The 288,358-nt window shown below is 39.7% G+C and overlaps 5 protein-coding genes and 3 long non-coding RNA genes across 16 annotated transcripts; 4 read left to right on the top strand and 4 right to left on the bottom strand.

Moving 5' to 3' along the window:
- Positions 1–65,229: 65,229 nt before the first annotated feature.
- On the bottom strand, positions 65,230–77,338 carry LOC139966809 (uncharacterized). Its single transcript, XM_071970173.1, has 6 exons — positions 71,615–77,338; positions 71,098–71,194; positions 70,683–70,888; positions 70,125–70,333; positions 69,282–69,447; positions 65,230–68,808 (listed from the first exon to the last, which is right to left on the bottom strand). The coding sequence occupies exons 1-6, from the start codon at positions 71,811–71,813 to the stop codon at positions 68,663–68,665; spliced, it is 1,023 nt and encodes a 340-aa protein (XP_071826274.1). The 5' UTR covers positions 71,814–77,338; the 3' UTR covers positions 65,230–68,662.
- A 36,515-nt stretch (positions 77,339–113,853) lies between these two features.
- On the top strand, positions 113,854–173,160 carry LOC139966806 (cytoplasmic aconitate hydratase-like). Of its 2 annotated transcripts, XM_071970167.1 has the most exons (18): positions 113,854–113,916; positions 122,495–122,590; positions 123,053–123,221; positions 124,076–124,213; positions 133,795–133,938; positions 157,688–157,757; positions 158,021–158,204; positions 158,691–158,830; positions 162,426–162,597; positions 165,446–165,546; positions 165,699–165,975; positions 166,557–166,692; positions 167,089–167,330; positions 167,797–167,921; positions 168,124–168,228; positions 168,886–169,299; positions 171,120–171,305; positions 171,573–173,160. In XM_071970167.1, the coding sequence occupies exons 1-18, from the start codon at positions 113,904–113,906 to the stop codon at positions 171,687–171,689; spliced, it is 2,829 nt and encodes a 942-aa protein (XP_071826268.1). In that variant the 5' UTR covers positions 113,854–113,903; the 3' UTR covers positions 171,690–173,160. The 2 variants fall into 2 exon arrangements, with proteins under 2 accessions (XP_071826268.1, XP_071826270.1); XM_071970169.1 differs by lacking the exon at positions 133,795–133,938 and having other exon boundaries at positions 113,855–113,916.
- Positions 173,161–187,790: 14,630 nt separating this feature from the next.
- LOC139966807 (serine beta-lactamase-like protein LACTB, mitochondrial) lies at positions 187,791–210,680 on the bottom strand. 3 transcript variants are annotated; one of them, XM_071970171.1, is made up of 8 exons: positions 210,525–210,680; positions 203,953–204,381; positions 201,939–202,005; positions 199,972–200,162; positions 197,286–197,655; positions 193,725–193,890; positions 193,061–193,221; positions 187,791–188,747 (listed from the first exon to the last, which is right to left on the bottom strand). In XM_071970171.1, exons 2-8 carry the CDS (start codon positions 204,310–204,312, stop codon positions 188,383–188,385), a joined length of 1,680 nt encoding a protein of 559 aa, XP_071826272.1. In that variant the 5' UTR covers positions 204,313–204,381; positions 210,525–210,680; the 3' UTR covers positions 187,791–188,382. The 3 variants fall into 3 exon arrangements, with proteins under 3 accessions (XP_071826272.1, XP_071826273.1, XP_071826271.1); XM_071970172.1 differs by having other exon boundaries at positions 210,378–210,662; XM_071970170.1 differs by having other exon boundaries at positions 210,471–210,661.
- A 1,016-nt stretch (positions 210,681–211,696) lies between these two features.
- LOC139966808 (uncharacterized) lies at positions 211,697–215,983 on the top strand. The gene is made up of 3 exons (XR_011792766.1): positions 211,697–212,887; positions 213,945–214,031; positions 214,809–215,983. It is a non-coding gene; the product is annotated as an uncharacterized lncRNA (long non-coding RNA).
- Positions 215,984–222,114: 6,131 nt separating this feature from the next.
- Positions 222,115–228,664, top strand: LOC139966804 (uncharacterized). The gene is made up of 4 exons (XR_011792763.1): positions 222,115–222,866; positions 223,572–223,792; positions 224,320–228,060; positions 228,456–228,664. It is a non-coding gene; the product is annotated as an uncharacterized lncRNA (long non-coding RNA).
- LOC139966805 (uncharacterized) lies at positions 227,271–230,545 on the bottom strand. 2 transcript variants are annotated; one of them, XR_011792765.1, is made up of 4 exons: positions 229,623–230,545; positions 229,061–229,140; positions 228,115–228,352; positions 227,271–227,409 (listed from the first exon to the last, which is right to left on the bottom strand). It is a non-coding gene; the product is annotated as an uncharacterized lncRNA (long non-coding RNA). The 2 variants fall into 2 exon arrangements; XR_011792764.1 differs by lacking the exon at positions 229,623–230,545 and having other exon boundaries at positions 229,061–229,529.
- Positions 230,546–247,258: 16,713 nt separating this feature from the next.
- On the top strand, positions 247,259–272,745 carry LOC139966797 (solute carrier family 49 member 4 homolog). 3 transcript variants are annotated; one of them, XM_071970157.1, is made up of 13 exons: positions 247,259–247,372; positions 249,253–249,623; positions 251,421–251,531; positions 252,578–252,668; positions 253,096–253,305; positions 254,143–254,204; positions 257,912–257,959; positions 262,383–262,512; positions 262,821–262,929; positions 263,973–264,040; positions 264,625–264,746; positions 267,388–267,570; positions 270,331–272,745. In XM_071970157.1, the coding sequence occupies exons 2-13, from the start codon at positions 249,455–249,457 to the stop codon at positions 270,468–270,470; spliced, it is 1,443 nt and encodes a 480-aa protein (XP_071826258.1). In that variant the 5' UTR covers positions 247,259–247,372; positions 249,253–249,454; the 3' UTR covers positions 270,471–272,745. The 3 variants fall into 3 exon arrangements, with proteins under 3 accessions (XP_071826258.1, XP_071826259.1, XP_071826260.1); XM_071970158.1 differs by having other exon boundaries at positions 247,342–247,474; XM_071970159.1 differs by having other exon boundaries at positions 247,345–247,436.
- On the bottom strand, positions 272,742–286,730 carry LOC139966799 (uncharacterized). Of its 3 annotated transcripts, none has more exons than XM_071970164.1 (7): positions 286,513–286,730; positions 281,871–282,014; positions 279,704–279,812; positions 277,620–277,843; positions 275,239–275,427; positions 273,870–274,067; positions 272,742–273,651 (listed from the first exon to the last, which is right to left on the bottom strand). In XM_071970164.1, the coding sequence occupies exons 1-7, from the start codon at positions 286,618–286,620 to the stop codon at positions 273,430–273,432; spliced, it is 1,194 nt and encodes a 397-aa protein (XP_071826265.1). In that variant the 5' UTR covers positions 286,621–286,730; the 3' UTR covers positions 272,742–273,429. The 3 variants fall into 3 exon arrangements, with proteins under 3 accessions (XP_071826265.1, XP_071826267.1, XP_071826266.1); XM_071970166.1 differs by having other exon boundaries at positions 273,930–274,067; XM_071970165.1 differs by having other exon boundaries at positions 275,239–275,406; positions 286,513–286,729.
- Positions 286,731–288,358: the final 1,628 nt, after the last annotated feature.

The raw sequence follows: 288,358 nt of genomic DNA, 5'->3' as shown, positions 1-288,358 counted from the left end.
TGGGTGTCGCACATTCGATTCATCGTTACTGCATATTCTATTAATCGGTACCGAACATTCGATTGATCGGTGTCGCACATTCGATTGATCGGTATCGAACATTCGATTGATCGGTGTCGCACATTCGATTCTTCGTTACCGCACATTCGAGTGATCGGTACCAAACATTCGATTAATCGGTACCGCATATTCGGTTGATCGGTACCGAACATTCGATTGATCACTACCGCACATTCGATTGATAGGTGTCGCTCATTCCATTGATCGGTACCGAACATTCGATTGATCGGTACCGAACATTCGATTGATCGGTACCGCACTTTTGATTGATCGGTACCGAATATTCCATTGATCGGTACCGAACATTCGATTGATCGGTACTGCAATTTCTATTAATCGGTACCGAACATTCGATTGATCGGTGTCGCACGTTCGATTGATCGGTACCGAACACTCGATTGATCGGTACCGAACATTCGATTCATCGGTACCGAACATTCGATTCATCGGTACCGCACATTCGATTGATCGGTACCGATCATTCGATTAATCGGTACCGAACATTCGATAATGGGTACCGCACATTCGATTAATAGTTATCGAGCATTCGATTGATCGGTACCGACCACTCGATTGATCGGTACCGCCCATTCGATTTATTTTCCATTGATCGTTAGCGCAGATTCGATTGATCGGTACCGAACATTCGATTGATCGATTCCGAACATTCCATTGATCGGTACCGAACATTCGATTGATAGGTGTCGCTCATTCGATTGATTGGTACCGAACATTCGATTGATCGGTTCTGCACATAGGATTCATCGTTACCGAACATTCGATTGATCGGTGTCGCACATTCGATTGATCGGTACCGAAAATTTGATTCATCGGTGTGGCACATTCGATTGATCGTTACCGCACATTCGATTGATCGGTACCAAACATTCGATTGATTGGTACCAAACATTCGGTTGATCGGTACCGAACATTCGATTGATCACTACCGCACATTCGATTGATCGGTGTCGCTCATTCCATTGATCGATACCGAACATTCGATTGATCGGTACCGAACATTCGAACGATCGGTACCGAACATTCGATTGATCGGTACCGAACATTCGATTGATCGGTACTGCATATTCTATTAATCGGTACCGAACATTCGATTGATCGGTGTCGCACATTCGATTGATCGGTATCGAACATTCGATTGATGGGTGTCGCACATTCGATTCATCGTTACTGCATATTCTATTAATCGGTACCGAACATTCGATTGATCGGTGTCGCACATTCGATTGATCGGTATCGAACATTCGATTGATCGGTGTCGCACATTCGATTCTTCGTTACCGCACATTCGAGTGATCGGTACCAAACATTCGATTAATCGGTACCGCATATTCGGTTGATCGGTACCGAACATTCGATTGATAACTACCGCACATCCGATTGATCGGTGTCGCTCATTCCATTGATCGATACCGAACATTCGATTGATCGGTACCGAATATTCGAACGATCGGTACCGAACATTCGATTGATCGGTACCGCACATTCGATTGATCGGTACCGAACATTCGACTGATCGGTTCTGCACATAGAATTGATCGGTACCGCATATTCGATTGATCGGTGTCGCACATTCGATTGATCGGTACCGAACATTCGAAAGAACGGTATCGCACGTTCGATTGATCGGTACCGCACATTCGATTGATCGGTGTCGCACGTTCGATTGATCGGTACCGACCACTCGATTGATCGGTACCGCCCATTCGATTTATTTTCCATTGATCGTTAGCGCAGATTCGATTGATCGGTACCGAACATTCGATTGATCGATTCCGAACATTCCATTGATCGGTACCGAACATTCGATTGATAGGTGTCGCTCAGTCGATTGATTGGTACCGAACATTCGATTGATCGGTTCTGCACATAGGATTCATCGTTACCGAACATTCGATTGATCGGTGTCGCACATTCGATTAATCGGTACCGAAAATTTGATTCATCGGTGTGGCACATTCGATTGATCGTTACCGCACATTCGATTGATCGGTACCAAACATTCGATTGATTGGTACCAAACATTCGGTTGATCGGTACCGAACATTCGATTGATCACTACCGCACATTCGATTGATCGGTGTCGCTCATTCCATTGATCGATACCGAACATTCGATTGATCGGTACCGAACATTCGAACGATCGGTACCGAACATTCGATTGATCGGTACCGAACATTCGATTGATCGGTACTGCATATTCTATTAATCGGTACCGAACATTCGATTGATCGGTGTCGCACATTCGATTGATCGGTATCGAACATTCGATTGATGGGTGTCGCACATTCGATTCATCGTTACTGCATATTCTATTAATCGGTACCGAACATTCGATTGATCGGTGTCGCACATTCGATTGATCGGTATCGAACATTCGATTGATCGGTGTCGCACATTCGATTCTTCGTTACCGCACATTCGAGTGATCGGTACCAAACATTCGATTAATCGGTACCGCATATTCGGTTGATCGGTACCGAACATTCGATTGATCACTACCGCACATTCGATTGATAGGTGTCGCTCATTCCATTGATCGGTACCGAACATTCGATTGATCGGTACCGAACATTCGAACGATCGGTACCGAACATTCGATTGATCGTTACCGCACTTTTGATTGATCGGTACCGAATATTCCATTGATCGGTACCGAACATTCGATTGATCGGTACTGCAATTTTTATTAATCGGTACCGAACATTCGATTGATCACTACCGCACATTCGATTGATCGGTGTCGCTCATTCCATTGATCGATACCGAACATTCGATTGATCGGTACCGAACATTCGAACGATCGGTACCGAACATTCGATTGATCGGTACCGAACATTCGATTGATCGGTACTGCATATTCTATTAATCGGTACCGAACATTCGATTGATCGGTGTCGCACATTCGATTGATCGGTACCGAACATTCGATTGATCGGTACCGAACATTCGATTGATCGGTACTGCATATTCTATTAATCGGTACCGAACATTCGATTAATCGGTACCGCATATTCGGTTGATCGGTACCGAACATTCGATTGATCACTACCGCACATTCGATTGATAGGTGTCGCTCATTCCATTGATCGGTACCGAACATTCGATTGATCGGTACCGAACATTCGAACGATCGGTACCGAACATTCGATTGATCGTTACCGCACTTTTGATTGATCGGTACCGAATATTCCATTGATCGGTACCGAACATTCGATTGATCGGTACACCAATTTTTATTAATCGGTACCGAACATTCGATTGATCACTACCGCACATTCGATTGATCGGTGTCGCTCATTCCATTGATCGATACCGAACATTCGATTGATCGGTACCGAACATTCGAACGATCGGTACCGAACATTCGATTGATCGGTACCGAACATTCGATTGATCGGTACTGCATATTCTATTAATCGGTACCGAACATTCGATTGATCGGTGTCGCACATTCGATTGATCGGTATCGAACATTCGATTGATGGGTGTCGCACATTCGATTCATCGTTACTGCATATTCTATTAATCGGTACCGAACATTCGATTGATCGGTGTCGCACATTCGATTGATCGGTATCGAACATTCGATTGATCGGTGTCGCACATTCGATTCTTCGTTACCGCACATTCGAGTGATCGGTACCAAACATTCGATTAATCGGTACCGCATATTCGGTTGATCGGTACCGAACATTCGATTGATCACTACCGCACATTCGATTGATAGGTGTCGCTCATTCCATTGATCGGTACCGAACATTCGATTGATCGGTACCGAACATTCGATTGATCGGTACCGCACTTTTGATTGATCGGTACCGAATATTCCATTGATCGGTACCGAACATTCGATTGATCGGTACTGCAATTTCTATTAATCGGTACCGAACATTCGATTGATCGGTGTCGCACGTTCGATTGATCGGTACCGAACACTCGATTGATCGGTACCGAACATTCGATTCATCGGTACCGAACATTCGATTCATCGGTACCGCACATTCGATTGATCGGTACCGATCATTCGATTAATCGGTACCGAACATTCGATAATGGGTACCGCACATTCGATTAATAGTTATCGAGCATTCGATTGATCGGTACCGCACATTCGATTGATCGGTACTGCACATTCGATTGATCGTTACCGAACATTCGAAAGATCGGTAACGAACATTCTATTGATCGGTATTGAACATGCGATTAATCACTACCGAACATTCGATTGATCGTTACCGCACATTCGATTGATCGGTACCAAACATTGGATTGATCGGTACCGCACATTTGATTGACCGGTACCGAACATTCGATTGAACGGTACCGCTGATTCGTTTAATCCGTACCGCACATTTGATTGATCAATTCCGAACATTCGATTGATCTGTACCGAACATTATATTGTTCGGTATCGAATATTCGATTGATCGGTACCGCACATTCGATTGATCGGTACCAAACATTCGATTGATCGGTGTCGCACGTTCGATTGATCGGTACCGACCACTCGATTGATCGGTACCATACATTCGATTGATCGGTACCGAACATTCGATTTACAAGTGTCGCACATTCGATTGATCGGTATCGAACATTCGATTGATCGGTACCGCACATTCGATTGATAAGTGTCGCACATTCGATTGATCGGTACCGAACATTCGATTGATCGGTACCGCACATTCGATTGATCGGTACCGAACTTTCGGTGCATCGGTTCTGCACATTCGATTGATCGGTACCGAACATTCGAAAGATCGGTATCGCACATTTGATTGATCGGTACCAAACATTCGATTGATCGGTGTCGCACGTTCGATTGATCGGTACCGACCATTCGATTGATCGGTACCGAACATTTGATTGATCGGTACGGCACATTCGATTGATCGATACCGACCACTCGATTGATCGGTACCGCCCATTCGATTTATATTCCATTGATCGGTACCGCAGATTCGATTGATCGCTACCGAACATTCGATTGATCGATTCCGTACATTCGATTGATCGGTACCGAACATTCGATTGATAGGTGTCGCACATTCGATTGATTGGTACCGAACATTCGATTGATCGATACCGATCATTCGATTGATCGGTATCGCACATTCGATTGATCGGTACCGAATATTCCATTGATTGGTACCGAACATTCGATTGATCGATACTGCATATTCTATTAATCGGTACCGAACATTCGATTGATCGGTGTCGCACATTCGATTGATCGGTACCGAACATTCGATTGATCGGTACCGAATATTCGAACGATCGGTACCGAACATTCGATTGATCGGTACCGCACATTCGATTGATCGGTACCGAACATTCGAACGATCGGTACCGAACATTCGATTGATCGGTACCGAACATTCGATTGATCGGTACTGCATATTCTATTAATCGGTACCGAACATTCGATTGATCGGTGTCGCACATTCGATTGATCGGTATCGAACATTCGATTGATGGGTGTCGCACATTCGATTCATCGTTACTGCATATTCTATTAATCGGTACCGAACATTCGATTGATCGGTGTCGCACATTCGATTGATCGGTATCGAACATTCGATTGATCGGTGTCGCACATTCGATTCTTCGTTACCGCACATTCGAGTGATCGGTACCAAACATTCGATTAATCGGTACCGCATATTCGGTTGATCGGTACCGAACATTCGATTGATAACTACCGCACATTCGATTGATAGGTGTCGCTCATTCCATTGATCGGTACCGAACATTCGATTGATCGGTACCGAACATTCGAACGATCGGTACCGAACATTCGATTGATCGGTACCGCACTTTTGATTGATCGGTACCGAATATTCCATTGATCGGTACCGAACATTCGATTGATCGGTACTGCAATTTTTATTAATCGGTACCGAACATTCGATTGATCACTACCGCACATTCGATTGATCGGTGTCGCTCATTCCATTGATCGATACCGAACATTCGATTGATCGGTACCGAACATTCGAACGATCGGTACCGAACATTCGATTGATCGGTACCGAACATTCGATTGATCGGTACTGCATATTCTATTAATCGGTACCGAACATTCGATTGATCGGTGTCGCACATTCGATTGATCGGTATCGAACATTCGATTGATGGGTGTCGCACATTCGATTCATCGTTACTGCATATTCTATTAATCGGTACCGAACATTCGATTGATCGGTGTCGCACATTCGATTGATCGGTATCGAACATTCGATTGATCGGTGTCGCACATTCGATTCTTCGTTACCGCACATTCGAGTGATCGGTACCAAACATTCGATTAATCGGTACCGCATATTCGGTTGATCGGTACCGAACATTCGATTGATCACTACCGCACATTCGATTGATAGGTGTCGCTCATTCCATTGATCGGTACCGAACATTCGATTGATCGGTACCGAACATTCGATTGATCGGTACCGCACTTTTGATTGATCGGTACCGAATATTCCATTGATCGGTACCGAACATTCGATTGATCGGTACTGCAATTTCTATTAATCGGTACCGAACATTCGATTGATCGGTGTCGCACGTTCGATTGATCGGTACCGAACACTCGATTGATCGGTACCGAACATTCGATTCATCGGTACCGAACATTCGATTCATCGGTACCGCACATTCGATTGATCGGTACCGATCATTCGATTAATCGGTACCGAACATTCGATAATGGGTACCGCACATTCGATTAATAGTTATCGAGCATTCGATTGATCGGTACCGCACATTCGATTGATCGGTACTGCACATTCGATTGATCGTTACCGAACATTCGAAAGATCGGTAACGAACATTCTATTGATCGGTATTGAACATGCGATTAATCACTACTGAACATTCGATTGATCGTTACCGCACATTCGATTGATCGGTACCGAACATTCGAAAGATCGGTATCGCACATTCGATTGATCGGTACCAAACATTCGATTGATCGGTGTCGCACGTTCGATTGATCGGTACCGACCTTTCGATTGATCGGTACCGAACATTTGATTGATCGGTACGGCACATTCGATTGATCGATACCGACCACTCGATTGATCGATACCGACCATTCGATTTATATTCCATTGATCGGTACCGCAGATTCGATTGATCGGTACCGAACATTCGATTGATCGATTCCGTACATTCGATTGATCGGTACCGAACATTCGATTGATAGGTGTCGCACATTCGATTGATTGGTACCGAACATTCGATTATTGATCGATACCGATCATTCGATTGATCGGTATCGCACATTCGATTGATCGGTACCGAATATTCCATTGATTGGTACCGAACATTCGATTGATCGATACTGCATATTCTATTAATCGGTACCGAACATTCGATTGATCGGTGTCGCACATTCGATTGATCGGTATCGAACATTCGATTGATCGGTACTGCATGTTCTATTAATCGGTACGGAACATTCGATTGATCGGTGTCACACATTCGATTGATAGGTGTCGCACTTTCGATTGATCGGTACCGCACATTTGATTGATCAATACCGAACATTCGATTGATCTGTACCGAACATTATATTGTTCGGTATCGAATATTCGATTGATCGGTACCGAACATTCGATTGATCACTACCGCACATTCGATTGATAGGTGTCGCTCATTCCATTGATCACTACCGCACATTCGATTGATAGGTGTCGCTCATTCGATTGATCGGTACCAAACATTCGATTGATCGGTACCGAACATTCGATTGATCGGTACCGAACATTCGATTGATCGGTACCGCACATTTGATTGATCGGTACCGAATATTCCATTGATCGGTACCGAACATTCGATTGATCGGTACTGCATATTCTATTAATCGGTACCGAACATTCGATTGATCGGTGTCGCACATTCGATTGATCGGTACCGAACATTCGATTCATCGGTACCGCACATTCGATTGATCGGTACTGCAATTTTTATTAATCGGTACCGAACATTCGATTGATCACTACCGCACATTCGATTGATCGGTGTCGCTCATTCCATTGATCGATCGGTACCGAACATTCGATTGATCGGTACCGAACATTCGATTGATCGGTACTGCATATTCTATTAATCGGTACCGAACATTCGATTGATCGGTGTCGCACATTCGATTGATCGGTATCGAACATTCGATTGATGGGTGTCGCACATTCGATTCATCGTTACTGCATATTCTATTAATCGGTACCGAACATTCGATTGATCGGTGTCGCACATTCGATTGATCGGTATCGAACATTCGATTGATCGGTGTCGCACATTCGATTCTTCGTTACCGCACATTCGAGTGATCGGTACCAAACATTCGATTAATCGGTACCGCATATTCGGTTGATCGGTACCGAACATTCGATTGATCACTACCGCACATTCGATTGATAGGTGTCGCTCATTCCATTGATCGGTACCGAACATTCGATTGATCGGTACCGAACATTCGATTGATCGGTACCGCACTTTTGATTGATCGGTACCGAATATTCCATTGATCGGTACCGAACATTCGATTGATCGGTACTGCAATTTCTATTAATCGGTACCGAACATTCGATTGATCGGTGTCGCACGTTCGATTGATCGGTACCGAACACTCGATTGATCGGTACCGAACATTCGATTCATCGGTACCGAACATTCGATTCATCGGTACCGCACATTCGATTGATCGGTACCGATCATTCGATTAATCGGTACCGAACATTCGATAATGGGTACCGCACATTCGATTAATAGTTATCGAGCATTCGATTGATCGGTACCGCACATTCGATTGATCGGTACTGCACATTCGATTGATCGTTACCGAACATTCGAAAGATCGGTAACGAACATTCTATTGATCGGTATTGAACATGCGATTAATCACTACCGAACATTCGATTGATCGTTACCGCACATTCGATTGATCGGTACCAAACATTGGATTGATCGGTACCGCACATTTGATTGACCGGTACCGAACATTCGATTGAACGGTACCGCTGATTCGTTTAATCCGTACCGCACATTTGATTGATCAATTCCGAACATTCGATTGATCTGTACCGAACATTATATTGTTCGGTATCGAATATTCGATTGATCGGTACCGCACATTCGATTGATCGGTACCAAACATTCGATTGATCGGTGTCGCACGTTCGATTGATCGGTACCGACCACTCGATTGATCGGTACCATACATTCGATTGATCGGTACCGAACATTCGATTTACAAGTGTCGCACATTCGATTGATCGGTATCGAACATTCGATTGATCGGTACCGCACATTCGATTGATAAGTGTCGCACATTCGATTGATCGGTACCGAACATTCGATTGATCGGTACCGCACATTCGATTGATCGGTACCGAACTTTCGGTGCATCGGTTCTGCACATAGGATTGATCGGTGCCGCATATTCGATTGATCGGTGTCGCACATTCGATTGATCGGTACCGAACATTCGAAAGATCGGTATCGCACATTCGATTGATCGGTACCAAACATTCGATTGATCGGTGTCGCACGTTCGATTGATCGGTACCGACCATTCGATTGATCGGTACCGAACATTTGATTGATCGGTACGGCACATTCGATTGATCGATACCGACCACTCGATTGATCGGTACCGCCCATTCGATTTATATTCCATTGATCGGTACCGCAGATTCGATTGATCGCTACCGAACATTCGATTGATCGATTCCGTACATTCGATTGATCGGTACCGAACATTCGATTGATAGGTGTCGCACATTCGATTGATTGGTACCGAACATTCGATTGATCGATACCGATCATTCGATTGATCGGTATCGCACATTCGATTGATCGGTACCGAATATTCCATTGATTGGTACCGAACATTCGATTGATCGATACTGCATATTCTATTAATCGGTACCGAACATTCGATTGATCGGTGTCGCACATTCGATTGATCGGTACCGAACATTCGATTGATCGGTACCGAATATTCGAACGATCGGTACCGAACATTCGATTGATCGGTACCGCACATTCGATTGATCGGTACCGAACATTCGACTGATCGGTTCTGCACATAGAATTGATCGGTACCGCATATTCGATTGATCGGTGTCGCACATTCGATTGATCGGTACCGAACATTCGAAAGAACGGTATCGCACATTCGATTGATCGGTACCGCACATTCGATTGATCGGTGTCGCACGTTCGATTGATCGGTACCGACCACTCGATTGATCGGTACCGCCCATTCGATTTATTTTCCATTGATCGTTAGCGCAGATTCGATTGATCGGTACCGAACATTCGATTGATCGATTCCGAACATTCCATTGATCGGTACCGAACATTCGATTGATAGGTGTCGCTCATTCGATTGATTGGTACCGAACATTCGATTGATCGGTTCTGCACATAGGATTCATCGTTACCGAACATTCGATTGATCGGTGTCGCACATTCGATTGATCGGTACCGAAAATTTGATTCATCGGTGTGGCACATTCGATTGATCGTTACCGAACATTCGATTGATCGGTACCGAACATTCGAACGATCGGTACCGAACATTCGATTGATCGGTACCGCACTTTTGATTGATCGGTACCGAATATTCCATTGATCGGTACCGAACATTCGATTGATCGGTACTGCAATTTTTATTAATCGGTACCGAACATTCGATTGATCACTACCGCACATTCGATTGATCGGTGTCGCTCATTCCATTGATCGATACCGAACATTCGATTGATCGGTACCGAACATTCGAACGATCGGTACCGAACATTCGATTGATCGGTACCGAACATTCGATTGATCGGTACTGCATATTCTATTAATCGGTACCGAACATTCGATTGATCGGTGTCGCACATTCGATTGATCGGTATCGAACATTCGATTGATGGGTGTCGCACATTCGATTCATCGTTACTGCATATTCTATTAATCGGTACCGAACATTCGATTGATCGGTGTCGCACATTCGATTGATCGGTATCGAACATTCGATTGATCGGTGTCGCACATTCGATTCTTCGTTACCGCACATTCGAGTGATCGGTACCAAACATTCGATTAATCGGTACCGCATATTCGGTTGATCGGTACCGAACATTCGATTGATCACTACCGCACATTCGATTGATAGGTGTCGCTCATTCCATTGATCGGTACCGAACATTCGATTGATCGGTACCGAACATTCGATTGATCGGTACCGCACTTTTGATTGATCGGTACCGAATATTCCATTGATCGGTACCGATCATTCGATTAATCGGTACCGAACATTCGATAATGGGTACCGCACATTCGATTAATAGTTATCGAGCATTCGATTGATCGGTACCGCACATTCGATTGATCGGTACTGCACATTCGATTGATCGTTACCGAACATTCGAAAGATCGGTAACGAACATTCTATTGATCGGTATTGAACATGCGATTAATCACTACCGAACATTCGATTGATCGTTACCGCACATTCGATTGATCGGTACCGAACATTCGAAAGATCGGTATCGCACATTCGATTGATCGGTACCAAACATTCGATTGATCGGTGTCGCACGTTCGATTGATCGGTACCGACCTTTCGATTGATCGGTACCGAACATTTGATTGATCGGTACGGCACATTCGATTGATCGATACCGACCACTCGATTGATCGATACCGACCATTCGATTTATATTCCATTGATCGGTACCGCAGATTCGATTGATCGGTACCGAACATTCGATTGATCGATTCCGTACATTCGATTGATCGGTACCGAACATTCGATTGATAGGTGTCGCACATTCGATTGATTGGTACCGAACATTCGATTATTGATCGATACCGATCATTCGATTGATCGGTATCGCACATTCGATTGATCGGTACCGAATATTCCATTGATTGGTACCGAACATTCGATTGATCGATACTGCATATTCTATTAATCGGTACCGAACATTCGATTGATCGGTGTCGCACATTCGATTGATCGGTATCGAACATTCGATTGATCGGTACTGCATGTTCTATTAATCGGTACGGAACATTCGATTGATCGGTGTCACACATTCGATTGATAGGTGTCGCACTTTCGATTGATCGGTACCGCACATTTGATTGATCAATACCGAACATTCGATTGATCTGTACCGAACATTATATTGTTCGGTATCGAATATTCGATTGATCGGTACCGAACATTCGATTGATCACTACCGCACATTCGATTGATAGGTGTCGCTCATTCCATTGATCACTACCGCACATTCGATTGATAGGTGTCGCTCATTCGATTGATCGGTACCGAACATTCGATTGATCGGTACCGAACATTCGATTGATCGGTACCGAACATTCGATTGATCGGTGTCGCTCATTCGATTGATTGGTACCGAACATTCGATTGATCGGTTCTGCACATAGGATTCATCGTTACCGAACATTCGATTGATCGGTGTCGCACATTCGATTGATCGGTACCGAAAATTTGATTCATCGGTGTGGCACATTCGATTGATCGTTACCGCACATTCGATTGATCGGTACCAAACATTCGATTGATTGGTACCAAACATTCGGTTGATCGGTACCGAACATTCGATTGATCACTACCGCACATTCGATTGATCGGTGTCGCTCATTCCATTGATCGATACCGAACATTCGATTGATCGGTACCGAACATTCGAACGATCGGTACCGAACATTCGATTGATCGGTACCGAACATTCGATTGATCGGTACTGCATATTCTATTAATCGGTACCGAACATTCGATTGATCGGTGTCGCACATTCGATTGATCGGTATCGAACATTCGATTGATGGGTGTCGCACATTCGATTCATCGTTACTGCATATTCTATTAATCGGTACCGAACATTCGATTGATCGGTGTCGCACATTCGATTGATCGGTATCGAACATTCGATTGATCGGTGTCGCACATTCGATTTTTCGTTACCGCACATTCGAGTGATCGGTACCAAACATTCGATTAATCGGTACCGCATATTCGGTTGATCGGTACCGAACATTCGATTGATCACTACCGCACATTCGATTGATAGGTGTCGCTCATTCCATTGATCGGTACCGAACATTCGATTGATCGGTACCGAACATTCGAACGATCGGTACCGAACATTCGATTGATCGGTACCGCACTTTTGATTGATCGGTACCGAATATTCCATTGATCGGTACCGAACATTCGATTGATCGGTACTGCAATTTTTATTAATCGGTACCGAACATTTGATTGATCACTACCGCACATTCGATTGATCGGTGTCGCTCATTCCATTGATCGATACCGAACATTCGATTGATCGGTACCGAACATTCGAACGATCGGTACCGAACATTCGATTGATCGGTACCGAACATTCGATTGATCGGTACTGCATATTCTATTAATCGGTACCGAACATTCGATTGATCGGTGTCGCACATTCGATTGATCGGTATCGAACATTCGATTGATGGGTGTCGCACATTCGATTCATCGTTACTGCATATTCTATTAATCGGTACCGAACATTCGATTGATCGGTGTCGCACATTCGATTGATCGGTATCGAACATTCGATTGATCGGTGTCGCACATTCGATTCTTCGTTACCGCACATTCGAGTGATCGGTACCAAACATTCGATTAATCGGTACCGCATATTCGGTTGATCGGTACCGAACATTCGATTGATCACTACCGCACATTCGATTGATAGGTGTCGCTCATTCCATTGATCGGTACCGAACATTCGATTGATCGGTACCGAACATTCGATTGATCGGTACCGCACTTTTGATTGATCGGTACCGAATATTCCATTGATCGGTACCGAACATTCGATTGATCGGTACTGCAATTTCTATTAATCGGTACCGAACATTCGATTGATCGGTGTCGCACGTTCGATTGATCGGTACCGAACACTCGATTGATCGGTACCGAACATTCGATTCATCGGTACCGAACATTCGATTCATCGGTACCGCACATTCGATTGATCGGTACCGATCATTCGATTAATCGGTACCGAACATTCGATAATGGGTACCGCACATTCGATTAATAGTTATCGAGCATTCGATTGATCGGTACCGCACATTCGATTGATCGGTACTGCACATTCGATTGATCGTTACCGAACATTCGAAAGATCGGTAACGAACATTCTATTGATCGGTATTGAACATGCGATTAATCACTACCGAACATTCGATTGATCGTTACCGCACATTCGATTGATCGGTACCAAACATTGGATTGATCGGTACCGCACATTTGATTGACCGGTACCGAACATTCGATTGAACGGTACCGCTGATTCGTTTAATCCGTACCGCACATTTGATTGATCAATTCCGAACATTCGATTGATCTGTACCGAACATTATATTGTTCGGTATCGAATATTCGATTGATCGGTACCGCACATTCGATTGATCGGTACCAAACATTCGATTGATCGGTGTCGCACGTTCGATTGATCGGTACCGACCACTCGATTGATCGGTACCATACATTCGATTGATCGGTACCGAACATTCGATTTACAAGTGTCGCACATTCGATTGATCGGTATCGAACATTCGATTGATCGGTACCGCACATTCGATTGATAAGTGTCGCACATTCGATTGATCGGTACCGAACATTCGATTGATCGGTACCGCACATTCGATTGATCGGTACCGAACTTTCGGTGCATCGGTTCTGCACATAGGATTGATCGGTGCCGCATATTCGATTGATCGGTGTCGCACATTCGATTGATCGGTACCGAACATTCGAAAGATCGGTATCGCACATTCGATTGATCGGTACCAAACATTCGATTGATCGGTGTCGCACGTTCGATTGATCGGTACCGACCATTCGATTGATCGGTACCGAACATTTGATTGATCGGTACGGCACATTCGATTGATCGATACCGACCACTCGATTGATCGGTACCGCCCATTCGATTTATATTCCATTGATCGGTACCGCAGATTCGATTGATCGCTACCGAACATTCGATTGATCGATTCCGTACATTCGATTGATCGGTACCGAACATTCGATTGATAGGTGTCGCACATTCGATTGATTGGTACCGAACATTCGATTGATCGATACCGATCATTCGATTGATCGGTATCGCACATTCGATTGATCGGTACCGAATATTCCATTGATTGGTACCGAACATTCGATTGATCGATACTGCATATTCTATTAATCGGTACCGAACATTCGATTGATCGGTGTCGCACATTCGATTGATCGGTACCGAACATTCGATTGATCGGTACCGAATATTCGAACGATCGGTACCGAACATTCGATTGATCGGTACCGCACATTCGATTGATCGGTACCGAACATTCGACTGATCGGTTCTGCACATAGAATTGATCGGTACCGCATATTCGATTGATCGGTGTCGCACATTCGATTGATCGGTACCGAACATTCGAAAGAACGGTATCGCACATTCGATTGATCGGTACCGCACATTCGATTGATCGGTGTCGCACGTTCGATTGATCGGTACCGACCACTCGATTGATCGGTACCGCCCATTCGATTTATTTTCCATTGATCGTTAGCGCAGATTCGATTGATCGGTACCGAACATTCGATTGATCGATTCCGAACATTCCATTGATCGGTACCGAACATTCGATTGATAGGTGTCGCTCATTCGATTGATTGGTACCGAACATTCGATTGATCGGTTCTGCACATAGGATTCATCGTTACCGAACATTCGATTGATCGGTGTCGCACATTCGATTGATCGGTACCGAAAATTTGATTCATCGGTGTGGCACATTCGATTGATCGTTACCGAACATTCGATTGATCGGTACCGAACATTCGAACGATCGGTACCGAACATTCGATTGATCGGTACCGCACTTTTGATTGATCGGTACCGAATATTCCATTGATCGGTACCGAACATTCGATTGATCGGTACTGCAATTTTTATTAATCGGTACCGAACATTCGATTGATCACTACCGCACATTCGATTGATCGGTGTCGCTCATTCCATTGATCGATACCGAACATTCGATTGATCGGTACCGAACATTCGAACGATCGGTACCGAACATTCGATTGATCGGTACCGAACATTCGATTGATCGGTACTGCATATTCTATTAATCGGTACCGAACATTCGATTGATCGGTGTCGCACATTCGATTGATCGGTATCGAACATTCGATTGATGGGTGTCGCACATTCGATTCATCGTTACTGCATATTCTATTAATCGGTACCGAACATTCGATTGATCGGTGTCGCACATTCGATTGATCGGTATCGAACATTCGATTGATCGGTGTCGCACATTCGATTCTTCGTTACCGCACATTCGAGTGATCGGTACCAAACATTCGATTAATCGGTACCGCATATTCGGTTGATCGGTACCGAACATTCGATTGATCACTACCGCACATTCGATTGATAGGTGTCGCTCATTCCATTGATCGGTACCGAACATTCGATTGATCGGTACCGAACATTCGATTGATCGGTACCGCACTTTTGATTGATCGGTACCGAATATTCCATTGATCGGTACCGATCATTCGATTAATCGGTACCGAACATTCGATAATGGGTACCGCACATTCGATTAATAGTTATCGAGCATTCGATTGATCGGTACCGCACATTCGATTGATCGGTACTGCACATTCGATTGATCGTTACCGAACATTCGAAAGATCGGTAACGAACATTCTATTGATCGGTATTGAACATGCGATTAATCACTACCGAACATTCGATTGATCGTTACCGCACATTCGATTGATCGGTACCGAACATTCGAAAGATCGGTATCGCACATTCGATTGATCGGTACCAAACATTCGATTGATCGGTGTCGCACGTTCGATTGATCGGTACCGACCTTTCGATTGATCGGTACCGAACATTTGATTGATCGGTACGGCACATTCGATTGATCGATACCGACCACTCGATTGATCGATACCGACCATTCGATTTATATTCCATTGATCGGTACCGCAGATTCGATTGATCGGTACCGAACATTCGATTGATCGATTCCGTACATTCGATTGATCGGTACCGAACATTCGATTGATAGGTGTCGCACATTCGATTGATTGGTACCGAACATTCGATTATTGATCGATACCGATCATTCGATTGATCGGTATCGCACATTCGATTGATCGGTACCGAATATTCCATTGATTGGTACCGAACATTCGATTGATCGATACTGCATATTCTATTAATCGGTACCGAACATTCGATTGATCGGTGTCGCACATTCGATTGATCGGTATCGAACATTCGATTGATCGGTACTGCATGTTCTATTAATCGGTACGGAACATTCGATTGATCGGTGTCACACATTCGATTGATAGGTGTCGCACTTTCGATTGATCGGTACCGCACATTTGATTGATCAATACCGAACATTCGATTGATCTGTACCGAACATTATATTGTTCGGTATCGAATATTCGATTGATCGGTACCGAACATTCGATTGATCACTACCGCACATTCGATTGATAGGTGTCGCTCATTCCATTGATCACTACCGCACATTCGATTGATAGGTGTCGCTCATTCGATTGATCGGTACCGAACATTCGATTGATCGGTACCGAACATTCGATTGATCGGTACCGAACATTCGATTGATCGGTGTCGCTCATTCGATTGATTGGTACCGAACATTCGATTGATCGGTTCTGCACATAGGATTCATCGTTACCGAACATTCGATTGATCGGTGTCGCACATTCGATTGATCGGTACCGAAAATTTGATTCATCGGTGTGGCACATTCGATTGATCGTTACCGCACATTCGATTGATCGGTACCAAACATTCGATTGATTGGTACCAAACATTCGGTTGATCGGTACCGAACATTCGATTGATCACTACCGCACATTCGATTGATCGGTGTCGCTCATTCCATTGATCGATACCGAACATTCGATTGATCGGTACCGAACATTCGAACGATCGGTACCGAACATTCGATTGATCGGTACCGAACATTCGATTGATCGGTACTGCATATTCTATTAATCGGTACCGAACATTCGATTGATCGGTGTCGCACATTCGATTGATCGGTATCGAACATTCGATTGATGGGTGTCGCACATTCGATTCATCGTTACTGCATATTCTATTAATCGGTACCGAACATTCGATTGATCGGTGTCGCACATTCGATTGATCGGTATCGAACATTCGATTGATCGGTGTCGCACATTCGATTTTTCGTTACCGCACATTCGAGTGATCGGTACCAAACATTCGATTAATCGGTACCGCATATTCGGTTGATCGGTACCGAACATTCGATTGATCACTACCGCACATTCGATTGATAGGTGTCGCTCATTCCATTGATCGGTACCGAACATTCGATTGATCGGTACCGAACATTCGAACGATCGGTACCGAACATTCGATTGATCGGTACCGCACTTTTGATTGATCGGTACCGAATATTCCATTGATCGGTACCGAACATTCGATTGATCGGTACTGCAATTTTTATTAATCGGTACCGAACATTTGATTGATCACTACCGCACATTCGATTGATCGGTGTCGCTCATTCCATTGATCGATACCGAACATTCGATTGATCGGTACCGAACATTCGAACGATCGGTACCGAACATTCGATTGATCGGTACCGAACATTCGATTGATCGGTACTGCATATTCTATTAATCGGTACCGAACATTCGATTGATCGGTGTCGCACATTCGATTGATCGGTATCGAACATTCGATTGATGGGTGTCGCACATTCGATTCATCGTTACTGCATATTCTATTAATCGGTACCGAACATTCGATTGATCGGTGTCGCACATTCGATTGATCGGAATCGAACATTCGATTGATCGGTGTCGCACATTCGATTCTTCGTTACCGCACATTCGAGTGATCGGTACCAAACATTCGATTAATCGGTACCGCATATTCGGTTGATCGGTACCGAACATTCGATTGATCACTACCGCACATTCGATTGATAGGTGTCGCTCATTCCATTGATCCGTACCGAACATTCGATTGATCGGTACCGAACATTCGATTGATCGGTACCGCACTTTTGATTGATCGGTACCGAATATTCCATTGATCGGTACCGAACATTCGATTGATCGGTACTGCAATTTCTATTAATCGGTACCGAACATTCGATTGATCGGTGTCGCACGTTCGATTGATCGGTACCGAACACTCGATTGATCGGTACCGAACATTCGATTCATCGGTACCGAACATTCGATTCATCGGTACCGCACATTCGATTGATCGGTACCGATCATTCGATTAATCGGTACCGAACATTCGATAATGGGTACCGCACATTCGATTAATAGTTATCGAGCATTCGATTGATCGGTACCGCACATTCGATTGATCGGTACTGCACATTCGATTGATCGTTACCGAACATTCGAAAGATCGGTAACGAACATTCTATTGATCGGTATTGAACATGCGATTAATCACTACCGAACATTCGATTGATCGTTACCGCACATTCGATTGATCGGTACCAAACATTGGATTGATCGGTACCGCACATTTGATTGACCGGTACCGAACATTCGATTGAACGGTACCGCTGATTCGTTTAATCCGTACCGCACATTTGATTGATCAATTCCGAACATTCGATTGATCTGTACCGCACATTATATTGTTCGGTATCGAATATTCGATTGATCGGTACCGCACATTCGATTGATCGGTACCAAACATTCGATTGATCGGTGTCGCACGTTCGAATGATCGGTACCGACCACTCGATTGATCGGTACCATACATTCGATTGATCGGTACCGAACATTCGATTTACAAGTGTCGCACATTCGATTGATCGGTATCGAACATTCGATTGATCGGTACCGCACATTCGATTGATAAGTGTCGCACATTCGATTGATCGGTACCGAACATTCGATTGATCGGTACCGCACATTCGATTGATCGGTACCGAACTTTCGGTGCATCGGTTCTGCACATAGGATTGATCGGTGCCGCATATTCGATTGATCGGTGTCGCACATTCGATTGATCGGTACCGAACATTCGAAAGATCGGTATCGCACATTCGATTGATCGGTACCAAACATTCGATTGATCGGTGTCGCACGTTCGATTGATCGGTACCGACCATTCGATTGATCGGTACCGAACATTTGATTGATCGGTACGGCACATTCGATTGATCGATACCGACCACTCGATTGATCGGTACCGCCCATTCGATTTATATTCCATTGATCGGTACCGCAGATTCGATTGATCGGTACCGAACATTCGATTGATCGATTCCGTACATTCGATTGATCGGTACCGAACATTCGATTGATAGGTGTCGCACATTCGATTGATTGGTACCGAACATTCGATTGATCGATACCGATCATTCGATTGATCGGTATCGCACATTCGATTGATCGGTACCGAATATTCCATTGATTGGTACCGAACATTCGATTGATCGATACTGCATATTCTATTAATCGGTACCGAACATTCGATTGATCGGTGTCGCACATTCGATTGATCGGTATCGAACATTCGATTGATCGGTACTGCATGTTCTATTAATCGGTACGGAACATTCGATTGATCGGTGTCACACATTCGATTGATAGGTGTCGCACTTTCGATTGATCGGTACCGCACATTTGATTGATCAATACCGAACATTCGATTGATCTGTACCGAACATTATGTTGTTCGGTATCGAATATTCGATTGATCGGTACCGAACATTCGATTGATCACTACCGCACATTCGATTGATAGGTGTCGCTCATTCCATTGATCACTACCGCACATTCGATTGATAGGTGTCGCTCATTCCATTGATCGGTACCGAACATTCGATTGATCGGTACCGAACATTCGAACGATCGGTACTGCATATTCTATTAATCGGTACCGAACATTCGATTGATCGGTGTCGCACATTCGATTGATCGGTACCGAACATTCGATTCATCGGTACCGCACATTCGATTGATTGGTACCGATCATTCAATTAATCGGTACCGAACATGCGATAATGGGTACCGCACATTCGATTAATAGGTATCGAGCATTCGATTGATCGGTACCGCACATTCGATTGATCGGTACTGCACATTCGATTGATCGGTACCGAACATTCGAAAGATCGGTAACGAACATTCTATTGATCGGTATTGAACATGCTATTGATCACTACCGAACATTCGATTGATCGTTACCGCACATTCGATTGATCTGTACCGAACAATCGATTGATCGGTTCTGCACATAGGATTCATCGTTACCGAACATTCGATTGATCGGTGTCGCACATTCGATTGATCGGTACCGAAAATTCGATTCATCGGTGTGGCACATTGGATTGATCGTTACCGCACATTCGATTGATCGGTACCAAACATTCGATTGATCGGTACCGCACATTCGGTTGATCGGTACCGAACATTCGATTGATCACTACCGCACATTCGATTGATCGGTGTCGCTCATTCCATTGATCGATACCGAACATTCGATTGATCGGTACCGAACATTCGAACGATCGGTACCGAACATTCGATTGATCGGTACTGCATATTCTATTAATCGGTACCGAACATTCGATTGATCGGTGTCGCACATTCGATTGATCGGTATCGAACATTCGATTGATGGGTGTCGCACATTCGATTGATCGTTACTGCATATTCTATTAATCGGTACCGAACATTCGATTCATCGTTACCGCACATTCGAGTGATCGGTACCAAACATTCGATTAATCGGTACCGCACATTCGGTTGATCGGTACCGAACATTCGATTGATCACTATTTCACATTCGATTGATAGGTGTCGCTCATTCCATTGATCGGTACAAAACATTCGATTGATCGGTACCGAACATTCGAACGATCGGTACCGAACATTCGATTGATCGGTACCGCACTTTTGATTGATCGGTACCGAATATTCCATTGATCGGTACCGAACATTCGATTGATCGGTACTGCAATTTCTATTAATCGGTACCGAACATTCGATTGATCGGCGTCGCACATTCGATTGATCGGTACCGAACATTCGATTGATCGGTACCGAACATTCGATTGATCGGTACCGAACATTCGATTCATCGGTACCGCACATTCGATTGATCGGTACCGATCATTCGATTAATCGGTACCGAACATTCGATAATGGGTACCGCACATTCGATTAATAGGTATCGAGCATTCGATTGATCGGTACCGCACATTCGATTGATCGGTACTGCACATTCGATTGATCGGTACCGAACATTCGAAAGATCGGTAACGAACATTCTATTGATCGGTATTGAACATGCGATTGATCACTACCGAACATTCGATTGATCGTTACCGCACATTCGATTGATCGGTACCAAACATTCGATTGATCGGTACCGCACATTTGATTGACCGGTACCGAACATTCGATTGAACGGTACCGCTGATTCGTTTAATCGGTGTCGTACATTCGATTGATAGGTGTCGCACTTTCGATTGATCGGTACCGCACATTTGATTATCAATACCGAACATTCGATTGATCTGTACCGAACATTATGTTGTTCGGTATCGAATATTCGATTGATCGGTACCGAACATTCGAAAGATCGGTACCGCACATTCTAATGATCGGTACCAAACATTCGATTGATCGGTGTCGCACGTTCGATTGATCGGTACCGACCACTCGATTGATCGGTACAAAACATTCGATTGATCGGTACCGAATATTCGATTGATCGGTGTTGCACATTCGATTGATCGGTATCGAACATTCGATTGATCGGTACCGCACATTCGATTGATCGGTGTCGCACATTCGATTGATCGGTATCGAACATTCGATTGATCGGTACTGCATATTATATTAATCGGTACCGAACATTCGATTGATCGGTGTGGCACATTCGATTGATCGGTATCGAACATTTGATTGATCGGTGTCGCACATTCGATTGATCGGTACAGAAAATTCGATTGATCGGTGGGGCACATTCGATTGATCGTTACCGCACATTCGATTGATCGGTACCAAACATTCGATTAATCGGTACCGCACATTCTATTGATCGGTACCGAACATTCGATTTATCGGTACCGCACATTCGATTGATAGGTGTCGCACATTCCATTGATCGGTATCGAACATTCGATTGATCGGTACTGCATATTATATTAATCGGTACCGAACATTCGATTGATCGGTGTGGCACATTCGATTGATCGGTATCGAACATTTGATTGATCGGTGTCGCACATTCGATTCATCGTTACCGAACATTCGATTGATCGGTATCGCACATTCGATTGATCTGTACCGAACACTCGAATGGTCGGTATTGCACATTTGATTGATCGATACCGCACATTTGATTGATCGGTACCGCATATTCGATTGATCGTTACAGCCCATTCGATTGATCGATGTCACACATTCGATTGATCGGTACCGAATATTCTATTGATTGGTACCGAACATTCGATTGATCGGTGTCGCACTTTCGATTAATCGGTACCGCACATTCGATTGATCGTTACAGCCCATTCGATTGATCGGTGTCGCACATTCGATTGATCGGTACCGAACATTCGGTTGATCGGTACCGAACATTTGATTGATCGGTACCGAATATTCCATTGATTGGTACCGAATATTCGATTGATCGGTACTGCATATTCTATTAATCGGTACCGAACATTCGATTGATCGGTGTCGCACATTCGATTGATCGGTATCGAACATTCGATTGATCGGTGTCGCACATTCGATTTATCGGTACCGAACATTCGATTGATCTGTACCGATCATTCGATTAATCGGTACCGAACATTCGATTGATGGGTACTGCACATTCGATAAATAGGTATCGAGCATTCGATTGATCGGTAACGAACATTTTATTGATCGGTATTGAACATGCGATTGATCACTACCGAACATTCGATTGATCGGTGTGGCACTTTCGATTGATCGGTATCGAACATTCGATTGATCGGTACTGCACATTCGATTGATCGGTGTCGAACATTCGATTCATCGTTACCGAACATTCGATTGATCGGTGTCGCACATTCGATTGATCTGTATCGAACATTCGATTGATGGGTGTCGCACATTCGATTCATCGTTACCGAACATTCGATTGATCGGTACCGAACATTCGATTGATCGGTACCGCATATTCGATTGATCGGTACCGATCATTCAATTAATCGGTACCGAACATTCGATAATGGGTACCGCACATTCGATTAATAGGTATCGAGCATTCGATTGATCGGTACCGCACAATCGATTGATCGGTACTGCACATTCGATTGATCGGTACCGAACATTCGAAAGATCGGTAACGAACATTCTATTCATCGGTATTGATCATGCGATTGATCACTACCGAACATTCGATTGATCGGTATCGAACATTCGATTGATCGGTACCGCACATTCGATTGATCTGTACCGAACACTCGAATGGTCGGTATTGCACATTTGATTGATCGTTACCGCACATTTGATTGATCGGTACCGCATATTCGATTGATCGTTACAGCCCATTCGATTGATCGATGTCACACATTCGATTGATCGGTACCGAACATTCGATTGATCGGTACCGCACATTTGATTGATCGGTACCGAATATTCTATTGATTGGTACCGAACATTCGATTGATCGGTGTCGCACTTTCGATTAATCGGTACCGCACATTCGATTGATCGTTACAGCCCATTCGATTGATCGGTACCGAACATTCGATTGATCGGTGTCGCACATTCGATTGATCGGTATCGAACATTCGATTGATCGGTGTCGCACATTCGATTTATCGGTACCGAACATTCGATTGATCTGTACCGATCATTCGATTAATCGGTACCGAACATTCGATTGATGGGTACTGCACATTCGATAAATAGGTATCGAGCATTCGATTGATCGGTAACGAACATTCGATTGATCGGTATTGAACATGCGATTGATCACTACCGAACATTCGATTGATCGGTGTGGCACTTTCGATTGATCGGTATCGAACATTCGATTGATCGGTACTGCACATTCGATTGATCTGTACCGAACACTGGAATGATCGTTATTGCACATTTGATTGATCGTTACCGCATACTCTATTAATCGGTACCGAACATTCGATTGATCGGTGTCGCACATTTGATTGATCGGTATCGAACAATCGATTGATCGGTGTCGCACATTCGATTTATCGGTACCGAACATTCGATTGATCGGTACGGAACATTCGATTTGATCGGTACCGCACATTCGATTGATCGGTACCGATCATTCGATTAATCGGTACCGAACATTCGATTGATGGGTACTGCACATTCGATAAATAGGTATCGAGCATTCTATTGATCGGTAACGAACATTTTATTGATCGGTATTGAACATGCGATTGATCACTACCGAACATTCGATTGATCGGTGTGGCACTTTCGATTGATCGGTATCGAACATTCGATTGATCGGTACTGCACATTCGATTGATCTGTACCGAACACTCGAATGATCGTTATTGCACATTTGATTGATCGTTACCGCACATTCGATTGATCGGTACCGAACATTCGATTGATCGGTACCGAACATTCGATTGATCGGTGTCGAACATTCGATTCATCGTTACCGAACATTCGATTGATCGGTACCGCACATTAGATTGATCGGTACCGAAAATTCGATTCATCGGTGTGTCACATTCGATTGATCGTTACCGCACATTCGATTGATCGGTGTCGCACATTCGATTGATCGGTGTCGAACATTCGATTCATCGTTACCGAACATTCGATTGATCGGTACCGCACATTAGATTGATCGGTACCGAAAATTCGATTCATCGGTGTGGCACATTCGATAAATCAGTACCGAACATTCGAATGATCGGTGTCGCACATTCGATTGATCGGTACCGAACATTCGATTGATCGGTGTGGCACTTTCGATTGATCGGTATCGAACATTCGATTGATCGGTACCGCACATTCGATTGATCTGTACCGAACCCTAATGATCGTTATTGCACATTTGATTGATCGTTACCGCACATTCGATTGATCGGTACCGAACATTCGATTGATCGGTGTCGAACATTAGATTCATCGTTACCGAACATTCGATTGATCGGTACCGCACATTAGATTGATCGGTACCGAAAATTCGATTCATCGGTGTGGCACATTCGATTGATCGTTACCGCACATTAGATTGATCGGTAACAAACATTCGATTAATCGGTACCGCACATTCGGTTGATCGGTACCGAACATTCGATTGATCACTACCGCACCTTCGATTGATCGGTGTCGCACATTCGATTGATCGGTGTCGCACATTCGATTGATCGGTCCCGCACATTCGATTGATCGGTACAGCACATTCCATTGATCGGTACCGGACATTCGATAAATCAGTACCGAACATTCGAATGATCGGTGTCGCACATTCGATTGATCGGTACCGAACATTCGATTGATCGGTGTGGCACTTTCGATTGATCGGTATCGAACATTCGATTGATCGGTACCGCACATTCGATTGATCTGTACCGAACACTCGAATGATCGTTATTGCACATTTGATTGATCTTTACCGCACATTCGATTGATCGGTACCGAACATTCGATTGATCGGTGTCGAACATTCGATTCATCGTTACCGAACATTCGATTGATCGGTACCGCACATTAGATTGATCGGTACCGAAAATTCGATTCATCGGTGTGGCACATTCGATTGATCGTTACCGCACATTCGATTAATCGGTGTCGCACATTCGATTGATCGGTGTCGAACATTCGATTCATCGTTACCGAACATTCGATTGATCGGTACCGCACATTAGATTGATCGGTACCGAAAATTCGATTCATCGGTGTGGCACATTCGATTGATCAGTACCGAACATTCGAATGATCGGTGTCGCACATTCGATTGATCGGTACCGAACATTCCATTGATCGGTGTCGCACATTCGATTGATCGGTCCCGCACATTCGATTGATCGGTACAGCACATTCCATTGATCGGTACCGGACCTTCGATTGATCGGTACCGAACATTCGATTGATCGGTACCGAACATTCGATTGATCGGTGTCGAACATTCGATTCATCGTTACCGAACATTCGATTGATCGGTACCGCACATTAGATTGATCGGTACCGAAAATTCGATTCATCGGTGTGGCACATTCGATTGATCGTTACCGCACATTCGATTGATCGGTGTCGCACATTCGATTGATCGGTGTCGAACATTCGATTCATCGTTACCGAACATTCGATTGATCGGTGCCGCACATTAGATTGATCGGTACCGAAAATTCGATTCATCGGTGTGGCACATTCGATAAATCAGTACCGAACATTCGAATGATCGGTGTCGCACATTCGATTGATCGGTACCGAACATTCGATTGATCGGTGTGGCACTTTCGATTGATCGGTATCGAACATTCGATTGATCGGTACCGCACATTCGATTGATCTGTACCGAACCCTAATGATCGTTATTGCACATTTGATTGATCGTTACCGCACATTCGATTGATCGGTACCGAACATTCGATTGATCGGTGTCGAACATTAGATTCATCGTTACCGAACATTCGATTGATCGGTACCGCACATTAGATTGATCGGTACCGAAAATTCGATTCATCGGTGTGGCACATTCGATTGATCGTTACCGCACATTAGATTGATCGGTAACAAACATTCGATTAATCGGTACCGCACATTCGGTTGATCGGTACCGAACATTCGATTGATCACTACCGCACCTTCGATTGATCGGTGTCGCACATTCGATTGATCGGTGTCGCACATTCGATTGATCGGTCCCGCACATTCGATTGATCGGTACAGCACATTCCATTGATCGGTACCGGACATTCGATTGATCGGTACCGGACATTTGATTGATCGTTACCGCACATTCGATTGATCGGTACCGAACATTCGATTGATCGGTGTCGAACATTCGATTCATCGTTACCGAACATTCGATTGATCGGTGTCGCACATTTGATTGATCTGTATCGAACATTCGATTGATGGGTGTCGCACATTCGATTCATCGTTACCGAACATTCGATTGATCGGTATCGAGCATTCGATTGATCGGTACCGCACATTCGATTGATCGGTACTGCACATTCGATTGATCGGTACCGAACATTCGAAAGATCGGTAACGAACATTCTATTCATCGGTATTGAACATGCGATTGATCACTACCGAACATTCGATTGATCGGTATCGAACATTCGATTGATCGGTACCGCACATTCGATTGATCTGTACCGAACACTCGAATGGTCGGTATTGCACATTTGATTGATCGTTACCGCACATTTGATTGATCGGTACCGCATATTCGATTGATCGTTACAGCCCATTCGATTGATCGATGTCACACATTCGATTGATCGGTACCGAACATTCGATTGATCGGTACCGCACATTTGATTGATCGGTACCGAATATTCTATTGATTGGTACCGAACATTCGATTGATCGGTGTCGCACTTTCGATTAATCGGTACCGCACATTCGATTGATCGTTACAGCCCATTCGATTGATCGGTATCGCACATTCGATTGATCGGTACCGAACATTCGATTGATCGGTACCGAACATTTGATTGATCGGCACCGAATATTCCATTGATTGGTACCGAATATTCGATTCATCGGTACTGCATATTCTATTAATCGGTACCGAACATTCGATTGATCGGTACTGCATATTCTATTAATCGGTACCGAACATTCGATTGATCGGTGTCGCACATTCGATTGATCGGTATCGAACATTCGATTGATCGGTGTCGCACATTCGATTTATCGGTACCGAACACTCGATTGATCTGTACCGATCATTCGATTAATCGGTACCGAACATTCGATTGATGGGTACTGCACATTCGATAAATAGGTATCGAGCATTCGATTGATCGGTAACGAACATTTTATTGATCGGTATTTAACATGCGATTGATCACTACCGAACATTCGATTGATCGGTGTGGCACTTTCGATTGATCGGTATCGAACATTCGATTGATCGGTACTGCACATTCGATTGATCTGTACCGAACACTGGAATGATCGTTATTGCACATTTGATTGATCGTTACCGCATACTCTATTAATCGGTACCGAACATTCGATTGATCGGTGTCGCACATTCGATTGATCGGTGTCGCACATTCGATTGATCGGTCCCGCACATTCGATTGATCGGTACAGCACATTCCATTGATCGGTACCGGACATTCGATTGATCGGTACCGGACATTTGATTGATCGTTACCGCACATTCGATTGATCGGTACCGAACATTCGATTGATCGGTGTCGAACATTCGATTCATCGTTACCGAACATTCGATTGATCGGTGTCGCACATTCGATTGATCTGTATCATACATTCGATTGATGGGTGTCGCACATTCGATTCATCGTTACCGAACATTCGATTGATCGGTACCGAACATTCGATTGATCGTAAGCGCATATTCGATTGATCGGTACCGAACATTCGATTTGATCGGTACCGCACATTCGATTGATCGGTACCGAACATTCGATTGATCGGTACGGAACATTCGATTTGATCGGTACCGCACATTCGATTGATCGGTACCGATCATTCGATTAATCGGTACCGAACATTCGATTGATGGGTACTGCACTTTCGATAAATAGGTATCGAGCATTCGATTGATCGGTAACGAACATTTTATTGATCGGTATTGAACATGCGATTGATCACTACCGAACATTCGATTGATCGGTGTGGCACTTTCGATTGATCGGTATCGAACATTCGATTGATCGGTACTGCACATTCGATTGATCTGTACCGAACACTCGAATGATCGTTATTGCACATTTGATTGATCGTTACCGCACATTCGATTGATCGGTACCGAACATTCGATTGATCGGTGTCGCACATTCGATTGATCGGTGTCGCACTTTCGATTGATCGGTACCGCACATTCGATTGATCGGTACCGCACAATCGATTGATCGGTACCGAACATTCGATTGAACGGTACCGAACATTGATTGATCGGTATCGAACATTCGATTGATCGGTACTGCACATTCGATTGATCTGTACCGAACACTCGAATGATCGTTATTGCACATTTGATTGATCGTTACCGCATATTCTATTAATCGGTACCGAACATTCGATTGATCGGTGTCGCACATTCGATTGATCGGTATCGAACATTCGATTGATCGGTGTCGCACATTCGATTTATCGGTACCGAACATTCGATTGATCGGTACCGAACATTCGATTTGATCGGTACCGCACATTCGATTGATCGGTACCGATCATTCGATTAATCGGTACCGAACATTCGATTGATGGGTACTGCACATTCGATAAATAGGTATCGAGCATTCGATTGATCGGTAACGAACATTTTATTGATCGGTATTGAACATGCGATTGATCACTACCGAACATTCGATTGATCGGTGTGGCACATTCGATCAATCTGTTTCGCACATTCGGTTGATCGCTGTCGCACTTTCGATTGATCGGTACCGCACATTCGATTGATCGGTACCGAACATTCGATTGATCGGTACCGCTGATTCGTTTGATCGGTGTCGCACATTCGATTGATCGGTGTCGCACTTTCGATTGATCGGTACCGCACCTTTGATTGATCGGTGTCGCACATTCGATTGATCGGTACCGTAAATTCGTTTGATCAAAACGGCACATTTTTCGATTAAACGGTCCGGAAAATTCGTTTGATCGGTATCTAACATTCGATCAATCTGTGTCGCACATTCGGTTGATCGCTGTCGCACATTCGATTGATCGGTATCTAACATTCGATTGATCGGTGTCGCACATTCGATTGATCGGTGTCGCACATTCGATTGATCGGTCCCGCACATTCGATTGATCGGTACAGCACATTCCATTGATCGGTACCGGACATTCGATTGATCGGTACCGGACATTCGATTGATCGGTACCGGACATTCGATTGACCGGTACGGAACATTATATTGATTGGTATCGAACATTCGATTTATCGGTACCGAACTTTATATTGATTGGTATCGAACATTCGATAAATCAGTACCGAACATTCGAATGATCGGTGTCGCACATTCGATTGATCGGTACCGAACATTCGATTGATCGGTGTGGCACTTTCGATTGATCGGTATCGAACATTCGATTGATCGGTACCGCACATTCGATTGATCTGTACCGAACACTCGAATGATCGTTATTGCACATTTGATTGATCGTTACCGCACATTCGATTGATCGGTACCGAAAATTCGATTCATCGGTGTGGCACATTCGATTCATCGTTACCGCACATTCGATTGATCGGTAACAAACATTCGATTAATCGGTACCGCACATTCGGTTGATCGGTACCGAACATTCGATTGATCACTACCGCACCTTCGATTGATCGGTGTCGCTCATTCCATTGATCGGTACCGAACATTCGATTGATCGGTACCGAACATTCGAACGATCGGTACCGAACATTCGATCGATCGGTACCGAAGATTCGATTGATCGGTACTGAATATTCTATTAATCGGTACCGAACATTCGATTGATCGGTGTCGCACATTCGATTGATCTGTATCGAACATTCGATTGATGGGTGTCGCACATTCGATTCATCGTTACCGAACATTCGATTGATCGGTACCGAACATTCGATTGATCGGTACCGAACATTCGATTGATCGGTACCGCATATTCGATTGATCGGTACCGATCATTCAATTAATCGGTACCGAACATTCGATAATGGGTACCGCACATTCGATTAATAGGTATCGAGCATTCGATTGATCGGTACCGCACATTCGATTGATCGGTACTGCACATTCGATTGATCGGTACCGAACATTCGAAAGATCGGTAACGAACATTCTATTCATCGGTATTGAACATGCGATTGATCACTACCGAACATTCGATTGATCGGTATCGAACATTCGATTGATCGGTACCGCACATTCGATTGATCTGTACCGAACACTCGAATGGTCGGTATTGCACATTTGATTGATCGTTACCGCACATTTGATTTATCGGTACCGCATATTCGATTGATCGTTACAGCCCATTCGATTGATCGATGTCACACATTCGATTGATCGGTACCGAACATTCGATTGATCGGTACCGCACATTTGATTGATCGGTACCGAATATTCTATTGATTGGTACCGAACATTCGATTGATCGGTGTCGCACTTTCGATTAATCGGTACCGCACATTCGATTGATCGTTACAGCCCATTCGATTGATCGGTGTCGCACATTCGATTGATCGGTACCGAACATTCGATTGATCGGTACCGAACATTTGATTGATCGGTACCGAATATTCCATTGATTGGTACCGAATATTCGATTGATCGGTACTGCATATTCTATTAATCGGTACCGAACATTCGATTGATCGGTACTGCACATTCGATTGATCGGTACCGATCATTCGATTAATCGGTACCGAACATTCGATTGATGGGTACTGCACATTCGATAAATAGGTATCGAGCATTCTATTGATCGGTAACGAACATTTTATTGATCGGTATTGAACATGCGATTGATCACTACCGAACATTCGATTGATCGGTGTGGCACTTTCGATTGATCGGTATCGAACATTCGATTGATCGGTACTGCACATTCGATTGATCTGTACCGAACACTCGAATGATCGTTATTGCACATTTGATTGATCGTTACCGCACATTCGATTGATCGGTACCGAACATTCGATTGATCGGTACCGAACATTCGATTGATCGGTGTCGCACATTCGATTGATCGGTATCGAACATTCGATTGATCGGTGTCGCACATTCGATTTATCGGTACCGAACACTCGATTGATCTGTACCGATCATTCGATTAATCGGTACCGAACATTCGATTGATGGGTACTGCACATTCGATAAATAGGTATCGAGCATTCGATTGATCGGTAACGAACATTTTATTGATCGGTATTGAACATGCGATTGATCACTACCGAACATTCGATTGATCGGTGTGGCACTTTCGATTGATCGGTATCGAACATTCGATTGATCGGTACTGCACATTCGATTGATCTGTACCGAACACTGGAATGATCGTTATTGCACATTTGATTGATCGTTACCGCATACTCTATTAATCGGTACCGAACATTCGATTGATCGGTGTCGCACATTCGATTGATCGGTGTCGCACATTCGAATGATCGGTCCCGCACATTCGATTGATCGGTACAGCACATTCCATTGATCGGTACCGGACATTCGATTGATCGGTACCGGACATTTGATTGATCGTTACCGCACATTCGATTGATCGGTACCGAACATTCGATTGATCGGTGTCGAACATTCGATTCATCGTTACCGAACATTCGATTGATCGGTGTCGCACATTCGATTGATCTGTATCATACATTCGATTGATGGGTGTCGCACATTCGATTCATCGTTACCGAACATTCGATTGATCGGTACCGAACATTCGATTGATCGGTAGCGCATATTCGATTGATCGGTACCGAACATTCGATTTGATCGGTACCGCACATTCGATTGATCGGTACCGAACATTCGATTGATCGGTACGGAACATTCGATTTGATCGGTACCGCACATTCGATTGATCGGTACCGATCATTCGATTAATCGGTACCGAACATTCGATTGATGGGTACTGCACTTTCGATAAATAGGTATCGAGCATTCGATTGATCGGTAATGAACATTTTATTGATCGGTATTGAACATGCGATTGATCACTACCGAACATTCGATTGATCGGTGTGGCACTTTCGATTGATCGGTATCGAACATTCGATTGATCGGTACTGCACATTCGATTGATCTGTACCGAACACTCGAATGATCGTTATTGCACATTTGATTGATCTGTACCGCACATTCGATTGATCGGTACCGAACATTCGATTGATCGGTGTCGCACATTCGATTGATCGGTGTCGCACTTTCGATTGATCGGTACCGCACATTCGATTGATCGGTACCGCACAATCGATTGATCGGTACCGAACATTCGATTGAACGGTACCGAACATTGATTGATCGGTATCGAACATTCGATTGATCGGTACTGCACATTCGATTGATCTGTACCGAACACTCGAATGATCGTTATTGCACATTTGATTGATCGTTACCGCATATTCTATTAATCGGTACCGAACATTCGATTGATCGGTGTCGCATATTCGATTGATCGGTATCGAACATTCGATTGATCGGTGTCGCACATTCGATTTATCGGTACCGAACATTCGATTGATCGGTACCGAACATTCGATTTGATCGGTACCGAACATTCGATTGATCGGTACCGATCATTCGATTAATCGGTACCGAACATTCGATTGATGGGTACTGCACATTCGATAAATAGGTATCGAGCATTCGATTGATCGGTAACGAACATTTTATTGATCGGTATTGAACATGCGATTGATCACTACCGAACATTCGATTGATCGGTGTGGCACATTCGATCAATCTGTTTCGCACATTCGGTTGATCGCTGTCGCACTTTCGATTGATCGGTACCGCACATTCGATTGATCGGTACCGAACATTCGATTGATCGGTACCGCTGATTCGTTTGATCGGTGTCGCACATTCGATTGATCGGTGTCGCACTTTCGATTGATCGGTACCGCACCTTTGATTGATCGGTGTCGCACATTCGATTGATCGGTACCGTAAATTCGTTTGATCAAAACGGCACATTCGATTAAACGGTCCGGAAAATTCGTTTGATCGGTATCTAACATTCGATCAATCTGTGTCGCACATTCGGTTGATCGCTGTCGCACATTCGATTGATCGGTATCTAACATTCGATTGATCGGTGTCGCACATTCGATTGATCGGTGTCGCACATTCGATTGATCGGTCCCGCACATTCGATTGATCGGTACAGCACATTCCATTGATCGGTACCGGACATTCGATTGATCGGTACCGGACATTCGATTGATCGGTACCGGACATTCGATTGACCGGTACCGAACATTATATTGATTGGTATCGAACATTCGATTTATCGGTACCGAACTTTATATTGATTGGTATCGAACATTCGATAAATCAGTACCGAACATTCGAATGATCGGTGTCGCACATTCGATTGATCGGTACCGAACATTCGATTGATCGGTGTGGCACTTTCGATTGATCGGTATCGAACATTCGATTGATCGGTACCGCACATTCGATTGATCTGTACCGAACACTCGAATGATCGTTATTGCACATTTGATTGATCGTTACCGCACATTCGATTGATCGGTACCGAAAATTCGATTCATCGGTGTGGCACATTCGATTCATCGTTACCGCACATTCGATTGATCGGTAACAAACATTCGATTAATCGGTACCGCACATTCGGTTGATCGGTACCGAACATTCGATTGATCACTACCGCACCTTCGATTGATCGGTGTCGCTCATTCCATTGATCGGTACCGAACATTCGATTGATCGGTACCGAACATTCGAACGATCGGTACCGAACATTCGATCGATCGGTACCGAAGATTCGATTGATCGGTACTGAATATTCTATTAATCGGTACCGAACATTCGATTGATCGGTGTCGCACATTCGATTGATCTGTATCGAACATTCGATTGATGGGTGTCGCACATTCGATTCATCGTTACCGAACATTCGATTGATCGGTACCGAACATTCGATTGATCGGTACCGAACATTCGATTGATCGGTACCGCATATTCGATTGATCGGTACCGATCATTCAATTAATCGGTACCAAACATTCGATAATGGGTACCGCACATTCGATTAATAGGTATCGAGCATTCGATTGATCGGTACCGCACATTCGATTGATCGGTACTGCACATTCGATTGATCGGTACCGAACATTCGAAAGATCGGTAACGAACATTCTATTCATCGGTATTGAACATGCGATTGATCACTACCGAACATTCGATTGATCGGTATCGAACATTCGATTGATCGGTACCGCACATTCGATTGATCTGTACCGAACACTCGAATGGTCGGTATTGCACATTTGATTGATCGTTACCGCACATTTGATTTATCGGTACCGCATATTCGATTGATCGTTACAGCCCATTCGATTGATCGATGTCACACATTCGATTGATCGGTACCGAACATTCGATTGATCGGTACCGCACATTTGATTGATCGGTACCGAATATTCTATTGATTGGTACCGAACATTCGATTGATCGGTGTCGCACTTTCGATTAATCGGTACCGCACATTCGATTGATCGTTACAGCCCATTCGATTGATCGGTGTCGCACATTCGATTGATCGGTACCGAACATTCGATTGATCGGTACCGAACATTTGATTGATCGGTACCGAATATTCCATTGATTGGTACCGAATATTCGATTCATCGGTACTGCATATTCTATTAATCGGTACCGAACATTCGATTGATCTGTACTGCATATTCTATTAATCGGTACCGAACATTCGATTGATCGGTGTCGCACATTCGATTGATCGGTATCGAACATTCGATTGATCGGTGTCGCACATTCGATTGATCGGTATCGAACATTCGATTGATCGGTGTCGCACATTCGATTTATCGGTACCGAACACTCGATTGATCTGTACCGATCATTCGATTAATCGGTACCGAACATTCGATTGATGGGTACTGCACATTCGATAAATAGGTATCGAGCATTCGATTGATCGGTAACGAACATTTTATTGATCGGTATTGAACATGCGATTGATCACTACCGAACATTCGATTGATCGGTGTGGCACTTTCGATTGATCGGTATCGAACATTCGATTGATCGGTACTGCACATTCGATTGATCTGTACCGAACACTGGAATGATCGTTATTGCACATTTGATTGATCGTTACCGCATACTCTATTAATCGGTACCGAACATTCGATTGATCGGTGTCGCACATTCGATTGATCGGTGTCGCACATTCGATTGATCGGTCCCGCACATTCGATTGATCGGTACAGCACATTCCATTGATCGGTACCGGACATTCGATTGATCGGTACCGGACATTTGATTGATCGTTACCGCACATTCGATTGATCGGTACCGAACATTCGATTGATCGGTGTCGAACATTCGATTCATCGTTACCGAACATTCGATTGATCGGTGTCGCACATTCGATTGATCTGTATCATACATTCGATTGATGGGTGTCGCACATTCGATTCATCGTTACCGAACATTCGATTGATCGGTACCGAACATTCGATTGATCGGTAGCGCATATTCGATTGATCGGTACCGAACATTCGATTTGATCGGTACCGCACATTCGATTGATCGGTACCGAACATTCGATTGATCGGTACGGAACATTCGATTTGATCGGTACCGCACATTCGATTGATCGGTACCGATCATTCGATTAATCGGTACCGAACATTCGATTGATGGGTACTGCACTTTCGATAAATAGGTATCGAGCATTCGATTGATCGGTAACGAACATTTTATTGATCGGTATTGAACATGCGATTGATCACTACCGAACATTCGATTGATCGGTGTGGCACTTTCGATTGATCGGTATCGAACATTCGATTGATCGGTACTGCACATTCGATTGATCTGTACCGAACACTCGAATGATCGTTATTGCACATTTGATTGATCTGTACCGCACATTCGATTGATCGGTACCGAACATTCGATTGATCGGTGTCGCACATTCGATTGATCGGTGTCGCACTTTCGATTGATCGGTACCGCACATTCGATTGATCGGTACCGCACAATCGATTGATCGGTACCGAACATTCGATTGAACGGTACCGAACATTGATTGATCGGTATCGAACATTCGATTGATCGGTACTGCACATTCGATTGATCTGTACCGAACACTCGAATGATCGTTATTGCACATTTGATTGATCGTTACCGCATATTCTATTAATCGGTACCGAACATTCGATTGATCGGTGTCGCACATTCGATTTATCGGTATCGAACATTCGATTGATCGGTACCGAACATTCGATTTGATCGGTACCGAACATTCGATTGATCGGTACCGATCATTCGATTAATCGGTACCGAACATTCGATTGATGGGTACTGCACATTCGATAAATAGGTATCGAGCATTCGATTGATCGGTAACGAACATTTTATTGATCGGTATTGAACATGCGATTGATCACTACCGAACATTCGATTGATCGGTGTGGCACATTCGATCAATCTGTTTCGCACATTCGGTTGATCGCTGTCGCACTTTCGATTGATCGGTACCGCACATTCGATTGATCGGTACCGAACATTCGATTGATCGGTACCGCTGATTCGTTTGATCGGTGTCGCACATTCGATTGATCGGTGTCGCACTTTCGATTGATCGGTACCGCACCTTTGATTGATCGGTGTCGCACATTCGATTGATCGGTACCGTAAATTCGTTTGATCAAAACGGCACATTCGATTAAACGGTCCGGAAAATTCGTTTGATCGGTATCTAACATTCGATCAATCTGTGTCGCACATTCGGTTGATCGCTGTCGCACATTCGATTGATCGGTATCTAACATTCGATTGATCGGTGTCGCACATTCGATTGATCGGTGTCGCACATTCGATTGATCGGTCCCGCACATTCGATTGATCGGTACAGCACATTCCATTGATCGGTACCGGACATTCGATTGATCGGTACCGGACATTCGATTGATCGGTACCGGACATTCGATTGACCGGTACCGAACATTATATTGATTGGTATCGAACATTCGATTTATCGGTACCGAACTTTATATTGATTGGTATCGAACATTCGATAAATCAGTACCGAACATTCGAATGATCGGTGTCGCACATTCGATTGATCGGTACCGAACATTCGATTGATCGGTGTGGCACTTTCGATTGATCGGTATCGAACATTCGATTGATCGGTACCGCACATTCGATTGATCTGTACCGAACACTCGAATGATCGTTATTGCACATTTGATTGATCGTTACCGCACATTCGATTGATCGGTACCGAAAATTCGATTCATCGGTGTGGCACATTCGATTCATCGTTACCGCACATTCGATTGATCGGTAACAAACATTCGATTAATCGGTACCGCACATTCGGTTGATCGGTACCGAACATTCGATTGATCACTACCGCACCTTCGATTGATCGGTGTCGCTCATTCCATTGATCGGTACCGAACATTCGATTGATCGGTACCGAACATTCGAACGATCGGTACCGAACATTCGATCGATCGGTACCGAAGATTCGATTGATCGGTACTGAATATTCTATTAATCGGTACCGAACATTCGATTGATCGGTGTCGCACATTCGATTGATCTGTATCGAACATTCGATTGATGGGTGTCGCACATTCGATTCATCGTTACCGAACATTCGATTGATCGGTACCGAACATTCGATTGATCGGTACCGAACATTCGATTGATCGGTACCGCATATTCGATTGATCGGTACCGATCATTCAATTAATCGGTACCGAACATTCGATAATGGGTACCGCACATTCGATTAATAGGTATCGAGCATTCGATTGATCGGTACCGCACATTCGATTGATCGGTACTGCACATTCGATTGATCGGTACCGAACATTCGAAAGATCGGTAACGAACATTCTATTCATCGGTATTGAACATGCGATTGATCACTACCGAACATTCGATTGATCGGTATCGAACATTCGATTGATCGGTACCGCACATTCGATTGATCTGTACCGAACACTCGAATGGTCGGTATTGCACATTTGATTGATCGTTACCGCACATTTGATTTATCGGTACCGCATATTCGATTGATCGTTACAGCCCATTCGATTGATCGATGTCACACATTCGATTGATCGGTACCGAACATTCGATTGATCGGTACCGCACATTTGATTGATCGGTACCGAATATTCTATTGATTGGTACCGAACATTCGATTGATCGGTGTCGCACTTTCGATTAATCGGTACCGCACATTCGATTGATCGTTACAGCCCATTCGATTGATCGGTGTCGCACATTCGATTGATCGGTACCGAACATTCGATTGATCGGTACCGAACATTTGATTGATCGGTACCGAATATTCCATTGATTGGTACCGAATATTCGATTCATCGGTACTGCATATTCTATTAATCGGTACCGAACATTCGATTGATCTGTACTGCATATTCTATTAATCGGTACCGAACATTCGATTGATCGGTGTCGCACATTCGATTGATCGGTATCGAACATTCGATTGATCGGTGTCGCACATTCGATTTATCGGTACCGAACATTCGATTGATCGGTACCGATCATTCGATTAATCGGTACCGAACATTCGATTGATGGGTACTGCACATTCGATAAATAGGTATCGAGCATTCGATTGATCGGTAACGAACATTTTATTGATCGGTATTGAACATGCGATTGATCACTACCGAACATTCGATTGATCGGTGTGGCACTTTCGATTGATCGGTATCGAACATTCGATTGATCGGTACTGCACATTCGATTGATCTGTACCGAACACTCGAATGATCGTTATTGCACATTTGATTGATCGTTACCGCATATTCTATTAATCGGTACCGAACATTCGATTGATCGGTGTCGCACATTCGATTGATCGGTATCGAACATTCGATTGATCGGTGTCGCACATTCGATTGATCGGTACCGAACATTCGATTTGATCGGTACCGCACATTCGATTGATCGGTACCGATCATTCGATTAATCGGTACCGAACATTCGATTGATGGGTACTGCACATTCGATAAATAGGTATCGAGCATTCGATTGATCGGTAACGAACATTTTATTGATCGGTATTGAACATGCGATTGATCACTACCGAACATTCGATTGATCGGTGTGGCACTTTCGATTGATCGGTACTGCACATTCGATTGATCTGTACCGAACACTCGAATGATCGTTATTGCACATTTGATTGATCGTTACCGCACATTCGATTGATCAGTACCGAACATTCGATTGATCGGTGTCGCACTTTCGATTGATCGGTACCGCACATTCGATTGAACGGTACCGAACATTGATTGATCGGTATCGAACATTCGAATGATCGGTATCGACCATTCGATCAATCTGTTTCGCACATTCGGTTGATCGCTGTCGCACATTCGATTGATCGGTATCTAACATTCGATTAATCGGTGTCGCACATTCGATTGATCGGTCCCGCACATTCGATTGATCGGTGTCGCACATTCGATTGATCGGTGTCGCACATTCGATTGATCGGTACCGGACATTCGATTGATCGGTACAGAACATTCCATTGATCGGTACCGAACATTCCATTGATCGTTACCGCACATTCGATTGATCATTACCGAACATTCGATCGATCGGTACAGAACATTTCATTGATCGGTACCGCACATCAAATTGATCGATGTTGCACATTCGATTGATCGGTACCGAACATTCGTTTGATCGGTATCTAACATTCGATCAATCTGTGTCGCACATTCGGTTGATCGCTGTCGCACATTCGATTGATCGGTATCTAACATTCGATTGATCGGTGTCGCACATTCGATTGATCGGTGTCGCACATTCGATTGATCGGTCCCGCACATTCGATTGATCGGTACAGCACATTCCATTGATCGGTACCGGACATTCGATTGATCGGTACCGGACATTCGATTGATCGGTACCGGACATTCGATTGATCGGTACCGAACATTATATTGATTGGTATCGAACATTCGATTGATCAGTACCGAACATTATATTGATTGGTATCGAACATTCGATTAATCAGTACCGAACATTCGAATGATCGGTGTCGCACATTCGATTGATCGGTACCGAAAGTTCGATTGATCGGTACCGAACATTCGATTGATCGGTGTCAAACATTCGATTGATCGGGAACGCACATTCGATTGATTGGGACCGCACATTCGATTGATCGGTATCGAACATTCGATTGATAGGTGTCGCACATTCGATTCATCGGTACCGAACATTCGATTGATCTTTACCGCACATTCGATTCATCGGTACCGAACATTCGATTGATCGTTACCGCACATTCGATTGATCGGTACCGCACATTCGATTGATCGGTACCGATCATTGAATTAATCGGTACCGAAAATTCGATTGATGGGTACCGCACATTCGATTAATCAGTATCGAACATTCGATTGATCGGTACCGCACATTCGATTGATCGGTACTGAACATTCGATTGATCGGTACCGAACATTCGAAAGATCGGTACCGCACATTAAATTGATCGGTACCGAACATTCGATTGATCGGTACCGAACATTCGATTGATCGGTACCGCACATTCGATTGATCGGTACCGAACATTCGATTGATCGGTACCGAATATTCGTTTGATCAGTGTCGCACATTCGATTGATCGGTGTCGCACTTTCGATTGATCGGTACCGCACATTTGATTGATCGGTGTCGCACATTCGATTGATCGGTACCGAAATTCGTTTGATCGGAACGGCACATTCGATTAAACGGTCCGGAACATTCGATTGATCGGTATCTAACATTCGATCAATCTGTGTCGCACATTCGGTTGATCGCTGTCGCACATTCGATTGATCGGTATCTAACATTCGATTGATCGGTACCGAACATTCGATTGATCGGTCCCGCACATTCGATTGATCGGTACAGCACATTCCATTGATCGGTACCGAACATTCGATTGATCGGTACCGAACACTCGATTAATCGGTACCGCTGATTCGTTTGATCGGTGTCGCACATTCGATTGATCGGTGTCGCACTTTCGATTGATCGGTACCGCAAATTTAATTGATCGGTGTCGCACACAGCCAACCATCTCCAGCCAACAACACAGATGTCACCGCGCCATTTGTCATCGATGTGACCTCGGTGAGGAACAATTTCAAACGACTCAACGAACGGAAAGCACCAGGACCCGATGGCATCACTCCAAAACTGCTCAAAATATGCGCCGAACAACTTGCTGGCGTCTACACTGACATATACAATTGGTCGCTGAGCACGTCAGAAGTACCCCGGTCATTCAAAGATGCCACCATAGTACCCATCCCAAAGAAGGGCAAAGTATCTGGCTTGAACGACTATCGACCGGTCGCGCTTACATCTGTACCGATGAAAACATTTGAACGTTTTATCCTTTCTTTTATCAAATCACTTTTACCCGAAGGTTTTGATCGCTCGCAATTCGCCTATCGCACGAACAGATCGGTTGAAGACGCTACTTCTATATGGTTACGTGGGACCCTGGCTCACCTGGAGAGGAAGTGTTCCTACGCCCGCGTACTTTTTATCGATTATAGCTCAGCTTTTAACACTATTATTCCTTCACAGTTACATTTTAAATTATTGGAACATTTGAAATTCCCTCCTTTAATTTGTAATTGGATCCTGGATTTCCTTCTGGAACGCAAACAGACTGTGAGGGTCGGTAACAATTATTCAGCGGCTGTCGTTCTCAACACGGGCACCCCACAGGGGTGTGTACTTTCGCCACTACTGTACTCCCTGTTCACACATGATTGTGCAGCCGTCCACCCAAACTCGCGGATCATCAAATTTGCAGACGACACCACAGTGACTGGCCTGATCACAGATGACGATGAAAGCCACTACCGTGATGAGGTAAACCTTCTGGTGAACTGGTGCCACGATAACAACTTAACTCTTAATGTGGACAAAACCAAGGAACTGATTGTGGACTTTAGGCGTAACAAAAATACAAAGGACCCTGTGATCATAAATGGTTCTGCTGTAGAGCAGGTGCACACATTTAAATTATTAGACACATTCATTATGGAAAATTTGTCTTGGAATGAAAATTCACATGAAATATTGAAGAAGGGACGTCAGAGACTATTCTTTTTACGGACTCTTAAATCTTATGGTGTTAGTGATTTTATTTTAGTGAATTTCTATCGTGCAATTAAAGAGAGTATTTTAACTACAAACATATTAGTCTGGTTTAGTCGTGTGAGTCAGAGGGATCTAGGGAAACTTCAGTCACTTATCAGGAGTGCTGAGTGTATAATTGGCACTAGTCTAACGTCCCTCCATTCACTATATCAGGAGCGAGCACTGAGGCGTGTAGACTGTATTATGAAAGACCATTCCCACCCAGCATTTGTGCATTTCAATGTCCTTCCCTCAAGAAATAGATTACTAGCTTTTAGAGGTTCGAAGCGTTTTACCAACAGTTTTTATCCATCTGCAGTGAAGATTTTCAATGCGCATCATAGTCGCTAACTTATTTATCACTCCCTGTATCTTATGTCTTATTTGTTCTGAATTCTGTTTTATTGACTTAGCGCTCTGTTTATCGTACAAGTATACATTTTATGGTTCTTGCCGTACATATTTCTTATCATTCGTACTTTTTTACATCGTCACTTTTATCGCAATGTTTTTATACCATTGTCGATAGCCTACCGGTATTTATTACTCATGCAATATCACTTTTTATATGTGTTTCATCGTTTTGCGTTTCAATTTCATGTCTGTTTTAGAGCTCTTGTGTTTTGAACAATTTCCATTGTATTTTTATGCATGTGGCTGAATAAAATAATCTATCTATCTATCTATTCGATTGATCGGTACCGAAAATTCGATTGATCGGTAACGAACATTCGATTGATCGGTACCGCACATTCGATTGATCGGTGTCGCACATTCGATTGATCGGTACCGAAAATTTCCTTTGATTGGAACGGCATATTCGATTAAACGGTCCGAAACATTTGATTGATCGGTCTCGCACATTCGATGGATCGGTACCGCACATTCGTTTGATTGGTACCGGACATTCGATTGATCGGTACCGGAAATTCGATTGATCGGTACCGGACATTCGATTGATCGGTGTCGCACATTCGATTGATCGGTGTGGCACATTTGATTGATCGGTATCGAACGTTCGATTGATAGGTACCGAACATTCGATTGATCGGTGTCGCACATTCGATTAAACGATACGGCACATTCGATTGTTCGGTACCGAACATTCGATCGATCGGTCTCGCACATTCGATGGATCGGTACCGCACATTCGTTTGATTGGTACCGCACATTCGATTGATCGGTAACGAACATTCGATTGATCGGTAGCGCACATTCGATTGATCGTTACCGCACATTCTACTTAACGGTACCGTACATTCGTTTGATCGGTACCACACATTCGATTGATGGGTACGGCACATTTGATTTATCGGTACCGCACATTCGATTAAACGGAACCGCTCATTCGATTGATCGGTACAGCACATTCGATTTTACGGTACCGCACATTCTTTTTAACGTTACCGCACATTTTTTGTATAACTTCCTAACATTCGATTGATTTTTCCACTTTCGATTTATCGGTACTGCATATTCGATTGATCGGTACCGCACATTCGATTGATATGTATAGCACATTCGATTGATCTGTACAGAACATTCGATTGATCAGTACCGATTATTCAATTGATCGGTATCGCACATTTGATTGATCGGTACCTCACATTCGATTGATTGGTACCGCATATTCGATTAAACGGTACCGCACATTCGACTTAACGGTACCGAACATTTGATTGATCGGTATCGAACATTCGATTGTTCGGTACCGAACATTCGATCGATCGGTCTCGCACATTCGATGGATCGGTACCGCACATTCGATTGATCGGTAACGAACATTCGATTGATCGGTAGCGCACATTCGATTGATCGTTACCGCACATTCTACTTATCGGTACCGTACAATCGTTTGATCGGTACCACACATTCGATTGATGGGTACGGCACATTTGATTTATCGCTACCGCACATTCTCTTAAACGTTACCGCACATTCTATTTATCACCACCTCACATTCGAAGGATTGGTTCCACATTCGATTTATCGGTACTGCACATTCGATTGATCGGTACTGATCGGTACCGCTCATTTCATTGATCGGTATAGAACATTCGATTGATAGGTAGCGAACATTCGATTGAACGATGTTGCACATTCGATTGATCGGTACCGAACATTCGATTGATCGGTACCGCACATTCGATTAATCGGTACCGCACATTCGTTTGATCGGTACCGCACATTCGATTTATCGGTACCGCACATTCGATTGATTGGTGTCGCACATTCGATTAATCGGTACCGCACATTTGATTGATCCGTGTCGAACATTCGATTGATCGGTACCGAACATTCGATTGATCTGCACCGCACATTCGATTGATTGGTGTCGCACATTCGATTGATCGGTACCGCACATTTGATTGATCGGTGTCCAACATTCGATTGATCGGTACCGAACATTCGATTGATCGGTACCGAACATTCGATTGATCGGTACCGAACATGCGATTGATCGGTACCAAACATTCGATAGATCGGTACCGAACATTCAATTGAACGGTACCGAGCATTCGATTGATCGGTACCGAACATTCGATTGATCGGTACCGAACATTCGATTGATCAGTACCGATCATTCGGTTGATCGGTATTGCACATTCGATTGATCGATTCCGTACATTCGATTGATCGGTACTGAACATTCGATTGATCGGTACCGCACAATCGATTGATTGGTTTCGCACAATCGATTGATCGGTTTCGAACATTCCATTGATCGGTTTCGCACATTCGATTGATCGTTACCGCACATTCGATAGATCGGTACCGAACATTCGATTGAACTGTACCGAACATTCGATTGATCGGTACCGAATATTCGATTGATCGGTACCGTACATTCGATTGATCGGTACCGAACATTCGATTGATCGGTACCGCACATTCGATTGATCGGTACCGCTGATTCGTTTGATCGGTGTCGCACATTCGATTGATCGGTACCGAACATTCGATTGATCGGTACCGAACATGCGATTGATCGGTACCGAACATTCGATAGATCGGTACCGAACATTTCAATTGAACGGTACCGAGCATTCGATTGATCGGTACCGAACATTCGATTGATCGGTACCGAACATTCGATTGATCAGTACCGATCATTCGGTTGATCGGTATTGCACATTCGATTGATCGATTCCGTACATTCGATTGATCGGTACTGAACATTCGATTGATCGGTACCGCACAATCGATTGATTGGTTTCGCACAATCGATTGATCGGTTTCGAACATTCCATTGATCGGTTTCGCACATTCGATTGATCGTTACCGCACATTCGATAGATCGGTACCGAACATTCGATTGAACTGTACCGAACATTCGATTGATCGGTACCGAATATTCGATTGATCGGTACCGTACATTCGATTGATCGGTACCGAACATTCGATTGATCGGTACCGCACATTCGATTGATCGGTACCGCTGATTCGTTTGATCGGTGTCGCACATTCGATTGATCGGTGCCGCACTTTCGATTGATCGATACCGCACATTCGATTGATTGGTTCCACGTTCGATTTATCGGTACTGTATGGAACGCCAAAAGGACCACAGTGACATGTACCACTACTAATTTGACATGTACTACTACTAATTCGAAGTGTACTACTACTAATTTGAAGTGTACTACATCTAAAATGTCGCGTACTACTACTAATTCGAAGTGTACTACATCTAAAATGTCCCGTACTACTACTAATTCGAAGTGTACTACATCTAAAATGTCGCGTACTACTACTAATTCGAAGTGTACTACATCTAAAATGTCACGTACTACTACTAAATTGGAGCGATGGCGCTATGCACAATCTTTCCGATACCATGTGATCTAGTTGCGCATCTTCAGTAAAATAATGATGAAGAAAACATATTCTTTAATACTCTGTTGATTCAAATTACTATTTTACAGTTTATAACTTTAAGGTCTGTGGCAAATAGGAAAATAGCATATAGTAAGGCACAGTTGGGGAATCAAAAGCATTCTTGACATTTCAATGAAGGGAAAATTGCTGCTTGTGAATTAATAGTGTGTATAACAATTTCAAGAGTTAAAAACTGAAGCTATATTAAGCACATTCTTGGGGATCGATGGTTCCACCTGCTGGGGCTTCTTGTTGCTTTGCCACCACTGGTTTTTATTTTTGTGATGCCCAATGGTCACAGACAATGGTGATTCTAGTATTAGTAATGTAGGCAAGGAGAAGGGGAACATTCCTACAGGAAGCCTGACACGTACATATATACTCCTAGTCCTACGCATACTAAGCTCTGCATACACACATTACTGTGCCAAAATCTAAATTAAAACGGTAACTTATTTTTGGGCTCTTAAGTTGTGCTCGGAATTAATCCATGACCTAGTACTTTAGTAGGCCTATATTCAGGCCATTTGTAGAACACCTAAAATGCATACGGTACTAGACCTGTATATAATTTAAACAAGTAGCAGTTTTGGAATATCATTTAAATTAGAGAATATATCCTAGCCGCAGCCTGGCCTAGCATATAGAAAAAGTCTAGAAAGCCTAACTTTAGCTCATTAACAGTAGCACCTCACCGGTCATTTCTGAATTTAAGTCTTTCTTTCTCAATTGTAAGTCACGTCTCCTCTTCACAGTATTTTCATTGACACTCAGCATTTCTGCCATTTGTCGATTTGTGAAATCCATCTTCACATATTCCTCCACTTTTTCATCTATTTCAAATGACATTTTGAACATTTAATTTTGTTATGATTATATCTTATGCAGGATTGCAGGTGTATTTCTCGCGTTTAATTGGGTCAAAGTCTAGTCGTAGATAAGTTTGCATACTTCGGCACACAGATTAAGCATAGCGCCATCGCTACAATTTAAGCAGTAGTAGCTTCCGTTTTACAGGTAGTGGTATTGGATACAGGACACTTCGCCCAACAACCATTTCGCCCAACTGCCATTTCGCCCAACCTTACCATTTCGCCCAACCAGCCTGGTCATTTCGCCCAACCAGCCTGGTCATTTCGCCCAACCAGCCTGGTCATTTCGCCCAACCAGTCTGGTCATTTCGCCCAACCAGTCTGGTCATTTCGCCCAACCTTGATTAAATATGATATTTCAAAAGGAAACGTTCGGGAATTGTTAACGTTACAGGATACGAACCGAATATTAAAATTTGAGGATTGATCAGTGTGTTAGGGGTTAGGTTTGATAGTAAACGTTCGAATATTAAGGAATATTAAGGAAACTTGAAGTCCTTTACTTTGTATAACTTTAGTAAGGAAACGTTCGGGAATTGTTAACGTTACAGGATACGAACCGAATATTAAGGAATCTTGAGGATGGATCAGTGTTTTAGGGGTTAGGTTTGATAGGTTTGATATAGTAAACGTTCGGGAATTGTTAACGTTACGGGATACGAACCGAGTATTAAGGAAACTTGAAGTCGTGGTTAAATTGATTACATATGTGATTACATATGTGGTTACATTGATAAAGTGGTTACAATGATTAAATATAGTAATTCAATATTACGGACGGGTTTTATCTATATATTTTTTCAATTTAATAAGGAAACGTTCGGGAATTGGTAGTCAGTAGGATGGATCAGTGTTTTAGGGGTTAGGTTTGATAGGTTTCTATGAAGACCGATTCCCCTGTGTTTGTATAATAATATAACTTCCATTGTATGCGTAAACGCCTAAAGTAGTGTAATCCTCAGCTCCCATTATACCCGAAATAACTGCTCAGACTCCGATCGATATCGAGCGGACCTCACTTTTTTATTTACCTATTACGAAGTAACCTAACCCAAAATAAATCAAATTGAACTAGTGGAATAGAAAAAGTAATATTATTCTGACTGGATATTAGTAAAAATAAGGTTGGGCGAAATGACCAACACGGTTGGGCGAAATGACCATGCTGGTTGGGCGAAATGACTATGATGGTTGGGCGAAATGACCATGCTGGTTGGGCGAAATGACCAGACTGGTTGGGCGAAATGACCAGGCTGGTTGGGCGAAATGGCAGTTGGGCGAAATGGTTGTTGGGCGAAGTGACTAGAAAGCGTGGTATTGACATCAGTAGTAGTACGTGAATTTAGTAGTAGTACATGTCAAATTAGTAGTGGTACGTGACATTTTAGATGTAGTACACTTCAAATTAGTAGTAGTACACTTCGAATTAGTAGTCAGGGACGTAGCCAGGATTTTCAAAGTTGTAGGCACGACTATCTGAGCGGAGCGCCACCATCGGTTGGCGCGGAGCGTACAAGAAAATTTTTGGTTTTAGAAACCCCCCAGATGGCCGGAAACGGCCCTTCCCGAGTGTTCATTCTGGTTCCTATCGTGTAGGTAATCAAGACACCAAGACGTTCTTAAGATAACTGCCTGTGTATTGCCTCTGGGTATCGGTGATATCATATTAACAGATTAACATAATCAAACATAAGGATGGCGCTATGCTAGTACAATATGTGACATCTCCCTTATCAAGGTGTGAATAATATAATATGTTGAATGGTGATGAAATAGTTGCAAATTCCACTTAATATTATTTGCAGTTTCTCCAATTGTTCTGACAACGATATGGTAATAACAAAACTAAACTACAGAAGATTTAAAGGTAAAAAGAAAACAAAGTATAGACTGTTAGTCTATAAACAGATAAACTTCCAACTCAGCCACTACTGAACAACCTTAGTACTCTTCAATAAACCTTTTTGGTTTACTAATGACTCTACCCCTGGAACTGGTCCCCTGAAGCTGCTCCTGAGGGTTATCAGTGGGAGTTTCAAATGAGCTCAAATCATCTTCATTCACATTATGAGGTAAGACAACATTTGCCTCATTTGTCTTACCTCAAATGCCGCCTATTTCGCCTAAGGTCCCCGTTTGGAGTTTCAATAATGAATGAATTTGGTTGTTTTGATTGACTAAGCACCTTGGATGGATCCCAAGTGCCATTTGAATTTCTGACTCTGACTGTATCACCTGGATTCAGTGTTGAAAGAGGTTTTGTATTTCTGTCGTAATACAATTTCTGTTTGTTTTGTCGGTCTTGTAATTTGGCAGTGACATTGTTGCCACTGTTTTGAATTTGTGGCTTGAGAAGTTGACTAGTGATTGGCAGTGTTGTTTTTAACCTTCGACTCATTAACAACTGTGCAGGAGATCCAAGATTATTGTCTATGGGAGTGTTTCTGTACTCCAAAAGACTTAAATGTGGATCCTTTTGGTCAGTTTTTGCTTTTTTGAGCAATTTCTTGATTGTCTGTATGGCTCTTTCTGCCATCCCATTTGATTGTGGATAAGTAGGACTAGAGGTTGCATGATTGAACTGCCAGACTTGTGCAAAATGCTTAAACACCTGACTTGAAAATCGTGGCCCATTGTCCGACACCACTTTGTCCGGTATTCCATGTCTGGCAAATATAGCCTTTAGGCTATTGACTACACCTTCACTAGTTGTCTGTCTTAACTCAGAGACTTCTACAAACTTTGAATAATAGTCTACTACTAACAAGAATGTTTTGTTTTCCAGGTAAAACAAATCAGTTCCTACCGTCTCCCATGGCCTATTTGGTATTGGGTGAGGCTGAAGGGGTTCTTTGGCATTTGCGTTTTGGTACATCAAACATGTAGAACATTTTAAAACCATGTCAACAATTTGACTCATCATTCTGGGCCAAAATACTACTTCCCTTCCCCTTCTTTTGCACCTTTCTATCCCCTGGTGACCTTCATGAATTTTGACCAATGTTTCGTTTCTGAGGGAGGTGGGAACAATGAGTTTTTCACCCTTAAATAGCATATCTTCAGCAATATTTATTTCTTCTTTGTAATCCCAATACTCTTTTATCTCATCAGGCACAGCTGATTTACTTGCTGGCCACCCTTCCTCAGTGACCTCTTTGAGTTTTTGCAGGATCAGATCTTTTCTAGTTTCATCAATAAACTGAGTTGGTCACCAATGTGTGGACTACAAGTTCAATTTCTTTGTCAAATTCATCATGTGTCTGATCTACCTCTAAATAGGCCCTGGAGAGAGTATCAGCAATGTACATCTCTTTACCTGGTTTGTATTCAATCTTGAGATTATAACGTTGAACCCGCATCAACAATCTTTGAATTCTGGGAGGTGCTGACACAAGAGGTTTTCTCACTATAGCCTCAAGGGGCTTATGGTCAGATTCAACCAGAACCTCTTTGCCATAGATATATTGGTGGAATTTTTCACACCCGTACACGATGGCAAGCATTTCTTTTTCAATTTGTGCATACCCCTGTTGAGTCGGGGTCAATGACCTTGACGCATAAGCCACTGGATGTTCCTCTTGTAACAACATTGCTCCCAGTCCCTTCTGAGAAGCATCTACTGAAATTTTCACAGGTTTATCAATATCAAAATATCGAAGTACTGGTGCCTTTGTGGCGAGTTCTTTCAGTCTTTGAAAACATTGTTCTTGTTCAGTGTCCCAATGCCATTCAATTTCCTTTTTGAGCAGCACTCGTAGAGGTGCTGATTCTTGTGACAGGTCTGGTAAAAATTTTCCCAGGTACTGTATCATACCTAAGAACCTCTCTAGATCCTTCCTAGATTCTGGTTTTGGGAGTTGTGTGAGAGCCTCAATTTTGTCGGGGTCTGGCTTCATGCCATCTTTGGTTAGAATGTGGCCTATGTATTTGATTTCAGTTAGACCTATCTTGCATTTGTCTTTGTTCAATTTAAGGTTGTGATCCTTAGCTTTTTCAAGAACTTGACGCAATCTATTGTCATGTTCAGTGCGTGTTTTGCCCCACACCAAGATATCATCAATGTACGTGTGTACACCTTCTATGCCTTCAAATAGTTGGGCAACCGTTTTGTGGAATACCTCTGGTGCACTATGGATGCCAAATGGCAGCCTTAAAAATTTGTACCTTCCAAAGGGTGTGTTAAAAGTGCATAATTTGGCACTTTCCTGATCAAGGGGAATTTGTCAAAAGCCCTGGTTGGCATCAAGCACTGAGAAAAACTGGGCCCCAGTCAGGTTACTGGTAATTTCATCCACTGTTGGTAACTGAAAATGTTCCCTTTTTATGGCTTTATTATGGTCCTGAGGATCTAGACAGATTCTTAACCTACCATTTGATTTTTCAACAATGACTAGGGAATTGACCCAGTCAGTGGGACTTTCCACTTTTTCAATGATATTGTCCATTTCCATTACATCTAGTTCTTTGCGCAGCTGTTTCCGTAAGGCAACTGGCACTTTTCTTGGTGGATGGACAATTGGCTTGGCTTCTGGATCCACTTCAATGCGATGCTCTTCCTGTAAACATCCTATGCCGGAGAACACATCTGCATAGTCCTCCAAACAAAGACTGTTGGTTTCATCCTCGGGTGTTTTGTCGCTTATGTCCATGACCCTTTGAATTAATCCAAATTTCTCACAGCTTTGTAATCCCAGTATGGGTTGTGATTTCATATTTACCACCAGAAATTCTGTGTTGACGTTCTGTCCATTATGTTTGCACATCAACATGCATTTCCCTAAAACAGGAAGTGTTTCACCTGAATATGTTGAGAGTTTCACTCTGGTTTTGTGCAATGCTTTTCCATTTGCTGCTTTCTTGTAGAAGGAGAAAGGCAGAATGTTCGCCTGTGCTCCCGTGTCCATTTTGAACTGAACTTTTTGTTTTCCTACTGCCATATCGACCAGCCATTCATTGCCTGTTGTAATGTCATTAATTGTATACACTGTGTCTAAAAACAGTTCCGTTTCACTTTCACTGGTATAGCTGTCCTCAATGACATTAACCCTTCTTTCAAAACGACAGCACTTTGCGAAATGTCCAAACTTGTTGCAGTTACTACAGTTTTTCACATATGCCGGACATTCCCGTGGGCCATGTGTGGTAGCACACCTTTTACATTTGAATTGTTTTGGTTTATCACTGTCACGAGTAGGTCTAGTATAAGTAACAGTAGAGTTAGCATGGTTCTTGTTACCTTTATTCTGATAGTTCAAGGCAGCTGCATAACACATTTTTTCCTTTTTAGTAATTCCAAGATTTTTCACCTGTGTTTTAGACCCTTCCGCCGCTCTACACATGTTTATCGCAGTGTCAAGTTTTATGTCTGGTTCCCGTAACATTCGTTCACGCAAACTGTCACTTCGAATACCACACACAATTCTATCGCGAATCAGGCTATCGTTCAAATCTCCGAACTCGCAAGTTGCGCTTTTGTTACGAAGGTCCGTGACATACTGGTCAATACTTTCATTTTCCTGTTGTTGTCGCGAGAAGAATTGGTGCCGTTCATACGTAATATTTTTTCTCGGGCTACAATAGTCCTGAAACTTTTGTTTCAACACTTCCAGGTCGAATTTATCCGATTCCTTTTCGAACTTGAAGGAGTTATACACCCCGAGTGCACTTTCTCCTAACACATATAGGAACAACGAGGCTTGGAGCTTAGAGTCCTTTTTATCACTCCCTGTAGCTAACAAATACAGCTCAAATCTCTTAATCCATTTTTTCCAATTCACGGAAACGTTTCCTTCAAAACTTAAACCATCTGGCGGCTTTAACTGTTCCATTTTGGCGTATTTGGTTCAATTTCTGACACCATATCGTGTAGGTAATCAAGACACCAAGACGTTCTTAAGATAACTGCCTGTGTATTGCCTCTGGGTATCGGTGATATCATATTAACAGATTAACATAATCAAACATAAGGATGGCGCTATGCTAGTACAATATGTGACAGTTCCCTGGCCTCATGATAACTTGAGACACCTCATTCAATATCACTTTTAAACCCAAAAACAAACGAGTTAAAATAGTACGTAATGCAATACTACATAATGTATTTAAAATTAGCAAGGTACATGTACAGAGTAGTCTTACTTTTCAACTTCTGATACTTGTAGATACAAAGATAGGTCAGAAATGTCTTTGATACAACTATAGCCAGTAATTGTCTTTGATACAACTGTAACTAGTAAATGTTTAAGTTAGCCTAATAAGAGAAGACGAGAGCTATCCGACGATTGCCATCTGATGCAAATTTCTTCAGCACAGCATCAACGTCAATTGCAAAGTCTCTGTGGATGTCAGTGGCGTAGCCAGGATTTTTTTCAGTGGGGCGGCGCTGGGGGGCTTGACCGATTCCTGGGAGGGCGTCTTGTTACTATCTAAGCGAAGCGCCACCATGAGTTGTTTTTTTGTTAGCTAAAAGGCCTCCTAGATCATCGGAAATGACACTTCCCAAGCCTTGGAGGGTGACGGTGTCACAGTATGTTAGCACCAATCAAAATAGATCTTAAAGAAGGTTTGGGGTTTCAGCCAATCGCTGCCAAGCACCCCAAATCAAGATGTCTGCGCCCATAGATGTAAACAAAGTGCAAAGCGTATACGAGAAGAATGGCGACTTCCAGCCCGACTTCAAGCGTGTATAGTCAAGGTGAAGGAGCATAGAAATAGAGAAATGGCGAGCGGTCGATTTGGGCGCTTTGGAAGTGATGGAGAAGTCCGAATTTCGATATAGCCTACCTATAACTAGTAGTAGGCATAGTATTAACTACTGTAGTTACTACTAGTACTACTACTACTAGGCGTAACTGTATTTTAGGAATGTAACTGTGTTAGCCTTACTTAGTCCTGCAAACTGTACTGCCAGTGTCATGCACGGCAATTCACTCTGGTATTTTAATAATTATTAGTACCCTAAAGCCTAGGATCAATACTTAGCTTTGTACTGGTGGATCCAAGGGGAGGGGTGTCGTGCTTTCCCAAAGGCGATTCACAATATGTCTAATGCCCCTTTGTTTGTCCTCTGTACACTGTATAACAATGTGCAGCGTATTGTCTGCAATTTTGAAATATATATTATTATTACCAAGTACTCACTCCACATGTTCTTCAGCACTAGGCTATACAGTACATATTTCGTGGACTTTTGTGGATGAAATTGGAAGCCCTCAGTTTGTAATGACTTTGTAAACTGCAGTGATTTAGATCCTTGGACAAGGTGTTGAGCTATTTTAATAAAATTGTGACAGGTGATCAGCATGAGATCCAAGAGAACTTCATATGTCATTCAAAAGCATTTGGTCAAATAATCAAGAACTTGCATTCCATCATCAGTTCTGATGCAGTTGGTCATTGGCCATTTCAAAATCATAGCTAATTGAAAACAGAATTTAGTTAATTAAGGGTGACCAAAGATCATTAATAATGAAGTAGTCAAGATTTGTCCGTCCAATGACTATCCAGTCTGGCCTTAATCTTTCAAAAGATGGTTTACTGACAACACACCCTGGCAGTAGATGTCAATGATCGTTAACATGCTGATAAAAAAGATAGTACTAGCAGTATAGAAGCACAACCAAAAAACATTGGAAAGGAAAGTTAAGCTGCACTCAAAGACACACAAAATATTTTGCATGGTTCCATGACTGGTCTATGGAAGTTGCCATCATGGTATTGTATGAACGGAGACTCTGGAGCAAAATGTTGTTATTCCATATTTAATGGAGTGGCACCTGGTTAATGGAGATCAAGCACAGTGTATGTAAAGTACTAGTGTAAGTCTGAGCAACTGGATATTCGAAAGACTCCCCCATATTGGAATGTTACTTTTAGCTCGAACAAGCTATGCCACTTGAACTATTGTGACTCAGAATCTTCACTCTGTCAATCTATCTAGCTGTTGTCCATCTGTTATTCATCTTTCTAACAAAATGAAATAAAACTGTTAGCAAACTGCTTATCCACTAGAGAGCCTGTGTAATAGAATGTGTAAAAGTAAGTTGGCCTGACGTTTCGATCCTAGCAGGATCTTCTTCAGAGGCTAAATGACAAGTTACAGTAACAGAGGGGACAAAAACACGCACAGAATACAGACAGGTTAATGAGCACGGTGAACACAATGAGATGGATGAAAGGGGATTATAAGTAGAAAGCAACAGGAGAAGAGGAGAGGAAGGAGATAAACTGTGGAGGGACAAAGAGAGGATTAAAGGCACAGGGTGAGGAATAAACTGGAGAGGGACAAAGACAGAAAGGTGTGAAGAAAAATGGAGGGGAAGAGAGCTGTAAGAGGAAGAGTGAAAGGGGGGGGGGGAAGGGAGAAAGGGGAGAAGGAGTAGGGAACAGAGGAAAGTTAGTCATGTCCTTCCTGAATGTTCAGCCCATGAGGTTGAATGGTACGAAGGCGTTGCATCCAGAGCCTCTCTCTGCTGATACGTACTAGGTCAGGACGGCTACCTAAGGATTCAATCCCCTGTAGGGACATGTCGTTAATGGTATGGTTGGGAAGGTTAAAATGTTCTCCAACTGGGGTCTCAGTCTTCATGGTGTTGACTGTGGATCTGTGACCATAGAAACGCTTCTTGAGGGTGGTTTTGGTTTCGCCAACATACTGGATGCCGCAAACTCTACAAGAGATCAGATAGATGACATTGGTGGTAGTGCAAGTGATGTGACCCTTAGTCTTGTGTGTGAGTTGCATGCTGTGGCTGGTGATGGAATTGGATTCAACAATGTGGTGGCTGCAGACGATGCATCTCGAAGTACGATCACATTTGAAGGTACCATGCTGAATGGGTGTGGGGTTAGAAGTAAGAGGTGGAACAGCAGCACGTACAAGAAGGTCTCGTAGGTTGCGTGGTCGTCTGTAGGCGATGATGGGTTTTTCAGGGATGGCTCGTTGGAGTCTATCTGAAGTGAGGAGAATGTTGTGGTTGTTAGAGGTGATTTTCTGAAGGGGAGGAAGATTTGGGTGGAAAGTAACAACGAGGGGCAGCTTGTTGTCGCAATCTCGTCCCTTTTTGTCCTTCACTGCCAAAGTAGATGATCTGGAAAGGGAGCGGACTCTCTGAATGGCTTCACGCACCCTTCTGGCACTATGGCCCCTGGCAATAAGGTGTTTTTCCAAAGCATCTGTATGGCGAATGAAAGAGGAATTGTTAGAGCAAATGCGACGAAGACGTAGTGCTTGACTGTAGGCAATTCCAGACTTGCAGTGACGGGGATGGCAGCTTGAAGAATGGAGATACTGGTGTGTGTCTGTGGGCTTGGTGTATAAGTCTGTGGAGAGAGAACCGTGTTCCTTGCGAACAGTCACATCGAGAAAGTTAACCTGTTGGTGAGAGTAATCAGAGGTGAATTTGATGGTGCTGTGGAAAGAATTGATATGATTGATGAAGGTGAGCAGGCTATCCTCATCACTGGTCCAAATGAAGAAGATGTCATCGATGTAGCGCCACCAGATAAGGGGACGACAGGGAGCCGTACTGAGCATGCGTTCTTCAAGGCTAGACATAAACAGGCATGCATAGGAAGGAGCCATCCTGGTTCCCATGGCTGTCCCGTGTCTTTGAAGGTAATGCTTGTCCGTGAACGTGAAGTTGTTTTTGGTGAGAACCTGTTGCATGAGAGCTTTGATGTCAGAGATGGGTGGACAAGGGTGGACCTTCTTAGACAGGGCTGCACACGTGGCTGCGATACCTTCAGCATGAGGGATGTTAGTGTACAGAGAAGTGACGTCGAAAGTACCGATGATGGCTGTACTGGGGATTTGGTTTTTGATATCTTCAAGTTTCCTGAGGAAATCTGGAGTGTCATGGATATAAGAATTAATCTGAGGAACAAGAGGTTTGATGAAGTGGTCCACAAACAAGGATATCTTCTCGGTGGGGGACCCATTGCCCGAGATGATAGGCCTACCAGGGTTACCAGGCTTGTGAATTTTGGGCAGGAGATAAAACCTGGCTGCCTTACAGTCTGTGGGAGAAAGGAAAGAAACAGCCTTCTTAGAGATCTGGTTCCGCTGGTACATATCAGTGATGGTCTGTTTTATCTGCTGGGAGAAAATATCTGTGGGATCAGAATCAAGAAGAGTGTAAATATCACTGTTGGAGAGATGACGCATGGCTTCCTTGATGTAATCCTGTCGATCCTGGATGACAACTGCAGAACCTTTGTCGGCTGGCTTGATGATAATGTCACTGCGAGACATCAGTGAGGAGAGTGCTGTTCGCTCATCTCTTGGAAGGTTGTCGTGTGTTCTGCGGAGAGGAGAGTTTGACTGGTTAGTCTCAGAGCTGACGACCTGTGTGTAGGCTTCTAAAACAGGGACTCTGTTCTTAGGAGGCATCCAAGAACTTTTCTTGCAGAAGGGTTCCCGTTCAGTTGGAGGATCATCTAGGAAAAACTCACGAAGGCGAATTCTGCGAAAGAAATGAGTAAGATCTTGACTCAGTTCCGCTTGGTCAAATGCTGGAGGAGTAGGACAGAAGTTGAGTCCTTTGGAGAGAAGCCTAAGGTCTGCACTGGTAAGAGTAGAAGAAGATAAGTTAACAACTGCAGTTGAGGATGGTGGTGCAGACTCAGATGGAGTCTGGGGCCTTCTAAAACGGTTGCAAGCGGTACGTTTGCGTCTTTTCTGAAGGTCAGTCATTTTCTTATTTCTTCTTTCTGTGAGTGCAATGTTCTGCTGAGACAAACACAAGTTAATTTTGTTAGTGTACTGAGTCCATTCGTCATCGGTGCAGCATGACTGTAATTCAAGCTTCAGCCTCAGGATATCATCGTTGAGGCTATCTAAGGACAATTGGCAGTGTTTGGTGAGGATGTTGATGAGACGGATGGAGGTGCTGTGTAAGACTCGGTTCCACTCTCTCTGGAGTCCTGGAGGGAGTGTCCCTAGTGCTGGTTGGTGTGTGACCTGTAGACCTGAGGGAATAATGCGAGAGAGAGAGTAGAACCTGTAGTTGGAAAGATGGAAAGAATAGCGCTGGGATTTCTGCATCAATTTTCGGAGCTTCTGAAACAAAAGAAAATGGTGAGACATGGTGAAAGCAGCGAGATGAGTATATGATAAAAATGAAATGAAAAACTGAAACACAAGAATACAAATACAAGTACAAATACAAAGTAGATAAGGAGGATCACCCGAAGGGATACAGTAACAGAGCAGCTGAAAAACAAAATGAAATAAAACTGTTAGCAAACTGCTTATCCACTAGAGAGCCTGTGTAATAGAATGTGTAAAAGTAAGTTGGCCTGACGTTTCGATCCTAGCAGGATCTTCTTCAGAGGCTAAATGACAAGTTACAGTAACAGAGGGGACAAAAACACGCACAGAATACAGACAGGTTAATGAGCACGGTGAACACAATGAGATGGATGAAAGGGGATTATAAGTAGAAAGCAACAGGAGAAGAGGAGAGGAAGGAGATAAACTGTGGAGGGACAAAGAGAGGATTAAAGGCACAGGGTGAGGAATAAACTGGAGAGGGACAAAGACAGAAAGGTGTGAAGAAAAATGGAGGGGAAGAGAGCTGTAAGAGGAAGAGTGAAAGGGGGGGGGAAGGGAGAAAGGGGAGAAGGAGTAGGGAACAGAGGAAAGTTAGTCATGTCCTTCCTGAATGTTCAGCCCATGAGGTTGAATGGTACGAAGGCGTTGCATCCAGAGCCTCTCTCTGCTGATACGTACTAGGTCAGGACGGCTACCTAAGGATTCAATCCCCTGTAGGGACATGTCGTTAATGGTATGGTTGGGAAGGTTAAAATGTTCTCCAACTGGGGTCTCAGTCTTCATGGTGTTGACTGTGGATCTGTGACCATAGAAACGCTTCTTGAGGGTGGTTTTGGTTTCGCCAACATACTGGATGCCGCAAACTCTACAAGAGATCAGATAGATGACATTGGTGGTAGTGCAAGTGATGTGACCCTTAGTCTTGTGTGTGAGTTGCATGCTGTGGCTGGTGATGGAATTGGATTCAACAATGTGGTGGCTGCAGACGATGCATCTCGAAGTACGATCACATTTGAAGGTACCATGCTGAATGGGTGTGGGGTTAGAAGTAAGAGGTGGAACAGCAGCACGTACAAGAAGGTCTCGTAGGTTGCGTGGTCGTCTGTAGGCGATGATGGGTTTTTCAGGGATGGCTCGTTGGAGTCTATCTGAAGTGAGGAGAATGTTGTGGTTGTTAGAGGTGATTTTCTGGAGGGGAGGAAGATTTGGGTGGAAAGTAACAACGAGGGGCAGCTTGTTGTCGCAATCTCGTCCCTTTTTGTCCTTCACTGCCAAAGTAGATGATCTGGAAAGAGAGCGGACTCTCTGAATGGCTTCACGCACCCTTCTGGCACTATGGCCCCTGGCAATAAGGTGTTTTTCCAAAGCATCTGTATGGCGAATGAAAGAGGAATTGTTAGAGCAAATGCGACGAAGACGTAGTGCTTGACTGTAGGCAATTCCAGACTTGCAGTGACGGGGATGGCAGCTTGAAGAATGGAGATACTGGTGTGTGTCTGTGGGCTTGGTGTATAAGTCTGTGGAGAGAGAACCGTGTTCCTTGCGAACAGTCACATCGAGAAAGTTAACCTGTTGGTGAGAGTAATCAGAGGTGAATTTGATGGTGCTGTGGAAAGAATTGATATGATTGATGAAGGTGAGCAGGCTATCCTCATCACTGGTCCAAATGAAGAAGATGTCATCGATGTAGCGCCACCAGATAAGGACTCAGTACACTAACAAAATTAACTTGTGTTTGTCTCAGCAGAACATTGCACTCACAGAAAGAAGAAATAAGAAAATGACTGACCTTCAGAAAAGACGCAAACGTACCGCTTGCAACCGTTTTAGAAGGCCCCAGACTCCATCTGAGTCTGCACCACCATCCTCAACTGCAGTTGTTAACTTATCTTCTTCTACTCTTACCAGTGCAGACCTTAGGCTTCTCTCCAAAGGACTCAACTTCTGTCCTACTCCTCCAGCATTTGACCAAGCGGAACTGAGTCAAGATCTTACTCATTTCTTTCGCAGAATTCGCCTTCGTGAGTTTTTCCTAGATGATCCTCCAACTGAACGGGAACCCTTCTGCAAGAAAAGTTCTTGGATGCCTCCTAAGAACAGAGTCCCTGTTTTAGAAGCCTACACACAGGTCGTCAGCTCTGAGACTAACCAGTCAAACTCTCCTCTCCGCAGAACACACGACAACCTTCCAAGAGATGAGCGAACAGCACTCTCCTCACTGATGTCTCGCAGTGACATTATCATCAAGCCAGCCGACAAAGGTTCTGCAGTTGTCATCCAGGATCGACAGGATTACATCAAGGAAGCCATGCGTCATCTCTCCAACAGTGATATTTACACTCTTCTTGATTCTGATCCCACAGATATTTTCTCCCAGCAGATAAAACAGACCATCACTGATATGTACCAGCGGAACCAGATCTCTAAGAAGGCTGTTTCTTTCCTTTCTCCCACAGACTGTAAGGCAGCCAGGTTTTATCTCCTGCCCAAAATTCACAAGCCTGGTAACCCTGGTAGGCCTATCATCTCGGGCAATGGGTCCCCCACCGAGAAGATATCCTTGTTTGTGGACCACTTCATCAAACCTCTTGTTCCTCAGATTAATTCTTATATCCATGACACTCCAGATTTCCTCAGGAAACTTGAAGATATCAAAAACCAAATCCCCAGTACAGCCATCATCGGTACTTTCGACGTCACTTCTCTGTACACTAACATCCCTCATGCTGAAGGTATCGCAGCCACGTGTGCAGCCCTGTCTAAGAAGGTCCACCCTTGTCCACCCATCTCTGACATCAAAGCTCTCATGCAACAGGTTCTCACCAAAAACAACTTCACGTTCACGGACAAGCATTACCTTCAAAGACACGGGACAGCCATGGGAACCAGGATGGCTCCTTCCTATGCATGCCTGTTTATGTCTAGCCTTGAAGAACGCATGCTCAGTACGGCTCCCTGTCGTCCCCTTATCTGGTGGCGCTACATCGATGACATCTTCTTCATTTGGACCAGTGATGAGGATAGCCTGCTCACCTTCATCAATCATATCAATTCTTTCCACAGCACCATCAAATTCACCTCTGATTACTCTCACCAACAGGTTAACTTTCTCGATGTGACTGTTCGCAAGGAACACGGTTCTCTCTCCACAGACTTATACACCAAGCCCACAGACACACACCAGTATCTCCATTCTTCAAGCTGCCATCCCCGTCACTGCAAGTCTGGAATTGCCTACAGTCAAGCACTACGTCTTCGTCGCATTTGCTCTAACAATTCCTCTTTCATTCGCCATACAGATGCTTTGGAAAAACACCTTATTGCCAGGGGCCATAGTGCCAGAAGGGTGCGTGAAGCCATTCAGAGAGTCCGCTCCCTTTCCAGATCATCTACTTTGGCAGTGAAGGACAAAAAGGGACGAGATTGCGACAACAAGCTGCCCCTCGTTGTTACTTTCCACCCAAATCTTCCTCCCCTTCAGAAAATCACCTCTAACAACCACAACATTCTCCTCACTTCAGATAGACTCCAACGAGCCATCCCTGAAAAACCCATCATCGCCTACAGACGACCACGCAACCTACGAGACCTTCTTGTACGTGCTGCTGTTCCACCTCTTACTTCTAACCCCACACCCATTCAGCATGGTACCTTCAAATGTGATCGTACTTCGAGATGCATCGTCTGCAGCCACCACATTGTTGAATCCAATTCCATCACCAGCCACAGCATGCAACTCACACACAAGACTAAGGGTCACATCACTTGCACTACCACCAATGTCATCTATCTGATCTCTTGTAGAGTTTGCGGCATCCAGTATGTTGGCGAAACCAAAACCACCCTCAAGAAGCGTTTCTATGGTCACAGATCCACAGTCAACACCATGAAGACTGAGACCCCAGTTGGAGAACATTTTAACCTTCCCAACCATACCATTAACGACATGTCCCTACAGGGGATTGAATCCTTAGGTAGCCGTCCTGACCTAGTACGTATCAGCAGAGAGAGGCTCTGGATGCAACGCCTTCGTACCATTCAACCTCATGGGCTGAACATTCAGGAAGGACATGACTAACTTTCCTCTGTTCCCTACTCCTTCTCCCCTTTCTCCCTTCCCCCCCCCCTTTCACTCTTCCTCTTACAGCTCTCTTCCCCTCCATTTTTCTTCACACCTTTCTGTCTTTGTCCCTCTCCAGTTTATTCCTCACCCTGTGCCTTTAATCCTCTCTTTGTCCCTCCACAGTTTATCTCCTTCCTCTCCTCTTCTCCTGTTGCTTTCTACTTATAATCCCCTTTCATCCATCTCATTGTGTTCACCGTGCTCATTAACCTGTCTGTATTCTGTGCGTGTTTTTGTCCCCTCTGTTACTGTAACTTGTCATTTAGCCTCTGAAGAAGATCCTGCTAGGATCGAAACGTCAGGCCAACTTACTTTTACACATTCATCTTTCTACAGTACCTTTTTGAAGTAACTACTGAATGGGTGGTGTGAAAGCCCCTCATAGCACTGGGACTGTATGACAGCCTTTGGCTTAGCCATTCTTTACTGTAGTAAAGTGAAATTTTGTTGTGTGCACCCGTTGTATTTGCATGTATTACGTAATAGTTCGTAATAGTCAGTTGTAGCGTTAGCTGTTTCCACGTGTATTCTTCAGTTCTGTATACGTCGTTTCAATGGCAGCATCGTCCCTGCAGAGCTCCGGGGCATCGCCTCGTAAACCCCTTATTATTTTGGTTATACTTCATTACTCGGGTCGTCAATAGCCCAGAGAATATCCATATCTTTATTATCTGGAGTCCGTGAGGAGATGTCACCCTTCTCAGAGGCAGGATGCCTCAGGTTTTTGAATGGTTCGGCTTCTGGCCGAACCATTTGAAGATTGTGACAATCTTTTGAAGATTGTGACAATCTTCAAAAAGACATAAATTCACTCTGTAACTGGGAGACAGCATGGCAGATGAGATTCAACAAATCAAAATGCTTCATTATGCGGTTGACTCACAACCCAATAAACATTTTGACGTCGGATCGACGTTGGGTTTGGGTCGCGTGAAATGGTCGGACCGACGTCTCCCACGTTTCCGTTTGCAAAGTGGGGCAACGTCGATTCGACGTCGATTCAGACGTCCAATAATCGTCGGTCCGACGTTTGGCCGACTCTTCGGTTTACCGTTCAAACGACGTTCATTGGACGTTTTTCCAACATTTAATGTCGACGTTGATTTGACGTCGATGAAACCGTCCATTAATCGTTGGTCCGACGTTTGGCCGACTCTTCGGTATACAGTTAAAACGACGTGCATTGGACGTCTTTCCAACAATTCATGCCGACGTCAATTCGACGTCGATGAAACCTTCCAATAATCGTTGGTCCGACGTTTGGTCGACTCTTCGGTATACGTTGAAACGACTTTAACTGGACGTCTTCCCAACATTCAATGTCGACGTCGAAACGACGTCGATAAAACCGTCCAAACTTCGTTGGTCCGACCTTTGGCCGACTCTTTGGTATACCTTTCAAACGACGTTCATTTGACGTCTTTCCAACATTTAATGTCGACGTCGAATCGACGTGGATGAAACCGTCCAATATTCGTTGGTCCGACGTTTGGCCGACTCTTCGGTATACCGTTCAAACGACGTTCATTGGACGTTTTTCCAACATTTAATGCCGACGTTGATTTGACGTCGATGAAACCGTCCATTATTCGTTGGTCCGACGTTTGACCGACTCTTCGATATACCAAACGACGTTAAGTGGAGTCTTTGTAACACATCATTTTAACGTCGGATTGACTCTGGCTTTGTTTATAGTTTACTAACAAATTACACAATGTATGGTAAGTTTGTTTTAAATCGAAAAATGAAAAACATGAGTTGATTGAAATATTTCGTTTTAAAAGAAAACGGCCCTTTTATATTTGATTACAATAATATGATAAAGTCACAAGAAAAGTCTATTATAAAGTTAATAGAGGTAAAATGCGCTACATAGTACAGACTATGTGTTACTACAGCTGCATGTTTATTAGTTTCCAGTTAAAAGGCAATAGAAGTTGTTGACTGTTGTTCCAAACTTGTCAACATAAACCGTTGTGGTAAAAAGGAGCGGTCTACATGTACATTGTCGTACGAGTTACACCCCACCGCCAATGAAATGCCATATGTTAAAGTCCCATTCAGAGTTTCCTCATGAATTTCAGAAATCAAACTTCCGAATTAAATTCCAACGTCTCTTAACCTAAATACACTCTGACCAGGTGGGTTTTATGGAGAAAAGCTGTCGCAATGGAAAGAAAGAAAAAAAATATGTTCTGTCGCCCTTATGGCGGTAACGATTTACCGTAATATCGCTGCAACCGCCTACGGTTCATTACACAAATGTAAAGAAAATAGTCCATGCAGTCCTATTGGTATCGCATTTTACAAGTAGAATAGTTTTGACACCGCTAGGTCACGGTACTAATCTCCCACCAAAATATGCCTTCTCACATTCACTACACTAGAGGTAGGAAAATCCCGAAAACACTCGAGAAGTACAAAAAGGAAAATTACCAACAAAATAAAACAATGTAAAAAATTAAATAGTGAAAGCCACGAGCATTTTCCCATAACAGCAATCCAAAACAAGTAGTGATTGCCTCTGTAATACAACTGAAATTTCGAAATCTAAATGTTTATACATCAGTTCTGGAGTCGTTACGGTACTAGGCACACGTATATTGAAAATGTCGGTGCCTTTGTGCATATATACCACATTCTGTCTATCTATAAGATGTAAGGTTATTAACCTCGTTGCACTTTTGACATTCCCTTGGTTCCCACGATCGCATATAAAAAAATACATAAGAAATTGCTTGACCTGCTATTTCAGACGTCTAGTCAATTCAGAGAAAAACAATAAAAAGATAAACAGCACGTGACGTTTCTTTCTCACTCTTGGTTGGTCCTTTCAATGACAGATTTGATAAATTAGGTAACATTGAACCAATCAGTGACCAGATGCCCGAACATGAGTGAGCTCAAGTGCGGAGTTGTTATTTCAGAGGCATGTCAGTAGGGAAGTTAGTCGAAACAATCGCTCTTAGCTAGTGATCGTTGTTTGCGGACGTACAGGCTATTTAAGTAAACATGGTTTCTTATCAGTATCTTGAAGTAACTTAACAACGCCAATTGGACTTTAATTTAGAGACGGGAGAGGTAATCTTATAATCAACGGAATATTTGACTCATTTACTTGAGCAAGGGCGAGAAATCGAGATACCAGTTACACCGAGCTCACAAGGCGTCGTCACACTCGCAGCAGTAAACCGCCTCATAACACTTGTTACGGATCGCCATTCCAGCCTAATAACTTTTTTCCCAATTAATACGAGAATAAACGCAATAATATAGATATCGTGCTACCAAAAACACGGAATGAGCAGTATCGATAGAGTTAATAGGTAAGTACATATTTATCCCATCAGTTGTTTAATCATCATGTTACTCGTTCTCAGTTGCTTAGTCCATAACTGCAGAGTAGAAATAAGATACCGAATTCATCATGCCCTGGATAACACTACAGTCTGTACAGGAAGGGCATATGCCGTGGACCTATCAAGTATCAACCGATGTTTTCAATAGCAGTTGGTATATAGTTGCAGTACAATATTTGTATATACTATTTTTATTTGTAGCTTATTTGGCTAATGCTTGAATCCCAACACCCTCTAACTTAGATTAAAGTTCAGGCCAGGATTTCCTTTGTAAGAATTTTTTTTGTAAAGTCGGTCTGCGTATCGACCAGCATGTAGCAGTGCTAATTTTAAAGGTATGCAGTATTTCCGCGAAATATGCCAGAAATATAATTATGGTCACCTTTGGTCATAATTCTTAAATTGTTTTTATTACCGCCTTCGAAGAAATTTACCCCACTGAGAAATTCTTTCATCTTGGGTGTTCATTAAGAAAATGTCCGAGAACAATTTGGAGAATAACGACCTCCAGGAAAATACTTTTTGAAAATGTCTAGCAATTATAAAGTGCTATAATTTGGGGCCTATGCAGACTACTTTTAAACTGGGGGTGGTAACTTGATAATAGTCACCAAAAATATGGTGGGATAAGAAAATTGCCAGAATGGCTTCTGGTCACTACCAATCTTATATAATAACTCACCATTTTGTTTTTAAGCACTCTTAATTTGTACGAAAAAGTACCACCATCCCCTGGGAAAGGCACTGGAGGAGCCAGTAAGCAAACAGAATATCACCAGCATGTAGTTTATAGGTCATGCAGGCACTTTGGGCTGATATGAGGCTAAGGACTACTTTGAATTGTAATAAAAAAAATCTTTCACTAGGAGAATGGAATTGCATTTGATGCAAGGATGTAGACCCTGCAAGATTTTTTTTACTGATTACTTTAACTGCATAGTCTTAACATGTGTTGGAAGACTATAATATAGCCATTACTATTTACAAGGCATGTTTAGTGAAAGGAACAGTTTAATGACAATTCAAAAGTGTCACACTAAAGTTAAACAATGGGAAAGCAGTCATGATATTGATAATGGAAAGATGATCTAGGCTTATGTTGAAGTTAAAGTATTTGACTTTAATCAAGCTGACAATCTGGCTGTTGTGCCTGCCTGTCCTTGCGGGCACCAGTCCGGTCTGCAGCATGTTTTAGCCATAATTTAATGACTGCTTCCACCTGTGACTGGGTTGCTGTTTTTGTCAAAGGGTTTCTTGAGATGGCCCCTAGGGACAATAGGAAAATACGAAGAGCAATTATAAGTATAATCACATGAATAAACCAAGAGAAAATGTAATCTAATGACTGACCGCATGGCTTAATTGATACTATGTTGTTTATTTCAGGCAGGTCTCATCCCAAATGATTGGAGGGCATTGATGATACTTATCAACTTGGTCCAATTTTACTGCTCTGCTCAGCGCTTTGCAAAGATGAGTACATTATCTTATATGAATTACAGTCACACATTGCAGTCTGACAAAACCATTAAATCTACACAAAGTTGCTTGATGGTTAAAGTATGGGCCTTGGCCTTTTGGGAAAGATGTATACAGTGCACAATGTTTGTGTGTAGTTCAGTGTGAAGCTTTTCTACATGTAACATGATGCATCATTGAAGCACTGTTAATTTGTCACAGTATATATACCATTTGAACAACTGGGACGATTTTGTAATTATAGGCATTTGTATACTTACTAAAAATCAAATCTTTCAGAAGAAGGGTAGAAAAGGCTTTCTTTTCGGCACTCCCCCTGCCTAACCAGTTGAATTTTGTGGCCAAGGTACTGCTCATTAGGAAGGATAAAATCCTTCTCACACTACTATCCAAGTTGGTCCCACCTATCATAGACAGCTTCTGGACCTATATAAGGAGGTGATGGCGAAAAAAAGATGAAATTTATTATGGAACAAAGTTTATGTTATCCAGTTGTAATATGAATTGTTTACTTGTTATTTACCACCACACTACTATTAGTATTACATTAGTTGCAATTAATTTATTTGCTAAAAATATGTATTTGGTAAACATTACTACAAGAAGTATAATTAAAAAGTAGTATATTTCAAAATGTATGTAGTTAACAGAGATACAATTTTTTCAAAAAAATAATGCAAATATATCTCAGATAGAGGTATGACTTATGGCATACCACGTATGACAGGAGGGGGTCACTGGGTGCATAAGTATCTAAGAGTTTGGCAAGATTGTTTAAAACTGTAAGACTCCTACCACTCCAAGTTGAAAAAAAAGTAGTGCAATTTTTAAAGCAATATGCAATTATAAGGCTCAAAGAGCAAATTTTAAACTGTGCCATCTACACTTATAACTTGGGTTGAAATATGAGACCTATAGACCACATAGCATCATATGTCTATTTAATATGGCTGTGAAAAGGTTTTCATTAACTTTATATTACAAATTGATGGAGCACGAAATTACAGCAAGTTACATTTAGTCTAAAACTCAATCATAGAACGCTTACACTACTGGTTTCTTTAAAAACGTGCAATCAAAAACACACAAAAAACATTTCTTACCAGTTTTTTCCTTGATCCTGTGTCATTTTTAAGTTTTTCCTCCAAAGAAGTTATACCTTCAAGGGACTTTAGAGGAAATTCATTGAGCCAATCGTCTTCTTCACTCTCTGGTAGGACGTTTGCCTCAGTCAGTGTTTTTAGCAACTCCTTGTTGTGCTGAACCTCCGCCTTAATCTCCGTCAGCATCGAGATTACCCTTTTTTCAAAATCTAATAAAAGTTGACAACAACAAAATAAACTTAGTTACGTTCCTATAAACTCCATGTGTCATAGTAAAACTGTGTTCCCTTAAAAATTATACTATACATTAGGTCTTTCATATTTTGTTGTTGCATATTTAGCATCAATTTAATAATAAATAACAATTCAAAAGAATATAAATAAATAATATTAAATAGTAACAAATATTACTTTGTCTTCATACCTTAGTATTTTTTTAATTGAAACAATTCAAACATGTGTCAATTGCTTTAATTTAATGAAGCTGAAAATTCTGTAAACCAATAGAGCTAATGTACAATGCTTATAAATAATTGAAAAGAGTTAAAAGAAAATTACCAGGGAAATGGAAAGAAGAGGCTGCACTATTGTCCAAAGTTTGGTTGGGGAAGCAAGGTGGGGTTGGAGAGCGCGGTGGGGCAGGAGATAGAGCAAGCGGAGTTACAGGTGTTGAAGTTGATGGAAATGATGGTGGTCTGGGTCGCTTTGGTGAGGCAGGAAACTCCTCATCACTCGAGCTTTCAACCATATAACGTTGATTAGGTCTGCAATAAAAAAAAATAATAAAAAAAATTAAATTACCATAATACAATAATGATAACCTAAAATCTATCTTACTTTGACCACTTTTATGCTAACAAATCACCCTCCCACCCAGTTGAAAAGAGAAACCTGGTGATAATTATACTTTGGTGCTTCACTGCTTTGTATACATGTGTGACTCTATCAGTCTTTTTGCTGTTTTGGGGCTTACTTTCGTTTTCTTCCTATGGTTACTTCCTCATCTCCTGTCTGCAGGTCTGACTCATCTTCAGCCTGCCTTAGTTTGGAAACTGCCTTGTCATATGAATCTGTATGGAATAATATAAAATATGCCCCATGTATTTGAATACCTTTACTTTGAATTTGTGAAGTTATATTTTTATTTTATTCCTTGGTAAATTGAAAAATATCAGGAAACAGTTGGATAACCCAGCCAAAATGAGAAGGATAAACAAAGGGCATGAGACAGGGTGGGGGGGGGTCCTTATAGATTAGGTAACCACTGGACAGAGCGCTTGTGAGTTCATAGCCCATTGTGGTGAAACAGTGCGTTCAAAGGTGGTTACTGCATTAATTTATTTACTGTTCTCCAACATTTCATCTCAAACTTCTGGGCTGGGCTGTGTAGCATATTAGCAACAAGTATTAAAACCAGTACTTAGAAACGGGGGCAAATAGAGAGTATGGAGACACACCCTTCAATTATATTTAACATAATTTTTACTTACTTGTTGCATATAGTTTTCTTATTTTAAAAGCCTTCCAACTTGTGTCGGGCTCTGTGGTAGTCTTCAGAGCCTTTGCCAAACTTGCTGAAGATTTGAAGGGGGGCCACAAACAAGTACCCTCAGAAACCATCCATTTCTCATTAATGATGGCTATCTCCCTAGAGTCCGTAAACTCCACAATGTGATACAATGGGTCCATGCTAAGATTGAGTAATATAATTTTTCTAATTTATGTTAAAGTAATGATCATATATATGTAAGTAAATGAAGTGTTAAAATGTATAACATTAAACTTAAACTAACAGTAACTGGCCTCAAGTCTCCTTAATATAAACTTGCTCTTTAATGAAGGATAGGCATAGCAATGAACCAATTTTTATGCGGTAAAAGTACATATTTTTTGAAATTTCCCTCGAATGTGATACCTGTAGATTTTCACTTATACTGTCAACTTGTAAAATTCCTATACACATTGATTCACAAGGATAGCTAAAATAATTTTCCTTGTGAGTGAATGATCGATAAACCACATACAAAGCATCATTGGTAACAAAAAAGTTTTGCACTAGGCACACATCATTCCCTATTTGAACACAATTGTCCCCAGTGCAAAGAGTTATATGGACATTCAAATCTTTGTGATAAAAGTAGGCATACTGTGACATAGCTAAATGTCCTTCTGGCATTGGCCCATTTGAATGTTCTTGTTTGAGGATAGTGCACTCATTGTTCTTCATGCTTTTCTGAATTTCCCCCTTTCTCAACAGATGCCCAACTACTTGCCGCAGTGGCAGTGATGGCTTTTTCACCATTTTCTTCAATGTGCCCAAATAACTTTCAAATGGAAATGCAGAAACATTATCTAGTGGACCATATTTACGTGCATCATCAGCAAGATGAAGCAAACAATGTACATTGTACACTACCATTTCCTTGCCATACAATTTGGAGAAATGTGCAACAAACAGTTTTAATAATTCTTCAGAATAATCAATCAATGATGATTGGTTACAAAGCCTTGGTGACAACAGAATTTGAACTGCAACGGAAAGCAGCATGAAGTTGTGGTAAAGGTTCACTGGTATTTGGCTAGAAAGGACTAATGGACCAGTGTAGACTAAGAATTGACGGAACTCCGTAGCCTTCCATCTATCAACTTCTCGGAGTGATCTAGGTTTTCTTGAAAACTCTCTTGGCATGAACTCTCTAAGTAAAATCATCTTCTCAGAAATTGCATTGATCACTCTTGTTGGCATTCTAGTTTTGAGCGGACCTTTCATCCACAAACCCAGCAGTTTACGAGTAACACCCAAACACACCAGATGCATATAATCTAATGGAAATTGGGAAACTAATCCTATAGAAGTAGATGAAAATGGAGATTGTTCAAGGTGGTGATCTTCGTCAAGCATTTGTTGGAAACTTTCGTCAGTTCTTAAACTATCTGCACTTTCTTTGTACACCATTTTTCCCATCCAAGTTCCAGTTTGTATGCACCGATCACAGCCTTTGTAGGAGGAATGCCCTTTTACACGCTTTATTAAGGCACGAGCTGGGGCATCACAAATAACAGCAGATATTGAAAATTGGTATTTTGCCCCACAATGCTCAATACCATGTTCTTCGAGACTTGTAACCTCGTCAATTAATGGTTTTAAGAATTCATTAACTGGAGATGGTTTCGACATTCCAGAAAATATTCCAATTGGAAATGGTGTACTGTCAAAAATTTGATCAGTGATCCCCAAAATTGGCCAGAACTGCATATTTGAACTGCGAAACAGGGGTAGACCATCAATGTTAATTTTAATTGAGATTCTTTACATGGCTGTGATAACTGCATTTTTGATTTAATGTAGTTATACCCAGCCAGCAATCATAATTGGACCCCAAATGGGGCCCAATCGGGCTGCCAAGTGGGCCCCAATTGGGCTTCCCAATAGGGGCCCATTCAGATTTGTCATTCCGTTCCACACAGGGCCCAGTTGGGCCAAACAGATTGGGGCCCACGAGTGGCCCAAACTGGTCCCAGTTGGGCCAGACTGATTGGGGCCCATACCAATCCCATACGGGGACCAACCGGGCCGGCTGTCTGGGGCCCACCTGGGCCCCATTTTGGGCCCAATCGTTTTGGCCCACACAGAACCCATACTGTGCCCAATCAAGCTAACTGCTTGGGGCCAAAATGGGACCCATTTCGGGCCCAGTTGACTGAGCTTGACCCAAGTGAAACCCACACTGCGCCCAACTGGGCCAACTGTGTGGTCCAAATTTTAAGCCCAGCTGGTTCACTGTGTCCCTTAAAATAGTTCAGTTACCTACAGGTTCACCACCTCTCAGCATTCAGGAAAGTGACTGAAGGCCAAGTTTCAATCACGACCATGGGATGGGGACATAAAATTAGTCCTGGGAGCCATGCAGGAAGTGTTTGTAAAAGTTCTACGTTTGTCTCAGCGTGAAAGTGTAGTCGCCCCCTATCATCCAAATGACGAGAGAAGAGCTGGATATAGCTTGGTTGCACTTGTGTCCCACATATTATAGTAGGTTGTTGAATGGGGATCAATAACACTTGAACCGTTCATGTACTGTCGTGGTACAGCAGAGATTAATTGCCTCAGAAACATATCCAAATAAAAACAAATGTATTCATGTCTACATTCATTGAAATATATTTAAACGATGAAAACTAAACAATAATTCATAAAATCCATAATTACATTTCATTTTAAAGAAAAAATATGAAACTCTCAGAACTGAAACTATATGCATCCTAATTGGAGGGACCATTTTGGCATTTGGAGAAAGAATAGAATGTCCAGGCAAACCCTGCAAATGTTAACGATGAGGGCAAGATGCTATATATTGCACATACTTTTGCATTGCAATACAATGCGAATGTTGCTCAGGGCCAACAGTATGTATGCTAGATCATCCTCTGGATCAAATGGAATCATAAAAACATGAAGTCATTTAAAATCGTGACAGAAAGCTGAACTTTTACTTTTTCTGGCAAGGTGAGAATAAACATCTTCAATGTTTTATGACAAGATAATGGCATAGGTAATAAAAAATATTACTACAGCAAGGGCGGCGGAACCGGGGGGGCACAGGGGGCACGTGCCCCCCCACTTTTCCTCAGGGTTAAAAATGTGCCCTTTTTCTACATAAAAATTGAGGTGTCTCAAGTTAGCAAGAGGCCAGGGAACCGGAATGAACACTCGGGAAGGGCCGTTTCTGGCCATCTGAGGGTTTGTAAAACCAAAAATTTTCTTGTACGCTCCGCGCCAACCGATGGTGGCGCTCCGCTCAGATAGTCGTGCATACAACTTTGGATATTGCAGAGCTAGTATGCATATTTTCTATGAAAGGGGTGGGGGGGGGGCGTTGATGGAGTGATGTGTATACGCAAAAAAAAATAATACAATAAGAGTTATAAAGGGTACTAAATATAAGACTACATCAGTCCAATCGAATTTCTGCAAAGTGCCCTTTGATGTCGGTGCCCCCCCCCCCAGATTAAAAGTGCTTCCGCCGCCCTTGTACTACAGTAAATCTGGAAAACACAAAAACATAAATGTGTGGATGTACTCTAGAATAATGAACATTGATGAGCAAGAATTAAGGTGTATAATCATTTAATGTAGATACGACCCAATGAAAAAGAATGGAATGGTTTAGTGCTAAGCATAAAAATTCACATTAAGGGGCAAGTGTACTCAAAATGTGATTTATGTATGTTATAGAGCTCTAAAAATCATGCCAGTAGCTATTTATCCCACCTCTATACAGGGACGTAGCTAAGGCCTGATGATTGGGGGGGGGGGGGGGGTGTAGTGGCTGAAATTCCAACTGGATGGGTTTTGGAGCCAGAAAATTCTGACTGCTGCCTTGTACCCCCCCCCCCCCCCGTACTACTCATCAACATTACCATGTTGAACGCGCGCGTAGCGCGCTGAATCATTTTTCAATAAATCTGTACCACTGGCCCTCACTTCACAGTAAGCAACTGAGTGTAGTTATCTGCTTGAAGGCTACATAGACTACTGACTACAAAAGCTACGTTAATGTGACAAAGGGGATTTTTTTTTCTTTTCAACAAATTATATTCGACGACATAGTGAATTACCAAAAAATACAGTGCTTTTTACTAGCACGCTTAATATTATTTTCCTTGGGGGGGGGGGGAGGTGGGGCTATTTATCACTCACATGAAACAATTGCAATAGTTCACTTCATTCCAACTGAGAATTTGGAATGAAGTGAACAATTAAACATTTTGCAGAAAAATGTTGAGTTGATGAGATACGATAAGTTGTCAATTAAACATTTTGCAGAAAATGTTTCAATTGCTCAGATGGAATGAAGTGAACAATTGAACATTTTGCAGCAAAATTTCCAATTGACGAGATATGATAAGTTGTCAATTAAACATTTTGCAGAAAAATGTCCAATTGACGAGATATGATTAGTTGTCAATTAAACATTTTTCAGAAAATTTTTCAAATGCTCAGTTAAAGCAACTGAGCAATCCAACATTTTCTGATATTTGATAAGATTTTATCTTGTTATCTAAACAATTTACTGAAAAACTTATCGGGCAAAGTTTTTCTTATGTTGATGGCACTTTTAAGCTTCCATAGATTAGCATTGAGTGTCTCAATTGTATATACCATAGAGCCAATGTATATCCTGAACTTACTTGAAGCTAGCGAACAGGGTCAACCCACCCAATAGCAAAATTAATACATAAATTAACCGAATTGAAGCTGAACTTTGTACAGTAGTTCTAGGCTCTTTTTTTTTGGAGTATTCAAAATCATACAAAGTTTTGTATAGTGGAGTGTAGGGATATACAATTTCTCAATATGACAAGGAAAACGTGGTAAATATGACTGATTAAAGGTAAATCTTGACCGAAAATTTTAGGTCACTCAGAAATTACAAGAATATGTGAAAATTAGACTGCGACAGTCGGAAATTCATGGAAGTTATAACCCTATCTGTTCTAAAATGTTAACATGTCAGCACTTGGGATTTAGATGATGTTTACACAATATTATTTATTTCACATGTAAGGAACGTGTGGAAACATGCGTATATATTTCAAAGGGAAATATAACACTTTTAGTAATTAGCCAGGTATTGACATGAAAAATATGGTGTGGCCATTCTACTCCTATTAAATAACAAACTGCAAACAGTCATATCTCGGTAACTGAACATGCTATAAAGATGGAAATAGTGCTACCGATATGATTTTCAATGCTCTATCAGATAGGTGAACTACAGTTTTAATAAATGCCCCCTTTAATCTAAAAAAAATCGGTTTGAACATGAAAAATACATATTTACAAATGAAATTGTCTTGCGGTTGATGATTGAAACAACGAATGAATAGGTTGACTGCGTCCAATTGATTGTCGAGATCGTGTTGACAGGCCTTGAGTTGTTCAGTAGTGAGTATTGGCGAAAACAGCTGCCTACTTTCCTGGAACTTAACAAAGTAGGCTGTAGGAATAGTAATAAAGGCAACAAGAATGCGTGGGTTCTCTCGTTGAATAGCGTCCTTAAAATGTTGGAGACGTGAGACGTGGTAGTAGTAGACTGGAGATCGACGGAGAACTCTGTGACCTGAAGAATTGCTGGCGAATTCCGTAAGGTTGTTAAATGCCTGCAGCACAGCAAAGAATGACCCAGTCGTTGGTAGGATAGCGACGTAGCTTATCTATGCAGGCGCGTATCCAGGATTTTCAAACCCGGGGGGCGCGAATTACTATCTAAGGGGAGCGCCACCATCGGTTGGCGCGCAGCGTACAAGAAAATTTCTTGTTTTGAAACCCCCCAGATCACCGGAAACGGCACTTCTCGGGCTTGAAATGACCAACCAGATGTACACTTTTTGCCTGAGAACTAAGTATTTCCTAATAGTTTTTTTTTCCATCCATTAACCTTTTTGAAGATTGTCAACCCGGCACACATCATGTTCGACCTGATCGCATCTCCTGTGGGTCTTTGCTTTTGTAGGTGATTCTACGTCGCGGCCCACAATACCCGTCAGCCCCACTTTTCAAGGTTTTAAGCCCCATATTTGTTCAGAATTTGAAAATTCACATTTCTCGTGAATAAACTCACTTCAAAACATACCCATAATCTTGTACAAAATTTCATCTATGGACAACCGATATAGCAAAAACTTCGTTCAACCCCTAACAGACCGGTCAAAATTGCACGAGTAGAGGGAAGTGTGATGTAGAATGTTGGTCAGAAATTTTCGAAAATTCCGACACAGTTAATTTATCGGTGTACAAATATTGCAACCTGTTATAACGGCTATTATAAAACTTGGTTGAAGGAAATGAAAAAATAGCAGATATTTCCGAAACCGAACACTACACACATAGGCGTAGGAGGCGCGGCGGCAGTGGCGGAGCTAGGGGTATTGGTCAGGAGTGGCGAGAATGGTCTGAAGGGGCGCTTTCGACACTATCTAAGCGGAGCGCCACCACTGGTTGGCGCGTAGCGTACAGAAAATTTTTGAGTAAAGATACTCCCTAGATCGCAGGAAATGACCGTTTCCGGGCCTGGCTAATTTGCAGATAAACGAAGAATAAGGTGTCATCGCCAAATTACACCAACAAAATGTGACAAATGTCAATAAGTAGATGAGAGCGCAATAAAAAAGTCAATAATCTAGAATAATTAAAAAGTGGTAAAGAGCTGAAAAAGGCGCCAGCAGTCCATTTGAGTCCGTCAGGGGGGGGGCATCCGCCCCCCTGACCATATGGACGCTCCGCCACTGCGCGGCGGGGTTGCAGGCCCTAATTCGCCATTACTAATGTAAAAGAGAGTTTTGACATAATTGGACCTCCATGCTTTTTATACATCTACATGAGACATGTCGTTGTTTACATTAGCATCCCGCGGTATACTGCGCAATTTTAACGGACCGTGCGGTACATGATGGCATACGATGTAATAACCGACGCTTGCTTATATGATATTGACATGAACACGTTGAACGCGCGCTTCGCGCGCGAAAATGTTTGGTTATTTTTTCAGGCAAGTCGGACAGTTTTGAGGCTTTTCATCCTGGAACGCCATTTTCATGCTCACTGATATGATGTGATATCTGCTGTTTGCGTTACAAATTCGAACAGGCGCGTAGCGAGGAATTTGCCAAGGGAGGGGCGAAGCCTGTAGGCAAATTATCTAAGCGTAGCGCCACCATAGGTTGGCGCGAAGCGTACAAGAAAATTTTGGCCGAAAATGCCTCCCAGATCGCTGGAAATGGCACTACCCAGGACCATTTGTTAGCGCGAAGCGTACAAGCAAATTTTGGCCAAAAATGTCTCCCAGATCGCTGGAAATGACACTTCCCAGGCCTTGTAAGTTGCCTCTAAGCACTTTCTATTTTGAAATTACTTAGCGATATCATATAAAAAATGCTGAATGGCGGGGGGGGGGGGGGGCGGGCGGTCGCCCCCATCCCAAAATGCGTCATGTTCCCCGACGACACGGTCGAGTTCGAGACCAGCCACAGTTGGTTTCATATGCACAATTCTACACACGCGTTATGATAGACCATATATAGTATATATATAGATCATTAGTGAGAGAGGAAAATGGAAACGTCAAAAAATGGAGTTGTCGGTGTAAGGGGTAAGGTGAGTCACACTTTTACGAAATCATTGATCCGTCACTGGCTACCCTTCAGCGCTGTAATGATGTCACTGTTCCTCTTGCTCTTCCCGGTGTCTTCGCGTTTTGCTTTTACTCCCTCTTTTTCTCCTTTTTCTCTTTTTCTTCTTTTTCTTTTCCCTTCCTTCGTCTCCTTCTCCTCTTTTTTCCCCTCTTTTTTCCTTTTTTCTTCTCTTCTTTTTCTCTTCTCTTTTTTCTTACCCGGGGGGCGCGCGCCCCCAACGCCCCCCCCCCTGGATACGCACCTGATATGGTATACGGAAGTCTGCAACAGTGGCTCCTCTTAGTTCTAATTACAAAGTCTATGCTAAGTACAGGTCCTTCAGGCCTACGATAGCGATCGAAAGAATATGCCGTTGAATCAGTTACAAACAGAAAATTAAGCGTGGTGATCCACTACGAGACATGTGTATTGGAAAACGAACAAGGAAGGAGACTTATCTGTGAAAAGTTTATAATGAAGACAAATAATACACCAACCGCGATTGCTCTGCAACTGTAAAAGGCTTAGTCAATGTAGACCGTAAGGATAGGCTGTCGCGAGTTATACACGAAATGACCTTCCAACAGGTCTAGGCTAGTTGCCTGAGTGATAATGCAGTATACAACTTAGGCCGTTAGGGTGTTGTAAAACTCACACCTCTGATCTAATAATTCGGATCAGTCCGTCTAGTAAAATTAAATGAAAAGTGGTCGGTCCTCCAGTACACGAAAATACACCGTCGCTCAGTCCAAGCTTAGATCGGTGGCGTGAGAATCTTTACGCCAAGCCGTGGTTGGAACTTCCAGAAGGTGGCGCGAAGTAGCAGTGGTAGACTATAGGGCGCCTAGGCTTACTATCCTATGAACAGCAACCGTGCTAGGCTACGCTGATAAACACTAATCACCTGCGAGGCGGACAGGAGGTGATCGTTAGGCCAAGAGCTCGCGGAGCAGTAAATAACACGAGCGGGCAATGTCCGAACAAATATAGATAATAAGGGTTGAAGTTCCCGAGGTAAAGATATGCGTGTAGAGCTGTTATTAAGTATATATATATAGGTCAGCTGGTACTCGTAATAGTAATAATCCACATGTCGCGGAGGTCCCAAGCTAAGATGACGCATGTATTCCTCTGGTGAGTCCCTTAAAGTATTTTCCAAACGAGGCAACCCGTCACAGAAAGTTTACACTTCCGGAGATGAGGGTGCAAGTAAATAAAACTTGCTACAAATTCACCCAAATGAGTCACACACTCACAGAAAAAAAATTGTTCCAAAATACTCACCGAGTACCAACTCCTTTCGAGTGAATGATTGAATGATCAATTATGAATTGAATTATTTCGATGGATTTCGTTGAATCATATCGGATTTCGGAAAGCGTTCTCTGTCATTTCTTTAGCTTTATCGCCGTAGAATGACCACGTGAGGACATGGAGCACACGCGCGATACGTATTGGCTGCAAAACGCACCTAATTCGGGAATCAGTGTTGCCAGTTGGTATTATCATAACGATAGTGCAGTGTGAAAATGAGATATATACATTGAAGTAGGTCAGCCGAAAGAGTGAAACCCAGGGGCGTACCGTACGGGGGAGGGTGGGGTGGGGTGCGGGGTGTTCGTGAGTTCATCGTTAAAATCAAATATACTGATTACCTTCTTTCTTTTCTTTTGCTTGTCAGTTTTTTTCGGCTAACAATCTTACCGATTTAACATATTTTTCGCAGACTAGCCTCATTTTTTCGAGCGAGATTGCTAACAATCAATTTTGGTCGGTAAATTTGGGTCCATACAACCCCCCCCCCCACTCAAAAAAGTCACAGCGCCCCTGGTGAAACCGTCTTGCTCCCGAATGGGCCCGAAGTGGGCCATATATCAGGGCTAACCTGATCAAAAATCGAGTCCGTCCCAATTGGGCCACTACGTTAATGAATTAACTGTTGTCAAGGATTGGTGGCCTAAGGACGAACCTAACCTTTCCAAAGCAAAAAACAAGTATTTGTTGAACATCTCAATAATGTTTTGAAGTATGTTAACCAGGAGGGCCAAACTGTATTGTGCCCGAATGGGCACTGAGTGGGCTGGCCCTGGCCCAACCAGGCCCAATTCAACTGAGTGAAACCCAATTGGGCCCCAACTGGGCCTGCTGGCTGGGCAGTTTCTGCTATACTCCAGTATAGGTTATAACTTAATTCGAGGAATCAACAAATAACAGACAAGGCCTAGGCTATAACATCCTACCGCCTGTGCAGTATATACAACAGCATACACTAGGTTGGCCCATAAATAAATCTGAGCCTATACATAGTATAACAATATAAGTATACAGAGCAAGGTCCTTATTTCCACAAATTATATCGAATCCTTGGCAGTTTTGTTTTCTGAGACCGCTGCCACTAGTTTTGCATTTATTATATAAAAACCTTGTACTCCGAAAAATCTCGTAACCGCAAATCCCTGTTTGATGCTGATTAATTTGTTATAGCTATAACGGCCGGTTAATGTATGTTAGACGTGGAATGTTTGTCATATATCAGGTGCGTATCCAGGGGGGGGGCGTTGGGGGCGCGCGCCCCCCGGGTAAGAAAAAGAGAAGAGAAAAAAAAAGAGAAGAAAAAAGGAAAAAAGAGGGGGAAAAGAGGAGGAGGAGAGGAAGGAAGGGAAAAGAAAAAGAAGAAAGAGAGAAAAAGGAGAAAAAGAGGGAGTAAAAGCAAAACGCGAAGACACCGGGAAGAGAAAGAGGAACAGTGACATCATTACAGCGCTGAAGGGTAGCCAGTGACGGATCAATGATTTCGTAAAAGTGTGACTCACCCTACCCCTTACACCGACAACTCCCGTTTCCATTTTCCTCTCTCACTAATGATCTATATATATACTATATATGGTCTATCATAACGCGTGTGTAGAATTGTGCTATGAAACCAACTGTGGCTGGTCTCGAACTCGACCGTGTCGTCGGGGAACATGACGCATTTTGGGATGGGGGCGACCGCCCGCCACCCCCCATTCAGCATTTTTTTAAATGATATCGCTAAGTAATTTCAAAATAGAAAGTGCTTAGAGGCAACTTACAAGGCCTGGGAAGTGTCATTTCCAGCGATCTGGGAGACATTTTCGGCCAAAATTTGCTTGTACGCTTCGCGCCAACCTATGGTGGCGCTACGCTTAGATAATTTGCATACAGGCTTCGCCCCTCCCTTGGCAAATTCCTCGCTACGCGCCTGTTCGAATTTGTAACGCAAACAGCAGCAGAAAATGGCGTTCCAGGATGAAAAGCCTCAAAACTGTCCGACTTGCCTGAAAAAATAACCCAAAATTTTCTCGCGCTTCGCAAGCGTTCAACGTGTTCATGTCAATATCATATAAGCAAGCATCGGTTATTACATCGCATGCCATCATGTACCGTACGGTCCGTTAAAATTGCGCAGTTTACCGCGGGATGCTAATGTAAACAACGACATGTCTCATGTAGATGTATAAAAAGCATGGAGGTCCAATTATGTCAAAACTCTCTTTTACATTAGTAATGGCGAATTAGGGCCTGCACCCCCGCCGCGCAGTGGCGGAGCGTCCGTATGGTCAGGGGGGCGGATGCCCCCCCCCCCTGACGGACTCAAATGGACTGCTGGCGCCTTTTTCAGCTCTTTACCACTTTTTACTTATTCTAGATTATTGACTTTTTTTATTGCGCTCTCATCTACTTATTGACATTTGTCACATTTTGTTGGTGTAATTTGGCGATGACACCTTATTCTTCGTTTATCTGCAAATTAGCCAGGCCCGGAAAGGGTCATTTCCGGCGATCTAGGGAGTATCTTTACTCAAAAATTTTCTGTACGCTACGCGCCAACCAGTGGTGGCGCTCCGCTTAGATAGTGTCGAAAGCGCCCCTACAGACCATTCTCGCCACTCCTGACCAATACCCCTAGCTCCGCCACTGGCGCCGCGCCTCCTACGCCTATGTGTGTAGTGTTCGGTTTCGGAAATATCTGCTATTTTTTCATTTCCTTCAACCAAGTTTTATAATAGCCGTTATAACAGGTTTTAATATTTGTACACCAATAAATTAACTGTGTCTGAATTTTCGAAAATTTCTGACCAACATTCTACATCACACTTCCCTCTACTCGTGCAATTTTGACCGGTCTGTTAGGGGTTGAAGGAAGTTTTTTCTATATTGGTTGTCCATAGATGAAATTTTGTACAACATTATGGGTATGTTTTGAAGTGAGTTTATTCACGAGAAATGTGAATTTTCAAATTCTGAACAAATATGGGGCTTAAAACCTTGAAAAGTGGGGCTGACGGGTATTGTGGGCCGCGACGTAGAATCACCTACAAAAGCAAAAACCCACAGGAGATGCGATCAGGTCGAACATGATGTGTGCCGGGTTGACAATCTTCAAAAAGGTTATGGATGGAAAAAAAACTATTAGGAAATACTTGGTTCTCAGGCAAAAAGTGTACATCTGGTTGGTCATTTCAAGCCCGAGAAGTGCCGTTTCCGGTGATCTGGGGGGTTTCAAAACAAGAAATTTTCTTGTACGCTGCGCGCCAACCGATGGTGGCGCTCCGCTTAGATAGTAATTCGCGCCCCCCGGGTTAGAAAATCCTGGATACGCGCCTGTATATACAATGTATAATCCATGCCTCGCAAGCTGCGAGATCAAACACGTGCATGCAAAACGTGTATGAGTACAGCAACTTATCATACTTGTACGTACGTACGATTCGACTAGCCGGTCATTGTGTAGGAGAGTGATTATTTATGTTAACATTTACGCGGGAAACCTTCAATGTTGAACATGTGAGGGCGTGTGTTTGCAATAAAGGGAATATATTACTTATCTAACGTGTGGGATTCATATCAGTTATACGAGCAAGGGATGATACACGTAGCTTATTTGGTCCCCGTTTACGGAAACTGAATAAATTAGAATTAACTAAACATCTGATACTGTAGTCTATTTGTAATATGGAAAGTTGCAGGTGTGAAATATTGTCGAATGAAACCTTTTGTTTGACTTTTTGCTTGCACACATTTTGCAAGTCGAAGAGGCACTCCCCCCATGTAATCGCTGTACTCCCCCCCCCCCCCCCCGTCAAGAAAAATTTTAATTTGCCTCAAGTACTCAACAGTAACAGCTCTACAGAATCGTGCTATTAAGGCTTAGATCTTTATCAAATTTTAGTGTGATATAGCTGGATAATATTTGGAAGTAATTTATTCTAATTTAGTTTGGATCCTTTTGTCAACAGCCTTTAATTCACCGAACGTTATATGTAGGCTTTATTTTGCATGTTTACAGTTTTGTACTGACGTACTTTGTGCTAAGAAAATGTAATCTTTTGTATTTTCAATTGTCCGAATGGTTGACTCATTAAAAGACCGTTTTGAACGAGAAGTCAATTTTGTTTCTATTTCTTAAGCCAGGTTCGGCATTTGCACGATCGTATTTAAGAATAAAATAACAAAATACGGTAGTGTTTTATAACCGCGAAAATAGATCGCATTCTGGCGCAGGAGCTATGTTTGATCTACCTAAGTTAGCAAATAACCAGTAGCTATAAAGGAGGTCCCACACTCTAGAAGTTTCAGCCTCGGCGACACTTAAAACAATTACACTTATTACAACTCGTAAATATTAAAAAAATGAACAAGCAACAACACTGAATTCCACTATGGAGCAACCAAAATGCAACGCAATTATATAATGCTATGTTCGCGAGATTAGTATAGTGCAATTCGTCAAATCATTGAAGAGTAATTTTCTTTTTAATTTCCCGACTTTCTTTGAAAAAGTTTGGCACTCTTCAAATTACAGAAAATTAATCCGTTGACGAGATCCGTCGGTTGTACGGTCAAAACGGCAATTTCTAGAATCACGTTACCATCTCAACATTTTTCAGATATTTGTAGTTTTGTTAAAGTTGGTAACCTGCCAATTTGCAGAAACTTGAAGGAGATACTTTATCTCGTCAACATTTTCCGATTTCTGTCATTTTTGAGATAGTAGCAACTCAGTGTGCGACTCAGCAAATTACAGAAAATTAATAAATTAACAACATCCAATACCAAGTTTGTGAATTTTATGACGTTATCATCTCGTCAACTCGACAATTTACCGTTGTTTGTGGTTTAGAAAAGTCGGTAACTGTTCAATGCAATGTCCCTTCTGCGCTACCATAGTCTTGGACAGCGCATAAAAAGAAAACTGACATTCCTCTTTCACGTTCGCTCAGCAGAAGATGAAAGCGCTGCCGACGCACATTTGTCTACGGAAGTGCTATAAAAGCGTAGTCGGGGATGTGTTTGTGAGGATATGGGATGGGGTATAACAAGTATGCTCTCGTGCATCAAAAGATTACTTGATTCATAATTGTTATATGGAGCTGCCATGACCGAATCAATTATTTAAGTTAAACGTTACCTCAATATTACTGCACCAGATATGGTTCTTTCTTTCACTCGCAGTGCAAGTTTTATGGAAGAAAACGAGTGTAGATTTGCAATATACTTGTTAACATGTTTAACATTGCTCTATAGTTTCATTTTACTGAAAATATGTCTCCTTTTATCGGATTCATTTAAGTTTTACTTACCTTAATAACGGCATGATAAGCGAGAAGTTGTTGTATATACTGACGGTACTTTCACAGCTTTCGTCTGAGTCGAATATGATTGCCAGTGTTAAGTTGGATGTCACGGATACACGTATTTCAAAATGTTTATTTTACGTTATATAAATAAACTGTATTAAACGTCGAATGTATACGTATTCACGTAAGCGCCCGCTGTTCAAAATTGATTCGACACCGATCCAACGAACTGTTTATGATATAGTATATTTCTAGATAGCCATTGGAGCGTATAAAGAGGGAAGCTTATATACTTCTACCGCCAATGCCGTTCCAACACCGAACTAGTTCAGCCGACGTCGATCCAACGAATCGTTATGATTAGTCTATTTTGAATTGTTGTTTCAACGTCGTTAAATATGGCGTCTCTTGTCGACACTTCATTCGACGTCGATCCAACCAACTATATCAAAGTCCGAGAGACATTTACCGTGCGACGTCGCCTGTCCGTAGTTGAGCGGACGTAGATCTAACGAACCGTTTATGATTAGTCTATTCTTTCTGGTCGTGTGAGCGTCGATGGGACGTTCTCAATGCGACGTCGCCTGTGCGTAGTTGAGCGGACGTAGATCTAACGAACCGTTTATGACTAATCTATTCTGACTGGTCGTTTTAGCGTCGGAGGGACGTTTTCAGTGCGACGTCGCCTGTCCGTAGTTGAACGGACGTCGATCCAACGAACCGTTTATGATTAGTCTATTCTGTCTGGTCGTTTGAGCGTCGATGGGACGTTCTCAGTGCGACGTCGCCTGTCCGTAGTTGAGCGGACGTAGATCTAACGAACCGTTTATGATGAGATTACTCTGACTGGTCGTTTGAGCGTCGGAGGGACGTTTTCATTGCGACGTCGCCTGTCCGTAGTTGAACCGACGTCGATCCAACGAACCGTTTATGATTAGTCTATTCTGAATGGTCGTTTGAGAGTCGGAGGGACGTTTTCAGTGAGACGTCGCCTGTCCGTAGTTGAACCGACGTCGATCCAACGAACCGTTCATGATTAGTCCATTCTTACTGGTCGTTTGAGCGTCGGAGGGACGTTCTCAGTGAGACGTCGCCTGTCCGTAGTTGAACCGACGTCGATCCAACGAACCGTTCATGATTAGTCTATTCTGACTGGTCGTTTGAGCGTCGGAGGGACGTTCTCAGTGAGACGTCGCCTGTCCGTAGTTGAACCGACGTCGATCCAACGAACCGTTCATGATTAGTCCATTCTTACTGGTCGTTTGAGCGTCGGAGGGACGTTCTCAGTGAGACGTCGCCTGTCCGTAGTTAAACCGACGTCGATACAACGAACCGTTTATGATTAGTCTATTCTGACTGGTCGTTTGAGCGTCGGAGGGACGTTTTCAGTGAGACGTCTCCTGTCCGTAGTTGAACCGACGTCGATCCAACGAACCGTTTATGATAAGTCTATTCTGGCTGGTCGTTTGAGCGTCGGAGGGACGTTTTCAGTGCGACGTCTCTTGTCCGTAGTTAAACCGACGTCGATCCAAGGAGTCGTTTATGATTAGTCTATTCTGAATGGTCGTTTGAGCGTCGGAGGGACATTCTCATTGCGACGTCGCCTGTCCGTAGTTCATCCGACGTCGATCCAACGAACCTTTTATTATAGGTCTATTATAATAGGTCATTTCGGCATCGGATGGACCATTGAAACGCGACGTATATTAAAGGGCTGTCATCCGACGTCGGAAAGTCTACCTTTATATAACTACGATATTAACAAACGTCCATCCGCCGTCGTTAGGACGTCTAAAATTGAAAGGATTAATTTGTGACGTCAATCTGACGTCTGAACTACTACTTATGTTGGACACCGACGTTTAACCGACCATCTGGACCTAAACCCGACGTCGATCCGACGTCAAAATGTTTACTGGGAAGAAGAATATTCCAAATCATGAGTACTCAATGGGCGACTCCATCCTCCAAGAGGTTAAACACCATCCCTACCTTGGAGTCGAACTTTCAAGTGATCTTACCTGGTCAAAACACATCAACCAGTCGGTAAACAGTGCCAATAAAATCCTTGGTCTTATCAAACGTAATTTTTGGAATTGTGCATCATCGGCAAGAGAAACAGCTTATAAAGCTCTTGTTAGACCCAAACTGGAATATGCCAGTGTAGTCTGGGACCCTCATCAGAAAATCCACACAGAATCCTTGGAAAAAGTTCAACGACGAGCTGCCAGGTTCGTCAAAAATGAGTATAGTCGCTTTAGTAGTGTCACAGACATGTTAAAAGATCTCAAGTGGGATACTCTTGAAAACAGAAGATTCAAGGCACGACTTGTTACCATATATAAAGAGACTCATGGCCTGATCCCAAGCAACATAAATAACCTTCTTGAAGATAAAGAAAAACCAACTACACGTCAATCTCACAGTTTGAATTATAAAATTCCTCAAGCTCAAAAGAACTGCTATAAATATTCACTTTATCCTCGCACCATTCCTCAGTGGAACGCACTCCCACCTGATCTGAAATCAGCACCAAACACCGCCTCCTTCAAGTTAATGCTGGGAAGTCAGCAGCACCATTAGCCAACTTGAAGGACTGCACGTCAACAGCCACATCAGGGGCGATTTGTGCAGTATCACACCAAGACCAAGACCAAGACCAAGACCAAGACCAAGCCATTGGTTTCCAAGATGGCGGATCATACCAACCTAAGTTATGCACAGGGGAGCGATAGCTCCCACTAGTCTATGGAACGCGAATAGGGAAAACTTATTTCCTTGCTAAGTTTAACGGAATTTTAGACATCAACGTGAGTTTGAGCAACAGCATGGTAAAACAGCAGCAACAACTTTAGTTTAGGCAACAACAAACTTAGATTAGACAACGAAATCAGTTTGCCCTTTTCGCGCGTGGACGCGCGAAAAGGGCAGACTGATTTCGTTGTCTAAACTTACGTTGTTGCCATCGGCGCTGTTCAACAATTGCTTTACCACGTGGCCTTCATATGATTACTATACGCAGGGGGTTGGTTCTTACGAAGATCTAGAGAGGACATGGTACAAAAAAAATATTACGTACGTACGTAATATTTATCACGTACGTATTTATTACGTACGTACGTAATATTTATCACGTACGTACGGTACGTGATAATTTTACGTTCTATACTGAAGATAGTAAGAAGTGGCGGTACATACTGTAACATATTTGTCAACATGCAAGATACGTATACCACAGAAGTCAAGCTTATACTTATAGTTAACTAAAAAATGCCGGAGACAGACAATTGGTACGTTCGTTCGACTAACACCACATGAATGTATGTGCTTAGGCTTGCCACAATATAAAAATCTCCACATCCACAATGTCTGAATGTTTCATGCGATACAAGAAAAGGCTCCTCAGAATGCGCCTGAAATGTCTTTCGCCTAACTATTATCCGATGCTTTGCTGTCAAAGTAATAAAGGATTTCCTTCTGGCTAAACCCTAAATTAATGTACATACGAACAAGTTCATCCCTCTCCATCTTTGATATGAAGATGTATCACCCGCAGTATATAACGTAGGCTCGCTTACGTTAGACAAGTGTTAACATAGGCTATATCACTAAACACGTACATTCGTTATAATTATTAAATACGTACGTGATAATCCCTATATAAGTACGTAGTAATTATTATGTACGTACGTAGTAATTATCACGTACGTACGTAGTAATTATGACGTACGTACGTGATATTATTACGTACGTACGTAGTATTATCACGTTCGTACGTGATAATTATTACGTACGTACGTAGTATTATTACGTACGTAAGTAATAATTTTTTTTAAACCATGTCCTCTCTAGATCTTCGTACGTTATTGCTGCCTGGGTTTAGGAAAACATTCCTGTGGACAAGGCCGCCTTTGTTCTTCGCATATACGGGAAGTTACTAGAGGAGCACAGTGGGCGGGGTCAGCTCATGTATGTAGCATGGTGGAGAGCGTTGACCGGCTTGTAATTGGGTCGGCATATGTGTCAATCTTACTGAATATTTCGTAATTGGTCAGTAAATTAACGACGCGTATGTATATACAGCGCAAGTCGAATTTCGCGCGAAATGCCCATATTTTTTATATCACGTGATTGGGCAATAACGTTAGTTTAGACAAGTTTAGACAACAACGTAAGTTTAGACAACAACGTAAGCTTAGACAACAATGTAAGTTTGAGCAACAACATGATAAAACAGCAGCAACAACTTTAGTTTAGACAGCGAAATATGGTTTCCCTTTTCGCCGTCCATATTCGCGTTCCATAGACTAGTGGGAGCTATCGCTCCCATGTGCAAAAATTTACCAACCTCTATAGCGAGCTGGCTAGCGTCGATGGAATCCCGATGTCCGAGAGCTTCCTGTACCGCGAGCGAAGAGTCTCCTTCGTCTTGTTATCCGCGAGCGAGCTGATCCCAGTATAGTAAGAGATTAAGTAATAAATATTGTATTGTTTACTGCCGTATGTACCCTTATTGTTAATTAATTGAAATGAAGTTTTGAATGTTGCTCCTTTGGCTAGGTTGTACTTCACTGTACAAAGTACGTATGTTAGGTTGTATTTGGACCTTGGTCCTATGGGTTTATAGCGTGTGTTGTGTACACTCTGTAGATCAGTGGTTGTGTATTGTTAAGCACATGGGTGCTAGTAGTATTGTGTACCTTTATACTGTAGAGTGACAGTACTGGTTAGGTTGAGTTTAAGTATACAGAGAGTTATTAACAGTTACGTGTATTATACTGTAGTAATTGAAAGTCAAGTGTATTGTATTGTACTGAGAATTGACAGTTCAGTTGTATTGGAAGTTTATTTATTATTTAGTTTAACTGTATTTTGGTATTGTACTGCTCGCGGTGTAAAGAGTGTACGTATTCGTATTTTGTATCTTGAACATGATTGTTTACTGTTGTTACTATAGAGTTGTCTCAGAGCTTGTCCTTTTAATCTTAGCCTTTATGGATAGCTATAGAGTGCCAAGTCTCTTGAGAGTTTGTGGGTTCAGGAGGTAGAAATTCCTGCTGTCTAGGAACAGTACGGTGAAAAGGCCTATAATGTGTTGCAGCGGCATGTGTTGCCATAGGCTGGCCATTACGAAAGTGTTAAATTCCTCACCTGTTGGCAAACGTTTATTATTATTTATGCAGTTTATTTCATAATGTTCATTTTACATTTTTCCTTATACACTTTATGCATTGTTGTACAGTATTGTAAGAGTACAAGATTGATTGCGGTTACTGATTCTTTAATTGTATTCATGTCGTATGAATATTACTTAGTTTGAGCACAGGTTCTGTGCATATTTCACAGAAAGAGTATAGGTTTCCCCTAAGAGTTTTAATTAAAGCCATTTAAAGAGTATGAGCCATTGTATATTGTTCATTTGTATATTTTCATTTTCATATTGTGTAGAGTTTGTAATAAAAAGTCAGTCGTTGTTTCAACGCAAGAACACTCTTGCCTCCTCATTGATAACTTATGAGTTCGAAGCGAAGAACCCCAACCGGTAATTTCCCCCGCCATCCGCGGTTCGCTTCATTACCAACTTTAAACCGTGCAGTCTTGTGTTTGAGGCAAGTGGGATTGCTTGACAAAAGATTGAACTATTAAGTTTATGTAGACAGCTCAAAATTGGCAAAATACATTAGCTTCCTAGTTGTATTAACATGTAATAGATAACCATCAAGGTGGTAATTTTGTTCACCATACATGTATCTGTGCTAGCAGCCTAGGATGTCATCATTTACAGTTTGTATTTAGGAATTCTATGAAAATTATGTCTATTTCTTTCAGGTTGGTACACGATATGGTCGGGTACTTATATTTATGAATCAAGTAGAGCCTTGTTTACAGGAAATCTGCAGCATATCATACAACATGCCAGTTTCAGGGTTTGCAAATCACTCAATCTTTTGGTATATATGACCAGTTTACAGCACTTGGTAACTTATCAGTAGTATTAAAAAAGCTATATAAATTTAGGGTTAAAATTTCACAACTTGAGTGTGGTATTACATTTATCTATGGTTGTTTAAGTCCTCTGGAAACTCTTTTTGTGATGGATTTTTGTGAAAGTTGGATGCAATTTCCTCTGCAATGTCACAATTGCAACCACAAGCATTCCTCTGGCAACTAGAAATGTTCATCCTCTCAGTTTAGTCACTGAGCCGGTGTTCGTTCAATCATCTGTTGGCAAAATTTTCAGACATTGAATGAGAAGAAATTCAATAATTTCACCCAGGGTTCGGTTTCTTCCGGAAGAAACCTATTTCTTCCGGTGACGTGGAAGAAACTGGAAGAAACCTGTTTCTTCCAGGTTTCTTCCAGTTTCTTCCGGAAGAAACTGGAAGAAACCGGAAGAAACTGGAAGAAACTGTGAAAATTGGCATATAAGCAGCACAGCCCACATACATGATAAAGAGACAAATAGCTTACCACCATCTGACTGAAATGCATACCATTGAAACCAATATAAAATATGATATTTTTGTTTTGATTATAATTTTGGGGTTTTTTCTACACCCATAGATGTTTGCTTATAAATCACAATATTGAAGGACTACTTATCATCTCGCGATCCCCCCATCAACCAGAATTGCATAACTGGCCATACTGTATGAATGATTAACCTGGATTGGCCCATGCACTGAGGATTTAATACAATGAACACCAAGCAAATAGCCGAACAATATCAATGAGATTTAGGCAACAGTTTAATTTCTGCAACTCCCTAAATCACAACTTGTAGTTAATAGGAGGACTTGTCATTCCAACAGCAAAAGAACAAACATCCACAATTAAACACAGCTGGCCATGACCCAGCCCTCATTTCACACTACAACTTCCAGTCGAATCTGTAACCCTCATGTCTTGAGTTCAATCTCCACAAAATATGGTCATAGTGGTCAATGTAATCGTAGTAATGAGTGTTCATTGTAGTAGGCCTACACTAGTTTCCAGGGAACACTTGTCCCTCCACTCAGAAACTAGTTTTTAACTAAAAACTGGGCTATAATCAGGACCATTCTGGTCTGCAAAATATTGCTTGCCCATAGTTGTTCCCTTAATTGTCCGATGCTACAGTAGCCTAGTACTATATTGTGTACAGTATATGCTGGAGGCAGGTCATGTGCTCCAAACCTAGATATAGACTACCTAGATGACACTATAGTGCTTCTTGTCCATTTATTACATAGTTAGAAATCATTGCAGGTTGTTATGAAACTTTATCAACAGTTTTTCCCTAAAAAATGAGTTTCTTCCATTTTGTCCGGAAGAAACTGGAAGAAACCTATTTCTTCTGAGTGGAAAAAACCGCGGTTTATGCCGCGGTTTTTTCCACCCCCGGAAGATACCTGCGAACCCTGATTTCACCTATGGCAGTTTGCAAAACTTTTGCCAAAAGTGGGCAAATACTCTACACAAAATACCAGACATCACACTCATATTTTCATGCATATTGTGTTGAAACTTTTTATCTTTTCATTCTATTTATGTCAAGAGACATGCTGAAGGGCATAAGAAGCCTCATAGAGAAAGGTTCATGAGTGCAGTAGTAGCAGAAAGACATAGCAGTAATCACATAGAGACTGATTTGGCTGGACATAACTGAAAATTATATGTTCTACTAGTTTTATCAACTTTTATGTCTTTCACCAGCCATGATTGCTAATAATGAAGGCATACTGTGCATATACCTGAAAAGGCAATGGGTTGGGAGGAGGCATATTTCTTGGTTTTGCAGGTTTATGTGTATGTAGTTGTTTAAAGCTGCAGTATGGTATAATGCAGTTGAACCTCATATTGTGATAAGTTCAATACTGTCCCTGGATACAGTTAGTATTTTACCTTTGCAGACATTCTTAGATGTTTACTCATTTAGGTACTGTAAAACTTCATAGGATCAAGCAAATGATCCAAATAACTATGATTGATCACAATTCAAGTCAATTGAGAAAGCACTGTATGCAAGCAGAATAACAATTAGAATGGTTGTTCAGTGATGATAAAAAAAAGGGGGTGTGGCAGAAAAGGTTTGTAGGTATATTTGCTCAAGTTACTATCATAATTATCATATTTCTGCCACCTAATCATACAGTTAATCAAGAAGAATTTTATACTAGTGACTAATAATTAGTAAGCAATGTTAAAATAAATAACAATTCTCAACATTAAAACGCTATAGAAATATGCCCTTGCAAATCACAGGTGATATATGTGCTGTTCCTTTATTGACAGATCTATTTAGTCTAAAAAGGTTCTTTTCACTGTGAAAAGGTATTTTTTGTGGCATGAAATAGTTATCCTTCAGCAGGGTTCATATTATGTTATTTTCTGAACATTGCAGTAAATGAACCCACCCATTGTATGCTAAGCATTCTGTGGTTTCAGTCAGTCTTTTCAGTCAATTAACATTTCCTTCTTTTGCCTCTCTGTTCTTCGGAATATCGAGACGTAGGTTTGCATACCACTGAGAATTCTTTCGAGGAATCTCTAACGTTAAACTTGGATGGAAAATACGTTGAATATTCCATCGTCTCACTAGAGCGAGACACAAAAGCCAATTTTTGTCGCCAAAGAACCTAAAAAATTACACCATAAGAGTGTGTGTGCGTCACCACGTTGTAGCCTATAATAAAAAGGCTTCTACAACAGAATTTGGGCCAATCACAGGCCGTCACTGTTTGACTTCACTGCCTTCCTCAGAACGCCAACTCTATAACAAAAGAGTTACTCCCCAACCGACCAGCTGACCAAAATAACAATGGTTCACAGCTGCTCATTTACGTCCGTAAAGGCAAACAAAGGGTTTCCGACTGAACAACGGTGTCCTTCCACGCACAAAAACTTGGAACCTCAATAATTTCCGACTAAGGATTTCCTTAGTCTGCTGAAGCACCTTCGGGTGGAAGCGTAATACGAGGTGTATCATATCATATCATCATCACAACGTCCGTTAGAGCGGTGAGGTGGCAGAACGGGAGAGTACACGTCTGCAGTACCTGAGGTCCCTGGTTCAAACCTCGGTGTCGACACTGACACCAATTTTCGCTAACTCTCAAGGTTCACACGAATCTTTTTTAGATGCTCTTATAGTTGCACCATGAGTCCATAAAAACTCATGCACAGAAAATAGATGCATTTTGAGAACGAGACGCTCATGCCGAATATAAAATATTCAAAGGCTTACTACTGATGAAGCTCCTCCTATAAACGTTGAGAGCAGAAACCGGGCTAGTTGGTCATAAGAACCTACGCTAGTCTTTCTTACTATTAAAAGTACACTCAATTCACCTAATAGGTGCAATTATGTTTCACCATGAGGAGCATGCTATAAGTTCATGTTCTTCGGGCCCTCCCTTAAAAATACTTCAGGTTCTTGGCTACTAAGTTGCGTTAGATAGTGTAAAACCGCCTACACCCCCATTTCATGATGTTGTGACAACTATCTCACATGCAACCAGCCTTCACACTAACTCCGTCAGCATGTCTACAGCACATACTGAGCAGAACATTTTGGGTGTGTCTCCCCTGGGGATACTGAGCAGAACATTTTGGGTGTGTCTCCCCTGCCCCCCCCCCCCCAAGTATCTGTCATACCCTCACACTGGATGTAAATGATTTTGCAAGTGTGAGGGTCCATGTATAATGTTACCACAAAAAACATGACTCTCTAGGGAGGCTGATTTATTTATAACATTTCCACTTTTCCCCCTCCCCCATACTCAAGTGTTTTCGTAGGTAAAACTCGGAAAGTTGCACCTACAACAGCACTCCTATAATGCTAACAACAGCCCGATCATTTAAGTTTGGAAAAGGCAATGGTCAGGCAAAACTCTTCTTCGCACCAACATCATGCAGTATACTACTGCCAAGGGGAGTGGGGGGGGGGGATCAATAACCTCTCATAGGTTGGTCTGATAGGATGAAGAATCTCAACACTTTAAGGCTTATAGCTTTGAAATATGACAGGTTATGTATCTTACATTAATGTAAACAAAAAGGTATACATGGCTCTGAATGTAAGTAGAACATAAATTAGCTCTAAATGTAAGCTAACACGAGCGCCCTCTACTAATATTTATTTGTTCCTTGGCCACATTTGCATGCCATTTTAATCACGGGACATTTTAAATCGGGCAAGACTATAAACAATAGTGAGTCCCATCTGTGGTCTTGTACCAACAACATAAGTTCTAAGTCAACGTGGCCTCCCACTGTGGCGTAGCCAACATTCAATTGTTAGGGGGCAAGATTTTTCTTAAGAGGGGTTGATGGTAGGAATTACCAAGAAATATATGTATTAAGTTAACGGGCACCTCGTCTGCACAAATACACATCTAATGGTTCAGTGGAACATGACACACTTTCACTTAATTTACCTCTATTGCGGAGACAGTCGTCGTGGTTCCTGCATAATTCCGCACAATATGAAAAGGATACAGTGAATAAATTTGCTACTCTAATTCACAACATGCCCAGATTCCCACAGAAACAAGTTTCACTAGGCCTATAGGACCTATACGTGCAGTGAATATTCTCCACAAGTGGCATCATTGGTCGCTGAAAATAAACATGGGTTGCTAGCGTTAGTTCGTAACGGTTATACAACTGGCCAAATTATTGGCGCTTTTTCTGTAGGACGATATTGATCAACGGTCTCCGTATGTGGGTATGATGAAGGCCCAAAATGTATAATATTTCGGTCTGATTACCAAGTTCTGACCTTACATGAAGTATGAACATGAGCCCTGAGGTATGAATACTTGTGATCAGAACTCGAAGAAATGTTAAAAAAAGTATAATTTTGAATACATCACTGGATCTCATTTGGGGGGGGGGGGGGGGCAAGACTGTAGCACAAAGCAAATTTGAAGAAGAAAAAATACCTGGCTCCCTCTGGCTACGCCACTGGCCTCCCCTAGCTATATAGACTCGGAATGATATCATAATTATCTACCCTTTCATTCTCCTCTCAGTCCATACAATAATGCATTTGATCGTCCTGATCATTGCATCAATGGACCCAGCGAGTCCAATTCTATCACAAACAGTATTTTTATCGATTTTTATGACGTTATATTGTGGAGCGGTATTTTGCGCCAATGTAAACTTTGCCCGACTGGCTTGAAATTCTATATTTAAATAATAAAGACAAAGCTCAGTTTTGCAATGTCATATCGATTGCCTCCGACCTCTGGTAATTTTTTTATTATATTTTTTTACTTTTTGTATGTCTTTTTTAACATGCCGCCTTTTATTCAAGTATAAGAAAAGATGTGAAACTTAAGAAGTAAGAGAAAATGTCATGCTGTATATACGCCACAAATTATTATGCCATTGCATGTTGCATTTCCGACTTATTGACGTACACGAATACGTCACATCCGCTTGGAGTTAAAAGACGGGAAAATCGGGACTTAATTTACAAAACGTACCTTTCCAATTAGCTTTCAAGGTAATTATAAGTTTCAAGTTCACAGATCTTTCCAGTGCTGTGGGGTTTGCCTTAGAAAGTATTCTTATGAAGCGCCCTCACATGGAGAGCAACTTCCAGGTGGCATACTCCTATTAGAGTCTATATCAATCCGCTCGATTGTTCTCCTTCAGGAAAAGTGCCAAAAAGCAGCAGGAGAACATCTTTTGTGACCTGTTATCAATCATAATCTATTTTTTTGTGGCTTTCATGTTGAAGAGCATGAATGGAAGTACATGTGGTGAAAAAATTGGGTCAATTGAGGCAATTTTAGACCCTTTAGGCTTCCCAGGAGCAGCGTAGGAAATTTGTTTACCACTGAGTGAAGAGGTTTGTTTACAAGTGACGAAAACTTCCGGCTCGGATAGCAAAAAATTTTCACGGTCATGGTACGGAAAATTGATGGTGCCATGAAAGGCCAACTTGTCAGCTATCCGGTGATGGGTAGCGTTAAGCTAGTGAAAACTTCTATCTAGACTTAGAGAACACATTACTTTTGTGATTTAGTGTGTAAGTCAATGGGGCTTTTAATGGGCGTATGCTACCTTCCAATGAGCTTATACATGGATATCACGTGAAAGCATCGGTCTGCCATAATATGCATTCGGAGGTTCAGCTTCCTATAGACCTCTTCATTTAGACACCATAATTAATCAGGCTAATCCTAATGGTAAACCTAAAGGGTGTGGGTTAACGCCATAATTGTTTCGAAAATTCTTTTCGAAGTCGAAATCCTTTCCACTGAATGCCGCACATATAAATTTTAGTTCCAACCAAGATTTTGACTTTCTTAAGACTTTAATATTTTGGACATGCCATTCTCCTGTGATTCTGTGACGTTACCACACTCGTTTGGAAGGTGGGGAAGTTTTCCATAGAAACTATTAGTTCTGCAAGTTTCTTTCGATTTTTAGCCTCAGTTTGAAAATATGGCCAGTTTAGCACTTTAACCTTCTAAACCAGAAATGGTATGAGCATCCGTCTCGAATATGTTTGGGAAGTAGTGACCCACTAAGCCATAAAATTAGAAGATCGGACCCCCACCCCCTTTAAAGACCCCCCCCCCATTCTTACGGAATACCTTTGAGAAAACAGGTGTATTGGACTATATATGCTACAAAACATGTGCATTATTGTGTATAGCTGATCATGTGAAGGTTTATTTAGAAGCACTCCTTCCTTCCGCAAATTGTTCTCATCTGTTATTGGTATATTTCGAATCAGCCTGCTGAACTTTGGTCCGGTGGTTAGCTATTCAAACATCTTACATCACTGCTCATTTATTAGCCGTGCTGCCGTGGTATTTTTCTTTATTATTCACCTTTCTTAAAGGATAAGAACATCATTTACAAAAGGGCAATGAGCAGCCTATAAATCAAAATCACTCAACTGTATGTGTTTTTCATATGTGTGGTTCCTCAGAAATGTAATGATCTCAATATATTTATTGTTCTGTGCATATGCAACGTACAATTGAGCAGAACTTGACCACAAAATGTCTGCCGTGTCAAGTTCTTTCATACCCCTAAATTGACACATTCGTCGATAGGCCTAAGCTAACTGTAGTGAAGGCTTTAGTATACATCCATTGACTTTATATGCTGTTTGCTATACTTTGAGCCTCTAAGCTTAGACAGATCAGGTCCCAGAGAATAGTGTTGTCCATGATATTGAGGAAATGTTGGTTATTTTTAGGGTGCAAGATTCCCAAATGCCCAAAAACTGAACGTACAAAACCGGGGGGAAGGGTGTTAAAAGCTTAAAAATTCCACAATTTGGTCATCAAATAGCTGAAATGGATTCAAACTCATGAAATATGTAATTCTGCTTGACTGCAAAAAGTTTAGGTGGCCTGCTCTATCGTTGCTAGTAATAATTGAAGGTGCGTCAATTACGGGGGTGCGTCAATTATGAAGCCTTGACTATACACTAAACTGTTTTGCGTATATTCATTCAAGGCTGAACTCGCGTCGTGAAGTTGATTTTGTTGTAGGCCTACCCATTCCACGAAACGAATTCCGATTTCAATAGAACGGCTGACGAATCTTGGATGGCGTAAACACGAAACCGATAGAATGTAGCGTATGTATCATAAGTAAGGTCAACATGTTATCCAAGCATTAAAAGTAAAAGTTAGGGCGTTTGCAGGGAAACCGCGTAACAAATTATTAAGTGTCAGTGTGTAACTCAGTGTATGTCTTCGAACTATCAAGCGTTTGATGCTGACGTCACGAGCAATCTGATTGGCTGAAAACTCCGTAATTGAGAACCTGTTTGGGAAAAAAAAATTCGCTTGCCGGGCCCATAGGAGAAATTTTGTTAGGGCTTTGATTTCAACTAGAGATTTGGATATACCATGTTTGTAGTTTATTCACAGTTTGGGCTGTATTGACCTTCACCAAAACAATAGGGTTATTTAATTGATATGGATCATCGACATACCAAGTACATATCAAAATCTTATTGCTTACTACAAAGATGCTGGCCAGAGAGAACCTACAGGAACTCAGCAACTTACGCGAAATGCAGCTCGTACACCGGTTTCGCTGCGACAGTTTTGTACGGATGCCTGATCCGGACGACGAAATGATATAGGCTTGTGCATCATGATCGTAATGCAGAAACATGTATGTGATGACAGTATGGTCGATGTTGGGTACCGTAGATTGGGTTTTCTGAAAACTACTTCTCTTGACCTCAAAGGAAATTTGACACGCATGAAATTCCAAAGCGATTTTGTTCTCACCAAAGGCAATCTACGTGCTTTGTTTGTACATTAACGCAATTTCACTTTTAGAGTAATTTCTCACAAGATTTTCAGACTTTCACCTCAGATCTGCTGACCTCACATGACTGTTGACCCGCGTCCAATATAATAGGGATCTCCTACACAATATGGGCCATCTACATACTAAGTATGAAATCCTTCCAAGTTACCCCTTCCTACAAGATATTGTGTTTACAGGCAGCTTAAGAGGTTTTTAGTTTGAACTCTGGTGACCTCAAATGACCTTTGACCTCCACCAAAAACAATAGTAGTCTTTTTCCTAATATGGGTTACCCATATGAATAGTATGTGTTACATACAAGCTTCAATTGTTGAGATATCGTGTTTACAAGAAAGTGTCTCATACACACACACACACGCACACACGCGCGCACACGCACCAACCCACACAATCACCATCGCATTGATTTCTTCAGTCTTTAGCAAGGAATCAAAAGAGGCCTCTTTCTGGATATAATGCCCCAGAGAACTACAGCAACTGAAATACAATGACTCAGACTTTTCTATTTTATTCTTTTCATTTCAAACCAAAAATATAGTATAAATGTAAAAATACACGAGGTACACAAAATATGAATATATAGGGTAAGAGAAAAGATGTGATAAGGAGCTTGAAATAAACTTGATGGAAATGTACTGTAAAAGTCATTACAATCCCAGTTACCTATACCACTCCACCCCCTCCGAAGACTTAATAATAGAAATAATGATGATAATGACGATAATAATAGTAACAACAACAATAATAATAAGAATGATGATGATAAAGATAACAATAGTAATCATAGTAACAACAAAAATAATAATAGCAATAAGAATGATGAGGATGACAATGACGATAATCATAATAAAAGTAATTATAGTAAAAACAACAACAATAATAATAATAACAACAATAAGAATGACGATGAATAATAATAATAATAATAAAAGGCATTTATACATTAAGTTGCCCATGGATTGGTGTACCTGAAACTATCGACCCGCCACCCTCCCCCACCTCACCCCTCCGCTTTTCTTAATGGATGTGTGCAAGTTATCATGGTTCACTATTTTACTCAACAAATGCTGCAACATGCTTGGACCACAGAAACACTGAGTACTCCAAACCACCGTACTTCAGATGTTGTCAGCAACTGTTTCCATCGTCGAGGCATTTCAAGTAACACACTTTGCATTGAATTGGTGCCTTCATGAATAAAGTGTAGTAAAATAGACGAATAGTTAGGAAGCAATACAATATATTTCGTAGATTTCAGGAAGTTAAGAAAACAAAATTAACAACTGTTCATAACTTTCTGCAGATCATTTCTCATGTTTTTGCTTTGTCGTGGCTCCTGCTTCAAGGTGTCCTTGTTATTACAGGGTATTAAACAAAGTCATTGCCCACGAAACCATGAGTATGATGCATTGAATTCAATGAATTTTTAATTATTTCTAGAAGTATAGAACAAATTAAAACCATGGGATAAACACAATCATTTCACATACTGAAAGGTGCCATGTACTTACTGCATTGGTCAGAAGAGAAAACCCATAGGTTACCTTCATGTTTAAAGTTAAGCCTCTATTTTTCCATGTCTTCTTTGTTATAAGTGATTTGCTTGTAATCCTATCAAGAGTATTGTTTATCAGAAGACATACTGTGTTTATGCTTCTAATTGGCAACACCTCTCAGTTTTAGTCAGATACCTCCAGCCCCTCAACCTCCACCCTAAAGTACTACAAAGTGCTTACTGGCAGGTGGTGGTTCCCAGTGTCAGCCACTATAGAATAACAATACTTGTTCATACTTTTGGGGGTATTTTGGAACAGAGATTAGTCAAACTTTTGGCTTTAAAGGTAGTCAGTATAGGCCCCAAATTCTAGCATGCTATAACTGCTAGAAGTTTTCAAAAAGTACTTTCCTGGAGGTCTTTACTATACAAACTGTTCTCTGAAATTTTTAAGGAACACACAAGATGACTAAATGTCCCAGTTAGGAATTTTCCTCAAAGTTTGTAATTAAAAAAAGTTTAAGAATATTGAAGGTGACCATATTTGAATATCTAGCATAGTTAGCCAATAAAGTACACCTTTAAGAGGAACCCCACCTGGAATTAGTGATTTACTTGAAACACTCTCAATGCATATCTACTTTCTTTTAACCGGGACTCTATATTGCACAAAACATTTTACTCATTAACTTTCTCCTTGCAAGAATATAAAGAAATTACAAGAGACCTTTACATAGCCACAGGAACAGTGACACCAATTTATGTGTTCATTATGCTGTCCCCAATTCTCCATAGGCTTATGTATGCTGTGTCCACCACTTTCCATTTACCAGTTTCAGTATTAAACACTTCTGGGGTGGGACAGTGCCCTAAAATGGACAAAAACTAGACAGATAATATATGTGATTCAGTGACTAATGCATGTCCTTAATGGAAAACTGGGGAACACAGAATAGCAAATACGAAGGGAGAATTTATGGAGAACACTATACAAGATGAACATTGTTCATGATAACTTTATCTGGGGTGGTTAGGTGCAAATGGATTACATACAAGTGAAAATATCGGTTTTTTTCCAGTCATCTAATGGTGCTTATGAACACACTGGCTTTACAAGAGGTGCTCAAAATCATCCAATGTTAGCTCAGCCATGCCAACATGCTGTAATATTTGCATAGTTCAACAATTTGTTTCGCTGATGAGAAATGTATGCCTATGTGTGTAATAAAAATTTCTTTTGTTTAAACATATGGGCCTACACTAGCCTACAGAGCATCCCGGTGGGAAACTTCAGGTCCACTAACTACAGACATTTCCATACACATGGCTTATGGTGGATAACCAGTTTGCTGAAAGCTGTTCTTCTCTATAATAGTTATCTGTTCCAGTAGTTCCAAAGTCTGAGATGGCAACATCCAAACACATTTTCTTTAAACAGTTTTTGTTGTTGTTTAATCTGAAGTTAGCTGCCGAGCTAACAACTCATTTTGAGCCTTTCATTGGAACACCAGTGGATGGTCTATAATGAAGTCATGATAACTTTAAAATTACCCCTACTGTTCGCATTTGCTATGTAGAGTGATTGACACTAGAAAGCTAGATTACTGTATCACAAAGAAAATTCCTATGTAGACAATGTGAGGAAATTCAACGAGAGCTTTGCCATTGAAAAATCCTGTAATTCCTTTTGTTACAAGTCTCATGATGGTGCCGAATACTTGACCTTCTTTTTGGAAACTGTATGGCTGTATGATATCTGTTGATGGAATTGAACCATCTGCTGAATGAATTCTGCATCACCAGAACAGATTATATAATGGCCTAACAAGTTCCAAAAAGAAAAAAATCAATTTGGTCTATGTTTCTAGCACCTGGAACTTTAAAACTGAAGTCCAATTTTGGAGTTGAATGTCAAAGAACAAATCATACCTCAATACAATTGCCACACATACTGTAGGGAATGAAACTTTGGAGAACCATCAGCAGGGGGATGAATGTATGAATATGATGAATGTGGAGTAAGGCATGGATGTGGAGTAAGTCTCCACTATATAGAAAATACATTGCATTCCACACAGCCCACCTATTTTGAGAAGACTTCATCAGGGGAAGAATAATCTTGTGCAACCTGTAAAAATGTTTTTTTTTGCAGACAATGTTATTAATGGCACAATCAATTTACAACAAATATCATAACATGTACAGGCCTATTGAAGTTCAATGAGTTTACACAGTTGGAGACCATTGCATTTCAATATCTCAATCAGATCTTTGTTTGCCTTCAAATCTATCATATTTTGGTACTGATTTATTTTCCGTCCTGATAAAACGGATGAATAAAGTTCAGCCGCCTGCCCCCCCCCCCCCTCCACTGAGAGAGTGTCACACAAAGTGACCTGTATGCAGTTTTTTGGACGCAGAAGGTTCGGATGATGATTATATAGCTTCAAATTGTTATCAATATATCTGCTCACTAAAATTTCGCACCGTAGATAATCTCTGGCGGGCCGGACGCAGCCCTGAGGCCGGTCGGACTGTGGCCCGCGGGCCGTAGGTTGGACAACCCTGGTCTAGGCTATATAATGTTTCTTCTCCAGTCCTACATTTGTTCAAACAAGAGGATATTATTCCTACTTCCCCATGATATTTCAGAAATATGGGCCTGACTTTAGAATCCGTACCATATGAATGTGAAAGCTTACTTCGAATCGGCAGAATAACAACTGTATAATCAGTGCGCTCTGCTCGCAATGCTCACATTTTGTTGCCTTGGGCTTCGGGCAAAAAATCGAGCGTTGGCTAGGGTTCATGCGGCCCCCTCCTTCATCATAATCATTCCATGTGGCCCTCCTCTGCAAAAGGTTGGACAACCCTGGCCTAGACCTACCTGCCTGGAAGATCCACATGAATCTTCAACACGTCCCTCATCATGAGTTTGGTTTTCAGATAAATAGGTACAGGTGCCATACGAGCTGTAAACGTTAGGCCTTTGCCTATTTAATTATTAGGACCTACAGGTAGCCTACTCCAGTCTCAAGTCTCAGTGTGTAACTGACTCATATGGACGAATTGTCAATTTGTCAAGTAACGCAATAACGTTATTTTGTGAAAATCCGACCACTTTTACCTGCTAGTCCTCAGCACAGTCACCGGGCACACATGCATTGCGTTCATATCAAAAATAGGAACTGAAGCCTTCACTTTGGTTGTTCAGCGTAATAAAGTGACTGTAACTAATACAGGCCTTGGCTATTAGTACGTAATTCCATGTAAACCGGTGTGAAGTTAGATACTTATTCCCCGTTCCTCGTTCGACATTCGCGAATGAGTAACTGCTACCGATTCAGTTACGTATTCGACAATGGTATCGACGTAACACCTCTGGCATGACGAAAGCTTTCTTACAAGATGTTCAACATTTGGTCGTGGTAAGAGGTTTATCTATGGGTAATATACTCTAATGAATATTTAGAAGGATACCATAATGCATCTTTTCCGGTCCGAATAGTTCTTGACCAACTAAAATGACTAGTACTTCATCAGTTTCTAAATTAATGTAACGGGACCTGAAAAAAATCACTCTAGGCCCTAATCAAGACTAGCACGCCTTGGACCACCTAACCAATGGGTCATAGGAATTCTTAACACATTGTAGAAGGATACCATAATGCGTCTTGACCGGTCCAAAGCGTGCTTCACCAATTAAAATGACCACTAAATCAACAATTTTTTAAATAAATGTTACAGGAACTGAAATAAAAAACATTTGGGCCCTAATCAAAACCAGCAAGCCTTGGACCACCCAACCAATGGGTCGTATGAACTCTTAAGTCATTGTAGAAGGGTACCATAATGCGTCTTGCCCGGTCCAAAGCGTGCTTGACCAATTTAAATGACCATTAAATCATTACTTTTTTAATGAGTGAAAAGGGACCACGAAAAAGCTTTGGGCCCTAATCCATGCAGCACGCCTTGGATCACCAAACCGATGGTTAACATGAACTCTAAGGACATTGTAGAAGGGTACCATAATGCGTCTTGCCCGGTCCAAAGAGTGCTTGACCAGTTATAATGACCACTAAATCATTACTTCTTTAATGAGTGTAAAGGGACCACGAAAATAATCACTTTAGGCACTTATCAAGGCTAACACGCCTTGGACCACCCAACCATTGGGTCATATGAACTCTTATTCATGGCCGCATGCAGGGACGTAGCTAAGGCCTGATGATTGGGGGGGGGGGGTGTAGTGGCTGAAATTCCAACTGGATGGGTTTTGGAGCCGGAAAATTACGACTGCTGTCTTGTAACCCCCCCCCCCCCTCCCCCAGCACTACTTGTCAGCGATACGGTCAGTGTCAGTCAGACACCCTATCTTTCGCGTTTGCACTTTTGTTCCGAACTTTTTTTTCGGTACTGGTGTACCCCTTGCCCTCACTTCACAAACTTATTAATGACTCTGGTTAATGGAGTAAGCAACTGAGTATAAGTTATCTGCTTGATAGGCTACATAGACTACTAACTACAAAAGCTAACAAAGAGGAAAACAACAAATTTTCAACAAATTATATTCGACGACATAGTGAAATTACCCCAAAATACAGTGCTTTTTCCTAGCGCTTCATATTATTTTCTTGGAGTGGGGTGGGGGGGGGAGGGGGTGAGACTATTTATCACTCACATGAAAAAAGGATTTGGAATTTGGAGCATTTGGAAAGAAATGAACAATTAAAAAATTTGCAGAAAAATGTTGAGTTGACGAGACACGATAAGTTGTCAATTATACATTTTGCCCAAAAAATATTTCAATTGCTCAGTTGGAATGAAGTGAACAATTGAACATTTTGCCAAAAAATGTCCATTTGACGAGATAAGGTAAGTTGTCAATTAAACATTTTGCAGAAAATTCTTCAGTTGCTCAGATGGAATGAAGTGAACAATTGAACATTTTGCAGCAAAACGTCCAATACACGAGATATGATAAGTTGTCAATTAAACATTTTTCAGAAAGTTGTTCAATTGCTCAGTTAAAGCAACTGAGCAATCCAACATTTTTCTGTTTTTGGATAAGATTTTATCTTGTACTCTAAACAATTTACTGAAAACAGGGCAAAGTGTTCCTTGTGTTGATAGCACATTTAAGCTTCCGTAGATTAGCATTGAGCGTATTAATTGTATACGATGTACAGTATTTCTATTAGGCATTTTTTTTTACAGTATTCAAAATCATACGAAGTTTTGTATGGTGGAGTATAAGGATCACGAGATACAATTTCTCAATTTGACAAGGAAAACGTGGTAAATATGACTGATTAAAGGTCAATTTTGACCGAAAGTTTTAGGTCACTCACAAATTACAAGAATATATGAAAATTAGAGTGCGACAGTAGGAAATTCCGACTGTCGCACTCAAATTTTCCAACTATCGTCAGTTTTACCACGATTGGGGGGGGGGTGAGACACCCCTACCCCCCTCTAGCGACGTCCCTGGCCGCATGTCTACATATGGCCAAATTCTGTAGGAAAGCTTTTACAATTTTAGAACGTTACCTCTAAATGACTTCCGATTTCATTGATATGTCAGCATATATAACACTTTAACTTGCCTAAATCACTTACGAAATTTCAGGCCTACTCAAAGAGGGAAATTGCAATGTGGGAGTTATTTGAACACAGTGGCATAAAGCGACAGCATCTTTCCAGGGCCAAAGCAAGGCTGTAACAGGCTTGTAGCAGGCTTGTGGCAGGCTTGTGGCAGGCTTGTGGCAGGCTTGTGGCAGGCTTGTGGCAGGCTTGTGGCAGCCTTTGTGGCAGACTTGTGGCAGACTTGTGGCAGGCTTGTGGCAGGCTTGTAGCAGGCATGCACTGTCATAAAAGCTCAACTGAAGCTTACAGCCGGACAAACAATCAAAGTAATGAACAATCCCCTAGACCTACCATGCATTAATGGCACATGCAGTAACGTTCAAACAAGGAACGAAGAAAATTGTGACTATTTCCGATATTTAATTAATTTGGGAATACAAATGCGAAAATGCAGTTAAACTTTCAACATGCTGCAGATTCTTTCATTAATCTATCACTTAATTATGTTAATGGTTTGACACAAGGGAGCAATCACGCTATGATAAATATGAACTCTCAGTCTTTCCATGGACAAGGTAATTCCATGGACAAGGTAGGCAGTCAGTTCGTAAATCGGTATCACTTAGTTCGAGCCTAATGGTCAAGCGCTCTTTAACGAGAGAAAACTTCTAGGAAACATCCTGAATGAATCAATTATAATCAGAACGCAATTACAATCAGAACGCATGATCCTTTGTTCCGCTCCTTCACATTTATCTTATGAAGTATTGAGCAATAGTGATATGGAACATCTTTGCACATAGATTGGTAAAATGTATATATTGACTAAACGCGAAATTGGCCTAAAATCTGGCACTTTTGTTAATGGATTGAATATATCTTGTGTATTTAGTAAAATTTATATAGCTAGATTATGGAAGTTATAATTAATATTTTAAAACTGAATGAAAGGAAATTTGCTAAAAACTCACACTAACTCTGGTCTATGTTTAGTTGGAATAAACCCAGTGAAACTTCTTATGGTGGATCTGCCCTCTATACACTCCAACAGAAACTTTCTATTGAAAAATCGCTAAGAGAAGGACATGGGAACACGATAAAATAAAAAATGCATAGATTGGCAGTACATAGGGTAACTTGGATTGGTTCATTACCAACTATGACTAATGGAGATCATCAATAAATCAGAAAGGGATTTCGGCATAAAATATATGTCTGGGTAGAAATAAGTCACTTGAAGACTATTTTGCTAAATAAACTATTAAAGTAAGTTTATCTCCGCTTGACCCGAGATGCCTGATTGCCTTAGTCAGCTCTATATAGAATGTAGCAGTGGAATCTTTCAGAACCTACGAAGGGGGTAACAGCGTTCACAAACACTTTCATGGAGAGAGGCAAGAAAACTTCTCTATTCTTTCAATCTGTAAATCTGTGACGTGTGAAACGAATAAAAGAAATGAAATTAAGTTCTATGAACGAATAATAAAATACCGTTTTCATTGCGTTGCCAGTCTTCATTAATCACTTCATTCTGAGAAATGGAGTTGCGCTAAGGTGCGTGCACCCCCCCCCCCCCCAAAGAAAAAAGAGTGCGCGTGTGTTTCTCCTGGGTGGGAAGGAAAATTTGTATGCTAATGATCGTAAAGCACCAATTAGCATTAATCTTGCTATTGTTTTGTATCACCACCCTGGTACACCCATAGAGTAAAACTTCAAAAAAGAAAATATTGATGAATCTACTGGATAATGATTGTGCATTAGTCATTTGTATTAGTCAAGCACTCTTTGGACCGGGCAAGACGCATAATGGTACCCCTCAACAATATCCATAGAATTCATATGATCCATTGGTTGGGTGGTCCAAAACGTGCTGCATGGATTAGGGCCCAAAGCTTTTTCGTGGTCCCGTTTCAGTCATAGAAGAAGTAATGATTTAGTGGTCATTTGAATTGGTCAAGCACTCTTTGGACCCGGCAAAACACATTATGGTACCCATCTACAATGTCATTAGCGTACATATGATCCATTGGTTGGGTGGTCCAAGGCGTGCTGCATGCATTAGGGCCCAAAGCTTTTTCGTGGTCCCGTTTCAGTCATAGAAAAAGTAATTATTAGTGGTCATTTTAATTGGTCAAGCAATCTTTGGACCGGGCAAGACGCATTATGGTACACATCTACAATGTCCATAGAATTCATATGATTCATTGGTTGGGTGGTCCAAGGCGTGCTGCATGGATTAGGGCCCAAAGCTTTTTTGTGGTCCCGTTACACTCAATAAAGAAGTAATTATTTAGTGGTCATTTGAATTGGTCAAGCACGCTTTGGACCGGGCAAGACGCATTATGGTACCCTACTACAATGTCCTTAGAGTTCATGTTAACCATCGGTTTGGTGATCCAAGGCGTGCTGCATGGATTAAGGCCCAAAGCTTTTTCGTGGTCCCTTTTCACTCATTAAAAAAGTAATTATTGAGTGGTCATTTAAATTGGTCAAGCACTCTTTGGACCGGGCAAGACGCATTATGGTACTCTTCTACAATGTCCTTAGAGTACATGTTACCCATTGGTTAGGTGGTCCAAAGCGTGCTGCATGGATTAGGGCCCAAAGCTTTTTCGTGGTACCGTTTCACTCATTAAAGAAGTCATGATTTAGTGGTCATTTAAATTGGTCAAGCACGCTTTGGACCGGGCAAGACGCATTGTGGTACCCTTCTACAATGTCCTTAGAGTTCATGTTAACCATCGGTTTGGTGGTCCAAGGCATGCTGCATGGATTGGGGCCCAAAGCTTTTGTGTGGTCCCGTTACACTCATTAAAGAAGTAATTATTGAGTGGTCATTTAAATTGGTCAAGAACGCTTTGGACCGGGCAAGACGCATTATGGTAATCTTCTACAATGTCCTTAGAGTTCATGTTAACCATCGGTTTGGTGGTCCAAGGCGTGCTGCGTGGATTAGGGCCCAAAGCTTTTTTGTGGTACCGTTACACTCATTAAAGAAGTAATGTTTTAGTGGTCATTTAAATTGGTCAAGCACGCTTTGGACCGGGCAAGACGCATTATGGTACCCTTCTACAATGTCCTTAGAGTTCATGTTAACCATCGGTTTGGTGGTCCAAGGCGTGCTGCATGGATTAGGGCCCAAAGTTTTTTTGTGGTACCGTTACACTCATTAAAGAAGTAATTATTGAGTGGTCATTTAAATTGGTGAAGCACTCTTTGGACCGGGCAAGACGCATTATGGTACTCTTCTACAATGTCCTTAGAGTACATGTTACCCATTGGTTAGGTGGTCCAAAGCGTGCTGCATGGATTAGGGCCCAAAGCTTTTTCGTGGTACCGTTTCACTCATTAAAGAAGTCATGATTTAGTGGTCATTTAAATTGGTCAAGCACTCTTTGGACCGGGCAAGACGCATTGTGGTACCCTTTTACAATGTCCTTAGAGTTCATGTTAACCATCGGTTTGGTGGTCCAAGGCGTGCTGCATGGATTAGGGCCCAAAGCTTTTTCGTGGTCAGGTTACACTCGATGAAGAAGTAATGATTTAATGGTCAGTTTAATTGGTCAAGCACGCTTTGGACCGGGCAAGACGCATTATGGTACCCTTCTACAATGTCCTTAGAGTTCATGTTAACCATCGGTTTGGTGGTCCAAGGCGTGCTGCATGGATTAGGGCCCAAAGCTTTTTTGTGGTACCGTTACACTCATTAAAGAAGTACTTATTGAGTGGTCATTTAAATTGGTGAAGCACTCTTTGGACCGGGCAAGACGCATTATGGTACTCTTCTACAATGTCCTTAGAGTACATGTTACCCATTGGTTAGGTGGTCCAAAGCGTGCTGCATGGATTAGGGCCCAAAGCTTTTTCGTGGTACCGTTTCACTCATTAAAGAAGTCATGATTTAGTGGTCATTTAAATTGGTCAAGCACTCTTTGGACCGGGCAAGACGCATTGTGGTACCCTTTTACAATGTCCTTAGAGTTCATGTTAACCATCGGTTTGGTGGTCCAAGGCGTGCTGCATGGATTAGGGCCCAAAGCTTTTTCGTGGTCAGGTTACACTCGATGAAGAAGTAATGATTTAATGGTCAGTTTAATTGGTCAAGCACGCTTTGGACCGGGCAAGACGCATTATGGTACTCTTCTACAATGTCCTTAGAGTTCATGTTAACCATCGGTTTGGTGGTCCAAGGCGTGCTGCGTGGATTAGGGCCCAAATGTTTTTATTTCAGTTCCCGTTACATTTATTTAAAAAAATGTTGATTTAATGGTCAGTTTAATTGGTGAAGCACTCTTTGGACCGGGCAAGACGCATTATGGTATCCTTCTACAATGTGTTAAGAATTCATATGACCCATTGGTAAGGTGGTCCAAGGCGTGCTAGTCTTGATTAGGGCCTAAAGTATTTTTTTTTACATTAATTTAAGAGCTGATGAAGTAGTGGTCATTTTAGTTGGTCAAAAACTATTTGGACCTGGCAAGATGCATTATGGTACCCTTCTACATAGTCATTAGAGTTCATATGACCCATGGGCCATAGATAAACCTCTTTCCACGACCATATGTTGAACATCTTGTAAGAAGCTTTTGTCTTGCCAGAGGTGTTACGTCGATACCATTGTCGAATACGTAACTGAATCGGTAGCAGTTACTCATCCGCGAATGTCGAACGAGGAACGGGGAATAAGTATCTAACTTCACACCGGTCTACTAAAACCGGGATCGGCAATTCGGCATAAGTTTACACAAGGGCGCAGACATGTTGTTTATCCAGGAAATGCCTGCGATTGGCTGAAACCCTAAATCTTTTCTGAGATCTATTTTGATTGGTGCTAACATTCTGTGACAACGTCGTAGTGCTTGTAAGCAGGGGCGTCAATCCGATTTGAAACGTGGGGGCCCGGGGGGAGCGTAATTGATTCGAGTATTCCGGCCGCAAGTACTATCTCAGCGGAACGCCACCATCGGTTGGCGCGCAGCGTACCAAGAATATTTCAGATTTCAATATCTGCCAGATCGCTGGAGATGGCACTTGCCAGGCTGGATAGCAGCCATCTAGTTGCGTGATTTCGGGAGAAAATTACAAATTCGTCACTCAGGAAATCTGCAATAAAGTTCATGAGGCCTTAATTTTTGGTGGATTATTTCTGTTATTAGCGATTCCAATTGACATCAACATTAGAATCCAGTGCAAGTTGACAAATGATGCGGCGGAACTGGAAACCCCAGCCCCATTTTGCCCAATGTTTCAGGATAGAATACCCCTCATTTGTTGAAACCCATGACAGCTAACAATCTGTGAATAAATTTACTTCGAAATGGGCACATTATATTGCACCAAGTCGGTCAAGGAATGACCCCAGGGCCTCAGATATAGGCCTATAGGAACGATGCCACAAAATGTCCCCGGACTAACTATAGGCGAAGGAAGCTATCCGCCGCGACTGCATGTGCGACTGCGGTCGAAGGGTCGTTCATGAGTGGTCATTATGGAGATTCGAGACCATTCAGACCAATGATATATTTTTCGCACATGTAATATTTTTTCGACACCCAAAATCCCAGTGGGAGGGCGACTGGGGGGCGACAAGCTTTCACGGGGGTTGTCGCCCCCACGCCCCCCCCCCCTTGGCTACACCACTGGTGGATGTGCATGAGTGCCAAACCTCAGATAGGCCTATAGGAACGATGCCACAAAATGTCCCGGACTAACTATAGGCGAAGGAAGCTATCCGCCGCGACTGCATGTGCGACTGCGGTCGAAGGGTCGTTCATGAGTGGTCATTATGGAGATTCGAGACCATTCAGACCAATGATATATTTTTCGCACATGTAATATTTTTTCGACACCCAAAATCCCAGTGGGAGGGCGACTGGGGGGCGACAAGCTTTCATGGGGGTTGTCGCCCCCACCCCCCCCCTTGGCTACGCCACTGGTGGATGTGCATGAGTGCCAAACCGCTGAGTCTCTCTTCATTCATTCATTGTAGAACGCATGTAGTTTTTTATTCTGTGCATTGCGCTGAAAGACCTTTCAACAGTTCCGAAGCTATTGGCATGGTTAATCATGGTTAGTCTTAACTAGATGTTAAAAAACTGACAAGATCGGATCCTAGTCTTTTTCGGCGAGTAGAGTGTTGAATGAAACGGCACGCGATAGAAATGACAGCCTAGATTACAGGAGAATAGGTCACCTAATTTAGCCATATTCTTGCTACGTTCATTTCAATAGTTTGTCCTGTCTATATAGACAGTATATACTCTTTAACTCGTCCAGCAAGCCTATGGATTTGAATTATGGGTGTTTTGAAAAAAAGATAACTTGGCCAAAAAAATTGTAGGCCCGGGCCTACAGTGCTACATACTGGCTACGCCCTGTAGGCCCGGGCCTACAGTGCTACATACTGGCTACGCCCTGTAGGCCCGGGCCTACAGTGCTACATACTGGCTACGCCCCTGGTAGTGATACGTGACATGTTAGATGTAGTACACTTCAAATTAGTAGTAGTACATGTCAAATTAGTAGTAGTACATGTCAAACTAGTAGTGGTACATGTCACTGTGGTCCTTTTGGCGTTCCATAAAATACGGCAGGGAAAGCTACGTGACAAATAGACGAGGAGCAATGGCGAAAACAGGTTCGTGTGAGACTAGCTGAAAGGGTTCACTTCTATGGCTTATCTAAGCACTTAATGATTCTTGTAAACGAGCAAAAAAAAACATTTAGAGCAACTTGTAGTTAAATCTTATTTCCCAATTCTTCAACTAAAAGTATTATTAATAATAATTGTTATGTCTCGTAGTCTTTCATCAACGTTACCTTAGGCTACGTGAACGTTAGTTACTGTAGTTTACAGTACTACCTGCGTTAACATGTTATCTACATTCATGGTAGCCTAGGCTACATCATTCATAGTGTAACCTATGTCACAGGTATAGTCCTTATGATGTTACTTGTCAGGCCTAGTTATGTTCCAAGTTACGGTCGACATTTTGGTCAAAATGTAATCAGATCGTTAGATATGTTCACAACCTTTGCAGTTACTTAAGCCTTAAAGTTATGGAACACATTGCTAGGGCTACCAATACCATATCTTGTTTGTTATAACATGTTAGGTCACACTCAGTCACAGAGCAACATTTTGGGGACGGGGACTCCGCCATGTGGAATCAAAAATTACTTTGAAGGGTGTCTACATGCAAAATTGTTTCCTGTACCTTGGGTGAAACAAAGTTTCATGATTCAATCCAAAAATTAAATGACTTTTGTATGCTTCTACTTTTGTATGCATCTACTTTAGTTTAACAAGAATACAATTTGATGGAATCCATTTGTAGAAATTCATGGCAATTTAAGTTTCTGGACGCCCTACCTTGGGTAAGCCTTGTCACAGGAATTTCTAGCTAGAGTAACTTAAACCATAGAGGTGTTTTAAAGGATTGGGATGCATTAAGTACGGAACTGCAAGCGTCTGTCTTTAAAACAGTGCCTCACTTCACACTATCCATGCAATCAGACGTAAGTGCGCAGGCCTTGTATAAACTTGCATGCCAACACTATTAATAATACAAAAACAAGCTTCAGCATTACAGCCAAATACATTGTATGGACAGTTCAGAACTAGAATGTGACACCACACAGAAAAGTTAAGTTAGCTGCAAACTTGTGCAACTACTACTAGTAACAATTCATTCTTTAATTTAAGCAAGTCTACCATATTCACTTGATCAATGATGAAAATGACTTGACAGCAGTATTTTCAGATCCAATGTTTGTTACTATGGACATGTGATACATGTGTGTAATCAGCTGTGCATAATAATAATAAAATAAGTGTAATTTACAGATAGTTCACAACCGGTATTGCATCTTCAAATCATACATGTTTTGTAAGAGTATGTTTCAAATATTTTAGTCTAGAAACCAGTCCTACATTCTGTGGCATTTAAATGAAATCTAAATCACAGACCATCACTCTATACCAAGTTTAGCACATGGTACAATCAGTTAGAACTGTATCATTACCCTAGGACTACGTAACAGATATGTGATCATCGCTAACTGCAACAAAGAATGCAATATTCCTCATCATTTGTGTCTGTAAGAAGACTTTGTACTGTGTACAATCTTTCTACACACAAGGCTGGTATGGATACCGTGTGCAGAACTACTGCACTCTTTTATAGACTAAGCCTACAGGAAGAAGCCACACCCACTTAATTTTGACGGCAGTTACAAACTCATTGATTCATTGCAAAAGCGTTATGGGATAACTAGTGTTCGACCGATAACCTGTTAGATAATCGGCAAAATCCATTGCGCTACTGATTATGCGGAACCGATTATTACGTTCCACATTAAAGGATTGTATTTTTCTGAGCTTTGATTCTACTGCATTACAGTACTTTGTGATAAGGCAACCATTCTTACGCATATATTTCGAAAACCCTGAAGCGATTTCTTTACCCTGACCGCATGTACAGTACTGATTTTGCTTAACTCCCGTTGAAAAAAATCAACGATCAATAACAAAAAGTTGAAAATCGATAAAAAAAGTTGAAAATCAATATAAAACGAATAATTTCGTTGACAAGATTTAGACTACTGCGGGCACGGTTGTCAACGAAGTTTCAACGAAATTTCCACAAAAGTCATCGCGATAAAAAACCGCAAAGGCAATTCTAGACATATCAAGGTTGTGACTTGCGTTGAATCCTTAGTGTAACTACAGCCGTTTTTAGACTACCAGAAGTTGCCGAGGAATATTACAAACGTTGCAAAAGTTTGATTGTATATATAAGACAGAGTAAGTTCTGTACTAGGTGTTTGAAAAATGATTTGGCTAGGATAATCAAAACTAGTCTTGGTCGATCGTAACAAGCACATTCTACGACTCTTAAGTTATAGGCTAGTATTAAACTAAGATAAGTTTAAGTTAACTCACCAAGGAACGCAGCGTCAGAAAAACAAGAAATAAAAAAAAATATCCACAATGAAACAGTCGTAGCTGGATATCAAAGAGATCTTTATTTCCAGTAAATTCCTGTGTTACTTGACGTACTACAGTACCGTTTACTACAGAACCGCACTCACTTTCAAACTTTTCTGAGAGCGCATTCCGTCCAAAAAATCTCCCCCGGCTTCAATGCACGCAAAATAAAAAACCATCCTGATATTTTCCCCCTAACCCGTTACTGTAAGTTGCCCGCGAATGCAGATGGACTGCCCTGGTAATTAAGGTCTGGGTCTGGGTCACCTACAGTATGCTGCTTACATGTGCATTCCCTACCCTGGATATCCCCACCACCAATCTTTTTTGAGAGGCTTAGTCCAATCATAAACCTGGCTTTGTCAAATTCACGCCTACCATCTGTTAATTAGCATAGTATTTATCTTCGTGGGGGTTTAGCACTGCAGAACCTTTGGCTGGCTGCCTCTAGAAGCAAACATTATTTTACCCCTACTGTTCGTAATGGAATGGATGTTACCTGTAACTAAGTTAATTGAAAACCAAATATTCATTCATATATATAAGTAGAACAATCCAGCAGGGATAGAAAGTTTATCTTGAATGAACCAATCAGAAGTCGTGCTATTAATAAAACTTGAAAACACCTGGCCAGCAAGAGAGTTGCAAACAATTGTTTCCATGACTGCAAAGAAAAGAAAGCAGTGGCTTGGGCCCACGTTGGGTAGAAACCTGTGGAAAATGAATATATTTTCATTGCTTATTTGAGTATTGTATATTGGGAAGAGCTGATCAAACATTACTGGGGAGGGCTTTCAACTGTAATTTTAATTATAAAATGTAAATTTAATTTAATGAGAAGGGGGAGTTTTTATGAGTCTCCCGACTATGCGTCACATGGCATAAGGCATGCATTGCATCGTTCGAAAATGTAATTTCAAAGTAGAATTGAAAATGAACGACATAAAACAATATCTGTGAAGCGTGTGGAGCACAACTTTGAATATTCCTTGTGAAAGAAAACATAATGAACGATGTTTACTGCGTAAATAAATTTCGCGGAACTGGTATAGAGATATTACGTACTGCAGCTTACGTCAGAGAAGCTCATAAATGACACAGGTGGATAGAGCGCATCAAAATTTGGTTCAGGAAACCCCGACAAAAGTCGATATCTCCTTCCGTTTTCGAGTTATAAGCGATTTTGTGTTTTTGCGATATGGTTTTCAGTATATTTTCATTCAATAAGGTTGTTTTTTTGTGTGTGTTTAATAAGGGTGTGACCTAACGGATATTTCGCTAACCGTTTAACCGTATCGCCTGCCGGTCGGTTAAACGTTTAATCGCTGTTTCCCGATCGCGGCTTTTTTCGACGCACCGTCACTCGACTTTTAATGAAAATAGGACATTATGAGTACAATAATTAAGGTTTTTTTTCCAGCAGGTAGCAATTCAGGCAACAAGACAACGATCAATGTATGTTAATTACTAATTAGGCCCAATAATATTGCGAAAATTTCGTGTAATAATTGCTGAAAAGAATAACACACATGATCAGTATTTGTGGTCTTCAGCAGTTCAGATCACTGAATTTATATAACTCGGCCTTCGGCAACATCGTAACTTTTGAAGAAAAAAAACAATATACTTGTCTATCTATCACAAGATTTTAAACCAAAACTCGCCTAACTTAGCAAACTTACCCACCTTTCCTGCTTACTCATTAAAAGTCATGTTTAGAAAACAAATTACGCACGCACGTGTTGTGCGATGGGTTGTAAAAATCAAGTTGAAACTGGTTTGAGCAGCCTCCGATTTCATTTTCTTTCTCTTGTGTCACATACATGATACAGTACCTTACATTTGATACAAAAGTTACTTCAACAACAGCTTCCCAAAATTTGTGTCGCAATAGGTTAAGTTTTAACCGTGCTGCGCAGTACCATTCATAATTTGCATATTACACCAAAATTTACACTGTGTCCAGATGGCGGGAGAATGTAACATCATGTGCAATGTGTTGTGTCGTTCCCATGGTGCGATGAACTTGGGCAAGTTCGAATGTCAATGACCTACTATGTTCTGTGATATATATAGAAGTTTTACGTAAGCGGAGCAAATTTTGGGGCGGCTCGTTGATTGTGAGGAAGCACTTATCTAAGCATCAATATTTGTGAAAAATATCATTAGGTTTTTCATTTTCATTCATTTTCTTTTATGTTTGCCGCAATCCTGCCCGCAATGCATGCACAGCATAACACCATGTGTGAAAAAAATGGCTGTACACGTGCGGACCTGAGAGAGCAAACTGGCCTTGTGTTGTTAATGTTATTACGGTACTTTCTAGAACAACCATTTGCGTCTTTTGGGGTCAACATATTTTCACACGGGATTTCACCATGCCATTGATCGATGTACACGGGTGATATATGTCGCAAATATAAACTGAGAAAACGAATTGAAGACACTATCATGAGCTCATGACTATTGGCCTACTACTATAGTTATATTGAACACATTATTCATGCCTAAAACATCGTTTTAATGTTTTTTATTGATAGTTTGCAGTACATTACTCAGTTCTTTACATATTTTTAAATAATTTTCATGTTTTAAATGTATTTGATTTTTTTTTTAATTTTCCGTTTATACGGTTTGTGATTTTCTAAACGGATAGTGCATTTGCGGCCGGTTAAACGGTTAATCGTTTAAACGGTCACACCCTTAGTGTGTTATCTTGTTGGGAAATGATCCGAAATGAAAGTAATAACTGTTAAGTTTTTCCACTTCTGGTATAAAATTATTCCATCAAAGTTAACCTGAGTAACATGTCTCATGCCAAATCTATATTAAACATAATAGAAAAAATAAAAAGAGAAAATGCCTTTTTGAAAAATGGAAGCGTCCTCGCAGAATGGGCGGGGCATCTTTATTTTGCTTCAAGTAACATGTTTTCGCTCGGAAACAAAGTTTCATACTTCAACTCTAATAAAAAACCAAATTAACATCTCTTAAAAATAACTATTTTTCGTAATCTGCAAGTAAACCAAGTTTATATGTCCATTCATTGTTATTTAAATGGTTAAACAGCACTCAAACTTATCTGGAAGGGTGCCTCGTGGTACATAGCTTGTACTGCAGCCTTCAAGATGGCCTGGCGAAGTTAAGACTTATGTCATTGTGTTTGGGGTTCACAGTCAGAAAACGTCCCCCGTCAGTTTTACTACATGTTTCTTTGAGTGTTACTACTCATGCAAGCCTGAGAATGCTTTTGTAAATATTCTTGCTTTCAAACGACTGTACCAAAGTCTAATTGATACTAATAAACGAAGTAACGCGTTTTCCGACGTTTCGCGTAACCACATATTGACCTTCTATTTCGTTTAAAAAAGAATTTCAACGCATCTTTGCAAATTCCACGAAGGAAATGACAGATAACCAATCGTTAAAATTCGGGGAATTTCGATAAAAAACGAAGAAATTCGGTTATTTTCCTTTTAACGAATTTCAACGGGAGTTAAGTACTATACATGCTAAAATAACCCATTTGCAGTAACTGAACTCCTTAACCGCATCAACTAAAGCAAGTCTGTTTTCCAGCGACACGCGCGACAGTCAATAGGACTTAAGTGTGTGATTTCTCCCACATGTAGTTAAGTCAATGGAGAAGCACCATTGACTTACTGTGTATTATCGTTTGAAACAACGTTTCGTATGAAGTTGGTAATCATGCATAACACCAAATCATACGTCGGTAATCTGTAAGAACAGATTATCATATAATCGGTCGAACACTAGATAATACACAGTAAGTCAATGACGCTGCTCCATTGACTTCACTACATGGAGAGAAATCACACACTAAAGTCCCATTGACTTTGTGGCGCTGGAAAGCAGATTTGCTTTAGTAGGTACAAAAATTGCTTCAAGTTTTCACAAAAATATGAGTGTGTTTGCCTAATCACAAAATACTGTAATGCAGTAGAAGTACTGAGGACTGTCGCCAAACATTTTTAGGGATTTTTAGGAGTATTGGCGCCTTGATTTCATCATTTTATCGCATTTGTAAAAACTTGGTCGCATTTGAAATCTGAACAGTTATGAGTCTCAACCGTTCTCTAGCCAGACTAGCCTAATGTACATAGAACTCACAACGAACAAAGCCTAATTTTATTGTTTTCACTTTCCATTTTTCACCTACGGTGAAACTACTAAAGTGGTTCAAAAGTATATTGATTTGGTTTTGTATTTAGTCAAGACAATAAATATTTCTTATCAATCATTCAACATGGATAACAGGCGGTTTTGTTAGATGCAAGTTCGAAGTAAAAAAAAAAAAATTACGTCGTCCCCTAAGCTTATCGCGGATATACTGTATGATGTTAACTGCCAAAACTGGATAGTATAGTACAAACTCTCGTGAGGAACTTACAATAGCGTTACACGGTAGATTAGCGCACCTTACCCGCCTATGAATACATGGAATCGAATGATGTACATTCTTTCCCATTGTGGTTGTGGTGAATCAAAGCTCGGAAAAATACAATTCTTTATGTGGAACGTAATAATCGGTTCCACATAATCGGTAGCGCAATGGATTTTCCCGTTGCCGATTATTTACCGATTGTCTGATAATCGGCCTTATGCCGATTATCTAACCGATTATTAGTCGAACACTAGTATAATCGTTTGAAACAATGTTCGATCGGAAGTTTCCCTCGCAGATGGTAATCATTGAAAACTTGAAGCAAACGTTCAGGATTGATTTATTTTACAAATCAGATTATATTTTGATATCAGATTACGCAATTTGAAATATTTTATATCCGTTCAGTCTACTTTTCACTTTATTAACTTTGGAGTTGCAACACTAATAATGGTTCTAATACCAGTTGTAGAAGCTGGCCCTAACTTTATTTTTGCATTTGGTAGCCAATGGCTACTATTTTCCCCTTCTGCAGTCTGTACAGCACTGCCATTTACTGTGTTGTGGTGGGATTGCAATGTTGCGACTCATTGTAAAACGTACAGTGCCCTATGTATGTATCACAGTGTTCTTTATTTGCTTTAGTGTGAAACATTAAGTCATGCATTAACATCTTTGATTGTATTGGCCTAGAAGTTGGTAATCATGCATAACACTGAATCATATATTATGCCAGTTCCACGAAAACGATGAAATAATCGGCATTGGCCCGATTGTCACATGAACTAATCGGTAATAACCGATTATCATATAATCGGCCAAACACTAGGGATAACTTTATTTGGCCCTTCAAATCGCTACAAGCTTTTTCTGCTGGAATCAGTGACAGCGCCCAAAACAACCTGTCTCACATAAGCAGTGTGATTGTAGTACAAACCTTGATTGGTTACATTCACGACTCACAGCGCAAGCAAAAGTCTCATTGAACATTGTACAAACTTCATGAACTAGTAGACCGTACTTGAAAATGAACTTAAAACACATGAAGTAGTGACCCAAAATCATGGTAAAGCTGATACAATACAAAGAAAATCCTTAAGAGTAATTTGCTGTGATAACATTTTTCTGGGATTAATTTCTGAGGTGGGGAAGCTTCATTGTGACATACTCTAACAATATGAGGATAGTGTTCATTTGCTAACATGGAAAGTTTTAGAAAATAGAAAGTTGTGTCACCTGAACAATACATATTAGTGGTGGCAAAGTATTCATGACCGATTTGGCAAGGGTAATTTCTACATGACATATGTAACACCTTGCACAATTTTGCCAAATCTGAGCAGCTTTGAAAGATGTTTTTCTGTCCAGTGGGTAATGTTTTCACAAGAAAATTAAAAACTATACCATTTAAAACTCTGAGCACTCATTAGTGGATCCAGATAATTGAAGTACTTACTGCATGAATAAAATTCAAATTGATAGTAGGAATAAATTGTATTTCTAGCTAATCACAGAAATATTACAGGACAGCATTGAGATGCTTTAATTGGCATCCCTTGTGATTAATTTCAGGAAATATGCTCTGTCATAATGGCAGTCAGTCTGCTGGTACTTGTGTAAAAATATATAATCTGTGGTTGTTCAAGATAGATTATAATGTTAAATTTCCATTTTCCAGGTTACCACTGGTAGATGTTTGAGTCACAGCCATTTGGTAACATTTATGACCTCATTGCAGACTAGGTATGCTATTGTAAATGTTTATAAACAGCCAACTGCAGTTCACCTTAATCCTTTTTTACTGTTGTATATATCGAACAGGTAGCACAAAGTTTGACCACTGCAAGAAAACTCTTAGAGTTGGGGAGGAGGATTTCGAGTACTTTAACCTGACGGACCTTCAAGATCCCAGATATGGTTAGTATACAGTACACATTAGGATTAAGTAGTGACCCAATTCTGTGAAAGAAGACTGTAGTGTCTTCATTCTCTGACCTCACAATTTGATCATTTGTTGTTCAAGTGATTATCTCCTACACTGCATTAAGAAAAACTTTCTAGGAAAGTCATTTAAAGAGAACTAATAAATGTTGAAGGTTTACCACATAGAGGCTGGCTGCTAAGTATGAGATACTTCTTAAAGGAAAGTCTAAGATGTACAAGATCAACATGTTCATTGCCTTAACCTAACCATTTTCATAGCAGGTACTTCCACTCCCAGTAAGCAGTTGGTTTTAAACTGGACAATGATATAGTAGCAGTCATGTATTTGCTCATTCGATTTGTGGGTAAAGCCAAAAGATATTTTAATAAAGCAGTATTTACTGTATATGGAATACTTAAGAAGCTACTCTAATATACTTTGTTGCTTTGTTTTAGATCGACTTCCATTTTCAATAAGGGTTCTCCTGGAGTCGGCAGTCCGGAACTGTGATAACTTCTATGTGAAGGAAAATGATGTGGAAAAAATTCTGAACTGGTCTGAAAATCAGAACAATGCTGTGGAAGTTCCATTTAAACCTTCAAGAGTCATTCTCCAAGACTTCACGTAAGCCTGTTGTTAGTTGACTGCATCTTATCAGTAGTGTATATCAATTGTGTGCAAACTTGTTAGCACTCAGTTGAAGGCCTTGTGAACATGAATGCAGCATATGAATGTGTAGCAAATTCATTAAACGTTTAATTGCAAAATTTTCAATTGTTTCTTGATTAATCGTGATTAATATCAAGCCATCGAATAAACAACGAAATCCAGTACCCATCAACTGAAATAGAAAACAAAGGTTTGCTTTCCAAATTTGCCAAATTTAATCATGTAGTTTTGTGTGTGTGGATAAAATCACTCACCACCAAAAACGAAACTATTATACCTGTGAAAAGTACTCAAAGTTAAAACCTACAATCCATCACCAAGCAACGTTGTATGTAAAATACTACATCCCTCTTCAAGACATAGCACATACCTTCTAAACAACTGCCGATTTCCAGCTAATTGAAAGTTGTAAACAAGGATACGCAAAGTGTGAATTTTTTTTGTGCAAACCGATGGTTAGGCTAGATTTCCATGTTGATTTAGGCAAACGTAGTTTGTCAATGCACATGTAATTGTTGTCATCAAGCAGCTTACTCTGATAGTCCATAGCAAGTGCTATGCTCTCATAGTTATAGCTACTGTATACGTTCATGATGCAGGCGTAAATATTGAAAGGAGTTCTCACAATTCATATCTTTTCATTCGTTAATTTTCTTTATTTCACTCCTAACCCTGAGTAATTAAAGGTTATGTTGGATTGTGAAACATGCATTTCCATTAATCTTGCAGCTAAATTGAAAGCATACCTAAGTGAAACATACATATTTATTGAGTTGTTCCTTACTTTAGATCTGATCTCTCTTCATCAGAGGAGTACCTGCTGTTGTTGACTTTGCTGCCATGAGGGATGCTGTGAAGAGGTTGGGAGGGGACCCAGAGAAGATCAATCCAGCTTGTCCTTCAGATTTAGTCATCGACCACTCTGTTCAAGTTGATGTCACAAGAAGGTTAGAATATGTCATTTTCAGCACATTATTGTAATTTTTGTCTAATTGGTAGAAGGGTGTCATGGGGATGCTTTACTGATCGGTTTACCTGCCTCTACCCTGCTTCCCTTACAATCTATACAAAACCAAGCTGCAAAATTGATTCTGTGCAGAAGAAAATATGACAGTGCCAGGGACTGTCTTTTCACTTTACATTGGCTCCCCATTGAGCAATGCATTACATTCAAGGTTCTTTGTTTGATTTATAAATGTATTAATAAACAGGCCCCAGATTATTTGTGTAAGATGTTTACTAAGCGTATTTCGTCATACCGTATAAGAAGTATATCTGTTACTACTTTAACCGTTTCCACCACCCACACCAAACAGTTTGGCAACCGTGTATTTTCTGTAACTGGGGCCAGGCTGTGGAACGACTTGCCGTCTTCGGTTGCAGAACAATCCACATTTCTCTCTTTCAAGAAAGCTCTGAAGACAGTTCTTTTTAATAAGGCCTTTAAGTAATCCTATTTTTTCTGTTTTCTGTCTTGATGCTGTTTTTGTTTATTTGTATGTTTAATTTTTTCCTTGTAAAGCGCCATTTAATATATCGTTTTAGTTATGGCGCTATATAAATGCCTTATTATGATCATGATGGGGATCTGTAGGGAAAGGAGGGTTGGAGACTTGTTAATGAAGGGGAAACATTTATAAGTAAACTGGATTGCTGGTCTTCTGCTACAAATACAATGAACTTTTGGTAGTAGTCACCATATGCTTGTGTTAATGATATTTACTGGATGGATTCCACTACTTCCAATAGACTACCAAAGAGAGTACTTATTAGTGAATACAGCACATCATCTGATTCTTGTCTACTTGTTGGACGTCCAATGGATAAACCTACAGTAAGTTACTCCACCTTTGAGTAGTGGGAATAAGGCTGGGTGAAGGGAGCAGTGATTTTGAAGTTTATATATTCGTAAAATAATCAAAGTCATTTTAAGGAATGAATGATGGGCAATGACATGTTATGTTCCCTTCTATTTTAAGAATGTTTTATCAATTTTCAAGACCTCCTTTTTCCTAGATAATTTTAATTGGCCTATAAAACGTCATGTTGATCAACGCTTTTGGGGGACACAATATGAGTAGACAGTCAGTTAAGCTTGCACGGTTTCGTGAAAACCCCAAACCGTTTTTTTTCTAGCAACAAATATGAATCTGGCTCAAAAACCGTTTTTTCCCCCCTCCCAAATTTCATTGAAAATATCCAAATCTCCAAATCTCTGATGGAGGTGTTGCGATCGCTAATATGCGTATTTTTGAAGCTTTACCAACAGCGGTCTAAGTTTAGTTCGTTCACAGTAAAGGGTAAAAAATAAGGAGAATAAATTCAAGAAATGTTACTGTCTTCATGACTCTCTTTTCATTACCCACCTTAACTTAACTGAAGTAAAAATGTTGAAAAGAAATGTGTTAGTGAAATGTTTTCTTAAAGTTTTAACATCACGTACAGGTATCGTATGGTAGCCAAACACCACACTAATTCAATGAGAAATCTAGCTAAGCCTAACTATCTGTTTATTCGCTGAAATTGTGACGCAGTTGTAAGATATCCATGGAATACTTTTATTATTGCTGTTGCGTTCGACCACATGGTTGCCTAATACCACACTAAGTCAATGGGGTAATCTAGCCTAACCATCTGTTTATTATCTGAAATTGTGGCACAGTTATAAGATATTAGTGCTGTGCCATTTACACGTTTAAACGTGTAAACGAACGAAACATCGTTTAAACGTTTAATAAAACCTTATGAACGTTTAAACGAAACTATGATATCAACTGAAAATTAAATTATTGGCAAAAATCAGGTATCAATTCCCGTGTTTATTTTGTCTACTACGCAAAATAACAGCACAACTTACGATCAGTCGAATCATAAACCGCGAACGTAATCCTACTTTTGTCCCCCCCCCGATGTATCCGGCGATATGAATGGCTTAAACTTGAACGCTGTTATCCTTTTGTGAAAACTTCCTGATTCGCGGCACAACTTGTGCCGCAAGTGTACTTTATATAGAGCCGACAGCGGCGGCACAGATAATCCAGTCAATGCATGTTCGATCAAAATGATTACAATCCCTGTCCATCAGGTTGAACTCTCCGACCAGACAATACCTGGTCGAATACTCGACTTGGTAATAGTTGTTCAAATACATGAATGATCAAAGGAAATGTATCGATTGGAGATCGTAAAAAAAACTCTGAAAATCAGTAGAGAAATGACCAATTGTGTACGAAAAGTAAGTTGGTACACCTTTCAAATTTTACGAAAGATCCAGCAAAACACTTTCGAAAAATTAACGCGAAACTGGCGAATCGTGCTAAATGCAACTAATGTCATGTATACAAGGCTCTAGTACACCCATTTATGAATAAACCATAAGACCACATCTGGTGTAAAGCGGGGGGAAAAGAAAGTATTTTCTAGAATTTCCAAAAATACAGAAAAAATAATGTCCTACCATAGTTAAGTGTATATCAAATAGCCTAACCACCTCGTCTGTTACGGATCTCACGTAACTACAAAAACACAACCAATTGTATTTTGCGAACTTTACGTTTTCTACAAGAACATGGAAATAATGTTAAGCATTAGTTAATCATGCCGTGTGGCCTAAAACATATTTTATTACAAGGTTTACTTTCATAAAGATGACCATAGCTTGATATCTTGTGCTGCGTGTATGAACTGTGCCTCGTGTATCATGGGGAATACTCCATGAAACGTTTCTTGGAAACGTGCCAAAAATGTTAACAAACAGGTGTTAGACAGGGGATGAACGCGCAGTTGTTTGGCAAGGTACCATCTGAGCACATATACAGTATCCTACCATAGTATTTAAGTTAGGTTAAACCGTACTGCAGTTGTAATCTGATGTACGTTTAGTCGCGCTATTCATTGTTAGGCATTCTAGAAACGGGGCTTTGCCGAACGTTTTTTGTTTCATAATATCGGAGGTTCTGTAAGTTAAACTTTTTAAAGATTGTAAAACAGATTAAATCTCTTTTCATTTTGTAACATAATACAGCTACTCTAACTTGTCATTTAAAAATTTTCATCAGCTTTGTGACAATTTAAATTCAAAAAGTTGTCAGTATTTTGCATCCTCAACTGCGAATTTTTTTATCGCCAGACACGCAAAAAATTCCTTTTCCTTTTCCGGGGTCTTCGCCCCACCAGGGCCTAGGGCGGTCCCCTGGAACCCACGCCTTTATGCTCGGCATTTTCTCGCGATTTTCGCGAACGTTTAAACGTTTAAACGAACGAAATATCGGCCGTTTAAACATTTAGGTCTTTAAACGAAAACTCACAGCCCTATAAGATATCCATGGAATACTTTCGTTATTGCTGTTATCTTCGACCACATGGTAGCCTAACACCACACTAAGTCAATGGGAAATCTGCCTAACCATCAGTTTGTCAACAAAAAAAAATCACACTTTGCGTAAGATTCGGGTAATAAATTAGGAACCGGGTAGTATTGCGTCGGTGGGTACCTGGATACCCCATGCAAACACATGTTATATTTTCAGAGATTAGGGCCGTGTAAATCCCATTATGACGAATTGGAGATCGTAAAACAATTGCTTCACAATATGATTGGTCCAATAAATTGAGTAGTGGCTGACAAAGTGTTCGAAGGTACCAAATTGCACGAGGCTCTAGCTATGTTCGCAGGTGGTGTCTTGGCGGTAAAATAAATTTCTCGTCAAGGAGTGAAGAGAATTTACCGTCTACACTTTCAATTACAGGTTGAAAAATATCGCTGGCAAAAGCGGGTATTAGGTCGGCAAAGATCATAAATTGTTTATGTCAAAGTTGGAAACATGTATTCATCAACCTAAACGAACAACCAACTGAGAGACGCCTTGTCTGATAACCGATAAGAAGAAATAGTGAAAGGAAACTTACAAAGAAAATAAAATCTGTTAGCGAACAAAGAAAACTTGTCCAACATCAACATCTGTTATTTCCAGCCATATATGCAACATTTTTACTCCTTTAGTATTCCTTGGCTCAAGCCTGATGCCAGGTGTTATCTTGTGAATAATGGACTGTGATTGGTCTAATGTTACTTATTGCATCTTTAGTTGTTCAACTCACAGAGCTAGCCTGCTCAAATGTTTTGTCACTGCTACTAGCCCTGTGTTCTGGGTAGTGTTCAAACGATTAACCTAATCGGAATCGGTACGATATTGCATAATCGGAACATAATCAGAATCGGTAAAATTATGTGGAATACCAGTTATTTAATACCGATTATTCAAAAACATATGGAAGGTGAAAATATCATTATTCAAAAACATATGGAAGTTGAAAATATCAACTGATGTATTAGGTTTGTTCTTTTACTACGAAATATTAAAATAAGACACCCTCTACACGTCTTTCACAGTGTATACTTTCATCAATTTACGTCAATTTGGTTAGTGACTTCAAATTTCTTGGCACAGCAAGCATAGCAGCAATGCCAATTTCGCGAATTAACGGAATGTGCTTGACAGGGTCGGAAATAAGCGGGGTGATGGACAATTCGCCCTCGCAAGTGCTAAAAAGCCCTCCTCAAGCACAATTACGAGTGCGAAAAAGAAATATAAGAAAATCGCCCTCGTTATATCAGGTGTCTGTGTAAAATTAATTGTGACATGCGTTTGCTTTAGCTAGGAATTGCAGTTGCAGCGCGAATCGCGCAAACAGTTTTCACATCCCGCATCAAATTTGAAGCAGTCCGGTAGGGTCGTGCACAATCACCGGGAAGTTCCTGTGGCAAATTACGGCCTGCACGAAGCAATTTCAGTACCAGCGAAAATAACCTAAAATCCTCACAAATCTCCGACCACATGGTAGCCTTACTTCACACTAAGTCAACTGCATGGAAATCTAACCTTGCCATCTGTTTATTCGCTCTAGTTGTGTCGCAAATAAAAAATAAAAATATCCACGGAAACTGCAATCTTCGACCACATGTTAGCCTAACAACCACACTAAGTCAATGGGAAATGTAGCCTAACCATCGGTTTGTAAAAAAAAATGCGTAGCTTACTTTACAACTTTCAATTTGCTGGAAATCGGCATTTGTTGGGAAGGTACTGTAAGTGATATGTCTTATAGAGGGAATGTTATATTTTATATTGGAGTAGTTTCTAGTTGTTATTATTTCTTTACATCAATCTGGTATTACATTTTAGAGTAATTTTAAACAAGTTACGATGGTACAATTTGCTTTTCAGTTTGATTGGCCTAAGCTTACATTTTCTAATTGAACCTGAATGGAGTTAAATAGGTAACGAATAGGTATGTTTAACTTCAAGTTCGTAACATTTATATTTGTTCATAAACGGTATAATACTGAAAATAAGTACAAAATAATGTCGGAATGAAGGCAATATGTCATTAAAATTTACACTTTGGTAAAGATTGAAGATGGATGGTTTGTCTGAGATACTTTTTCAGATGGATATTTTGAGTAACTATTCTTAGCCCATTTCAAGCCATTAACAGGTGACATTCACGTCGAGGTGGTTAGGCCATTCGCTTAGCACAGTGCTGACTAGGTAGGATGTCATATTTCCGTATTTTGGAAATTTAAAAAAAAAAAAAAAAAAATTCCTGAGAAACTCCAGAGGTAATTTGGTACATACAAAATGATACCTTAGAGCCTTGTATCACAACGAAGCAAAAGGAAACGGGAAAATCACAACAATAATTGTTTCTGTCAAACTTTATTGCCGATTTCATATATACGGGATATTTTCTCATTTTCAAATAATCGGAATCGGTACGATTATGAAAAAAATAATCGGTAATCGGTATTTTCTGTTATGCGTAATCGGTTGAACACTAGTTCTGGGCCGGCTGCGTGCACAGCTGTACATGTATGGTTTGTGGATTGCGCAATGTACCTTTCAAGTTTTAACAATCATTTTTTGAACACGAACTGTGCGCAATGTGTTTGAAAAGATTTTCTCCATATCCTCTACTGTTAAATTTAAGTAAAATAATAAGAACAACACAAAGAGGACAAACACGTTTGATATAACAATTTATTTTGAACTGCATCTTGTCATTTGATTGTGTACTTCTCACGACTACTGATGTTGGCCACCAAGGTCAGTTCAATACTACAAGGCCACCTAACTGATGCACGCATTAACCAAGTAAACAAATGATGGATGGAAGCTTTAACTTTGTTTTTTCCAGTACTTGCTATTCGCATTTCGGTTTTTCGCTTTTCTTAAAATAAAAAATAGTACCTAAATTCGGTCAGCAAAAACCGGTTTTCGGTACTAACACCGGTTTACCGTGCAAGCCTACAGTCATACATTTGAGATTACAGGGCGCTTTTCCAGAGGTCAAAATATGAAACCATTTATTTTCTTCACAAAATGCCAGATATCGTCGCAAAGTGTCATGTCTATTGGGCATTGTCAACCTTGAACAACTACTACTTTACTTGACTGCCACTCTTGATGTTTCTTTAGCATGAACACATATAAGATCAGTACTTAAAAGAATATACATACTCAGAGTCCTGGGGACATGTCATAGCTATGTTTGAAGAAGTCTTCTGAAAATATCCAAATAGGAACAGAAGGCCAGTTTTGTTCAATATATCTCTCTCACTTGTGTGATCAAGATGTATGTGTCTTGCTTTACCTGCATGAGTGTTGAAATTCACATTTAGTTTAGGACATAACAGCTGTATTTACAACTAGAGTATTCTTAATTTATTCATGAATTGTATTACCGACAGCTGTGCACAATGGGTATAGAAGTTTAATTCATATTACAATGGGCAAAGGGAACGAAAGAAAAAAATATGTAGGAGAACTTTGCTAGTACTGACACGTTTTCGCATGTCATTAGTTGTATGTGGTTACCTATAATTAAAGTGTCTTTTAAATTGTGAAATTTTGAAAAATTATTTGAACGTTCAATTTTCTCTTTACAAAGTCACCCACCAAAAAATTATAAACTGAAACACTTTACCTAAATTATTCTGCTAGGTATGTGGCACAAGGTTTGTAACATGATCCAATGTGGAATGTTCTGTGATGCGAACATGTCCGGTTGGAAGCACAGTTAAAGAACATCAACCTGTCGAAGAAGCTTTGTAACAAATTTAACACTGTCATTTTTTTTTCAGGAGTTCTGATTGATTTATTACACAGTAGTAAATAGGCCTGAGTTGGGTAGCAAAAAATTGGAACCAGGTACCCGTCATCATTACCCGGTCAGGTAACAGGTAACCGAAACTCCGGAGAGAATATTGAACCAAAAAATCGCGGAACTAACCAAACACAATGTACATAAATGGCAGGTCACTCTGCCACCGTACATAACACTTCCGAAATATACGTTTTCAATCGATACTCCTGTTATGAACAACTGAATTTCATGTTTTGATGTATAATAAGTAATAATGCAAATGCACCTGAAATAAAGAGAGATGTTCCAAAAATTATTTCTGACCGATTCCACAATTTGATTTCAAATCCTGTATGTCAAAAGTTGCCAAGACGGGATTTCTCGTAAAAAGTTTCAGCTCTCAACTTGAATTAAATAATACAGCTGTGACCGTGTAGCAATTCATCGCTAAAAGATCGCATTTTGGAATAAACGTTTAGTAAAATCCACTTTTGGATTATGTTTGTTTTGTTATTATCTTGCCAGTCTTTCCTTTTATGAACTGAATAAATGAAAATTTTTGTTGTTGAGAATTTCAATATTTTTTACGCATGCAAGAACGAATAGAGTAGCTACAACTATGAGAGGAAAGAATTGTTATGGACTACCAGAGCTAGCTGCATGATGACAACAAAGACGCTTGCACTCTACAAACTATGTTTGCGTAAAATCTCCGACCACATGGTAGCCTATCACCAAACTAAGTCAATGGGGAAATCTAGCCTAACCATCTGTCCGCTCAAATTGTGACGCAGTTAGCTGGAACTAAAATATCAATGGAGTACTTTCATTATTGCTGCTATCTTCAACCACATGGTAGCCTAACACCACACTAGGTCAATTGGGATATCTAGCCTTACCATCTGTTTATTTGCTCAAATTGTGATGCAGTTAGCTGACAATATATTATCCATGGAATGGTTTCATTATTGCTGCTATCTTCGACCACATGGTAACCTAACACCACACTAAGTCAATGGGAAAATCTTGCCTAAACATCGGTTTGCAAAAGTAAAAAACACACACTTTGTGTAGCCTTGTTAACACCTTTCAATTAGCTTGAAATCTGCAACTTTTTGGAAGGTATGTGCTATGTTTTGAAGAGGAATTGAAGTAATTCAAATATACTGTTGCTGTTGCGATGGATTGAAGGTATCAATTTTGAGTAGATTTCATCGGTATAATATTTTTGATTTTGGTGGGTGAGTTATTTTCCACACACGAAAAATAATCATTAAGAATGGCTTAAACTTGAAATAGTAGGTAATAAAACAACCATGTACACTACAAGAAAGTTATTTTATGAAATTAATCTTCTGTATAGGTGTGTCTTGATTAATCAAAACATGCAGACCTATGGAATTATTGAAATCATGAAAGCACTTGCGTACCAGTTTTAAAAGCGATTTTTCCCGCAGAAAACAGGTACCTGTTTTGTGTGTTTTCGATTCGGGTACCGGAATGTTCGGTCAGGTACCGGGATACCCAACTCAGGCATAGTAGTAGAAGCTGTGATAACAATGAACCACAGTAGTCCTTGTGTCAATTTGACAGTGTTTAAATGATTAAAGTACTTACTGTAAATGCCTGTTGTGAATCATTATTTCCTGTTGATAATGTTCCTTCCTATTCCTGTGTGTGCTGATTTTTCGTAACATAGTCATGTTAGTTTTGTTGTTCACTTTTCAATCAACACAGTGTCACTATCATCATGTACTATGTGCACAGCTACTGGTACTAAAAATTACTTGATTACCACTCCTAGCCCATGTTTAAACTGACTGGGGTAATGGAGATTGCAGTTGTCAACAGGCCACCTGCTGTTTGATGTGGGAGGCCTGCAAGAAGGACAAACAGAGGAGATGTGTTTTGTATGGAGACTAGATTGCAAATGCTTTTTTGTTCCATTTTTCTATTCAACTGTGTACATTTAGGTAGTTCCAGGTATTGAAGTAAAGTTAATGTCTCATTTCTTAATGAACCATTCATCTTCTATTTCCTCTACCTAAGTACAGTAGATCTCCTTTCCTGTTTTGTAGAGGAATTGTTAATAATATTTTTATTGCATAATTGCAGCAATCCCTGTAACAACTAATGGTTTGAGGCTACTAATTGCTTTAAGTCTAATGAAGATATATCTTATTTACTAATGTAAAGATGTTTATCTTTTTATTTTGCTAGTGGCAGTTGCATCTTTTACTATTTGTTTTCTAGGGTATAAGAAGTTGTACTTGCATTAGATGTTTGAATGTGACATAAAAGTTTGTAAGTTGGTCTGCTTTGAGTAACTGGAATCCCTATACCAAAGTTAAGTGCTGTATCATGCATTTTCTACTCTTAACAGCCTATGTAGTAGATTAAAGAATGCTCCTAATCCTGGGGGAGGCCGTTTCAAAGTGATGGATGGATGCCAAACTTACCTGGAGATGTGCTATCGGCTTCCAATTCATGACACTACCTGTCCTTTTCATCACCTTGCCTCTGATTGGTCAGTTTATATGTTTAAGTTGTTTAAAATCTTAAGCTCAGTGGTAAGAATGACCAAAGCAAACTGTGTATTGAACCTGCAGTGCATCATAATGCTCACAACAGTATTCAGTGCTTTTGTTTTGTTGGTGTTCTCTGAAAGTTGTGTCAACAAAATGTGTCATCTTGTCTTGTGATGCTTTTTGCATAAGTATTCCAGAATTGAGGCAAGTCAATCAACTTTGAGTGTACGTCATTGAAAAATAAGATTAATATAGCTGATAGTTTTCAAAATTTAATAAAGTATCCAAAATGCTATTAAATTAGTTTGAGTTGCTGCTTATTTCATTCTCAAGCAGTTCTTGGTGAAAAATACATTACAGATTTCCCATTGTGTTTTGGCAGTCTCACAGTTTCTTCCCCATGCATTTTAACTTTGGTGAGGGAAGCCTCGCAAATCTAACTGCCGAGTCCGGACCGGTGAATTTATCCGCGGCTATAATGAGCACAACCACAAGCAGATAATGAGTCACACTTGAGCGCACACTGTCTCCAAACTACCCTCCATGCTATACATATCTCTAACCATTCGACAGCCTAACAACACAGACAACCAATGGGAAATTCAAGCCTTATCATTTGTTTATTCGCTGAAATTATGTCGCAGTTAGCTGGCACTAAAATTATCCACGGTTTAGAAGAATGTACTACTGTTATGCAGAGATGGACGTTACGGTCGATGGTCTCTGTAGTTAGCATACATGTGTAACCTAGCTTAATAATTGTTTTGCTTGACTTTTTGTATGTCAATATGGGTTTTCCGAAGTTCTTGGGGCGCACTTTTTTAATGCAATGGCTGATTCACTTTTTCAATCATAGTTACGTAATGTACAGAACAGGGTAAATACTTTACTTTTGTGCTTTTTTTATCGAACTTTCGAGTAGTTGATTGTCACAATCTTTCATAAATGACCTACAGATTTTGTTTGTGAGGTTTGATAACGTTAAAGATTTGCAAGAATTATGTAAAAGTATTGAATCTTGGACATTTGGTAGTGGCGGATTTTAGCGTATAAGGCAATTTACAACATAAACTACAGCTCTACTGACTGTCAAAACTGCCAAAGTTTATCCGTTTACTTGGCTAAGTTTGCTCATTGTTTGTGAACAATAAGCAGCTTTCTGTTTTCATGACGCTGTGCTCATTACTCTGGCTTGCTATCAGCTGGTGTGCAGTCTGCCATGGTACCAATATGCACATGCATAATGAACAAGTGGTGCAAGATTTCCGTCGGCCTGGACATGGCAGTTAGATTTACAAGGCTTCCCTTACTTTGCAGCAACTCTGCATCCTTTTTTTTAATCTACATGCATTCCTTGCTGCTTCTTTCAATTGTATTGCAACAGAAATATTTCACAGCAGCACTGGGGTCAACACTCACATGTTTTGAGATTTTCATTTTTAAACGTCTTTTATAAACACAATGTCCAAGGCAAGATGAATCAATGCAAATTCCTACTGGCTTTCCGGCTTGCTTGAACTCTCATTACTAAATTTATGCCTGGTCGTTCATTCATTGCTTCAAACTGGCCTTTTGTCTGTTTTACTTGGAAACATCATGTTTGTCATGCTATTGTGGTTGGTAATGTCTGAACAATTTAGAACAAGTTTGGAATTGGTAGACATTTTCTCATTGGTAATAAATGAATTACATACTGTTGAAAATTGGTAAAGGCACAGGTTCTTCTTAAGGATCTTAGCTATGAAACTACTGTATGACAACCATTCATAGCATTTATAGGAAAATACACTAAATAATCTGTAATTTCTTTTAAAAAAAAGGTACAATTATTACAGTTCTGTCTTCAAAACCTGCTAATTGCTCAGTTCCCATTTATGCAGCAAATTTTACCTGTGTAATGTTTCTATATACCAGATTACATCATCCATCCAAGCAGGAATTATTCTGTTATTGCATCTTTTGTTTTATGGGTTTGACAGAAATGAGGAATTTGGTTTTTGGTAACATTTTCCTTTAAAAGACACTATAACCTCATTGGTGATATCTTTGGTGTTATTAACAGTATTATAGGATTCTATTCTGAAAGCTAAGTCATAAATCCCCAGTCATACACAAACCATACTATTGTCTTGAATTTTGAAGTTTAGTAATGTTCCTAGCCATTTTAAACTTGCTTTAGCAATCTCTTTAAGCCAAATCAGTATGATACATAGAGATTAATGCTGCAATGGTGATGGTGTGTCAGTCACAACGGTCTGTTGAAGGGAAAAAGATACTCACTTTATTTGAAAACTCTCCTCTTTTCAGTTATATAGTGGTGGTATTCTGTTTCAGGATCTATGATGCACTTTGTACTGCAATTTGTTATAATCTTGTTGAGATAATAAGAAAATAAGTGTTGTTTCTGACTCCCTTTATTTACAACCATTGTGCCATCTTATTCAAACTTATCAGTTGTTTTTTGACGAAACAAGTTATATTACAGACATGACATAAACCCATAACAATGCCTAAAAAATTATCATCCTGAAAGAGCTTATTATCTAAAAAGAGTAATGTTACTTACTTTCAGGTGTCTTAAAAGTTATTATTGGTTAGCAACCAGTCATATGAGCCTCCTGGGAGCCCTGAACTTTGAACCTGTGAAAGTATGAATTGTTCACTTTCTCAGCATAATCAGATGTGTGTGTGTATGGCATAAACGCCTTCCAGATTTCTGCAGTGTATAGTAACAAATTGAGATTCTCTGCTTGTGTAAATCCCACATTCAGGTAACATCTTAACATAGCAATTTCTAAGTTGGAGGTCTACCAAATATTTGTAATCCTTCCAAACTTGTCATTCAGTTATATTGTGCACATTTGAATTCTAACTTGTTCAGTAGGCAGCAAACTTAAAACAGAAATATTGATGCATAAAAAAAACATGGGTAAAAAGTAGTGTTTGCACGGGTTATCCGGATACCCGGGTACCCGCCCGACGCGATTCTACCCGGTTCCTAATTTATTACCCGAATCCTACGCAAAGTGTGATTTTTTGCAAACCGATAGTTAGGCAGATTTCCCATTGACTTAGTGTGGTGTTAGGCTACCATATGTGGTCGAGTAACGAAAGTATTGCATGGATAACTTATAACTGCGTCACAATTTCAGCTAATAAACAGATGGCTATACTAGATTACCCCATTGACTTAGTTTGTTGTTAGGCTACTATGTGGTCGAAGATAACAGCAATAACAAATGTATTCCATGGATATCTTATAAGGGAAGGCTCGCAAATTTAACCGGCGATGATCGAAGGCCCAACCGTTGCTAGCCAGTGTAATGAGCACAGCAACCAGCTGGTAATGAGTCATGCTTGAACGCACACATTTCCTGCCTTCCAAGAGTCGGTGGACAGTTGTATGCACTTGACTATGAGACCACAAATTAAGCCTCTTATGCACAAAAGAAGACCAGGCAATGAACTGGTCACTTTCGTCCAGGATGTGCACAAAAGGGTTATAGAATTTTCTCTGCAGGTTGGAGAATTGTTTATCAATAAAGCTACTACATATAGGCTACTGTAACTGCATTGAGTTACTACACAATTGTGTGACATTGCGTGACATTTATTTCTTGGCAACTTGCCAACGTTACTTGAGATAGTAGTATTTCATCAGAGCCAGGCAAAAATAACAGTCTGCTGTTAGAGACAAGTTAGAGTAGCTATATTATGTGATAAAATGAAAAGAGATTTAACCTGTCTTACAATCTTTAAAAAGTTTAACTTACAAAACTGACGATATTATGAAACAAACTACGTTCGGCAAAGCCCCGTTTCTAGACTGCCTAACAATAAACAGCGTGCTTTATACGTACATCAGCCTACAAGTTAACTGCAGTGTTTACCCGTACTTAAATATCACGGTAGGCTACTGTACATGTGCTGCGGATTTTCCCAGGTACCTTAATTGCCAAACAACCCCCTGTCTAACACCTGCTGGTTAACATTTTTGGCACGTTTCCAAAAAACTTTTCATGGTGTAAACTATTTTGACTCCACTCTAGAATTAATTAGGTCAGTCAGTAAAGGATCGGTAAAGTTATGCGAAATATTATCTTAGACGTTCAAGAAAATTTATATCCCCGTAACAAAGTAAAACCATGGATGTATATAAAACACACCTCAAGCTAACCGACTCATCCGCATGAACAAAACAATCTGTTCCCCGTGATAACACGAGGCACAGTCTATACCATACAGACATAGCACGATATCAAGGCCCCAATAGCTACAGTATGGCCATCTTTATCAAAGTAAACCTTGCAATCCCATGTTTTAGGCCACTTGGCATGATTAACTAAATGCTCAATATTTTTTCCATGTCCTTGTAGAAAACGTCAACTTCGCAAAATACAATAAGTTGTGTTTTTGTTGTTACGTGAGATCCGTAACCGACGAAGTGGTTAGGCTATGTACTATACTCTTAACAATGGTAGGATAAGTATTTTCTCTTTTTTTTGTGGAAATTCTAGAAAATACTTTCTTTTTCCCCCGCTTAACAGCAGATGTGGTCGTATGGTTTATTCATAAATGGGTGTACTAGAGCCTTGTTTACATGACATTTGTTGCATTTAGCACGATATGCCAGTTTTCGCGTGAATTTTTCGAAAGTATTTTGCTCGATCTTTCGTAAAATTTGAAAGGTGTACCAACTTACTGTTCGTACACAATTGTTAATTTCTCTATGCTCAATATTGTTTCCATGTCCTTGTAGAAAACGTCAACTTCGCAAAGTACAATAAGTTGTGTTTTTGTTGTTACGTGAGATCCGTAACCGACGAAGTGGTTAGGCTATGTACTATACTCTTAACTATGGTAGGATAAGTATTTTTTCTTTTTTTTGTGGAAATTCTAGAAAATACTTTCTTTTTCCCCCGCTTAACAGCAGATGTGGTCGTATGGTTTATTCATAAATGGGTGTACTAGAGCCTTGTTTACATGACATTTGTTGCATTTAGCACGTTATGCCAGTTTTCGCGTGAATTTTTCGAAAGTATTTTGCTCGATCTTTCGTAAAATTTGAAAGGTGTACCAACTTACTGTTCGAGTAGAGAAAAGAGAGATGGATCAGTGTTAGTGAATGAAAATACTTTGTACAGGAAAAGAAGTCTGAAAGTTTTTTTGAAACATTCGATACGAAAATAGTTCATGAAGATTTCAACTCGTTCTTGAAATAAATCTCCTTCTACTGTGGTCAGAGTGCCATTGTTACGTAAAAACCACAGACCAGGAAAAGGCAAGTACCGCTTTTGTTTACAAACAATAGCAGCGCTTCTGTGTTGGGAGCTCAATGCTCATTACTTTCACGGAGTTACCGTGGGTGTGTGCACTCAAGCGTGAGCGATATGCAGGCTGCATAATGAGCAGTGGTGTGCTGCTGGCTGGGCCTTCGATCATCGCCGGTTAAATTTGCGAGCCTTCCCTAACTGCATCACAATTTCAGCGGTATACTGTAGGCTTGATTTCCCCCATTGACTTAGTGTGGTGTTAGGCGACCATGTGGTCGAACATAACAGTAATAATGAGAGTATTCCATGGATATCTTATAACTGCATCACAATTTCAGCAAATAAACAGATGGTTAGGCCTAGCTATATTTCTCATTGACTTATTGTGGTGTTAGGCTACCATGTGGAAGAAATCATTATTTATTCGTTCGTTTATTTCATAAAAGGAAAGGCTGACAAGGAAGTTTATGAGATGTTTATGGATTATAGACGGATTAACTAATATACTGTAATCATCGCAAGTGGCTTTTTACTAATCGTTTATTCCAAATGCGATCAAATTGCGCGAATCGTGCGATCTCGCGGCTAATGCGAACCCTGGGACTGCATAATAGATAGTAGTTGTAACAACTGTTTAAGAGCTAAATTGGATATTTGTATGGTCTGATAGAGGTGGAGAGCAAACATAAGCAGCGGCAGCAGTGCGATGTTAGTAGTGATGTTAATTATATGAAGTTATTAACAAGTTAATGAAAGAAACAAAAGCAAATAGAATTATTGAGGAAGGTTTTATACCTTTTCTTACATGTACGTATTTGAACATAAAACATTGTCAATAGAGAATATAATTCATTTATTATAGCATCCAATATGTAATTTCTTGAAAATCGTGATACACAAGTTTAAATAAATTTTTTCGGGTACCCGGATACCCGACGGGTAACGGCTCTCGGGTACCCGGTTCCCGATTTTTGGACCCGTGTAAACACTAGTAAAAAGTAAGGAACACTTGTAAATGAAACATTCCCAAATTTTGTGCTGGGTATCTTGCTTTGGTCAAATCTTTTTAAGTGCTGGACCCTTCCCTGGATCTGCCCATTGTAGTTGTAAAGGGATCAGAACATACTTTTACTGTAGAGGGGCCTGTCCATGTAGATGGTGAACAGGATAAGTCCTTTACAATTAAGAAGAAACTGGGATAGGAAACTTTTATGAGAACACAAGTTAACAAAAGTTATGAGCTAGTCAATTTAAGGTTTATCGTCTTGCCCTTCAGTGATATTAGCTCCCATTGTAACACCCCTCAAAAGTTAATCTCCATTTAATACTCCAGTCAATCTTCATTTTTGGTTTTGATGAAATCATAACCTTTGTAATCATGCACGCAGATTAGTATGTGTCTGATGCCTTGCTTGTAAACACGATATCTCAAGATGGGAAGCTTGTTCCAAGCTCATATTTGGTGTGTAGGAGTACCTAATTGAGTAGGAGGTTATTGTTTTCTGGGGATGTCAAAGGTCATATGGGGTTACCAGGGGTCAATAATTTGGTTAAAACTTTGTAATCAAGATCACTCAATAGCAGCTTGGAGCAATCTCATATTTAGTGTGTAGGAGTACCACATTGAGTAGAAACAGCCTATTTTTTTTTGGGGGGGGGATGTCAAATGTCATTTTGGGTCACCAGAGGTCAAATTGTGAAAACCTTGTAATCACTATATCTCTGGAAGGGAATCTTGGACCAATCTCATATTTAGTATGTAGTTGTGAAATGTTAAGTGCAAGAAGGCTATAGTTTTCTGTGGAGGTCAAAGGACATTTGGGGTCAGTAGTGGTAAAATCGTAAAAACCTTGTAAACATGGTATTTCAAGAAGGGAAGCTTGGAACAATCTCATATATAGTATGTAGTTGTGAAACCTTAGGTTCAAGAAGCCTATTGTCTTTTTGTGGAGGTCAAAGGCTATTTGGAGTCACCAGAGGCCAAATTGTAAACACGATATCTCAAGAAGGGAAGCTTAGAACAATCTCATATTTAGTATCTAGTTGTGATACGGTAAGTTCAATAAGCATATTGATTTTTGCGGAGGTCAAAAGGTCATTTGGGGTTACTAGTGGTCAAATTGTGTGCAAACAGGTGTACTCTTTGTACATACAGCGTTGCTATTGGAACGAACGATATCACTGAATCATCAGTATTATATATTTGCTTCTGTCGTTTAAGTTTTCCCTAGTATTTCGCAAATGTCAGTTTTGGATGTATAGTTATGTTGGGGAAATGGCTAGGTGCCATTTACGAAATTGACTGTCGTCTAGTTAGATTTTATCTATGACCAATCTGCGAATTAACTGTGTAAAATGGTTCGCTATCTGCACGTGCATTATGTCAGGGAAGTTTATATGTGTGGAGATTGTTCCCAACCTTCATGGAGCATTTTCAAACATACAGCGAAAGCATCATTTAAAATCTAAAATAACTATTTATTAGAGGGAACTGTTTGAGCTTAAAAAGTACGAAATGTGTTTTAAAGGCATTCATAAATACGTTATGTTCATATATTAATTTCTCAACCAATTAAAAAAAATATTAACCATATTAATCACGACGGCTTGGTTATGCTCAGGCAACCCCTGCACAGTAGAGTAAATGCAAGTAGACTTCTAACAATAAGCATTGTAAAAAAATTGTTTCATGTCAGAATACCAATACACTTAAGGTGGCCAAACATCTCCTAAAATATTTCTAAGACATTTCCTACATGCCAAAAGTCAAAATTTGTTTGATCAAGGTTTGATCAAGTTTTACCGAGTCCAAAAAGAAAATAATGCAATGTGCCATACATTACTGTAATGGAGAGGTACAAGTGTAAAAATTCAATGTAATATACATTTGAAGGGATTAGAGGATGTCGAAAATCCACCAGCTGTGCCTTTTAAGGTGGCTTTATTGCTGCTAGGATTTTTTGCAAATATTCTCACTCTACACCAGTTGCGAGTGGAAGATAGACGCTCTTTCAACCTTAGTTTTTCATTGCGTAAAAGATCGCTTTGGTTTAGGCAGTGAAATGGAGTAATAGCAATACTTTTCATGCATCAAAATGTAGGAAGTTGCGCTAATCGACTGAGTAGCAGTTCAAAGTAGCAGTGAAGTACTGTAAAGGCTTAGGAGTCGCGAACACCTAACTACAGTACTGTATTGTATATGCTAGTGCTGATAGTCGACTCTTTCTTCTGTAGTCGATTAATCACATAGCTCTTCTCACAAAATACTTGATGACAGTCATCAATGTCATTTTTACATTGCAAAAATACAGTCAATCTTTCTCCATGGTGCACTGTCTTTATTTGTTCTTGCATGTCTTAACGTGTGGTGTGTAAATCATGTTAAAACATTTACCAAACAAAAACTGTGAACAATTTTCAATCAACAACATTTCTTAAAATCCTTCATAGTAAATATAAAACTTTATGATGAATCAACAAGCTACTATGTAACTACTATCACTAATAAAAGCAAACGCGCAAACAATGAATAGATGTAACACCTGTGATGTTTAGTATACAAGAGTTTCTGTAGAAGGACGTTTTAGGCTAGGCTCTATCCTAGCGAGATAGCAGGCACATATTTTGCACATTGAAATTAAATTACACTGCAATCGACATACTCTATTAGACATCTGATAAATTTATGTGAACCAGGCCAGTAATGAAGTAATTGTAAACATGTTTGAAGAAATGACAAATACTTTGGCAATCGTGAAATGATTAATAACTTACGAATTTGCGATTATGCGCAATGATTAAAAATTTCTAGGACTGAATGTTGCAGTGCTGAACAAGCATATTACTGACAAAGCAAACTTATGAATCTAACCGGAGCAGATGCTTGCCGATTTTTAACACAGCTCAGTGCTGGTGTAGAATTGTGAAAACCTGTATACTTTTGCAATATTTGCTGACAAACTGCTTTAAAATGTTGTTTTTGATAGGTTAGGCTATTTATCAAAAGCAGATTATGAGTAGTGCTAGCTTGTAATTGAGTAATCGCAAGTTAGGTTTTAAGCTCGATTTCAAACTTCCAAAGTGTAATAGCGACTACTGGCGATTAATCGATTATGACTATCAGCACTAGTACATGCCTAGTGTTTGAGGAGCCCTATTGTAACAGAAGCTAGCTATCTTCGTAGGTATTTTTGCAGATGTTTTATATATGTTCAATTATTTGAGACACTACAATAGGCCTAGCTGCTTATTAATGATTCTGCGACATATTTTACTCTGTTCAACACATACTTTTGGTGGAATAAGTTTAAATTTCATACTGCACAGAAGCATAATTTTCCAATGTGCAATAACGTAGCACCATGTTTCTACCGAAGTGCCTAACTTTTGTTCACAGAAAGTATTGATGTTGCAGATCTGTACTATGGAGACTTGAACAGCAGTCATAGTGCCGAGTGAATTTTGCGTTTTCGTGATTTATTTTTTGTCACAGTCCCGAAATAGCGAGTACTTTTAAAATATTTGTCTAGGCTTGAGAAGAAGCCTGTTGATTTTGGTAGAGATCAATCTGTATGCTGAATACAAGAAAAGTGTCCATCTCAGTTATCAGCTGCCAGTGTGAATATTGTTTGACATTTCTCAATTCTTTTTACTTGAACTTTTTTGAAGTTTGTTGTTCATCCTGGCTATATGCTACAGCCTAATGTCACATTCATATAAGATTATTATTAGTGTTTAAACAGGTCCAAAAACCGAGGTACCCGTGAGCCGTTACTGGTCGGGGATCCGGGTACCCAGAAAAAAATTGTTTACCCTTGTGTATAGCGATTTTCAAGAAATGACATATTGGTCTTATTGAATGCTATAATAACTGAATTATATTCTCCACTGACAATGTTTCATGTTCAAATACGTAGGTGTAAGATAAGGTATAAAACCTTCCTCAATAATTTCTGTTTGCTTTTGTTTCTTTTATTAACTTGTCAATAACTTCATAAAATTAACATCACTACTAACATCGCAATGCCGCCGCTGCTTATGTTTGCTCTCACATCTATTGGATCAGACCATATAAATATCCAATTTAGCTCTCAAACACTTTTACTACTACTATCTGTTATGCAGGCCCAGGGTTCGCATTTGCCACGAGATTGCTCGCAATTTGATCACATTTGGAATAAACGTTTAGTGAAAAGCCACTTGTGATTATTATTTTTTAGTCATTCTGTCTATAATCCATAAGTAACATCTCGTAAAATTCCTTGTCAGTCTTACCTTCTACAGTATGAAATAAACAAATGAATGAATTATAATTGTCAGAAATCCTTCAATTTCTTCCACATGGTTGCCTAACACCACACTAAGTCAATGGGGAAATCTAGCCTAAACATCTGTCTATTAGCTGATATTGAGACACAGTTATAAGATATCCATGGAATACTCTCTTTATTGCTGTTATCTTCGACCACATGGTTGCCTAACACCACACTAAGTCAATGGGGTAATCTATCCTAACCATCTGTCTATTAGCTGAAATTGAGACACAGTTATAAGATATCCATGGATTACTTTCGTTATTGCTGTTATCTGCGCCCACATGGTAGCCTAACACCACACTAAGTCAATGGGAAAATCTTGCCTAACCATCGGTTTGCCAAAAAAAAAAAATTTGAAATCACACTTTGCGTAGGATTCGGGTAATAAATTAGGAACCCTGGTAGTACAGCGTCGGGCGAGTACCCGGGTCCCCCGTGCAAACACTAATTATTATGTAGCATCATCGTAAACCACACTGTAGTTTTGCTGTCTGGTTATCTACTCACTCCTTTGTTGTGTCTAATTTCGTCAAATCTTCCAATATAGTTGTGTGTTCATCTGTCTCTCTTGTGTCTCTCTGTGTCCTTATTTTCTCTGAAGAAGATCCTCCTAGGAAGAAGTTCAGTGTTCCAACTACTCTATAATCACCTACACAGGCTTTTTGCAGTGAGCAGTACAGTATGTTAACAGATTTTGATTCCTTGCCCAAGGCATAAGGAATCTATGGGATGGTGATGGCATGTGTGTGTGTATGTGACGCCTTGGCTTGTAAACACGATATCTCATGAACCAAAAGCTGCCTGAACTTGAAAGTCGGTATGTTGGTAGCCCTTGGTTAACAGATGATCCCTTATGTTTTTCATGGAGGTCGAAGGTCACAATAGGCTGAAAAAGGCTGAAAACCTTGTAAAACTAATATCTCAAGAAGTAAAAGTTACTTGCACTTTAAACTTGGTATGTTGGTAGCCCTTGGTAAGCATATGATACTCAGTGTTTTTCATGGAGGTAACACGTTATTTGAGGTCACCAGACGTCAATGGCTGAAAACCTTGTAAACACGATATCTCAAGAAATTAAAGTTGCTTGAACTTTACACTTGGTATTTTGGTAGCCCTTAGTGAGCGGATGATCGGTAGTGTTTTTCATGGAGGTCAAAGGTCATTTAAGGTCAATTACAGGTTACAGTCAGAATAAGTCTGAATGATCTTGTCAGCATTTGCTATCTAATAATTGTATTTCTCTACATGGATTTCTGCCTTGAAATCACAGTATACAGTTCTATCATACATGTACAGAGACTGCTGGGTGGTAGTCCTACTGTGTGTACATTGAAGTTCAACATTGCTCACTAATATGTCCTTAGTAACCACTGTACTTGACAGTGATAATTTCCATGTTTTTTTATTCCTTGGCTGTAGCCGAAGGAATCTATGCGGTCATGACTGCGTGGGTGTGTGTGTGTGACGCCAAGCTTGAAATTAGGTTTTCTCAGCAATCCCAAGGTGGATTGATCTCATTCTTGGTACATAGGTTACCCATCATGAGTAGAGTATTTAGTTTGGTGCTAATATCATGAATATTAATGAGTGGGTGTGGCTTAGAGTGATTTTCAACAAATATCAATATCTTCGCAACCGTAAGTTCAATTTTCATGGAACTTAATTTGGTGGTACTAGAGGAAAGTCCTCTATATGAATATGGTGATAGTTTGTCCAATCTCATTATTATTCATGAGGGGCGGGGCTAAGTTTTTTTTCGCAAAAAAGCTTGAAATTAGGTTTTCTCAGCAATCCCAAGGTGGATTGATCTCATTTTGGTTCCTTGCTTTAGTAAAAGGAACCTATGCAGTCAGCTTGGCGTGTGTGTGTGTATGTGTGTGTGTGCGTCTGTGACACTTGCTTGGGTACGCTCTATCTCAATAAGGGAATGTTGGATTGAGGCCAAACTTGGACTATAGATCCGCCATATGGAGAAGGTGTGCCCTATTGTTTTTGGTGCCCACAAAGGTCACCAAAGGTCAGTTATGGTCCAAAAACCGAAAATATTAAAACTGCAATAACTCCCAGTGCCAATGTGCGACAAGATTGATATTTTGGGACAAGTTGTGAACTGGTTAGGGGAGCATTTTCAAACTTAATGGTCATGTGATCCGAGGTCACCAAAGGTCAATTAATGATAAAAAACTAGTATTTTTGCGATAACTTGAGAACGAAATGTCTGTTAGGGTTGGGAGTTGCCTCAATGTAATCCAATTGTCGACCCGCATCTGGGTGACCCTTGACCTCAATTTGACCTCTGGTGACCTTTTCGTGTTTTTGGGATTTCTACAGTTTCGATGCTATTTTCAGATGTCAAAGGTACCTTCTGATCATTAATGTCAATAGGTTGACCCCATGTGACCTTTATGTGCGAAGTTATATGGGGTCAAAGTTTTTCGGTCGGAGTTAGGATCGTTGTACAGACTTTTTGTTTTGTTTTTTGGAATCAGGAGATCAAACTACATCAGAAACCAAGGTCAAAAGGTCAAAGGTCACATTAGAAAAAATGTGCTTATTTTGGGAGGAAACGATCAAAAAAGAAAATGTTTGGTTTTGATGCTAGATTTGGATATCAAAGGTACCTTCCGATCATAAATGTCAATTGGTTGACACCCGTGTGACCTTCGTGTGCGAAGTTATACGAGGTCAAAGTTAATTTTCAGACATTTAATGCAACAACTCCCAATTCCAAGGTGTGGCATGGTTGATATTTTTGGACAAGTTGCAAATGGTATAGGGGAATATTTTCAAACTTAACGGTCATGTGATCCGAGGTCACCAAAGGTCAATTAATGTCAAAAAACTAGTATTTTGGGGGTAGAAAATGGGCAAAGAAAAGAATGTTTGATTTGTATAGTTTGATGCTCTAATTTAGGTCTCATCAATCAAAAATGTCAATAAGTTGACCCAAGGTGACCTTTGTATGTTAAGTTATATGAGGTCAAAGTTAATTTTCAGACATTTAGTGTAATAACTCCTAGTGCCAAGGTGTGACACAGTTGATATTTTGAGACAAGTTGCAAATGGTATAGGGGAATATTTTCAAACTTAACGGTCATGTGATCCGAGGTCACCAAAGGTCAATTAATGAAAAAAAACTAGTATTTTTGCGATAACTTGAGAACAAATTGTCCGTTAGGGTTGGGAGTTGCTTCAATGTAATCCAATTGTCGACCCGCATCTTGGTGACCCTTGACCTCAATTTGACCTCTGGTGACCTTTTAGTGTTTCAGGGATTTTTACAGTTTTGATGCTATTTTCAGATGTCAAAGGTACCTTCTGATCATAAATGTCAATTGGTTGACCCCCGTGTGACCTTCGTGTGCGAAGTTATATGAGGTCATAGTTAATTTTCAGACATTTAATGCAATAACTCCCAGTTTCAAGGTGTGACAAGGTTGATATTTTTGGAGTAGTTGCAAATGGTATAGGGGAATATTTTCAAACTTAACGGTCATGTGATACAAGGTCACCAAAGGTCAATTAATGATAAAAAACTAGTATTTTTGCGACAACTTGAGAACAAATTGTCCGTTAGGGTTGGGAGTTGCTTCAATGTAATCCAATTGTCGACCCGCATCTGGGTGACCCTGTACCTCAATTTGACCTCTGGTGACCTTTTTAGTGTTTTAGGGATTTTTACAGTTTTGATGCAATTTTCAGATGTCAAAGGTACCTTCTGATCATAAATGTCAATGGGTTGACCCCTGTGTGACCTTCGTGTGCGAAGTTATATGAGGTCAAAGTTAATTTTCAGACATTTAATGCAATAACTCCCAGTTCCAAGGTGTGACAAGGTTGATATTTTTGGAGTAGTTGCAAATGGTATAGGGGAATATTTTCAAACTTAACAGTCATGTGATACAAGGTCACCAAAGGTCAATTAATGATAAAAAACTAGTATTTTTGCGACAACTTGAGAACAAATTGTCCGTTAGGGTTGGGAGTTGCTTCAATGTAATCCAATTGTCGATCCGCATCTCAATTTGACCTCTGGTGACCTTTTCGTGTTTTGTGGATTTTTACAGTTTCGATGCTATTTTCAGTTTTTAAATGGTGTGACAAGGTTGATTTTTTTGGACAAGTTGCAAATGGCATAGGGGAATATTTTCAAACTTAACGGTCATGTGATCCAAGGTCACCAAAGGTCAGCTAATGTCAAAAAAGTAGTATTATGGGGGGAGAAAATGGGCAAAGCAAAAATGTTTGAATTTTTACAGTCATGCTCTATTTAGGTCTCACCGATCAAAAATTTCAATTGGTTGACCTCCGGGTGACCTTTGTGTGTGAAGTTACATACAAGCCCAAAGTTAATTTTTTGACATTTAATGCAATTAAATCTCAATGCCAAGGTGTGACATGGTTGATATTTTGGGACAAGTTGTGAATGGGGTGGTGGAACATTTTGAAACTTAAAGGTCATGTCATCTGAGGTCACCATTGTTATCATATCTGTTGACACGCTGTAGGTCTCTTATATTTCTTACATTTGCGACGCCATATTTAGATCTCAAAAGTGCCTTTTGATAAAAAATCCGATCACATTTTGTGATCACAAAAGTGTTGGCTATAGTGTTGGTTACTTTATGGGAGCATGTAGGACCACAATTACTTGGACTATTTCACCCTAATCTTGCTTGATAATATTATGTGTATTGTCATATACCCCAAGCAAGGAACCACAGTGCCCTTGGGCTCTTGTTGGTACATAGGTTACCCATCATGAGTAGACGATCCCTACTTTTTTGGTGCTAATATCATGAATATTAATGAGTGGGTGGGGCTTAGAGTGATTTTCAACAAATATAAAGATCTTCGCAACCGTAATTTCAATTTTCATGGAACTTGGTTTGGTGGTACTAGAGGAAAGTCCTCTATATGGCTGTGGTGACAGTTTGTCCAATCTCATTATTATTCATGAGGGGCGGGGCTAAGTTGTTTTTCGCAAAAAAGCTTGAACTTAGGTTTTCTCAGCAATCCCAAGGTGGATTGATCTCATTTTTGGTACATAGGTTACCCATCATGAGTAGACGATCCCTATTTATTTTGGTGCTAATATCATGAATATTAATGAGTGGGCGGGGCTTAGATTGATTTTCAACAAATATCAATATCTTCGCAACCGTAAGTTCAATTTTCATGGAACTTGGTTTGGTGGTACGGGAGTAAAGTTCTCTATATGGCTTTGGTGACAGTTTGTCCAATCTCATTATTATTAGTGAGGGGCGGGGCTAAGTGTTGTTTTTCGTAAAAAAAGCTTGAAATTAGGTTTTCTCAGCAATCCCAAGGGGGATTGATGTCATACTTGGTACATAGGTTACCCATCATGAGTAGACGATCCCTATTAATTTTGGTGCCAATATCATGAACATTTTGAGTGGGCGGAGCTTAGAGCGAATTCCTCAAAATGTCAATATCACCGCAACTGTAAGTTCGATTTTCATCAAACTTGGTTTGGTGGTACAGGAGTAAAGTCCTCTATATGGCTGTGGTGACAGTTTGTCCAATCATTATTATTAGTGAGGGGCGGGGCTAAAGCTAAGTGTTATTTTTCGCAAAACTTGCTCGTAATGCCCAAAACTCAGAAGTGTCAAAGTAGGTTGATGTCATATTTGGCACAGAGGTTACCCATAGTGAGTAGATGTACCCTATTGATTTTGGTGATGATGTCTTGAATACTAATAAGTACATGGGGCTTAGACTGATGTCAATATCTCCGTAACCGTAGGTTCGATTTTAATGAAACTTGGTTTTGTGGTACTAGAGTAAAGTTATCTTTATGGATGTGGTGACAGTTTGTCCAATCTCATTTTATTCATGAGGGGCTGGGCTAAGTGTTGTTTTTCGCAAAAAAATAGATATGAATCTATTGATTTTAGTGATGATATCACGAACATTAATGAGTAGGCGGGGCTTAGAGTGATTTTCAACAAAGGTCAATATCTCTGCAATCGTAAGTTTTTCATGAAACTTGGTTTGGTGGTACTAGAGTAATGTCCTCTATATGGATGTGGTGACCTTTTTTGCAATCTCATTAGAAAAAAGACTACTGCATGCAAAGAGTGCGAACTTCATGTTTGTCCTTATTTCGTATATAACAGAAATTTGAATTCTGTTGGGGCGGCTGAAACCAGCAGAATAATGTCACATTTATCTTCATGAGATCATAATGGTCACATTGATGATCAAAAGTACACAATAATATATTTTTTGTCTTCCAATGTAGTCATATTTTTCCCGACTTTATGTTTGTCCCTATTTCGTATATAAGAGAAATTTGAATTTCTTTGGGGGCGGTTGAAACCAGCAGAATAATGTCACATTTATCTTCATGAGATCATAATGGTCACATTGATGTTCAAAAGTACACAATAATATATTTTTGGCTCTCCTATGAAGTCATATTTTTTCCTGACAGGGTTGGCTGTAGCCCCTCCCCTGTTTCCCCTCTGGTGCCACCCCTTGCCTATATGGCAAGTTAATGGGGTGTTAACAGATTGTGGGTCCAACATTATCTTGGGCCCATTTTGGCTTCTATGAAAACCTACAAAATGCTTCTTGTCATACAGTTAACAATGGATGATTCTGAAAGTTGGCCATAATGTTGATTGACCAGAGGGCCCTATGGGGAGTTCACAGATCTTTGGTGTAAGGTCATCTAGGGCCCAAAATGGGCACTTTTGAGGATCAACTTGAAAATGCTTCTTGTCCTCAGTACATTTACTATTATGAATGATTATGAAAGTCCGCCATAATGTTTGTTGATCAGTGTTTCATACGAGGTCTTCACAGATATGGGGTCCAAAGTTATCTGGCCCATTTTGATCCCTCTTATGAAAACCTACAAAAATGCTTCTTGTCATACAGTTAATAATAGGTGATTATGAAAGTATGTTTGTTGACCAGTGGGTGTTATGGGGTCTTCACACATTTTGGGTCCAGGGTGATTTCGGCCTGTTTGGGCTCTCTAATGGAAAATTATAAAATGCTTTTTATAATGCAGTTAATAATGAATGATTACAAAAGTTGGTCATAATATTTGCCGACCAGTCTGGGATGAGCTACTGCACCATTGGTGCTCTTGTTTTCAATCAGTAAAGAGTAGCTGCAACAGAGTGTTTTTCGAGACCAGTTGGCCCATAGTTCAAGATCAATTGGTAATGTGTGTGCATATAAAGCAGGTCTGCAGATCAAATCCTGGTAGAGCTAATATGCTTTTCACTGCTACCAGACTTCCCATCCAAACTCATGGATATTATGGCAATAGGTTCCATTTTTAAAGTCTTCAGTATGACCCGGCCAGGAGTCGAACCCCTAACCTTCCAGCTGCAAGTCGGAATTCTACCCCAATACTATTAATGAGGGGGGCATGAATATTAATGAGTGGTAGAGCTTAAAGCAAATTCTTTAAAATATCAATTTGGTCATCAAACTTGAGCTGATTGCAAGGAACAACATTTGTGTTGATGCTACATTAATATTCATAAAAGGTCGGAACCAAGTGTGCACAATGAACCTACAGTAATATTTAGATGCCAAGGAATCTCAAAACCTCTTGGTTTTCTTGTTACACTTTACAGTGGATTTTTTATGTCATCACACACTCCACCACCACCCCCCCCCCCCCACTCCACAAAACCTCCACCAAATTCATTCCAGTGCTTTTGCATTATAAAAGTCTGCACATGTTGTCTTGAAAACAAAGTTTGGCATATAATGACTGAATTATGTTTTATACAAGAGTTGCAGTTCAGTCACTACATTGTGTTAATCTTTGTGAAACAGATATTCCAATATTCAAGGAGAGATAAGAAATGCTAATCAAATTTTAATTAGATAAAATTGGTTGTTAAAGAGAATTAGAACCTATTGTTTTCTTTTCTTGATAGGAGTAAGAATGCCAATTAAATCCAAGCAACCTGTTTATGTCAGCATTTATTAGCTTTGTTACTGTATTGTGGTAACAAACACAAGAAACTTTATAATGAATGTCTTCTGTTTAATAGAGTGCCCAGAACAATCAATAAGATCAAAGCACTTTTATGTGTGATGTTTGTAGTGTTCTTCGTTTGTGATTCATTAAACTTTTGATATTCTATTTCACAAGTTGACATGATAGTAACAATTTTGTCAATATGTCAACAATTTAGATCAACATCTCACAATGTCAGAACAATTATAGTCTGAGCAATTCCAACAATATCAGAACAATAGAAGCAATTCTTACAATGTTAGAACAATATCAATAATAACAATATTAGAACAGTGGACTCGTGCACTTCTAATCATGTTTTAGTTGGGTCTTCCTTCCTTAATTATCAAGATAGACATTGATCAGCAAAAGGTGATCCTAGCCAGGAGACTGTTTACGTCTCTCTTAGCAGGTAACCTTTGAAAGATGAGTTAGACCGTGGTACTACATAATTGAAGGCCAATCTAAGTATTAGCACAATCTTGCAGAAAGTCAAATAATGGTCATTCATTGATATGCCAATGTTAACAAGCATTTGACTACCATCCTCAAATATGATTACTCACTGAAATGTACCAAATATCATAGAAATATTTAGAGATGAAGAACCACTTGACAGGTACTTTCAATACCTTTACCAATGTTTAATATGCTAAACTCAGGGGCCACTGCTGATAAACTTTAGTACATGTTCAGAGAGACTACGACAGGATATTTTATGTGTTTGATTTGAATAATCCTGTTCACTGAATTTAATTGAAATGTAATAATGAAGTAGTCTCTTATTTCCATGTTTGTAATTGAATGCAGGTATTTTACAATACAGAAGCAGTAAAAGTATATGACTATCCAGCAACATGAATAACTCATTAATGCAAAACTGAGGGGTTGAACAGACTTCATTACAGGCTACAGCACATTGATTCTTAAATCATGTCACCAAAGAAAGAAACATTAGGAAGACATGTACACCTTAACTGTAACACAGAAACACAAGAAACAAGCCAATATCATCACACCCACACCAAACATACACAAGAAATCAGGGCAATCCATGGAGTTGCAGATCTCACCTTGTTCATGACTTTACTCTTGGCATTCTAATTTACGAGGAGTTCGCAACACAATTTAGGCCAAATCAACCTTTGACCTCACTCGACCTTTGTCCTTGACCCAAACACCAAAATCTGCACTATTTTAAAATTTGTCTTTTCCTTTACATATAGTGTGGTTCAATGCCTTTTTGATTCCTCGCCCGAAGGCTCAAGGAATCCATGCGATGTGATTGAGTGAGTGCGCGTGCGTGAGTGCGTTTGTTTTTCTATCTGACCAAGGACTTGAACAAAAGAATTCAAGGTCCTCGGTTGTGATTTCTAAAGAATCACCACGTCCTCGGAAGAATTCTATTGTATGGGTCACGTGACATTTTGGGTAGTCACGTGACATTTTGGGTAGTCACGTGACATGAACCTCTGGAATGTCTGAAAACAGAGATTGACCCAAAGGAGCCTCTGGTCACCGTGTGACGTCATTGTTTGTATACCGCGAAAATCAAACGCTGATATAGGCACTGTTTATACACAGATAGCGAACAATTGTACTGTATTTGACTTCCAATTTCGAGCGTTTGAAAAGCTGTTAGCTTAAAACAAGAACACATGAAGGTAAACAAATAGTTTTAAGACAATTTTAAGAAGATAGCGAACAATGTACTGTATTTGACTTCCAATTTCGAGCGTTTGAAAAGCTGTTAGCTTAAAACAAGAACACATGAAGGTAAACAAATAGTTTTAAGACAATTTTAAGAAGAAAATTTAGTTAAATTGGTTATTTTATTAGCAAAATTTCCACTCAAATGGAAGCATCTTTTACATAGCGGAGCGTCAATAGGTCCGTACGGTACAATATACTGTAGAACATGCAAGCAGCTTGGCGATTCCCTAATACAATTTGATCGCAAGATACGGTAAACTGAACAGAAGAATAGACCTAAAGGATGCCTCATGCGTGATATGTGACGGGAAAATGGCCTACGTTACTGTCAACGAATTACCAAAAAGACACTAAACATAATCGAACAACTACGAGAAGATGCTGACCCGAATCGACCAGGGTAGCATATACATGACTAAGCTTCAGCTGAACATAGTACTTACTCGTTTTAATATCCAAAAGTACAAACACAGACAAAGTATCCTTTCAATAAACCAAATTTAGCAGTGAATATCCAAATCCACGTTTCTCGTTCAATCCTGGGCAAAATACTACCGTGACTGGTAATTCCATAGAGTTAGGTCTAGTTGAAACAGGCCTTAACCAGTAACATCCCACAATCACAAGACAGTCACTAACGAAATAAAACGTCCGATCGCTACATAGAACCGTTTTTATTTAACTCCTTGGACCATGCAGATGCCGGAATAAACATAACGGACAATATAACACAATGTATCACGAACTCACGATACTGGAATACAACAAATGAAATAGATAAATGCGATGAAATCCTAACATGATTATTTACACATGCTGTGAGCTGTAACTCACTACATGTACTAACAATGCTACCCTAGGCACGGTATATATCGGTCATCTCTTACAGTAAATATTATACTGTCAATTGCGTGATATAATGTTACATGTAAGGACGTCCAGAGCTTGTTTACGAGGAGACTTGAAAGGGTCAATTTCACATTAGCTATGTCCGACACAGCTATCGACAGTATATCATTTTCGCAGAGTGAGACATGTGCAGCATACACAGAGGCAGTGTCATGCATGTGGACTCATAGGCATGAGATACTCCGGGTGCTGAAAAATCTTTCCGCGTGGATCTCACAAAATTGATCAAAAGTCTGCGGCGTTTTACGTCGGTTCTTTTACAACTTCTCCAACAACACAGAATTGTGGCATTTCGGGGGAAAAGGAGTAATATCATTGATGTTTTTGGCAGCTCAAGTATACAACTTTACACACTAAAAGTATTGTTGTGATTGAGGTATACAAACAGTGACGTCACATGGTCACCTGATGTCTTCGGAATGTTTCAGGAATGTCTGAAATAGGTTTCATAAAAAGCTGACTTTTCTTCCCATTTTTCACGTATTTAACGTCCGAAATTGGTAAAGTTAATTACAGCAATGTAATTGGAGTGAGTTAAGGATTACATACATGCAAAATGGTGGGATTTTATGTTCATCGAAAAGTCTCCATAGTTGGTCTTTAAGGTTAGGGTACATGGATTTGAACAATGGAAAATACCTCGGTCTGAATGTAATACAAACATGTGTGCGCAAGTGTGTGTATGTGACGCCCTTGGCTCGTAAACACGACAACTCAACACTGGCTTGTAAACACGGTAACTGGTGCTCATCTCATGAATAATAATGAGGTCACGGGGTCCAACGTAAAAATCTCCAAATGCTAATAAATCCATAATCGAAAGTCAGAACTTATTCATACTTGGTATTAATGTGTTGGTAGATAGTAAGTACATGGTAACATATGTTCAAGTTGATATTATGCATACTTATTAGTGGGCAGGGCTTAAGTTGATTTGGAAAAAGTTTTTTGTGTTAAGAAACGAATACAATGCTAGGGGTATGGCCATATATTAAAAGGGGGAAATTTTACCGCATGATATGAAGCAGTGAAAATAATTTTCTTTTTTGCATTTTCTACTCCAATCACGGTAACATCGATCAGTAGTGTATGGAAAGCAAGCTGTTGCCACGTTTCTATGTATCATATAATTGCATTGCGAAGCTCGCAAAAGCTGCTTGAATGGAATAATTCATACGGTACAGTACTTTTGCTAAAATTATTGCATCCTGTCGGTCAGACTTACTTGAATATTTTATGTACCAATCACAGAAAAAATCGTCCTTGAAGCTCAGCTAAGTTTGAGGCTAACTTGAGGTAACTTTTCATCAGTATATTTTTTTCAATCGAAAAGTTCCCAGCAAAAGAGGGGCAATGTGAGGGTTTGCCATATTGAGTACAAGTACCCTGTTGCTTGTGAGGTCAAATCTCATTTGAGGTCAGCAGAGGTCAAACTCTAAAAACGCTTTGACATGATATCTCACAATTATGGAAATCGTTGATACTTCTCATTCTTGGTGTGTGGATCATCACATTGAGTACAAGACCCCTATTGTTTTTGGTGGAGGTGTGTATTGCCAGCTACAGTAGACTGCCCTGTGTTTACCATGCCATAGCGTAATTGTACATCAATATAGTGGTTCAGGACCTTTATATTCTAAGAGCTATTTCTGGTGAAGAAGCAGATCTAAGTTAAGTGTAAATGATGTCATCAAAACATCAATGCATTTTACATTCTGATTTTTTATAAATTTATGTTGGCTGTGATATCTGTACAAAGAGTTGTCTCAGAACTTGATATTAGTAAGTGTTCCTGATGACTGGAAAAATGTTTAATTTATACTCCCATGATTTTGAACAAGAGTCCCCCATTCTGTGTTTGAACCAATTTTGCACTGTATAATACTGTTGTATTTCAAACATTGAGTCATTTCTGCTGACATTACATGGTGTTTTCAATGAACGAAACATGGTTGTAAGTTCTACAGGTGTGGGAGAAGTCATTCAAAATATGACAGCAATGCACTTTCAGGACGTTTTGCAAAGAAGGTTCTTTGCTTGCATTTGTCCAGATTCTCCAAACATGTTATTTTATTTTTATGTCACTACCATTATGATGCATGGTATTTCCTGCACTGTAGGTAGCAGACAAAGTGCACATGTTTTCTAGAACATTAAATGTTTTATGTTTCTGCTCAAAGTGCAAAAGTAAAAAACAAATTTGTAAAAACTGCTGCTTAACATGTCTTTCTTTCAATAAAAGTTTACTCAGAACTGCTTTTAAATCAACAACTTTTCTAACAACACAGTGAAAAGAGAATGGTGCTTGAAAAATTACTTGTTGCAACAGTTTTCTACTATTCCTGCTATTTGTAGGAACTTGGAGTCATCTCCAGGTATTTTCAGCTGGATTCATACTTTTTTGGCAATTATGCAGCAAGAATGATTGTTCAACCAGTGGCACTTTGTCTCTTCTTTTTCTCTGTTTTCCAATGAATGGTTTCTTCAAGTGCTTTGATTGATGTGACTTTTTATTCTCCCTCCACAGTTCCTCTGCATTAGAAAAGAACCAAGAAATTGAATTTGAAAGAAATAAGGAGAGATTTCTGTTCCTCAAGGTAACGAAACTAGTACTATTTTGAAGCTCTCAAATAGCAATTTTTATCAGAAAACATTGGTATAAACACAAAACGCTTTGTTATTTGTGCACATTACTGGTCATGCACTGCTGATTTGGTTCTTACATTAATACATTGGCTCTTACTTTACCACTTCAAAGTTTCTTGTCAGTTATATAGCTTTAAAATATTTGAGTGTGATTTTTATTTTGTTGTGTGAAGTTGTTGTGAATTGTTGCTTCAATATTTGATCTTTTAACTAGTGGGGTGCAAAGGCTTTAAAGAACATGCTGATTGTTCCACCTGGGTCAGGCATTGTTCATCAGGTCAACCTTGAATATTTGGCCAGAGTGGTATTCAGTTCTGAAGGGGTCCTGTATCCAGACAGCTTGGTTGGAACAGACTCTCACACCACCATGATCAATGGACTTGGAGTGGTAGGCTGGGGTAAGCTTTTGAATGACTTTATATTTATATAAGAGTTAAACAGACGTAAGGGTCCTCATGGTGTACTGAAAACCAAGGTTGGGTAATTATGTTAGCTCTTGAACATTGGGGGGGGGTAAGTTTTATTGTGGAGTTCAGAGGCAATGTTTTTACTTGTCTTATTAGGTTGTTTGTCTTGTTCTTCTAAGTGTGTTTGTGTACCTTAATTAATGAACCAAGTTTGATTCTACTTTGTGTGGAATGTGCACCAATCCTTGGTAATATTTATGGCACTTAATATACTCTTGCACATTAATATTGAATATTGATGGCCTATCTGAAGCTTAGAAGATACATCTCACTATTAGAATTTCTGTGATACTGCTTAAGAGAATAAAACAAGAAAATGGTTAGTTTCACAATGAAGAAACCATTGTGAAAGCTCTTTTGAAGCTTTGCTTTGCATTTTATGGTTAACAGAAATAATGATAATGTTCTTTTTTACAGGGGTTGGAGGTATTGAGGCTGAAGCTGTTATGTTGGGTCAGCCAATCAGCATGGTACTTCCTAAAGTTGTGGGTTATAAATTACATGGACAGATGAACCCATTGGCTACTTCAACTGATGTTGTCTTAACCATCACAAAGGTAAATGAAAACTGAGCGAAAGAGAGATATTCTCCAATCCTAATTTGTTAACTTGCACAAAGTTTGAGTTACTGTAATAGCAGTATAGATATTACAATGAGAAAAATACTGAAATGTTTGAAATTATGAACGATTTGATTCTTAAAACTGTTAAGCGGAAAACCATTGCAATGTATTTAGAAAAGTAGTAAACAGTAAAATTCTAACTATCCGAACCCCAGATTATCCCAACCGGCCATCCCTTCATCAATAAATAATCTGGAGGCCTAGTGTCATCCATTCCAAGTACTGTACAGTACTCATTTTATGTGCAATGTAAATTTGTTCACTTACATAACGATCGGCCTGCAAATTCTTTTAGCAAAGCATGTATATTTTCAGTCATTCTTTCATTGCCTTATTTATCGAATAGATTATTACCTACTACATAAATGTCTGATTGTTATTTGTATCAAGATTGTTACCCCTTTACAAAAGAGTTTTTAATATGTTCAATCACACTTTCACAATAATGAAAATTGTGTGCCTAGCATGCAGGCTATGACCTTTTATTACGTGATACTTGATATGAGCCATTGACGCCTTCCTACTCTCCACAGAGATATCATTACATCGAAATTCAAGTTTAGCATGGCAATTATTTAAAATAAAAATACAAAATTGTATTGCACTAAAAGCTGAAGCCAAAATTTTGCCTTGTTGCAATTAGGGATTCCTCTTCTAACATTTTGTTCCGGCTATTGGAACGAGTAAATTGAATGCATGACCACTACCATGTTATAAAAACAAGAATGCGTTTCGGAAAAGTCACCCTGCCGTGCACATGTGTGTTCTCGATCATTCGGCGTACAGTATTGCTGCTGACCTCAAGGTAAATTATTCAAACATGAAAGAGCTTTATTGGGCCAAAGCTAAAATGACTTACTTTTCTTTCTTGACAATATTCACTAAAGTTGTCAGTGAAATTTCAGCTTGATATGGGAATCAGTATTAGACTAAGAGACACCACAGACACTTGTGTTTCCTGTACTATAGTAAGAGGCCTATACGCAGTAATATATAGACTAATTAATTGCTACTCATATATAGAGTGGTGAAAGTACGTGGAAAATCCTGCAACCTCCCGAAATGAAACAAATGCATTTTTTAATTCCTTGCTGGAAGGCTCAGGGAATCTATGCGATGGTGATTGCTTGCGTATGTGTATGTACAGTATGTTTGTGACGCCCTTGGCTCATAAACACTATAACTCAACAATGGCAAGTTGGATTGAAGTCATATTTGGTACATAGATGCGCAATACTGAGTAAAAGAACCCTATTGATTTTGGTGCTCATCTCATGAATAATAATGAGGTCACAGGGTCCAACGTAAAAATCTTTAAAATCTCTGCAACCAAAGGTCAGAATTCATTTATACTTGTTATTAATATGTTGGTAGATAGCGGGTACATTGTGATATATGTTCAAGTTGATATGATGTATATATGAGGGGCCTTAAGTTGATTTCACTATAATAGCTTGTAAACACAGAAACTGAACAATGACAAGTAGGATTGAAGTCATACTATGAACATAGATGTGCCATAGTGAGTAAAAGAACCCTATTGATTTTGGTGCTCATCTCATAAATAATAATGAGGTCACAGGGTCAAACGTGAAAATCTCCAAATGCTAATAACTCCGCAACCGAAAGTCAGAATTTATTCATACTTGGTTTTAATGTGTTGGTAGATAGTGGTTACATGGTGACATATGTTCAAGTTGATATTATGCATATTTATAAGGGGACGGGGCTTAAGTTGATTTGCACTAAAATAGCTTGTAATCACAGTAACTGAACAACGAGAAGTTGGATTGAAGTCATATTTAATACATTCTTTCTTGTATAATTTTTTTTAAAGTGAATTTTATCATTTTTAAGGCAACAGAATTTAGTGAAAGCATCATTGGGGATCCTTTTTGATTCCTTGCTGAAGGCTCAAGGAATCTATGGGATGGTGATTGCGTGTGTGTGTGCATGTGCGTGGGTGTATGTATGTGACGCCTTGGCTCGTAAACATGATAACTCAACAATGGCAAGTTGGATTGAAGTCATACTTGGTTCATAGATGCGCCATAGTGAGAAGATGAACCCTATTGATGGTGCTCATCTCATGAATAATAATGAGGTCACAGGGTCAAATGCTAATAACTCGCAACGAAAAAACAGAATTTATTTATACTTAATATTAATATGTTGGTAGATAGTGGGTACATGGTGATATATGTTCAAGTTGATATTATGCATATTTATTTGGGGGCGGGACTTAAGTTGATTTTTACTAAAATAGCAAGTAATCACAGTAACTGAATATTAAACAACGACAAGTTGGATTGAAGTTATACTTGGTTCATAGATGCGCCATAGTGAGTAGATGAATCCTATTGGTTTTGGTGCTCATTCCATGAATAATAATGATGTCTTGGGGTCAAACGTGAAAATCTCCAAATGCTTTTAACTTCGCAACCAAAAGTCAGAATTTATTCATACTTGGTATTAATGTGTTGGTAGATAGCGGGTACATGGTAATATATGTTAAGGTTGCTATTATGCATATTTATTAGTGGATGGGGCTTAAGTTTATTTTCACTTAAATAGCTTGTAAACATGGTAAGTTAATATATTTAGTAGGTAGGTCCACAGTCAGTGAAATAACATTGCTGATCAGTTTAATTAACGATGACGAAAGCTTCGGATTATAATCTCAATTGGCAAGAAATCACAATAAGCCCACTGGCTTTCTGGTTACTTTTCTATTTCTGAATACAATCTCCGAATTACCAATTCCTAAACATGGAAAATAACAATGACTTAGAAGGCATAATATTACATTACATGGGTGTCTTATAGTCGAAACTTAGTTCATTGATGAAAATTTGATTATCCAAACTTTTCAATTATCTGAACTACCTTCGGTCCCAACCAGTTCAGATAATAGTGATTTTACTGTATTAGGTCTGGGAGCATATGAAATACAGAGCATTGTTCAAGTTTGATGCAATCAAGTTTAGACACTGTCCTAGCTTTTTTAACCATTATTTAAGATGTTCATTTCATGAGTCAGACAACTGTTTTGTAGTAGTATTAGTCATATCTAAGCCTAAAAGAATACTGTAGATACCTACAGTTTATCTTAATGGTTTGAAATGAAACTGAAGCTGTTATAGCTAATGATATAATTCTGAATGTCAGGGGAAAATTTAAAACTTTACTAGTGAATAAAAAGAAGGCTAAGAATCATAGCATCATAAAATTGAAATGACATAGTTTGTCGTCCAACAGGATAAATTCTTAGCAATCATATGGCTGTGAGCCTTTGTGAGGGCATACATACTAGTAACATACAAAAACTAGTTATCTGTTCAATGACCTAAAATGTTACTTATGGATGTTTCACCATAAATTTAATCCTCTAAGCATCAACTAGTGGATTATTGCAATGCAGAATGTAGTTGATTGTTAACTTGTTAGATTATATTAAGTCAATCTTTACAGCACCAGCATAAAGCTCTCACCATCATGTCTATTTTCTTCTTTCTTTCATTTTGATCAGCATCTGAGACAGATAGGTGTGGTTGGAAAGTTTGTGGAGTTTTTTGGTCCAGGTGTAGCCCAGCTGTCCATTGCTGACAGGGCTACAATTGCAAACATGTGTCCAGAATATGGTGCTACTGTTGGTTTTTTTCCAGTGGATGGTAACAGCTTGCAGTACTTACGGCAAACGGGTGGGTTCATTATTGTATGGTTACAGCGTTGATTGCAAACCACTCATGCAGGGACAAAAGCATAAGTTCATGCAGTTTAGATAGAAATATTATGTAGCATTAAATGATTCAGTTATTCATTATATAACAGCTGTTCAACAGTTGTTCTCCTTAAATTAGTACTTGAATATATGTCTGACACAGCTTTAGTACTTGTTAGAACTGTGTATCCTTTCAAAGCTACATAAACTATATTGTGACATAAAAATGACTAGATATGCTAAAATGCTTGCAAAGTTTCAAAAAACTCAAAAATTTGACAATTTTATCCAATATCTGTTCCCATGGTGTTTGTAAGTTTATGACAGACAGTCGTTGTGTTCACAAGCTTATATTATTCCATAAATGGGAGCATGGCAGTCTCTCCACTAACATTGGTGCTATCAACAGAGCCTCCTTTTGTTTTAACTAAATGTCCCTCTAACCAGAAGTGATTAATCAATTCACTACTATGCAGTAAAATTGGTAAGTACACAAAATTCATAGTGGAATTTTTTTCCAGGATTAAATTATTCAACAAATACATTTACGGCTCTGCATTTTTTGGGAATTCACAAATTTCCATGAATGATTCAGTTCATGAATTAGTATACAGATAATGAATGGTTATGAGTGCAATAGTGCAAATATTTCATGAGTTGAAAGATGGAATAATCCATTGAACGAGGCGCAGCCGAGTTGAATGGAACAAATTACATCTTTCAACGAATGAAATATTTGCACTATTGCACGAATTGAAACCATTCATTATTTGTTTTATACAACATATTATATTAAGATGGGTAAAATGCACTCATGCAACAGATTGTTTTAAACAGACAGGTTTCTCTGCTCTCTTACCATTGAAAAAAGTGCTACCAAAAAAGTATAACCCATGGTTCTATTTCATAGAGTGGAATAGAGCGGATTTTGCATGCAATCAACGAGCAATTGACCGATCAAATGACCAGAATACAATTAGGTGTTGTATAAATATAAACAATGCAACGTGTGTTACATAAAATAGATAAAAATTCTAACAATCTGTTGGTACTAAATAATATCCTCAAGATTTATTCAAAATCTACGATGATGAAAATTTAATTAAGAAAGAAAAAAGGCATGGAAAATGCAATAAGACAGTTGCCATTATTATCAGCTATTTGATTCCTTGTCAAAGACAGAAGGAATCTATGCGATGGTGATGTATGTGTGTGTTTGTGAATTTGACTCCTGCTCATAAATGCCTTAACTTCAGAAGGATAACTGAGGTATATTTGGTATGTAGGTTCCCCTTAGGTAGCACTGGTTTGGGATTGTTGTTGGTATTAGTCAAAGGTTATTTGAGGTCAGCACAAGTCAACGTCTGAAAACATTGTTCACACAATATCTCAAGAGGTAGAAGTTGCGGAAGTTCAAACTTGGTGTGTAGCTTGCCATTTGGTGAGTAGATGATCTGTAGTGTTTTTCACGAATCTGAATGTCATTTGAGGTCAACAGAGGGGAAAAGTGAGAAAATGTTGTAAACATGATATCTCAACGAAGGTTGTCTATTATGCAGTTCTTATGTTTGGCATGTGGATTTCCAGTAATAAGTTCAGCAACCATATTGATTGTGGTGGAAGTCATGGTCATTTGGCATCAGCAGTGAGCAAAATGTGAATATAACAAAAGCGATTTATCTTCAGAACAAGAAATGAGCTCACCTACACTCTGGAAATTTTAAACATGGAATCATAAGATAGGCAGTTTCATCAGATGTCATATTGGCATATGACTTTCCTATAATGTACAAGAGCCCAGTAGTTTGTTGTGAATTTCAAAGGTCATTTGAGGTCTGCAAGGGGTAAAATGTAAAATTCTTAAAAGCACTGTACCTGGATAATTCTGTTTTCAAGTTGAGACTTCTAGGTTGCTTCAAGTCGATGGTTTTTAATTCAGTCCCTGGAAACCTTTCTTCCTAGTTAGGGATGTGGTCAGTAATATGCTGTTGGTTTCAGCATGACATTTTGTGCAAGGACATGGTGTACAGAAAAGCACAAAATTGGTTAGATCTTAATTGATATTTTGTTATGAAATTGAGAATGATTTGTATATTTAAGAACCTACTTAGTAATTCCTGAAAGTTTACACCAAGTCAGGGTAATATTTCATTGCTTTCACATCTTGGTATACATCCATGCTCTCACCATACTTAATAGGTACAGGTTTACGATGCTGTTATTTTGTCATTTGTATTTACTTTATTCAGACATTACTGCACAATATCTGAAAACTGCTCTGAATTATCAATATTAAAGACCTCAGGGATTATTTTGACACAGAACAGGGGGACCATATCCCATTACAATTGCCCTTTCTACTTCTTGTTACTTCAACAAGTACACTTAGTGACAGATATTGTCCAAATATTTGCCCAAATGATGCTGATTGAGGTCATTTGAAGTCAACAAAGGTCAAAGTCTGGAAAGTTTGTAAGCTTTCAACTGAACCATATCGTTGATGAATGGCATTTCTGTGTCACGATTTCACCTTTCCTCTTGTAAGTGGCTGAGATGATTTTCCACTTTCACTAATGACTGTTATATGTCATTAACTTTCAGAAGGGTAATACTGTACCTTTGCAATGATCAAGTTCTGTGGAACTCATTTCTGATATTCTGGTACTTCAGAAGCATTTTCCTCTATTGCTCTATCAATCAGGTGATTTTATATACAGTATAAACTGATAAGGCAAGGAATCACTAAGCCTGCTGGCTTCTGGATTAACTTGTACTTAAAATGCAAAGTATTTTCTGTTTATTTACCTCTTTCATTTTGTTTGTGTTAGGTCGAGATGAAGTGAAAATCAATATTGTTGAATCATATCTGAAAGCCAACAATTTGTTCAGGGACTTCACTAATCCAGATCAGGATCCTGAATTTTCAGAGGTTGGTAAAATTGTGTTTATATTTCCATTCAATTTTTTGGAGCAATTTATATTTTGGATGATCAATGCGACTATCATTAATTTAGGAGTTTGGATGTAACTGTAGTTGATTGATATCTGGATATGGTTTTTTGTTAATTTATTCCATTTCAGATCTACGAGTTGGACCTTGCCTCTGTGAAATCTTGCGTCAGTGGTCCCAAAAGACCTCACGACAAAGTCATGGTCAGCGAGATGAAGGAAGACTTCCAGACATGTTTGGACAACAAGATTGGTTTTAAGGGATTTAACATCCCTAAAGACAAGCAGATATCCAAAGTACCATTTGTCTATGATAACAAGGAGTACACACTGACACATGGTGATGTTGTGATTGCTGCTATCACAAGCTGTACTAACACCAGTAACCCTTCAGTAATGCTAGGTGCAGGTATGTTACTAGGCTTGACTCACACCTGATATGCCATGGAAAGTCATAGATGGATTTTTATATTGTTATCAGGTTTTTTTCACTGTTTTTTCACTGTCAGAATTACATGTTAATCATTAAACTGCCATATATTGGGTGGGATTCTGTTTGGTATGGAGTTGTTGTGAGTCACTTTGGAGTATCTGTTACCCAAGTATTCAGCAACAGTTAGATATTTCATAGCAAAATGGGTTTCTTCCTAGTATAAAGGAAAATCACCTGCAGTGTTTTCTATACTATGTTTCCAGAAAGTAGTTTTGAAATCCTAATAGCTAATCATTTGTGCAATAGTTGAATCATGAAGAGTCTCGGCAAGTTTCTTTTAAAATGTTTTCTCTCCCTAGAAGACTCCATTGTTTCCTCTATCAGGCCACAACGTAGCTGTGAGATAGAGTTAGATATGATTTGGGTTAACATTACCTGCATTCAGCTTAGCTCCATATGCAGATGGAAAGACATTGATTTTTTATTGACTAGTGTTGATGAAAGGATGTGTTGGTTTGTCTTCGTCATCCAAATGTACATTATTTTATTGTTTGTAGGCATTCTTGCCAAGAAAGCTGTGGAGGCAGGACTCAGCGTGAAGCCATATATTAAGACCAGTTTGAGCCCAGGGAGTGGAGTGGTAACGTACTACCTCCAGGATAGTGGTGTCATCCCTTACCTGGAAAAGCTAGGGTGAGCAAGCTTCATCTTTGTGACTCTTTGGTATCATAAAGGTTGAATATTTCACAATGAAGTAAATGTAATAACATGTTATCCTGAACCAACACATGTCTTGTGGTATTCTGATTGTTAGGGAATGGGCTGATAATCTCTCTCATGGATGCAGGAATGTGTAATTCCATCCTGTAGGTTCAGCGTGAATTCAACTGCTTAATAGTAAACCTTGTTTTGCTGTCAAGAGAGGCAGTAAAAGGAGAATGTTAGAATCTTTCTAAAGTAGTTTTAATGACCATATTAATATGTAGCACATTTGGCAAGGCTTATTCAAGCATTTGTATTGTGATCCACAGCTTGTTTTAATCTTATCAGAAATGTTTTGTAATCACATTTTTGTTTCTGTCATGGTAGGTTCTTCATAGTGGGATATGGGTGTATGACCTGCATTGGTAATAGTGGTCCATTGGATGACAGTGTAGCAGAGCCAATTGAGAAGGGTGATTTGGTGGTTTGTGGTGTCCTGTCTGGAAATAGGAATTTTGAAGGCAGAATCCACCCTCTGACCAGGGCAAACTACCTTGCCTCCCCACCTCTTGTCATTGCATATGCTATTGCAGGGACAGTGTCTATAGACTTTGAAACACAACCAATAGGTAAGTGGTGTTTAGGCTTGGGTGAGATACTTGGCTCCTACTTGGAGTCACAACTCTTTCATAGGAGCAAACTACAGCTTTTTTGGGGTCCCGACTGATTTTAAAATATTGTTTGCAAGATAACCACAAAAAGCAACTGCCGCTAACAGGAATGGAAATTGGCATTGGCCATGATGGTTCAAGTTCACTTGGCCAAAATGTATCTTTAAGCTTTGAGCCAATCTATTTATGAACATGCAGACTGGAATGACTAAATAATTGAAGACGTCTTATAATTTCTGAAATGTTTACAGTCATGTCAATTTCTTGTGTAGTTGATTGATTACATTGGATGATAGCATAAAAGGTATCACATCAAGTTAACAATGTTCATTATAACATGATTGAATTGTCTGAGAGCAATGCTGTATATAGGGTCAGCTTGAAATCTACTGCAATGACAGGACGGATCTTCTTTCACTTGTAGGTCAAAGTCCTGATGGTAAGAATGTCTTTCTGAGAGACATCTGGCCAACCAGAGATGAGATACAAGAAGTGGAACGTCAGTATGTCATCCCCGCTATGTTCAAAGAAGTTTATGCAAAAATTGAAGTAAGTTCCAGAGTATTACTCACTTCATTGAAAAGAACAGAAGAGGGAGAAGGGGGGGGGGGGGTTGATTGGTACCACCAGATGTGACTGTTTTGCATTATATCTCTCCCTCTGTATGCTAGTCACAATACACTCAATTAAGAAACATGACATTCTCTTTAGTATGTTACAACACTTCGATGTTCTCTGGTTTGTGCTACAGAAAGGCAACAATCGATGGAATGAACTGGATGCACCGGAATCCAAATTGTATCCCTGGGACTCACAGTCAACATACATCAAGTCCCCACCCTTTTTTGAAACTATGGTAAGTTTTTGTAGAGATGCCAGGTAAGAATAGTTATATTTTACTGGTAATGCCACAGTCTGGGGATGGTTGTTGCTATGGTAAGGTGATGACATTATTACAAAACTTTCTGTAGGATGTGATGTAGATTCATGTGGATGTGACTAGCTGCCCATGAATCTATACTCCCAAGACACTTAAATGCTGTAGAAGCTTGTGGTGTTACACCAATTTGCAGGAAAATAAATTTCATGCAGAATACAACATGTATTGATCAAGATGCTTACAGCAGGAAGGAGTTTTTGATCGAATGTATAGAAACTCAGCTGATGAACAAGTATTATCAAACAGGAAGATAATCTGTGACAAAGGTGAAAAAAAGTTAAGTCAAGATTTTACTATATGTTAATATGCTAGTGATTTTGTTGGGCTACTAAAAAAAATATATTGCATATCATTTCCTAATTTTGTCACAAACATGCTTCTCAACTAAACTGAAAGACACCACTTTGGATTCACAAATAATGCAGAAAAGTTGACATTTCATTGGAAATTTAGAATCAATCCCATAGACCTTATGGAAGTAGATAACAAGTGGCAGGAACATATTTTCAGACCTCTTCTCCAAATCATTTTGGTCTTTTAAGTTTTCTAATCATCTTACATTTCTGCCCACAGGAAAAAGATCTACCTCTAGTAAAGAATTTGTGTAATGCAAGGCCTCTGCTCTTCCTTGGGGATTCAGTCACTACCGATCACATCTCACCAGCTGGAAGTATTGCTAGAAACAGCCCAGCTGCTCGCTACCTCTCCTCTAGGGGACTTGTGCCCCGTGAGTTCAACTCATATGGCAGTCGAAGAGGCAATGATGCCATCATGGCCAGGGGAACTTTCGCCAATATTCGCCTTTTGAACAAGTTTATTGGCAGAGCTGCTCCCAGAACTATCCACATCCCTTCCAATGACATAATGGATGTATTTGATGCTGCTGCAAGATACAAGGAGGAAGGGACCCCACTAATTATTATTGCTGGGAAGGACTACGGATCAGGCTCTTCCAGGGATTGGGCTGCCAAGGGTCCTTGGATGCAGGTAAATGATTTTATTTGTCTTGTTGAGGATTCCTGGGACATAGAAATCCATGTAAATATGAAATTGGCACCAAGTATGCCATAGCATGCTTTCTTGTATAATTTTTTTAAAAGTGAATTTTATCATTTTTAAGGCAACAGAATTTAGTGAAAGCATCATTGGGGATCCTTTTTGATTCCTTGCCGAAGGCTCAAGGAATCTATGGGATGGTGATTGCGTGTGTGTGTGCATGTGCGTGGGTGTATGTATGTGACGCCTTGGCTCGTAAACATGATAACTCAACAATGGCAAGTTGGATTGAAGTAATACTTGGTTCATAGATGCGCCACAGTGAGTAGAAGAACCCTATTGATTTTGGTGATCATCTCATGAATAATAATGAGGTCACAGGGTCAAATGTAAACATTTTAAAATGCGAATAACTCCGCAACGAAAAGTCAGAATTTATATATACTCAATATTAATATGTTGGTAGATAGCAGGTTCATGGTGATATATGTTCAAGCTGATATTATACATATTTATTAGGGGGCAAGGCTTAAGTTGATTTTCACTAAAATAGCTTTTAAACACGGTAACTGAATAATGACAAGTTGGATTGAAGGCATACTTGGTGCATACATGTGCCATTGTGAGTAGATGAACCCTATTGATTGTGGTGCTCATCTCATGAATAATAATGAGGTCTTGGGGTCAAACGTGAAAATCTCCAAATGCTTATAACTCCGCAACCGAAATTTAAGAATTTATTAATTCTTGGTGTTCATGTGTTGGTAGATAGTGGGTACATGATAATATTTGTTCAAGATGATATTATGCATATTAATTAGGGGGCGGGCTTCAGTTTATTTTCACTAAAGTAGCTTGTAAACACAGTAACTGAACAACGACAAGTTGGATTGAAGTCATACTTGGTACATAGATGTGCAATAGTGAGTAGAAGATCCCTATTGATTTTGGTGCTCATCTCAAGAATATTAATGAGGTCACAGGGTCAAATGTAAACATTTTCAGAAAAGAATCATACTTTGTGTGAAGGTGTTGGTAGATAGCGGGTACATGATAATGTATGTTTACTGTGATATTATGCACATTTATTAGGGGGCAGGGCTTGAGTTGTTTTGTGCTAAAAATAGCTTGTAAAAATGGTAAGTTAACATATTTAGTAGGTAGGTCCACAGTCAGTAAAAGAACCTTGCCGATCAATTTAATCAACATTGATGAAAGCTTGGGATTATTACCTCAATTGGCAAGGAATCACAATAAGCTTACTGGCTTCCTGGTGTGTACTATTTAGCATTGTTACACTGTCACCTCTTTTCCTGCATTTTGTTTGCAACTAGTTCTTGTAATTTGTGTTATTGCAACACAAATTTTTCCAAACTTGTATTGCAATATAATAAAAACAATTTTTGACGTGTACTTGTCAACTGGTGCTATTGAAACAACTAATAAAACCACTTTAATATGAATAATATCAAATTATATGAACATAACTTGATTACTGATAGCAGTGCTTCATCCACATGGTTATGCTCTTTATTGTGTGACAGTATTTGTTTACTGCCAAAATAGTAATGTGAATCAAGCTATTGTGGTGCAGTGCAGCAATTTTAAACTGTGTGGTGAATATTGAAGTTCCCTATAAATTAAGGAGTATGGTACACGATGTAAAACATGCATCTGTCTATTAGGCAGCACAGGGATGTTAATGTACAAGCAATATTATGTTACTGCATTACAAGGTAGAGTATTTAAGGTTGTCAAGTCTCCAAGATGAAGTAGAACTTCAACAACTGACACTTTCTTTGATTGCACAGGGAATAAAAGCTGTAATTGCTGAAAGCTATGAACGGATACACAGGAGTAATCTGGTTGGGATGGGCATCATACCTCTTCAGTTCCTTGATGGACAAGGAGCTGAGACCTTGGGGCTAACAGGGAGAGAGATATACAGCATAGAACTACCAGAAAATATTCAACCTGGACAAACAGTAACTGTCAAGGTGAGAATCTTTACTGATAGATGTAACTGCAATTGTGAATAATGTGCTTATCTTGTCATCTGTATCCTCCTCCCTTTTAATCACCACCCTGCTAAAACAATTGCTCAGCATTGTGGACTTTTCAGATCTATAACAAAAGATTTCAACAAATTTTCATTTGATTTGAAAGAAGGGGAGCCTCAACAGTTTTGTATGAGTAAATGTTCAATTTCATTCTGTGTCCCTAACTTCAGTTTCAGGTATCTGCTATTCTGTTTCACTTTGCAGATGGACAATGAGAAGAGTTTCGAAACCACAATGAGGTTTGACACGGACGTGGAACTGACCTACTTCAGAAATGGAGGCATCCTCAATTACATGATCAGACACTTACTAGAAGCTTGATCATTACAACTTAGACATATTGTGTTTATAGCACAATTGACCAATCATGTAATTTATCAAAGATTTTATTAATATGAATCATCTCATAATACCTCTAAGCCAAATATAGATTAAAATGGCATCTGTATCCTTCACAAGTTTAGCATTCATGGTAACTCTCCAAATTATTCCCAGGTATCAATTGAGAATCAATTTATTCAGTGTACATTTCACTGGAACTCTACAACATATGGTAATGTAAACTGATTCATATTGATACTCCCTTTTTGCTAATTGTTTCCCCATGGCCCATGGGTGTAAAGCAGATTGAAGCAAATAAAAAAGAGTGATCTAATTTGAACCTCATTTATGGTCTCAACAAAGTATCGAGGGTCAGAGCTGCCTGAAGCACTTTTAGAAACTATTAGTAAATTTTCAAAGCTAAAATCTGCAAGTCTAGGTGCCCTGTAAGAATATGTCAGTACTTTATGCATTCATTTTGCAGAAGAGATTTCGTTCACAAAGGGGATTAGGATGCCCAGATTGTTTCTGCTATTGTAGTTGGTTTAGTTCTTATTAGAGGTAATACTAGATCTTCTCAAAAGTCTTACAAATTTTGCATTAATGATAATTTCATATACCATGACCAAGTTCAGTACAATTGTGGGTAAGATTAATTGAATTTCAGTCCTGAATGGCTTTGGACTGAAGAACAATCCCCACATAGTGTCTTTTGAAGATTTTTATTGAATGTCTTTCAGTTAGTTTGATGAAAGACTTAGTTACATTTGAATCTTTTTTTACTTTATAGTTTTTTCCCTTTGTTGACAAGGTGCACTTTTCAATGGTTCATGCTTTTATTTAGTTTGCAAAGATTAATATTTATATCACATACTCAGGTTATGGATTAAGAATGTAAAGTAACTTCCAAATAAACACACTAAATGGATGATGCAGCTTCATGTTTAGCAATGGCCAGTTTTTCAGAATGTTAGGGTAGTGGTATGCTCAAAAGACGAAAGAAGAAAACGTTTGGGCATTGTGTCATTTTGTCACCAAGATGAAGTTTATGAGAAGAAAATACCTTCAAAATAAAGATTTGAAATACAGCATTAGATCATCTACTGGCTACATTCATTTCAAAATGTATACAGTACATTGCATTAATTCTTGTCTGTCAAAGATGGTACTTTCCTGAAACACAAAAAAAAAAAGAGAAAGAAGCGCGACCATGAATGCACACTGTGTGTGTAATTGTTTTGCTGTTTATTGTTGTATTTAAAAGTAAATAAGCAAATGTTTCCTAATTTGCTTTCATAATATACTTGGCAAAGTACAGAAACTGCAAGAAGGCAACCCAATTTATAAGCAGGTAGTAAATCTTCAAGTAAGTTGATTAGGACTTATTTAAAAATATTTTGTTATAATATTTTGGATGAATATTTGAGCAATGGAGACAGATAATTAAAGCTAATATAGCAAAAATCAAAAATTTGAGCCAGAGTTCTCTTCATTTCTTTTTAAACATGTTGCATGATGTTGTGGTGTGAACATTATACATCTGGGATGGCTTAGGGTCCTTTGGTGACTTTAGAATTTGTTTAGTAGTGGGGAACATACCATTCATACAATCTCTACTGAGGTCGTGTAAGCTTAGAAACATTCTGCCTAGAGGAGGAAGGATGGAACATTCTCATTTCACGACCTTTGCTACAGTTGTACCACTGATTAACCAACCTTTGATATTAACTCTGTTCTCTAATATAATTATGGCAACCCTAGAAGAAGTATTGATGGATTTCTCTTGACTGACTGCCAAAGAACCTAAAATATTAATGGATCATCTTAATTAGTTCTTTATGTAAATGGTTGCAGTAAATAAATTGGGGTTACTTGCCTTTATAGGCCCTTAAGTCCATGTGTGTTTACATGTTTGTGTGATGCTTACCATGTAAACACAATAACTCAAGTGTCTGATAGTTGGGATGTAGTTTCCGTATAATGCAAACAAGGTTGCTGTTGCTTTGGTGGTGATCAAAGGTCATTTGAGGTCAGCAGATGATAAAATGTGAATAACTTAAAAGCTCTACATCTAAAGAACCACAGGCTGGACAAACTTTTATTATATTCATTTATTTATTTGTTTGTTTTATCACAACATTCAGATGATAATAATAAGCACATATAAAGTAACACAAATACATAGAGTTGTGAAAGGAAGTGCTCTTAAAAACGAGTTATAGCTTACCCTACTTAACTTCGAATATATACTTACATATATTCTCTAAACAAGGAACAAACAAAAAAGAAGAGAAGAAAAGAAATAAATTATGTCCCTGACCCCACTGAGTACCTCCCGACCCCTGCCACGGCTATTCCACCTTTCCCCACCCATACTCCCAGCTATAACCCCGCCCACCCACTCAAACCCTCCCATGCACCCAACACCTATTGAATCCTACAAAATTTAATCATTGTTTAGAAACGCTTAGTTGAAGTGAGCTTTTTGCGAAGCTCTGGAGAGGACATGGTAAAAAAAACATTACGTACGTACCTAAATATAATATGTACGTAAACAATAATTATCACGTACGTACATAATAATACTACGTACGCACGTAGTATTATCACGTACTTGCGTGATATTAATTACGTACGTATGTATAACGTACGTACGTGGTAATTACTACGTAAGTACGTAAAAATTATCACGTACGTGAATATGACGTACATACGTAGTTTTATTACGTACGTACGTAATAATTACTACGTACGTACGTTATAATCACTAAGTACGTAGTAATTATAACGAATGTAGGCCTACGTAGCCTACGTATTTTTTACGTGATTATAGCAAATGTTAACAATTGTCTAACGTAAGCGAGACTACGTGATATACTGCGGGGTACATTTGTGTATATGTATGTATGTATTGTATTTATATACACTAAGTACGTAATTATTATAACGAATGTAGGCCTACGTACGTACGTATTTTTTACGTGATTACAGCCAATGTTAACACTTGTCTAACGTTGTTGGTTTAGTCAGATCAGAAGAATAGCCCCGACCAAGTAGTGGAATATTATGAAAGATGCGGAAGAATTAATGTGTTGCAAAGAGTTCTAAGGACATTACGCGGTAAATGGTACTTACCTTTTGAAATAATACCAGCAACTCTGGCTACAGTTATGGATAGTGAATGAATATGGTTTCGCCAAGTAAGATGTGAATCAATTGTGAACCGAGAAACTTAGCATTCTCGACTTAGTTGACTTTTAAATTATTCATATAGATCTCAAAATCCCAACTTTTGCTACACGATCCAAATACAACAAAATTTGTTTTATTAATATTTACAGATGTATTGGCTTTAAACCACTCTTTGAAATGGTTTAATTCATTATAACTTTATCCTGAACAAATTTGGCATCTTTTCCCGTGAAGAAAATATATATGTGTCATCAAACAAACAAAATGTCAGCAAATAAAAGAAGTGGTGACGAATCATGCCATATGCAGTGGCGGAGCGTCCATATAGTCAGGGGGACTCAAATGGACTGCTGGCGCCCTTTTCAGCTTTTTACTAATTTTTACTTATTCGCGATTATTGACTTTTTTATTGCGCTCTCATCTACCTCTTGACATTTGTCACATTTTGTTGGTGTAATTTTCTGTCAAAATGCTCTAACGGCTATTTATTCTTCGTTTATCAGCAAATTAGAAAGGCCCGGAAAGGGTAATTTCCGGCGATCTTTACTCAAAAAATTCTGTACGCTCCGCGCCAACCTCTGGTGGCGCTCCGCTTAAATAGTGCCGAAAGCGCCCCTACAGTCCATTCTCGCCCCCTCTGACCAATACCCCTAGCTCCGCCACTGGCCATATGTGGTATATGTCATTGACATACACAATTAACAGAAGTGGTCCCAAAATGGAACCTTGACTTACCACAATTTATCTGCAGTGGGTCAGAGCTATGATTATTAAATGAGGTGAACTGATCTCTGTTTAAAATGTAACTATTGAACCAGGAATGTCTGTACCTCTTATACCATAATAAGAGAGCTTTGTTAGCAGAATATTTTTAGCGGCTACATAATCAATTCCCCAGTATTATCTGTAAGACTATAAGGCTAACGTCACTTAAATAGTATTCAGATCAGTCTCTCTTAGCTTGAATACGTTGCTCGACAGATGAAGTGCATGCAGATACTCAGGAAAACACTGAAAAAATAATTGTGACAAGGTTGTACCATATTCAGAACTTGTGTCTTGCCAGGATGTGCCGATATCAATCTTAATGTGATAATCGTAACCTATGCATTCATGCAAGCGGAGCATGTGTGTATGCGTGTGCGTCGCCTCACTTGTGGACACAATATCTCAAGAAGGGAAGCTTAGACCAACCTAACATTTGGTGTACATGAGTACCACATTGAGTAGAAGTTTTTGTCTGGATCGGCTGTTGATCTAAATTTGTGAAGTCTCTTCCACCAGTTTCAGTAAGAAGTAACGTTCGACTTTCGTCACGTTTATGATTATGGGACAACTTGAACAAACCTGGCTAGGCCTGTGAGCAATTTAATGTTGTCTAGGACAGCAACGGTTGGGTAGAAATAGGGTTCGTTAACACAACAACGTGAAGAATACCAGTCAGAATACCAATACACTTAAGATGGCAAACATCTCCTTAATTATTTCTAGGCCATCAGTCACAATTCGCAAAGTATAGAACAATTTAAGGAGATTTGAGACAAGTTTGCTGTTGTTGCTGCTAGGATATTGGAAGATAGATGCCCTTACAACCTCAGATTTTTATTGCGTAAAAGATCGATTTCGGTTTGATTAGCGGTGTAATGGAGTTATGAATCGCCTTGACGCTTTAGGTAGAGAAATTTGGCGACGTTTGCTTGGTCTCACATGGAAATACCATGTGTCGAATGATGAACTAAACACGAAGATCGCGGGGCGATGGCTGTTCTCTTCTGAAACTGTTCTTCAACATAACGCAAAATGGTTCGGACATGCAGTACGTTGTGGAGGCCTTACATGTGCTGTACTCTGTGGGCTACCCTGTGGTTACAAACGTAAGCCAGGCCGACCGCATTTACGATGGATTGTCAATTTAACCAAATGGTCCGGCCGTTCTGCAGCCCAGCTACTCGAAGATGGCAGGCACCGGATTAACATTATAAAAGGTTACAAACCTAAGATTGTTTATAAACTTCGGGGAGGTCAACTGGCCAATTTGGCTTACGACTATTGATTGATTGATTGTAATGGAGTTATAGCTATATCATTTCGCGCATCAATCTGCAGCTAAAAGACAAGATAAATAACGGGGCAAATGTACGAAGTCGCGCTAATCGAGTAGCGGTTCAAAGTAGCAGTAGGGTACTGTATAGGCTTAGGACTCGCGCACACCTACAGTAACTACTGTATATAGTATATATACCTAGTAATATAGGAGTCATGAATGTAACAAAAGCCAAGCTATCTTCGTAGGCGTTTTTACAGACGTTTTTAATTTTAATTGTTTAAGACATTACAGTAGGCCTATAGCTGCTTATTTATGATTCTGCGAAATATTTTACTTTGTTCAACACTTACTTTTGGTGGGAATGTTTAAATTTCATACTGCAAAGAAACATGACTTTCCAATGCGCAATTACGTAGCACCATGTATCTGCCTAACTGCCTAACCTTTGTTAATAGAAAGTATTGATGTTCAGATGTGTACTTTGGAGACTTGTACAACAATAATACTGCATGGAGAGTGAAATTTGGCGGGTAGATTTTTAGTCACGGTCGCCAAAAAGCGAGTACTTTGAAAACTATTTGTCGAGGCCTGAAAACCTTCAAAACATGATTTCTCATTGTAGAAATCATGGATACTTTTCATACAATGTATATGGATTTGCCATATTGGGTACAATAATCCTATTGCTTGTGAGGTTAAATCTCATATAGGTCACCAGAGGTAAAACTCTGAAAAACCTTGTACATGCTATCTAGAGATGGAAATCGTGGATACCTCTAATACTTCGTGTGTGTATTTTGAAAACTATTTGTCGAGGCCTGAAAATGTTGTACTCATAACATTGAGTTCAATACCCCTATTGCTTTTGGTGGAGGTGTGTATAACCACGTACGATAGACTGACCTGTGTTTATCTTGCCACAGTGTAATTTTAACAGCTAGTCCTGGTTATACTAACAAGCAGAAGTCTAGTGCATTGAAGTCATCGAAACCTCAATGCATTTTGCATTCTGGTTATACATTGGGACGAGTTGGCTCTGAGCCATGTTCCACTTCACCAATATTCTTAGAGAATTTACCACTTTATGGGGGCTGCAGTCCCACCTCCTCGTCTATGCATAGTCAATTTCTAATTACATAATTGATACCATCTTGTACAAGACAGGAAAAGTATCCAAGAAGATATAAGAACTGTATATATATATACATATATAAATATACATATACATATATATACATATAGCTCTGTACGCGGACACCCTAACCACTAGGCTATGGACGCTGATTGTATGTCCAGAGGTTCGAAACCGGTAAGGAAGGTCGTAATTCCACTGTAGGCGTTTGTCACCTGTATCGAACAATCGAAATCATTTGTGATTCCTAAAGCCGGATCTCGAAAGAGGTACTTTGAACAGACTTTATGTTAATGCAATGGAGGTAAACGACAAAGGCAAATGAATATATATAAATGAAAATCGTAATGAGTTGGAAAATCAAGAACAGTGAAAAAACTTTCAGCCTCCACCGGGATTCGAACCACGGGCCTTCCGCTCTGTACGCGGACACCCTAACCACTAGGCTAGGTATATATATATATATATATATATATATATATATATATATATATATATATTCGAACCACGGGCCTTCCGCTCTGTACGCGGACACCCTAACCACTAGGCTAGGTATATATATATATATATATATATATAAATTGGCTGTATACTGTATATACATATATATATACATATGACTCATAATTGACAAATAAGGAGTAACAACTATCAGTTCTACAAGCATATGTAATCCGTTCTTTGCTCCTTAATCCGCTTCCTGTATAGTCATGGTTTATTTGGTTTAAATTCCATCATTGCAACTTACACTTATCTAGCGTCATACTTTCATTGTGTTACATTTTGTACTCTTCATTCGACTGCCAAGTATTGCTGACGAAGGTCCCAGGGGGACCGAAAATTCCAATATATTTTCTAAAACTTACTCCTTATTTGTCAATTATGAGTCATATCTTATTTCTCTGGTTTTCTCTAATAATATTTTCTTTTGGAGTAAACATTCCAAAACTTACTGGTTTGGATATTTACGAGTGACGAGCTTACCTGTCTCCTCACAACCTTAGCACTTCATTCTACTGTGCCTATAAAGTCTTGGTAAAATAATAACACTGTGCGCCCTCTATGACCGGACCCCCCCCCGGTCACTCCTCCTTTCTCATGAGACCATTCCTAAAAAGTGGCCTCACGGTCACGAAAATAGGGGTGGCTAGGACCCTCTGGCCAACCCCAACAACTCCTGTCGAGAAAACTCCCTTAGGTGAGCCCCTAACAAAAAGTCACTGACGCCTTCCTAGCAGGGGGGAGTGTAACCCTCCCCGGCGCAGCGGAGAAGGGGGAACACTCTCCTGAACCCTGCAGGCGTAACTACCCCTTATCCTAACAAGGAGCCTAATCTTGTAAGACCCGACACCTGTTAACCGCAAAATAGGACATGTAATATAAACGCATAGGAAAAACATAAGGTTACACTCACCGATAGACCTGGCCGGAGACTCTCTAGCAGTAGTTGGCTCTGTCTATCTGGTGTGGTGCCTGGAGTCGTGAGTCAAGTCGAACGACCGCTCCCCCGTCCGGCTGTGTCCCACCCTCCTCGGGGGAGGGAGGCGGGAATGGAGACAGGTAAGCTCGTCACTCGTAAATATCCAAACCAGTAAGTTTTGGAATATTTACTTCGCTCCTCGCTTACCTGTCTCCTCACAACCTTAGAAAAAGAGGGCTGTGGAGGCTGAGACCCCTCTGATGTCGTGGGCTCTTGGCCGGGCAGCCCCCGTTGTGAACGGACGTATTGTCTCCACTAGCCATCTGGACAGGGTATCCTTGGAGGCCGATGTGTAGGGTGGTCGTGGCAGGATGAAGAGGGAAGTTGCTTGTCTTAACTTCTCTTTCCTGCTTAAATACCACTTCAGTGCCCTGACTGGACACCATCGTTTGTCCTCGGCCACTGATGACAGGGTTTTGATCTCCGGGATGAAAATGTCCCCTGGCAAGAAGGTCAAGGCCTGGTTCTTGGCAGTGAAGGCCGGGTCTGGAACCATCCTCACCCCATGGCCCTCGAATCTGATGTGGTTCGGTTTGGTCGTTAGGGCATGCAGGCAGCTCCTCCTTCTTGCTGACGCTACCGCAATAAGAAAGAGTGTCTTCTTTGTGAGGGCAGCCAGGGAAGCGTTCACCATTGGCTCGTATGGAGGCCCTGCCAGGGCATGCAGTACTGCTGAGAGCCCCCAGGAGGGGGCTAACCGTCTGACTCGTGGACGGCGATTAGCCATGCCCTTGATGAGCTGGGCAATGTCTGGGTTATTGCCCAGAGTGGAGCCGTCTGGAAAGCCCTGGTGGATGGCAGCGATGGCCGACCTGTAATTTTTGATTGTAGAGACTTGTTTGCCTTCTCTGAAGAGTGAGAGTAGGAACTCGGCAGTCTGTGCTATAGAGGTCTTAGTAAGCAGTATTTGTCTAGGCCGGCACCACTGTTCGAACTTCCGCAGGCGGGAATCGTAAGTCTTCGCGGTCGTTCCCCTTCTAGCGTCTGCTGCCATCACGGCAGCTGGCTCTGAAAAACCTCTCTGTCGTAGGGAAGACCGGACAGTTTCCATGCAACTAATTGCAACCCCTTGATGTCCGGGTGGGAGAGTGTTCCCTGTCTCTGGGACAGTAGGTGGGGCTTGTCCGGTAGGCTCGCTGGGACGTCCATGAGGAGCTGGGGAATCTCTGCGAACCAGGGTCTGCGAGGCCAGAACGGGGCTATTAAAATAAACCTGCCCTTGGAGTTCCGGATCTTCCTGAGAACCTGCCCGACCATGCAAAGCGGTGGGAAGACGTAGGCCTCTAGGTGGTCCCATGGGAGGGACATCGCATCCCTGTGGTAGGCCTGGGGGTGGAACTGTCTGGAACAAAAGGTCTGGAGCTTGCTGTTTGTGTATGTTGCGAACAGGTCTATCATCGGCTTTCCGAAGATCGCGAAGATTCTGTTGCAAGTTTCTTGTTCCAGCGTCCATTCGTTGGGGTCTATATGCCCCCTGGACAAGGCGTCTGCCATCACGTTGAGCTTGCCCACAATGTGGGAAGCTCGTAGGATCGTGCCGGAGTCCTCGGCCGCTGTTATCACCTCCCACGCCAGTCGGCAGAGCTTCTCTGAGTGGGTGCCCCCCTGCCGGTTGATGTAAGCCACCACTGTGGTGTTGTCCGTGAAGACCGTGGTTATTGTACCCTGTATATGCTCGTTGAAGGTTTCCAGAGCTCTCTTGACTGCGATCATCTCCAGAATATTGATGTGGAATGATCTTTCTGTTGGGGACCACGTTCCCCAGGCTGTGCGGTTGCTCCGATGAGCCCCCCATCCGGTGAGTGAAGCATCTGTCGTTACAGATGTCATTGGTAGCTCTATTGTGAAAGGTACCCCTTGACTCCAATTGTCTGGGTCGAGCCACCATCGGAGGTGTTGGGTGGTTTCCTCCGACCTGTAGATTGGTGTTGTCATGTCCGGATCTGTGGGGTCTGCGGACTTCAGGAGGTGAAGCTGTAAGGGTCGCATGTGTAACCTGCACAGTCGGACTACATCGACCAGACTGGCCATGAGTCCGAGGGCTCCAAGCCACATCACTTTTGGTGACTCTTGGTGTGACGAGATCTGTTGCGTGGTCGTCCTGACCGCAGTGATTCTTTCTTCCGAGGGTCGGGCTACCCAGGCGGAGAAGTCTAGTATCGCCCCAAGGAACTGGGTCGTCTGAGTTGGAGATAGTCGTGACTTCTTTTCGTTCACGATCCAGCCCAGCTCTCGGAGGGTATGGAGCGTTTTGTGGACGTTGTTGGTGGCCTCTGACTGAGAGCTCCCTACCACCAACCAGTCGTCGAGGTACACATACAGGGTGACCCCTCTCCTTCTGAGGTAGGAGACTACCGCTCCCGCTATTCTCGTGAAGGCTCTGGGAGCCATGGACAGGCCGAATGGGAGCGCCCTGAACTGGTAGTCCTGCTCTGCATACCGGAACGTTAGAAACCGTCGGTGATCCTTGTGCACCAAGATTTGTAGGTAAGCGTCCCGTAAGTCTACGGTCGCCGCCCACATGCCCTTTCTGAGTAGGGGTAATATTAGATTTAAGGTTTCCATACGGAAGTGTTTTGGCCTGATATATTTTGTGTTCAGGGGTTTTAGGTTTAGGATGGGACGCCAGGTGTCGTCCCGTTTTTTGGTCAGAAAGAAAGAGGACCGGAAGAGTGGTCCCGTCCCTCCCGGTACCTCCACAATTGCCTGCTTGGCCAGCAGGGCCAGAATTTCCCCTTCTAGAATTAGGCGTTTGACGGGGTCTGTGGGTGTGGGTGTCTGCCTTCCTCCGCCCCCGAAGGGTGTGCTGGAGGAGAATTCTATTTGATATCCGTGTTCGACTGTGTCCAACACCCACTTGTCCCCGCCAATGAATTCCCATTGCTGGCGGGTGCGGCTCTTGCTCCCCTGGTTGGCTTGTTCTCCCTCGGTCGGAAGGGTCTCGGTCTTTGTGTAGCCGAGGGTCTAAACTCCGATTTAGCCAGGGTCTCTCTCCGGGCTACCTCTTCCTGTAGCTTTTTCTGGAAGTTGCCTCCGAAGAGGTCCTCACCGAGGACTGGCAGAGCTAGCATTCTGTTCCTTGCCTCGGTTGATGGCCAGCGAATGGCGGAGACGACGTTCTCCCTGCGGACTTTTACGGAACGTGTTGCGACTCTCGCAAACTGGTCGTATGCGAGCCTGACGAGGGGTCCCAGCAGTAGGAGGAGCTGGCCCGCTTCATCCCTGGACACCTGGTTGTCGTCCTCAGGGAGTTGCTGGTGGTGCCGCATAAGGACTTCGGCTGACAACATTAGGACTGAGGCGAACTTCATGCTGGAGCGGGCCGCTGTGTCCACCTCGACCAGAAGTTCCTCCAACTTTCTCTGGCCAGGAGTCTTAAAGGTTTGGGAAGATGAGGCCCCATGCTCGGCCTTCAGTCTTTCTTTGGCCTCCTGGGGAATGGTTGGGCATTTGAATTGTGCCCTCCAGGCCTCGTCTGGTACCCTGACTGCCCTGTCTGGGAAGGCAGTCCACCTGTTCTTATCGGCTATGGCCTCGAACCTGTCATAACATGTCGCGTCAACGGGCATGGTGGTCTTTGGTTTCGATGACGTCTCGCCGGTTGCCGTGAGTTTAGACACCCGGCCTGCCTTCTGTGGCTGGGTCTCAGGTTCCTCGAACCCCAGGTGCCGTCTGAAGATGTCGGCCGCCCGTGCCATTAACTCTTGGGGGAGCGCTCCTCCTGTCATGGGAGCCTCCTCTGGTTCGTAGCTTCGACCAAAGCTATCTTCCCTAGGATCGTAGTCGAGGGGTTCTGTGGGATCCATAAGATCCCCCTCGTCCTCCAAGCCGGATAGATTTACCGACGCTCTGCAGTCCAGGGCGTCTGGATCCGAGACCGGATGTGGGGCCGTGGTAGGGCCGGAGCCGGTGGAGCCTGGTACCTTGTCGGTCACCATGGTTGCTCTCTGCTCTATCAGGGGACGTAGCAGGCCGGTAAGTTGAGCCAGCCATGCTGGCTCCTCCTCCTGTCGCCGTCTCGGGGACCGGCGCCTCCTCTTCGCTCTCCTGTAGCCGTCGTCAGACGACTCTGAGGACTCGTCGGAGGTCGGGGAGTATTTTCTCCTCTCCTTCCGTCTCTGGGATTTTGATCTATCTCTTCTAGATCTGCGGGAGGTCTCTCTCCCCCTGCTTTCCCGGGTCGGGATTTCAGTAGGGACCCGTCTTTCCGGCTCCCTCTCCGGCTCCCTGCTATGGGACCGGCTCCGTCTCAATGACCCTTCGATCGCACTCTCTTTCGGACCCGAGCTCTCTGTGGCCGGCGGCCCGCGCTCCGTGGGTCTGTCTTGCTCCGGTCCAGACTGAGGCGTAACCTCTAGCCCGGCCGAGCCGTGCCTCTTCTTGAGAGGTCTTTTCTTGGCAGGAGCCTTCCCTTTGCTCCTGCCCTTCCCTTTGGCCGTAACTACACCGGACGTCGCCGGGACCGTTAGGGGTACTCTCTCCACCTCTTTCTCTCTCTCCTCTCTCTCTCTCCTTCGGTCCTCTTCTGGCCACTCTCCTCCACCTCTCTCTCTACCTCACCCTCTTCCTCTCTCTCTCCAGAGAATAGGTGGAACGTAGCGTAACCTAGCAACGGTAAACACAAACGCTACGAAGTGGCCTAACAACAATCAACACAAGCTGAAAAGAACATGAGAGAGCGATATATATAGAAGAGGAATAATGAATAACGAGTAAACATGCTATGAACATGAAAATACACGAAAAACAACATGCTATGAACATGAAACTAGAGCACCAATGGTGCAGAAGCTCATACCTTTTCGAGCTTAAAAATGTAGGGCCCACAAAACTTTATGGCCCACCAAATTTCAGGCCATTTTTCAGATTCCACCAATTTTGGCCCCATGAGGGATAACCCCCCCCCCTCCCTCCGTTAGCAGAATCCTGACTATAATTCCTATTTTGCCCCTTTAAATCCTATTTTCCCCTTTCTCTCAAACAATACCACTGACCTACCCTATTAAACTTTCTCCCCTCTACCTGAGCAGACCTGAAGCACTCCTTGCCAAAATTTTGGCTGGCTGCCTACATATCTCAGGCTCAAAGACTTCTAAGAATCGGCAAGTGCTGATTGGCTATTGGGCTCTCATGCTTACAGTTCAACAGTTAATAACAACTCCCAGTCCTGCTTTAATTCCACTTACAGCCTCTGCAGAGCTTAACCACAAATGTAAACAAACACTGCAGAGACTGGGAGACAAATTAAAGGAGCTTTGGCAAAAGGTGAAGGCTCAGATTTTTTTAAACAATATGGGGATTAATTGTAATTAATTAACTTTTGACCAAAAATTATTAGGCATCACCTTATTCGTACACAATCCAACAATCATCAGTTCAACTTTGAATATGATCCATCAAAATCTTGAGGAGATTGAGATATTTGAAAATATTACAAAGAATGACCCCGATGACCCCCTAAATGACATTTGACCTCAATTTTCTGAACACCCCTCGTAACTCTCATCCCAAGGAACGTTGTGACCAAGTTTCATTATAACTGGCCATACACTGTACGAACAGGAGCAATTTAAAAATATAGGGCCACGGCCCGGGCCACAAAAGACCCCTAGTTGATCTTTGATCTCAAATTCATGAACACCCTGAAGGTAAAACTTCCATAGTACTATCGTGACAAACCCTCAACATTGTACCATGGAATCTGTAGGAGAAGAAGCATTTTGCGCATTTCCACAAAATGGCCCATTACGGCCCACAGGTGACCTTTGACCCCAAATTTCGGACCATCTCTGATGGACCTATACCTAATGGTCCTTGTGTCCAAGTTTCATGAAATTCCATCAAACACTGTGCGAGTGGGAGCGGTTTTACCAATTGTTGACGGATAGAGTGATAGAATGATAGAGTGATAGACACTGTAACAATAGCTCACACCAGCATGCTGGTGTGAGCTAAAAAGTAAAAACACGAAAACAACACGCCTATAGCGTGGGGGAGGAAAATGGCGGGAACCTAAGCAGTTCGCGGAACTGCTACCCCCGCACAAAAAACGCCCGAAGGCGGAAACGCACTGAGAAAACAGTCCCCAAAACCCTCCCTTTCAACAAAAAGGATACTTATCGGTCTGGAAATGACTGCAAAACTCCACAGAATCCGAATGAAAGAAAATTCCAACGATCGTTTAAAGAAATCCAAGACAAAATTCAAGGGAAACTTTCCACAAGAATTTTTGCGTGTAGACACTTTAATGGTAGAATGAAAAAGGAGGAGTTAATGGTAGAATGAAAAAGGAGGAGTGACCGGGGGAGGGGGCACAGTGAGAGGGCGCACAGTGTTATTATTTTATATTATTATAGGCACAGTAGAATGAAGTGCTAAGGTTGTGAGGAGACAGGTAAACGAGGAGCGAAGTAAATGTGGATTTTCGTTATATTATATATATATATATATATATATATATATATATATATATATATATACATATATATATATATATATATATATATATACATATACATATACATATTGTTATGAAATAGTAATACTGCCTCTTTGATGTTTTGATGTTACCGAAAAACTCCATCGAGACACCGTACAGGCCCCTTATATATTTATCTAGGTCATGGATTCAGTTTTCCACGAGAAGTTTTAATTATCTTATTGAATCATGTCACAGGGCCTTTTCCCAAAATAGATTCCACTGTGTCTGTGGAATATTCGAGAAGGTTCTTCTCACGTGGTATGGAAGTTTCCATAGAAAGGGGTGGACTTCCAAACTCCCAACCAATCAGGGCAGATCAGTGCTTTCTAGACTGATATTTATATCGTTAGCTAATACAGGATGGTCAGGTTATTGGCTGCCTTCTGATTGTGCGCAGTGGGATTTTCGGTAGAGTAATGCATAAAATACGGCATCAAGATAACCCCAGTACCTTTCTATCGCGAGTCCCGATATAGTATTACTATCGGAGGAGCAGGGCTCGTCACAATATTACAATATTAATGAGGTGGAATAGAGAAAAAAGATTGTGGGTAGAAAGCAATTAAGTTAATTTAATACCAGGAGCATCTTTCTGTAACAGATTTATTGTGGAGCTCAAAGTTATGTATATATTGTATGTATGTATGTTTGTATGGGAGTATGTATGTGCGTATGTATCTACGTTTACTTGTATGTATAATTTCTGTCCTGTGACTATGGATTCATGCCCCTGCTGGTAAGGACATTACAGGATAGCATTTTTATTCCAGAATGTTTCAATATCCAGAAAGAACAGTCTTCTTTAGACATATATAAATATAGAAATTGTCTTTTACAAATTTTGAGCTAGCAAATCAGCTCTGACACCAGCCATCCCATTAATAATTTTTATTAATGAATAGTTGTTGTTTATTCATAGTGAAATATTTCACAACTTACTGCTAAAGCAAAACTCATCCAGTATGAATCACAGAGAAAATGGCCAGTTTTGCTCCATTTGAGATAATCTGTTGACCCCTTGAAGATCAGAGGTGAATACTGATACTGCCTGAGTGTGCTTAAAGCAAGACTATCAACTTGTTGAAATGATTTCAGTTCCTGGGTGACTATGTTTTGTTGAAGACTTATACAGCCTCTTCACATACATAAACTGCAGTGAACTGAAGTTGGCCAAACTATGTTGACCAAAAGAAAATCATAGACTTAGAGAATTCCCAGATTGAATGTAGCTTAACTTTTGGAGTTATCATGTTTAAAAGGTTTTCAGTCTTTAACACTTGTTGACCTCTACCAATTTCAAAAGGGTTCTTGCACTCAACAAGCTGGATCTACAAACTAAGTATGAAGTTCAAGAAAGATGTATTTCTTGAGTTATCATGTTTACAAGATTTTTAGACTAACTAAAATGTTGTACCTCCACCAACTTCAAAACGGTTCTTGGACTCACTAAGCTACATACCATATATAAAGTTAAATAAAGATGCACTTTTTGAGTTGTGGTGTTTTCAAAGTTTTCAGACTGACCTCTGTTGACCCATAATGACCATTGAACTTCACCGAAAAGAAATAGAGTTCTGGTATCTATGAAGTTCATCCAACATGAACTTTTTGAGTTATGGTGTTTACAAGGAAGTGTCACACACATGTACACAAACCATCACAACCACTTAGATTTCTTCTGCCTCCAGAAGGAATAAAAAATCATCTGGTTCAAACAGAGGTTTCTGCCTTTTATAAAAGACATCCGAATGAATACTGAGAGATGACACTTTGTTTCTATGTTCATTAGTGTATTTTATCAGTGGTGAAAGGTCAAAGTTGATGTGCCTTTATTTCATCATGTAACAAATAACAATGTTCATACAAACACTGCAATGCACATTTGTTTTAGTCTTTTAGAGCATCAATTCCAATATTTTGCATGACATTTTACTTTTTCAGCAATACCACATCAAATACTCCTGTAGAACCATTAATACATGGCCAAATAGGTTTAAAAATTGAATATTCATGACATTATTGACATTGACAATATATGACATGCCTAATCACAAGTAGGAGTATGTGTAATTTCAACAATACATCTCATATTTACAGTCAATACTGATTGTTGACAACAGCGTTTACCTCATTTCCTGATCTATTAAAAGTCATCAGTATTATTCTCAAACATCATTGAAAGTAAACACATCATAATCCATATGGAAATATCAAGAAGCATTTTATTGCCACGCTGATATGTTATCATCTAATCGTATAGTCCTTTTAAAAAACACACAATTGGAGGGACACAACCTCCAAGGGGCATTTTTGTATAGTTTTAGCACCTATTAGCATGCTTAACTTCCAAGGCACTAAACATTAAGACTGCTGTACGGTATCTTTGAACAAAACTGCTATTTTCTCTGCTGTTTTGTGCAGTGAGACACCATCCATATTAACCATAATTGCAACCGATACCCCTCTGGGTGGTAAACTGTTTTCTCCAAATGGGGAGGACTTGTTGTTATTATCAGCAGCTATTAATAGAATACTGCTGGCCCCAACAGCGCCACCAGAATGTGAGACAAAGAACTTGGACTGCTGACATTTTCCATATTTCTGAGGTTTTTGTACTATTTTCCATCCCATACCATAAGCTCCTTCCTCTTCTTTGTGTCTCGCAATATCAACTGGTTTCCATAACTGACAGATGGTTTTTGTATTTAGGTATCCTGGAAGACCTTCTGCAATGCAAAATAGTATACAATTTAAAGATTTGATATTAAAGACCAACTATGGAGACAAAATTGTTTTGGGGGATTTTCCATTAATTTGGGAGTTAACATACCCATAATCAACATGTGTAAAAAATAATCTTCGAAAACCTACTATAACCCATCAAAAAAGACCACGAAAATGGACATTTTGGGTAGTCACGTGACATGAACCTCTGGAATGTCTGAAAACTGAGATTGACCCAAAGGAGCCTCTGGTCACCGTGTGACGTCATTGTTTGTATACCGCGAAAATCAAACGCTGATATAGGCACTGTTTATACACAGATAGCGAACAATTGTACTGTATTTGACTTCCAATTTCGAGCGTTTGAAAAGCTGTTAGCTTAAAACAAGAACACATGAAGGTAAACAAATAGTTTTAAGACAATTTTAAGAAGAAAAATTAGTTAAATTGGTTATTTTATTAGCAAAATTTCCACTCAAATGGAAGCATCTTTGACATAGCGGAGCGTCAATAGGTCCGTACGGCACAATATACTGTAGAACATGCAAGCAGCTTGGCGATTCCGTAATACAATTTGATCGCAAGATACCGTAAACTGAACAGAAGAATAGACCTAAAAGATGCCTCATGCGTGATATGTGACGGGAAAATGGCTTACGTTACTGTCAACGAATTACCAAAAAGACACTAAACATAATCGAACAACTACGAGAAGACGCTGACCCGAATCGACCAGGGTAGCATATACATGACTAAGCTTCAGCTGAACATAGTACATACTCGTTTAAATATCCAAAAGTACAAACACAGAAAAAGTATCCTTTCAATAAACCAAATTTAGCAGTGAATATCCAAATCCACGTTTCTCGTTCAATCCTGGGCGAAATACTACCGTGACTCTGTGTAATTCCATAGAGTTAGGTCTAGTTGAGACAGGCCTTGACCAGTAACATCCCACAATCACAAGACAGTACTAACGAAATAAACTGTCCGATCGCTATATAGAACCGTTTTTATTCAACTCCTTGGACCATGCAGATGCCGGAATAAACATAACGGACAATATAACACAATGTACCACGAACTCACGATACTGGAATACAACAAATGAAATAGATAAATGCAATGAAATCCTAACATGACTATTTACACATGCTGTGAGTTGTAACTCACTACATGTACTAACAATGCTACCCTAGGCACGGTATATATCGGTCATCTCTTACAGTAAATATTATACTGTCAATTGCGTGATATAATGTTACATGTAAGGACGTCCAGAGCTTGTTTACGAGGAGACTTGAAAGGGTCAATTTCAAATTAGCTATGTCCGACACAGCTATCGACAGTATATCATTTTCGCAGAATGTGACATTTGCAGCATACACAGAGGCAGGGTCATGCATGTGGACTCATAGGCATGAGATACTCCGGGTGCTGAAAAATCTTTCCGTGTGGATCTCACAAAATTGATCCAAAGTCTGCGGCGTTTTACGTCGGTTCTTTTACTCGGAAATCTAAAAAAGCTGATGCTTTTGTTGGGTGAGGTATAACTGCAACCTCTAACAACACAGAATTGTGGCATTTCGGGGGAAAAGGAGTAATATCGTTGATGTTTTTGGCAGCTCAAGTATACAACTTTACACACTAAAAGTATTGTTGTGATTGAGGTATACAAACAGTGACGTCACATGGTCACCTGATGTCTTCGGAATGTTTTAGGAATGTCTGAAATAGGTTTCATAAAAAGCTGAATTTTCTTCCCATTTTTCACATATTTAACGTCCGAAATTGGGAAAGTTAATTACAGCAATGTAATTGGAGTGAGTTAAGGATTACATACATGCAAAATGGTGGGATTTTATGTTCATCGAAAAGTCTCCATAGTTGGTCTTTAAGGCATTTACAGGTACAAATCATTATTTTGTCCAAAATACTAAATAGTATGCAGAGCATTTGATGGAAAATTTTGTACTAGTTGCAGGCATTTTGAATCAACTGTTAGAGCAAGAGATGATGCATGAAGAGGAAAAACTCCACTTGATAATCTGAAACATTTGGTTTTTGTGTAAACTGCTTATATGGGGTATGAGATTCATCCCTACTTGAGAAATCATGTACAGTATGTTCAAAAGGTTTTCAAGGCTCGATTTGAAGTAAATAGTTTCATGCAGGGACGTAGCTAAGGCCTGATGATTGGGGGATGTAGTGGCTGAAATTCCAACTGGAAGGGTTTTGAAGCCAGAAAATTCCAACTGCTGCCTTGTCCCCCCCCCCCCCCCCCGCGCTACTTGTCATTGCATGATTTTGCGACTGCACTTTTGTTCCGAACTTTTTTCAAAATTTTGTACCCACTGGCCCTCACTTCACAAACTTATTAATCACTCTGTTTAAGCAAGTAAGCAACTGAGCATAAGTTATCTGCTTCAAGGCTACATAGACTACTAACTACAAAAGCTATGTTAATGTAACAAAGGGGAAGCTTTTTTTTTTCAACAAATTATATTCGACGACATAGTGAATTACCAAATTATACAGTGCTTTTTCCTAGCGCGCTTAATATTATTTTTGGGGGGGAGAGGGGGCCGGCGGGGATATTTATCACTCACATGAACAATCTGCCTATCATCTTCGTCAAGGACCAAAAGAGTTCTTAGAAATAAGTATAAAAACATACTGTAAAAACATACAGTTTCAGTGGTTGTGATATACGCCAACCCTTTTAACTAAATAACCTGATAGTTAACTCTGCTCTAAGATGAATTGACAAAGTTTGCAGTTAAAACAACTGACCGTGACTAAAACTAATAGTGTTTTCGTGGCAGCCATATGCATATATTCATATGCTGTAAAGGCGCTAATATTCAATTGATGTCAGTCTGACTCTGCCAATGCGAACCGTAGCCGAGAAATTTCTCTAGGGCAGGGATGATGCAGTTAAGGAACATACTAAGTATCACCCATATGTTACATATACCAAATTATGTACCCAATAATTTTTGAAGAAAGTGCAACCTTCGATGGTGGTAAAATCGAGAGGTTTCTCAAAATCATGGATTTCACGGCCACTGTACAATTGAGGTAATCAGTTGTAACTAGTTAAGCCTAGCCTAGGGCCCAGTGGAATTTGAGAAAAGCCGATACTTTGAAGAACATAATTCGTACAACAAAAAATGAAGGAAATCATCAAGAAGTTCAATTTTTTGGACAATCCCCGAACACTTTTTTCACTGCTCAAACCTTAGTTATTTGATGTAAGCCTCATACTGTTTTTTATTATGGTCATTACTTCGGAGGAAGATAATCGTCTACTCCTAAGCTATACATTATTATGTGTGCCCGATTCTGCGAACAAAAATAACCACTGAACTATTTCTATAAAATATATTCTAGTCTAAATTTGGCCAAAATAGTCTTACACCAATCTTCTACAACTGTATAAGATGTAATTGTCTGAAAATATAAAATACGAACCAATTTTGGCAAAGATTCAAGAGTTCGGTGAGACGTACTGTAACGGTTAAAACTCCTACTGACTAGCAATGAGTGTTTTAATCATTTAAATTTCAAATCAAAAGGAGTTTAACCCCTCGTCGACCTCACGAGAGGTCCTACGGGGGATAATAAGATTGTTTTTATAAAATAGACACTTTTTTTTTTAAATCGTATACCATCGAGACAATATATATATACTTAACTTACTTGAAGCTAGCGAACAGGGTCAACCCACCCAATAGCAATTTAGATATATAAACCAAATTGAAGCTGGCGAACGTTGTACGGTAAGTTCTATTAGGCATTTTTTTTAGAGTATTCAAAATCATAAGAAGTTTTGTATGGTGGAGTATAAGGATCGCGAGATACAATTCCACAATGTGGCAAAGGAAAACGTGGTAAATATGACTGATTAAAGGTCAATTTTAACTGACATTTTTCAATTTTTAGGTTATTCACAATTACAAGAATATATGAATAGGACTAGGTAAATTAGAGTGCGACAGTCGGAAATTCCGACTGTCCCACTCCAATTTTCCAACTATCGTCAGTTTTACCAAGTTTGGGTGTGAGACCCCACCCCCCCTTCCCCACCCTCTAGCGACGTCCCTGGTTTCATGTACTCAACCATGGGGCATCGACTTCTTAAATATGAGATAAATAATCCAAGTTTTCACACTTTGAACTCTGATAACCTTCAATAAAGACAGTAGCCTTCATCTACTGTGGGGTATGAGATCATTTTTTTCGCAGAAGTATTTTACCACAATAATGAAAGATGTATTGCTACACAAACTAGATTTAACTTCTACCAACCTACCTGTAGAAGAAGCAGAAAACTGGTAACTATAGAGCATGGCATCAGCAAATGTGATTAAGTCATCAACGGTCGACATGAAACCTCCCCCAGCCCACTTGTTGGATACATCCACGTATGGTGCATTCTCCAACTTTTTAGTCTTCTTGCTTCTCTGGTATAACCTTGGGAGACATGGATAAAACTTGATGCTCAAAATGAAAGTCAATAGTTTACATCTTTATATGGAATACAAAGGTTGTGTTGATATATTACAATGTTCATGTAACTCAGTACTTTGTTGAGCTGCTGACTTCACAAAATGCAGACATTTATGCACGTGACGACTTGCTGTAATGTGGCAATTTGACACTCCAAATTAATGAAAAATTACACAGCTTTTCATGTGCTATGAAATTTTGCAACCTTCTGCAGAATAAACAACTGTACTCCCTCACTTATGAAATTAGAACTGTTATTTTACTAAAGATCAATTCATCTAGTAGGGTATGGTGTACCCATGTTTTAGTGTTAATTATACCTCTCTGTTCCGTTTTAAGAGGTGCATGTTCGTCTGGTAGGGTATGGTGTACCCATGTTTTTAACATTCATTACCTCATTGTGTTTTGGTATAAGATATACATGTTCATTTATAGGTTGGTGTATCTATGTTTTTAATATTTTTTACCTTGATCTGTTTGGTATAAGAAGTGCATGTTGATCTGGTAGTGTATGGTGTAATCCCAGGTCATCAAACATCTCCTTCATCACTTCAAGGTACGGCTTTTTAGCTGCTGACTCAATAACTGCACTTACTAACGTCCAAGCGTGAGTGGAGTAAAGAAATTTTGTTCCTAAAGATTACAAAAGCAAATATAGCCAGCATTGTTAGTGTGATGATGTTTGTCTTGAAATTTTAAAATGGCATAAGAAAACAAAAGAACATTCTGGAAGTCAAAAGGCTTTGTGTTTCCTAGCCTTACTAGTTTATATGTGGAATCAACAAATTGATAGAACAACTGAGGACAATGTGTCCTGAAGTCAAGTACCAGAACATTAGAAAAGAGTTCCACTTAACTTGATCATTGCAAAGGTAATTACTAATTAGCTTCAGTTGTAACACTTTAGCATCTGGTGAACTCAGATGACCTTTGACCCCTGAAAAAAACAATATGGTTCTTGCATTACCTAACATGCATCCACATACCCAATATCTATTTCACTAAAGGCTTAATTTGAAGTTATACAAAATTTTCTGACTTTGACCTCTGTTGACCTTAAATGATGTTCAACCTCCACAGAAAGCAAATGGTTTCTTCTACTCAATATGGTGCATCCGCATACCACATATAAAGTTCATCGACCTTACGGTTTGAAGTTATCCTCCTTAACAGGTTTTCAGACATTGGTCTAGGTTGATCTCAAATGATGTTTGACCTCCACAGACAACAATAGGATTCTTCGACTCCATAAGGTGCACTACATTTGGAGTTCATCCAACTTCTACTTTGCAAGTTAACATGTTTACAAGGTTTTCAGATTTTTACCTCTGTTGACCTCAAATGATTTTCAACCTCCACAGAAAGCAATGAGTTTCTTCTATTCAATATGGTGCTTCAACATAAGTTCGTCCACCTTACATTTTTTAGTTATTGTTCTTACAATGTTTTTAGACTTTGACCTTTGTGGACCTCAAATGACCTTTGAAAATCCGCAAGCAACAATGTGGTTCTTCTACTCAATAAGGTGCTTCTACATACAGTATACAGTAGGTTTTTAAGTTGTGTTTTCAAGCCAAGGCATCACACAAACACACAGGAGCACACTCACTCACACACAAGCCATCACAAAGATTCCTTTTGCTTCTGGCAAGGAATCAACCAGAATGCACAACTGCATGAAGGTTTCGACAATTTCATTACACTATACTTCTGTTTGTACACCAGAAATAGCTCTTATAATTGAAATATCCTGAACCACTATTTTGATGTACAATTACACTATGGCATGGAAAACTCAATGTGATGCATCAACATACCAAGTATGAGAAGTATCCATGATTCCTACTTGGAAATATCATGTTTAAAGGTTTTCATAGTTTGACCGCTGGTGACCCAGATGACCTTTGACCTCTATTAAAACAATTGAGGTTTCATATTCAATATAACGCATCCACATGCCAAGTATGAAAGGTATCTATGCATCCTAACTGGAGATATCATGTTTACAAGGTGTTCGATATTTGAGTCAGATCAGGGGCTGCCATTTATACAATTCCTGATGTCACAGAGCCACTTCCAGGCAAACAAACAAAAAAATCTTAACTGTTACTCATTTTTTCTTAATGAATGGACATATTTTTCACTAAAATCAATGTCAAATTGTACCTGATATGTAGAAATTTGATAATCCAACAAAGAAAATCCCAGACACTACACCCAATGAAACAGGTGAAGGAGAAATTAAGAAAATGTGAAATTCCAGTCACAAGTGGATCTGTGATGTCATTTTAGACTTATTTCCAAGTCCTCTTCCATACATATGAAGGAACATGAAAGCAATTATATCTTGAAAATGAAAGATGACTTTGTAAGTTTTTGGTGTAGTCGTTTATCATTTCCTTCCCTATCATATGCATCAGTGAAAATGTTAGGGTTTATCTATCCTTTAATGATTCTGGGCAGACTAGCAGCAAAAGTCATCATGATTGACATCTCTCTTAAAACTTGACTATTGACAGATTAAAAAAAATATGTTCTTTCCCTGTAAACCTGTTTTTAAATAAACTGGCAAATGTGCATAATCATACCATTTTACACTAACACATTAAAGAGAGTGCTTAGTGTGACTCTCCATTCAAACCTTGTCTCTTTAACAGATAAGAAAACATGGCTTTCCCTGTAAACCTTGTATTTAAACATACTTTCAAATGTAGATCATGTTATATCATCATGTTATATCATCTACAAGCTTTCATACAGAAGTGGGTTGAGTTATTCTTTTATATTTCTTATGCTTAATTCAATTAATTACATATACCAGGAGTAAGACATACCAGTACCCATGTACCAGCTTTATAAAAACAACTCTGTTTAAAGAATAAACCAGGCCTAAGCATATGGAGGTGCTAATTTATTTTAATTGTTTATAATTATTTAATATTTATAATTAACAATTAGACAGTCTTATGTTATGTTCTGCCAACTCATTGATATGCATGTACCAGCACCCAAAGCAATAGGCTTCATGAACATAATATGAGTGTTCCACATGAAGTTTCAGATCTGTTCAAAGGTCTCTTCTTGACATATCATGTTTAAAAAGTTTTCAGAATGTTTAATAATTGTCAACACTGATCAACATTAGGTTCAGAACACATGATGAAGATGAATTTACAAATATTTCGAAAATATTTAACACTGTGAACCCTAATTATCGTGGTGTAAAGTATGACTGTCGATATCATGTTTACAATGTTTTCAGTCAGCATCTCTGCTGACTTCATATGTTTAACCTGCATAAAAAATTTAGACATTTTGCCCTTCATATCGTGAGTTATCTTCCATGCACATATAAACCTTGACAAATTGTGGTCTTCTGAGAAAACATTTAGTTTTCATACTTTTGACAACTGCTTACAGTACCTTTAATAATCTTTGAACTCCAACAAAAGCATTAGGGATCTTGTACTCATTATAGGGAAGCTATATGTCAAATATGAGATCTTGTGATGTTTCCTATCTTGAGATATTGTGCTTACAAGGTTTTCAGGGTTTGACCTCTGATGACCTTTGACCTACACCAAATTGTGTAAAATCTTTACACTACATAAGGCGATCATACCATGTATATAAGAGCTCTTTTGATGTTCAGGTCCTGGAGATACAGCGTTTTTGAGATTTTCACATTTGCCCTCTGCTGACCCCAAATGACATTTGACCTCCATCCAAAACAATAGAGTTCTTGTACTTAATATGAAGAATTCATGCGCCATATATGAAAACTGCAGGTGTTACCTATCTTGAAAAAATGTGTTTAGAAAATAGGGTGTCACATACACACTCTCTTACATGCACCCATAAACAAGCCAACTTGACTAGGTTACTTGCCTGCCTATGGCAAGTAACCAAAAGGGCAAAAGTGAGCAAGATATTTATTAACCCTCCTTTAAAATGGTCCTGCCTGCCAATTTTCAAACAGATGTGTTTCCTTATCATCTTAAATCTATGGAACAGATGTTAATTTTCACCTGGTTTATTAACCAGTGGATCATCTTTAAATTGGTCCAGTGCTTCTGAAACTTTTTCATATTTCTTCCTTGAGAAAAACTCTACATATTTGCCATCACCAATGTCTTCATTTTCCTTGATTCCTGAACTAATTTCTGACTCCTTGTTTCTTTTCTTGAGATGGGTAGAGCTGGCTGTTGTATCTGACAGAGAGGTGATATTGTTACTAGTTCTGTCAGAGTCCTGCAATATTGATCCATAGTTCTTTCTGGCAAGTGACTCTTTAGTACTATTAGAGGTAACCATCAAAGTATCTTCCTTACTGACAACTTTCTCATAATGCCGAATACCACTTAGATGTGAAAGGAGTTGGCGGGTAGTAATTGTCACCTAAAATCAAAATAGAATTGATTATGACTTACAGTATTACAATAAGATAAGGTAAGATAAACTTATTAAACCCCACAGAGGGTAACTGAATACTTGCATAAAAACAGTATTATACAAATACAAATATACTTATAAAGTTGCAAAAGGGCAAGAACAAATAAACAAAGCAGGACATGTATAAACAGTGCACAGTGATAATTTAGCATTTAACATTTAAATTATGAAGTTTTATACATTGTGGAATAAAAGAAGAGGGATGCCTAATTGTACTGGCCAATGGCAGCCTCATCCTACCACTCCGAGAGAACACTGTTTTGTCCAGACACACGTACAGTAGTGGGTGGTCATCGTCATTCATCATTTTTAGAGTTTTTCTCCTAGGAGCTGTTGGTAGGATGAGGCCAAGGTTGGCTGCCTTTCTCCGATTAAGCTATTTGCCTGTCTGATCATAACTTCAATACAAGTATCTTCCATTCTAGCAATGCCACCCCATGACACCAAATTTAATTGCCAAACACCACAAATGGTAGAGTTATAAATCATGGCAAGAATGTTATTATTGACATTAAACTTATACATCATACACAGGCAATGCATCCTGGAATTTAGTTTCCTCATTAAAATATCTATGTGATCATGCCAGGCACGTCGATTATTTATCACCACCCGAGATATTTATAATTATCTACCCTTTCAACAATACTTCCTTTCATAATGATAATCATTTAATACCCGTTTGGACTTCCGAAATCAATAACCAATTCTTTTGTCTTATTATTATTGAGTTCTAGAAAATTTTGCCCACAATAGATAGCAAAGTAATTTATCTGTATTCTGTTCTAGGTAGGCAGTATCATCATCTTTTGTTATCAACCCAATAAGGCAGTGTCATCTGCAACTTTGACCAATGAGCAGTTTTCATGAGTAGCCTTGCATCCGATGTATACAGAGTGAATAAGATTGATGCTAAAACCATACCTTGTGGGGTGCCAGTATTAATGAAATAACCTTGGATGTGCTATTAGATGTTCTAATATTAACATAATGTGACCTATTGGTAAGATAATTAAAAATTATTGGTAAGATAATTAAAAATTCCACCCAATAAAATCAGGTGGAATTCAGATGGAATTCATTTCTAATAATTTATTGACTTAAATGTGGGGCTGAATAGTGTTAAAAGCAAATCAAAAATCAAAAAACATAACCCTAGCAGAATGACCCAAAATTGTATGTTCAAGATATGAATACAGTTTTTCGAGACAGAATAAAATAGCATCCTCTGTACTACGCTTAGACCTGTACGCAACTGCATCGAATCTAAATATTGGTCCACAACAGGTTTTAAAAACTTAAGAGCCAGATACTTTTCATTGCCACTGAGGTCAGTGCTACAGCTCTTAAATCATTAATAAAGTAGTACCATTTTCATGAGTAATACAAAGACACCTTAACTCGAGCTTGGATGGGATGATTTAATCATATGACTGAGGGTTACATAAACAAGGAACTAGCCTTACTTGGTCACTCCATGACAAGAAGGGATAGATTGTCACAATGGTAGCATTTATGCCTATTTTTTCATATGGAAATGCCAAACTTGTGTCTCATTTAGCTTACAAAGTTTGACTTATTACTATACAGTTCACAGGTAATTGTGAGGTTACTATGAAGCAACCATATTTGTAAGTATTCTTTTTTTTTTGCACAATATAAAAACTACAGAGAAGGTTATCTATCCCTGGGCTTGAGATTTCATGTCCCATTACATGATCTATAAATTTGCATTAAATTAGATCTGAGGGTAACGGTAAGCCAATTGTCCTTCATAGCAAATAGTTCCTGAACAAAATTGTTGCCTTCATGATGAAATTATATAACAATGATACTGAGATGGGAGGAGGGGTGGTAGGCAATAAAAGTACACATAAGTTTGTTTGTCTGAAAACCTTTTTCTTGTCTTTTCTATCATGTTTCATCGAATCACAGTGGCTAAGCATAACATATATCCTTTATGTGAAATAAGAATTGTAAATGAACATGTACTCTTCATAATAGTTAGGTTGCCTCACAGCTAAGTAATCCATCCAAAATGTTACGGCTTTCGTCCCTGTATCTTACTACTTTGCATCCCAGTGGGTTTTCATCCTGGTGCCTTAACTTACTGCTATGAATCCCATAAAGAATATTTGTGTTGTCTCATGCCTTGCTACTATGTATCCAATACAAATATTTTGCTTTGCATCCTTGTGCCTTACTACTAAGTATGCCATACAAAATTTGGATGATCCCATGAAACATATCCTTGTGCCTTACCTTCTTATTTTCCCATGTCTTCTCAGGGAAACTTGGAACAAATTCTTGCACTGGCTTGTCAATGTCTAATTTTTTTCTCTCCCAAAGTTTAGCCAATGCAGTTACAGTTAGGACTTTACTTATACTGGCAATTCTTATAACATGGTCTGTTGTCATAGGAAATCTGTTTTCAACATCAGACAGTCCAATGGCTGAAACAATACAAAAAAACATAATAAAAATAAAAATGCATGGTCTGCTTTATGACAAATCACATTTCCTGTGAAAATTATTAGTAGCAAATCTAAACCACAAGCAAACTCTATACATCTTCTCATTTTATTTCCTAATTCTCTATGGACAACATGTCATTGAAAAGTACTTAATGATCAATACTCCATGCAAGTCAGTACAAACAGCTAATAATGTCCCTTACATTTTACATATTTCATCAATCTACAGAACTTCTCATCTTGGTCCAATTACAACTAAACAAGAAACCACAGGATAACTGTAGTACAGTAAAGTAGAAATTAAGAATGGTAAACCTGCTAAATAGAAAATGTCTTGTTCTGATGATTTTCCACACAAATAAGAACACTACTGTAGATCAGAGATTTCAATCAATTTCTATGTACTGTAGGGCCAGAGGAAAAAAATGGTTGGAGCAATGGACAAAGATAATCAAAATTTCACTACACCTACACTGAGCAATGTGCAAGGTACTGTAGGTCAGAAGGTGCTCCAGCCTAAGACACTATGGGCCCGCCCAATCAGTGAAAGATTTTGAACTGATCGTTTTCAGAGGCTGGATTAAAATCTTTTGTGGGATTCCACCAGCAGGTTGCCTATCAAGAATCCTGGCCTTAGACATTTTGTTAGTGTGGGTGGCTACTGACTTCAGAATAAAACCGAAGGGAAACCCATCCCAGACGTTACTTGCGTTTTAATACAGCACATGTGCAGCACAAAAGTAGTTTACAAGCTAACCCTGGCTTAATTGCTACAGGAAAATCATGAAACTGATTTTCTGCCATACCGTAATACTGTAGCTGGCTGATTGCCCATACACTTTCTTCTGTTACTCTAAGTATTATTTGAGCATGAGAACCCCCCTCCCCCACCCTGTAGCTGCCTATGAATGGGGGAAATCTAGGTGCCTATGGGATGCAAAGGAGGGTGCTTTTTAATGTCTACAATATCTACACCATGGCATATTGAATTTGTTGAAATCACCACCAGCAGAGGACTTGATATGTGAGTAAGAATATATTTTCAGGTTTGTAAGAAAGGTAAAGATTTTAAAATATGTAGTAGGGATATTGCAGCTAACAGTCCACATATGCACTGATGCTCTTTTATCATCTGTAACAGTACCCAGCTTTATGGAAGGATGGGGAACATGAAACACTCTCTTCTCTATCTGTTCTGGCTGAATAGTTCAACTCACACTTTACTTTGCTTTCTAAGGGTATATACATTCTAACTGATATCTTCAAGAGAAGAAAGAAAGGAGCTACATTGTTACACATGGAATTTGTCACCAGACAGAACAAACGTAAAAAACAACAGTGAGGGGGGAGGGGGAAGCAAAAAAGACAAACGGGGAAGGTAGTGATTAACCACTTCTTAAGTTTAGTTTAGTATAGCATAAACTCTCCACTGAACTTAAACAAGCTTGATTTAATTTAAAGAATTGGTCTCAATTGCTGTGACTTTTTCCCAATAAACAGCAGCTTTTGAGCAACCAATTGAATATCAGGAAGTCACATGCAAAAGATGGGAGCCATAAAGTTTACTCTCTAGGATATATCGTGTTTACAAGGATTTCAAGGCTTGACCCCTGGTAACCTTAAATGAACTCAGACCTATACTTAATTGTGTAAAACCTTTACACTACATTTTTGTTCGAAAAATATTACTTAAAAAAAACTGGCAAGAAGTTGAAAATTATTTTACTCTAACACCATGCTTGAAGCATCACTTACCATCACTCCAGATGTGATGTCCATTGATACTAACAGCAGCTACAATACCTGGACAGCCATGTTCATCCTGTTAGTTATGATAAGAAGATAAATATTTGGTAAGATCTATATGGAAATACAAGGACAAGAAAACTTTTTCACTTACGTTTAAATCACTGTTTCTGTTTGTTAAGTGCTTGTAACAGTGTAGCTGACCTGAAAACAAACAACTTAGTAAGAGATACAGTATGCAGTATCCTCCAATAATGCTACTCTTGTTTTAGTTGCTACAGATTCATTAATGTATTTTTGTTTGAAAATTGCCCTAACCATGATACAAATGAACATTGATGAAGAACAATTATATGTTATGAATAATAATTTTATGGTAAGTGGCAAATTTAGTCACAATATGGCATTTTCATATGGCAGAGTCAACTGATAGTACAAATGAAAGCAAGCTGTGGGCAGTGAAAGTGGGAGGATAAAGGGGAGGGGGCTGGAGCTGGATTTGGATAACCCCTCTAACACACAAATACATGCATCACAAAGTACAATGTTTCAACTTTGAATATTCAGAAAAGTACCAAATTTCTTAAAACTTGAAGGAACATTCTATCTATAAAAGAGAAAATGATTCAATATAAATCTTGAATCGATGCACCTGCAAAGAATTTCTGAAAATGTTTACTACAAAACTATAAACTATAATACGAAACTTGACAGTAATACATTTTCTCTCTCTTTTAAAACTAAGTACTGTTAGAAAATGTTGAGAATGTCATCTTAGTTTGATCAATTGCACAATAATACTTGATACTTGACAAATTGTTGGCCAACCACAGCCATTAAGTGATGAACAACAGTAGGCCTGAGTTGGGTATCTGGGTACCCAAACGAACATTCGGGTACCCGAACCGAAAACGCACAAAACGGGTACCTGTGTTCTGGGGGGATGGGATCGCGAAACTGCTACGTGCTTTCATGATTTCAATAATTCCATAGGTGTGCATATTTTGATTAATCAGGACACGCAAATACCGAAGATTTATTTCCTGAAATAACTTTCTTGTAGTGTACATGGTTGTTTTAATTAATTACTTTTTCAAGCTTAGGCCATTCTTAATGAATCTTTTTCGTGTGGATAAAATCACTCACCCCCCGAAAACGAAAATATTATACCGGTAAAAACTACTCAAAATTGAAACCTTCAACCCATGTCAACAGTCAACAGCAACATTGTAGGTAAAATACTACATTCCCTCTTCAAAACATAGCAAATATATTCAAAGCAATTGCCAATTTCCAACTAATTGAAAGTTGTAAAGAAGGCTACGAAAAGTGTGTTTTTCTTTTTCTCTTTCTTTTTGCAAACCGATTGTTAGGCAAGATTTTCCCATTGACTTAGTGCGGTGTTAGGCTACAATGTGGTCAAAGATAGCTGCAATAATGAAAGTATGCCATGGCTATTTTAGTTCCAGCTAACTGCGTCACAATTTGAGCGAATAACCAGATGGTTAGGCTATAGATTTTCCCCATTGACTTGGTGGTAGGCTACCATGTGGTCGGATATTTGTGGGGATGATACGCAGACTTTGTTATGCGAACCCTGGATGGTAGTAAAAGAAACATTCGGAAATATTTTTTTTCAATTTTTTTTTTCCATGTGCACTTGCATTTCTATATACTGTAATATACATCAAAACATGAACCTCAGTTGTTCTTAACAACAGGAGTATCGATTGAAAACGTACATTTCGGAGGTGTAATGTAAGGTGGAACAGCGATCTGCCATTTATGTACCTTGTGTTTTGCTAGTTCCGCGATTTTATTTTTGTTCAATATTCTCTCCGGAGTTTCGGGTACCCGTTACCAGACCAGGGAATGATGACGGGTACCTTGTTCCGAATTTTTGCTACCCGACTTAGGTCTAAACAACAGTCACTTTGAGAAAAGAGTTTCAAATGTTTAATTTGTAACATTAAAACAGTACAATTTTGTTTCTTTTTATAAATTTGTAAATAATCTTTCTGACCTTTACTCTTTGTAAGAGGGTTCTGGATTCTGATATAGCAATCTCAGCGTTTCTTAACGTGTCTTTCAGAATGACCTTTGATCCACTTGAGAGCTCGCTTGATGAAGACTTGGCAAGTAACATACGTGAATGATTCTTATACCACAAATAGCAAACACCTGCACAAAAACCACCACCAAAGATGTACCTCCCGTAAGATGTAGAAGTTGTAAAAAATCGTGAACTTCCACTTGATGATGTATGAGAGAATCTCTCCTTATTCCCATGAAAGGAAGTTTTCATGTATTTGCGAGAAGTCCATCCTTCCTGTTTTGATGACCACATGATGGTTACTTGATGAGGGCGCCCATTAACAAACATCACCAATGAATAATGCTAAGATACTAAGTTTTTGGTAACCATTGTAAATGCTGTATATCTGCTATATATCTGTGTAAAAGAAAGAAAAGAAAAACAGAAGGCTTTGTGGTTCCTTGTCTGGATAATCACTTGATTACTAGAGCAACTGAGGCAAATGCACTCTGAGTCAATAACCAGAACATAAGAAGAAAATTCCAGATAACTTGACCATTACTAAGGTATATCCCTTCTAAAACTTGATGACAGCAGGGTCTTTATTGAAAGCAAAAAAACTCACAGCTAATTAATTGAGCAAAATTCAAGTCCTGTTAAAGTTATAGACAATTAAAAGGCTTTCTGCAAAGAAATGGAGCTCAACATATCTGAGTGCCATTTTGGAGGAAGATATTAGATCTGTGATATGGTTTCTCCCAATTACATTTTGACACTTAAAACTTAATGTAAACTGTCCCAGGCTTTCAGCTACTGTACTTATGAGCGATGAACACTTATTCTGGAATATAGACCTGGGAACTACAGTACTGTTTCAGAAATGATGACCATTTGGCAAAGTTTTCAAGTATCCCAAAATATTGAATTCTAAAGCTCCCTACCTATGTAAATATGAAATTGCAAAAGCATATCCACTCCCAGCCCCTCCTCAACAATGGTTGATAGGTACACAGTTGTGACCTGCGCAGCCTTGTACAGGAGGGCATTAAATCTGTCAGAGTGCCTCACAGCTGGTAGGTCTTGAGGAGTACTTTGATCATAACCAAACTACTATCAAGCTAGTGCAAAGTTTTGTGCTACAATCATCCCCACTACAATTTTCATCAGTTCTGTACAGTAGTTATGTAAGTTTTTACTAGGTAGTTACCTATTGACCACTACTAACCTCATATAAGCTTTGACTTCTGCCAAAATCAATATCAACTGTTTTATCAAGAGTCACCGACATGATAAGTTTGAGATTAATGAAAGACTCTTTGAGTAAACAGCCTGCTTTCAAATTTTTCAACACTGATTACCTCATATGGCTTTTGACAACACAAACAAAGAACTCAATGTGGCATCTATGTAGTAAATATGAAGTTCCCTCTAGAGGCACATTGAGTTACAGTATGTGTTTATAAGCCAAGTGTCACATACATACATGCCATCACCATAGCAAGGAATCAAATAGTTGTTTACTTTAATTTACGACTGTGAAGTCAACGAACATGTGCAGACCACCAAATTTATCTATACCTGTAGATACATTGGAAGAAACATGTCACAAACACACTGCACTGAATAATGGACCTAACTGAACTTTTATAACAGCTGTCAACTACTCCCAATGCAAACCATTGCAAACTGGTTGATGATGGTGGTGCCTATAAATTCTGTCCATCAGAACTACAGTAGTGACTGAAAATATCTATTTTTATTTTTTAACCAGAAGGCAAAAATGCATTGTGTTTACGATGATGTAACATGAGCAGTTTTCTTCAGAATGTATAGTATGTGTGCAACATACTTATATAACATTTACATATTTATGTACATTGTAGATTGTGTTTGGCTAGTTCCGCGATTTGTTTTTCAATATTCGGTCAGGAGTTTCGGGTACCTGTGACCCGACCGGGTAATGATAATGGGGACCCGGTTCCGATCGTTTGCTACCCGATTGGGCCTAGTGATGTGACAAACAATACATTCAAGCTCTCCTGAAAACACATTCCTCACAATTTAACCCCTGGGGTGAACACAAACGACCATTGACTTCTGTCCACGACTTTAGGCTTATTTCATGTACTCAATGTGGTACACTAACATACCAAATATGTGATCTGTCCAAGCTTCCTTCATGATAATATTATGTTTAGGAAGGTGTGTTAGTGTTAATATACAGGTAAGAGGGCAGTGCAGTAAATGTTTGGCATTTGTTGACTTCAAATGACCTTTGAACTTCACCAAAAGCAATAATATCTGCTTAAATTTGATATGGTACATCTACAAACCAAATACAGATCTGTTCAAGGTTCCCTTCTTAAAATATCATGTTTACGATTTGACCTATTCTCCCCAAATTACCATTGACCTCCACCAAAAACAAAGGGCTTCTTTTACTCAATGTTATACACTTTTATACCAAGTATGAGATCTGCCCAAGCTTCCAATATTGAGATATCATGTTTACAAGGTTTTCACAATTTAACCTCTGATGACTCCAAATGACCTTGACCTCCACCAAAAACAATAGGCTTCTTATACTCAATGTGGTACTTCTACACCCCAAATATGGGGTCTGCCCAAGCTTCCCATCTTGAGATATCGTGTTTACAAGGTTTTCTTAATTTGACCCCCTGTGACCCCAAACGAACTTTGACCTCCACCAAAAACAATAGGGTTCTTTTAATTATTGTGGTACTTCACACGAAATATGAGTTTGATCCAAGCTTCCCTTCTTGAGATATCGTGTTTACAAGGTTTTTCACAATTTAATGCCTTGTGACCCAAAATGACCTTTGAGCTCCTCTAAAAACAATAGGCTTCTTCTACTCAAATTGTCCTCCTACAAATGAAATATGAGATTGGTCCAAGTTGCTGTTGTTGCTGCTAGGACTTTTTGAAAGATAGATGCTTTTACAACCTCAGATTTCCATTGCGTAAAAAATTGCTTTGATTTAGCCAGTGTAATGGAGTAATCGCAATATTTTTTCACGCACCAATCTCCAGCTAAATGAAAACATAGATAATTGGGAAATATACTAAGTCGCACTATTCGAATAGCTGTTCAAAGCAGCAGTGAGGTACTGTTTATGCTTAGGACTCGCGCAGACCTAGCTACTGTACGGAATATGCCTAGTTCTATATGAGGGATCATGTACCAGACGCCAAGCTATCTTTATAGACCTCTTTGCAGATGTTTTTATTTTAATTGTTTCAGACTTTAAAGTGCATATTTTTTATTCTTTGAGATGTTTTACTTTGTTCAACACTTTTGCTGGAAAAAAAGTTCAAAAGTCATAATTTTCCAATGTGCAATTACTTAGCACCATGTATCTGCCTAAGAGCAGTGGCGAATGGAGTACCTTTAAATACATTTGTCGAGGCCTGAAAACTTTCAAAACATGGATTTTTTATGGTAGAAATCATGGATACTTTTCATACATAGTATATGGATTTGCCATATTGAGTACAAGAATCCTGTTGCTTATGATGAGGTCCAATCTCATTAAGGTTACCAGTGGTCAACCTCTGAAAATCCTTTTACATGAGATCTACCGATGGGAACCGTGGATACTACTCATACTTAGTGTGTGGATGCATAACATTGAGTACAAGACCCCTATTGTTTTTGTTGGAGGTGTGCATTGCCACGTACAGTACAGTAGACTGACCTGTGTTTATTATGCCATCATGTAGTTGTATCAAAATGGTGGTTCGGGCCATTTCTATTGTACAGCTAGTTCTGGTTACTAACAAGGAAAAGCCTAGTGCAAGTCACCGAAACTTCAATGCATTTTGCATTCTGGTTCATATGGTTGTGTGGTATTAATGATGCAAGGTGCTCTGTGATGTAGCTCTGAGGTTTACAGAGTTGAATACTTCATGTAGTAACATTTTGTTCAAAATTTTTAATAGGCGAGAGGGATATCATAAAGTAATATGGATTACCATATATACCCCACTAGGTTTTACCAAATCCCTGCAAGGTTATTAACCCCTTTGCACTCTTGACCGTTCTCTGGTTCCCACGACCATATACATAAGAGCTGGTTTGACCTACTTTTTTAGAGGTCTGGTTTTGGGCCCGTAAATTGAGACAACGAAGAAAGATAAGAAGCATGTGCTGTTAACTTTCTCACTCATGATCAGTTCCTTTATCAATAGATTCTATGAATACTAATAATGTTCAGAAGTAGGTAATATTGAACCAATCAGTGGTCAGATGCCTTATCATGTCTGCCCAGGCTTGCAAACTTGTCAAGCAGTATTTTAAGAGAAAGGGAGTCTGTGGAAAAGTTAGTCAAAAATCAGTCAGTACTCATGGTCATTGTTGCAGTCGTTTAATTTATGGAATTGATTTTAATCAGTATCTTGAAGTAATTTTACAACTCTCTAACTGAACATTAAATGAGAGACTAAGAAAATAAATGATCTTGAAATCAACGGAAATTTTTGATCATTTATTTGAGTGGAGCTTCCTTGAGCTAGGTGTCTGTAAATTGCCTACCATGTAACTTCTCTAGGGAAAAAATACCAACTCTACCGATCTACAAGGCACTGTCATAGCGACACAGCCAACTTACAATATATGTAGAGTTGAAGATCACTCAATTGTATTGGTTTCGTTCACTAAACTGAACTGAAATTGACCAAAGTATGTTCACCAGACACCAAATGAAAGCCATAGCATGGTAGAACTCACATAATAATTGCAGCTTTAATTTTGGAGTTAACATGTTACAAGGACTACATACTTTAAAGTGGCATACTCCTAATAGAGTCTATTTCAATCCGTCCAAATGTTCTCCTTCAGGAAAAGTGCCAAAAAGCAATAAGAGACCATCTTTTTTGATATGTTATCACTCAAGATCTGTTTGTTTTTGTGGCTTGCATATTTAAGCGTATGAATGGAAGTACATGTAGTACAAAGTGGATAAATTTAGGCAATTTTAGACCCCTTTAGGTGTCCCAGGAGCAGCGTACAAAAATTGTTTATTACTGAATGAAGAGGTTTGTTTACAAGTGACGAAAACTTCAAGCTCTGATATCAAAAACTCTGCATGGTCATGATATGGAAAATTGATGGTGACATGACTGGCCAACTTAGGGTTCTTGTACTCAATAAGACAGATCCACAGACCAAGTAAGTTTATCCACCATGAACTTATTTGAGCTACTGTACGGTGTTTACAAGCAAGGAATCAAAAATGATATTAATGAAGAAAACTTCAGCATTAAATTCAAATACACTAATGGTGAATTTTTCAGTTTTGGATGCTTTCCTATACTTTTGACTCTGATGGTTGTTTCAACCTTGACAAACTTCTTCTGTAGGCCTATACCTGTGTATGGTTATGTTGGCTAGGTCGCATAGTTTCTGTTTCTGTAGGATACTCGTTAAAAACCCCTCTCGGGTATCACAAAGAGGATGTTGGTGTGCAGCGCAGCAGAGCTCATAATAATGCGTGGGCAATCTTGTCTTAAACACCTCAAGACTAGGGCTCTCTTTAATGGCCAAGGATAATGTATTCCAGTCTTTTATGGTCCTAGGATAGAAGCTATACTGGAAAGCATGATGATTACTGTATGTGGAATTTGAGTATAGCGACCACGCCTCCCTGGTTTCAAGGAGGGATCAGTCTCGCTTGGGACTGCAATTAGGCCATTAATAATTTGGTAATTAAAGAGCAAAAGTCTGGCCCTTTTCCTTCTTTCTGTGAGGGGTTCCCACTTCAAAGTCTTCAAAATCTCAGTGACGCTGGATTGCCTAAGGAAATCTCGAGTTACAAAGCGTGCTGCCTTCCTTTGAATTTTTTCTATTTTATCTTGGTCTGAGACCTTATAGGGGTCCCAAATCTGAGCTGAATATTCAAGAGTAGAACGACACAATAGACATATATAGCCTAGGCCAATTCACGTAATTCTGGTGGGCAGGAGCGCAAATTCCTATTAAGGAAGCCAAGGGTTCTGCTGGCACTAGATATTTTAGCAACCCCTATGCAAATTGTTAATGTTTATCAACTCAAACATATAAATTCTAACAATAACCATTTCATTGCTTTTTCCTACAATTATTTGACAGATAAGTACGTTTACAATTGAAAACTTCATCGATAAGGTTACTTGATGTACGTAGGTATGTGCATTCTTGTGAGAGAGCAATATCGTTAGCATATATCTAACATGCATCTAGGCCCTACGCCTACGTTTCACTACTCATTTAGTGAACCAAATATACATGCTAGGCCTGACTTCGGTTCGAGCATGGAAGAATCACCCTGTTGACCCTGCTTAGTTACAGTTATACTAGCATAGGCCTACTGTAATAACATGCATACGATACTGCAGTGTAAGAAAATTGAACGAACGGGTCGGAGACCGAAAGTTAGTCTTCTCTTGTCTCGGGTACGTTTCAAATGTCGCAAGACACATTACACAAGTTTTACAAATATTAATCTCACTCATTTGACGTGGCAAGTAGTTGCAGAATCGAGACCAGTAACTTTTTGGACTACCTTTAGGCTTTACAGGTTTCAAAAAACAGAAACGAGGCTAGGTCTCACTGAAGGTAGCAGCCACTAAGAGCAGACACTAGCAGCCACTAAGAGAAAAAGGACAGTAAGTCAGTAAGACATGATACACAATACTGCCACTGTAGTCGTGTGTGTGTAGTTCATTAAGAGCATAATGTATGCAACGAGTTAAATGAATCTGGAGAAACTATCACACAGTAAATACGCGCGTACGCGCGTACCATGTATGGAGGGTCATGTGATGTGTTCCAGGGTGGTACTAATATACTACTCTCCCTATTACGCATGATGATTTCCCCCAACTAGTACGTAAATGTGTTTGCGTGCTTAGAGCAAGCAGACGACACCCGTTACCTAGCAATAACCGTGCCTGTAGCCTAACGTGATAGCTATATTCCCATCGAGCAGCCATAGGCTCTGTTCCATGGAGAATTTCGTGGTTGCACTGAACTAAACATTTCCCCACATTTCCCATTTCTACATTCACTTATAGCGTGTAGTAATAACGTTAGGCCATATGAGACAAAGCTTGCCCCTAGAGCTGTATTAATAAGTAAGACCTATTATGTAGAAAGCCTGCCTTCATTCAAGAGAATAAGGTTGAACGTTAGCATATTAGCACTATTTCGTAGGCCTGAAGTACCAGTACCTTCTTATGCCGTAGTTCCCATGTCCGAACCGACCAATCTTTCACGAAGTCACTAACACTGTTCTCGAACTGCTACAGAGAAATATCAGTTTAGTACCACCCTGGAACACATCACATGACCCTCCATACATGGTACCCGCGCACCCAATTGACATGAATCCTCCAGATTCATTTAACTCGTTGAATGTATGTATGGGTGTATGTATGTATGTATGTATATTAGATCCTCCTGCAAGCAGGAACTCGCGAAGATGCCTCAAAGTTGGCTTATCAAAGCCGCAAGCTGACCGAAGTCAGTATCTTACATTCATATTTAACGTCCATGATTATGAATTAAGAAAGTTAATTAAGAAATATTTATACATAATATTTATACATAATATTTATACAAATATTTATACATAATTAAGAAAGTTATTGTGTTTTTTTTTTTTAAATCGATTGATTTGAGTTATGGACTTATAGGTCAGGTTAGAACCACCAGAAAGGATCCTCTGACACGTTGTATAACTCTGATATCGGTAACAAATCCGATTTCTTGACCAAAAGTGGCCACGATACGGACCTTTCCTAAACGGGCGGTATAAGCTTATGTGTGTAATGATCAAAAAAAGTGATCTAAAACATTTTATTTACAAATCGATTAATTTGAGTTATCGACCTAGGTCCGGTTAGAACCACATTAAAGTAAAATGGTTATTCTTTCACATGGTATATCTCTGATATCGGTAACAAACGGCCCATAACAAAGCTCCCGGGGTTATTCTATACTTGAAAGGAAACCTTGATATTTTATCGTCTAGAGACCCTTTCATTCTCTTCACCCTTTGTTTGAAAGTTTGGACTGTACCTTCTTCTAGTCCATTTGATGACGGGTGATAAGGAGCGGGAGTCACATTTTGATGCGATTCTGCGTACAGAATTTCTTAAATTCTTGACTTACAAAACAGCGCCATTATCACTAACCAGAATACCTGGAACGCCAAATTGACCAAACTATTCCTTAGATATTGGATAGTCGTTCCACTAGTGCCCGAGTTCATATTATGCACTTGTATCCATTTTTTGGAATGAGCGTCAACAATTAGTAAAAACATATGACCCTTAAAGGTCAAGTGACACGTAACAGATTTCCTTCAAACTTGCACAAATTGAAAAGCTACATATCAAAACCCTATATTCCAAATTTGGAGTTCCACAATTGTTTCTTTGCTGTTTTAATTAAGTTAATAACCAAACTAATTCCGTAAGATAATGACGTCACGGGGAACCGCCAATGTTACCAAAACTAGGTATGCCTAATATGCTAACCGAGATCAAAGCCGTAAACAATACGTCACGAACAGTAAACAAAATATCATATGAGAATGGGTGCACAACAGTACAAGAAAGTTTCGTGTTCGTCAAACACTGTATACAGCGATAGCTTAGTACCAGTGCGCTCAGCTAGCCTAGCTGCCTATAACTTAGTAAAGATTGACTTGGACCTTCGAGCGAATCTTATGTGTGCAGTGCGCCCGTCACCAGTTAAAGTTTCGATTCCTATCGCCTATCCGCGCAACTTGGACTTGGAACACCAACAGCTCGCCGTCTACAAGACAATGCCGTTCCTTCTCTATTTGGAGAAAGTATCTTCAAATCTCCAGGAGATATAGAAACAAGTAGACCAGTAGTTGCGAAGCTGGATCGGGAAAGAGTAAGTGTATTTTCTGGCCTAGGCCTACTACAACAAGGACTAACTTGGGGTGTTACTAAAACGAATGACAATTGCGTTACACATAACGAATGACAATATGTTGTACACACTAAAAAAATGCGTTGACTAAAACGAATGACAGTAACGACAGCACAGACATTTGCTTCAACCGGATATCACAGTTCAGATTTCGTGGGTATCTAGATCTAGTAAAGTACGGACAAGATAAAAAACGCACCTTATAGTAAGCGAAATTGTAAGTCTGATTTAAAAAAAAAAATTAAACGTCATTTTTCCGATATTAATTGTTAGAAACTAACAATACTATAATCTTGAAACGGCTTCAGATATATTTCTATATAAATCTACAGAGGTAAAAAACACAGCACTCAAGCGCATTCTCACACACAAACTTTCCCTGTGGTTTCTATCCGTAAATTACACCAAAACCCTGCAACCACGTAACATGCGATTTTCCTCAAATCATTTTTGCACAGAAAACCAATAACCGCATTTACTCCACTCCGTTAATCATTCTATCTCCACTCAACACTGTCCTTCGTTGTCATTCGCTGTCATTCGCAAATGATAATTAACCCTGTACAAAGTCAATTGTCATTCGGTCATTCGCTGTCATTCGTTTTAGTTTGTCCCCTAACTTGGTATTATTACTAACTTACAGTAGGCTAATTCTTATAATTTCGTTCAGTTAGTTAGGCCCTAAATTAGGTACGGCGACGATAAAGTTAGGCGTAGGCTAGAGCTATATTAACTTTTATCTGTGGTACATCATGAAAAATCCAGAATAACAAGCATCAGATGTTTACATGTCATTTTGCCCAATATTATAATGTGCTCCCACCTATCTACTCAGAGTCATAGCTCATACTGTATGTTGCACAGTAAATGACATCCTTATATTTTGCCATTTTTGTTGGTAGGGCTGCAATTTTTGTTACAAGAGAAAACGCTTGTGACAGGTGCTTTCAAACATATCAAACTGCTTTCTTAAATGAACTTTCATAACTTCCTTGTTATTTTCTTTCCAAATTTTCAGTACTTAGATTAATCTAGAAGCTGTTCCCCAACCAACTGCAGTGAAAATAAAGGCAGGATTCTGCAGAATGTACATCTCCATCTAAAGGTAGCATGATCTTATAGACATGTGCTTGTAATTACCGAAAAACAGTTGGGAAATGGGGGAGGGGAGGGTGGTGACAGGCATTAAAGATTTAAGTAGTCAGTTTTGAACGGGATACAAGGAATCTCCACCAGTAAAACATTGAGGCATGTATATAAGGGGCAGGCTACCAGACAAAAAGGAGGCAGCAGTATTACGGCCGAAAGGTCCCCATAAATAGGCATTAATAGAGTGATGGATGGGGAGGGGGGGTGAGGGAGAAAATGTGGTAGAGAAGTGTAAGCTAGGGTAATACAAGGAAGAATGGAAAACTTTCATACATCTATAGAGTATTCTATAGCAGAAGTGAGTACAGGGGCCAAAATTTTAGAAACAGTACTCGTTGAAAGCAAAATAGCAATTAAAACCGCACGTCGGGCAGGCTGACTATGGGATAATATACATTGTATTTTATCCATCATATCCGCCTGCCTGACGAGAGTGGTTGAGGAGGCTATACCTGATGGCTTCACAGGAAAATATAAAGGCTACATCTATAGTTACTGAGAGAAGGGAGATTACATTGTAGTTATAATATATGAAACCAAGCTGAAGTCATTTGCAATGCTGAAGTCATTTGCAATGCTCATGGTGTGAGTGGCCCATATTTTTGCAGCCACATAAAGCAGGAGGATATGCTCCCTTCAGAAAAGATAAATGAACCATCTAGGCAGCTGACCCCTGTCCAAGAGCAGGCTACTGTATGTGTGTGGTATAATAAGCATTTATTCTAATTTTCAGTGAATGTAACACATGTAGAAGTCCAGTGTTCACTGGTCCCCCTACCACCATTGAAGTTGCTGACTGGACCAACAGAGACAAGAACACCATCAAAGCAACCAGGGCCATCTCACAGTGGCGATGATGGTCCGTCTGCTGCTGTGGCATCCACATCGGGATACACCGAAAAACCGCCAGGTAGTCCGGACTACACTCCATCAGTTAACTCATCTGAACATGACAAAGATGACGCTTCAAGGTAATTTTCAAGATTGATAGTAGATCAGTCTGGAAAATCAATTGGTGCCATAACTTTCTGGAAAGAGGATCATTATTAATTTTGACACCAACACTGTGGGGCAGTCTGGAATGTGTGGTGAGGCCATCAGTCTTTACTTCAATTAGCATATACATACTGTATCTGGTAGAGTTGTCACAGCTGTATGTGAACAAGAAATAAAGGCACAAACAAGTAGTTGGATTTAACAGAGTATATTATATCTTCACTTGGCTGGATATCTGCTACTGAATACAAATGGTGAAAGTTGCATCTTATACACTCTTTTACCATGGATTACAAGGGGATGGGACAGGATGTTACTCTGTCCACATGTTTACTTTACTACATAAACAGTGGTTAAGCTACTGAACCCTGTTTCTATAAAACTTTGCAGAAATGATACTATGACTTGGCATAAACAGTCCACATTCTCACAGTCTTGATAATTTAAATCCTTCATACTGTTCAGATGGTAAAGCTTCTCTAATCCTCCTTACTGCATAGGATGGGAGAACAACACAAATCTCCTTCCCTAAAAACTGCTAGCTCATCCGTGCAAGTTGTCTGTATGCTGTGTGTCTGTATTTCCTGTAAAATAATCATATGAAAACCAGCTATAAAAGATGAAGACACACAAAAGCTTGGTAGCCATCTGGGGACGTCAATTTTAAAATAAATTTCTATATGATTTCCAGAATTTGCTTGGCCCCTAAATCTGCCTCCCCTAAAGTAAGCCTAGCTATGCCATTTATACAAACTGATCATTGTATCTCGGGGACTAAAATTTGTAAATGGATCGTGCACAAGCATGGTGGACATTTTTTGTGTGGCATTTGGTTCCATGGCTCAGTGTTAATGACTACTATGTCAGTCAGCATGATAAGGGTTAACCTCAAGGGCATTACACCAGTTTTTGGACAAAATGACCTAATCAGAAGCAGGTTTTGAACATGGTGCACAAATTTTCTTGATCAAATCTATATCTTAATGTTATTCCTTTCACAACGAAACAAAACTAAACTATGAATACACCCTCTGTATCAAGGGCGTAGGAACCGGGGGGCTGGGGGGGGGCGCCAGCCCCCCAGTGAAAAATGTGGCGGGCGGAAGTATCATTCCGCCCCCCGCTTCGCAAGTCAGAACCCCTTTTTCATTTCCAAATGAGAAAAAAAAAAATCATTTGGAGCACCAAATTGCATCTAAGGCCAGGTGAAAATACAAAATTAAGTTTACAAAGTGGAGTGGGTGTTGAAGTGTGCTATATTGCACCAAATTGCATCTGAGGCTACCTGGAAATGGAAAAAATTCCAAAGGGGAGAGGGACACCTCTCCCCTTAGACCCATAGACGTATGAGGCGGGGGCAGACTGCCCCCTTAATTTCCAGAGGACAAGAAATTCGGGCAAAAGTCCTGAAAAATTCGGGCAGCCTAAGAGGAGAATTTTATATATATATATATAAATATGCAGTAGCTTGCCCGGATCTTTTTCAATTTTTTGCCCGACAATTCCATGTTTACTTTATTTAGCATCATGATGCCCGAATATTTCCGTGTAACACCACCGTAAGCGCAGCTCATCTTGGCTACCACGATTATTTTTTATAACTAGTCAACTGTACACCTGGACATTTCCGACATGAGTGTATATAAGAAACATTTTCTTTTTCATGGATGGTAAGGGGTGGGGGCCTACAAGCCTAGAAGTACAGGTTTATCATATTCTTTGTTATATTTTGTACTTTTTTGTGAGACAAATTGCAGTCTCACCTGACACAGCGACATTATCCCGCCTACGTGTCGATCGTTGAACAATGTATGTTTTTCTGGAGGTAGCTGAGTACTGTGTTAAAATAATAAATACGGTAACTAAATAGGAGCTTAAAAAATAAACTGTCCTATTTTTCCCCTTCAAAGTGATGTTACCATTTTTCTTCTTCTAATTTACCAAATTTTTGGGGAAGTGTAAATTTCTAAAACGTGAGATTATAAAATAAAGAATGTTTAGATGCAACTTGCAAGGCCTCAGAAGTGCCATTTCCTGCAATCTGAGAGGCATTTCTTGCCAAAAATTTACTTGTACGCTACGCGCCAACCGATGGTGGCGCTCCGCTTAGATAGTGTAACGGGAACTTTCGTGCACAAAAATTTCTGCCCCCCAAACTGAAATGGTCCATACGCCTATGCTTAGACCCCTCCCCAGACCGGCCATCAGTCTTCAGCCCCCCCCCCCCCACTCAAAAGTACCTTCCTACGCCACTGCTCTGTTTTGTTACATCTTTCAACAGCAGGTCAGAGCAATGAATAAAGGTATACAACAAAAATAATGTATTCTATACTTACTCTTGGATCCTGTTTTCCTGTGCACGTCCACCATACTGTTGACGGTACATGTAGTAGGCTGTCTGAAGAAACAATGGGTTCAGGCACATAGCTTCAAAACCTGGGTGTAAGGTGATGCATGCAGCACCTTCTTCATCCATCACAGTCCTTACTTATCTTTTTCGCTGAAGCATCTACACTCCCTTGATGTAGGCATCACAGCACATTGGCCACAATGACACCTGTAAACAATACAAACCAGTTCAAATAATAAAGAGTCAATTCAATGACTTCATACCAACCTCAATTATTGGGGCATACTGTACTAACATGTCAAAATAGAAAAGGGGCACCTCTGAAGGGCAATCTACCGTTGAAGCTCCTTACAAGTAACATCACTAGTAAGGAGGGGGTAGCCTCTTCTTAGAAGTCTTGCCTCTGTTGGGACAATGCTGCAAAGGAAAATAAAACAGGCCGATGTTGCCTCGTTTCCAACTCTTTCCCACTTCTGAATCCATTCCCTAGATAGAGAAAATCTGGTTATGAAATTAGCTCAAGCGGAAATGACAAAAAGCTGAATCTATTACGTAATAGTACTTTTTACCGATTTCTACCCCTTTGGAGACGGAAAAAAATCGCGGTGTTGGGTTTTTGTTAATGTAAGAATTGTTAAGTTTAATATTATGTAAAGTCAAGTCTACGTTGTCGCTTGACCTTTAAGTTGGGGTATATTTAGTGTTAGTTGCTAGGCAGAATCTATGCCGAATTTGTAGGTTGTTTCAGGGACTTAGATTATTTTTGGCTTGTGCAGAGAATCGAGTTATGCACTCTGCAGCTGCGCTGCGTATATGGCAAGCCACGTGGGACAAACACTGCATAATATATCCGCGTATTAATTGGAATTTATACGCGTATTAATTGGAATATATACGCGTATATATTATTAGCCAATCACATGGCTTAAATATATCCGCGTATTAATTCGAATATATACACGTATTAATTCGAATATATAAGCGCATTAATTCGAATATATACACGTATTAAATAAAATACATATGGTGATTAAATCCAATATATGCACGGATTAATTAGAATATACACGAAAAAACATTTCCGCTCTTGCTGTGTACATTTACCAACGATAAATGTTTTGGCGGGCTCGCGAGATCGCCTCAAAAAGCGAAACTTTACACATGTACAACACATGTATATTCGAATTAATACGCGTATATATTCGAATTAATACGCGGATATATTATACGGTGTTTGTCCCACATGGCTTGCCATATGCGTAACTGCTTGTGCCTGCATGCATTCTGCAGCTGCGCTCCGTAACTGCTTGTGCCTGCGCAAGGTCGTCGCAGCGTATGGTTCGCGGGCTGACGAACCTCATCGTTAGCTGCGCTGCGTTGTCCTTACGCGTACGCTGCGTCGCCCTTGAGGCTGTACCGATATTTAGCCTGCGTTGTGCCTGCGTTGTCTTCGACGCAGCGCCTAGTTTGCATTGACAGGGCTAGTTAATGTACGCCACCCTTGTTATTGTGTTTAGGTTTTATTGTATTACTATCTGTATATGTTATTTGTTTATTATACTTTACGAAAGATGTACGGCAGGTACATTGTTTATCTAATTATACTTTTTGAACTCTTAATGCACTGTTAGTGTACTTCTTTTCAACGGTGTCCTCGAGTCTCTTCTACAACCCCCTTCCTCAATTGCCAACTGGGTACTTCACCATACCACCGAAGCGGAAAGCGTTACAATATATATATATATATATATATATATATATATATATATATATATATATATATATATATATATATATATATATATATATGCGGTCCGTCTAGCTATTCATTTCGAAAAAAAGTAAAAACTACTTTCGGTCATATATAGTAACAAATTGTGACACGGTTAGAAAGGCGCCTTGCGAGGAATTTGCCAAGGGAGGGGCAAAGCTTGTAGGCAAACTATCTAAGCGTAGCGCCACCATAGGTTGGCGCGAAGCGCAAAAGAAAATTTTGGCCGAAAATGCCTCCCAGATCGCTGGAAATGGCACTTTCCAGGCCTTGTAAGTTGCATCTAAGCATTTTCTATTTTGAAATTACTAGCGATAACATAAAAAAATACAAAAAAATGCTAAAACAAAACTATGCCACCAAATATTGGGGGGATATTAGATACTATATCCCCCACCTAAAATATTGGGGGGACATGTCCCCTCGTCCCCCCATGATCGCCGCCCATGGCTGTTACAATAACATGATATTGCATGATAAACACAGGTCAGTCTACTGTACGTGGCTATACACACCTTCATAAAAAATAATAGGGGTCTTGTAGTCAACGGTTATGAATCCACACCAAGTATTAGAGGTATCCACGATTTTCATCGTTTGATATCATGTAAAAGGTTTTCCAGAGTTTTACCTCTGGTGACCTATAGGAGATTTGACCTCACAAGCAATAGGATTATTGTAATCAATATGGCAAATCCATTTGCCATGTATGAATAGTATCCATGATTTCTACCATTAGAACAAGTTGTCATGGTTTTCAGGCCTCGACGATATTTTTTAAAAGAACTAGCTATTTGGTGACCGTGACTAAAAATCTACTCGCCAAATTCCCGACTCGCCACTAGGCCTCTGATTGTTCTTCAAGTCTCCAAAGTACAGATCTGCAACATCAATACTTTCTATGAACAAAGGTTAGGCACTTAGGCAGATGCATGGTGCTACGTTATTGCGCATTAGAAAGTCATGATTCTTTGCAGCATGACTTTTTTTCCCCACCAAAAGTAAGTGTTGAACAAAGTAAAACATGACGCAAAATTATAAATAAGCAGCAAGGCCTACTGTAATGTCTTAAACAATTAAAGTAAAACGTCTGTAAAACACCCTAAAAAGAAAGCTTGGCTTCTGTTACATTATGGCTCCTATAGTACTAGGTATATTTTATATACAGTAGCTAGGTGTGCGCGAGTCCTAAGACTATACAGTACCAATTACTGCTACTTTGAACCACTACTAGATTAGCGCGACTTCTACATTTGCCCCGTTATTTATCTTGCCTTTAGCTGCAGAGTGATGCGCGAAAAAATATCGCTATTACTCCATTACACTGCCTAAATCAAAGCGATATTTTACGCAATGAAAATCTGAGGTTGTAAGAGCATCTATCTTTCAAAAATCCTAGCAGCAACAACAGCAAACTTGTCTCAAAACTCCTTAAATTGTTCTATACTTTGCGACTTATGACACATATAGCCAGTAGGAAATGCCTTAAGAAATTATTAAGGAGATGTTTTGCCATCTTAAGTGTATTGGTATTCTGACAGGTATTCTTCACGTTGTGTTAACGAACCTTATTCTTCCCAACCGTTGCTGGCCTAAGCAATATAAAATTGCTCACAGGCCTAGCCAGGTTTGTTCAAGTTGTCCCATAATCATAAACTTGACGAAACTAGTGGAAGAGACTACACAAATTGAGATCAACAGCCGATCAAGACAAAAGCTCGTGAACTCACTGCCAAACTTACACCGTTTTACACAATTATATCGCACTAATGAGATCGGTCATAGTAAAAGATCTAAGAAGACGAACTGTTAAGTTTCATACACGCTACCTGGTCACAACGAAACTATATTCAACCTGAAATAAATACGACGAAAAACGTCCCTTGAATGAAACCGCTGTACTACAAATAGTACACCCTTTTTTTCACGCAAAGTAAGGCTTCCGAGCGGCACGTTGAAGCCAATGCAAATATGCTCGAATTTTCCTTTTTTCAGTTTTAGATTCTACGAATGCTCATAAGCTCATTTCCAATTGCTAATAGCCCCCCATTCGTATGAGGCGTTACGCACATGGTATCTGATAGGCTGGTCAGTGGTAGATACGGTAGCTTATAAAACAAGGTTTCCACAATTTCGCGTCTGGTGACTCCAACTGACCTTTGACCTCAATAAAATATTGTACTGAACGTGTACCAACTACAAACGAAATACAAGATTGATCCACCCTTTCCTTCTTGAGATATCGTGTTTACAAGGTTTACACAATTTTACCCCTGATGACTCCAAATGACCTTTGACCTACACAAAATAGATTTTTGCTCCTAACTGTATTTCTCCTACTCACGAAATATGAGATTGGTCCAAGCTTACCTCCTTGAGCTATCGTGTTTACAAGGTTATCACTATTTGGCCCCTGATGACCCAACATGACCTTTGACCTCCCCACAAAACAATAGGGTTCTTCTACTCAATGTGGTACTCCTATACACCAAATATGTGGATTGGTCCACGCTTTCCTTCTTGAGATATTGTGTTTACAAGCGAGACGTCACACACAGACACACAAAGACACATACACACACAGTCTCTGCCTGCATGAATGCATAGGTTACGATTATCATCGAAACCAAAAATGAATTACTACACAGGATGGATGCTTACTCTGGGGAAATCGGGTCATTGTTCCAAGTGAAGGTTGTAAACGACTGCTCAGGGAGTTACCCGAACTCCATTTAGGGCGGTTGGGGGGGGGGGGGGCTATGAAAAGCTAAGCGCGCGCATTTATTTGGTGGCCAAAGTTGGATGATGAAATTGACGACTTGGTCAAGCAGTGACCCATTTGCCAAGAAAGTAGGCCAGCTCCACCCATATCTCCTTTGCAACCAAGTTATGTACAGCCAACACGGCCGTGGTCAAGACTTCGTATTGATTATGTCGGACCTTTTAAAGGTCAAGCGACACGTAGACTTGACTTTACATAATATTAAACTTAACAATTCTTACATTAACAAAAACCCAACACCGCGATTTTTTTCCGTCTCCAAAGGGGTAGAAATCGGTAAAAAGTACTATTACGTAATAGATTCAGTGACGTCACGGGGGAGCGCAGAAGATTGCAAACTGTATATGTTCTGCGCAGTGCATTGGGTATGTAGAAATCTCAAACTTCTCGAAAATATTACCTTTTTCAGCAGTCTGTTACAAGAAAGTTAAGATTTGGATTAAGATGAAAAATCACAAATTGATACATAAGACATGGAACAAAACATCCATTGACTTCTTTTTTCATAAATTCCTTGCATTTTCTTCCTATCAAGCAACATAAACTCCGCAAAAATCGGCTAGATTGACTCGTTCAGGGAAAGCCGAAAACAAATGACGTCATTTGTTTACCAAGTCGAAAGTGCATGATATCTTCGCATGTGCTTATTGCTACCACATAGTTTCTATACACGCACTGTATTACGCATATATACACAGCACAGCATAGCTTAAACATATCGCGAAATGGCTGCCAGTGGCATTGACACACAGTATTTAGATAGCAATAGCGAAGAAAGAAAGGGAAATGGAGGACATGGTGGATGATCTTAGGGAAGTGTTTCCCTACATATTCGAACCGGAGACCAGCGAAGAGGAAGCGGGATCGGACAGCGATGTCGAAATTGATCGTGGTAACGTTACCCCTATCGTACTATATTTTTATAGGATAGTTGTGTCACTAGTTAGGCCTAGAACCGATAAATGTTTCCTAACTTTGCTCATACTCTTAGCTAGCCATTTTATTGATGGGGCAGCAAAATTAACATGAAAGTGCGGTCGAGTTAAGTTAAGGAATTTACTATTTTCCTTAAAAGTTGTGGCAGCACATGTCACACAGACATATTTCATTTGGTTAGTAGATTGAAGGAGCCAATTGGAAGAGTGCACAACAAATTCAGAGGTGGTCTATTATTAATTTCCTAGCAGTTGTAGTGGCAAATTAGTGAGTTACCACACATCAGGGAAAGGGTGGGGGGGGGGGGAGAAGGTGGCACCTCACACCAGCTTTTTGTCATTTCCGCTTGAGCTAATTTCATAACCAGATTTTCTCAATCTAGTGAATGGATTCAGAAGTGGGAAAGAGTTGGAAACGAGGCAACATCGGCCTGTTTTATTTTCCTTTGCAGCATTGTCCCAACAGAGGCAAGACTTCTAAGAAGAGGCTATCCCCTCCTTGCTAGGGATGTTACTTTTAAGGAGCTTCAACGGTAGATTGCCCTTCAGAGGTGCCCCTTTTCTATTTTGACATGTTAGTACAGTATGCCCCAATAATTGAGGTCTGTATGAAGTCATTGAATTGGCTCTTTATTATTTGAACTGGTTTGTATTGTTTACAGGTGTCATTGTGGCCAGTGTGCTGTGATGCCTACATCAAGGGAGTGTACATGCTGCAGCGAAATAGATAAGTAAGGACTGTGATGGATGAAGAAGGTGCTGCATGCATCACCTTACCCCCAGGTTTTGAAGCTATGTGCCTGAACCCATTGTTTCTTCAGGCAGCCTACTACATGTACTGTCAACAGTATGGTGGATGTGCACAGGAAAACAGGATCCAAGAGTAAGTATAGAATACATTATTTTTGTTGTATACCTTTATTCATTGCTCTGACCTGCTGTTGAAAGATGTAACAATACAGAGGGTGTATTCATAGTTTAGTGTTGTTTCGTTGTGAAAGGAATAACATTAAGATATAGATTTGATCAGGAAAATTTGTGCACCATGTTCAAAACCTGCTTCTGATTAGGTCATTTTGTCCAAAAACTGGTGTAATGCCCTTGAGGTTAACCCTTATCATGCTGACTGACATAGAAGTAATTAACACTGAGCCATGAAACCAATTGCCACACAAAAAATGTCCACCATGCTTGTGCACGATCCATTTACAAATTTTAGTCCCCGAGATACAACGATCAGTTTGTATAAATGGCATAGATAGGCTTACTTTAGGGGAGGCAGATTTAGGGGCCAAGCAAATTCTGGAAATCATATAGAAATTTATTTTAAAATTTGACGTCCCCAGATGGCTACCAAGCTTTTATGTGTCTTCATCTTTTATAGCTGGTTTTCATATGATTATTTTACAGGAAATACAGACACAGAGCATTCAGACAACTTGCATGGATGAGCTAGCAGTTTTTAGGGAAGGAGATTTGTGTTGTTCTCCCATCCTATGCAGTAAGGAGGATTAGAGAAGCTTTACCATCTGAACAGTATAAAGGATTTAAATTATCAAGACTGTGAGAATGTGGAATTTTTATGCCAAGTCATAGTATCATTTCTGCAAAGTTTGAATAAAGTACCCTAAACCACTATGTCAATGGGATCTGGAGAGCTTAGGCTTTCATTTCAATAAAAGTGTAATGAGAATCAATCTGAAATTGTTCATTAATCCATGGAATATCAAGGTTACTTGATCATAAATTCAGGGGTCGAAATTTACGCTATTCCGCTATCCAAAGATAGTGAAATCATGAACGGAATACCAAGTTGCTTGGGTTCACTATTCCGTATGGATAGTGCTAAAAGTGATAGCTAACAACAAACTTTTACAAATCCATCTAAATTTACTTGCCTGTCACTAGTCAGCCAGCAATTTTAATTTTATTCGTTTCCCGGGCGTAAAAACTTGCCCAGAAATACAAAAGAAACTCTCTTTACACGTGAGTTGCAGTTACGTACAGTACATACATGTTCCGTAGCCAACTGCACTTGCACAGTATAGCAAGCCTTACATTATCCTCCAATTGATTTCACTTTACACGTTCCGTATACCATCGCGTATGTAGGGAAAATTATCACCTCGTGTGTAACAGGTAGTACAGTGTTGGATATCCTTGTTCAATTTCCCGCGAACACACTAAAAACTGCTGCCGATTTCCCGATTTTGGTTATATTTTTCGGGCAAGTCGTTACAGCCCCCCAAATCAAATAAGGCTCCTACGCCTATGCTTGTGGGAGTCCAGGGGCGAAGGCCCCCGGAAAATGTTGGTAATTTTGCGTGTCTGGCGATTAAAAGTTAGCAGTTGAAGATGCAAAATAATAATAAATTTTGGAAATTAAATTGTCACGAAACTGATGAAAATTTTAAAATGACAAGTTGGAGTAGCAATATTATGGTATGAAAAGAGATTTAAAATGTCTTACAATCTTTAAAAAGTTTAACTTACAAAACTTCCGATATTATGAAACAAACAACGTTCGGCAAAGCCCCATTCTAGCCTAACAATGAATATACGTACATCACAACTGCAGTGTTTAACCCTATTTAAATACTACGTTAGGCTACACAAGTGCTGCAAATTTCCCCAGGTACCTTGTCAAACAACTGTGAGCTCATCCCCTGTGTAACACCTGTTTGTTAAAATTTTTGGCATGTTTCCAAGAAACGTTACACGGAGTTTAACTGTTTTGGCTCCATTCTAGAACTAATTAGGTCAGTTAGTAAAGGATCGGTAAAGTTATAGTGCGGAATATTATCTTAGACGTTCAAGACAAGTAGGTAAAATATCCCCGTTACATTTAGGTAAGTAAAACACACCTCAAGCCCCCCTATAGCTTTGGCCATCTTTATGAAAGTAACCCTGGTAATGCCATGTTTTACGCCACTTGGCATGATTCACTATATGCTAAATATTGTTTCCATGTTCTTGTAGAAAACGTCAACTTCGCAAAATAAAATTAGTTGTGTTTTGTAGTTACGTGTGATCCGTAACCGACGAGGTGGTTAGGCTATTTGCTATACACTTAACTATGGTAGGATACTATTTTTGCGTATTTTTGGAAATTCTAGAAAATACTTTTTCTCCCGCTTTACACCAGATGTGGTCTTACGGTTTATTCATAGATGGGTGTACTAGCGCCTTGTTAACATGACATTAGTTGCATTTAGCACGATATGCCAGATTTGCGTGAATTTTTCGAAAGTGTTTTGCTCAATCTTTTCGTAAAATTTGGAAGGTGTACCAACTTTCTTTTCGTACACAATTGGTAATTTCTCTACTGATTTTCAGATTTTTTTTTGAAGAAAAGTGAATACGTTGTGCATTGAGTTTAACTTAACGCGAATGCAAGAAAACGATGCAGTGATTTCCAGCAGACAAATGTTTTCTTTGCTGGATTACTGAGTCAGTTGAAGGGAATCCTGCACATTAGAGGGAAGTGGGAACGCTGAACTGAAGTCAAATTCATACGAAAGAAAACGTTTACTAACTGACATACAATATCAATTCAAATAAAAATGTGGAATGGCAATATTGTTCAAAACATTCCCGCGAGGCTGATTTATCACAGCAACCTCCCCGCGCTGGGCCGTGGGTGTCCTTGTGACCCGTATACCCTGAAGTGTGCGAAACTAGCCATTGACATTGCCCTTGTGAGTGGCTTTCTTGCCTCAGTACACAAAACACTAATGATTATCAATAGCCCAACAGAAGACTCAACATATAATTTTGTTATGTTATTTTTTTTCTTTTTAAAGTTTCAAAGGAATAGTGGAAAATGACACGGAATAGTGTATTTTCAAATCCACTATTCCGCTGGAATAGTGGTAAATATTCTAAATTTCGACCCCTGTAAAAATGGGATAAAAAAAATCACATTTTATCCCATGCAGGGAACAAACAGCAAATTTCTGTCAATTCTTTTCGAGAAAAACAAAAAATTGGCAACATGTTTGAAACACCAAAGTTGCATACAAATATTAAGTCAGCATGAAATTTATATTTATGAATTCTAAGCTCTCTAGAGAGGAATACTTGTCATTGGAACTTTTTTTAAAATATAATGTTATCATTTAGTTAGTTACAATGGAAACCAGATGTAAGTAAAACTTTAATGTAAGACTTTAGCAACTTCCCTAAAGGCTGGTAGCAACCTGTTAATTAACACTGCTTTGCAGCTGTGCCAAAACATCATGTGAAAAGACGATTCACAGAGTCGATTGCTCCCCACTACAATGAAACAAAATTAGAAATTGGGAGGCCATCAACTACAGTATTTCAGCAAAGCTTTTGAAATATGCTTCGGTGTTGTTTTATGGCAGCCTCATTGTTCGGATGAACATAGGAGCTTGCAAGTGGTGGGGGCTCTTTTCTGACAGGAACAGGACACTCCTCTCCCAGAGTTCCACTTCTGCAGAAGTTGTTGCAAGCAGTCAAGAAGTTCCCATACATAATCTGTAGAATAGTAAAGATATGAAGAATAATATAATAATAGTTCATAAAAACATACCATTTAGATAGAGGCATTCCAATCACTCCATTTCGGTCAATAGGCATGGCACAGTTGTCGGTCAAGTCTTTGGATGCCCAACTAAGGCGACAGCTGAGTACACCTCAATTGGTGTGGATACATGGGTCAGGTTTTACGTGACAACTTAGGCCTGAACAATTCCAATATATTTTTTACTGATTACAACAAAAACCCTACACCTGTTTGTGCACCTAATATTATGGATTATGTTATCTTCAGCAGGATGTGTGGTCATTGTCTCAGTAGCTTAACCACTGTTTATGTAGTAAAGTAAACATGTGGACAGAGTAACATCCTGTCCCATCCCCTTGTAATCCATGGTAAAAGAGTGTATAAGATGCAACTTTCACCATTTGTATTCAGTAGCAGATATCCAGCCAAGTGAAGATATAATATACTCTGTTAAATCCAACTACTTGTTTGTGCCTTTATTTCTTGTTCACATACAGCTGTGACAACTCTACCAGATACAGTATGTATATGCTAATTGAAGTAAAGACTGATGGCCTCACCACACATTCCAGACTGCCCCACAGTGTTGGTGTCAAAATTAATAATGATCCTCTTTCCAGAAAGTTATGGCACCAATTGATTTTCCAGACTGATCTACTATCAATCTTGAAAATTACCTTGAAGCGTCATCTTTGTCATGTTCAGATGAGTTAACTGATGGAGTGTAGTACGGACTACCTGGCGGTTTTTCGGTGTATCCCGATGTGGATGCTACAGCAGCAGACGGACCATCATCGCCACTGTGAGATGGCCCTGGTTGCTTTGATGGTGTTCTTGTCTCTGTTGGTCCAGTCAGCAACTTCAATGGTGGTAGGGGGACCAGTGAACACTGGACTTCTACATGTGTTACATTCACTGAAAATTAGAATAAATGCTTATTATACCACACACATACAGTAGCCTGCTCTTGGACAGGGGTCAGCTGCCTAGATGGTTCATTTATCTTTTCTGAAGGGAGCATATCCTCCTGCTTTATGTGGCTGCAAAAATATGGGCCACTCACACCATGAGCATTGCAAATGACTTCAGCTTGGTTTCATATAGTATAACTACAATGTAATCTCCCTTCTCTCAGTAACTATAGCTGTAGCCTTTATATTTTCCTGTGAAGCCATCAGGTATAGCCTCCTCAACCACTCTCGTCAGGCAGGCAGATATGATGGATAAAATACAATGTATATTATCCCCTAGTCAGCCTGCCCGACGTGCAGTTTTAATTGCTATTTTGCTTTCAACGAGTACTGTTTCTAAAATTTTGGCCCCTGTACTCACTTCTGCTATAGAATACTCTATAGATGTATGAAAGTTTTCCATTCTTCCTTGTATTACCCTAGCTTACACTTCCCTACCACATTTTCTCCCCCAACCCCCCTGTCTCCTTTTTGTCTGGTAGCTTGCCCCCCCCCCCCCATATACATGCCTCAATGTTTTACTGGTGGAGATTCCTTGTATCCCGTTCAAAACTGACTACTTAAATCTTTAATGCCTGTCCCCACCCTCCCCTCCCCCATTTCCCAACTGTTTTTCGGTAATATCAAGCACATGTCTATAAGATCATGCTACCTTTAGATGGAGATGTACATTCTGCAGAATCCTGCCTTTATTTTCACTGCAGTTGGTTGGGGAACAGCTTCTAGATTAATCTAAGTATTGAAAATTGGGAAAGAAAATAACAAGGAAGTTATGAAAGTTCATTTAAGAAAGCAGTTTGATATGTTTGAAAGTTCATTTAAGAAAGCAGTTTGATATGTTTGAAAGTACCTGTCACAAGCGTTTTCTCATGCAACAAAAATTGCAGCCCTACCAACAAAAATGGCAAAATATAAGGATGTCATTTACTGTGAAACATATGAGCTATGACTCTGAGTATATAGATATGTGGGAGCACATTATAATATTGGGCAAAATGACATGTAAACATCTTATGCTTGTTATTCTGGATTTTTCATGATGTACCACAAATGAAAGTTAATATAGCCCTAGCCTACGCCTAACTTTATCGTCGCCGTACCTAATTTAAGGCCTAACTAACTGAACGAAATTATAAGAATTAGCCTACAGCAAGATATTAATAATACCAAGTTAGTCATTGTTGTAGTAGGCCTAGGCCAGAAAATACACTTACTCTTTTCCGATCCAGCTTCGCAACTACTGGTCTACTTGTTTCTATATCTCCTGGAGATTTGAAGATACTTTCTCCAAATAGAGAAGGAACGGCATTGTCTTGTAGACGGCGAGCTGTTGGTGTTCCAAGTCCAAGTTGCGCGGATAGGCGATAGGAATCGAAACTTTAACTGGTGACGGGCGCACTGCACACATAAGATTCGCTCGAAGGCCAAGCCAATCTTTACTTATAGGCAGCTAGGCTGGCTGAGTGCACTGGTACTAAGCTATCGCTGTATACAGTGTTTGACGAACACGAAACTTTCTTGTACTGTTGTGCACCCATTCTCATCTGATATTTTGTTTACTGTTCGTGACGTATTGTTTACGGCTTTGATCTCGGTTAGCATATTAGGCATACCTAGTTTTGGTAACATTGGCGGTTCCCCGTGACGTCATTATCTTTCGGAATTAGCTTGGTTATTAACTTAATTAAAACAGCAAAGAAACAATTGTGGAACTCCAAATTTGGAATATAGGGTTTTGATATGTAGCTTTTCAATTTGTGTAAGTTTGAAGGAAATCTGTTACGTGTCACTTGACCTTTAATGCCTAACAACTCTCCTTGCACGACTTTATAAATAACCCCGTAACTGTGTTGAATCCTATACACGATTAACTGACCAATTAACAAATAGCCAGTGAGATTGACAAGCGCCATAACCCAATTACAGCCGGTCAACGCTCTCTACAGTGCTATACGTATATGAGCTAACCCCGCCCCACTGTCTATGCACCCCTAATAGTTCCCCGTATACTAAGAACAAAGGCGGCCTTGTCCACCGGACTGTTTACATAAAGCCCCGGCAGCAAGAACCAACTCTAGCAGCCAGCAATAAACTGATACTCAAGTTACACAAACTAGAGACCTCCCAAACAATGGCATTCGATGGTAGGGCGCTACGTGGGTATGTTCCCCACATGAATTTAGTAGTAGTACACTTCAAATTAGTAGTAGTGCCAGTTAGTAGTAGTAGTAGTAGTCATAGAGCAGCTAGAATATAAGAACCATAGAGGGCAGACTCATAATACCGCTAACAGAGCCGTATACGGCTCTGTATGGAACGCCAAAAGGACCACAGGTGGCGCTACTACTCTAAACAGGAGGTGCTACTACCCTAAACAGGAGGTGCTACTACCCTAAACAGGGGGTGCTACTACTCCTATTAGGAGGTGCTACTACTCTAAACAGGAGGTGCTACTACTCTAAACAGGAGGTGCTACTACTCTAAACAGGAGGTGCTACTACTCCTAAGTGACGATGCTGCTGTAAAAAGGTGGCGCTGCTACTCTAAATAGGCGATGCTACTGCTACTACAGGCGGCGATGCTACTGTAAATTAGTGGCGCTACTACCCTAAACGGAAGGTGCTACTACTCCAAATTGGAGACGCTACTACCCTGTATCCAAGGCGTGTTTCCAAGGCGTGTTTCCAAAACAATATGCATAGAGGGGGTTATCATGAAGGTCAATCTCCACGCCGCATGTGGTTATTGCGTAATCAAACCACATTATTCTTAACAAAGCTATTATTCCCCACAGGAAACTCTCGCGAGGTCGATCAGCGGTTAAACTCCTTTAAATATAGAAAGAAACTGCAGAGTGAAGTTTCTGTCGCTGATATACATTTATTTACATGAAAGGGGATAATAATTTATATGCACTGATCTTTAATGAATACAATAAACCAATTTAAAAAAAAGGAGGTGAAGGGAAGGGTAATCAACTTGAAAAAGCAAGCTATCCTTATACTGATTGTGTAAAAAATATGGAAATGTTCGAAGTGCATATACTGAGTAATTATCCTGGTTTATTTACTGTTGGCATATGGTGTCTCTCTCTCTCTTTCTCTCTGCTTTGACAAATTGCTAAAAGTTTCCATGTGATAGCCTCGAAGAGTTAATCGGCCACAAATAGACCCACAAAGTGGTTAATGTGTTTTTAGGGACGTACGGGTTTGCGACAAGGAAGGGTGGTGTTATCTCTTTGTGACAACATATACCAAATTGATTGCTCGGTTACCTCAATGTAGTTGTTATTATTATTCAAAGAAACCTGTCATCGGTTGAACCGTGGAAGTATTGATCAGACTTCCATGGTAGAACCAATGAGTTACGTATCAATTCCTTGGTAAAAATAAAGTTTTCTGTCAACCCATTATTGTTACTCATTGTGGCGCGGTTGCAAACATGTCCGTAAGGAAAAGGTGTATCACCATGTAAACATTAGTATGATTTATTTTGTGTTGGGGGAATGGGGGTTCTTTACTCTGTGACTCTTGTTTCAGGTTTAAATATGTGCATGAGCCATTAACTAAAATAAGTATCTGAAAGACTGTCATACTTAAAAGTTTTGTATTGTGTCATTTATAGTGTATCTATATACTGTCATCCTGTTTGGACAGGGAGCAAGTAACAGCTCCTTGGTTTCACCACGCCAAGTTTATTACGTTCCTCGAACACAATCTACCTTACAAGATTGTATGGGTTAGGTAAATTGTGATCATGGTAACTCTGGCATTAAACTTCAATAAACGTTATAGCCTACCCACGCCCCGGTGACGGGCACATAATTCCAAAGGTGGGGACTAAATTCCAATCGCTCTCCCCGAATGATTTGTTGAGGTATACACCTTAAAGACAGGCTGTGACTATGGGTTTCATGAATGTGTATTTTCCTGGGGAGTGCTCTCGGAAGAATTTTACACAGTTCGGGCTTCAAATGTATGTTTAACCTAAATCAAATTAGGTAAATAATTAGGTTTATATATACACATGGTTGTGTATGTTGAAACTTTAAATTTTGAAGAAACAAAATTCAAAAGTTGTTGTTTGTTTTCACGGTTTCCCCGAAAGCCCCCCCCCCCCCCGACGACTAAAACGTTACCCTTCGGACAGACTATGGAGGTATGGCCCCCTCTCCTTTCATACGCCATGGATCAGCCCTTAAATGGTATTCTACGCCGAAATAGTCATTAATCTCTTTCTGATAATAATTTGAAGAGGGCACATTAAGGAGAGAACATACCTTCTTATTAATGCGTAAAAAAAGAATAATCAGTTACTATTGTAAAATAATGCACTGGTCATCCAGCCTCTGAAAAGATTATGCTAGGATCGAAACGTCAGGCCCCATTTACTTTGCATTAGCTACTATACTACCGAACACAACCTCGCCCATCATTATAAGATACATGTAGAACATATTTCGTTCGATCAATCGGGAAACCTTTGCCTCTTTGGATTGAAAACGATGCATTTTTGCATAACTCTGACAGTTGAACTATGAGAGATATGCGATTAATATATATTACTAGATGTGATTGTACAATTGGTTGATTCTTACTACACCGTTATTTAGCATGTATCTAGAATTAACAGTCCTGAGCCTGTTTGAGTTACATTTAAGGAAATAAGAAATCACTGACCACTAAGTTTGACATTCAAATCTTTCTTTCGTATGTGCAAATCGCGACGTCTCCTCTTAGTCGTTGTTACACTTATGTCCAACATTTCAGCCATTTGTTGATTTGTAAAACCCATCTCGACGTATTCGCGTATCTTCTCGTCCACGTTGAACGACATTCTTTGTAATTATAGTATGGATTTTTTTTCGCGTAAACTGTTTGAATTTTCCCACAATTTAATATCGAAACTAACGTTTCATATGGTCGTAACCGTTGATACTCTCATTCTGTACAGACATGAATATGTATATGTAGGAAAACTGAAGAGTGACCTTCGCTGACCCCGTGTGCAAATTGTTTTGGAAACACGCCTTGGAAACACGCCCTGGTTACAGGGTAGTAGCACCTTCCGTTTAGGGTAGTAGTGCCACTAATTTACAGTAGCATCGCCGCCTGTAGTAGCAGTAGCATCGCCTATTTAGAGTAGCAGCGCCACCTTTTTACAGCAGCATCGTCACTTAGGAGTAGTAGCACCTCCTGTTTAGAGTAGTAGCACCTCCTGTTTAGAGTAGTAGCACCTCCTGTTTAGAGTAGTAGCATCTCCTGTTTAGAGTAGTAGCACCTCCTGTTTAGAGTAGTAGCACCTCCTAATAGGAGTAGTAGCACCCCCAGTTTAGGGTAGTAGCACCTCCTGTTTAGGGTAGTAGCACCTCCTGTTTCAGAGCCTTATATAGAGAGAGTTGCGACAACTCGGGTCCCGGAATTTTCGATCACGTGACATCATGGCACCATTTTGGGGCCAACTAATTCTGGCCGTATGATCGACAACAACGTACGCTCGAGCAGTCAACATCTGCGCTGCCATCACAAAATGCCTGGCTGTTCAGCGTGGGGCTGTTCAAATCGACCCGAAAACGGTTCAAAACTTTTCAGATTCCCAACAAACCTAGATAGGAGGAAAACATGGGAGGCAAAAGTAAACAGGCTTCACTGGAAGGCGAACTCCAATCACAAACTTTGTGATGTGAGTACTTCACCTAGGCCTAGTACAATGAACTAAGATTCGTAACACTAGGCCTAGCCTAGTCCATAACCACAGGGATGAAAATCTTCCGTATTTTTACGGAAATCCGGTTTTTTTTTTAATTCCAATAAAGTTCCACAAAATTGTACAAATATCAAATACACAACGCGGCAAAAATGCCTGGCCCGTTGCAGCAAGCTAACTTCAATTTTCACTCATCGATCAACCAAAATACCATTTCCTGTTACACATCGCATTGCACTGTACAACATTGTGTGTGCCATGTGAACATCGTTGCGTACGTGCGAACTTCAAATCGCCATAGCTCATTTCTGTCGTTGAAAAACCTTGCCTAATTCACGTTGATTCGTAACTGCTGGTGCTCGACATAAGTTTCGGAAATAACGCTTGTGATATTTGTGAGCGGCTAAATCTACGGGATACGCATATGATAGTCGATATTCGGGATCGCTTTCAAATGTGAGACTGTTTTTATTCCGGATTTCGCTGCGACGTATTCGTTACTTGGAGCTAGCCTAACATAACGATAGTGTGTAAGTAGTCAGAACTAGGGGTATGATGTGTTAGAGCGCTAATACTTTTGAGCTAGCCTAACATAACGATAGTGCGTAAGTATTCAGAGCTAGGAGTAGGATGCGTTAGGACGACATTCCCCCGTTTTCTCCGAATAGTTTTCCGGGGTTTTTTTGGCTGCACTTACATCCCTGATAACCAGGACTGTGGGTTACACCACACAGTCCTTACAGCTATGTATGGTGCACTGTGCAGTGTACATACACGCATAGTTAACATCACAGAAAACAGAGCATAAATTTCAGGCATGAAAATGGTCTATTTTTAACAAGTTCTGATCAAGAAAGTTGCGATGTTGGGATGAGATTTTTTATCACCTGAATTATTCTGTTCAAAAAAAATCACTGCAAATTAAGTATTTTGGTGGATCAGAATTTGCTTTACCAGAGTTGACCACTTTTTGATGAAAATAATTTACTTTTATTTTGGCCTTCCATGTCCCATGTACTGTGGAATGCCCCATTTCAAAGCTGTTTAGTTTTATTTTGGTGTTATAATGTAAAACAGTTTTTAGTTTTGCTGCTATGCAGAAATTATTAGTTTACAAAATATAGTGTTGCATGAAAATCTTCATTTGTTTTACTTTAGTATTTGTCTGTTTACTCTTTGTCTGTTTAAATTGTATTTTTTACTGGACTTATGGGTTACACATCTTAAACGTGTTAAGGCATAAATGTGTAATGCCTGGTAGGAATTGTAGATATACTTCCACAATTTTGTCCGTATATACTGTAAATGCCCTTCCCTTGCCCTATTTCATTGCCCTATTTCCCGGCAGAGAGTTATATTAAACAGATATGCAGAGGATTGTGCAAGTAACCACAATGTAATCATGATTGTAATCACGATTACATTACAATGTAATCGATTACTTCAACTTTAGGCTGTAATCGTAATCATACATTCTCAAGTAATCGTAATCGATTACATTCAGATGTAATCGCCCCAAGCCTGATGTGATTGGTCCATTTAGTTACCATAGCAACCAATTTTCAAAGACCTAGCTTCATGATTCTGTGCACCATGTCAGTACCAGTCACATGTCCAAATATCAACTTCATCAGCCATTGCTAGCTCAAGTTACAGTTAATCCCAATTTGGACCAATCACAGGCTTTGTTTGGTTACCATGGCAACAATGGAAGAATGTACATTATTCCGCAACTGTGCAATATGTGTTACAATATGATATATAACCAGTCATAATACAATTTTACCGTACCAGAATATCAACTGTTGAATTTGGACTTCCAAATGTGCCAACCTCATCCCCTTGAACTTGAGCGCAGCCAATCCCTCCCCCCCCCCCCCTCCCGTTCGACACTCGACGCCTTACTTACACAGCCTCGGCGCCCAAAAGCACCACAACTTTATCAGGCCAAAAATAAAACCCAGAATCCCGCTCACACTTCTACAATGCCATCGAAAAATTCCCCTATCCACCTGAACGCCCATTCCCACACATACTGTATGTTGCCCATTTGGCCCCAAAATGGCGCCCAAATTTCAGTTGTCGCAACTCTCTCTATATAAGGCTCTGTCCTGTTTAGAGTAGTAGCGCCACCTGTGGTCCTTTTGGCGTTCCATAGCTCTGACCGCTAACGCAAAGCTGCTGTGCGGCCATGGGGAAGCGTTCGCCATTACCAAACCGGGCAAAACACAACAGTTCAAAAGCCAAAATAAGTAGGAGAAATGATCAAAAGCCCTCGTCATTAAATAAATGACATTTATCTTACCTTAGCTTTAGTAAATCCGTACGAATTTTCCCAAAGAATTTTATCCGTTATGAATGGTGACACGTACGTTAAATTTCCTTGATCCACAGAAGAATTATATGTTACCGTAGGCCTATTGCCGAACATATTTCCGGATAATCCACATTTTCAAGAAAATGATCCACACATAAATTTTCATGGAGTAATAAGGTACACTTTTACGGTCAAGCTTTTCCAGTTTCTTAATAATTTAATCCATATGAAAATAGCGGCTTTTCCTTGCTTCATAAAACAAACTATAGTATATCAATGCGGCTGGTTATTCACATTTCGCGAAATATTCCAGGCGTGCACTTTTCACGGTCAAGATCTTTCATATACAAAGAGTTTACTCCGTATGCAAATGATGACTGCTTTCCTTTTTCAATAGCAATAATTATAACAATGTTATATATATGTATTCTTCAGGTGTGTAGCCAGCTTTTTTTATTGGGGGGAAGTGCCAAAACCAAATTTTCGTCACCCGATTTCATCCCCATTTTGCGGGCCACAACAAGAGTCACCGCCGAGTGCGAAAATATGCCCTATTAGACATCAACACCAATTATGTCTGGAAAAAAATCTCCATATTTTGGGGAAGGCAGGGGGGGGGGGCAGTCTATTGACCCATGAACAGAATAGTCTTTGTCAGCTGCTGTATCTTTGATGCTTGGTTTTCCATGAGAAACCTTTCTGTGTACAAACGGCAAACAGTACAGTTCGCAAGAAAAGTTTGCTGACATGTCTACTAGTTGATGGCCATAATCGTCCTCATATGCTAGGTCCTGTTCTTGAAAATGTTCTCTTAGGTCAGAGAACACAGAGTTGCCGACCGAGTGAAACACTTCCAACTGAATTGGCTTTATCAGTTCATTGGATGTTTTCAGTGGTTTCAAATTGCGGGACGTCACTGTCCTCCTTGTTGAAGAGAGAACAAAAGTTATTTGACGTTAATATTGAAAGAATTTCATGTTCCTGAATCGACGTTGTTTTATGATCAATCTGCAATGCTGGGGGAAATGCGCATGTACAAATGGGTTATAATGCCAATACAAATCATTTTACCACATGCATGCAGAGATTTATTGAAACGGCATTTTCGAAAGATCACCTATCCGGCCCCTCCCCCCGCACCCTCCCACTTCCTCACTCTGAAAAATGCATAACTAGTGGGAAACAACTGATATGCGTCGCCAAATCCAATACTTTTAATCTGGGGGGGGGGGGGGGGGCACCGACGTTGAAGGCCACTTTGCAGAAATTCAGCCTGATATTTAGTACCCTTTATAACTCTTATTGTATTATCTTATTTATGTATACACATAACTCCATCAACGCCACCCCCCCCCCCCCCTCCCGTTCAAGGAAAAAAAGGCATAGCACTGCAATATCCAATGTGCGAATTGGGAAACAAGGAACAAGTTTTCTTTTGAAATCATTATTAAGTCCAAGCCCCTGCACACGCGATCGATACATGCATGAAAGCAAATGATATATGTCAAAATATGAAGGATGGGGTAGGCTATGGGATATTAAAACTATACTCATTATTCATAGTAGGCTATAAATGGCTTCTGCTTATTACAAAGTCACAATGTAAAATAGCAATGCATTTTTGGAATGCATTAGGACTTTTTTGGCAAATTGAATATGCATAATGGCACTCACCAGAGCGTTAGAAGCCTTGTGGTAGTGTATTTAAAATTAGCAAGGTACATGTACAGATCGTCCTACTTTTCAACTTCTGATACTTGTAGATACAAATATAGGCCAGAAATGTCTTTAATACAACTATAGCCAGTAATTGTCTTTGATACAACTGTAGCTAGTAAATCTTTAAGTTAGCCTTTTAAGAGAAGGCGAGAGCTATCCGACGATTGCCATCTGATGCAAATTTCTCAACTGTTTTCTCAACTGAAATATCATCTGCGTAAACGCGTTCTTAACCAGATGTTAAAAAACTGACAAGATCGAATCCTATGTCTTTTTCGGCGGGTAGAGTGTTGAATGAAACGGCACGCGATAGAAATGACAGCCTAGATGACAGAAGAATAGGTCACCTAATTTAGCCATATTCTTGCTACGCTCATTTCGATAGTTTTTCCTGTCTAGACTCTTAAACTCGTCCAGCAAGCCTATGGATTTGAATTATGGGTGTTTTAAAAAAAAAAGAAGATAACTTGGCCCAAAAAAGTGTAGGCCCGGACCAACAGTGCTACATACTGGCTACGCCCCTGATCATATGATATCATATTATCAGCAGATTTTGTTTCCTGTTTGAATTCTTTTACATGTTCTTTTACATATTATATCAGAAAGACAAACGTAGTGCTCTTTTACAATTTTTCCAGTAGGATGATTCTTGTTTATTGTCCAATGTCTGGACTTTAATACATTTGACGAACTTAACTGATGGACAATATAAACTTCATATTTTGTAATATAGCCAGATATGCAGTGGCCCTAAAAACAAATATCGTTATCGCAGTGTATTAGCAGTGTAATAATTATTTATAGGAAGTGCGTATCACGTACGATTGCTAGCTTCATAACGTTCGTGCAACAACTTAGGACGAATCATAGAAAGGATGAGAACGAACGTTGTCGACGTTGCATGCTTGTGCATAGGTTAGGTAGGCAATATGTATTTTTTTACGCAGTGGCCAACTGTAGGCTTGTAATAGGCTATAGGCTAAATTTAGCTAATTGCATCTGCCAAACTAAGTAAGTAGTTGAATCAGTAGGCGTGAATGTTACTACGATTATAATCGAGTTAACGGAGCTGACCAGTATTCAAGACCAAAAGAGCACTGACAAAATACCATGCTAAAAAACGACAGTTTTTAAACACTTTTTTCGACACTGAAAGGGGGGAGCAGTCGCTCCCCCTGCTCCCCCTGGCTACGTCCCTGTTACTATATGCTTTCAAATGTATGTCTGATCTCGTCATTATATAAATGTCTATCACTGCTCTATCTACTGCTGATATTTGTGGTGATGTTGCAACATATGTAACTGTAGAGCTAACACTGAAAGATAAGAATTCTGTGTGATGTCTACATCTCTGTGATGTTGTCCCACAAATCATGAAAATGTTTAACTATATGCTTTCAAATGTATGTCTGATCTCGTCATTATATAAATTTCTATCACTGCTCTATCTATACTGCTGATATTTGTGGTGATGTTGCAACATATGTAACTGTAGAGCTAACACTGAAAGATAATAATTCTGTGTGATATCTACATCTCTGTGATGTTGTATAGACTCGAGTCCCACAATCATAAAAATGTTTAACTATATGCTTTCAAATGTATGTCTGATCTCGTCATTATCTATATAGTATTTCCTACGGCATGAAGTTAATGTTCTTTTGATGGCGACACGACTATATAGATTAACCGCCTTTTTATCTTAGTGCTGTGTTACACACGGCAGTACCTGGACAAGAATTGCTTGTACCGTATATCCCCATGGTTACTTCTTCCGTGTGGGCAGGGACGCCATGAACTTGCAAATGAAACTCAACATTATCTCATCTGCCCACGTCTAATAGAACTTAGCCTATAAATAAAGAAAAAGGGGATGCATTTGACCACTGAGAAACCAACTTACAGTGACACAAACAACTAAGATTAGGCGGGGAGGCGATATGTACCGATCCTTCGTCGTTGTAATCTTGGATTATAAAGAAAGTATTGTTACAAGTGTCCCCTGTATATGAAGTGGGGCATGTGGTCCGCAAAGGAGCGATTTGATAAAACATCAATTGCAGTACTGTACCTGCCATCACGGAACGCTCTGCTAACAGGATTGTGCGAAAATTTCAAATCACCTAAATATTGTAGACAAGAGTCGTTCATTATTCTGCAAAGCCGACCGCCTTTTCAGTTTCGCCATTTAAGAAAGCTTTGCGACATCCTGACCGTCTTAAAATTTGCATACAGGAAAATTAAGATCATGAAATTTAAAAAAGAAAGAAGCTTGCTATTGTTTTTTTTTATGTTTTATGGTTTTATTTTTCTACTGGCTGAGGGATAAAATATTCATCAGCAAGTATTTGATTTCCATATTTTGTACGAGTATACAATGACAAAGTCATGCGTACGAGAACGGCAAATGTATGATCCACCTAACAACAGATAAATGGGTGTAGGAAAATAATAATAATAACACAATTCCCTTTTGATATGTTGCCTAATTTTGCAATGCTGTAATTATATTACAAAAAGTTGATGCGAAACGTTCTTGATATATGAAAGATGCCTATATATAATATAACCCCTTCCCTCTCCCTCTCCCTCTCCCTCTCCCCCTCTCCCTTCCCCTCCCCTCCCCAGACAAAAATACATAGTATATGCGGCATGACGTAAATACTTCAACATTTTCAACGTTGTTTGAAACAAAAATGCAAAATATAGGACAATTTTGAATTTATGAACCATCCATTTTACCCAGATTTCTCAAAGGGAGGAAGACCCTCCCCTAATACCATTCCACTGAACGACAAGACATCAACCCCCCTCCCGCTCCGTAAAAATACATTTGTTGTGCCCCTGCGTGTGGCGCAAAATTCTGGTAAAAAATGATCAAGCTTCTGAAAAATGTTCGCCGTGGCCCATATACTAAATCCAACATGGAATATGTAGGTTGGACATTTACAACCAAAGTTGCAAAATATCTACTGAAACATACCGACACTTCTAAGCTACACACTTCTCTAAGCTAAAAGGTCTGCAAATGAATAATTTCAATGTTACGATTATACTCATTTCGAAGCAAGCGACTGTCAGTTAGATCAAAGAATTAGAACCTATTATATTCTGGAGAAGTCAAGTGGACCAGGTTCTTGGCGAAATGATGACAACCACAATTGTATGTGGTTACTACTCGACGAAGATAATCTGTCTTTATCAGTGTTTTCCATTTCTCACAAAAAGTACACGTGTTTTCTACACGTCACATCTGAAGTTAACTGTCACACTATATACAAATGTTTATGATGAATGTGATTACGCACTGATTATTAATAAACAATAAGATATGTAACATTATCAATTAAGAATGAGTAGAAAAGACCAATAGACCAGTTTGAAACGGACAGCAGTGGTCACATTTCAACCTTTTCATTTCATGACTGTGTAGCACCCCTATTTTTTTCCAGTAAATTAGGAAGTACTAAGATTTAGATTCCCCCTCCCTGTGATAGGTTCCCCTACAAATTCTTGGTGCTCTTGTAGTTGAATGGCCTGTCTCTTCATTGCTTTGTCCTCCGTGTGTACCAGAGAGTAATCACCACAGAACCCATTAGCGGGCTAAGCTGTCCCCAGAGAGAGGAAGAGAGAGATCTTCTGCAAACAGGTGACCCACATGTGTCCACCTCTTTGTGTATGAAATCATGATCTAGCAGTACGTCACCTGGTGTCTTAGTGGTTATCGTGTAATGTTGGTGTTTTCCGGTAATAAGAAAGCCGCTCAGCTGGTTCATTGATCTCCTTAATTGGGCCTGGCAGAGATCGACTGCGTGTCTATTGTTTAATAGTTTATAATGACTAGTTATAATTTGTTGTTGCCCATTACTTTACCCTTTTCGCTTTCTTTCTTTACTTCTTAGTTATGAATACATACATTGAATAGCTATATATATGTTTTGTGTAAATTCTAATAGTTTGTGTGTTGCCAGTAGTTACAGTAGTAGTAAGGTAGGGTCCGTAAACGTCATGAGGCGCATGGTTGATATATGTGCCGAACGACCGGGTTTCTCGGTGCAGGTAGTTGACCCCATTACAGCCGAAGAACCCCCGTTCCCTTAAGAGTAATGTCCCATGGGTGGGAGCATGGGCGTCAATCCAGGGGGACGGGGGGACACGTCCCCCCCCCCACATTTCGATGGGTGGGGGATACACTTCCAAATCCCCACCCCACACATTTGGAAAAAGAGTAGTGTCGTGGCTCTATTTAGTTAGGACTTACACATCTCAAGATTCATATCATCGAATATCACTCAATGTTGCTGAATGGAGAATTCCACCCAGATCTCGTGACTTGGTACCCTGAGCTGTCCGACAATCTTAATCTTAGTCTGCCTTTCTTTCGAGGCCAGCTCCAGTCGTCGTTGGTTGAAGGGTGTAGACAAATATTCAAGATGATGAATCCAGCGGTACGGGCTATGATTGGTAAAGTCGAAGCTCTCTTGCGGTTGCTCCTCGTCTCCCCCGCCAGTTCGACGGAAGCCGAGAGATCTTTTAGTGCTTTGAGGCGTTTGAAGACATAGCTACGGAGCACCATGACTCAAGAGAGGCTGAACCATGTGATGGTGTGCCATATTTACCGCGAACGTCTAGCCCAGTTGAAGCCTGAGGAGTTAGCAGAGAAGTTCGTTGGTTCCTCGGATTACAGACGCCGCATCTTCGGGCGATTCCAGTAGAAAACTAGTGTGGTCCGTCATTATAATAAGAAAGAGCACTTCATAGCTAGAGCCAAAGCCTATACATAGTTGTTGTTTAGTTGTAGATGGTGTTTCAAAGACGGTTCCCGTTCCCTAATATTGGGGAAATGAAATAGGGAGCATATTCCGTGGCAGCACATCCCATATGTTACCTTGTTGTTGAGTGATACCGGAGTTTACTCCACATTGAGAACACTGGGTACACACAGGGACGTCGCTAGAGGGGGTGTCTCATCCCCAAACTTGGTAAAACTGACGATAGTTGGAAAATTGGAGTGCGCCAGTCGGAATTTCCGACTGTCGCACTCTAGTTTATCGAGGCCTATTCATTTATTCATGTGATTGTGCATGACCACTTTGAGAAATTGTATCTCGCGATTCTTATACTCCACCGTACAAAACTTCGTATGATTTTCAAAACTCAAAAAAAAAATGCCTAATAGAACTACCGTCATAGGCGTAGGAGCCCAATTTGACTTGGGGGGTTGTAACGACTTGCCCGAAAAATATAACCAAAATTTTCCGCGCGCGGCGCGCGTTCCACATGGTAATGTGCATATCATATAGACATGCATCGGTTTTTACATGCATGCAAATAACATACAATCATTTTCCGTCTTATTACCCTTCCGTATTGGTTATAATTATTGGGGAAGTCGTTACAATATTAATGTTAATAATAATATAAGTTTAGCCACTGAAAAACACGATGTAAATTATCTTTCTTTCAGTAGGTGCCCGAAAAGTTATCAGCATATTGCCCGAATTTTCACAAAATATTTGGTTGGGTGGGGGGGGGGGGGCTAATAAGTTTGTGAAATGAGTGCCAGTGGGTACAAATGTATCGAAAAAACTTCGGAACAAAAGTGCAGTCGCGAAAGATTGGGTGTCTGAAATGACTGACACTGACCGTATATCGTTGACGAGTAACGCGAGGGTGTGGTGGGGGGTACAAAGCAGCAGTCGGAATTTTCTGGCCTCAAAACCCATCCAGTTGGAATTTCAGCCACTACCCCCCCCCCCCAATCATCAGGCCTTATAGCTACGTCCCTGGGTACACGGTGGTTACATAGTACGCTCCGACCAGAATTCACCCGATTACCAGATGCAGATCTACCTAGCAACCGAGGTAACTTGCGTGAGGACTCCAACGAACAACGACTGATTTATTTTGATGCCTTGTGTGAGGTCCTGAAAACATAATTAAAGTGGTTTGTCTTGCCATCCTTGTTTCAAATTTCATAGAAATGTATTCTCGTATAGACCTAGCAAAATATTTAAACTGACACAGTCCCCAAGGAAGTGTGTCACGGGTGGCATTAAAAGTCATTGGTGGTTTAACAAGCTGGCGTATTACGACTTTTGGCCAAATTTGCGCTAAGCTCACTATACGAACTCGGATCTGGGCTGTGCTTAATTAGTTAGTTATTTAAATTATTAATAATGGCGTATGGGGAAATGCACCATTTTGTGGTATGAATCCCAGGACGGCAAGTCGAGAAACTCACATGCAGTCGCGGCGGATAGCTTCCTTCGCATATATGTCCGGGGACATTTTGGGACATCGTTCCTATAGGCCAGGGGTGGGCAACCTACGGCCCGCGGGCCACATGCGGCCCGCCAGTGATTTTTTTTGCGGCCCGTGAGATGTGTCAAGAAAAAGAAAAAAAATCAATCTATTTTACATCATCACAAAAAACGAACTAGCTGCTTAGAATTTATCTGCACTAATGATGCCGTCAGGTAGGCCTATTATCACCATTAATCATCAACTGGACTGTATTGATATTTATGTTTTTGTGAATACAGATTAGTACACACACCTATTGCTTGAACGTCCTCGGAATCAAAGGTTTGAAATCAACAGCAGGTCGTTGGTTAGGTGCGGCCCTGTCAATCTTTCACTCCTAAAATCTGGCCCATTCATTCAAAAAGGTTGCCCACCCCTGCTATAGGCCTACATCTGAGGCCCTGTGGTCATTCCTTGACCGAATTGGTGCAATATAATGTGCCCATTTCGAAGTAAATTTATTCACAGATTGTTAGTTGTCATGGGTTCGAACAAATGAGGGGTATTCTATCCTGAAACTTAGGGCAAAATGGGGCTGGGGTTCCAATTCGCCGCATCAATTGTCAACGTACACTGGTTCTAATGTTCATGTCAATTGGAATCACTAATAAAAGAAATAATCCACCAAAAATGAAGGTCGCATGAACTTTATTGCAGATTTCCTGAGTGACGAATTTGTAATTTTCTCCCGAAATCACGCAATTAGATGGCTGTTATCCAGCCTGGCAAGTGCCATCTCCAGCGATCTGGCAGGTATTAAAATCTGAAATTTTTCTTTGTACGCTGCGAGCCACAGGATGGTGGCGCTCCGCTTAGATAGTACTTACGGCCGGAATACTCGAATCGATCACCCCCCCACGTTTTAAATCGGATTGACGCCCCTGGGTGGGAGCGATGAACCCGGGCTTACAACTGCATGGGTCATAACAAAACCAGACAGCAAAAATTGCAGTGTGGTTTCAATGATTCTACATGAACACTCTTATATGAATGTGACACATTAGGCTGTAGGGTATATCCAGGATGAACAACATACTTCAGTCTAAGTAGTACAGCGAAAGGCATTGGGATATGACCAACAATATTCACATTGGCAGCTGATGACCGAGATCGAAACTTTTCTTGTATTCAGCATACAGATTGATCTCTACCAAAGACAACAGGCTTCTTCTCAGGCCTCGAAAATATGTTTAAAAGTACTCGCTATTTGGCGACCGTGACTAAAAATCTACTCGCCAAAACGCAAACTTCCCTCGCCACTATGATGATTGCTGTTTAAGTCTCAATAGTACAGATCTACAACATCAATACTTTATGTGAACAAAGGTTAGGCACTCAGGCAGATACATGGTGCTAAGTAATTGCACATTTGAAAATTATGCCTCTGTGCAGTATTAATTTTAAACTTTCTTCCACCAAAAGTAAGTGATAAAAGTAAAACATGTCGCAGAATCATAAACAATCAGCTATAGGCCTAATTAGATATAAAACATCTGCACCTACGAAGATAGCCTGGCTTCTGTTACATTATGGCTCCTCTAGTACTAGGCATATACTAAACAGTAGCTAGGCGTGCGCGAGTCCTAAGCCTATACAGCTGATGACCGAGATGGAAGCTTTTCTCGTATTCAGCATACAGATTGATCTCTACCAAAGACAACAGGCTCCTTCTACTCAATGTGGTACACTTACAAGCCGTGTTTTGAAGCAGGCGCCGGGCGATTTTACCCCCTGGTACCCAAGATTTTGCGTCTGGTTTGCCTCTAAAACATCTAACTAGGCTACAGTTAAATTTCTTAAACGACACCTGGTCATTTCCCCAACGTTACTACATCCAAACCTGTAGTTTTTAATTTGCACTGAATCTCGACAATTGCGAAATACGACGGAAAACTTCAACAACGGAAGCAAAGATATATTACCGATGACTCACAACATCGTCCATTACAATAGCAACGTTGTATATATGTACGACGTTCATTATACACACCATTGTGCACAGGCATGTATGCAGCGACGTTAAGTGACAACTCCAAACGCCTGCATGACTACAAAGGTTACGATTTTCTTCGAAAACCAACCAGAATGCAAAATGCATTGAGATTCGATGGCTTCATTTCACTAGGATTTTGCTTGTAAGTAACCAGAATTAGCTGTACAATAGAAATGACCCGAACTACCATTTTGATGCAATTACAGTATGGCATGATAAATATATATGGCAAGCCATGTGGGACAAACTCCGCATAAAATATCCGCATATTAATTTGAATATATATGCGTAATATATATTTTAAAATAAAATAAAACTGTTAGCAAACTGCTTATCCACTAGAGAGCCTGTGTAGGAGAATATATGAAAGTAAGTTGGCCTGACGTTTCGATCCTAGCAGGATCTTCTTCAGAGGCTAAATGACAAGTTACAGTAACAGAAGGGACAAAAACACGCACAGAATACAGACAGGTTAATGAGCACGGTGAACACAATGAGATATATTTTAATTGATTATATATAGTTGAATGGAAGTACATGTGGTGAAAAAAATGGGTCAATTGAGGCGATTTTAGACCCCTTTAGGCCTCCCAGGAGCAGCGTACGAAAATTGTTTACTACTGAGTGAAGAGGTTTGTTTACAAGTGGCGAAAACTTCAGGCTCTGATAGCAAAAATTCTGCGCGGTCTTGGTACGGAAAGTTGATGGTGCCATGAAAGGCTAACTTGTCAGCTATCCGGTAATCGATTATCATCGAAACCAAAATGTGCAGTTTGGATTTACCGACTACGTAATGCGCATGCGTCGATTACGCAATAACGAGCATATGTCTGATGACTTCCGCCTATTGTAAACACCGCTGGTTACAAGCTTACTTAGAGGGGAAATGCTACTTCGACATTCAATTCCTTGTTCAACTAGCTGTAAGACTTCACCCCAATTGTTCACCCCAATTGTTTATGACTTATTCTATTTACGGGACTTCAAGTAAAGCTACGTTTCAAGGCATTTTTTGATAATCGAAGGTTTCTCATTATAAGTTTATTGACTAACGTTAACTTCAGTTATAGTTAAAGACCCTGATTTTTTACAAGTTAAGCTACTACCGGTAGGGTCGTTGCAAAGCGTAGTGTTGGTGAAAATATGTATACATACAGTTATTTCGTTTATTGTAGAACAGGCTACTTGGTACACATACAGGAACGTACTGTAAACAAACTAACACCTGCTTGGAAGATCTAACCGTAGACATCTTCATCAAGGAAGATTCAACTTATTTCCAGCTAGTACCTAGTGGTAACCTTGACATGAAAGGAGTACAAAACAGCTTAGGCCTTGCAATGTCAGTCAGTAGTCAAGAATTGTTTATAATTAGGCCGTGGCTATTCTTACGACGAGTCGTAACAATTATTTATAAACTATTCTTACGACAAAGGCAAATTCAAGCGCAGTAAAGTAAATAAAGCAACTGCGCATGTAGTAGGGGTAACCCTTACCCTAAACATAACCCTAAACCTCAATCCTAACCCTAACCGGAAATTATTGTTTCTCCTCGTCGTAAAAATAGTACTCCTGGTCATGAAAATAGCAACTGCGCATGCGTAGTCGGGAATTATTCTTACGACTAGTCATAACAATAGCCACTTTGTTATAATTACTATGTATCAAATATTTTCCCAAACTTGACTAGGTCTACATCCCTAAATACTTTGTGGAAAGTAACTCTCTTCCAAAGCATATTTGATGGGTATGGCAAATGAGTTGTTTTAGTCCACTAAACTGGGCCAGCTAAGGCCTTCGTTCACAAGAACTTGCTGGCTGATCACAAGCTGCAGCAATATAAGTCTTGATAATGTTCTGAACAGTTAGAGTTACCTCATAAATTAGCTCCTTACTCTGAGGTATGGCAACTGAGATATTTTCCTTTAATTGAGCACTCAAAAGTCACTTCAAATTGTGCATTTGAGTTTTTGTGAATTTCAGAGTTCATACAGTAAAGTGCTCCTGATACAAGGCAGGGCTCATTTTTTAGCACATTTTAAGGTTGTCCTTCGCACAACCTTGCCTTCATATTTGGTTTTCCGAAGGGTTTTTGGTAATCTGAATGAAAGCACTTGGATTTTAAAATAGCGCATCTTGCGCGAGAGTGGCAAGTCGTACTAAAATATGGCAATTTAGCTTTGTACGTGGGTTCCGTAATGTTAGGCAACGCAGGCCTAGTCTATCGGCCTGACCTGTACGTAACCATTAGTGCGTATAGTATGCACATACAGCGTAGGATTTTTCCCTCATTATGGAACATACCAAAATGTGATTTATTTCTAACGTTGTTTCTAATATGAATGGAGGGTGATACCAACAAGCTACTATAATTTTTCAGAGACAGATTTTATTTTAAAGAATAGGGATTTTCCAAGTATTGTTCGAAGTGTTGAACACTTAAACAGCAAATAAGCTAGTCTGTCGGAGAACCTAAGCAGGTTTTAAGGTTGTCTGACGTGATTTTTGGACGATCAGGCGACCATTGAATTTGAGCACTGCAAGGTGTGAAGCTGAAAATAAATATTCCTGTTCACTATCTGCAAAACGGTTATTACCACATGTAGTAAAGTAGCTTCTCTTATCAGCAATATGTTTTTATTTTCCATGTCACTTACATGCATGTGAGTGGTCATATTTTGCTCTGAACTAAGTAATGTTTTCTTTTCTTTCTTCTCAGCTATAAAATAAAGATTTGACATTATTCATTGATGACAAGTGTCATTTATTTAAAACATCCTTTGTTTGTTTGTTCTTTCTTCAGGTTTGATACATGCAGTGCATTTTTCAGTATAGTGTCAATCTAGCAGAAACTACTGTATCACAATATGTAGCCAGCGGTTCAATCTTGTGTAGTAACTTACATATGGAAAGTTTAGACATACTGATCAGCTTTAAAGAATCACTGCTGACTTTTACATTTGATTGCTGAAATTTACATTTGCTTGCTTTTCTACATTGCGGTCATGGATGCTACTGAAAAATCTCCCTTGTTGAAATCGCAGAGTAGATCATTAAATAGCTCACATGTAACTAAAGTTTACTTCAGGAGGTGGTACATCCTGTTTGTCTTTACTGTACTTGCATTACTTCAGTCCATGACATGGAATACATGGGGACCCATAGCTGACACTGGTGAGTAAACTAAATTGTGTTGAATGTTTCAAAGTACACTTTACAGGGCCTTGACCATCATAATGTATCAAATATATTGTCACTGTGTAATTTATTAGAAAATGCAAAGTTGAAATAACAGGTTGCTGCGATGTGATATTTTCCATATCAATCTTAATTTGTGTCTTTCCCATCCATGACATATATGGTACAACAAGCCATGACATTTTTCAACTTGACAACATTTATGCACAATGAATGGTCCATGCAGCATACACGTAACTAATTAGTAGTGTTGTAGTACTATTATAGGAGTACCAAGTTCTGTACTTCCATGGAATTCAGTATCAAGTACCATAGTTGGAGTACTGCTACTTAGGATCCAAGGTACAGGTTTCCCAGTACAGTATTTTGGTATCAGTACAGTATTTTGGTATCAGTACAGCATTTTGGTATCAGTACAGTATTTTGGTATCAGTACAGTATTTTGGTATCAGTACAGTATTTTGGTATCAGTACAGTATTTTGGTATCAGTACAGTATTTTGGTATCAGTACAGTATTTTGGTATCAGTACCTTACAAGTACTTTTGATTTCTTAAATATGTACAAGAACCTTATGCTTAAATACAGTAACTGCTGAATAAATAAGTAAACGATATACTACTGTACCAGTTGAATGTGTTGACTATACTACAGAAGGATGTTGTTTTTGTTTGCAAATGCAGAATGTGTCTTTCTGATATTGGAATGACAAAGTGGCAATAGCAAGCAACTTCCTAATGTGTACACAGGGATGATAGAATAATAATAATACTGCGATCATCCTATGTTAGCAACATATACAGTGCTTCACTCACTCATTGGTCATCTTCGTACATCCTATATGTTCTGTACTTGGTTTTATATTTTGCTTCATGTATGTGACTATTGGAGTATAGAAGCATGAGTGCAAAAGCATATTACTATTATAGGCTGTTAAAATGGAATGACAAAATGATTCAAAACTTATGCGGCTTCCTGTTGTTTGCAATTTGATTTTTTTATATAAGTACCGGTAAATTACTTATCCTGAGCAAGTACTCTACCATGTACTTTCCAAGAAGTATGAGTACTTAGCATCCCAATGCGAGTGCTGTATCGAGTAAGGCTACGTAAACATCCGAGTACTTTTCACCTAGTGCGAGTCTCAAATGCAAATAGAATTCAAGTACTACTCGAGTACTGAGTACTTTTTGAGTACTAAAACACTGCTAATGACTCAATGAAGCTAAATATTCTTGTCAATAAAGCCTTATTGAAGCAGGAAGGAGAAAAATCACTGCAGTTAAAAATACATGACAACCAGTATGTACAAAGGAATTATTTACCTTTCATATGGCAGTGACATATTAAACATTAATACGTTTTCAATTGTTGCAGCAAAAGCTGTGATTCATGGATTGATTCTTTATGCAATTGCTGTGATATTATTATAAAATGTCATGTGTTTTTGTCAGTTAAATTTTAAATGTAGTCCACACAAATCTCTCCCTGTGCTGTTGCAAAGAATTAAAAAATTATTGGTATTAAACCTGTAAAAGCTTTCTACATGATTCGCTGGAGGTCAGGATAATGCTTCATGCTTTTGATGGAGTTCAAAGGTCACTTACTGTACCTTGTTGTTCAGATTGCAACTTAATTATCCATCAATTGCTACTTCAGATATGCTTGGGTAATAAATATACTAAATTATAGCAAACTGTGATTTACTGTAAAACATTCCCCAAAACCGTGTCATATATATTCATTGTAACATTTGGTGTTTTATTTGTTGCAGCCAGAGCAGTCTACGGTTGGACACAATCTGATGTCGCTTTGTTGAGCAATTGGGGTCCTATTACTTATGTTGTCTCAGCCTTCTTCTTTTCATGGTTGATGGAGAGCAAAGGTTTGTAGGACAATTCATTTATGAAGTGAATTCTTCTGCAGGTGAAGTAGAATAAAGAATGGGCACCAGCAAAAACATCACCTCTTTAAAGGCATTGAAGACTCGCCCCAAACCGCGTGCGGCCATATGAAAAAGTTAACTTTCTGTTGCTTGCAAGTGACGTTTTGTTTGTGTCGCTACAAAATGCAGACAGTAATGAAACGTGATACCTTAATTGTTATCTTTAGCTGGACCTGAGATGTCCATCGCTGTATCGTTTGTATACTGTGCTGTGGGTATTGACTGCAACTGTATGTACTGACTGTGCATTAGTGTCCAATAACCGACGGTAACAAGCTGTGTGTGTATTTTCTGGGATCGATGGTGGTGTTTAACACTTCTGTTACACCTCATTCGAAACTAGGTCAGATTACCGGCATTAGATGTTTCTTTTTGCGCGAGTCTTCACACCCTTTAAAGAGATTTTCAGATTTGTAGTTGCTTGCTTAGCAAAAATGCTGAAATGTTCTGTATCTTTAGGTGCGAACAAAATCATCATATTGTACCATATCTCAAGTTAGTGTGGAATATTTTTTTTTCAGCAATATAAGTTTCACATTGTTTGTCATCAGAAAAATTGTTTAAATTTGTGACTATCTGCAAAGAAGTATTCCTCACTGACACATTTACTGGCTAATGTTACACTTCCTATGCCTTGAAGGACAGGGGTGCAGGGGGCGGGGACTAAATCAGATCATATCGAGTTGGGGTTGACACTCACAACCCCACCCCCCCCCCCCATCAACTGGGTCACACAAAATTACAGAAAACATGATAGAGCAGTATATAAGTACATGCTGTACAAGTAATGTTTTGCTTTTCAAATCTTGTATAAAAAGTTGGTGCTGAATAAAAATTGGTAGTGAGATAAACCCTATTTCTGTATTGTGTATCTGTTGGAAATATATATTTGCTTATGCTATTGATTTATGATTTATATTGAAAAAAATGAAATAAACTTGAGATGATTAAAATAATAGCTTTCTTTTCATGTGCCTGAGTTGCAGGTCTCCGCATATCAGTCTTGGCATCTGGTGGTTGCCTATTGCTGGGAACAGTTTTACGATGCTTGCCGATTCCGCCCAGTCATGTTATATGGTGCGTTTATAGTGGAGTCTGTACAAGACTTAAAATTATAAACTTAAGTGATATTTTGTAATTTTGAAACAGTTTTTAGGGAGAGTTTTAATTCACAACGATGGGGTCATTGATATCAAAAGTATTGGAGGCCCATTGTATGACTGGGAAGGCCAATCCTGGATGTAGGCACTTGGGTAGTACGTAAGGACACTGTATCAAAGTTGAGGGGAAATAGATGTCGATGTTATCCTACATTCACTTCATTCCCTTCATGAAAGTCAAAGAACTGGATATCTAGCATACTTGAACGGCAAGTAACTCCTGGAGGAGTGGTCACTCTAGTTAAACAAATTTCCTAGTTGTTATGTGCCAGTTTGAAAGGTAAATAATGATATATTGAATGTCAGCCTAAGCACATCACCATTTGCCTATTAACTGTTGACAGGGTGATGCATGCTGGTCAACTATTTATTGGATTATCAGGCCCCATAATGATGTCTGCACCAACAGTACTCTCTGCTGCCTGGTTTTCTCCAAACCAAAGAACATTTTCGACAGCAGTTGGGGCCATGGCCGGAATTATTGGTGTAGCTTTATCATTCTTGATTGGACCACTAATAGTCACAGATATAAAAAGCCAGAACAGCTCAATTATGTAAGTTTGTGCAATAGTATTTTATATAGAAGTGAGAGGGCCTGACTTTTTTATCCTAGCAGGACCTTCTTACAATGGCGAACTTTGAAGAAAATCCCACTGGTATTGAAATGTCAGGCCCTCTTACTTTTATATCTATATACCTTAAACAGTTAAGTTTTGATTTCTCTCTTTGATCGATAGTATTTTGGAAAGTATTCATTATTATGGGATTTGACTGGACCACCATTATTTTCTGAAATCATCTGTAGGTATGTACAGTAAGTATGTAACTTTGACCTGTCTAGATTCTGGTTTGTGTTTTTAAATATTAAATCATTCAGAAGATATGAAAACTGGGTATGTAAAAGACAAGAAACAATAGTTTGACAGATTTCTGAGACACAGAAGTGCTGAGCAACATCGGATTTGTCTTTTTAAGGATATATATGTTTGTTAACATCAGTTCAAAGACTGCCACCTGCAGATGATTTGCTCAATCCTGGTGAAGGATGTCTAAGTTGTTGACCATGTCAGAAGCTTCATTAATGCTCACAAAAAAGTAGGTTGAAGGTCATTTGGGTCAAGGCACTTCTCTTCCTTGGGATTTAATCTGATCTGAATGAAAATTGGTGATATTGATTAGTTGGAGAGAGGGGGTTGGGGGGGGGGGTGAGGGATGCAGAAAAATGATGAATTTTGGGCTGGGTTGTGGTCTAAGGAGATTGTGGACTGCTGTATTAGACAATATGGAACATTTTTTTTCATATTACGTGACACCTGATAGATGGTACAAGTCATATTGCAAAAGTCAGTTAAGGTCTGACATCACAGATGTGCTATATTTTGCTCTTTCAGCATATCTGCAACAACAGTAGCACCTACTGCAAATGACCTTGTGAATAGTTTTCTTTTAGATGGTAAGTAGTAACTTTCAGTGGAAACAGTTGTTTACTAGCACTATGCTTAGTTAGTGTTATGGTATCTCTGAAGCAGTACTTAATTTGTACATACTCTCATAATGGATGTCACTTTTCAAATGTTAAGTTTCGCCTTCAAATACAAAATCATAGGCGATTCCGATTGTACATTGGTCGCTTTCACTCTCTGCCATTCATCTTGATTGTGCAATGTAAACATTTTGTCATTTCTTTAGATAAACTCCTAAAGATGAATACCTATTTTATTTTTGTTAAATTGGCCAAATGAAGCATCTAATTTAAGTAAGTGTTTCATCACAAAGTCAAACGGTATTTTCCCACCATCCAGGAACAATTTACATTTTGATTGAATTCTGTAAGTAACTGCAAGGCAGGGTCCAGTGTGTTTTTGATTTTAGGAACCATTTTAATAATTGATTTCTTGGCAAGTGGCAGTTATTTTTTATTTGTCTTTGACTTCTTCCATGCTTGTGGTTGCCCCTTAGTTTCCTAGTTTGCCAACAAATATTATTTGGTAATCTATTTCAACTGTATGCATCCTCAACAGTTTCTGTAGACATTATTAAAACTTTGACAATCAAGTTGTCAATTTTGAAATTAATTAGTGAACTACAAAGTTGAAAATCTAGTCTACCATCGCCAATGTAGGAGAAACAAAAACAGCAAAAGATTTCCTTTTTTAGTTGTTCAGCAGGCCTACTAAGCCCAATGACATGTATTACCTAGATGAAAAGCAAAAATGAATCAAATTTAAAAAAATCAAAACTTTGCTTTACTCATTGCAAATCACTCTTTGGCCTGATCCAACTTGCAAGTTGTAGCATTTGGGATTTTATGTGCGAAACACATTTACTGACGATATGCCCTTCTGCAGCTGTTTTGTGCAATACAATGCTTAAAACTACATGCGTCTTTCGTTAACATGGGCCTTCATACAATAATATTGCTGTACACAACAAAGTTGCCTAAACAAAACTTGTCATTTTTACACTTTTTTTCATACGTTCAACTGCATACAAATCATAGTGATTATTCCTGTTTGGGTGGCACATTCACAGTTTTCAAACAGAATTTCTCAAGTTCTAGTACATGGTCAATAAACTTGCAGTAACTTCCTAGTTTTGCAAAAAGAGCAGAATTCTTACTGTAAAAGTTTGCAATGTACACACCTGCAAATTTGAGAGGATCCTGCCAAGTTGCCAAGTAAACTTTGAAATTCAAAAATAGAATTGTGCCACTTACAGTTGTTAGAAACGTAACCCATGTCCAACACTCCCATACAGGGGACATTTGTTTTAAGGAGAGCAGGGTTCTTTGGCTGTAATGGGGTCTCTTACCTGCACAGAGATACCAGGGTTAGGCCCATAATCACCATGCACCTTGTGATGTTTGCAGACACTACTCAACTGACTCACATCTTTAACAACAAAAATGGAACTGAAATACACAAAAGCAAATAAATGGTTATGCAATTATTGTATTTACAATTATAAGAAGCAAAGAGGGCAAAGAAAAAATAACAAAGAGACCAAACATTAAAGTATCAAAAAGTTGGGACATAACACTATGTGGGGGGGGGGCTCATTCCTCGCTCCAGACCCGCTCGGCCAGCCTTCTAGTCCAGGATACATCATGGATTGGTGGGAAGGGATCATCTTATACCTGGACTCAAACCTGCATAGAAATTAGTGAATGATTTCTAAAGATGATGTTTCTGACATCCTAGATGGCTGAGGCTGTCAAGTGAGTGGCCTAACTTAAATATCCAATATAATCAATAACAATGGAGCTCAATACCAACTACTGTATGAGACAAATCTACAGTAAGTACATGGTAATCATTAAGGCCAAATATAAGTTGGATATGTTTTCAGTACATCGCATAAGTAATGCTCACATCTAGCCGACGTGGCAGTCAGTAATGGACTCCATACAGCAAGTCTCAGTCAGGTATTAATTGCCATTAACCCAATTACTAGCATGTTCCTAATCAACAATTAAATGCATAAATACTATACATACTATACCAATACATAATAAGTATATTTCGTATACATGAGGGCTATCAAGTGAGTGTCACAGATCACTGGTAAACTGGCCTTCTTATAGAGATAGGCAGAAAAGTATCCTAAGATAATACAACTGATAATACAAACAATCCATTTTGAGTTTTTGAACATCTTGTAGGTTCTCAAACTCAAAATGGATTGCTTCAATCTATGGATCCAATGTTGAGTACAAGAACCCCCATAATGTGTATCCCTTCCTCCACAAAGTTGCACAGGTCGCAATGGTTTTCCTGTCAGTCTGTAGTGAGGAAGGGTTGGGAGTGCGGCATTCTTCTGTAATTTCATCTTTTACATTAGATAGGGAAATGTTACAATTCACATGCTTGGGGCCACTTGAAAATTTGGCCATATTGGTCACCATTTCCGAAACCTACTGTCTTGGTTCTATATTGCAGAAATTTGTTCATCCCTCCTTATAGCAGAAAGACTAGGACAGGTTAAATTAAGTCTTAAGAGCCAAAATGAAATTAGGAAAACAATATGACAGATCTATTACACCTTCCTCCAAATTGTTAAAACTTCTCTTTGATGAATGGCTTTTCTGTCACTTAACTGTCACAGGATTTAACCTTTGCTCTTTTAAGTGACTAAGATGGTTTCCACTTCCACTAAAGACTCATCTGTCACTAACTTTCAGAAGGGGGGTCAGTACCTTTGCCCAGGTCAAGTAATCTATAACTTTTTTATGATGGTCTGGTACTTGAGGTTAGGACACATTTTCATCAGTTGCTCTATCAATTGGCTAGGAAGCACACTGAACCTGCTGGCCTTCTGCTGGCTTTCGATTACTGAAATGGAAAGTTTGAAATTGGTGGAAATTAACTGCATCCCCCTCCCCCCTCCCCCTCCCTTTATGGACCTCTTGGTACCACCACTGATTTCAGATATTACCTCATAATGAGTTTCAAGCAAAAATAATACATGTTAGAAAGAGAAAGCACTGAGATTCTGTCTTATCTTCTAAGGCAGGGACGAAACTAGACTTAATAAGCTTTATGGTCTGGCATGTGACATGGAATTTTGTCTGTAAACAAGCTCTTTACATAAAAATAGCAAAAACGAAACCATTGTGCCTGCACTAGCATTCAAACATATAAGCACAATTTAATTGTGTAGTTATAGTTTCCTGGGGGTTCAAGTTTTCCTGTATTTCCTACATTTCACCTGACAGTGCAAAAATTAGTAATAATCGGAACTTGAATGCTCAAACTTTTATGTGCTGGCAGTTGCTGTCCATAGACAAGTTTTTCGATCACAATTTCAAGCTTAGTCACGATGGTGGTTTTGTGTCATCTTAATAACTGTTTGTTAACATGTAATCGAGCTGTAGTTAAACCTTTGTGGTTGATATTATATCATGTTACTGCCGTAGGCATTCGCTAAATATCGCAAATCCTTTGTAATTATTGTTATACAGAATGTGGGTTTCAACAATAAGCTTACTGTGCATTCGCAAAAGTTTGAGATCTCTCAAAATCTTGTATGAACAATTTGACTATTGCCCCTAACTGATTGACCCAAGATATTTTCATTCTAACTCAATTTTGTGTCCAATTCCAAAGACATATACCTATATTGATTCATGGTTGTTCTAGTTGTGTGTTTTTGTTCCTTTAGGTGTCAAAAAAGATCACAGATTGGAGATAAGCTATCTGATGTACCTCGGTAAGTCTTAACAAGGTTATGTCTGTTAGAATGACATTTACTTTCTTTGTGTAAAATGTGATGTACATGAAGAGAGCATTATACAATTCATAATGAAATTCACTAAAATTACACCTGTTCTTTAAGGCCCAGTCACATCTCACCGGATTGCACGAACGGACAAGAGTCCGCGCGAAAAACAGTCATCCGGTTATTTCAGTTGGCAAAAGTTGTCGCGCATGCATCTGGGGATTGCAACGTACCGGTAGTTCAATGGTGAAAACAGATTACAAACGTACAAGGGATGGACAGCAACGGACGAACAAAGGAAAACAACGGAAGAACAACGAACGTACTAACGAACATCAACGGATAGTAACGAAATTACAACGGACAATTAACGGATAAAGAACATACAAAACATAGGAGTACCGGAAAAGTAACGGACATACCGGACTAGTAACGGAGAAGAAACGGTCTAAAACCTGGGCTTCCGGAGTGCCTTGAAATCAGGGGGCATCCTCATGAAGTTGATGAAAGATTTTTGGTCTTCCATTCGCAGCTCCTGCGTTAGTTGGTTATAAAGACTAAACTGCCGTCTTCTCTGTGGACCTAGCAAGGCCCTAGACCAGCATTTACGCCGAGCACGTCTCTTCCTTCTCTTCTTGACTTGTTCATAGTTCTTGATGTTAGCTTCAATGATAAGCATCTGTGCTTGTAAAACTGACACTGTGGTGTGAAGCTTAATCTTTCTGAAGGGTCCATGATGTAGGTGTTGACGGTAGAGGTTATAGGAGCAGAATGAGGCGTGGAAGGCTTGGAGTGGACAAGGTGGAAGTACGCTGCATCTCCGTTCTATGTCCGTCTGTTATACTTTTCTGGCCTGAGTTCTTCCATTTCTTACGTGTAACGTACGTTACCTATCTGTTCATTGTCAGTTCTATTCCTTTACACTTCCGTTATTTCTACGTTAGCGTCCGTCAAATATATGGTATTGGTACTGTACTACTACGTTTCATCCGTTCTTTGTCCGTTAATGATCCGGTGAGCATTAGCAATAACCAGAGACGAACGGAGAAATACAGTATGCCAAACGCATACAGAACGAACAAAACGCATGAGAAACTGATAAAACGGAAGCTTAACAGATTAGTAACGAATGAATAACGGAGACATTTTCGGTGGATGTCCGTTCCAAGTTTTGTGCATGTTCAAAATTGACGCCGGACAAACCGGACCTCACCGTTAATGTAACGTAGAAGGACGGAGGAGAACCGCAGACTAAACGGATACTAACGTACATCAACGGAGTGTCTTTGTTCCCTCTCCGTTATTGCAATCCGGTGAGATGTGACTGGGACTTTAGCCATCAAATCATTTGTTTCTGGACTGCCAGAGCATAACCCCAAGGTGTAATGTTCTACCAATTAAGTTCATTTTGGAAAACATTGTGATACTGAAGACCAAACAGACGACTACATAATACTGAAAGAGAAACCAAGGTGGTTGGTAGCAGTTTGTTTAGATCTTGTATAGTGAATATTCATGAAGCTGTTGTACCTTTCTAATATACTCACTCTATTCATTCCAATGACAGATGTTAACTAATTCCATAAAGCACAGTTAACACCCACAGACATTGAAACATTGGGTATTCGATAGTCATCAAAGATTTTTTAAATATCTTGTAGTTGGTTGTATACTTCTGTCATTTTGATCCAGGGACGTAGCCAGGGGGGAGCAGGGGGAGCGACTGCTCCCCCCCTTTCAGTGTCGAAAAATATGTTTAAAACTGTTCTTTTTTTAGCATGGTATTCTGTCAGTGCTCTTTTGATCTTGAATACTCTTCAGCTCTGTTAACTTGATTATAATCGTAGTAACATTCAGGCCTACTGATTCAACTAGTTACTTAGTTTGGCAGATGCAATTAGCTAAATTTAGCCTATAGTCTATTACAAGCCTACAGTTGGCCACTGCGTAATAATATACATATTGCCTACCTGACCGCACTCGATGGAATGTCACGAACCGTATGCACAACGACGTCGACAACGTTCATTCTCATCCTTTCTATGATTCGTCCTAAGTTGTTGCACGAACAAGATGTTATGAAGATTAGCTAGCAATCGTACATGATACGCACTTCCTATAAATAATAATTACACTGCTAATACACTGCGAGAAAGATATTTGGTTTTAGGCCACTGCACATCTGGCTGTCTTACAAAATATGAAAGTTTATATTGTCCATCAGTTTAGTTCATCCAATGTATTAAAGTCCAGACATTGGACAATAAACAAGAATCATCCTACTGGAAAAATTTGTAAAAAAGCACTATGTTTGTCTTTCTGATATATATTGTAAAAGAACATGTAAAAGAATTCAAACAGGAAACAAAATCTGCTGATAATATGATATCATATGATAATGATGAAACTGCAAGACATTGCACCAGATCGCATCTAAGGACCTTCAATTGTTCAAAAATATCTCAAAGGGGAGGGGGACACCCCCTCCCGTTATACCCCTCCCCCATATCAAAGCAAAAAGTGATCCCCCCTTTCAAATTTCTGGCTGCATCGCTGTTTTGATCAGGCCATGTATAAGTGGAGTGTCATTGAATACTCCACTATCTAAGTAGGAGATATATCCTTGAATACTCCACACTCTAACTTAGAGATAGAAGTGAATACTACATCCTTACATACTCCATACTCAAACTAAGAGAAAGATGTGATTTCTACATCCTTGAATACTCCACACTCTAACTTAGAGATAGATGTGATTACTACATCCTTGAATATTCCTTACTGTAACTAAGAGATAGAAGTGCATACTACATCCTTTAATACTCCTCACTCTAACTATCTATAGATGTGAATACTACATCCTTGAATACTCCTTACTCTAACTAAGAGAGAGATGTGAATACTACATCCTTGAATACTCCACACTCTAACTTAGAGATAGATGTGATTACTACATCCTTGAATATTCCTTACTGTAACTAAGAGATAGAAGTGAATACTACATCCTTTAATACTCCTCACTCTAACTATCTATAGATGTGATTACTACATCCTTGAATACTCCTCACTCTAACTAAGAGAGAGATGTGAATACTACATCCTTGAATACTCCACACTCTAACTTAGAGATAGATGTGATTACTACATCCTTGAATATTCCTTACTGTAACTAAGAGATAGAAGTGAATACTACATCCTTTAATACTCCTCACTCTAACTATCTATAGATGTGAATACTACATCCTTGAATACTCCTTACTCTATCTAAGAGATAGATGTGATTACTACATCCTTGAATACTCCTCACTCTAACTAAAAGAGAGATGTGAATACTACATCCTTGAATACTCCTCACTCTAACATTGAGATAGATGTGATTACTACATCCTTGAATACTCCTCACTCTAACTCAGAGATAGATGTGAATACTACATCCTTGAATACTCCTCACTCTAACATTGAGATAGATGTGATTACTACATCCTTGAATACTCCTCACTCTAACATTGAGATAGAAGTGAATACTACATCATTTAATACTCCTCACTATAACTAAGATATAGATGTGATTACTACATCATTGAATACTCCTCATTCTAACTTAGAGATATGTGATTACTTACATCATTGAATACCTTTTATTAGCATGATCAGTTTAAAGGTAATGTGGGGGTTTTTTTCATTTCAATTTGTGATGCTTTTGGCATAATTTTATGATTGTGGTAGATTAAGTATCAGGTTGTGTATTTAAGTACATTTCTCTCCAGACTTAACTTATGTTACAGGTTACTAGTATTTAGATACCTATATCGTACTATTACTGTGCAAGTGTGGTACTGTACCTAAGAGATAGAAGTGAATACTACATCCTTGAATACTCCTCACTCTAACTCAGAGATAGATGTGAATACTACATCCTTACATACTCCGTACCCTAACTAAGAGATAGATGTGAATACTACATCCTTGAATACTCCTCACTCTAACCCAGAGATAGATGTGAATACTACATCCTTACATACTCCGTACTCTAACTAAGAGATAGATGTGAATACTACATCCTTGAATACTCCTCACTCTAACTCAGAGATAAATGTGAATACTACATCCTTACATACTCCGTACTCTAACTAAGAGATAGATGTGAATACTACATCCTTGAATACTCCTTACTCTAGCTAAGAGATAGATGTGATTACTACATCCTTACATACTCCGTACTCTAACTAAGAGATAGATGTGAATACTACTTTAATGAATACTCCTCACTCTATTCAGAGAAAGAAGTGAATACTACATCCTTGAATACTTCTCCAGAGAGGCAAAATTCAATGCAAATTGCTGCTATAAGGTATCTTTAATTTTATTATTCTCATCCTAACTACCTGCCATGTTTCTTTTCTTTTGATTGCAGAATGTTTGGTTACAGCTTTATTTTTTCTTGCCGCAGTGATTTATTTTCCCAATAAGCCTCCAACACCTCCCAGTACATCTGCCTCTATGGACAGGGAAGACTTTCTGACTGGCTTTAAAGCCCTCTGCACGTAAGACTGGCCTAAAAGGATTTGATGGAGGCCTGCCTAATCTTTCAACATAAATTTAAACAAAATATGTGAATTAAAATAAAGAGGATGAGTATTGAATGTAGTCATATTGATGTGGACATTATAGTTGTATTTTTCACAGCATTGTTAATAACAGATACTTTGGTATTTGTTGGAAAACATCAGGTACATGAGGGGCATTGAAAATGTTTCCAATTGCTGTAATATCATATCTAAGTTTTCATCTCATTGCTTTTCTGATGCAGTTTAGGGATTGTTTCTTATTTTTAGCTCTTACTTATTTTCAGCAAGTGGCAGTTTATGGCTCCTGCACTAGCATATGGTATTTTCACTGGCATATATGGAGGTTGGACCACAGAATTAACTTCAATACTGGATTCTATTGGCATTGGGCAGGTATAAAACTATTAAACCCACAAGGTAGCAAAAAGGATGATATTTGTGCATGATCATCATCATCATTAAATCCTGTCTTTCATGTTAGTGTTCAAGTTTTTTTAAGTCAGTTGGTTGGATTTCTTAATACCTTACATTGGCACAAATTTCTACTTTGTCCATGTTGAATCATTTACCTTTTCTTCTTTGTTTCTTCTTCACTCTGTTGAAGTTTGCATTTACAATTATAGATGACATTTAAGGAAACAAATACAACAAACAGAAAATAAACTAAGTGCCATTAGAAAAGCTCAGTACAATACTGAAAATAATGTCTTTGCAGTCCTTGCACTTGCTTGGACTAATATTTCTACTTCTTAGTAACTTGACAGAAAGTCATTTCAAAATGGTCTCTGGCAATTTCTTCACTGACTGTTAAGTAGCAAGTTTGATATCCAACAGAACATGTTAGTCCCCTGAAACGTTCAATCTTCAACTAATATAGTGACTCATATGATTGCTGATTCATACAATTGACTTTGACGTTCCAATCTGTTTGATGCTGAGATTATTTGGATGCTGCGATTTCTTTTATGCTGCTAATATGTTGGTACTCATGCTGCACAGTAAATTTTTGCCCTATTAGCACTGCATAGAGCTCTATGAAGTATCTTGTTTGACATGATGCTATTTACTAAGAATGTTTTACATTACTGTTAATCATTACATTTGGTACAGAAATGTAGCCTGAGCAACGAATGAGAAATATATTCTTGACCTATCGTTTTGGTTTTGAATGTATGCTTAATGCCAAATATGTGCCTATATACAGACTAATGTCCTACTGTTGTATTAATACAGATATTTTATTCTCTCCAATCCTATCCCAAACCCCCGCCCATCCCCTCAAAGTGCTCTGAGAATCTTGATAATTTATTGTTATCATCTCAAAAATATTTACTTCTTATTCCTATCCTAGCCCCCCGCCCCTCCCCCCAAAGTGCTTTCAGAATCTTGAGAATTTATTTGTAATCATCACAAAAACATGTAATTATGATTTCCAGAGTGCAGCCGGATGGATGGGCTTCTTTGCTAATGTTGCTGGAGTCATTGGTGGACTTTTGTTCAGTCAGTGAGTTTCATAAATAATTTTAAAGTAAAAAAAAAGTATTGTATAATATATAAAAACAAATTATATAATATATATTGCAAAATATTTTGCAAGTGGAAATCTTGAACCTTTTTACTGTAAGAAATGTTAACATAGATATTCAAATCTGAAAATCTACCTAGAGTGGGAACTCGGAAATGATAATTTCCCAGAATAGCAAAGGTTAATAGAAACAAGAGCTAGGGTAGTAATTGAGTAAAACTATGCAAAAGAAAAAACAAAGAGTTCTTAATACTCTCTCTTAGTGACAGGACAAAATAAATCTCAGAATAGGAAAACTGTAGTCTTTTAAGAAATAGGCTATGATCCTTGGCATTTCTTATTCTTTACAAGGTGTCATTGTAAAAGGATATTAATTGAAATGTCTCAGCATGTTAAATGCTAAGTTAAATGTTAAATTGCTCTTTACATTTGTGTGAGCTTATTTGTTTGGTGAATTCATAGTCGAAAGCATGAAATTAAAAAAGTGTCACCAAATGTATAGCAGTTTAGCAAAATATGCATTATGAAATTGTGTACTTTGTGGCATTCATCTATGCACACAGAATGGTAGATATGATGGGAGGGAAGAAAACCAAGCTAGTCATCCTGACACTTACTATAATGTCTGTAGCAGTCTGGCTCTGGGTGGTACTTATATGCAGTGGCTACATTAGCCACTATATTGGTGAGTAATCTGTAATTGAACAGTCTCAAGAGCTCTTTAAACATATATGAAGTTGTTTTATTTTGATAGGAGTATTGCTATCAAAATGTTTGGAGGTTGTTAGGACAGTGGTCGAGGGGGGGGGGGCGGGGGGTGGAGATCAGTTATAAGCACACTGAGGATTTCCCATGGGTGCTTGAATATGGGCACAGTTTTTTATAACTGAGGGTGGGGTGAATTAAAGTTTACATTACCTTTTACCGTGAAATAAGATGTTTCACTACAGGGAGGGTGTTGGGAAATGTTTTGTCCCCTTTATAGAAAAGTAATATTAAATTATTAAGTTCTACCACATGCCAACTGATGTTAAATATAATTTGAAAATTATGCCAGAAAATTCTAGAAGAAATACACCTGCTCTTCACCCATCTCTTTTTCGATGAATAAAACAAGCAGCTGAGATTTTGCAAGACTTAGTATGGAGATCGTTAGCAAGAGTATGTAAGGGAAGTGTGGGCTGAGGTATGGGCTGAAGCAACTGAGGCCCTGAGATTATAGTTAGAGTAGTATTTAGACTGGAGTGTGGGCTGAGGTATGGGCTGAAGCAACTGAGGCCCTGAGATTATAGTTAGAGTAGTATGTAGAGTGACATGTGGGCGGAGGTATCGGCTGAAGCAACTGAGGCCCTGAGATTATAGTTAGAGTAGTATGTAGAGTGACGTGTGGGCTGAGGTATGGGCTGAAGCAACTGAGATTATAGTTAGAGTAGTATGTAGACTGAAGTGTTGGCTGAAGTATGAGCTGAAGCAAATGAGGCTCTGAGCTTATAGTTAGAGTAGTATGTAGACTGGAGTGTGTGCTGAGATATGGGCTGAAGCAACTGAGGCTCTGAGCTTATAGTTAGAGTAGTATTTAGACTGGAGTGTGGGCTGAGGTATGGGCTGAAGCAACTGAGCTTATAATTAGAGTAGTATGTAGACTGGAGTGTGGGCTGAGGTATGGGCTGAAGCAACTGAGCTTATAATTAGAGTAGTATGTAGACTGGAGTATGGGCTGAAGCAACTGAGCTTATAATAAGAGTAGTATGTAGACTGGAGTGTGGGCTGAGGTATGGGCTGAAGCAACTGAGCTTATAGTTAGAGTAGTATGTAGACTGGAGTGTGGGCTGAGGTATGGGCTGGAGCAACTGAGCTTATAATTAGAGTAGTATGTAGACTGGAGTGTGGGCTGAGGTATGGGCTGAAGCAACTGAGCTTATAATTAGAGTGGTATGTAGACTGGAGTGTGGGCTGAGGTATGGGCTGGAGCAACTGAGCTTATAATTAGAGTAGTATGTAGACTGGAGTGTGGGCTGAGGTATGGGCGGAAGCAACTGAGCTTATAATTAGAGTGGTATGTAGACTGGAGTGTTGGCTGAGGTATGGGCAGAAGCAACTGAGCTTATAATTAGAGTAGTATGTAGACTGGAGTGTGGGCTGAGGTATGGGCTGAAGCAACTGAGCTTATAATTAGAGTGGTATGTAGACTGGAATGTGGGCTGAAGCAACTGAGCTTATAATTAGAGTAGTATGTAGACTGGAGTGTGGGCTGAGGTATGGGCTGAAGCAACTGAGCTTATAATAAGAGTAGTATGTAGACTGGAGTGTGGGCTGAGGTATGGGATGAAGCAACTGAGCTTATAATTAGAGTGGTATGTAGACTGGAGTGTGGGCTGAGGTATGGGCGGAAGCAACTGAGCTTATAATTAGAGTGGTATGTAGACTGGAGTGTTGGCTGAGGTATGGGCTGGAGCAACTGAGCTTATAATTAGAGTAGTATGTAGACTGGAGTGTGGGCTGAGGTATGGGCGGAAGCAACTGAGCTTATAATTAGAGTGGTATGTAGACTGGAGTGTTGGCTGAGGTATGGGCGGAAGCAACTGAGCTTATAATTAGAGTAGTATGTAGACTGGAGTGTGGGCTGAGGTATGGGCTGAAGCAACTGAGCTTATAATTAGAGTGGTATGTAGACTGGAATGTGGGCTGAAGCAACTGAGCTTATAATTAGAGTAGTATGTAGACTGGAGTGTGGGCTGAGGTATGGGCTGAAGCAACTGAGCTTATAATAAGAGTAGTATGTAGACTGGAGTGTGGGCTGAGGTATGGGCTGGAGCAACTGAGCTTATAATTAGAGTAGTATGTAGACTGGAGTGTGGGCTGAGGTATGGGGCGGAAGCAACTGAGCTTATAATTAGAGTGGTATGTAGACTGGAGTGTGGGCTGAGGTATGGGCGGAAGCAACTGAGCTTATAATTAGAGTAGTATGTAGACTGGAGTGTGGGCTGAGGTATGGGCTGAAGCAACTGAGCTTATAATTAGAGTGGTATGTAGACTGGAATGTGGGCTGAAGCAACTGAGCTTATAATTAGAGTAGTATGTAGACTGGAGTGTGGGCTGAGGTATGGGCTGGAGTTTTGGCTGATCTATGGGCTTAAGTGTGGGCTGACCTATAGGCTCTAGTATGGCCTGAGATGATACAACTTTTCTGATAATCTATCCTTACATGAACAAGTTTTAAACATGCTGAAGCAGACAGCTGGCATTTTGTTGACATGTCTATGACCGAGGTCTAATGGTAATCCTAGCAGCATGAAGTCTATGATATTTATCCTGTTATTTTGCAGCTCATGTATGGATTTCTATCATTGCCACTGGGTTCTTTGTGGCTTCCTTGATACCTCTGTTCTATGAGATCTGTGCGGAGGGAGCTTATCCAATCGGAGAAAGTTCAACAGCAGGGTTTATCACGTGGCTCAACAATGCTGCTTGCCTTGTATTCTTGCTAGTTGCCTCTGTTAAGTCATTTGGTAATGTTTTCCATATTTATGATAGCCGTGTTAAGCTGTTCAATTAAGAACATATCAAGTGTAACTGATATTTTGACAGCACTTAACCAGTTTGTTGACTTTTACTGTAAAAGACAAATATTTGCCAACTGTTTATAATACCCACAATGATTAGTTGTTTTTTAGTGATTACATGTCAACTGGTCTCTTAAAGGAACAATATCAAGTTTGGTTTTGATTAACTTTTTGACTGTTCCATTATAATATTGAATTCCAATGTAGGTTATTAGCTTGGCCAGTCAAGATTCATTTTAAGGAGAAAAGTAGAAGTAAAAAATATTTTGGTATTGCTCTATGCATCTGATTAATACGAAATGTTGATGATTGAATCAGAGCTGTCAGTAAACTGCTCAAAAACGTAAATTTGATGAAACAATCTAGAGAGGTCTTAGTGTGATCTACTTCTGAGAAATACTGTATCGCCAACCAACTTTTCTTCTTTTTCCTGCTGTAGAAAACTTAAACAAAACATACAACTCATACAGCAATGATTAATATAGAGGAGTAATTCCCTTTAGCCGGTTTATTGTTACAAATTAAGAGGTGCAACAACTTTGAAAAAATAATAAACTAACTAAAAATGGTGAAAATTTCTGTAGTGTGGCTCTTACATTTCCCCTTTGCTGTAACTACACTTTTTCAAGACTACGCAGTTTGTTATAACAGTATCCTTTACACCTGTGTATGCAGTTACGTAACACGGCTCGATCAGGCTTGTTCCCCTCCTCCAAGACGATGTATACAGTTACTAAGTGTGAAACCCCTGATCAAGGCTAAATTCCAAACTACCACAAAACTGCTGAGACTTTGTTGTTAAAAATCTTAGCTATGTTACAAAACTATGACAACAGAGTAGAGGCCAGAACTTAGACATTAATAGCAACAGCCCCAACTATTAGTAAATTGAGGCCTTCTAAAAATACTCAAACATATGTTGGGGCTTGGACTATGAACTTAACTTAAATCAATGCAATCTTGTAGTATAGCTTAACAAAAATACAGCAATAATAACAAGATCTTGCAATGAATATTCTGACAACACAGCCAATTCCTGCTGTGTTTCCTTTAACATTACCAATACAATTCGACAGTGCAATCAACTTACAAAAATGAACTTCTTTTACTGTAAATGTATCAATGCTACAAAATTGTGTTATGCACATTATTTAGTGATTGTTACAAATATCATTAAATTACAGAAACAGTTTTTGCTGCAGGAGGACCGCCATCTTTTTTAGTTCAGGGCCAAAATCAGTATCTCTGTAGTTTACTACTAAACTATGAAAACACCCTTGCATAACAACTAGCAGTGGTGTAAACAGCCAAGATTTTGAGGCTGATTGGTCAGTTTATCAATCTCCAAAGTCTCTTATTGGCTGCCCCCACAACCCCCTCCTCACTTCAGGAGAGATCCCTCTGTGGGCTGAATAAGTGGCAACCAAGCCCAACATAGCATTAGCTTCCAGCCTATAGTCATTTGTTTTGCAGACAACGCAAAACTGCTCATAAAATTAATACAATACCTTTGTCAATAACTTCAGTGAACTTTGATGAAAGTGCATATACATAATTATGTTCATCAAATCAAGACTTCATTACATTTCTTGATTATTATGAATAGAATCTCAGGTGAGTTAATCCTCTGACTTGGAATAGTGTAATAACACTGAAAATAATATGAATTGAGGTCAATGTTTCTCTGTGAGCACTATAATGTCCTGTTTTCACTGGTTTTAGGTCATTTCATGTTAGCTGTTACAATACTGGATTGTGTAGACTTTTGGTTGGGTGTGAAATGGAGAATAAACAGATGTACTACAAATAGAACATTGAAAATACATTAGGAAGTCATTAGAGAACTGTGTCTGCAGAATGTATTCAAGTCTTCTGATGCATTGGATCTTGATGGTCTAAGAATGTTATGGTATTCTGTAAAAAACCATGACAAGGTACCTGCTGTGCCAAATTTTTTACCCTTTTTGCAGAGATAGAGCAAATTCAAAATTCAACAAGAACGTCCTGTTTGTATAACATAAACATTAACCCTCTGCATGTATGAGCAAAGATCATAACCTAAACATGGAGCCTGCACAGTGAACAAATTTATGTTTAGCTCGGTTTATAGAAGCAACTATACGACTCTATGGTATTTGTGAAATGTGCACTTCAAGTGGCTCTCTCTTCTGCAGGATCATTGAGAGTGACATTACATAATGGTGCTAGGCATGGCGATTGCATAAAATACATTGCACAGCATATAGCCAACTACAGTTATGAACATATACATCTGCCCCCACATGAGTAAAAAATGTTAGGGTCTGTATTTCTGGTAGTTCCCTCACTACTTGTGAAAAAGAAATGTGACAACAGACTGATTGTTAATGTTGGTGTTGACAGTAATGAAAGGTCAAATGAGGATGCCTTACGCAAGTATCAGATCTGGGATGGGCACTCCCAGGACAGATATGTCTGATTAATCTTTACATATGGCCCAAGCAATAACAAAGATCAATCACCATGTTCTGGTCTGATTTTTCATTATCCTGATCGCTTCCAGTGGCCAGAATTTTGCAGAAAGGAACATCTTCATGATGATTTAATACACAATAGTACCAAAAACATATTAAGTCAGGGATTGGTTAGTTTGTGTTTATAATGAATTACATAATGAGGCTTTAGGAGGTATATTGTAATCTTTTTTATTTTACTTCATGTTTTCAGGATATGCATGGATGAATTGGGCCATGTTAGGATCTGTATTTCTGGTGATTCCCTTATTACTATTATACAAGGAACGCTACAACAGACTGGATGTTGATATTGGTGCTAACAGTAACCAAAGGTCAGATGAAGATGCCTAAAATTATCAGGGTGGAGCAGTTTGATCTATTAAGTTATTTGAAATTTCTTAAAACCAAAGAGTGAGAAGATTCTTTGATATTGTGGTCTTTCTTGCCATTGTGAGTTCCCATGATCTTCATGAATTTTTACTGAAATTTTATTTCTTCAAAGTTGCACAGCTGGTAAATGTGTGTGATATTCTAATGGGTAGACAAGGTTATCTTGTGTGGTTTATATATCATTTTTATCTCACAACCCTCAAACTTTCCTTATGGTGATGTCATGTAGAAAGGTCATGTCATGTCATGTCAGAGAACTGTAGAATATCCAATGCTGAATCATTTCACCAATAGTTGACCACAGATTTGTAAGATTCAAATGTTGTGATTTTAGTACTCCTGTTTGCTGGTAAAATTCCACTACAAACTTCAGCTAGGGAGTATAATTATAATTGGACAAATAATGAGTAAAGCTGCTCTGATGTTCTCGGGTAAAGGTAGGAATTGACAATATTGTCTTATTTGTGTATCTTTTATTTCTTTGAGTTTGTTTTTATCTTTTCTTTTGTGACAGTATTGATTTTTCTAGCAAAATGTGATGCAATACTGTGATGCAATACTGACTGTGTAATAATGTTTGACAATGAAGTAATTCTCTCACAATTGTCTCATTAGGAAATCAAACAAGTTTTATATTGGAGTTCTGCTTCCTTTCAAATTATACATTTGTACTGTAATTGTTACATAAGATGTATGTTTACTACTTCAATCACCGAAAATGTTAAAACCTTTCCTGTCAAGTTCAATGTCTAGTACTAGGTGCTGTGTGCTATTGGTTAGCAGTACTTTTTAAAGGGATATTAAAGCAGCATTTTGCGTTGGGTCGCTTTTTTCCACCTTTTTAACATGTGCATCGATTTTTTTACATGTATCAATCATAAAACCGCAAACTAAGATACCATCCAAGTTTCACCCTGCCAAGAGCGTTAATTAGCGAGTAATTAACGATTTATATCGATAACGAGTAAAAGTGTCCTCGACAAAGTTTTCATATCTCCAAATCCACTAGTTTGAATTCCACCAATCAGTGAATAGTATGTTTATTCATGAGCATTTTGCGTTTGGTCGCCGTTTTCTACTTTTTTGACATGTCTATCGAGTTTTTTACATACATCAAATCACAAAACAGCAAATTAAGATATTAGCCAAGTTTGTCCCTGCCAAAAACGTTAATTGGCGAGTATTCCACATACAAAATTAAATCGCATTCAGTTCCCAAACCCACTAGTTTGAATTCAACCAATCAGAGATGCAGGTTTAGTTATGAGCCGTTGCTAAAAATAGATTCAAGACTTTGCGTTGGTACAACCAGGTACAACTGCCATATAGACTGTACACAAATCGAGCGTTGTGTTATATTACGTATCTGTCAAGACGTTCGTAGTGTTTAAATATTCATATTATGGGCGAGGTTTATTGGGTTCCCAACGGAAAATATCTTGGAGAACAACAAAGTTGAAAGTTGCAATTTTTTCGACTTTTATGCCACCATTTGAAGTAAAATATAAATAGATAAGCTAGTTATGTATGTTGTTATGGCATAGTGGAGTCAGTGAGGTTGAGAAATATCATAGTCGAGGACGCAAAATGCTGCTTTAACACCAAAGAGGTCTTGAAACCTCTCAAGTTATATTACCATACATTTGTCAACTAACAGTGCTAGAAAGTCAAGTAAATATAATTTGGCATGCAAACATGATCTTTCAGGACGATTTTCAACAAGGATTTTCACTTTCAGAATATTTATTCATGACCACTTAGTGTATGGAAATGATTTAAAAGTTTAAAATACAGGGACTTTTGAAAACTTGAATCATGCCTAAACTTTCCGGCCGATAATAATGATGTTTAAAGTTACAATTTGCATACTGTAATTCATAGAGCAGTCACTAAAGCCTCTCAATTACTAGTCTGCTAGTTGACACCTTCTAGTCTTTCTTTGCCAGATCTGTTTGTATGCCCTAACCGGTTGATCGGGTATAAATGGTATAACGTAGACCCCATGATAGTAGTGCATGGACCATATTTTGACACTTGAGCAAATAACTTCTTACCATTATATGTCACGTAGAGTTTTCATTAGAAGAAATTGGAAGTACAACTTGTGTGATTGTCTATCTGTCAGTGTGTGTTGTCTCCTTCCTCTCTGTGCACCCTTTCTGGCAGACTGTCTTATTCATGATTCAAACTTGCCAACACAATAAGAACAATGAGAACAATAAAAGTGCAAACTTTAGTTTCCTATAATGTATTTATTTTTGCAGTACTTTTGACGGTGTGTTTTATTGGTATGGTCTACTGTTAAGTTAAATGTAACTACAAGAAAGGCCTGTTAAGTCATAATTACAATTATGGTAGGAAAATGATGTAAATAACTCAATGTAAGGCCCCCCCCCCCCCACTTTGGTCTTCTTAGTACACCCCAAAATTCAACTCACACATCCCTTGCCTCCATTGACAACATCTCACTTACCCAAACATCTGAGGCATTTTGTATGGGTATTCTGTTACTATTTGTTTTTTCTTGTTACCAGGTGAATAATAATTATATCTCATAGGAACACAATATCCATAAATGTGAATCTAGTCACTGTCAAGTGCTTTTGTAAAATTTCTGGAAACAAAGGCAGAAAAATGTGTTCAAGTTTTCTATTCAGAAGCAAGATATGTTTTGAAGACATCTAAATGTCTGACAGGCATTATTTTTCCCAAATTAGTCAGAAGGGTCTCCTAACTGCAGCAGCATGCCACAAGTTGTTGGAAATGTCCAAAACTAGTCTACAATACTTCCCGACTGCTGACATTCACAGACCAGTTAATGAAAAATGTCTTGAGATTAGCCTTCAAATTGGTAAATGTTTGCCACACGTGACTACGTTTTCCAGTCTCTCCAGCAAACATGTGGGAGATTAGTTTGTTCTCAATTCCTGGCTGAACTTTTCTTTCTTTTTGGAGTATTTTTGTCCCTCTTTATGGCCTTCTCTTCAGCAGGAATTCTGCCTACCTCCCTCTTTTTCTGGGTTCTTGGTCTAGATACCGGGGCATCCTCTTGTTCATCTTTCTTGGCTCCCTTCCTGCTTCTTGTCCTCATTCCCTTTGGTGATATTTTGTCAACATCTCCAGGTAGTGATTCTTCAGCTTCCTGTCGAAGAGGTGACACACAAAAAATAAGGGTTTTGAGCACTACAAGGATAAGTATCATCAGAGGAAAGGCCTAGTTTGAATAACCTTTGATAAACTTTAAGCATATTCATTGAAGACTGTCTTTATAATACATGGTCAATAACATGCATAAAGGTCATTTAAAATTAGGAATAAGGTTTACCCTTGATGTTTACTTTAATGCTATGGTCCACTGACCTTTGAACTCTGCTCTTCTGTACTAACTACCATATTATCACTCATCTTCTCAACGCTCACCATCATACTTTCCAACGTTTCTTTGGGGTCTAATCTCTGTGATGATTTGATTTCCTCTGCTTTATCCTTCTTTCCTTTCCTCATACTTCTCCTTGTTGACCTTTTGCTACCATCTGCTGATGAAGAATCTGCAGTTTCCTGTTCATTCAATAGATAAAATACCTTAGTAAATGAACAATGGAAAACAGACTGGGAAATTTGGACAGTGGCAAAGAGCAAAGAACATTTTGTTTGGGTAGAACAGGATTCATAGCAGTGACTTCAGGGTTACAAGCCCTGCATTCTACTAACTGAAGCATCCAGGCCTTAGTTGATGGGAATCCCTAGCCATTTATTTTTTGGGGGCACCAGTCAGAAGCCATAGTACCTTGCATACCCTGTAGAAAGAGATCACAGCCCAATTGATACAACTGAGAAAGGAAATGGACCAGGAAATGAATGTCAAGAGAGATTCCTTCCCTGTTATTTTTCACCTTGAACTAACAGGTTTCAATAATATTCTAGTCAACATTTCTTTGCTCTTTTCCATAAGAAAAGCGGTTTTGTCCACAGAGATGACTTTAATTGAATTTTCTTGATATCAGAATTCTGTCTGTAGAAGCCCTGACCTGGGTTGTTGTAATCTCTTTCCCATTGCATCATGACAGTGAATGAGTTTTCATGCAATATTGATTCAAAAGTTAAAGCTTCAATTCCCATTTTGCCCATTTATGAAGGAACTACAAACAAAGGTTGCACAGAAACTTTAACTGAAATAAATGGTCAGAAGAACAGCAACAATTGAGGGAAGGTAGCAATAATAACTGCTGTAGGAAGGCACATTTTATTTTAGTGATTGAACTCACGGTAGGTTTGTTGCATATCTCTCCTGAAATCACAGGTGTTCTTAAGCTGCTTCTCTCTTGTTTTATAGAATTTGGTCGGAAATTGTATTGCCAGAAACAAAAAACTAAGGTCAAATATTGACACTGATAATTGGCCTATTAATTTGAACAGCTCAGTAGGATGTGTGTGGTGGGAAAGAAAATTTCCAATACAAGGAAAACATAAATTTCACAACTCTATTTTTATGCCAAATTAATTTCCTCAGATAAAACTTCCCTTCAAATTGCACAAGAGGCACAGAATATGTTTGCACGATCAAAGAACGCTTTTTATAGCTCCCTTTAAAGTTGATTTCAATTTTCTTGTCAATTTTGTACGTTCCTTGTTAATGTTACTTGTTAGCCAAATTACAAGAAAATTGATGTACAGAACTGAATTTGTGAAAGAAATTAGTACGTCACAGTGTTGTTGTAAATTCACTGACCTTTACCGATGGTTGTTCAGATCGCTCAGTTACTTCTGCCTGACCTTGTTCTACTTCATCTGTTGCGACTTGCCTCTCAACATCTTCAGTCTCTGGACTTGCCTTCTGAGTTTTTGTAGGTTCACCTGGTTTGGCGAAAGTAACCTTTGCTGCCTCCCATTCCATTTTCTGAAAATAAAAATCATGTTCCTAATAAATATCCAGTTAGGAGAACACCTTAAATGGAAATACAAATCAATGCCAAGTTTCTATTTCAAGTGACAATCAGTATCCATCAATGATACTGCCAATGTTCACTCCCTCTCTAAACTAAAAACATCTACTGTACATTTGCACATCTCTTTGAACTTTTGTATCTAAACTTCCAATCAATGCCAATCACCTCAAAGCTTCCAAAGCTTACATACTCAAACCTGCAAAAGTAGCCTCAAATAACTAGCAAAGCAATGCACATCTAATTAAACTTATGTATCTTATCTTACAGTCAATGTACATTGCCTCTTTAAACTCACACAACCATGTATACAAGACTCACAAATCAATGCCCATCTTTCCAAACTTACATCTGTCTTACAATCAATGCCCATCTCAACCATCCACGCCTGCAACTTGCAAATCATTGCGAATCTTTCATACTCACGTATCCATCAATTTTAAAATTAATGCCCATCTCAACATCCACGCCTGCAACAGTACTGTAAAATAACTTGCAAATCATTGCGAATCTTTCATACTCACGTATTCATCAATCTTAAAATCAATGCCAATCTCAAACAACAAACATCCATGCCTGCAACAGTACTGTATAACTCACAAATCAATGCCCATCTTTCCAAACTTACATCTGTCTTACAATCAATGCCCATCTCAAACATCCACGCCTGCAACTTGCAAATCATTGCGAATCTTTCATACTCACGTATCCATCAATCTTAAAATCAATGACCATCTCAAACATCCACACCTGCAACAGAACTGTAAAATATCACGCAAATCATTGCGAATCTTTCATACTCACATATCCATCAATCTTAACATCAATGCCCATCTCAAACAACAAACATCCATGCCTGCAACAGTACTGTAATATACAGTAACTCACAAATCAATGCCCATCTCAAACATCCACACCTGCAACTCGCAAATCATTGCGAATCTTTCATACTCACGTATCCATCAATCTTAAATTAAATGCCCATCTCAAACATCCACGCCTGCAACAGAACTGTAAAATAAATTACAAATCATTGCGAATCTTTCATACTCACGTATTCGTCAATCTTAAAATCAATGCCCATCTGAAACAACAAACATCCATGCCTGCAACAGTACTGTATAACTCACAAATCAATGCCCATCTCAAACATCCACGCCTGCAACAGAACTGTAAAATAAATTACAAATCATTGCGAATCTTTCATACTCACGTATTCATCAATCTTAAAATCAATGCCCATCTCAAACAACAAACATCCATGCCTGCAACAGTACTGTATAACTCACATATCAATGCCCATCTCAAACATCCACGCCTGCAACAGAACTGTAAAATAAATTACAAATCATTGCGAATCTTTCATACTCACGTATCCATCAATCTTAAAATCAATGCCCATCTCAAACAACAAACATTCATGCCTGCAACAGTACTGTATAACTCACAAATCAATGCCCATCTCAAACATCCAAGCCTGCAACAGAACTGTAAAATAAATTACAAATCATTGCGAATCTTTCATACTCACGTATCCATCAATCTTAAAATCAATGCCCATCTCAAACAATAAACATCCATGCCTGCAACAGTACTGTATAACTCACATATCAATGCCCATCTCAAACATCCACGCCTGCAACAGTACTGTAAAATAAATTACAAATCATTGCGAATCTTTCATACTCACATATCCATCAATCTTAAAATCAATGCCCATCTCAAACAACAAACATCCATGCCTGCAACAGTACTGTATAACTCACAAATCAATGCCCATCTCAAACATCCACGCCTGCAACAGTACTGTAAAATAAATTACAAATCATTGCGAATCTTTCATACTCACATATCCATCAATCTTAAAATCAATGCCCATCTCAAACAACAAACATCCATGCCTGCAACAGTACTGTATAACTCACAAATCAATGCCCATCTCAAACATCCACGCCTGCAACAGAACTGTAAAATAAATTACAAATCATTGCGAATCTTTCATACTCACATATCCATCAATCTTAAAATCAATGCCCATCTCAAACAACAAACATCCATGCCTGCAACAGTACTGTATAACTCACAAATCAATGCCCATCTCAAACATCCACGCCTGCAACAGTACTGTAAAATAAATTACAAATCATTGCGAATCTTTCATACTCACATATCCATCAATCTTAAAATCAATGCCCATCTCCTTCAACAGTTTCTCCTTCTTTTCTTCCTGTTTGGCTTTCCGTTTAAGAGTTCTGCTGACTCTCTTCGTGTCTGCATTCACATAACTGTTGTTACGTCTTATGCTGTTCATTCTACCTCTAGGTTTTCCAAACTTCCTGAAACATCCCTTGAAGGTGTCAGGGTGAAGCTCTTCCTTTGGCACTACCTTGCCTATGATTTTTATTGGTAGAAATATTTAAATAGAAATTCCTGAATGGACCTTGGATCTCTTCTATACACAATATTTTGTTTATAACATTAACCTATTAGACAGAGTACCAATCACTGTTGATTACAGTTGTAGCAAGTGGCAAGCAATCATCATTCAACTGACATACATAGTGAAATCTAACAAACCTAAATGAAGACCCTCCCAGTGGTCACTCGCAGTGACAGTATATGCAGAACAAGCTTTCCAATAGTTAACTTATTCTGGTATATTCTATATATTTGTCTTGCGGATTATTATATCAGGGAACTTATTCTTGGGAACTTGTGAAGGATTATAAACACAAAACTGTCAACAAGATCATTATCAGTGACCCAATTGCTCAAAAGGAACAACCAGTTTACTCCCTAGAGATCATAGCAGTTTTGTCTAATTTGTCAGAAATGGCTAACACATGAAGTCTGCCACCAGAATGGACATCCAATTTCTACCAGTATGAAAATGTGACAAATTCTGTCACTACATCTATAGATACTACTGAAAGTAAGATGTTTACAAGTACAATTAAGTCTAGATTTCATATGCATGTTATTTACTATACACTGTTGTGTCCTTTCACATACTGGAGCATTTAAACCAAGACAGATCATTATCTTATCATATCTGAGGATGTCCATATGTCAGAAGAAAGTTTGAGCCATTTTTGGGAAGCTTTGAATGACAACCTTCTATGCCCTTTTTTCCACACTAAGTGATAGATATTGCCAACACTGATCAACATTAGGTGCAGATACTTGATGAAGATGAATTTCCAAAAGGTTTCAAAACAATTTAACACTGTGAAGCCTTATAAAATTCATGTCAAATAATACTCAATATTTCCTTTTTGAAATATATATCATGTTTACAATGTTTTCACCTCTGTTGACTTCATATGACATTTGATCTGCATAAAAATATGTAGACATTTTCCAATCATAAGGGTAATCTTCCATGCACATATTAACCATGAATAAATCTTGGCCTTTGAGAGATACATATAGCCTTCACAATTTTGGCAACTGCTGACCTTAAATAACCTTTCACCTCCACCAAAAACATCAGGGATCTTGTACTCATAAGGGAGCCATATTTCAAATATGAGATCTCTTGAGATACAGTATTGCGCTTACAAGGTGTTCAGGGTTTGAGCTCTGATGACCTTAAATGACCTTTGACCAACACCAAATTGTGTAAAATCTTTACACTACATAATCTTTACAAATCTTGACACTACATACTGTACTGTACCATGCATATATGAGCTTCATTGTTCAGGTTCTGGCGATACAGCATTTATGAGATTTTCACATTTTGCCCTCTGCTGACCTTAAATAACCTCTGACCTCCAACCAAAACAATAAACTGGTATCTTAGAAACAATGAGATCTAGCAGCTGGGAGGTCATGTGGTTCAGTCTCCAGATGGCCAGACAAAGCAAGTGATCTTATACTGTGAAATCCACAATTAGCTAAAATTGTGAATTGACATGAAATATGAATAATAAGCATATGTGGCTGCTTAACATTGTAGTTTAACAGACATACGGTACATTATTGAGATCATTATTTTATTATGGAAGTTTACTTAGTTTCATGTCTTTCTGAAGAACAGTTTGATGAGGTTGATCTACCATTGCATCTCTCTCTTGTTTTTGTTTTTTCCTTGCCTTCCAAGAAAAGGACTTTACACAAGACAAGCTCTGTTAAGTAGCTGTCATGCTCAACATTTTGATCAACAAATTCATTAAGAGTAACTTTTATGCATGCCAGAACAATGTTTCTGTTTCACGAGACTTGCTTCCTAGAGGAGGGTACACTTACATCTGATGAGTTTCCTATACATCAAATAGTTGTTCATGGTCTCTGCAACAATCTTCGCCACCTCTGCATACTCAAACTCAACGTAAGCAAAACCTCGACTTTTTGCACTCTGCAATTTAAGATGGAAAAGCAATTGTCGGTTGGTTAAACAAATTGGTATTAGTATAAATTAGTTAACTCTCATGTGTATGTCACTGTATGATCGCACTTGCATGCCTCAAAAGACAAGGCTTGATGTTATGAACTTCAATACTACAATACAGTAGTTGCAAAACCCATCTCAACCATAGAAAATAAACATTGTAATAAACAAAGGAAAACTTTCAAATTGAGCATAAGTATGTGTCATGATATATTGATGTCACATTGACAGTAGACTTAATGTCTTGTCTGTAACATTGAATGTGTCATATCTTCCTTGTGGAATAAATTGTCATTAGCTGTTCATGAAGGTTGTTCAGTACAAGTATCACTCACTACTGAATGTATTCAATACAAAGACCTATGGTCATGGTTGTGGTCAAGTTTCCTTGAAGTGACCTTTACTTAAGGCCACTTGTGTTTGTTTGATGGTAAAACAAAAATTAGGGCAAACTTTGTTTTCCTATTGATTTTTGGTTTACTCATTACTCATCAGGGCTGAACATTAACAATTGCCAGGTTGCCTGTAGCAAGTGAAAATTATGTCGGGCAAGTTCTCTCTTATCTAAACTTGGCTGACTGGGCAAGTGATAGATGTGTAAATCATAACAAAGTATCTACTACTTAACCCAAACATAAATCTTGGTGAGATCATTCTTGATGTGTCCTTCGTAAGAACATTTCTTTTGTATCGACAATCTTTTACACACTAAGTCAAATGGACTTCTCCATTGAGTTAACTGTTTTAAAGAAAATCACACACTAACAGCCCATTGACTATTGTCAATGACAGATCTCAATTAACTGTGCCCCCACCCCTTTGAGAAATTTTTGCTTATCTCAGGGGGGGTTTGATGCCAAATGATGCAATCTTTTCCATCTTTTACCATACATTTGCATTCCACTTAAATTCTGTTTGCAATACAACCTTACTTTGTTTTAATTGAGCTAGTAATTTGCAGGAACAAATGAAAAACATGGGGGGGAGGGGGGAGACAGTGACTACGAGCCTGGTGATGTATCATGTCATAGGGCACATACCACAATCGTTTAATTATACGTATGTATTACATTACTTTCAATCCTGTAGTTATAAATACAGTATGTGAACGAAAGAAGAACTGCCATTGTGAGAATATCAACCATGTATAGCCCTCGTTAATGCCAAAAGAGTTGTGTTTGACATAATGCACATTATGTGAATATCAACCATGTATAGCCCTCGTTAATGCCAAAAGAGTTGTGTTTGACATACAGTAATGAACATTATGTGAATATCAACCATGTATAGCCCTCGTTAATGCCAAAAGAGTTGTGTTTGACATAATGAACATCATGTGAATATCAACCATGTATAGCCCTCGTTAATGCCAAGAGTTGTGTTTGACATAAAGAACATTATGTTCTGCAAGGTGTGGGACTGATAGGTTGTTTCAATCATATGAACAAAAAGAAAGATAGATTACAAAAAATTGCAATGAATGATTTTCTCAGTTCAGAAATCCTGCAAATTTTAACATTTCTTAAAATAATAATGCAAATAAACATTAACATCACGATGTTCAGCATCACTATCATCCTCATAAGCCAGAAAAACAAGTGACAGTGTAAACAAACAACAGTGCATATTACAATACAACTATACCATGTTAGCAGTCTCCCTGTATTTTCTGTCATTTCAGGGCTAGTAAAAAGTATCAGGGCAAGTTAATTCTGGAAGCTACTTGCCTGACTGGGCAAGTTGTTTTTTAAAGTACAGGCCCTGCTCATACATTGCGGGCAAAATGCACCTCAACATGACAATCAGATTTAACTTGTTCAACACACTGATTAGGTGTTGGTGCTTCTCTGCTTACCATTTTTTAGTTTTTACTTGTGGGAGCATCTGATGCAATGTACAGCACCTTGTAATGTTGCTTGCTCTACATGCACCAACTTCTTGTTGCCTATTGATTCATGATGCCATTATTTAATAATTTATTCAGCTGCAGAGTTTCCATCTTTTTAACCTGGTTTACTTCCTTACCTTCCTACAACGACTAAGCCTTATCCTTTTTATTCTCCCAAACTGAGAAAAGTACTTGAACATAGCTTCTTCACAGAAGGAATGAGGTATTTGACTAAGGTAGACCACACCAGAATCAGGATCATCTTCAAGGCAATCTCCATTCTGAAACAGTAGGGAAAATAACAATATGAAAACCAATGAAACTTTATCATAATTGCAATATTATAAGGTCAATTCCATGAAATGTGTAGATGAGGCTTAAAAAATAACAACCATGCCTTGAAGCAGTGTACATTTTTATCTTTTAATAGAACAAAGTTTATTAATCAATACCATTTCCGTACAAGTTCTCTGCTTTAAAGACTAACCGATAGACTAAAGACTAGCCTACTAACAGCACTTGACAAGTTGACTGACAGAGGATTATACTACAGTACGAAGAAAGGTTCAAGATTTTACAAAAATATTACAGAATTAAAGTATTTTACAAGCCCTTCCAGTCTTTGACCAGTACGGTGTCACTGTAGTGAAGCAAAGTAGATTGTTGATCTACAGTAGCCTAGCATGTGTCAGCTGATTTAGAATGCAAACCTAACTTACCAGTTTATTTCTATGAGGAACCAAAGGTCACATGTTTTTGTTTTATGTACATAGCATTTTATCAAATTCATATTTTGCAAGCAGCTTCTGAGAAATCTGTGAGATATTTTAGCATTTTTGTACATCCATTTTTTAGGCCCATTGCCATGTGATTTACAGAAACTGTGTACTTGAGAGATATGTGGAAAATGCATATTTTTTAATATAGCAAAAAGTCATTGCAGTCAAATTAACTGTGTTGGAAACCATCATCCCCTGACTAATGTTAGGCAAATGATGCTGCTAACAGACCCAATTTCAAACTGAAATTCCACCATAAAGTTCCTTTCAGACTTCTGGCAAGGGAGATAAAAATGTATTACTTTTCTTGTAGGTGAACAGCTTTCAAAAGGATGCAGCTTGTTGTGATCTTCACATTCTATGCTCAATCTGACAAAATGAAGGCTAAAAACATGCTTGATAAAGTTAACAGATTTAATGATGTTCCATGCTTTGCTTGACAACCACAGAGTGGTGTCATATAAGTAAACAAGCTTCCATACTGTATCTATACACCTTTCCTTCTTTAAAAGAAAACTTTCTTTTATCCAACTTTTTGATCTCTAATTTCCACTTCATAAACTGATCATATTTCTTACCCTTAAAAGTATCTAAACCTTATTAACAAACACTTAACTCTAACAAGTGTTCATCAATGGCCTAATATAGGTCAGTAATACAGCAAAGTAGCAAACACAATCCAGTTTCTGCTTTTGGTTCATTTGGCTTCTTCTTACTTTCACTACTCAAGTCAACCTGTTTGACTGATTTCTTATGACTTTTATGAAAATCATTCTTTTGCTTTGACTCCATTTGTTTACATTTCGAACAAGATTGGTCATATGCTGGACATCTCATTTTGTCTGCCTCATGACTTCTTCCGCAGTACCTACAGTCTTCAACCCATTTACCTTTGTGGCATCTTGAGTTTGGGTTGTACCTGACAGCATGGACTTCAGCCTTTGATCACTCATACCTAGGGATGCACCGGATATCCGGTCCGGTCGGACTATCCGGCCGGATCGTGAGGAATTATCCAGTTCCGGTTCCGGCCGGATATTTTTCAAAATCCGGCCGGATCTTTTTCAAAATCTGGCCGAATCTTTTTCAAAATCTGGCCTGAATGATTCCTTAAAAAGGTGTTGGTATTAACTTAAATCAATGTCAACTATTTCCAAAAATTAATAAAAACATTCAAAGTAAGGAAAAATTAGGTTTAACATGTTTAATTTAATTTACTCAATGGTCTGACCCACTTTTTCTAAAGATCAACCAAAATAATACAACTACTGTAATAATATGAAGCTATATACAACAAATACAGTTTGCAGTGAAATCATTTCTTGCAGCCTTCATCAGTTTAATATTGTGCAGTTAAAATAGACCATTCATATACTTATCAGTCAAAATACTGTTCCATTGAATCTTTACTTTCCCATTATTGTTGGCATTCTCTTGGATATCTCTTGTCACCATGAAAGTTCCTAAAAGTTCATGAAAAACCTAAATCATTAAGTGTTCTAATGAACATTCAATTCCATTTTAAAGGATACTGTAGATAAAAGATAGATAAGAAGTTTCTTCCACTTCTGGAAAAATACAATTACAATGCTTTTTTTTATTCATTTTACAGATAATATTGCAGTGTAAAAATTTGTTACCAAATAATGACTAATGAAAGACAATTCTACAGTAAATCCAGATAGTAGTGTTATTACAACAATTAAATAATCTTTTTATTCAGTATAAAGTATAAGATTTGTGAAATGTAGCTTCCTGTTTTAAAACAAACTTCATAGGTAGTATGCAGTATTTTTCCAGCAAACAAATTTACATACTGTACTGTATCAAGCTTGTCAACAATTATATTGTAGTTATTTTATTAAAGAATGTAGATCACACCACTTCAAGTCATATTTAATCTCATAAAATGGGGTCTTAATTTCACATTCTTTATAATATGCGTATACATCACCTAAGATTTGCTCCTTGTTTCATACTTCTACTTCTTATTAATGATTCTTTTGTGTAATGGCCGGAAACATGTACTATCCGGCAAAATCCGGTTCTGGCCGGATCCAAAAATTTGGATCCGGTGCATCCCTACTCATACCTTATGTTTGCGCTCCAGCTGCTCCGGCCGCCTTACAGATGTTAATAAATCTTGGGAGATCCAAAGTATTTTGACTAGCTATGCCGCATACAATACAAAGTGAAACATCCTTTAGTGTGCCACACTTGCACCATGATGCAGAAGTTCTCAGTTTCACAAAAAAATGCATCAAATATTTCATTCGTTCCTGAGTGCAGTTATTAAACTTTTAATTTCATAGATTACGTTTCTCTGCCCTATACAGTACATGTTTCCCATTATAAGCTCATTATTTTGACAATTTTTTGTACAATCTACAGCATTTTGGTACGGCAAATTGTTGTGGATTTCCAATGCCTCAGGACCTTAACCAGTTATAAATGTTGCCACCTGATTAGGACTTTCTCATCTTTCTTATCCAACTCAGTCAGAGTGACATAACAGTCCCACCACAATCTGAATTTCCCCCATTTCTGCTTCAAATTACCCTTGAGGTTCAAGTTTTTTGGTAATGGCACTGAAATATCACACCTTTTTTGTGACAAAATTACGCTACCGTACTTCTTAATTCTAATCTAAGGGTAACTTTTCAAATACAGGCCTTAACTCTTTGTCTTTTCAATTACTTTTATGCACTTCAGGAGTCTACACACAGTCTATGTTCATAAACACGGCAATCACCAATGTTATACTTGCACAGGCCTAGGTCATCTTTAACGTCAGCATGTGCAATGACTGTACTAAGTGTTACGGCAGCATAACACGCTTAAGTAGAATAGCCTAGATTTGGGTATGGTCCCCTCAGGTTGATCATACAGGTTCGCCACATAATGACCTTGAAAATTAGACATAACTCGATACATGGGTCATCAAACCACTTACTTCTGACACTATGTTGTGAAGGCTAAAACATGCTTGAAAAAGTTAACAAAATTTAATGACTTTATAATGCTTTGCTTGAAAACCACAGAGTGGTGCCATTCAAGTAAACAAGCTTCCATATCCTTACACAGCCGACACCTCTGAGTGTTTTCAAAAGTGAAATGATGCAAGGCTTTTTTCAGAGTCAAGACTAGACTAGGCCTAATTACCACATCAGTTTTCCTTGAAGCTTGACCAAATTTAGCAAAGTAATAACTGCCAAACCAGCTTTAGCATTGGCCTACAATTGGCCATTATAACTGCAGGATAAGACTAATACTTAATAATAAAGAAGAAAGTAAAGGCTTCATTGTTGATCACCTTCGTCATTGACGCACCTTCTAACATTACTAGCAACGATACAGCAGGCAACGTAACCTTTTTGCAGTCAAGCAGAGTTACATATTTGACGAGTTTAGATCCATTTCAGGAATACGCTGGTCAAATTGTGTTTATTTTTTAGCTTAAACTAAAGTATCTGCCTCCCCTAAGTTTTGCACATTTATTGGGCATTAGGAATGATTACTCCTGAGAAATAACCAAAATTACCTCAATATAATACCACTACTCTCTGGGACCTCACCTGCTTAGACTCTCAGAGATATAACAAACAGCATCCAAAGTCAATGGATGTATACTTAGGCCAACACTACAGTTAGCTATCGACGAATGGGTCAATTTTAATAAGGGGTATGAAAGAACTGAACATGACAGACATTCTGTGGTCAAATTCTGCTCAATTCTATCAATTTTCGTTGTGTAGGAACAGAACAATACATATTTTGAGATCATTACATTTCTGAAGAACTACACATTTGCAAAACGCATACAGTTGAGGGATTTTGACTTTTCCTTGATAGACATCGTTGATCAAATCCTTAAGTGCGTCAATTATGAGCCCACCATGCTACAAATATAGTTACTCAGTTAGGCCTAGTCTACGCCTAACATAGGCTAGGCCAAGCACTCGTACGGTGTTAGGCACTCGCCTAAATTAGGAACACGTACTTTTCTTCGGATGGTTTTCATTCTCTTTCTGAATTGTGTATCAAGTGCTATTTCTTCGTTGGTCTTCAGTTTTGTCCTCTCTTTTGGAACCTTGTAATCGACTACCATTTTGCTTTCTTACTGGTACAGGCGGAAGAAAAACTAAGTTAGACTGTCACGCTGTGTTTCAGTTTACTAAAGCTTGTAACGTGCACATGTGTCCTATCCATGTGTACATATAATATAGACTATTTAATCATTGCGTAAGGTACAATAGTCAAGGTTGATCATGGCGTTTTTACCTTTTCTTGAGTCACATGGGCCTGTCACCAAATTCCAGGGCTCGAGAGTTGTAACGCATCATTCATTGAGTAGAGGAGTTGTCAGGGAACGTCCTGATTGAGGCGAGTTTTCTTCAATGGAAGTAGTCTGAAGCTAATAGAGTTACATTTGCCCTCCTAACTTGGTTTTAGTAACTGGATAAATTTGCTGATGCTAAGGCATATTGATATTAAACGAAAGCAATGCACAGCACGAGTGCATATGCCTGTGAATAGTTGAGTGGGGATAAAATAGATCAAGAGTGACCATATTTTAGTTCTTTGGGAAGGGGCATAACTAATTAGTACCATAACCAAACCGATCTAGTGCCATTCCGCCATATGTACATACCGCCATACCTTTCCGACATATGTTTCGATCCTTTCCGCCAACCCAGGCGCGTATCCAGGAGTTTCTAACTCGAGGGAGCGCGAATTACTATCTAAGCGGAGTGCCACCATCGGTTGGCGATTAGGGTTAAAGAAAATTTCTGGTTTTGATACTCCCCATATCACCGGAAATCGCACTTCTCGGGCTTGAACATGACCAACAGATGTACACTTTTGCCTGAGAACGAAGTGTTTCCCAAAAGTTTTGTTTTTTCATCCATAACATTTTGAAGATTGTCACCAGTCACACATCATGTTCAACCTCATCGCATCTCCTGTGGATCAATGCTTTCATTGCACCATTGCCACAATACCCGTCAGCCCCATTTTCAACGGTTTAAGCCCATTATTTGTTCAGAATTTGAAAATTCACATTTCACGTGAATGAATTCAAATAATGTTGCACAAAATTTCATCTATGGACAACCAATATAGAAAAACCTCCTTCAGCCCCTAACAGACCGGTCAAAATTGCACGAGTAGAGGGAAGTATGATGAAAAATGTTGGTCAGGGAATTTTCGAAAATTCAGACACAGTTAAGTTATCGGTATTCAAATATTAACACCTCTTATAACGGCTACTATAAAACTTCGTTGAAGGAAATTTCCGAAACCGTACACTACACACATAGGCGTAAGAGGCGGGGGAGCTGCAGCCCCCCCCCCCCAACCCCCTTACCAAATATTTTTTTTTGCAATGATGTAGCTAAAGAAATCAATCGTTTAGAAAAATCTCCTTGGTAATTAAAATAAAGTTCCGACTAATTCTCCATTTCGGTAATAACACTAATAACGCTAATGATTGTATGTAATTGGCATGCGATGTAATATCCGATGACTACAGACAGTTTGGAGGCTGTTCATCCTGGAACGCGATTTTCATGCTCACTGATATGATGTGATATCTGCTGTTTGCTTTACAAATTTGAATAATTGAAATGAGACTGAAATAAATAACTTTATTCTGTTTATTGTGCAATGACCCACATTCTTTTCATTTCGAAAGACGCACAGTTTCAAATTCATTACACACTTCAGTTTAGGGAAGATCTTGGGATTTTCATCCCTAGATATCGCTAGATATTGCTAGATATCCATACAGTACAGTGTTCTTGTGATTTGGGGGATTTTTCGGGGCCTGATCTTGGGAAATTGCA

This window comes from Apostichopus japonicus, chromosome 4 (genome assembly GCF_037975245.1).
Source record: "Apostichopus japonicus isolate 1M-3 chromosome 4, ASM3797524v1, whole genome shotgun sequence".
Taxonomy (NCBI): Eukaryota; Metazoa; Echinodermata; class Holothuroidea; order Aspidochirotida; family Stichopodidae; genus Apostichopus; species Apostichopus japonicus.
Note: the sequence above shows the minus strand (reverse complement) of the source record. Positions and strands in the feature narration are given on the sequence as shown.

Bases quoted from the DNA above. Each gene is read 5' to 3' on its own strand.
- LOC139966806 (XM_071970167.1), top strand. The intron at 124,214-133,794 runs GTTAGAATATGT...TACTCTTAACAG, and splicing joins CAAGTTGATGTCACAAGAAG to CCTATGTAGTAGATTAAAGA. The intron at 171,306-171,572 runs GTGAGAATCTTT...TTCACTTTGCAG, and splicing joins GACAAACAGTAACTGTCAAG to ATGGACAATGAGAAGAGTTT.
- LOC139966809 (XM_071970173.1), bottom strand. From the start codon at position 71,813: ATGGACCCATTGTATCACATTGTGGAGTTTACGGACTCTAGGGAGATA. The intron at 70,889-71,097 runs GTAAGCCCCAAA...TTTTTATTGCAG, and splicing joins ACCATAGGAAGAAAACGAAA to ACCTAATCAACGTTATATGG. The intron at 69,448-70,124 runs GTAAGAAATGTT...CTCCTTATATAG, and splicing joins CAGGATCAAGGAAAAAACTG to GTCCAGAAGCTGTCTATGAT.
- LOC139966807 (XM_071970171.1), bottom strand. From the start codon at position 204,312: ATGTTTGTTAATGGGCGCCCTCATCAAGTAACCATCATGTGGTCATCA. The intron at 197,656-199,971 runs GTAAGGCACAAG...TTTTGATTTTAG, and splicing joins AGACATGGGAAAATAAGAAG to GTGACAATTACTACCCGCCA. The intron at 193,222-193,724 runs GTAAAAAATATT...ATGTCTCCCAAG, and splicing joins CTTATACCAAACAGATCAAG to GTTATACCAGAGAAGCAAGA.
- LOC139966799 (XM_071970164.1), bottom strand. From the start codon at position 286,620: ATGGTAGTCGATTACAAGGTTCCAAAAGAGAGGACAAAACTGAAGACC. The intron at 282,015-286,512 runs GTACGTGTTCCT...CTACTGTTTCAG, and splicing joins TGAAAACCATCCGAAGAAAA to AATGGAGATTGCCTTGAAGA. The intron at 274,068-275,238 runs GTCAGTGAATTT...TTGAATGAACAG, and splicing joins CTGAACAACCATCGGTAAAG to GAAACTGCAGATTCTTCATC.
- LOC139966797 (XM_071970157.1), top strand. From the start codon at position 249,455: ATGGATGCTACTGAAAAATCTCCCTTGTTGAAATCGCAGAGTAGATCA. The intron at 249,624-251,420 runs GTGAGTAAACTA...TATTTGTTGCAG, and splicing joins GGGACCCATAGCTGACACTG to CCAGAGCAGTCTACGGTTGG. The intron at 254,205-257,911 runs GTAAGTAGTAAC...TTGTTCCTTTAG, and splicing joins GAATAGTTTTCTTTTAGATG to GTGTCAAAAAAGATCACAGA.